This window comes from Scyliorhinus torazame, chromosome 3, assembly GCF_047496885.1.
Source record: "Scyliorhinus torazame isolate Kashiwa2021f chromosome 3, sScyTor2.1, whole genome shotgun sequence".
NCBI classification, from domain to species: Eukaryota; Metazoa; Chordata; class Chondrichthyes; order Carcharhiniformes; family Scyliorhinidae; genus Scyliorhinus; species Scyliorhinus torazame.
Window position 1 is genome coordinate 353,280,767 of NC_092709.1, and position 288,358 is coordinate 353,569,124.

General features: G+C 52.7%; 2 protein-coding genes across 2 annotated transcripts; one reads left to right on the forward strand and one right to left on the reverse strand.

The window, feature by feature from the left end:
• Positions 1-14,376: 14,376 nt before the first annotated feature.
• On the forward strand, positions 14,377-136,276 carry LOC140409342 (matrix metalloproteinase-21-like). Its single transcript, XM_072497758.1, has 8 exons — positions 14,377-15,078; positions 41,594-41,905; positions 48,854-49,877; positions 71,424-71,563; positions 73,772-73,916; positions 80,893-81,150; positions 83,471-83,643; positions 135,411-136,276. The coding sequence occupies exons 2-8, from the start codon at positions 41,747-41,749 to the stop codon at positions 135,714-135,716; spliced, it is 2,205 nt and encodes a 734-aa protein (XP_072353859.1). The 5' UTR covers positions 14,377-15,078; positions 41,594-41,746; the 3' UTR covers positions 135,717-136,276.
• Positions 136,277-242,391: 106,115 nt separating this feature from the next.
• On the reverse strand, positions 242,392-248,426 carry neff2 (neuronal intermediate filament family member 2). Its single transcript, XM_072497759.1, has 3 exons — positions 247,320-248,426; positions 245,379-245,503; positions 242,392-242,819 (listed from the first exon to the last, which is right to left on the reverse strand). Exons 1-3 carry the CDS (start codon positions 248,325-248,327, stop codon positions 242,759-242,761), a joined length of 1,194 nt encoding a protein of 397 aa, XP_072353860.1. The 5' UTR covers positions 248,328-248,426; the 3' UTR covers positions 242,392-242,758.
• Positions 248,427-288,358: the final 39,932 nt, after the last annotated feature.

Genomic DNA, 288,358 nt, shown 5'->3' on the forward strand with positions numbered 1-288,358 from the left:
AAGACAGGTGACAAAGCCAGCCGCGGCACACAGCAATGTCAGCTTTGGGGGATCTATTGGACCCACAACGTGCACAATATTCAATGGAATACCACCTCCCGTTCCCCCAGCCTCCTCCCTCTCCTCAACTCCCTTCGCCACCTGACTCCGCTCCAAACCCTGTTCCTTCCTTGGTTTCACCCTCACCTATAGTAATCCATCCGGTTCACTAATGTCCTTTAGGGAGGGAAATCTGCCGTCCTTACCCGGTCTGGCCTACATGTGACTCCAGACCTACAGCGTGTGGTTCATTCTGAAATGGCCCAGCGAGCCACCCTGTCCAAGGGCAATTAGGGATGGGCAATAAATGCTGGCCCAGCCAGGGACGCCCACATCCCGTCAAGGAAAAAGAATGTTGACGTTCGCTCCACCAGTCAATCCATCTTTCACTCACTGTCGCCCTTACTCCGCTCCCCCACCATCAATCCTACTTTGCAGACTGCGCTAGCGCACACTAATGGTGTGGAACCTTATCAAATCCTTTTCCCAAACTGCCGGTGTGGCCTAGTGCTGCCATTGCTTCCACTGCCTCCACAGAGAAATTCAGCAGCTCAGTGAGGCAGGGCTCAGCATTCCGGAATCTCCCACTCGCCGATCCATATGCGCTGTTCTGAGGCGGGGGGGGGCTGAGAGTTGGAAAAGCGGCAAGCCAGCTTAGCCAGCTGGGGCCTCTCCCCCACCCCCTTTCCAGGAATCGCCAGCCTCGAGATAACTGACAAGATGCTTCCTTTTTTAATCTCAGTTCCTGTTCCTGGAACGACTGCCTCACTGGCAAGACTGCCCATTTCACTCAGCCATCACCAACCAGGGAGTCGAGGAGTTGGCAGCTTTGTCTGAAGATTAGAGACAGCACTTTCAGGAATGAATGGAGGAAACATTTCGACACACACGGGGAGGGAGAGGTTTGCCAATGTTCAATCCAACTCTTGAGATTGATAGATGTTTGGTAACCATTGGTACCGAGGGACACAGGGTAACCTAGGCAGGTAACCTCCTAAACAATGTTAGAAACGTGTAAATCTTGTAGTATGGAAGAACGCCAATGTGTCTGTGCTCGCTATCCAGTCTAATAACAGCTCCCGGTCCCAAGGTTACAGATATATTGGGCATGTACAACAGTTACTTCTGCAATGGGGAGTTTCTGCCTCTATCACATTTACAGCCTGTGAGGACCAGGCCCCCTCAACGCCCCCTCTGCGTGTAAAATATTCACCACAATTCCCCTCTAATACTTTGGCCAATCACTTTAAATCTGCGCCCCCTAGTTATTAACCTCTCGGCTAACAGGAAAAATTCCTTCTCATCCACTCTATGCGGACACCCAGTGTCGTGTTGTTCACCCTGGGGTAACACGGACGGCACACAGACTGCAGTTAGCTCATCAAGTATACACCAAACGTGGGCGTTGGTTCAATATAGGTTTTATTGAACCTCAGTAACGAAGCACACAGCTGCCTGTGGGTTGGCTCTCTACTACTCTAAGTAAACTATCTCTAACTATCTAGACCAGGCTAGCTCTGATCAACGTGTAGAAGGTGTTAAATGATTTGTACACCCTGACTGTCACTACAGCTATCACCAGTGGAAAGAGGCAGAGTGCTGATGCCTCGTGTGTTTTATAGGTGGAAGCCCCCCTCCGGTGTCCCGTCTTGTTATTGGTCGTGTTCTGTTCTGTATGTTGATTGGCTCACCTGGGTGTCTGTCACTGTCTGCTTTTGCCTCATGATGTGCATGGGTGCATATTATGACACCCAGCCCACCTCAATTAAAACTCTCCTCGGTCAATGTGTTGGGCTTTTACAACATTCCAACAATATCATGGTAGCACAGTGGTTAGCGCTGTGGCTTCACTGTGCCAGGGTCCCAGGTTCGATTCCGGCTTGGGTCACTGTCTGTGCGGAGTCTGCACGTTCTCCCCGTGTCTGCGTGGGTTTCCTCCGGGTGCTCCGGTTTCCTCCCACAAATCCCGAAAGACGTGCTGTTAGGTGAATTGGACATTCTGAATTCTCCCTCCGTGTACCCGAACAGGCGCCGGAGTGTGGCGACTAGGGGACTTTCACAGGAACTTCATTGCAGTGTTACTGTAAGCCCACTTGTGACACTAATAAAGATTATTATTATGATATCATTCACTGAGACCAGCTTTTTATTGCTACATTTTTGTTGCTTGAATTCAGATTCTCAAAGTGCCCTATGAGATTCGATTACTTCCCTCAGTGTGATGAAAGGAGTACGACAGCGTGAACGTACTTGGAAATGCACAAACCCTCAATGCAAAACCAGACACAATTTCTGTGCCCAAATCGGTAACTTTCCCCCAGCAGTACCTGTCCTGGGAGTGAGGGGGCAGTGAAGAGGGAGCTTTACTCTGTATCTAACACCGTGCTGTACCTGCCCTGGGAGTGTTTGATGGAGACAGTGTAGAGGGAGCTTTACTCTGTATCTAACCCCGTGCTGTACCTGTCCTGGGAGTGAGGGGGCAGTGTAGAGGGAGCTTTACTCTGTATCTAACCCCGTGCTGTACCTGTCCTGGGAGTGTTTGATGGGGACAGTGTAGAGGGAGCTTTACTCTGTATCTAACCCTGTGCTGTACCTGTCCTGGGAGTGTTTGATGGGGACAGTGTAGAGGGAGCTTTACTCTGTATCTAACCCTGTGCTGTACCTGTCCTGGGAGTATTTGATGGGGACAGTGTAGAGGGAGCTTTACTCTGTATCTAACCCTGTGCTGTACCTGTCCTGGGAGTGTTTGATGGGGACAGTGTAGAGGGAGCTTTACTCTGTATCTAACCCCGTGCTGTACCTGTCCTGGGAGTGTTTGATGGGGACAGTGTAGAGGGAGCTTTACTCTGTACCTAACCCTGTGCTGCACATGTCCTGGGAGTGTTTGATGGGGGACAGTGTAGAGGGAGCTTTACTCTGTATCTAACCCCGTGCTGTACCTGTCCTGGGAGTGTTTGATGGGGACAGTGTAGAGGGAGCTTTACTCTGTATCTAACCCCGTGCTGTACCTGTCGTGGGAGTGTTTGATGGGGACAGTGTAGAGGGAGCTTTAGTCTGTATCTAACTCCGTTCTGTACCTGTCCTGGGAGTGTTTGATGGGGACAGTGTAGAGGGAGCTTTACTCTGTATCTAACCCCGTTCTGTAGCTGTCCTGGGAATGTTTGATGGGGACAGTGCAGAGGGAGATTTACTCTGTATCTAACCCCGTGCTGCACCTGTCCTGGGAGTGTTTAATGGGGACAATGCAGAGGGAGATTTATTCTGTATCTAACCCCGTGCTGTACCTGTCAAAGAACAAAGAACAAAGAAATGTACAGCACAGGAACAGGCCCTTCGGCCCTCCAAGCCCGTGCCGACCATGCTGCCCGACTAAACTACAATCTTCTACACGTCCTGGGTCCGTATCCCTCTATTCCCATCCTATTCATGTATTTGTCAAGATGCCCCTTAAATGTCACTATCGTCCCTGCTTCCACCACCTCCTCCGGTAGCGAGTTCCAGGCACCCACTACCCTCTGCGTAAAAAACTTGCCTCGTACATCTACTCTAAACCTTGCCCCTCTCACCTTAAACCTATGCCCCCTAGTAATTGACCCCTCTACCCTGGGGAAAAGCCTCTGACTATCCACTCTGTCTATGCCCCTCATAATTTTGTATACCTCTATCAGGTCTCACCTCAACCTCCTTCGTTCTAGTGAGAACAAACCGAGTTTATTCAACTGCTCCTCATAGCTAATGCCCTCCATACCAGGCAACATTCTGGTAAATCTCTTCTGCACCCTCTCTAAAGCCTCCACATCCTTCTGGTAGTGTGGCGACCAGAATTGAACACTATACTCCAAGTGTGGCCTAACTAAGGTTCTATACAGCTGCAACATGACTTGCCAATTCTTATACTCAATGCCCCGGCCAATGAAGGCAAGCATGCCGTATGCCTTCTTGACTACCTTCTCCACCTGTGTTGCCCCTTTCAATGACCTGTGGACCTGTACTCCTAGGTCTCTTTGACTTTCAATACTCTTGAGGGTTCTACCATTCACCGTATATTCCCTACCTGCATTAGACCTTCCAAAATGCATTACCTCACATTTGTCCAGATAAAACTCCATCTGCCATCTCTCCGCCCAAGTCTCCAAACAATCTAAATCCTGCTGTATCCTCCGACAGTCCTCATCGCTATCCGCAATTCCACCAACCTTTGTGTCGTCTGCAAACTTACTAATCAGACCAGTTACATTTTCCTCCAAATCATTTATATATACTACAAAGAGCAAAGGTCCCAGCACTGATCCCTGTGGAACACCACTGGTCACAGCCCTCCAATTAGAAAAGCATCCTTCCATTGCTACTCTCTGCCTTCTATGGCCTAGCCAGTTCTGTATCCACCTTGCCAGCTCACCCCTGATCCCGTGTGACTTCACCTTTTGTACTAGTCTACCATGAGGGACCTTGTCAAAGGCCTTACTGAAGTCCATATAGACAACATCCACTGCCCTACCTGCATCAATCATCTTAGTGACCTCCTCGAAAAACTCTATCAAGTTAGTGAGACACGACCTCCGCTTCACAAAACCGTGCTGCCTCTCACTAATACGTCCATTTGCTTCCAAATGGGAGTAGATCCTGTCTCGAAGAATTCTCTCCAGTAATTTCCCTACCACTGAAGTAAGGCTCACCGGCCTGTAGTTCCCGGGATTATCCTTGCTACCCTTCTTAAACAGAGGAACAACATTGGCTATTCTCCAGTCCTCCGGGACATCCCCTGAAGACAGCGAGGATCCAAAGATTTCTGTCAAGGCCTCAGCAATTTCCTCTCCAGCCTCCTTCAGTATTCTGGGGTAGATCCCATCAGGCCCTGGGGACTTATCTACCTTAATATTTTTTAAGACACCCAACACCTCTTCTTTTTGGATCTCAATGTGACCCAGGCTATCTACACACCCTTCTCCAGACTCAACATCTACCAATGTCTTCTCTTTGGTGAATACTGATGCAAAGTATTCATTTAGTACCTCGCCTATTTCCTCTGGCTCCACACATAGATTCCCTTGCCTATCCTTCAGTGGGCCAACCCTTTCCCTGGCTACCCTTTTGCTTTTTATGTACGTGTAAAAAGCTTTGGGATTTTCCTTAACCCTATTTGACAATGACTTTTCGTGACCCCTTCTAGCCCTCCTGACTCCTTGCTTAAGTTCCTTCCTACTTTCCTTATATTCCACGCAGGCTTTGTCTGTTCCCAGCGTTTTAGCCCTGACAAATGCCTCCTTTTTCTTTTTGACGAGGCCTACAATATCTCTCGTCATCCAAGGTTCCCGAAAATTGCCGTATTTATCCTTCTTCCTCACAGGAACATGCCGGTCCTGAATTCCTTTCAACTGCCACTTGAAAGCCTCCCACATGTCAGATGTTGATTTGCCCTCAAACATCCGCCCCCAATCTATGTTCTTCAGTTCCCGCCTAATATTGTTATAATTAGCCTTCCCCCAATTTAGCACATTCATCCTAGGATCACTCTTATCCTTGTCCACCAGTACTTTAAAACTTACTGAATTGTGGTCACTGTTACCGAAATGCTCCCCTACTGAAACATCTACCACCTGGCCAGGCTCATTCCCCGATACCAGGTCCAGTACCGCCCCTTCCCTAGTTGGACTGTCGACATATTGTTTTAAGAAGCCCTCCTGGATGCTCCTTACAAACTCCGCCCGTCTAAGCCCCTGGCACTAAGTGAGTCCCAGTCAATATTGGGGAAGTTGAAGTCTCCCATTACCACAACCCTGTTGTTTTTACTCTTTTCCAAAATCTGTCTACCTATCTGCTCCTCTATCTCCCGCTGGCTGTTGGGAGGCCTGTAGTAAACCCCCAACATTGTGACTGCACCCTTCTTATTCCTGATCTCTACCCATATAGCCTCACTGCCCTCTGAGGTGTCCTCTCGCAGTACAGCTGTGATATTCTCCCGAACCAGTAGCGCAACTCCGCCTCCCCTTTTACATCCCCCTCTATCCCGCCTGAAACATCTAAATCCTGGAACGTTTAGCTGCCAATCCTGCCCTTCCCTCAACCAGGTCTCTGTAATGGTAACAACATCATAGTTCCAAGTACTAATCCAAGCTCTAAGTTCATCTGCCTTACCCGTAATACTTCTTGCATTAAAACATATGCACTTCAGGCCACCAGACCCGCTGTGTTCAGCAACTTTTCCCTGTCTGCTCTGCCTCAGAGCCACACTGTCCCTATTCCCTAGTTCTCCCTCAATGCTCTCACCTTCTGACCTATTGCTCCCGTGCCCATCCCCCTGCCATACTAGTTTAAACCCTCCTGTGTGACACTAGCAAACTTCGCGGCAAGGATATTTATGCCTCTCCGGTTTAGATGCAACCCATCCTTCTTATACAGGTCACACCTGCCCCGGAAGAGCTCCCAGTGGTCCAGATAATGGAAACCCTCCCTCCCACACCAACTGTTTAGCCACGTGTTTAGCTGCTCTATCTTCCTATTTCTAGCCTCACTGGCACGTGGCACAGGGAGTAATCCCGAGATTACAACCCTCGAGGTCCTGTCTTTTAACTTTCTGCCTAGCTCCCTGAACTCCTGCTGCAGGACCTCATGCCCCTTCCTGCCTATGTCGTTAGTACCAATATGTACAACGACCTCTGCCTGTTTGCCCTCCCCCTTCAGGATGCCCTCTACCCGTTCGGAGACATTCTGGACCCTGGCACCAGGGAGGCAACATACCATCCTGGAGTCTCTTTCACGTCCACAGAAGCGCCTATCTGTGCCCCTGACTATAGAGTCCCCTATTACTATTACTCTTCTGCGCTTTGACCCTCCCTTCTGAACATCAGAGCCAGCCGTGGTGCCACTGCTCTGGCTGCTGCTGTTTTCCCCTGATAGGCTATCCCCCCCGACAGTATCCAAAGGGGTATATCTGTTCGAGAGGGGGACAACCACAGGGGATTCCTGCACTGACTGCCTGCCCTTTCTGGTGGTCACCCATTTCTCTGCCTGCACCTTGGGTGTGACCACATCTACATAACTGCGATCTATGACGCTTTCCGCCACCTGCATGCTCCTAAGTGCATCCAATTGCCGCTCCAACCGAACCATGCGGTCTGTGAGGAGCTCCAGTTGGGTGCACTTTCTGCAGATGAAGCCATCCGGGACGCTGGAAGCCTCCCGGACCTGCCACATCTCACAGTCAGAGCACAGCACCCCTCTAACTGACATTGCGTCAATTAATTAAAATTTAAATTTAAATTTTTTTTTTATTTTTTTTTTTTTGGAATATTTTTTTTAAAAATTTCAAAGTTACTGTTGACTATCTGTTTCCTAGCACTAGATTTCTAATAGAAATGCGAAAGCTAAATATAGTACTCTCCGATCTCTGGCTTAGATATCCCTCTAAATTATAATTAAGTAATTATGTTTAATTAGTTACCAATGCTCAGTTTTTTTAATTTAGTGTAGAATCCCAACCAGCCACTCAGGCCACAGCTTTTCTGTGATGTCACTTCAGTTTCCCCCCGTCACACATACAATTTGAAAAAGGTACAAAAGTAAAAATGCATAAAAATCACTTACTTACCTTCTTAGTGTTAATAATAAAATATGGTACTTACCTCACACCAATGGGTTTTATTATTAGGTTAGAGGAGGAGGGCGGGTGGGAGACACTACATGTGTAGTGTCTCGGGTTTCCTCTCCACCAGAATTTATTGGTGAGGGTCTTCCCAGAAGTCCGCGGGTCGAACTTCCTGTTCCCGCCTTAAATACTAAAATATTTAAAAAAACAGAAAAGAGGGACCGAAAACGGGACCAGGTAAGTGTTTTTAAAGGACAGACTTACCTCCTAGCAATCACTTCCGCACTGCCCCCGCTGAAATTGACAAACCAGCTCCTCCTCTCCCGCCGAAATCGACTGGCCTGCCCCTGCAAAGACAAGTGTTTTTAAAGGACAGACTTACCTCCCAGCAATCACTTCCGCACTGCCCCCGCTGAAATTGACAAACCAGCTCCTCCTCTCCTGCCGAAATCGACTGGCCTGCCCCTGCAAAGACAAGTGTTTTTAAAGGACAGACTTACCTCCCAGCAATCACTTCCGCACTGCCCCCGCTGAAATTGACAAACCAGCTCCTCCTCTCCCGCCGAAATCGACTGGCCTGCCCCTGCAAAGACAAGTGTTTTTAAAGGACAGACTTACCTCCCAGCAACCACTTCCGTACTGCTCCCGCTGAAATTGACAAACCAGCTCCTCCTCTCCCGCCGAAATCGACTGGCCTGCCCCTACAAAGACAAGTGTTTTTAAAGGACAGACTTACCTCCCAGCAATCACTTCCGCACTGCCCCCGCTGAAATTGACAAACCAGCTCCTCCTCTCCTGCCGAAATCGACTGGCCTGCCCCTGCAAAGACAAGTGTTTTTAAAGGACAGACTTACCTCCCAGCAATCACTTCCGCACTGCCCCCGCTGAAATTGACAAACCAGCTCCTCCTCTCCCGCCGAAATCGACTGGCCTGCCCCTGCAAAGACAAGTGTTTTTAAAGGACAGACGTACCTCCCAGCAATCACTTTCGCACTGCCCCCGCTGAAATTGACAAACCAGCTCCTCCTCTCCCGCCGAAATCGACTGGCCTGCCCCTACAAAGACAAGTGTTTTTAAAGGACAGACTTACCTCCCAGCAATCACTTCCGCACTGCCCCCGCTGAAATTGACAAACCAGCTCCTCCTCTCCCGCCGAAATCGACTGGCCTGCCCCTGCAAAGACAAGTGTTTTTAAAGGACAGACTTACCTCCCAGCAATCACTTCCGCACTGCCCCCGCTGAAATTGACAAACCAGCTCCTCCTCTCCCGCCGAAATCGACTGGCCTGCCCCTGCAAAGACAAGTGTTTTTAAAGGACAGACTTACCTCCCAGCAATCACTTCCGCACTGCCCCCGCTGAAATTGACAAACCAGCTCCTCCTCTCCCGCCGAAATCGACTGGCCTGCCCCTGCAAAGACAAGTGTTTTTAAAGGACAGACTTACCTCCCAGCAATCACTTCCGCACTGCCCCTGCTGAAATTGACAAACCAGCTCCTCCTCTCCCGCCGAAATCGACTGGCCTGCCCCTGCAAAGACAAGTGTTTTTAAAGGACAGACTTACCTCCCAGCAATCACTTCCGCACTGCCCCCGCTGAAATTGACAAACCAGCTCCTCCTCTCCCGCCGAAATCGACTGGCCTGCCCCTGCAAAGACAAGTGTTTTTAAAGGACAGACTTACCTCCCAGCAATCACTTCCGCACTGCCCCCGCTGAAATTGACATACCAGCTCCTCCTCTCCCGCCGAAATCGACTGGCCTGCCCCTGCAAAGACAAGTGTTTTTAAAGGACAGACTTACCTCCCAGCAATCACTTCCGCACTGCCCCCGCTGAAATTGACAAACCAGCTCCTCCTCTCCCGCCGAAATCGACTTCCTGCCCTGCTTCTTAAATTCGGCGGTCAAGAGGCTAACAAACATCTCAGTCGACCAGAGGGAACAACAACACAGCAGATGCCTCCGCCATGATTTCCCCCCGCTGAGGCTCTAGGAACGTCTTAGTCTAACGACGATCCTTTGCCTGAATTCTGCCTTGTGTAATATTTACTGGACATTACTCCTACGAGCAGATCTGATTCCATCAAACTACACCAATTTTCCCCAATCAATCGCCCATAAACCGGGCAAATGGGCCAAAAACAAAGTACCCTGGCGGGAGCCACCACATAGCCGCCACCAGAAGTCCGTAACTTGTAGAGTTGACGAAGGGAACCGGTGGATGTTGTTTATTTGGACTTTCAGAAGGCTTTCGACAAAGTCTCACTTAAGAGCCTGTCAAATTAAAGCACATGGGATTGGGGGTAGTATTTTGAGATGGATAGAAAACTGGTTGACAGACAGGAAACAAAGAGTAGGAATAAATGGGTCTTTCCAAATGGCAGGCAGTGACGAGTGGAGTACCACAGGGATCAGTGCTCGGACCCCAGCTATTCACAATATATATTAATGATTTAGATGAGGGAACTAAATGTAATATCTCCAGATTTGTAGATGACACAAAGCTGGGTGGGAGAGTGAGCTGTGAGGATGCAGAGTTGCTTCACTCTGATTTGGACAAGTTGAGTGAGTAGGCAAATTAATGGCAGATGCAGTATAATGTGGATAAATATGAGGTTATCCACTTTGGTAGCAAAACAGGAAGGCAGATTATTATCTGGTTCTAGATTGAGAGACTGGAATGTGCAATGAGACTTGGGGGTCTTTGTACATAATCGCTAAAGGTAAGCATGCAATGGGCCAAATGGTCTCCTTCTGCATTATAGGGATTCTATTCCATGTTGTTCAGAATGGAATTTATCGGGCAGCACGGTGACGCAGTGGTTAGCATTGCTGCCACACTGCGCCGAGGTCCCAGGTTCGATCCCGGCTCTGGGTCACTGTGTGGAGTTTGCACATTCTCCCCGTGTTTGCGTGGCTTTCGCCCCCACAACCCAAAGATGTGCAGGGTAGGTGGATTGGCCACGCTAAATTGCCCCTTCATTGGAAAAAATGAATTGGGTACTCTAAATTTATTTTAAAAACCTAAAGAAAAAAAAAGTATGGAATTTATCCAGTGTGATAGCTTCACCAGGTTGCTGCCTCATTTTTAGGTATGCCTGGTGCTACCAGGTTGACACCTCATTTTTAGGTATGCCTGGTGCTACTCCTGGCATGCTGTTCTGCAATGTTCATTGAACTATGGTTGCATACCTGGCTTGATGGTATTGGTATCATGAGGATATGCCGGGCCACGAGGTTACAGATTGTGTTTGTATACAATCCTGATACTGCTGATGGCCCACAGTGCATCATGAATGCCCAGTTTTGAGTTGCTAGATGTTTAATCGCTGTCCAATTTGATATGGAGTTGGTAATACACAACACAATGGATGGTATCAATGTGGAACTTCATCTCTACAAGGCGTGTGTGGTGGCCACACCTACTGACACTGTCATGGAGATGCATCTGTGACAAGTAGGTTGGTGAAGACGAGGTCAAATATTTATTTTCTTCATGTTTGTTCCCTCCCCACCTGCCATCAGTAGTAGTGCTTCCAAGCCAGTCTTGGTGATGAAAATTAATGTCCTGCACTCAAGAGTATATCCTGCACAGAGTACATTCCGTATCTTTGCCATCCTGTGCTTCCTCTAAGTGGTGTTCAACGTGGAGTATTGATTCATCAGAGGGAGGAGGGTGAGGTGGTAATCAGCAGGAGGTTTATGTTTAACCTGATGCCATAAGCCATCATGAGGTCTAGAGTTGATGTTGAAGATCCCAAGGCTATATACTCTTGTGATCCCTCTCGACTATATACCCTTGTACCGCCTCCTTGTGGGACAGGACATACCCTGGGTTGGTGATGGTGGTGTTTGCGACATTGTACAGTATGACTCCAGATCAGGCTGTTGCTTGATCTAGTCTGTGGGACAACACTCCCAATTTTGATGGGGACAGTGTAGAGGGAGCTTTAGTCTGTATCTAACCCCGTGCTGTACCTGTCCTGGGAGTGTTTGATGGGGGACAGTGTAGAGGGAGCTTTACTCTGTATCTAACCCCATGCTGTACCTGACCTGGGAGTGTTTGATGGGGACAGTGTAGAGGGAGCTTTACTCTGTATCTAACACCGTGCTGTACCTGTCCTGGGAGTGTTTGATGGGGACAGCGTAGAGGGAGCTTTACTCTGTATCTAACCCCGTGCTGTAGCTGTCCTGGGAATGTTTGATGGGGACAGTGCAGAGGGAGATTTACTCTGTATCTAACCCCGTGCTGCACCTGTCCTGGGAGTGTTTGATGGGGACAATGCAGAGGGAGATTTACTCTGTATCTAATCCCGTGCTGCACCTGTCCTGGGAGTGTTTGATGAGGACAGTGCAGAGGGAGATTTATTCTGTATTTAACCCCGTGCTGCACCTGTCCTGGGAGTGTTTGATGGGGACAGTGTAGATGGAGCTTTACTCTGTATCTAACCCCATGCTGTACCTGTCCTGGGAGTGTTTGATGGGGATAGCGTGGAGGGAGCTTTACTCTGCATCTAACCCCGTGCTGTACCTGTCCTGGGAGTGTTTGATGGGGACAGTGTAGAGGGAGCTTTACTCTGTATCTAAACCCGTGCTGTACCTGTCCTGGGAGTGTTTGATGGGGACAGTGTAGATGGAGCTTTACTCTGTATATAACCCTGTGCTGTACCTGTCCTGGGAGTGTTTGATGGGGACAGTGTAGAGGGAGCTTTACTCTGTATCTAACCCCGTGCTGTACCTGTCCTGGGACTGTTTGATGGGGACAGTGTAGAGGGAGCTTTACTCTGTATCTAACCCGGTGCTGTACCTGTCCTGCGAGTGTTTGATGGGGACAGTGTAGAGGGAGCTTTACTCTGTATCTAACCCTGTGCTGTACCTGTCCTGGGAGTGTTTAATGGGGACAGTGTAGAGGGAGCTTTACTCTGTATCTAACCCTGTGCTGTACCTGTCCTGGGAGTGTTTGATGGGGGCAGTGTAGAGGGAGCTTTACTCTGTATCTAACCCTGTGCTGTACCTGTCCTGGGAGTGTTTGATGGGGACAGTGTAGAGGGAGCTTTACTCTGTATCTAACCCTGTGCTATACCTGTCCTGGGAGTGTTTGATGGGGACAGTGTAGAGGGAGCTTTACTCTGTATCTAACCCTGTGCTGCACATGTCCTGGGAGTGTTTGATGGGGGACAGTGTAGAGGGAGCTTTACTCTGTATCTAACCCCGTGCTGTACCTATCGTGGGAGTGTTTGATGGGGACAGTGTAGAGGGAGATTTATTCTGTATCTAACTCCGTGCTGCACCTGTCCTGGGAGTGTTTAATGGGGACAATGCAGAGGGAGATTTATTCTGTATCTAACCCCGTGCTGCATCTGTCCTGGCAATGTTTGATGGGGACAGTGTAGAGGGAGCTTTACTCTCTATCTAACCCCGTGCTGTACCTGTCCTGGGAGTGTTTGATGGGGACAGTGTAGAGGGAGCTTTAGTCTGTATCTAACCCCGTGCTGTACCTGTCCTGGGAGTGTTTGATGGGGGACAGTGTAGAGGGAGCTTTACTCTGTATCTAACCCCGTGCTGTACCTGACCTGGGAGTGTTTGATGGGGACAGTGTAGAGGGAGCTTTACTCTGTATCTAACACCGTGCTGTACCTGTCCTGGGAGTGTTTGATGGGGACAGTGTAGAGGGAGCTTTACTCTGTATCTAACCCCGTGCTGTAGCTGTCCTGGGAATGTTTGATGGGGACAGTGCAGAGGGAGATTTACTCTGTATCTAACCCCGTGCTGCACCTGTCCTGGGAGTGTTTGATGGGGACAATGCAGAGGGAGATTTACTCTGTATCTAACCCCGTGCTGCACCTGTTCTGGGAGTGTTTGATGGGGACAGTGCAGAGGGAGATTTATTCTGTATTTAACCCCGTGCTGTACCTGTCCTGGGAGTGTTTGATGGGGATAGCGTGGAGGGAGCTTTACTCTGCATCTAACCCCGTGCTGTACCTGTCCTGGGAGTGTTTGATGGGGACAGTGGAGAGGGAGCTTTACTCTGTATCTGACCCCGTGCTGTACCTGCCCTGGGAGTGTTTGATGGGGACAGTGTAGAGGGAGCTTTACTCTGTATCTAACCCGGTGCTGTACCTGTCCTGGGAGTGTTTGATGGGGGCAATGTAGAGCGATCTTTACTCTGTATCTAACCCCGTGCTGTACCTGTCCTGGGCGTGTTTGATGGGGATAGTGTGGAGGGAGCTTTACTATGTATCCAAACCCGTGCTGTACCTGTCCTGGGAGTGTTTGATGGGGACAGTGGAGAGGGAGCTTTACTCTGTATTTGACCCCGTGCTGTACCTGCCCTGGGAGTGTTTGATGGGGATAGTGTGGAGGGAGCTTTACTCTGTATCTAACCCCGTGTTGTACTTGTCCTGGGAGTGTTTGATGGGGATAGTGTGGAGGGAGTTTTACTCTGTATCTATCCCCGTGCTGTACCTGGAGGATCTCTCCAGCACTCTGTGTTTGATATCTCTTACCTTGTCATGGTCAAATAAGCAGTTAAAAAAAAAGTTGAAGAAATTTCTAGAAGGTTAGGGAGTAAATGCCGTTGAAATGTTTGGATAGTCTTTGCACCACTCTCCCTCTGACTGCACAGTGATTTGAGCAGGTTATAGTGCCACACCCAGCAGTGTTTGGTATGAACAGTGTAACACTGCGATTACACCCTCAGGCAAGAAAGAGTTATCGGCCATCTCTGATGTCATTTCCCTCGGTCGTAGTTACTCCCCGGTGTAGGGTTCGAGGCCCTTCACTGTTGCTTCCTGACTCACCTGCACAGGAGGATGGCACAGCAGGAGGGGAAACAGAGCTGAGCGGGCAGAGAGAGGAGGAAGCAGCAGACGGGCAGGGGAAGGGCGGCCGAGAACGAGAGAGTGGAGACAATCCTGGTTGATCAGGATGGGAAAGGGGAAGCACCAGATTGCAGGTGCAAAAATGATGCAGCTCGTATAAGATAGTATAAGTGACGTTCAGGTGCAGGGAAAGTATCGGGAGCGAGAGAGACGGGTGTAAGTAGAAATAGAGATTGCAAGAGATGCAGGGAATGGGACAGCGGTAGGCATGGGGGGCAAGAGATAGTGGGAGCAGGACAGAAAGAGTCACAGAGAGAGATGGAGAGAGAGGAATAGAGAGACAGGGCGCAGGAGAGAAATAGAGAGAGGGAGCAAGATCAAGGAATAGAGAGAGAGAGGGAGCAGGGCAGAGGGCTAGGGAGCCAGGGAGCAGGAGAGAGGGACAGAAAGTTAGGGAGAGAGGGACAGAAAGTTAGGGAGAGAGGGTCAGAAAGTTAGGGAGAAAGGGACAGAAAGTTAGGGAGAGAGGGACAGAGGGAGCCAGGCAGATTCTCCAGCTACTGTCTCCTGTGGACACACCAGCATCTGTAAGACCCATCAGCTGCTCACTGCAGAGTATGGATGGAGGCCTCTCCCCGGTAAGTGTTTTCTTTGTAACCCCGAGGCCCACAGCATCGCAGAATGTGTTTACCAAGCACGGAAAGGAATTCAAAGTCGAGTAATCACATACAGCAAGGGTAAACATTCAGGAAATAAAGTTGGTGATATGCATGAGTATGTAACGGCCTCTGTCCAAGTGAGGCCAGGGCAGGAGGTGAGATTTAAAGTCTTGCGAAATTGCCAAGTGAGACAATCCTACGCCAAGATTTCCATCTCTTGGCTTCCCAGCTGGAATACCCATCAGGCAATGCACCGCCGCTCAGGTACACCCGAGCCAGCATCTCCCAATCTGCCTCAGACTCTCCTCCCCCCTCCCTCACTCACTCTCCCTCTGGAACCCAGAGCAGGGCAGCGCCATGGAGAGGGGAGGGTTTGAGCGGAGGGGAGGGGGTGGGGAGGAGGGAGAGGGGAGGGTTTGAGGGGAGGGGATGTTGAGGGAGAGGGGAGGACGGAACGTTGAGGGGAGGGGGTGAGGGGATGGGGAAGGAGATGGGAGGGGGTGGGAGGATAGGATGGTGAGGGGGAGAGAAGGGAGTGGGTAGGAGGGGATGGGGAGGGAGAGGGGGGGGGGAGCTGATGGCGAGAGAGAGAGCTGAGGGGTTGGGGGGGGGATGGTGAGGGAGAGGAGGTGGAGATGGGGGGATGGTGAGGGGGAGGAGGGGATGGTGATGGGGAGGGGAGGGGATGGGGAGGGGAGGGGATGGGGAGGGGAGGGGATGGGGAGGGGAGGGGATGGGGAGGAGAGAACGATGAGGGGCGGCGTGGGGAAGAGGGGAGGATGAGGGGTGGGGAGGGCATGGTAGGGGAGATGGGAGGAGGGGAGGGAGAAGGGAGGAGTGGGGAAGGGATAGTGAGGGAAAGGGGAGGGGATGGTGAGAGAGGGGAGAGGGTGGGGAGGAATGGATGTTGAGGGGAGGGGATGGTGAGAGAGAGGGTGGGGGTGAGCGTGGAGGGGATGGTGAGGGAGGGGAGGGGGTGGGGAAGAATGGATGTTGAGGGGAGGGGATGGTGAGGGAGAGGGGAGGGGGTGAGCGTGGAGGGGAGGGGAGAGGGTGGGGAGGAATGGATGTTGAGGGGAGGGGAGAGGGTGGGGAGGAATGGATGTTGAGGGGAGGGGATGGTGAGGGAGAGGGGAGGGAGTGAGCGTGGAGGGGATGGTGAGGGCGGGGAGAGGGTGCGGAGGAATGGATGTTGAGGGGAGGGGATGGTGAGAGAGAGGGTGGGGGTGAGCGTGGAGGGGATGGTGAGGGAAAGGGGAGGGGGTGGGGAGGGTGAGAGAGAGGGGAGGGGGTGAGCGTGGAGGGGATGGTGAGGGAGGGGAGAGGGTGGGGAGGAATGGATGTTGAGGGGAGGGGATGGTGAGGGAGAGGGGAGGGGGTGAGCGTGGAGGGGATGGTGAGGGAGGGGAGAGGGTGGGGAGGAATGGATGTTGAGGGGAGGGGATGGTGAGGGAGAGGGGAGGGGTGAGCGTGGAGGGGATGGTGAGGGAGGGGGGAGGGGATGGGATGGAGGGATGGTGAGGGAGGGGAGGGGAAGGCTGATCGGGGAGGGGATGGGAAAGAGATGACGGTGAGGGCTTGGAGAGGATATGGACAACGTTGGTGGACAACAATGCACTGACGCTCAGATACACCCGAGCCAGCATCTCTCAATCTGCCTCAGACTCTCCTCCCTCCCTCCCTCACTCGCTCTCCCTCTGGAACCCAGAGCATGTATTGCCCGTCTCTAGTTGCCCTTCAGAAGGTGGTGGTGAGCTGCCTTCTTGAGCCGCTGCAGTCCCTCTGGTGTAGGTACACCCACTGTGCTGTTAGGGAGGGAGCTCCGGGATGTTGCCCCAGCGACAGTGACGGAACGGCGATATATTTCCAAGTCAGGGTGGTGAGTGACTTGGAGGGGAACCTCCAGGTGGTGGGGTTCCCAGGTATCTGCTGCTCTTGTCCTTCTAGTAGTGGTCGTGGGTTTGGAAGGTGCTGCCTGAGGAACCTTGGTGAGTTACTGCAGTGCATCTTGTAGATGGTACACACGGCTGTTACTGTCTGTCAGTGGTGGAGGGTTTGAATGTCTGTGGAAGGGGGAGCAATCAAGTGGGGCTGCTTTGTCCTGGATGGTGTTGAGCTTCTTGAGTGTTGTTGGAGCTGCACTCATCCAGGCAAGTGGAGAGTATTCCATCACACTCCTGACTTGTGCCTTGTGGATGGTGGACAGGCTTTGGGGGAGTCAGGAGGTGAGTTACTCTCTGCGGAATGTCAAGTCTCTGAACTGCTCTTGTCTCTACACTAATTATATAGCTAGTCCAGTTCAGTTTGTGGTCAACGGTAACCCCCAGGATGTTGATTGTGGGGGGTTCTGCGATGATAATGCCGTTGAATGTTAATAGGAGATAGTGAGATCCTCTCTTGTAGGAGATGGTCATTGCCTGGCACTTGTGTGGCACGAATGTTACTTGGCATTTGTCAGCCCAAACCTGGATATTGTCCAGGTCTTGTTCTGTTTAGACATGGACTACTTCAGTATCTGAGGAGTTACAAATGGTAAAATTTGGATAAATGTGAGGTTGAAGGCGGTAAAGAAGGCAAATGGTATACTGGCCTTCATTGCGAGAGGTTTCGAGTACAGGAGCAGGGATGTCTTGCTGCAATTATACAGGGGCCTTGGTGAGGCCACACTTGGAGTACTGTGTGCAGTTTTGGTCTCCTTCTCTGAGGAAGGATGTTCTTGCTCTCGAGGGAGTGCAGTTATCAGACTGATTCCAGGGATGGCGGGACTGACGTACGAGGAGAGATTGACTAGGTTGGGATTGTTCTCGCTGGAGATCAGAAAAATGAGGGGGGATCTCATAGAGACTTATAAAATTCTAACAGGACTAGACAGGGTAGATGCAGGGAAGATGTCCCCGATGGTGGGGGTGTCCAGAACCAGGGGTCACAGCTTGAGGAGACGGGTAGACCATTTCGGACAGAGATGAGGAGACATTTCTTCACCCAGAGGGGGGTCGGCCTGTGGAATTCGTGACCACAGGAAGTAGTCGAGTACAAAACATTGTATGGTTTAAAGAAGCAGTTGGATACAGCAGAGAGGGCAAAGGGGCTCAAAGGCTATGGGGGAATGCGGGATTAGGCGATTGAATTGGGTGATCAGCCATGATCATAATGAATGGCGGAGCAGATTGGGGACTAAACACCCCCCCCCCCCCCCTCCCCCCCCCCCCCCCCCCCCCCCCCCCCCCCCCCCCCCCCCCCCCCCCCCCGATCCCATTGCCTCCAGTTTTGCTCGGGCTCCTAGACGCCACACTCGGTCAAATGCTGCCTTGACATAAAGGGCAGTCACTATCAACTCACATTCAAACCCCTCCCCAGTGGCTATTCTCTCCTCAAAGACCATCACAATGACTTTCTCTCCCACTCCATGGGGAGCACTCGCCCAACTCTGCTGGGGAAACTTGTCATATTCTTGTTGAAAGGCAAGATAACTATGAGGAAATACAAACGATGGACCTTCCAGTATTCATCGGACTAGGCAAAGTCCCTTATTAAGACTATTAGATCCAAACCATGCTTACATTTCCCTCTAACATAAGGCAATATATTTGATATTCATCTGTCATCCTTCGCGATCACACTTATCTTCCAAAGGTTGTGTAAATGGACCTTCCAAACAGCAAACTATGGATGCAGGATAACTTCAGCCTCACAACTAGCATCTGTACGAACTATCCAGTGTTTATTTAATGGTAGATTCCAGTCAAAAGGGAGGTGAAGCTAAATTCTGTCCCTCATCCTATTGAAATATCCAGAGTCTGCCTACTGCAATTCGGTGGTTTAATGTAACAATAATTACAGAGATAAAAGCAAATTACTGCAGATGCTGGAATCTGAAACGAAAGAGAAAATGAACAAAGAACAAAGAACAAAGAAATGTACAGCACAGGAACAGGCCCTTCGGCCCTCCAAGCCCGTGCCGACCATGCTGCCCGACTAAACTACAATCTTCTACACTTCCTGGGTCCGTATCCCTATAATCCCATCCTATTCATGTATTTGTCAAGATGCCCCTTAAATGTCACTATCGTCCCTGCTTCCACCACCTCCTCCGGTAGCGAGTCCCAGGCACCCACTACACTCTGCGTAAAAAACTTGCCTTGTACATCTCCTCTAAACCTTGCCCCTCGCACCTTAAACCTATGCCCCCTAGTAATTGACCCCTCTACCCTGGGAAAAAGTCTCTGACAATCCACTCTGTCTATGCCCCTCATAATTTTGTAGACCTCTATCAGGTCATCCCTCAACCTCCGTCGTTCCAGTGAGAACAAACCGAGTTTATTCAACCGCTCCTCATAGCTAATGCCCTCATACCAGGCAACATTCTGGTAAATCTCTTCTGCACTCTCTCTAAAGCCTCCACATCCTTCTGGTAGTGTGGCGACCAGAATTGAACACTATACTCCAAGTGTGGCCTGACTAAGGTTCTATACAGCTGCAACATGACTTGCCAATTTTTATACTCAATGCCCCGGCAAATGAAGGCAAGCATGCCGTATGCCTTCTTGACTACCTTCTCCACCTGTGTTGCCCCTTTCAGTGACCTGTGGACCTGTACACCTAGATCTCTCTGACTTTCAATCCTCTTGAGGGTTCTACCATTCACTGTATGTTCCCTACCTGCATTAGACCTTCCAAAATGCATTACCTCACATTTGTCCGGATTAAACTCCATCTGCCATCTCTCCGCCCAAGTCTCCAGACGATCTAAATCCTGCAGTATCCTCCGACAGTCCTCATCGCTATCCGCAATTCCACCAACCTTTGTGTCATTCGCAAACTTACTAATCAGACCAGTTACATTTTCCTCCAAATTATTTATATATACTACGAACAGCAAAGGTCCCAGCACTGATCCCTGTGGAACACTACTAGTCACAGCCCTCCAATCAGAAAAGCACCCTTCCAGTGCTACTCTCTGCCTTCTATGACCTAGCCAGTTCTGCATCCACTTTGCCAGCTCACCTCTGATCCCGTGTGACTTCACCTTTTGTACCAGCCTACCATGAGGGACCTTGTCAAAGGCCTTACTGAAGTCCATATAGACAACATCCACTGCCCTACCTGCATCAATCATCTTTGTGACCTCCTCGAAAAACTCTATCAAGTTAGTGAGACACGACCTCCCCTTCCCAAAACCATGCTGCCTCTCACTAATACGTCCATTTGCTTCCAAATGGGAGTAGATCCTGTCTCGAAGAATTCTCTCCAGTAATTTCCCTACCACTGACGTAAGGCTCACTGACCTGTAGTTCCCTGGATTATCCTTGCTACCCTTCTTAAACAAACGAACAACATTGGCTATTCTCCAGTCCTCCGGGACATCACCTGAAGACAGTGAGGATCCAAAGATTTCTGTCAAGGTGTCATTTAGTACTTCGCCCATTTCCTCTGGCTCCACACATAGATTCCCTCCCCTGTCCTTCAGTGGGCCAACCCTTTCCCTGGCGACCCTCTTGCTTTTTATGTACGTGTAAAAAGCTTTGGGAATTTCCTTAACCCTATTTGACAATGACTTTTCGTGATCCCTTTTCACCCTCCTGACTCCTTGCTTAAGTTCCTTCCTACTTTCCGTATATTCCACACAGGCTTCGTCTGTTCTCAGCCTTCTAGCCCTGACAAATGCCTCCTTTTTCTTTTTGACGAGGCCTACAATATCTCTCGTTATCCAAGGTTCCCGAAATTTGCCGTATTTATCCTTCTTCCTCACAGGAACATGCCGGTCCTGAATTCCTTTCAACTGACATTTGAAAGCCTCCCACATGTCAGATGTTGATTTACCCTCAAACATTCGCCCCCAATCTAGGTTCTTCAGTTCCCGCCTAATATTGTTATAATTAGCCTTCCCCAAATTTAGCAACATTCACCCTAGGACCATTCTTATCCTTGTCCACCAGCACTTTAAAACTTACTGAATTGTGGTCACTGTTCCCAAAATGCTCCCCGACTGAAACTTCTACCACCTGGCCGGGCTCATTCCCCAATACCAGGTCCAGTACAGCTCCTTCCCTAGTTGGACTATCTATATGTTGTATTAATAAGCCTTCCTGGATGCTCCTTACCAACTCTGCCCCATCCAAGCCCCTAGCACTAAGTGTGTCCCAGTCAATATTGGGGAAGTTGAAGTCTCCCATCACAACAACCCTGTTGTTTTTACTCTTTTCCAAAATCTGTCTACCTATCTGCTCCTCTATCTCACGCTGGCTGTTGGGAGGCCTGTAGTAAACCCCCAACATTGTAACTGCACCCTTCTAATTTCTGATCTCTACCCATACAGCCTCGCTGCCCTCTGAGGTGTCCTCCCGCAGTACAGCTGTGAAATTCTCCCTAACCAGTAGCGCAACTCCGCCACCCCTTTTACATCCCCCTCTATCCCGCCTGAAACATCTAAATCCTGGAACGTTTAGCTGCCAATCCTGCCCTTCCCTCAACCAGGTCTCTGTAATGGCAACAACATCATAGTTCCAAGTACTAATCCAAGCTCTAAGTTCATCTGCCTTACCCGTAATGCTTCTTGCATTAAAACATATGCACTTCAGGCCACCAGACCCGCTGTGTTCAGCAACTTCACCCTGTCTGCCCTGCCTCAGAGCCACACTGTCCCTATTCCCTAGTTCTCCCTCAATGTTTTCACCTTCTGACCTATTGCTCGGGTACCCACCTCCCGTCATACTAGTTTAAACCCTCCCGTGTGACACTAGCAAACATTGCGGCCAGGATATTTATGCCTCTCCGGTTTAGATGCAACCCGTCCTTCTTATATAGGTCACACCTGCCCGGAAGAGCTCCCAGTGGTCCAGATAACGGAAACCCTCCCTCCTACAGCAGCTGTTTAGCCACGTGTTTAGCTGCTCTGTCTTCCTATTTCTAGCCTCATTGGCATGTGGCACAGGGAGTATTCCGAGATTACAACCCTAGAGGTCCTGTCTTTTAACTTTCTGCCTAGCTCCCTGAACTCCTGCTGCAGGACCTCATGCCCCTTCCTGCCTATGACGTTAGTACCAATATGTACCACGACCTCTGCCTGTTTGCCCTCCCCCTTCAGGATGGCCACTACCCGTTCAGAGACATCCTGGACCCTGGCACCAGGGAGTCAACATACCATCCTGGAGTCTCTTTCATGTCCACAGAAGCCCCTATCTGTGCCCCTGACTATAGAGTCCCCTATGACTGTTGCTCTTCTGCGCTTTGACCCTCCCTTCTGAACATCAGAGCCAGCCGTGGTACCACTGCTCTGGCTGCTGCTGTTTTCCCCTGATAGGCTATTCCCCCCAACAGTATCCAACGCGGTATACCTGTTAGAGAGGGGGACAACCACAGGGGATTCCTGCACTGACTGTCTGCCCCCAAAATGCTGGAAAATCTCAGCGGGTCTGGCAGCATCTGTAGGGAGAGAAAAGAGCGAACGTTTCGAGTCCGATGACTCTTTGTCACAGTTAACAGTCAGAGAATTTGGGGAATATTTATACTGTGGAGTGCGAATGAAAGATGAGTCATAGTCACAGAAACCCAGGGAAACCGGGTGCTAATGGCCACAAAAACCAAGGGGAAAGAGAGCTAATGGCAGTCCCCAGAGAGAACAAAAGGTGTGAAAGGCCAAACAGCAGAGAAACTGACATCAGAGGCTAAACTGTGATAGATGGAGATGTGGGGATAATTACAGAGAGTTCTCAATACTAATGGTGCCCTGCTCACTTACTGATGGTTACGTCCATGGGTATGTTCTGATGGAGCTGTATAAAACGCTGGTGAGGTCACAGCTGGAGCACTGGGTGCAGTCCTGGTCACCACGCTGTAGGAAGGATTGATTGCACTGGAGGGGGTGCAGAGGAGATTCACCAGGACGTTGCCTGGGCTGGAGCGTTTCAGCTACGAAGAGAGGTTGGATAGACTGGGGTTGCTTTCCCTGGAGCAGCAAGAAGACTGAGGGGGAACCTGATTGAGGTGGACAAAATTATGAGGGACATAGATAGGGTGGATAGGAAGGTACTTTTCCCCTTAGCAAAGGGGTCAATATCAGGGGGCATAGGTTTAAGGTAAGGGGCAGGAGATTTAGAGGGGATTTGAGGAAAAACCTTTTCACCCAGAGGGTGGTGGGAATCTGGAACTCGCTGCCTGAAAGGGTGGTGGAAACGGGAACCCGCACAACATTTAAGAAGTATTTAGGGGAGCACTTGCAACAGCACAGCAAACAAGGCTACGGACCAAGTGCTAGAAAATGGGATTAGAAGAGATAGGAGCTTGATGGCCGGCACACACGCAATGGGCCGAAGGGCCTCCTTTTGTGCTGTAAAACTCTGTGACTGTGTTACTGGACTGGTAATCGTGAGGCCTGGTCTAATGATCCAGAGACGTGAGTTCAAATTCCACCATAGTAGTTGGTCAAGTTAATTCAATTAACTAATCAAATTAAAAAGTTGGCATCTGTTATGGTGACCACGTAACTGCAGGATTGTTGTTGAGTAGACTGGGACTGTACTCATTGGAGTTTCGAAGGATGCGGGGGGGTATCCTATTGAGACATATAAAATTATGAAGGGAATAGATCGGATAGATGCGGGCAGGTTGTTTCCACTGGTCGGGGAAAGCAGAACTAGGGGGCATAGCCTCAAAATAAGGGGAAGTAGATTTAGGACGGAGTGTAGGAGGAACTTCTTCACCCAAAGGGTTGTGAATCTCTGGAATTCCTTGCCCAGTGAAGCAGTTGAGGCTCCTTCTTTAAACGTTTTTAAGGAAAAGATAGATGCCTTTCTAAAGAATAAAGGGATTGAGGGTTCTGGTGTTCGGGCCGGAAAGTGGAGCTGAGTCCACAAAGATCAGCCATGATCTCATTGAATGGCGGAGCAGGCTCGAGGGGCCAGATGGCCGACTCCTGCTCCTAGTTCTTATGTTCTTATGTTCTTAAAAAAAACCTCACCTGGTGACCTAATGTCCTTCAGGGACAGGAAATCTGCTGTCCTTACCCGGTCTGGCCTACAGGTGACCCACAGCAACAAGGCCAGCTCGTAACTGCCCCTCGGAAATGGCCGAGCTAACCATTTGGCTGTCAAGAAGACGGCAGCACGGTGGCACAGCGGTTAGCACGGTTGCTTCACAGCTCCAGGGTCCCAGGTTCGATTCCCGGCTTGGGTCACTGCCTGTGCGGAGTCTGCACGTTCGCCCCGTGTCTGCGTGGGTTTCCTCCGGGTGCTCCGGTTTCCTCCCACAGTCCAAAGGTGTGCAGGGTTAGGTGGATTGGCCACGCTAAATTGCCCTTAGTGTCCAAAAAGGTTAGTTGGGGTTACGGGGATAGGGTGGAGGTGGGGGCTCAGGTAGGGTGCTCTTTCCAAGGGCCGGTGCAGACTCGATGGGCCGAATGCCCTCCTTCTGCACTGCAAATTCTATAAGACGGTTCAATAAATGTTAGACCGACCAGTAACATTCACATTGCCTGAGTGAATAAGAAAAACTTTGTCTTACAGTTTGAAAAAAATCTTGGCAGGAACAGAATATTCTAGAGTCACAATATCTGTAGCCTAATTTTACATAATCACGCATTAAACAAACAACAAACAAAGACAGGATTCTGACCCGCAGGCGGAATAGCAATGATCTCTCTACTTGCTGGAGTCATACCTCACACAATGGAAGATGGTTGGCTTCCAAGCCATGGAATTTAGAAGATTAAGGGGTGATTTGTTCAAAATGTTCAAGCTATTAAGGAGAACTGATAGGGCCAATGGTAACTATATCCAGGGTCCGTGACTAGGGGACATTGTGTAAAGATTAGAGCCAGTCACTGCAGCAACAGAATGAGGAAACATTTCCACGTAGCAAAGTGAGAGAAGTTGAACTCACGCCCACAACCAGTGATTGACACTCGATTGATTGTTCATTTTAAAACTGAGAGTTTTGAGTCGGGCCATGATGGGGCAGAGATGGGCTCACACACAGGGCAACCACAGTCTCGAGGGGCTGAATGGCCTCCTCCTTTTCCTGCGTATTCTATCAATTCCTTTCAAAATCCCGAAGGCCTTCACTTAAATCACTCCTTAACATTCTAGATTTCAGGGAATATAGACCTAGTTTATGCAACCTCTTGCCATCAGCTCACAATTGGAGCCCTGGTAATATTCTGGGAATCAGGGGGGAAACTCTCCGCTGGTTGGAGTCATACCCGGCACAAAGGAAGATGGTTGTGGTGGTTGGAGGTCAATCATCTCAGCTCCAGGACATCACAGCAGGAGTTCCTCAGGGTAGTGTCCCAGGCCCAACCATCTTCAGCTGCTTCATCAATAACCTCCCTTCCATCATAAGGTCAGAAATGGGGATGTTTGTGGATGACACACAATGTTCAGCACCATTCGCGACTCCTCAGATAATGAAGCAGTCCCTGTCCAAATGAAAAATGAAATGAAATGAAAATCGCTTATTGTCACAAGTAGGCTTCAAATGAAGTTACTGTGACAAGCCCCTAGTCGCCACATTCCGGCGCCTGTTCGGGGAGGCTGGTACGGGAATTGAACCGTGCTGCTGGCCTGCCTGGGTGTGCTTTCAAAGCCAGCGATTTAACCCAGTGTGCTAAACCAGCCCCTGGTTTAGAGAGAGAGAGGGAGGGAGTGGGAGAGAGAGGAGGGCGGGAGTGGGAGAGAGGAGGGAGGGTGTGTGAGAGAGGGGGAGGGAGTGGGAGAGAGGGGAGGGAGGGTGTGTGTGAGAGAGAGGAGGGAAGGAGTGGGAGAGAGAGGAGGGAAGGAGTGGGAGAGAGAGGAGGGAGGGTGTGAGAGAGAGAGAGGAGGGAAGGAGTGGGAGAGAGAGAGAGGGTGTGTGTGAGAGAGGAGGGAAGGAGTGGGAGAGAGAGGAGGGAAGGAGTGGGAGAGAGGAGGGGAGAGGGGAGGGAGTGGGAGAGAGGGGAGGGAGGGTATGTGTGAGAGAGAGGAGGGAAGGAGTGGGAGAGAGAGGAGGGAAGGAGTGGGAGAGAGAGGAGGGAGGGTGTGAGAGAGAGAGAGGAGGGAAGGAGTGGGAGAGAGAGAGAGGGTGTGTGTGAGAGAGGAGGGAAGGAGTGGGAGAGAGAGGAGGGAAGGAGTGGGAGAGAGGAGGGAAGGTGTGAGAGAGCGAGAGGAGGGAGGCTGTGTGAGAGAGAGAGAGGGTGTGTGTGAGAGAGAGGAGGGAAGGAGTGGGAGAGAGAGAGGGTGTGTGTGAGAGAGGAGGGAGGCTGTGTGTGAGAGAGAGGAGGGAAGGAGTGGGAGAGAGAGAGGGTGTGTGAGAGAGGAGGGAGGGTGTGTGTGAGAGAGAGGAGGGAAGGAGTGGGAGAGAGAGGAGGGAAGGAGTGGGAGAGAGAGAGGAGGGAGGCTGTGTGAGAGAGAGAGGGTGTGTGTGAGAGAGGAGGGAGGCTGTGTGTGAGAGAGGAGGGAAGGAGTGGGAGAGAGAGAGGGTGTGTGTGAGAGAGGAGGGAGGCTGTGTGTGAGAGAGAGGAGGGAAGGAGTGGGAGAGAGAGGAGGGAGGGTGTGAGAGAGAGAGAGGCGTGCGTGGGCGCACACGAGTGCCGACACGTCACACTTGCGCCAAGCTCGACGGGCGGCATGCGGAAGCTCAGGCGCTGAAACCTCGGCCTGCTCCCTGTGGCCGAGTGGGCAATTCATCTCAGTCGGGCGTCGGCTTGCCCCCACCCCCACCCCGCCCCTCTTTGGGGGGGGCAGGATGCCCTCGTTCCCAAACCGCCACACCGCCCGCCCAGACGCTCGCCAAACCCCAGCAACGACGACGGAGGGGTAAAGAAGGGGAGCCGCCCCAGATATTCGACTGGAGGAGGTGGTGCCGAGAGCGGTTCCCTGGGACCGGCGTGGAGGGGGGGGGGGGGAGGGGGAGGAGTCACTCCCAGATTAGGATGAGGGGGAGAGAGAGAGAACTTTGACGGGGTGGGGGGGTGGGGGGGGGGGATGGCTACAGCGGAACATTTGTGCTAAGTCCGGACTAACAAATGCAGCAAGACCTGGACAATATCCAGGCCTGGGCTGACAACAGGCAAGCAACATTCACACCACACAAGAATCACTGAATCCCCCACCATCAACATCCTGGGGGTTACTATTGATCAGAAACTGAACTGGACTAGCTACATTAATACTGTGGCTACCAGGGCAGGTCAACGGCCAGGAATCCTACAGCAAGTAACTCACCTTCTGACCCCCCCCCCAAAGCCTGTCCTCCACCTACAAGGAGTACAATGGAATACTCCCCACTTGCCTGTGTTGCTAACTTTTGGTTGGTTCAATTGGCTGTTTTATAACCTTTGCTCTCCAGTCGCCAGGTATCTTTATGATACCGCCACGAGGTTCAAGTTCAAGTAATGATCAATAACTCAATACACCAATTAGTAAGATTCAAATCCAAACACATTTATTATACACAGTAAATCACTACTCATGCATAAACTCTACTTTCTAGGCTATTCTTATCACTAAAGGCCTATACTTAGCTTCGGACTGGCCCACCAGGTCAGGGGAACAAATGGCCTTTTGTTCGATTCTGAGTCTGCAGGATTCAAAGCTGGTATGGACTGGTAGCTAGGAGCGCCTATCTCGTAGCGAGCGTTGACTGGAGACTTACTTGGTTGATGCGGCAGCTTAGACAGGTCACTGTCAAGGGTTGGTTCGAGCTGCTGAGTGACCCTGCCAAAGAAGGACGATTTGAACTTGGGGGCTTTACTTTATAGTCCCCAGGGGCTTCCCGCCCTTCGGGGCGGACCCCGTACCTGGTTCCAAGTGATTGGACTGCGTTCCGATCACTTGGATCGATTTATCCAATACTGGAGCAGTTCCCTGATCGCTGGGCGGTCCCTAAGTGTCTGTTGGCCTTCCTTTGTCTTGGCTCCTGCTGGCGCCGAGGAGTCTGGCTTGGCTTTATTCACCTTAACTGTTGCCATTGTGCCTGGGAATCGCACATTACTATGTAGGTGGCTGCTACATTACTATGCAGATGGCTGCTGGTTTCAGTGCTGTCTGGTTGTTTTGCAGGTTCCATTATACATGATTTCTGTATTTGCTAGTCTTTGCCTGTGTTGGCTGAATTTCCCTTCAGCCTTTGCGGTTCTCCATTTTAAGTCAGGAAGTGGCCAACCCAGGTGGCTACACCTGGATGAGTGCAGCCCCAAAATCGCTCAAGAAACTCAACAACATCCAGGACAAAGCAGCCTGCGTGTTGGCACCCTGCCCACAAGCATTCATGACCTGGATTCCCCTGCAAGCCATTCACTGCGCTGACTTGGAAATATATCGTTCCTTCACTGTCACTGGGTCTAAACCCTGGAACTCCCTCCCTAACAGCACAGTGGGTGTACCTACGCCACGTGGACTGCAGCGGTTCAAGAAGGCAGCTCACCACCACCTTCTGAAGGGCAACTAGGGATGGGCAATAAATGCTGGGCCTGACCAGCGAGGCTCACCTCCCGTAAATGAATCTTAAAAAGATATTCTGGTGAATGTGCGCACGTTCCGATGTCACAATATTATTCGGCTGGTCCAGGGCCCACAACTGTCCGGAAGTGGTCTACCCAGAGCTTTGTATACTGCAGAGAACCTTTATCCTCTCTCTATACCACACCTCTGGATGTAAAGACTAGCATTCATGAAGTTAGATACTTGAAACTAAACGCAGTTAATGCAGATGGGATCTAACCAGAGCTCAGTAACATCATGTCCATCCTGGTGTTTTTCAAACGCCTTGAGGTAAAGACCAACATTTCACTGACCTCTACGTGGTGGTTGGACCTGTGCTCGCTCCGCAAGTTAAGCATAGGCAGGAGAGGGCACGTGAGGCGTTCAAATCAACCTTATTTCAAAGTGCAAGGTGTCAGTGAAAGACGCATTCTGACAAAGGTGAACTCTGCTTTACCTTCAAACCGGGTTTCTGGACAGGAGACGATCTGTCCCTCCCAACCAATGTTTCTGGAAGAGTCATATCATTGCCCCATTCGGGGGCAGAGCAAGACCGCCCCTTAACTCCAGTTACCCACCCACCCAACCTCATTAGTTCTCTGCTCAGATTGTACAATTCATGTGGCCCCTCCACCCCTTTCAGTCAGTTTGATGTAATGAGCAAGGAATTCTGAACGTCCAGAGAACTTCGCCATGTGCTGTGGGTTCGTCACCCCATTGGGAGGTTGGGCCAGCAGTAAAGAATTTCCCAGAGCTATAATCAGTTACTGAGTAATACAGACACAGATAGTCTTCAATAGACACAGAGAACCCGAAATCCTCAACACATTCCGTCCTATTAATGTGTAAGTGTATCAGCAACTATTTCTGTTTATGTGTGTGAGCGTGAGATTGTGTGTGTGAGGGCAAGATTATGTGTGTGAGATTGTGTGTGTGTGAGTGTGTGTGTGTGTGAGATTGTGTGTGTGTGAGAATGTGTGTGTGTGAGATTGTGTGTGTGTGAGAATGTGTGTATCTGCATGTCTGTGAGTGTGCGTGCAGTGTGTGTGGAGTATGTGTGTACATAGTGTGTGTAGTGTGTGTGGAGTATGTGTATATGTGGTGTGTGTGTGGAGTATGTGTGTACATGGTGTGTGTGTAGTGCATTTGGAGTATGTGTGTGCATGATGTGTGTGTGTGTGTAGCGTGTGGAGTATGTGGTATGTATGTATGTGTAGTATGTGTAGAGTATGTGTATACATGGTGTGTGTGTGTTTGTGTAGTGTGTTAATTGAGTGTGTGTTGTGTGGTATGTGGAGTATGTGCACTTAAGTGTGTGCGTGGAGTATGTGTGTACATGGTGTGGGTGAGTGTGTTTGTATAGTATGTTAATTGAATGTTGTGTGAGTGTGCATATGTGTATTTGAGTGTGAGGTGTGTGTGAGTGTGAGTGTATGAGCGCCCTGCCTGTGAGAATGAGTGTGTGTGTTTGTGTGAGTGCAAGATTGTGTGCGTGTCAGTGTATGTGTGTGAGTGTGCGATTGTGTGTGTGTGTGTGAATGTGTATGTGTGAGATTGTGCGTGAGTGTGTGTGTGTGTGTGTGAGTGTGTGTGTGAGAGTGTGTGTGTGAGAGTGGGTGTGTATGAACATGTGAGTGCAATATTGTGTGAGTGTATGGAGCATGAGAGTGAGATTGTGTACGTGGGTGTGAGTGCGAGCGAGTATGTGGGAGATTGTGCACGTGTGAGTGCATGGATGGGGTGGGGTGGGGTGGGTTGGGGCTGTGTGGGGCAGGGTGTGGTGGGGCTGTGTGGGGTGCGTGTGGGGCAGGGTGGGGTGTGGCAGGGGGGGCGGGGCAGGGTGGGGTGGGGCAGGGTGGGATGGGGCTGTGTGGGGCGGGTGTGGGGCAGGGTGGGTGGGTGTGGGGCAGGGTGGGGTGGGTGTGGGGCAGGGTGGGGTGGGTGTGGGGTGGGGTGGGGTGGGGTGGGTGTGGGGCAGGGTGGGGTGGGGTGGGGCGGGGCGGGGTGGGGTGGGGTGGGGTGGGGCAGGGTGGGGCAGGGTGCGGTGGGGTGGGGTGGGGTGTAGTGGGGTGGGGTGGGGGTGTAGTGGGGTGGGGTGGGGCTGTGTGGGGTGGGGCGTGGCAGCGTTGGGTGGGGCAGGGTGGGGCGTGGCAGCGTGGGTGTGGGGCAGGGTGGGGTGGGGTGGGGTGTGGTGGGGTGGGGTGGGTGTGGGGCAGCATAGAGTGGGGCAGGGTGGGGCGGGACAGGGTGGGGTGGGTGTGGGGCAGGGTGGGGAGGGGCAGGGTGGGGTGGGGCAGCGTGGGGTGGGTGTGGGGCAGGGTGGGGAGGGGAAGGGTGGGGTGGGGCAGCGTGGGGTGGGGCAGTGTGGGGTGGGGCTGTGTGGGGCCGGTGTGGGGCAGGGTGGGGTGGGTGTGGGGCAGGGTGGGGTGGGTGTGGGGCAGGGTGGGGAGGGGCAGGGTGTGGTGGGGCAGGGTGTGGTGGGGCAGGGTGGGGAGGGGCAGGGTGGGGTGGGGCAGGGTGGGGAGGGGCAGGGTGGGGTGGGGCAGGGTGGGGTGGGGCAGGGTGGGGTGGGGCTGTGGGGTGGGGTGGGGCAGGGTGGGGTGGGGCAGGATAGGGTGGGGCAGGGTGGGGCGGGGCTGTGTGGGGTGGGGCAGGGTGGGGCGGGGCAGGGTGGGGCGGGGCTGTGTGGGGTGAGGCAGGGTGGGATGGGGCAGGATGGGGTGGGGAAGGATGGGGTGGGGCAGGGTGGTGTGGGGTGGGGAAGGGTGGGGCAGGGCAGGATGGGGTGGGAAAGGATGGGGTGGGGCAGGGTGGGGTGGGGCAGGGTGGGGTGCGGTGGGGCAGGGCAGGATGGGGTGGGGAAGAATGGGGTGGGGCAGGGTGGGGTGGGGCGGAGTGGGGTGGGGCAGGGTGGGGTGGGGCAGTGTGGGGTGGGGCTGTGTGGAGTGGGGCAGGGTGGGGTTGGGCAGGGTGGGGTGGGGTGGGGCAGGGCAGGGTGGGGTAGGGCAGGGTGGGGTGGGGCAGGGTGGGATAGGGCAGGGTGGGGCGGGGCAGGGTGTGGTGGGGCAGGGTGGGGAGGGGCAGGGTGGGGTGGGGCAGGGTGGGGAGGGGCAGGGTGGGGTGGGGCAGCGTGGGGTGGGGCAGGGTGGGGTGGGGCAGGGTGGGGTGGGGCTGTGGGGTGGGGTGGGGCAGGGTGGGGTGGGGCAGGATAGGGTGGGGCAGGGTGGGGCGGGACAGGATGGGGCGGGGCTGTGTGGGGTGGGGCAGGGTGGGGCGGGGCAGGGTGGGGCGGGACAGGGTGGGGCGGGGCTGTGTGGGGTGAGGCAGGGTGGGATGGGGCAGGATGGGGTGGGGAAGGATGGGGTGGGGCAGGGTGGTGTGGGGTGGGGAAGGGTGGGGCAGGGCAGGATGGGGTGGGGAAGGATGGGGTGGGGCAGGGCGGGGTGCGGTGGGGCAGGGCAGGATGGGGTGGGGAAGAATGGGGTGGGGCAGGGTGGGGTGGGGCGGAGTGGGGTGGGGCAGGGTGGGGTGGGGCAGTGTGGGGTGGGGCTGTGTGGAGTGGGGCAGGGTGGGGTTGGGCAGGGTGGGGTGGGGCAGGGCAGGGTGGGGTAGGGCAGGGTGGGGTGGGGCAGGGTGGGGTGGGGCAGGGTGGGATAGGGCAGGGTGGGGCAGGGCAGGAGTGGCGATTGGGGACTCTCTCCCCAGGCAGCTTTGAGGATGAAGGTCAATTGAAAATGTCAAATTCAAATTTATGTTTCAAAACTAAGGCTAGTAAAATGGAGTTGAACATAGAAAAATACAGCACAGAACAGGCCCGTCGGCCCACAATGTTGTGCCGAAACTTTGTCCTAGATTAATCATAGATTATCATAGAATTTACTGTGCAGAAGGAGGCCATTCGGCCCATCGAGTCGTGGAAAGAGCACCCTACCCAAGGTCAACACCCCCACCCTAGCCCCATAACCCAATAACCCCACCCAACACTAAGGGCAATTTATCATGGCCAATCCACCTAACCTGCACATCTTTGGACTGTGGGAGGAAACCGGAGCACCCGGAGGAAACCCACGCAGACACGGGGAGGATGTGCAGACTCCGCACAGACAGTGACCCAAGCCGGGAATCGAACCCGGGGCCCTGGCGCTGTGAAGCAATTGTGCTATCCACAATGCTACCGTGCTGCCCTTAAGAACAAACTAATCTACACTATAGCATTCTACCGTAATCCATGTACCTATCCAAGGTCCCTAATGTTTCTGACTCAACTACTTCCACAGGCAGTGCATTCCATGCCCCCACTACTCTCTGGGTTAAGAACCTACCTCTGACATCCCCCCTATATCTTCCACCATTCATCTTACATTTATGTCCCCTTGTAATGGTTTGTTCCACCCGGGGAAAAAGTCTCTGACTGTCTACTCTATCAATTCCCCTGATCATCTTATAAACCTCTATCAAGTCGCCACTCATCCTTCTCCGTTCTAATGAGAAAAGGCCTAGCACCCTCAACCTTTCCTCATAAGACCTACTCTCCATTCCAGGCAACATCCTAGTAAATCTCCTTTGCACCTTTTCCAAAGCTTCCACATCCTTCCTAAAATGAGGCGACCAGAACTGTACACAGTACTCCAAATGTGGCCTTACCAAAGTTTTTTTACAGCTGCATCATCACCTCTCGGCTCTTAAATTCAATCCCTCTGTTAATGAACGCGAGCACACCATAGGCCTTCTTCAAGCTCTATCCACTTGAGTGGCAACTTACAAAGATGTATGAACATAGACCCCAAGATCTCTCTGCTCCTCCACATTGCCAAGAACTCTACCGTTAACCCTGTATTCCGCATTCATATTTGTCCTTCCAAAATGGACAACCTCACACTTTTCAGGGTTAAACTCCATCTGCCACTTCTCAGCCCAGCTCTGCATCCTATCTATGTCTCTTTGCAGCCGACAACAGCCCTCCTTACTATCCACAACTCCACCAATCTTCGTATCGTCTGCAAATTAACTTTTTAAAAAATATATATATTTATTAAAGTTTTTTAACACAATTTTTCTCCCTTACAAACAATAACCCCCCCCCCCCCCTCGTAACAAAAAAAAATGAGAAATCGCGCAGAGCAAGATATATACATGGCAAAATGATATATTTACACAGCTTTGTACACTGGCCCTCACCCGTACGTGCCAGTTTCCCCAGCCCTTCATGTTATCTCTTGCTCATCCATCCTCCCAGGCAGTCCCCCCTTTCCCCCCCCTACCCCCCCCTCCCAGGACGTCCCCTCCACCCCCCCCCCCCCCCCCCCCAGGACGTCCCCCCCCCCCCCCCCCAAGGTTGCTGCTGCTGCTGACCGACCTTCCTCTAACGCTCCGCGAGATAGTCTAGGAACGGTTGCCACCTCCTGTAGAACCCCTGCGCAGACCCTCTCAAGGCAAACTTAATCCTCTCCAACTTTATGAACCCAGACATATCATTTCTCCAGGCTGGGGGGCTTCGCCTCCTTCCACATTAGCAAGATCCTTCGCCGGACTACTAGGGACGCAAAGGCCAGAATGCTGGCCTCTTTTCTGCAAATTTACTGACCCACCCTTCAACTCCCTCATCCAAGTCATTAATGAAAATCACAAACAGCAGAGGACCCAGAACTGAACCCTGCATTACGCCACTGGTAACTGGGATCCAGGCTGAATATTTGCCATCCACCATCACTCTCTGACTTCTATCGGTTAGCCAGTTCGTTATCCAACTGGCAAATTTCTCACTATCCCATGCCTCCTTACTTTCTGCAGAAGCCTACCATGGGGAACCTTATCAAATGCCTTACTAAAATCCATGTACACTACATCCACTGCTTTACCTTCATCCACATGCTTGGTCACCTCCTCAAAGAATTCAATAAGACTTGTAAGGCAAGACCTACCCCTCACAAATCCGTGCTGACTATCCCTAATCAAGCAGTGTCTTTCCAGATGCTCAGAAATCCTATCCTTCAGTACCCTTTCCATTACTTTTGCCTACCACCGAAGTAAGACTAACTGGCCTGTGATTCCCAGGGTTATCCCTAGTCCCTTTTTTGAACAGGGGCACGACATTCGCCACTCTCCAATCCCCTGGTACCACCCATGTTGACAGTGAGGATGAAAAGATCATTGCCAACGGCTCTGCAATTTCATCTCTTGCTTCCCATAGAATCCTTGGATATATCCCGTCAGGCCCGGGGGACTTGTCTATCCTCAAGTTTTTCAAAATGCCCAACACATCTTCCTTCCTAACAAGTATTTCCACGAGCTTACCAGTCTGTTTCACACTGTCCTCTCCAACAATATGGCTCCTCTCATTTGTAAATACTGAAGAAATGTACTCGTTCAAGACCTCTCCTATCTCTTCAGACTCAATACACAATCTCCCGCTACTGTCCTTGATCGGACCTACCCTCGCTCTAGTCATTCTCATATTTCTCACATATGTGTAAAAGGCCTTGGGGTTTTCCTTGATCCTACCCGCCAAAGATTGTTCATGCCCTTTCTTAGCTCTCCTAATCCCTTTCTTCAGTTCCCTCCTGGCTATCTTGTATCCCTCCAGCGCCCTGTCTGAACCTTGTTTCCTCAGCCTAACATAAGTCTCCTTTTTCCTCTTAACAAGACATTCAACCTCTCGTCGACCATGGTTCCCTCACTCGACCATCTCTTCCCTGCCTGACAGGGACATACATATCAAGGGCACGTAGTACCTGTTCCTTGAACAAGTTCCACATTTCACTTGTGTCCTTCCCTGACAGCCTATGTTCCCAACTTATGCACTTCAATTCTTGTCTGACAACATCGTATTTACCCTTCCCCCAATTGTAAACCTTGCCCTGTTGCACGCACCTATCCCTCTCCATTACTAAAGTGAAAGTCACAGAATTGTGGTCACTATCTCCAAAATGCTCCCCCACTAACAAATTTATCACTTGCCCTGGTTCATTACCAAGTACCAAATCCAATATGGCCTCCCCTCTGTTCAGACAATCTACGTACTGTGTTAGAAAAGCTTCCTGGACACACTGCACAAACACCACCCCATCCAAACTATTTGATCTAAAGAGTTTCCACTTAATGTTTGGGAAGTTGAAGTCACCCATGACTACTACCCTGTGACTTCTGCACCTTTCCAAAATCTGTTTCCCAATCTGTTCCTCCACATCTCTGCTACTATTGGGGGGAGTATAGAAAACTCTTAACAAGGTGACTGCTCCTTTCCTATTTCTGACTTCAACCCATACTACCTCAGTAGGCTGATACTCCTCGAACTGCCTTTCTGCAGCTGTTATACTATCTCTAATTAACAATGCCACCCCCCCCTCTTCTTTTACCACCCTCCCTAATCTTATTGAAACATCTATAACCAGGGACCTCCAACAACCATTTCTGCCCCTCTTATGTCCAAGTTTCCATGATGGCCACCACATCGTAGTCCCAAGTACCGATCCATGCCTTAAGTTCACCCACCTTATTCGTGATGCTTCTTGCGTTGAAGTATGCACACTTCAACCCATCTCCGTGCCTGCAAGTACTTTCCTTTGTCAGTGTTCCCTTCCCCACTGCCTCATTACACGCTTTGGCGTCCTGAATATCGGCTAGCTTAGTTGCTGGACTACAAATCCGGTTCCCATTCCCCTGCCAAATTAGTTTAAACCCTCCCGAAGAGTACTAGAAAACCTCCCTCCCAGGATATTGGTGCCCCTCTGGTTCAGATGCAACCCGTCCTGCTTGTACAGGTCCCACCTTCCCCAGAATGCGCTCCAATTATCCAAATACCTGAAGCCCTCCCTCCTACACCATTCCTGCAGCCACGTGTTCAGCTCCACTCTCTCCCTATTCCTAGCCTCGCTATCACGTGGCACCGGCAACAAACCAGAGATGACAACTTCCCATTCCCCTGCCAAATTAGTTTAAACCCTCCCGAAGAGTACTAGAAAACCTCTATTCCCCCCCTTCCCTTCTGAGCCCCAGAGCCAGACTCAGTGCCAGAGACCTGGCCGCTAGGGCCTTCCCCGGTAGGTCAGCCCCCCCAACAGCATCCAAAACGGTATACTTGTTTTGAAGGGGAACGGCCACGAGGGATCCCTGCACTGTCTGCCTGTTTGTTTTCTTTCCCCTGACTGTAACCCAGCTACTCTTGTCCTATACCTTGGGTGTGGTTACCTCCCTGTAACTCTTCTCTATCACCCCCTCTGCCTCCCGGATGATCCGGAGTTCATCCAGCTTCAGCTCCAGTTCCCTAACACGGTCTTTGAGGAGCTGGAGGTGGGTGCACTTCCCGCAGGTATAGTCAGCGGGGACACCGGTGGTATCCCTCACCACCCACATCCTACAGGAGGAGCATGCAACTGGCCTAGCCTCCATCCCCTCTTACCTTACAGAATATAGCTGCCCTGTGGACCAACTGGACCTTCGCCCTCCAACTCTGCTCCCAGTCAGCTGCACTCTCTGTAAACTCCTGGCCCTCTTCTCGCTCTTTGCGGAAATGTAGGAAACGAAATGAAAGGAGCACCTTACTCCCTCCTCACCTAACTCCCTCAGTCACCAAACTCTCACTATAGCACTCAAATGTACCCAGATGCAGCACTCCCTCAGTCACCAAACTCTCACCATAGCACTCAAATGCATCAAATTCAGCACTCAGAGTTGAAATACAGATCAGGCTGCGGGGGATAAATGATCTCCTATTTTTAGTTAACAGGCTCGAGGGGCTGAATGGCCTCCTCATGTTCCTGTGTTCTTTCTGATTCACTGTGCAAGACACTTTGAGATGTTCTGTTGCAATGACCTAAGCTTATTGAAGATTTTGTTGTGCTTTTTCCGGTTCTGGGGCATTGAGAAGACAGAGCAAGGTTCAGTCCAGGGCCCCTCCTATTTGTGATGTACATTAATGATTTGGAGTGAAATGAAGGGGGTACGACCAAGAGGTTCAAGGATGACATGATTATTGGTCGGGTGGTAAGTAGTGAGAAGATTAGCTGTAGTCTTCAGGAGGATATCAATGGACCAGGCAGCTGGGCAGAGCAAAGACAAATGGAATTATACCTGGAAAAGTATGAGGTAATGCACTTGGGAAAGACTAACAAGTCAAAGGATTCACTATGAAGTCGGACCCTGGAAAATACCGAAGGTCAGAGGGACATTGGAATGCATTTCCACAGATCCCTCAAGGTAGCAGGGCAGGCAGATAGGTGGTTAAGAAGGCATATGGGAAACTTGTCTTTCTTTATTAGTTGAGTGTAGAATACAAGAGCAGGGAAGGTCATGCTGGAACTGTATAAAAATGCTGGTTAGGCCGCAACTGTGCGCAATTCTGGTCACCACACTATAGGAAGGATGTGATTGCACTGGAGAGGGTGCAGAGGAGATCCACTAAGATGCTGCCTGGGATGGAGGGTCTGAGCTCTGAGAAAAGGTTGGATAGGCTGGGGGTGTTTTCCTTGGACCAGCAAAGTTTGGGAGGGGACCTGATAGAGGTGTATAAGATTATGAGGGGTATGGGCAGGGTAGATCGGAAGACACTTTTCCACCTGAAAACGGGTCAATAAACCAGGGGGCGTAGATTGAAGATAAAAGGTAGAAGCTGAAAGGGGGGTTGAGGAGAAACAGTTTTGCCCAGAGGGTGGTGGGGGTCTGGAACTCACTGTCTGAAAGGGCGCTTGAGTCAGAAACTCTAATAACATTGAAGAAATATTTAGATATTCACTTGGGCTGAAATAACCTCTCGGGCTATGAGCCAAGCATTGGAAAATGGGATTAGTGTAACCAGGGGGGAAATTCTCCGGAAACGGCGCGATGTCCGCCGACTGGCGCCCAAAACGGTGCAAATCAGACGGGCGTCGCGCCGCCCCAAAGGTGCGGAATGCTCCGCATCTTTGGGGGCCGAGCCCCAACCTTGAGGGGCTAGGCCGACGCCGGACGAATTTCCGCCCCGCCAGCTGGCGGAAAAAGCCTTTTGTGCCCCGCCAGCTGGCGCGGAAATGACATCTCCGGGCGGCGCATGCGCGGGAGCATCAGCGGCCGCTGACAGCTTCCCACGCATGCGCAGTGGAGAGAGTCTCTTCTGCCTCCGCCATGGTGGAGACCGTTGCGGAGGCAGAAGGGAAAGAGTGCCCCCACGGCACAGGCCCGCCCGCGGATCGGTGGGCACCGATCGCGGGCCAGGCCACCGTGGGGGCATCCCCCGGGGCCAGCTCGCTCCACGCCCCCCCCAGGACCCCGGAGCCCGCCTGCGCCACCTTGTCCCGCCGGTAAGGTAGGTGGTTTAATTTACGCCGGCGGGACAGGCAATTTATCGGCGGGACTTCGGCCCATCCAGGCCGGAGAATCGAGCAGGGGGGGCCCGCCAACCGGCGCGGCGCGATTCCCGCCCCCGCCGAATCTCTGGTGCCGGAGACTTCGGCAACCGGCGGGGGAGGGATTCACGCCAGCCCCCAGCGATTCTCCGACCCGGCGGGGGCGGGATTCACGCCAGCCCCCGGAGATTCTCCGACCCGGCGGGGGAGGGATTCACGCCAGCCCCCGGAGATTCTCCGACCCGGCGGGGGAGGGATTCACGCCAGCTCCCAGCGATTCTCCGACCCGGCGGGAGCGGGATTCACGCCAGCCCCCAGCGATTCTCCGACCCGGCGGGGGAGGGATTCACGCCAGCCCCCAGGGATTCTCCGACCCGGCGGGGGGGGGATTCACGCCAGCCCCCAGCGATTCTCCGACCCGGCGGGGGGGGATTCACGCCCGCCCCCAGGGATTCTCCGACCCGGCGGGAGCGGGATTCACGCCAGCCCCCAGCGATTCTCCGACCCGGCGGGGGAGGGATTCACGCCAGCCCCCAGCGATTCTCCGACCCGGCGGGAGCGGGATTCACGCCAGCCCCCAGCGATTCTCCGACCCGGCGGGGGCGGGATTCACGCCAGCCCCCAGGGATTCTCCGACCCGGCGGGAGCGGGATTCACGCCAGCCCCCAGCGATTCTCCGACCCGGCGGGGGAGGGATTCACGCCAGCCCCCAGGGATTCTCCGACCCGGCGGGGGGGGGATTCACGCCAGCCCCCAGCGATTCTCCGACCCGGCGGGGGAGGGATTCACGCCAGCCCCCAGGGATTCTCCGACCCGGCGGGGGGGGGATTCACGCCAGCCCCCGGAGATTCTCCGACCCGGCGGGGGGGGGATTCACGCCAGCCCCCAGCGATTCTCCGACCCGGCGGGATTCACGCCAGCCCCCAGCGATTCTCCGACCCGGCGGGGGGGGGGATTCACGCCAGCCCCCAGCGATTCTCCGACCCGGCGGGATTCACGCCAGCCCCCAGCGATTCTCCGACCCGGCGGGGGAGGGATTCACGCCAGCCCCCGGCGATTCTCCGACCCGGCGGGAGCGGGATTCACGCCAACCCCCGGAGATTCTCCGACCCGGCGGGGGAGGGATTCACGCCAGCCCCCGGAGATTCTCCGACCCAGCGGGGGAGGGATTCACGCCAGCCCCCAGGGATTCTCCGACCTGGCGGGAGCGGGATTCACGCCAGCCCCCAGCGATTCTCCGACCCGGCGGGAGCGGGATTCACGCCAACCCCCGGAGATTCTCCGACCCGGCGGGGGAGGGATTCACGCCAGCCCCCAGCGATTCTCCGACCTGGCGGGAGCGGGATTCACGCCAGCCCCCAGCGATTCTCCGACCCGGCGGGATTCACGCCAGCCCCCAGCGATTCTCCGACCCGGCGGGGGAGGGATTCACGCCAGCCCCAGCGATTCTCCGACCCGGCGGGGGGGGGGGATTCACGCCAGCCCCCAGCGATTCTCCGACCCGGCGGGGGAGGGATTCACGCCAGCCCCCAGCGATTCTCCGACCCGGCGGGATTCACGCCAGCCCCCAGCGATTCTCCGACCCGGCGGGGGGGGGGATTCACGCCAGCCCCCAGCGATTCTCCGACCCGGCGGGGGAGGGATTCACGCCAGCCCCCAGCGATTCTCCGACCCGGCGGGGGAGGGATTCACGCCAGCTCCCAGCGATTCTCCGACCCGGCGGGCGAGGGATTCACGCCAGCCCCCGGCGATTCTCCGACCCGGCGGGGGAGGGATTCACGCCAGCCCCCAGCGATTCTCCGACCTGGCGGGAGCGGGATTCACGCCAGCCCCCAGCGATTCTCCGACCCGGCGGTGGCGGGATTCACGCCAGCCCCCAGGGATTCTCCGACCCGGCGGGGGAGGGATTCACGCCAGCCCCCAGCGATTCTCCGACCCGGCGGGGGCGGGATTCACGCCAGCCCCCAGCGATTCTCCGACCCGGCGGTGGCGGGATTCACGCCAGCCCCCAGGGATTCTCCGACCCGGCGGGGGAGGGATTCACGCCAGCCCCCAGCGATTCTCCGACCCGGCGGGGGCAGGATTCACGCCAGCCCCCAGCGATTCTCCGACCCGGCGGGGGAGGGATTCACGCCAGCCCCCAGCGATTCTCCGACCCGGCGAGGGCGGGATTCACGCCAGCCCCCGGCGATTCTCCGACCCGGCGGGGGAGGGATTCACGCCAGCCCCCAGCGATTCTCCGACCCGGCGGGGGAGGGATTCACGCCAGCCCCCAGCGATTCTCCGACCCGGCGGGGGAGGGATTCACGCCAGCCCCCAGCGATTCTCCGACCCGGCGGGGGCGGGATTCACGCCAGCCCCCAGCGATTCTCCGACCCGGCGGGGGCGGGATTCACGCCAGCCCCCAGGGATTCTCCGACCCGGCGGGGGAGGGATTCACGCCAGCCCCCAGCGATTCTCCGACCCGGCGGGGGAGGGATTCACGCCAGCCCCCAGGGATTCTCCGACCCGGCGGGGGAGGGATTCACGCCAACCCCCAGCGATTCTCCGACCCGGCGGGGGGTCGGAGAATCTCGCCCCAGATCTTTGATGACCAATGTGGACACGATGTGCTGAACATCCTCCTTCTGTGCTGTTAATGTTTATGAGTCTATGAACGACACCCTTACGGTGGTATCAGATGGTTTGGATACAGCATCTTTAGGGTTTTTCTCTCTCACACAGACGATCACCTCTCAGGTGGGAGCTGATTTGGAAACGTGATCGGGAGAACGGACAACCTTCAGCCGAGTATTTATCGCAGTGAGCGGACTGATCGTGTCGACCTGGGGAGAAATCGAGAGCCGCGCAGACAGCTGACATTCAGCGGTGAGGACCATGAAGCCTCCGAGGCCTGGAGTGTTGGCCCTGTGCCTCCAGCTCTGCCTCCTGCCAATGAGTGCGTGTGAGAGGGTCTACCACAGCCGTGACCACTCGGACATCCAGGAGAGAGTGTGGACCCGGGCCCGACCAGTCCTGACCACCAAATCAGCACAGGTACGGCACCCAGTCTCCCGGGATTACAGGGGTGGGGGGGGGGGGGGGGCGGGATTCTCCGGTCTCCCGTCAGCCTGTTTCCCGCCAGCAGGAGGCAGCGTGCCTTTCCCTGGTGGTGGCGGGACCAGAGAATCCAGCCGGAGAATTCCGGTCAGTATTACCTAAACATAGAAAGCTGGGAAAGAGGCGTTTTCAGCCCAATTGTCCCAATGCCGATTTACACCCCACATCAATCGCTTCCCATCTCTATTCATCTAACTCTCCCAATATAACCCTCTATTCCTTTCTCCCTCACGGGCTTATTTTCTCACTGACCTTCTCTCGTCTGCAAGCGAGTCGATCCTAACATCACCTTTGGTCATTTTAAACACCAGCGCAGCCTCTCAGTCTTGTGACTTCCCAGAGCTCCAGCTTGTCCAACCTTCCCTGATGGGTGGAACTCTCCGTTCTGGTATCATTCCAGTTAATAATTTTTGCACCTTCTGCAATGTCTCTCCCATTGTTAAAATATACTCAAACCGGGCGGCACGGTGGCGCAGTGGTTAGCACTGCTGCCTCATGGCTCCGAGGACCCGGGTTCGATCCCGGCTCCGGGTCACAGTCCGTGTGGAGTTTGCACATTCTCCCCGTGTTTGTGTGTGTTTCGTCCCCACAACCCAAAGATGTGCAAGGGGGCAGCACGGTAGCACAAGTGGATAGCACTGTGGCTTCACAGCGCCAGGGTCCCAGGTTCGATTCCCCGCTGGGTCACTGTCTGTGCAGAGTCTGCACGTTCTCCCCGTGTCTGCGTGGGTTTCCTCCGGGTGCCCCGGTTTCCTCCCACAGTCCAAAGATGTGCAGGTTAGGTGGATTGGCCATGATAAATTGCCCTTAGTGTCCAAAAAGGTTAGGAGGGGTTATTGAGTTATGGGGATCGGGTGGAAGTGAGGGCTTAAAGTGCAGACTCGATGGGCTGAATGGCCTCCTTCTGCACTGCATGTTCTATGTTCGTAGGTGGATTGGCCACACTAAATTGCCCCTTAATTGGAAAAAATTTCAAATATATATATATATATACTCGAACCAAGTTTGTATTCATGTTTCCAACAACCTCTCTGCTATTCAGCTCTATCCCTCTGGATTGAACACCCGGGCATGATTTAGGCTTTTTTTACACTTTTATTTTCTAGGCCCAAACAGACACGACCTAGAAATGCCAGCGTGACAGCCATTTGTCTCAGTTACCACACAGAACACCTCGGAATTGGGTGACCATTTGGAATATTGCAGTGGGATTAGTTTGGGATTGATACAGGGCTACGGGGAGAGAGTGGGGCAGTAGGGTTAGTTTGGGATTGATACAGGGCTATGGGGAGAGAGTGGGGCAGTGAGATTAGTTTGGGATTGATACAGGGCTACGGGGAGAGAGTGGGGCAGTAGGGTTAGTTTGGGATTGATACAGGGATCTGGGGAGAGAGTGGGGCAGTGAGATTAGTTTGGGGATTGATACAAGGCTATGGGGAGAGAGTGGGGCAGTGGGATTAGTTTGGGATTGATACAGGGCTATGGGGAGAGAGTGGGGCATTGGGATTAGTTTGGGGATTGATACAAGGCTATGGGGAGAGAGTGGGGCAGTGGGATTAGTTTGGGATTGATACAACGCTATGGGGAGAGAGTGGGACAGTGGGATTAGTTTGGGATTGATCAGAGCTATGGGGAGAGAGTGGGGCAGTAGGGTTAGTTTGGAATTGATACAGGGATATGGGGAGAGAGTGGGACAGTGGGATTAGTTTGGGATTGATACAGGGCTATGGGGAGAGAGTGGGGCGGTGGGATTAGTTTGGGATTGATACAAGGCTATGGGGAGAGAGTGGGGCAGTGGGATTAGTTTGGGATTGATACAAGGCTATGGGGGGAGAGTGGGGCAGTGGGATTAGTTTGGGATTGATATAAGGCTATTGGGAGAGAGTGGGGCAGTGGGATTAGTTTTGGATTGATACAAGGCTATGGGGAGAGAGTGGGGCAGTAGGGTTAGTTTGGGATTGATACAGGGCTATGGGGAGAGAGTGGGGCAGTGGGATTAGTTTGGGGTTGATACAGGGATATGGGGAGAGAGTGGGGCAGTGGGATTAGTTTGGGATTGATACAGAGCCATGGGGAGAGAGTGGGGCAGTGGAATTAGTTTGGGACTGATACAGGGCTCTGGGGAGAGAGTGGGGCAGTCGGGTTAGTTTGGGATTGATACAGGGATATGGGGAGAGAGTGGGACAGTGGGATTAGTTTGGGATTGATACAGGGCTATGGGAAGAGAGTGGGGCGGTGGGATTAGTTTTGGATTGATACAACGCTATGGGGAGAGAGTGGGGCAGTGGGATTAATTTGGGATTGATACAAGGCTATGGGGAGAGAGTGGGGCAGTGGGATTAGTTTGGGGTTGATACAGGGATATGGGGAGAGAGTGGGGCAGTGGGATTAGTTTGGGATTGATACAGAGCCATGGGGAGAGAGTGGGGCAGTGGAATTAGTTTGGGACTGATACAGGGCTATGGGGAGAGAGTGGGGCAGTCGGGTTAGTTTGGGATTGATACAGGGATATGGGGAGAGAGTGGGACAGTGGGATTAGTTTGGGATTGATACAGGGCTATGGGAAGAGAGTGGGGCGGTGGGATTAGTTTTGGATTGATACAACGCTATGGGGAGAGAGTGGGGCAGTGGGATTAGTTTGGGATTTATACAAGGCTATGGGGGAGAGTGGGGCAGTGGGATTAGTTTGGGATTGATACAAGGCTATTGGGAGAGAGTGGGGCAGTGGGATTAGTTTGGAATTGATACAGGGATATGGGGAGAGAGTGGGGCAGTGGGATTAGTTTGGGATTGATACAGGGCTATGGGGAGAGAGTGGGGCAGTGGGATTAGTTTGGGATTGATACAGGGATATGGGGAGAGTGGGACAGTGGGATTAGTTTGGGATTGATACAAGGCTATGGGGAGAGAGTGGGGCAGTCGGGTTAGTTTGGGATTGATACAGGGATATGGGGAGAGAGTGGGACAGTGGGATTAGTTTGGGATTGATGCGGGGCTATGGGGAGAGGGTGGGGCAGTGGGATTAGTTTGGGATTGATACAAGGCTATGGGGAGAGAGTGGGGCAGTGGGATTAGTTTGGGATTGATACAAGGCTATGGGGAGAGAGTGGGGCAGTGGGATAAGTTTGGGATTGATACAAGGCTATGGGGAGAGAGTGGGGCAGTGGGATTAGTTTGGGATTGATACAGGGCTATGGGGAGAGAGTGGGGCAGTGGGATTAATTTGGGATTGATACAAGGCTATGGGGAGAGAGTGGGGCAGTGGGATTAGTTTGGGATTGATACAAGGCTATGGGGGGAGAGTGGGGCAGTGGGATTAGTTTGGGATTGATATAAGGCTATTGGGAGAGAGTGGGGCAGTGGGATTAGTTTGGGATTGATACAAGGCTATGGGGAGAGAGTGGGGCAGTAGGGTTAGTTTGGGATTGATACAGAGATATGGGGTGAGAGTGGGGCAGTGGGATTAGTTTGGGATTGATACAGGGATATGGGGAGAGAGTGGGGCAGTGGGATTAGTTTGGGATTGATACAGAGCCATGGGGAGAGAGTGGGGCAGTGGAATTAGTTTGGGACTGATACAGGGCTCTGGGGAGAGAGTGGGGCAGTCGGGTTAGTTTGGGATTGATACAGGGATATGGGGAGAGAGTGGGACAGTGGGATTAGTTTGGGATTGATACAGGGCTATGGGAAGAGAGTGGGGCGGTGGGATTAGTTTTGGATTGATACAACGCTATGGGGAGAGAGTGGGGCAGTGGGATTAATTTGGGATTGATACAAGGCTATGGGGAGAGAGTGGGGCAGTGGGATTAGTTTGGGATTGATACAAGGCTATGGGGAGAGAGTGGGGCAGTGGGATTAATTTGGGATTGATACAAGGCTATGGGGAGAGAGTGGGGCAGTGGGATTAGTTTGGGATTGATACAAGGCTATGGGGGGAGAGTGGGGCAGTGGGATTAGTTTGGGATTGATACAAGGCTATTGGGAGAGAGTGGGGCAGTGGGATTAGTTTGGAATTGATACAGGGATATGGGGAGAGAGCGGGGCAATGGGATTAGTTTGGGGAGTGATACAGGGATATGGGGAGAGAGTGGGGCAGTGGGATTAGTTTGGGATTGATGCTGGGCAATGGGGAGAGAGTGGGGCAGTGGGATTAGTTTGGGGATTGATACAGGGATATGGGGAGAGAGTGGGGCAGTGGGATTAGTTTGGGATTGATACAGGGCTATGGGGAGAGAGTGGGGCAGTGGGATTTGTTTGGGGATTGATACAGGGCTATGGGGAGAGAGTGGGGCAGTGGGATTAGTTGGGGCTTGATACAGGGCTATGGGGAGAAAGTGGGGCAGTGGGATTAGTTTGGGATTGATACAGGGCTATGGGGAGAGAGTGGGGCAGTGGGATTAATTTGGGATTGATACAGGGCTATGGGGAGAGAGTGGGGCAGTGGGATTAGTTGGGGCTTGATACAAGGCTATTGGGAGAGAGTGGGGCAGTGGGATTAGTTTGGGATTGGTGCGGGGCTATGGGGAGAGAGTGGGGCAGTGGGATTAGTTTGGGGATTGATACAGTGCTATGGGGAGAGAGTGGGGCTGTGGGATTAGTTGGGGCTTGATACAGATATGTGGGGAGAGAGTGGGGCAGTGGGATTCGTTTGGGGATTGATACAGTGCTATGGGGAGAGAGTGGGGCAGTGGGATTAATTTGGGATTGATACAGGGCTATGGGGAGAGAGTGGGGCAGTGGGATTAGTTGGGGCTTGATACAGATATGTGGGGAGAGAGTGGGGCAGTGGGATTCGTTTGGGGATTGATACAGTGCTATGGGCAGAGAGTGGGATTAGTTTGGGATTGATACAGGGATATGGGGAGAGAGTGGGACAGTGGGATTAGTTTGGGGACTGATACAGGGCTATGGGGAGGGAGTGGGGCAGTGGGATTAGTTTGGGATTCATACAGGGCTATGGGGAGAAAGTGGGGCAGTGGGATTAGTTTGGGATTGATACAGGGCTATGGGGAGAGAGTGGGGCAGTGAGATTAATTTGGGATTGATACAGGGCTATGGGGAGAGAGTGGGGCAGTGGGATTAGTTGGGGCTTGATACAGATATGTGGGGAGAGAGTGGGGCAGTGGGATTAGTTTGGGGATTGATACAGTGCTATGGGGAGAGAGTGGGATTAGTTTGGGATTGATACAGGGATATGGGGAGAGAGTGGGGCAGTGGGGATAGTTTGGGGATTGATACAGGGCTATGAGGAGAGAGTGGGGCAGTGGGGTTAGTTTGGGGATTGATACGGGGCTATGGGGAGAGAATGGGGCAGTGGGATTTGTTTGGGATTGCTACAGGGTTGTGGGGAAAGAGTGGGGCAGTGGGATTGATTTGGGATTGATACAAGGCTATGGGGAGAGAATGGGGCAGTGGGATTAGTTTGGGATTGCTCCAGGGCTGTGGGGAAAGAGTGGGGCAGTGGGATTGGTTTGGGATTGATACAAGGCTATGGGGAGAGAATGGGGCAGGGGGATTAGTTTGCGATTGATACAGGGCTATGGGGAAAGAGTGGGGCAGTGGGATTGATTTGGGATTGATACAAGGCTATGGGGAGAGAATGGGGCAGTGGGATTAGTTTGGGATTGCTCCAGGGCTGTGGGGAAAGAGTGGGGCAGTGGGATTGGTTTGGGATTGATACAAGGCTATGGGGAGAGAATGGGGCAGGGGGATTAGTTTGGGATTGATACAGGGCTATGGGGAGAGAGTGAGGTAGTGGGATTAGTTTGGGATTGAGACAGGGCTATGGGTGAGAGTGGGGCACTGGGATTAGTTTGGGATTGATACAGGGATATGGGGAGAGAGTGGGGCAGTGGGAGTAGTTTGGGATTACATAGAAACACAGAAAATAGGAGCAGGAGCAGGCCATTCGGCCCTTCAAGCCTGCTCCACCATTCAATATAATCATGGCTGACCATCCAATTTAATAGCCTAATTCCGCCTTTCCCCCTTTTGGTACTTTGATCACCTTCGCCCTGTGGTAGTCACCACTAACTGTATATTAGATGTAGTACGGTAAGGCTTCTGTACTAGAGGTACGGGGGTAAATCCCTGCCTGCTGGCTCCGCCTAGTAGGCGGAGTATAAATGTGTGTGCACACCTGAGCTGCTTCCATTCTGGTAGCAGCTGCAGGAGGCCACACATCTCTCCTTAATAAAGCCTCGATGCATCATGCCCCAAGTGTGATATCCAACTGCTGACACAGGGCTATGAGAGAACGAGTGGGTTTGTGGGATTATTTTGGTGTTGATACTGGGTTATGGGGAGCATGTGGGGGACAGATTGGTTTGAGAAGTTTATAATAATTGCATTAAATTTCACCAGCTGCCTTGGTGGGATTTGAACCAACGACCACAATGCAGTATTTAGCTTGGATAAGTGATATTACCAATTAACCACTGTCTTCCCCAAATCATTTTCACTCTCTCTCCCTGTGCTGCCTTCGCAGATTAACGGTCTCATTCCCATCATTGCCTGTGTCTGAATATCCCACCATAGAATTTCCATCTTCAATGGATCCCCCACATTCACACCGAGTCAGATAAGTCAGGTGACCAAATCTCAGACGGGCATTGGTTACTTGGCCAGCGTCAGGTGACCAAAAGCTTGGCCAAAGAGTTAGTTTGAGGAGGAAAGAGGTGGAGAGATACAGGGACGGGATTCTGGAGCTGAGGGCCCAAGAACCTGGAGGCATGTCAGCAGGAGAGGGCATGTTCAAGATGGCAGAATTGGAGGAGCTCAGCTATCTCGGAAATATCTCTTCCATCCACTCGTCGAGCTGATTAAATTCCCAGCACCAATTTCATTTAACTTATCCAGAACATTTTCCTGTGATTCCCTTTTTAGGAATACCTCGACAAATATGGGTGGACGGAGCCGGTGAACTGGGAGGATTTGGCCTACCAAGGTGTCTCGGTCCCATTGGATGATGACCCGTCTCCGTTGGACATTTCTGGGCTCCTATTGGAAGGACATTATAGCCGGAGGCATGTGAAAGAACAGGAAGAGTCCCGGCAGATGCTGGCCAAGTACACCAGTGCCCTCCTGAGATTTCAGAAAGCCAATAGTATTCCTGTCACTGGCATACTGGACGATGCGACCAAAGAGGCGATGAATATGCCACGCTGTGGAGTCCCAGATCACAAGGCTCACGATAACAACTCCGACAGTGTGAATGGCACGATCGGACGCAGTTTCGCCCTGGGCTACACTGCAGAGACGGGCCAGCTCATGGTGGGCCATAACATCACAGCAATCACAAGTGTCAAGCGACCCAGTCGTCTGGAGAGCCCCCGGATCGGAACCCAACATCACCGCAGAGAAACCGCCAACCGGGGTGTCCGACCCAAGCGCCTGCAGCCCAGCCACCGTGACGCCCAGCACAACTCCACGGAGAGCACCGGCCAGGGGCCCAGTCAAACAACAATCTCCAGCCAGGACCAGCTCGCCGACACAGAGATCCCGAGCCAAGCCCAGCTCAACCAAACAGCCACCTTCAACCAAAGTCAAGCCGAGGGGGCCAGGACCTCTAACCACAGTCAACCCAACAACACAGGGAGCTCGTGGGACGCTACCATTCCTGGCTCTGGCCGGAGGAAGCGTTTTATACGGTGGCTGGTAGACAACCTAAGGAAGAAGAGAGACTCCACAGACTCGATAGACAACAGCTTCCCAATGCTGGCCTTCACAAAGACTAAGCTGAAGTGGCGCATTCTGGACGAAGGCTACAGCTCCCAGCTGACAATAGATGACCAGAAGATGATCCTGAAATTGGCCTTTCGGATGTGGAGTGAGGTCACACCACTCATATTTGAAGAAGATTTGACGTCTCCCGCCTCAGAAATAGACATCAAACTGGGATTTGGAACAAGTGAGGATTCTTCAAACCTGCTCGGTGTCCATTATCTGTACACTAGGGACGGGTACAGCACGGGGTTAGATACAGAGTAAACCTCCCTCTACACTGTCCCCATCAAACACTCCCAGGGCAGGTACAGCACGGTGTTAGATACAGAGTAAAGCTCCCTCTACACTGTCCCCATCAAACACTCCCAGGACAGGTACAGCACGGGGTTAGATACAGAGTAAAGCTCCCTCTACTGTCCCCATCAAACACTCCCAGGACAGGTACAGCACGGGGTTAGATACAGAGTAAAGTTCCCTCTACACTGTCCCCATCAAACACTCCCAGGACAGGTACAGCACGGTGTTAGATACAGAGTAAAGCTCCCTCTACACTGTCCCCATCAAACACTCCCAGGACAGGTACAGCACGGGGTTAGATACAGAGTAAAGTTCCCTCTACACTGTCCCCATCAAACACTCCCAGGACAGGTACAGCACCGGGTTAGATACAGAGTAAAGCTCCCTCTACACTGTCCCCATCAAACAATCCCAGGGCAGGTACAGCACGGGGTTAGATACAGAGTAAAGCTCCCTCTACACTGTCCCCATCAAACACTCCCAGGACAGGTACAGCACGGGGATAGATAGAGAGTAAATCTCCCTCGACACTGTCCTCATCAAACACTCCCAGGACAGGTACAGCACGGGGTTAGATACAGAGTAAAGTTCCCTCTACACTGTCCCCATCAAACACTCCCAGGACAGGTACAGCACGGGGTTAGATACAGAGTAAAGCTCCCTCGACACTGTCCTCATCAAACACTCCCAGGACAGGTACAGCACGGGGTTAGATACAGAGTAAAGTTCCCTCTACACTGTCCCCATCAAACACTCCCAGGACAGGTACAGCACGGGGTTAGATACAGAGTAAAGCACCCTCTACACTGTCCCCATCAAACACTCCCAGGACAGGTACAGCACGGGGTTAGATACAGAGTAAAGCTCCCTCTACACTGTCCCCATCAAACACTCCCAGGACAGGTACAACACGGGGATAGATAGAGAGTAAATCTCCCTCGACACTGTCCTCATCAAACACTCCCAGGACAGGTACAGCACGGGGTTAGATACAGAGTAAAGTTCCCTCTACACTGTCCCCAACAAACACTCCCAGGACAGGTACAGCACGGGGTTAGATACAGAGTAAAGCTCCCTCTACACTGTCCCCATCAAACACTCCCAGGACAGGTACAGCACGGGGATAGATAGAGAGTAAATCTCCCTCGACACTGTCCTCATCAAACACTCCCAGGACAGGTACAGCACGGGGTTAGATACAGAGTAAAGTTCCCTCTACACTGTCCCCATCAAACACTCCCAGGACAGGTACAGCACGGGGTTAGATACAGAGTAAAGCACCCTCTACACTGTCCCCATCAAACACTCCCAGGACAGGTACAGCACGGGGTTAGATACAGAGTAAAGCTCCCTCTACACTGTCCCCATCAAACACTCCCAGGACAGGTACAGCACGGGGTTAGATACAGAGTAAAGCTACCTCTACACTGTCCCATCAAACACTCCCAGGACAGGTACAGCACGGGGTTAGATACAGAGTAAAGCTCCCTCTACACTGTCCCCATTAAACACTCCCAGGACAGGTACAGCACGGGGTTAGATACAGAGTAAAGCTCCCTCTACACTGTCCCCATCAAACACTCCCAGGACAGGTACAGCACGGGGTTAGATACAGAGTAAATCTCCCTCTACACTGTCCCCATCAAACACTCCCAGGACAGGTACAGCACGGGGTTAGATACAGAGTAAAGCTCCCTCTACACTGTCCCCATCAAACACTCCCAGGACAGGTACAACACGGGGTTAGATACAGAGTAAAGCTCCCTCTCCACTGTCTCCATCAAACACTCCCAGGACAGGTACAGCACGAGGCTAGATACAGAGTAAAGCTCTCTGTACACTGTCCCCATCAAACACTCACAGGACAGGTACAGCACAGGGTTAGATACAGAGTAAAGCACTCTCTACACTGTCCCCATCAAACACTCCCAGCACAGGTACAGCACGGGGTTAGATACAGAGTAAAGCTCCCTCTACACTGTCCCCATCAAACACTCCCAGGACAGGTACAGCACGGGGTTAGATACAGAGTAAAGCTCCCTCCACACTGTCCCCATCAAATCTCCCAGGACAGGTACAGCACAGGGTTAGATACAGAGTAAAGCTCCCTATACAGTGTCCCCATCAAACACTCCCAGGACAGGTACAGCACGGGGTTAGATACAGAGTAATGCTCTCTCTACACTGTCCCCATCAAACACTCCCAGGACAGGTAAGCACGGGGTTAGATACAGAGTAAAGTTCTCTCTACACTGTCCCCATCAAACACTCCCAGGACTGGTACAGCACGGGATTAGATACAGACTAAAGCTCTCTCTACACTGTCCCCATCAAACGCTCCTAGGACAGTTACAGCACAGGGTTAGACACAGAGTAAAGCTCCCTCAACACTGTCCCCATCAAACACTCCCAGGACAGGTACAGCACGTCGTTAGATACAGAGTGAATCTCCCTCTACACTGTCCCCATCAAACACTCCCAGGACAGGTACAGCACAGGGTTAGATACAAAGTAAAGCTCCCTCCACATTGTCCCCATCAAACACTCCCAGGACAGGTACAGCACGGGGTTAGATACAGAGTAAAGCACCCTCTACACTGTCCCCATCAAACACTCCCAGGACAGGTACAGCACGGGGTTAGATACAGAGTAAAGCTCCCTCTACACTGTCCCCATCAAACACTCCCAGGACAGGTACAACACGGGGATAGATAGAGAGTAAATCTCCCTCGACACTGTCCTCATCAAACACTCCCAGGACAGGTACAGCACGGGGTTAGATACAGAGTAAAGTTCCCTCTACACTGTCCCCATCAAACACTCCCAGGAAAGGTACAGCACGGGGTTAGATACAGAGTAAAGCTCCCTCTACACTGTCCCCATCAAACACTCCCAGGACAGGTACAGCACGGGGATAGATAGAGAGTAAATCTCCCTCGACACTCTCCTCATCAAACACTCCCAGGACAGGTACAGCACGGGGTTAGATACAGAGTAAAGTTCCCTCTACACTGTCCCCATCAAACACTCCCAGGACAGGTACAGCACGGGGTTAGATACAGAGTAAAGCACCCTCTACACTGTCCCCATCAAACACTCCCAGGACAGGTACAGCACGGGGTTAGATACAGAGTAAAGCTCCCTCTACACTGTCCCCATCAAACACTCCCAGGACAGGTACAGCACGGGGTTAGATACAGAGTAAAGCTACCTCTACACTGTCCCATCAAACACTCCCAGGACAGGTACAGCACGGGGTTAGATACAGAGTAAAGCTCCCTCTACACTGTCCCCATTAAACACTCCCAGGACAGGTACAGCACGGGGTTAGATACAGAGTAAAGCTCCCTCTACACTGTCCCCATCAAACACTCCCAGGACAGGTACAGCACGGGGTTAGATACAGAGTAAATCTCCCTCTACACTGTCCCCATCAAACACTCCCAGGACAGGTACAGCACGGGGTTAGATACAGAGTAAAGCTCCCTCTACACTGTCCCCATCAAACACTCCCAGGACAGGTACAACACGGGGTTAGATACAGAGTAAAGCTCCCTCTCCACTGTCTCCATCAAACACTCCCAGGACAGGTACAGCACGAGGCTAGATACAGAGTAAAGCTCCCTCTACACTGTCCCCATCAAACACTCCCAGGACAGGTACAGCACGGGGTTAGATACAGAGTAAAGTTCCCTCTACACTGTCCCCATCAAACACTCCCAGGACAGGTACAGCACGGGGTTAGATACAGAGTAAAGCACCCTCTACACTGTCCCCATCAAACACTCCCAGGACAGGTACAGCACGGGGTTAGATACAGAGTAAAGCTCCCTCTACACTGTCCCCATCAAACACTCCCAGGACAGGTACAGCACGGGGTTAGATACAGAGTAAAGCTACCTCTACACTGTCCCATCAAACACTCCCAGGACAGGTACAGCACGGGGTTAGATACAGAGTAAAGCTCCCTCTACACTGTCCCCATTAAACACTCCCAGGACAGGTACAGCACGGGGTTAGATACAGAGTAAAGCTCCCTCTACACTGTCCCCATCAAACACTCCCAGGACAGGTACAGCACGGGGTTAGATACAGAGTAAATCTCCCTCTACACTGTCCCCATCAAACACTCCCAGGACAGGTACAGCACGGGGTTAGATACAGAGTAAAGCTCCCTCTACACTGTCCCCATCAAACACTCCCAGGACAGGTACAACACGGGGTTAGATACAGAGTAAAGCTCCCTCTCCACTGTCTCCATCAAACACTCCCAGGACAGGTACAGCACGAGGCTAGATACAGAGTAAAGCTCTCTGTACACTGTCCCCATCAAACACTCACAGGACAGGTACAGCACAGGGTTAGATACAGAGTAAAGCACTCTCTACACTGTCCCCATCAAACACTCCCAGCACAGGTACAGCACGGGGTTAGATACAGAGTAAAGCTCCCTCTACACTGTCCCCATCAAACACTCCCAGGACAGGTACAGCACGGGGTTAGATACAGAGTAAAGCTCCCTCCACACTGTCCCCATCAAATCTCCCAGGACAGGTACAGCACAGGGTTAGATACAGAGTAAAGCTCCCTATACAGTGTCCCCATCAAACACTCCCAGGACAGGTACAGCACGGGGTTAGATACAGAGTAATGCTCTCTCTACACTGTCCCCATCAAACACTCCCAGGACAGGTAAGCACGGGGTTAGATACAGAGTAAAGTTCTCTCTACACTGTCCCCATCAAACACTCCCAGGACTGGTACAGCACGGGATTAGATACAGACTAAAGCTCTCTCTACACTGTCCCCATCAAACGCTCCTAGGACAGTTACAGCACAGGGTTAGACACAGAGTAAAGCTCCCTCAACACTGTCCCCATCAAACACTCCCAGGACAGGTACAGCACGTCGTTAGATACAGAGTGAATCTCCCTCTACACTGTCCCCATCAAACACTCCCAGGACAGGTACAGCACAGGGTTAGATACAAAGTAAAGCTCCCTCCACATTGTCCCCATCAAACACTCCCAGGACAGGTACAGCACGGGGTTAGATACAGAGTAAAGCACCCTCTACACTGTCCCCATCAAACACTCCCAGGACAGGTACAGCACGGGGTTAGATACAGAGTAAAGCTCCCTCTACACTGTCCCCATCAAACACTCCCAGGACAGGTACAACACGGGGATAGATAGAGAGTAAATCTCCCTCGACACTGTCCTCATCAAACACTCCCAGGACAGGTACAGCACGGGGTTAGATACAGAGTAAAGTTCCCTCTACACTGTCCCCATCAAACACTCCCAGGAAAGGTACAGCACGGGGTTAGATACAGAGTAAAGCTCCCTCTACACTGTCCCCATCAAACACTCCCAGGACAGGTACAGCACGGGGATAGATAGAGAGTAAATCTCCCTCGACACTCTCCTCATCAAACACTCCCAGGACAGGTACAGCACGGGGTTAGATACAGAGTAAAGTTCCCTCTACACTGTCCCCATCAAACACTCCCAGGACAGGTACAGCACGGGGTTAGATACAGAGTAAAGCACCCTCTACACTGTCCCCATCAAACACTCCCAGGACAGGTACAGCACGGGGTTAGATACAGAGTAAAGCTCCCTCTACACTGTCCCCATCAAACACTCCCAGGACAGGTACAGCACGGGGTTAGATACAGAGTAAAGCTACCTCTACACTGTCCCATCAAACACTCCCAGGACAGGTACAGCACGGGGTTAGATACAGAGTAAAGCTCCCTCTACACTGTCCCCATTAAACACTCCCAGGACAGGTACAGCACGGGGTTAGATACAGAGTAAAGCTCCCTCTACACTGTCCCCATCAAACACTCCCAGGACAGGTACAGCACGGGGTTAGATACAGAGTAAATCTCCCTCTACACTGTCCCCATCAAACACTCCCAGGACAGGTACAGCACGGGGTTAGATACAGAGTAAAGCTCCCTCTACACTGTCCCCATCAAACACTCCCAGGACAGGTACAACACGGGGTTAGATACAGAGTAAAGCTCCCTCTCCACTGTCTCCATCAAACACTCCCAGGACAGGTACAGCACGAGGCTAGATACAGAGTAAAGCACTCTCTACACTGTCCCCATCAAACACTCCCAGCACAGGTACAGCACGGGGTTAGATACAGACTAAAGCTCCCTCTACACTCTCCCCATCAAACACTCCCAGGACAGGTACAGCACGGGGTTAGATACAGAGTAAAGCTCCCTCCACACTGTCCCCATCAAATCTCCCAGGACAGGTACAGCACAGGGTTAGATACAGAGTAAAGCTCCCTATACACTGTCCCCATCAAACACTCCCAGGACAGGTACAGCACGGGGTTAGATACAGAGTAATGCTCTCTCTACACTGTCCCCATCAAACACTCCCTGGACAGGTAAGCACGGGGTTAGATACAGAGTAAAGTTCTCTCTACACTGTCCCCATCAAACACTCCCAGGACTGGTACAGCACGGGATTAGATACAGACTAAAGCTCTCTCTACACTGTCCCCATCAAACGCTCCTAGGACAGTTACAGCACAGGGTTAGACACAGAGTAAAGCTCCCTCAACACTGTCCCCATCAAACACTCCCAGGACAGGTACAGCACGTCGTTAGATACAGAGTGAATCTCCCTCTACACTGTCCCCATCAAACACTCCCAGGACAGGTACACCACGGGGTTAGATACAGAGTAAATCTCCCTCCACACTGTCCCCCATCAAACACTCCCAGGACAAGTACAGCACGGGGTTAGATACAGAGTAAAGCTCCCTCCACACTGTCCCCATCAAACACCCCCAGGACAGGTACAGCACGGGGTTAGATACAGAGTAAAGCTCCCTCTACACTGTCCCCATCAAATACTCCCAGGGAAGGTACAACACGGGGTTAGATACAGAGTAAAGCTCCCTCTACACTGTCCCCATTAAACACTCCCAGGACAGGTACAGCACGGGGTTAGATACAGAGTAAAGCTCCCTCTACACTGTCCCCATCAAATACTCCCAGGGAAGGTACAACACGGGGTTAGATACAGAGTAAAGCTCCCTCTACACTGTCCCCATTAAACACTCCCAGGACAGGTACAGCACGGGGTTAGATACAGAGTAAAGCTCCCTCTACACTGTCCCCATTAAACACTCCCAGGACAGGTACAGCACAGGGTTAGATACAAAGTAAAGCTCCCTCCACATTGTCCCCATCAAACACTCCCAGGACAGGTACAGCACGGGGTTAGATACAGAGTAAAGCTCTCTCTACACTGTCCCCATCAAACACTCCCAGGACAGTTACAGCACGGGGTTAGATACAGAGTAAAGCTCTCTCTACACTGTCCCCATCAAACACTCCCAGGACTTGTACAGCACGGGGTTAGATACAGAGTAAAGCTCCCGCTCCACTGTCCCCATCAAACACTCCTAGGACAGGTACAACACGGGGTTAGATACAGAGTAAAGCTCTCTCTACACTGTCCCCATCAAACACTCCCAGGACAGGTATAGCACAGGGATAGATACAGAGTAAAGCTCCCTCTGCACTGTCCCTCCAAAACACTCCCAGGACAGGAACAGCACGGTGTTAGATACAGAGTAAAGCTCCCTCTACACTGTCCCCATTAAACACTCCCAGGACAGGTACAGCACAGGGTTAGATACAGAGTAAAGCTCCCTCTACACTGTCCCCATCAAACACTCCCAGGACAGGTACAGCACGGGGTTAGTTACAGAGTAAATCTCCCTCTACACTGTCCCCATCAAACACTCCCAGGACAGGTACAGCACGGGTTTAGATACAGAGTAAAGCTCCCTCTACACTGTCCCCATCAAACACTCCCAGGACAGGTACAGCACGGGGTTAGATACAGAGTAAAGCTCCCTCTCCACTGTCTCCATCAAACACTCCCAGGACAGGTACAGCACGGGGCTAGATACAAAGTAAAGCTCCCTCCACATTGTCCCCATCAAACACTCCCAGGACAGGTACAGCACGGGGTTAGATACAGAGTAAAGCTCTCTCTACACTGTCCCCATCAAACACTCACAGGACAGGTACAGCACAGGGTTAGATACAGAGTAAAGCTCTCTCTACACTGTCCACATCAAACACTCCCAGCACAGGTACAGCACGGGGTTAGATACAGAGTAAAGGTCCCTCTACACTGTCCCCATCAAACACTCCCAGGACAGGTAAAGCACGGGGTTAGATACAGAGTAAAGCTCCCTCCACACTGTCCCCATCAAATCTCCCAGGACAGGTACAGCACAGGGCTAGATACAGAGTAAAGCTCCCTATACACTGTCCCCATCAAACACTCCCAGGACAGGTACAGCACGGGCTTAGATACAGAGTAATGCTCTCTCTACACTGTCCCCATCAAATACTCCCAGGACAGGTACAGCACAGGGTTAGATACAGAGTAAAGCTCTCTCTACACTGTCCCCATCAAACACTCCCAGCACAGGTACAGCACGGGGTTAGATACAGAGTAAAGCTCCCTCTACCCTGTCCCCATCAAACACTCCCAGGACAGGTACAGCACGGGGTTAGATACAGAGTAAAGCTCCCTCCACACTGTCCCCATCAAATCTCCCAGGACAGGTACAGCACAGGGTTAGATACAAAGTAAAGCTCCCTATACACTGTCCCCATCAAACACTCCCAGGACAGGTACAGCACGGGGTTAGATACAGAGTAAAGCTCTCTCTACACTGTCCCCATCAAACACTCCCAAGACAGGTACAGCACGGGGTTAGATACAGAGTAAAGCTCTCTCTACACTGTCCCCATCAAACACTCCCAGGACTGGTACAACACGGGGTTAGATACAGAGTAAAGCTCTCTCTACACTGTCCCCATCAAACACTCCCAGGACAGGTACAGCACGGGAATAGATACAGACTAAAGCTCTCTCTACACTGTCCCCATCAAACGCTCCTAGGACAGTTACAGCACGGGGTTAGACACAGAGTAAAGCTCCCTCAACACTGACCCCATCAAACACTCCCAGGGCAGGTACAGCATGTCGTTAGATACAGAGTGAATCTCCCTCTACACTGTCCCCATCAAACACTCCCAGGACAGGCACAGCACGGGGTTAGATACAGAGTAAAGCTCCCTCTACACTGTCCCCATCAAACACTTCCAGGACAGTTACAGCACGGGGTTAGATACAGAGTAAAGCTCTCTCTACACTGTCCCCATCAAACACTCCCAGGACTGGTACAGCACGGGGTTAGATACAGAGTAAAGCTCCCTCTCCACTGTCCCCATCAAACACTCCCAGGACAGGTACAGCACGGGGTTAGATACAGAGTAAAGCTCTCTCTACACTGTCCCCATCAAACACTCCCAGGACAGGAATAGCACAGGGATAGATACAGAGTAAAGCTCCCTCTGCACTGTCCCTCCAAAACACTCCCAGGACAGGTACAGCACGGGGTTAGATACAGAGTAAAGCTCCCTCTACACTGTCCCCATCAAACACTCCCAGGACAGGTACAGCACGGGGCTAGATACAGAGTAAAGCTCCCTCTACACTGTCCCCATTCAAACACTCCCAGGACAGGTACAGCACGGGTTTAGATACAGACTAAAGCTCTCTCTACACTGTCCCCATCAAACACTCCCAGGACTGGTACAGCACGGGGTTAGATACAGAGTAAAGCTCCCTCGACACTGTCCCCATCAAACACTCCCAGGACAGGTACAGCACGGGGTTAGATACAGAGTAAAGCTCCCTCTACACTGTCCCCATTCAAACACTCCCAGGACAGGTACAGCACGGGTTTAGATACAGACTAAAGCTCTCTCTACACTGTCCCCATCAAACACTCCCAGGACTGGTACAGCACGGGGTTAGTTACAGAGTAAAGCTCCCTCGACACCAGACGCCAACATTTGTTTGGAGACTGGACGAGAAGCCCAAACAGTTTTTCTATTTGTTCATTGAGGAAAGGATGCTTCACCCCAGGTGAGATGACTCTGACCAATCGGTGTCCTTTGTGTGAAAAGAAACCTTAATTTAAACACAGAATTAACCACATTAACATCAAAGAAATAGCTTTACTATTATCAGTTAAACAGTTCTTAAATAAAAGGAACAACTGTAATTTACTATCTACACATGCCACTAATTCCAATTAAGCAGCCCCTTATAAATAAATTTAACAAAACAGGTTATTTGCTACCATAGAAACATAGAAAATAGGAGCAGGTGGAGGCCATTCGGCCCTTCTAGCCTGCCCCGCCATTCATTATAATCATGGCTGACCATCAAGTTCGATACCCTGATCCTGCCTTCCCCCCATACCCCTTAATCCCTTTATCCCCAAGAGCTGTATCTAATTCCTTCTTGAAATTACACAACATTTTGGGCTCAACTACTTTCTGTGGTAGCGAATTCCACAGATTCACCGCTCTCTGGGTGAAGAAATTTAAGACCATAAGACCATAAGACATAGGAGTGGAAGTAAGGCCATTCGGCCCATCGAGTCCACTCCACCATTCAATCATGGCTGATTTCAACTCCATTTACCCGCTCTCTCTCCATAGCCCTTAATTCCTCGAGAAATCAAGAATTTATCAACTTCTGTCTTAAAGACACTCAACGTCCCGGCCTCCACCGCCCTCTGTGGCAATGAATTCCACAGACCCACCACTCTCTGGCTGAAGAAATTTCTCCTCATCTCTGTTCTAAAGTGGCTCCCTTTTATTCTAAGGCTGTGCCCCCGGGTCCTAGTCTCCCCTGTTAATGGAAACAACTTCCCTACATCCGCCCTATCTAAGCCATTCATTATCTTGTAAGTTTCTATTAGATCTCCCCTCAACCTCCTAAACTCCAATGAATATAATCCCAGGATCCTCAGACGTTCATCGTATGTTAGGCCTACCATTCCTGGGATAATCCGTGTGAATCTCTGCTGGACCCTCTCCAGTGCCAGTATGTCCTTCCTGAGGTGTGGGGCCCAAAATTGCTCACAGTATTCTAAATGGGGCCTAACTAATGCTTTATAAAGCTTCAGAAGTACATCCCTGCTTTTATATTCCAAGCCTCTTGAGATGAATGACAACATTGCATTTGCTTTCTTAATTACGGACTCAACCTGCAAGTTTACCTTTAGAGAATCCTGGACTAGGACTCCCAAGTCCCCTTTGCACTTCAGCATTATGAATTTTGTCACCGTTTGGAAAATAGTCCACGCCTCTATTCTTTTTCCCAAAGTGCAAGACCTCGCACTTGCCCACGTTGAATTTCATCAGCCATTTCATGGACCACTCTCCTAAACTGTCTAAATCTTTCTGCAGCCTCCCCACCTCCTCCATACTACCTGCCCCTCTACCTATCTTTGTATCATCGGCAAACTTAGCCAGAATGCCCTCAGTCCCGTCATCTAGATCGTTAATATATAAAAAGAACAGATGTGGCCCCAACACTGAACCCTGCGGGACACCACTCGTCACCGGTTGCCATTCCGAAAAAGAACCTTTTATCCCAACTCTCTGCCTTCTGCCTGACAGCCAGTCGTCAATCCATGTTAGTACCTTGCCTCGAATACCATGGGCCCTTATTTTACTCAGCAGTCTCCCGTGAGGCACCTTATCAAAGGCCTTTTGGAAGTCAAGATAGATAACATCCATTGGCTCTCCTTGGTCTAACCTAATTGTTATCTCTTCAAAGAACTCTAACAGGTTTGTCAGGCAAGACCTCCCCTTACTAAATCCATGCTGACTTGTCCTAATCCGACCCTGCACTTCCAAGAATTTAGAAATCTCATCCTTAACAATGGATTCTAGAATCTTGCCAACAACCGAGGTTAGGCTAATTGGCCTATAATTTTCCATCTTTTTCCTTGTTCCCTTCTTGAACAGGGGGGTTACAACAGCGATTTTCCAATCCTCTGGTACTTTCCCTGACTCCAGTGACTTTTGAAACATCATCACCAATGCCTCCACTATTTCTTCAGCTATCTCCTTTAGAACTCTAGGATGTAGCCCATCTGGGCCCGGAGATTTATCAATTTTTAGACCACTTAGTTTCTCTAGCACTTTCTCCTTTGTGATGGCTACCATATTCAGCTCTGACCCCTGACTCTCCGGAATTGTTGGGATATTACTCATGTCTTCTACTGTGAAGACTGAGACAAAATACTTATTCAGTTCCTCGGCTATTTCCTTGTCTCCCATCACAAAATTACCAGCGTTATTTTGGAGCGGCCCAATGTCAACTTTTGCCTCCCGTTTGTTTTTAATGTATTTAAAGAAACTTTTACTATCATTCCTAATGTTACTGGCTAGCCTACCTTCAAATTTGATCCTCTCTTTCCTTATCTCTCTCTTTGTTATCCTCTGTTTGTTTTTGTAGCCTTCCCAATCTTCTGACTTCCCACTACTCTTTGCCACATTATAGGCTTTCTCTTTTGCTTTGATGCATTCCCTAACTTCCTTTGTCAGCCATGGCTGCCTAATCCCCCCTCTGATAACCTTTCTTTTCTTTGGGATGAACCTCTGTACTGTGTCCTCAATTACTCCCAGAAACTTGCTGTTCTACTGTCTCCTCACCTCAGTCCTAAAATGGTTACCTCTTATCCTCAAACTGTGACCCCTAGTTCTGGACCACCCCCCACCCCCCACCATCGGGAACATTCTTTCTGAATCTACCCTGTCTAATCCTGTTAGAATGTTATAAGTTTCTATGAGATCCCCTCTCACTCTTCTAAACTCCAATGAATATAATCCTGACCGATTTAGTTTCTCCTCATGTGACAGTCCCGCCATCCCAGGAATCAGCCTGGTAAACCTTTGCTGCACTCGCTCCATAGCAAGAACATCCTTCCTCCGATAGGGACACCAAAACTGCACACAATACTCCAGGTGTGGCCTCACCAATACCCGATACAATTGCAGTAAAACATCTCTGTTCCTATACTCCAATCCTCTCACTGTGAAGGCCAACAAGTGACAAAGTTAATTGATGAGGGAAGGGCTGTAGATGTCATATACATGGACTTCAGTAAAGCGTTTGATAAAGTTTCCCACGGCAGGATGATGGAAAAAGTGAAGTCGTATGGGGTTCAGGGTGTACTAGCTAGATGGATAAAGAACTGGCTGGGCAACAGGAGACAGAGAATAGTGGTGGAAGGGAGTGTCTCAAAATGGAGAAAGGTGACTAGTGGTGTTCCACAGGGATCCGTGCTCGGACCACTGTTGTTTGTGAAGAAAGTATAGGTGGTCTGATTAGCAAGTTTGCGGATGATACTAAGATTGGTGGCGTTGCAGAAAGCGAGGAGGACTGTCAGAGAAGGCACACAGCATGCTTGCCTTCATCGGACGGGGTATTGACCTGCGACAAGAGTCGCAGGTCATGTCACAGTTGTATAGGACTTTGGTTAGGCCACATTTGGAATACTGCATGCAGTTCTGGTCGCCACATTACCAGAAGGATGTGGATGCTTTAGAGAGGGTGCAGAGGAGGTTCACCAGGATGTTGCCTGGTATGGAGGGTGCTAGCTATGAAGAAAGGTTGAGTAGATTAGGATTGTTTTTGTTGGAAAGACGGAGGTTGAGGGGGGACCTGATTGAGGTCTACAAAATTATGAAAGGTATGGACCAGGTGGATAGCAACAAACTTTTTCCAAGAGTGGGGGTGTCAATTACAAGGGGTCACGATTTCAAGGTGAGAGGGGGAAAGTTTAAGGGAGATATGCGTGGAAAGTTTTTTACGCAGAGGGTGGTGGGTGCCTGGAACGCTTTGCCAGCGGAGGTGATAGAGGCGGGCACGATAGCATAATTTAAGATGCATCTAGACAGCTATATGAATGGGCGGGGAACAGAGGGAAGTAGATCCTTGGAAAATAAAAGACAGGTTTAGATAAAGGATCTGGATCGGCGCAGGCTGGGAGGGCCGAAGGGCCTGTTCCTGTGCTCTAATTTTCTTTGTTCTTTGTTCTTTGTAACATTTGCCTTCTTTACTGCCTGCTGTACCTGCGTGCTACTTTTCAGTGACTGATGCACAAGGACACCAAGATCTCACTGAGTATCCACCTGTCTCAATTTGTCCCAGTTCAAATTTGAACTGGGGCTGTCTTCCTATTTTTGCTACCGAAGTGGATAACCTCACAGCTATTCACATTATACTGCATCTGCCATGCATATGCCCACTCACTCAGCCTGTCCAGATCTCGCTGAAGCATCTCTGCATCCTCCTCACAGCTCACCCTCCCACCCAACTTTGTATCATCTGCAAATTTGGAGATAATACATTTAGTTCCCTCGTCCAAATCAGTAATATATTGATATATAATGTGAACAGTTGGGGTCCTAGCACAGATCCCTGCGGCACCCCACTAGTCACTGCTTGACAATCAGAAAAGGATCCATTTATTCCAAATTTTTGCTTCCTGTCTGCTATCCAGCTTTCTATCTCAAGAAACTACCCGTAATCCCATATGCTTAAACTTTACATAGTAATTTGCTTTGTGAGACCTTGTCAAAAGCCTTCTGAAAGTCTAAATAAACCACATCCATGGGTTCTCCCTGGTCAACTCTACTAGCTTTCCAAATACTGTGCATTGAAATCCTTGCGAATGGACTCCAGCAACTTCCCTAATCTCGATTTTTGGCTCACTGGTCTATAGTTCCCTGTTTATCTCTACCTCCCTTTTTGAATAATGGGGTTACATTCGCTACCCTCCAATCTGTAGGAACCATCCCAGAATCCAAAGGAAATTGGAAAATGACCACCAATGCATCAACTATTTCTAGGGCCACTTCCTTAAGTATTCTGGGATGAAGATTATCAGGCCCTGGAGATTTGTCCACTTTCAATCCCATTAATTTCCCCCACACCAATTCTTTACTAATACTAATTTCCTTCAGCTCCTCACTTAAACCTATGTTTCTCAGAACGTCCGGTGGATTATTCGTGTCTTCCTTTGCGAAGACAGAAACAAAGTACGAATTTAGTTCCTCAGCTATTTCTTTGTTTCCTGTTATGAAGTCCCCGGGGAGGCATGTGAAGCAGTGGTTAGCACAGGGACTGCGGTGCTGAGGACCCGGGTTCGACCTAGAAATGACCTTGTTGGTTTGTCTTTGGAATGTTGCTGGGGCAGTCTTCATTCCAAACAGCGTACGTATAAACTGGTATATACCATTTAATGTTCCAAAACCAACGCTTCCTTCACCCTGTCTGATAAAGGTATTTGCCAGTATACTTAAAGTAAGTCAATTTTGGAAAAGAAAATTGCTTGTCCCACTTTTTCAATACAGTCTTCAAAACGAGGACTAGGATATGACTTTGTAACTGCATCGACTTTCCTATAGTCCACACACAATCATTGCGTTTCCTTTGGTTTTGATGCCATCACAACAGGTGAGCTCCAATCACTGCAACTCACTTCAATTATGTCATTCTTAAAAAGGTTTTCCTTTTCTACCTGTGCCACGTTTAGTGGATTGAGTCTATATGGATGTTGATTAATTGGAATAGAATTTCCTACGTCTACATCATGCATAATCACCTTTGCACTTCCTAGTTTGTTCCCACATCTAGCTCTATTTGACTGTGACAACTCTTTCAGGTCACCCTGATTTTCCTCTGGAAAGTAACTCAGTAATTTATCCAAATTTCCTATTACTTCCTCATTGTCCAAACTAATTTAAGGAATGTCAGAATGAGAAATTTACAATCATCTGGATTTATCTCTTCTCTCTGAGTTATACCTCTTAACACATCCTCCTTCTTTCCTTCCATATCAAAATACCTTCTGAGCATAGTAACACGAGACATCTGTGAGTTTTATTTCCATCTAGAGTTCTTATCAAATCATTCACCTCACTCCATTTCCTTTTGATTTGATACGACCGACTAAATGTTGCTTTTAATGGTTCACCAACTACTGGTAATAATGCTAATATGTTGTCCCCACTAAAAAAACAACAAGTTTTTGAATTTTTATCTGCCTCTTTTTTCATCACATGCCGTGACAATTTTAAATGCTTTCTAGCCAACTCATTTAATCTCCATTTAATCTTGACCTAAAGTTTGACACATAGTCCAACGATGTAGTCTCAGAACACTGACTCACCAAATTCTCCTTAATAAATTTAATTTGTTCCCTTACTTCATGGCTAAACATTAATTCCAATGGACTGAATTTTGTTGCTTCATTAGGTGCATTCCTAATTGCAAATAGAGCAAATGGGATTCCTTTATCCCAAATCTCCAGATAATCCTGATGAGAGGCCCTCAACATGATCATTAAATTGTGAAGCCACCTTTCTTACGCTCCTTGTGATTCTGGATGATACAGAGTTGATTTAAATTGCTTTACTTCTGAGTTGTCCATAAGCTCGCTGAATAACTTGGACATAAAATTGGATCCCTGATTGGAGTTCATTTGGTAGTCCATATGGGTTAAAAAAAATATTCAGTTAACTCCTCTACACTCTTTTAGCTGTAATATTCTGTAATAGAATGGCCTCCAGAAATCTACTAAACATATCCGTTACGGTCAACAAATAATGATCCCATTTTTCATCTTTGGAAGGTGTCCCACACAATCAATTTGGATCCCGTTAAAAGGTTCCCCAAATGCTGGAATGGGTATTAAACGTTTGATTACCTCTTGAGATTTTCCTATCACCTGGCATGTGTGATGTGTACAGCAAAATTCAATTACATCTTGATGCCGTCCAGGCCAATAAAAGATGTTTAAACATTTTTGTATTTTTGCTTGAGTTTTCCTTACTCCTAGCTGGCCCCCTACTGGAATTTCACACGCTACCCACCAAAACCTCTTTTCTATAACCCACCAGTAATACAACTTGATGAACTTCTGCCTATTTCCCATCTGTCTGAATGTGTAAAGGTCTCCACTTCCTTATGAATACATTTTTTCTAATATAATGACACTCCAGTATACACTCGGACTCTATTTCTGTGTTTGCTTTCAGACACAACTGCTTTATCTCTGGATCCTTCTGTGTAATTCTACCAATTTTCCTGAATGACTGGTCCTCAGCTTCATCCTCCGCCAGCTCTTTTTTTTAATCAAACCATCTGGTCAAAGATTGTTTCTGATCACTGAACCTCCGCCTCCCTACCTGTACTACTCGAGTATTCCTACTCCTGTCTCAACCTGTGGATTTGTGATCGTGCCACGCAATACAGAAACACCCCAGAATAGGCTTCTTGCCACACCTCAATTGTTTCACTTTCTACCACCTTTTTAACCACAGTAGACATCACTCCCGCCTCTGATCCTGCTGTATCATTAACTAGGATGTACTGTTCCCCTGAAAATGGTAATTTCTCTATTGCTCCTACCACCACTTCACCATGTTTTACTGGACTCTCTAACCTTACCTTACATAAAGGAATATTGCTCAGTTCACCATTAATCCCACATATTACCACCTTTTCTTACAATAAGCTTTCTGAACTATATATCTTATCTCTCACCATTAAAGATTGACTCGCTCCTGTATCCCGTAACATCTTAACCTCCTTGCCTACTTCACTTTGTGAAGTAGCACAGTACGGTAGCACAGTGGTTAGCACTGTGGCTTCACAGTGCCAGGGTCCCAGGTTCGATTCCCTGCTGGGTCACTGTCTGTGCGGAGACTGCACGTTCTCCCCGTGTATGCGTGGGTTTCCTCCAGGTGCTCCGGTTTCCTCCCACAGTCCAAAGACGTACAGGTTAGGTGGATTGGCCATGATAAATTGCCCTTAGTGTCCAAAAAGGTTAGGAGGGGTTATTGGGTTACGGGGGTAGGGTGGAAGTGAGGGCTTAAAGTGAGTCGGTGCAGACTCGATGGGCCAAATGGCCTCCTTCTGCACTGTCTGTGGTTTTTTTAAATAAATTTAGAGCACCCAATTCATTTTTTTCCAATTAAGGGGCAATTTAGCGTGGCCAATCCACCTACCCTGCACAACTTTTGGGTTGTGGGGGTGAAACCCATGCAGTCACGAGGAGAATGTGTAAACTCCACATGGACAGTGACCCAGAGTCGGGATCGAACCTGGGACCTCAGCGCCATGAGGCAGCAGTGCTAATCACTGCGCCACCGTGCTGCCCTGTCTACTTCACTTTGAATATATGAGTAACAGATCTGACACTTGCCCACCAACCAACCTCTGAACAGGCTGAACACCCTATCTCACATCTTCCGCTACAACCATGGTTTTTGTTTAATAAACCTCACTGGCATATCCTGTTGTAGCGAGTCTGCCTTGCTAGTATTTTTCTTATGCCACCAACACGTTGACTTTGTGCGTCCAACTTTATTACAGTGAAAACATTTAAGTTTTCTTACTTCTCTTCCACCCTCATAAGTTTCCTTTTTAACCTGAGACAACATCTCTTTAATACCTCCAACTAAATCTCATTTTCCTTGACTAGCTATGGATTTCTCATTTCCCCAGTTTCTATCCTTCACAGAGAGAAATTGATGTTGAAAACCAAACCTTGGTTAATGAACTAATTCAAAACAATCTGCCATCTCTGCTGCCTGACTAGCAGTTTTAACCCATTGCTTTTTTAAAAGATTAATTTGCGGATGTGAGCGTCACTCGTTTGGCCAGCATTTATTGTTCATTCCTAAATGCCCTTCAGAAGCTGGTGGTGAGTTGTCTTCTTGAACCGCTGCAATCCTTGAGGTGTAGGTACACCCACGTGCTGTTAGGGAGGAAGTTCCAGGATTTTGTCCCAGCGACAGCGAAGGAACATGACATATTTCCAAGTCACGATGGTGAGTGATGGGGGGGGGGGGAACCTCCAGGTGGTGGGGTTGCCAGGTATCTGCTGCTCTAGTCCTTCTAGATGGTAGTGGCTGTGGGTTTGTGAGTTCTCAGCGCTGCAGGAAATGAATCTTTAAATTCCTCCACAATAATCATTTCTGTAAGAGCTTCATAATTTAGATCTATTTTTAATGCTCTTATCCACCTATCAACTTTATTTTGTTTGATTCTTTCATATTCTGTATGCATCTCATATTGTTCCTTCTTTAGATTTTTAATCTTGTGTCTGTTGGTGTCTGGCAGTAGTTCATTTGCACTTAATGTGCCTTTCCTCACCTCATCATAATCCCTGGATACCGCCTCTAATAATGATGCAAGCACTTCACTCGCTCTACCTACTAAATCTGTTTGAACCAACACAACTCATACGGTTTTTGGCCACTTCAATTGTTTAACTACTTTCTCAAATTATATAAAAAAGGCATCTATATCTTTCCCATCAAACCTTGGCAGTGCTTGAATATTTTTTAAACATATTCCCCACTAGGATTTGGTCTAGGAAGGGTTCCTCCGTCCTCTAAGCTTTCCTCGATAAATGCCTTCAACTCCAATATTTTAAGTTGATATCCTCTTTGTTATTCCAACTCCCTCTCATGCAGTTCCATTTTGTGAAGTTCCAATTCTCTTCCTTTACACTATTCTCTTGCCATTTCCTCTCTTCCTTTTTCTTTGTCTGCCCTCTCTGTTCCATTTGCTTCTACCATTGCTGCTCTGCAGGGACTGTTTAGCACAGTGCTAAATCACTGGCTTTGAAAGCAGATCAAGGCAGGCTAGCAGCATGGTTCAATTCCTGTACCAGCCTCCCCGAACAGGTGCCGGAATGTGGCGACTAGGGGCTTTTCACAGTAACTTCATTTGAAGCCTACTTGTGACAATAAGTGATTTTTATTCTGGCTTCCTGCTTTTCCTGCATTTCTTTTTTTCATTTATAAATTTAGAGTACCTAATTTATTTTTTCCAATCAAGGGGCAATTTAGCGTGGCCAATCCACCTAGTGTGCACATCTTTGGGTTGTGGGGGCGATAGCCACACAAACATGGGGAGAATATGCAAACTCTACACGGACAGTGACCCAGAGCCGGGATCGAACCTGGGACCTCGGCGCCATGAGGCAGCAATGCTAACCACTGCGCCACCGTGCTGCCCCCTTTTGCTGCATTTCTAATTGTTTCATTTGTAATTGAATTTTAGCTAATTCCGATGATTCAAACTGTCCCCATCAAACTCTCCCAGGACAGGTACAGCACGGGGTTAGATACAGAGTAAAGCTCCCTCTACACTGTCCCCATCAAACACTCCAAGGACAGGTACAGCACGGGGTTAGATACAGAGTAAAGCTCCCTCTACACTGTCCCCATCAAACACTCCCAGGACAGGTACAGCATGGGGTTACAGACAGAGTAAATCTCCATCTACACTGTCCGCATCAAACACTCCCATGAAAGGTACAGCATGGGGTTAGATACAGAGTAAAACTCCCCATCAAACACTCCCAGGACAGGTACAGCACAGGGTTAGATACTGAGTAAAGCTCCCCCTACACTGTCCCCATCAAACACTCCCAGGACAGGTACAGCACGGGGTTAGATACAGAGTAAAGCTCCCTCTACACTGTCCCCATCAAACACTCCCAGGACAAGTACAGCACATGGTTAGATACTGAGTAAAGCCCCCTCTACACTGTCCCCATCAAACACTCCCAGGACAGGTACAGCACGGGGTTAGATACAGAGTAAAGCTCCCTCTACACTGTCCCCATCAAACACTCCCGGGACAGGTGCAGCACAGGGTTAGATACAGTAAAGCTCTCTCTACACTGTCCCCATCAAACACTCCCAGGACAGGTACAGCACGGTGTTAGATACAGAGTAAAGCTCCCTCGACACTGTCCCCATCAAACACTCCCAGGACAGGTACAGCACAACGTTAGATACAGAGTAAAACTCCCTCTACACTGTCCCATCAAACAGTCCCAGGACAGGTACAGCACGGGGTTAGATACAGAGTAAAGCTCCCTCTACACTGTCCCCTTCAAACAATCCCAGGACAGGTACAGCACAGGGTTATATACAGAGTAAAGCTCCCTCTACACTGTCCCATCAAAGAGTCCCAGGACAGGTACAGCACGGGGTTAGATACAGAGTAAAGCTCCCTCTACACTGTCCCATCAAACACTCCCAGGACAGGTACAGCACGGGGTTAGATACAGAGTAAAGCTCCTTCTACACTGTCCCCTTCAAACAATCCCAGGACAGGTACAGCACAGGTTTAGATACAGAGTAAAGCTCCCTCTAAACTAACCCATCAAACACTCCCAGGACAGGTACAGCACGGGGTTAGATACAGAGTAAAGCTCCTTCTACACTGTCCCTGTCAAATAGGTGGGATACAGTGCTGCCTATGTTGTGTCAAGTATGTTTTAGTATCAGATGAAGGTGAAACAATAGCTTCTATGAGATGCCAGCCTGGGCGATGTACCAAGCAGAGTTAATGTTCATCGTGATCATATATTCAAGAAGAAGGATTGATGGGGCTAGCCATTTGTGCAGCTAATATTGGAGTGGGTATTGGTGAACATGTGCAGCCTGTGGACTCATTGTTTCCTTCCTTTACAGAGAGGCACCTGGGCTGCTCCCAGGTCTTTGACGGAACGGGACAGGAGTATGCACACGCTTGGCGGCTGGGCGATGTGCACTTTGACGATGATGAGCATTTTGTCACACCTTCAAGCAGTGAAGGGATCAGCTTGCTGACGGTGATTGACCATCTATAATCCATTACAAATCTAGCTGCCTGCTTCGCTTCCTGTCACTGGCATTTTTTTTATCAGGTCATTTCCTGCCAATAAGAGTTTTTATGAGGCCACTTCCTGCGAGTAAGAGTTTTTATGAGGCCACTTCCTGCTAGTAACAGTTTTTATGAGGTCACTTCCTGCTAGTAACAGTTTTTATGAGGTCACTTCCTGCGAGTAAGAGTTTTTATGAGGCCACTTCCTGCTAGTAACAGTTTTTATGAGGTCACTTCCTGCTAGTAAGTGTTTTTAACATAAACTCCTGATATCTGGAGTTTTCAGGTTTCAGCTTTCTGTCAGGGTATGTTTTACTGACGTAATTAATTGTTACAATCCTGGACCAGGCCCCAACAGTGACTGGGGTAATGGATTATTTTAGTTTAATTTTGTAAGACTCTGAGGAAAGGATATCTCACTCCAGGGGTATTTCACACAAAATAGGGATAGGATATATTAAAACAAACTTTATTACTAACACAGTATTAAAATATCTTTAACATCACACAAGAAAATAGCTTACAATTACCCTTTAAACAATGTAATCAATACAGTGACGCAATAACCCTTAACTGCTATCTTTACTTCCATTCAAAAAACAAAACTATCTCAGATCCCAATCCACTTTTAGTAGTTAGCAGATTCAGGAATACTTGCTGTAAAGAGATGTCCTTTTGAGACAAGGATAAACCTGAACCCTGCCAGAACAATGCAGAAACTCTGGCTGTCTTTCTTCAGAAACTGCTGCTCAAGTTTGCCATCCACACAGAGGCTAACTCTGAACCTCAACGCCTGATTGATTCAGCCCTTGGCTCCTCCCATGGGCGGCACGGTAGCACAGTGGCTTCACAGCGGCAGGGTCCCAGGTTCGATTCCCTGCTTTGGCCACTGTCTGTGCAGAGTCTGCACACTCTCCCCGTGTCTGTGTGGGTTTCCTCCGGGTGCTCCGGTTTCCTCCCACAAGTCCCGAAAGACATGCTATTGGGTAATTTGGACATTCTGTGTACCCGAACAGGCGCCGGAATGTGGCGACTAGGGGCTTTTCACAGTAACTTCATTGCAGTGTTTATTGTCACAAGTAGGCTTACATTAACTTTATTATATTGTAACTATATCATCTCACTAAACTGAATACAATGGGCTGGATTCTCCGATTCTCAGGCTACGTCCTGAAAATTCAGCGCAAAATGGCCACCGATCCTCGATGTAGCTGAGAGCGAGCATCAAGGCAGCGTAGAGCTCCAGCTGCCAACACGGCCCGGAGATTTTCCGGGTCCGTGGCCGCTCTTGCGCACGGCAGTGGCCGCGCCGTGCAACATGTCACCGGCTGCTCACGGACCCGGCCTGCTAAATAGTGCCCTCCTTTTGCCGGCTCGGGCGTCCCCGACCACCACCCCAACAGTGCCCCCCAGCCCCTGGCAAAGTCCCCCCCCCCCCTGCCCGCGGATCAGCCCTCCCCCCCCCGACTGCGACGCCGCTGGACTGAGTCCGCAGCCGTCACGCCGAGTTGCCGACGGGTGAGACCACACGTGACCGGTACCTTCGGGGCCTCGGCCTGTCGGGGCCGGAGCATCGGGGGGGGGGGGGGGTCTCAGGCAACGTCCTGAGGCCGTCGATATGTCTCGCCGTACCCCACTTTGGAGGGGGGGCTGAGCATCGCGAAAGCGCTGCCGATTTGGTCGGGAACTTTGATTCTCCGGCCAATCGCCGAACGCGATTTCGCACCGGGGACCGGAGAATCCTTCCCAATGTCTCTAATTAACTACTCCAAAGGGGACCCTCTGAATCTAAACTAAAGTCCATTAGCCCAAACTTTTCAGATGCTTCCGCTGCACGTCTGGCTCTAACGTGGCCCGGAGATTTGCCGGGTCCGTGGCCACTCTTCTGGCCCCGCTGTCTTGCAACCCAGGATTTTTTAAAAACACTGCTGCAGCGGTCAAACTCACACACTAATTCACCCTTACTGCCCCAATTACATAAATTAGAACCACGGTGTGTGAATGAGGCGAGTGGGTATTCCAGAGTTTGTGATTTCTCGCTGTGGGATGGAGGAAGTCACAGCGATGGTTTCCTGCAGAGCTCTGTATATTGAGTGAAGCCTCCCATCTTACTGATCGCACACCGTCCTCCCCTTGGCTCTGTTCAATTGTGATTTAATTTCTTCTTCCTGACAAGGTGGCTGTCCACGAAATTGGTCACGTGCTGGGATTACCTCACATCAGGCGTCCCGGGTCCATAATGCACCCGAACTACATTCCACAGGACTCAAAAGATCTGGAGCTGGATTGGCACGACCGGAAGGCCATTCAGCGGATATACGGTGAGACTTACCCCCAGTGTGGGCACTGGTCACTGAGCGCATGGACATGGTCATCAAACCTCAAATTGAGAGTGGGTGGGTGAATGGGAGGATGAGCGAGTGAGTGAGGGAGTGAGGGAAGGATGAATGAGTGGGGGATAGGTGAGTGAGTGAGTGGGGGACGTAAGTGGGGGTTGAGTGAGTGGGTGGGTGAGTGGGGGGCATGAGTGCGGGTTGAGTGAGTGGGGGCGAGTGAGTGGGGGGCATAAGTGGGGAGTGAGTGAGTGAGTGATGAATGGGTGAGTGAGGGATGAATGGGTGAGTGAGTGAGTGAGTGAGTGATGAATGGGTGAGTGAGTGAGTGGGAGTGAGTGAGTGAGAGTGAGGGAGGGAGGGATGAATGGGTGAGTGAGTGGGAGTGAGTTGTTGAGTGAGTGAGTGAGGGATGAATGGGTGAGTGAGTGAGTGAGTGAGGGAGGGAGGGATGAATGGGTGAGTGAGTGAGTGAGTGGAGAGCGAGAGTGAGTGAGTGAGGGATGAATGGGTGAGTGAGAGGGAGTGAGTGACTGAGGGAGTGAGTGAGTGAGGGAGGGAGTGAGTGAGTGGGAGTGAGTGAGGGATGAATGGGTGAGTGAATGTTGAATGGGTGAGTGAGTGAGTGGGAGTGAGTGAGGGATGAATGGGTGAGTGAATGTTGAATGGGTGAGTGAGTGGGAGTGAGTGAGTGAGTGAGGGAGGGAGGGATGAATGGGTGAGTGAGTGAGTGAGTGGAGAGCGAGAGTGAGTGAGTGAGGGATGAATGGGTGAGTGAGAGGGAGTGAGTGACTGAGGGAGTGAGTGAGTGAGGGAGGGAGTGAGTGAGTGGGAGTGAGTGAGGGATGAATGGGTGAGTGAATGTTGAATGGGTGAGTGAGTGAGTGGGAGTGAGTGAGGGATGAATGGGTGAGTGAATGTTGAATGGGTGAGTGAGTGGGAGTGAGTGAGTGAGTGAGGGAGGGAGGGATGAATGGGTGAGTGAGCGAGTAAGTGAGTGAGTGAGTGATGAATGGGTGAGTGAGTGGGAGTGAGTGAGTGACTGGAAGTGAGTGAGTGTGGGATGAATGGGTGAGTGAGTAAGTGAGTGAGGGAGTGAGTAAGTGTGTGACTGAGTGGGGGTTGAGTGAGTGAGTGGGTGGTGAGTGAGTAAGTGAGTGAGGGATGAATGGGTGAGTGAGTGATTGAGTGAATGTGCATGAGTGAGTTATTGAGTGATTGAATGAGGGATGAATGGGTGAGTGAGTGAGTGAGTGTGGGATGAGTGAGTGAGTGAGTGAGTGAGTGTGGGATGAGTGAGTGAGTGAGTGTGGGACGAGTGAGTGGCTGAGTGAGTGAGGGATGAATAGGTGAGTGATTGAGTGAGTGTGGGGTGAGTGAGTGAGTGTGGGGTGAGTGAGTGAGTGAGTGTGGGGTGAGTGAGTGAGTGTGGGATGAGTGAGTGAGTGAGTGTGGGATGAGTGAGTGAGTGTGGGGTGAGTGAGTGTGGGGTGAGTGAGTGAGTGTGGGGTGAGTGAGTGAGTGTGGGGTGAGTGAGTGAGTGTGGGGTGAGTGAGTGAGTGAGTGTGGGGTGAGTGAGTGAGTGTGGGGTGAGTGAGTGAGTGTGAGGTGAGTGAGTGAGTGAGTGTGGGGTGAGTGAGTGAGTGAGTGTGGGGTGAGTGAGTGAGTGTGGGGTGAGTGAGTGTGGGGTGAGTGAGTGAGTGTGGGGTGAGTGAGTGAGTGAGTGTGGGGTGAGTGAGTGAGTGTGGGGTGAGTGAGTGAGTGAGTGTGGGGTGAGTGAGTGAGTGAGTGTGGGGTGAGTGAGTGAGTGAGTGTGGGGTGAGTGAGTGAGTGTGGGGTGAGTGAGTGAGTGAGTGTGGGGTGAGTGAGTGAGTGAGTGTGGGGTGAGTGAGTGAGTGAGTGTGGGGTGAGTGAGTGGGTGAGTGAGTGAGTGTGGGGTGAGTGAGTGAGTGAGTGTGGGGTGAGTGAGTGAGTGAGTGTGGGATGAGTGAGTGAGTGAGTGATTGAGTGTGGGGTGAGTGAGTGAGTGAGTGTGGGGTGAGTGAGTGAGTGTGGGGTGAGTGAGTGAGTGAGTGTGGGGTGAGTGAGTGAGTGAGTGTGGGGTGAGTGAGTGGGTGAGTGAGTGAGTGTGGGGTGAGTGAGTGAGTGTGGGGTGAGGTGAGTGAGTGAGTGTGGGGTGAGTGAGTGAGTGAGTGTGGGGTGAGTGAGTGAGTGTGGGGTGAGTGAGTGAGTGAGTGTGGGGTGAGTGAGTGAGTGAGTGTGGGGTGAGTGAGTGAGTGAGTGTGGGGTGAGTGAGTGGGTGAGTGAGTGAGTGTGGGGTGAGTGAGTGAGTGAGTGTGGGGTGAGTGAGTGAGTGTGGGGTGAGTGAGTGAGTGAGTGTGGGATGAGTGAGTGAGTGAGTGATTGAGTGTGGGGTGAGTGAGTGAGTGTGGGATGAGTGAGTGAGTGAGTGTGGGGTGAGTGAGTGAGTGTGGGGTGAGTGAGTGAGTGAGTGTGGGGTGAGTGAGTGAGTGTGGGATGAGTGAGTGAGTGTGGGGTGAGTGAGTGAGTGAGTGTGGGGTGAGTGAGTGAGTGATTGAGTGTGGGGTGAGTGAGTGAGTGTGGGGTGAGTGAGTGTGGGGTGAGTGAGTGTGGGGTGAGTGAGTGAGTGTGGGGTGAGTGAGTGAGTGTGGGGTGAGTGAGTGTGTGTGGGGGTGGTGAGTGTGTGGGGTGGGGTGAGTGGTGAGTGTGGGGTGAGTGTGTGTGTGTGGGGTGAGTGGGTGGGTGTGTGAGTGAGTGTGGGGTGTGTGAGTGAGGGGGGTGTGGGTGAGTGTGTGGTGTGGGGTGAGTGAGTGAGTGTGGGGTGGGTGAGTGGTGGTGTGGGGTGAGTGTGTGGGTGGTGAGTGAGTGTGTGGGGTGTGAGTGAGTGAGTGTGTGTGGGGGTGAGTGGTGTGTGTGGGTGGTGGGTGGTGAGTGTGTGAGTGTGGGGTGGGTGAGTGGGTGAGTGTGGGGTGAGTGAGTGAGTGAGTGAGTGTGGGGTGGTGAGTGTGTGGTGAGTGTGGGGTGAGTGAGTGTGGGGGGAGTGAGTGAGTGGTGTGGTGAGTGAGTGAGTGTGGGGTGGGGAGGTGAGTGTGTGTGGGGGTGAGTGAGTGAGTGTGGGGTGGGGTGAGTGAGTGAGTGTGGGGTGGGGAGTGAGTGAGTGGTGTGGGGTGAGTGAGTGAGTGAGTGAGTGTGGGGTGAGTGAGTGAGTGTGGGGTGAGTGAGTGAGGGATGAGTGAGTGAGTGAGTGATTGAGTGTGGGGTGAGTGAGTGAGTGTGGGGTGAGTGAGTGAGTGAGTGAGTGTGGGGTGAGTGAGTGTGGGGTGAGTGAGTGAGTGAGTGAGTGTGGGGTGAGTGAGTGAGTGAGTGAGTGTGGGGTGAGTGAGTGAGTGATTGAGTGTGGGGTGAGTGAGTGAGTGAGTGTGGGGTGAGTGAGTGAGTGAGTGAGTGTGGGGTGAGTGAGTGAGTGAGTGTGGGGTGAGTGAGTGAGTGAGTGAGTGTGGGGTGAGTGAGTGAGTGAGTGAGTGTGGGGTGAGTGAGTGAGTGTGGGGTGAGTGAGTGAGTGTGGGGTGAGTGAGTGAGGGATGAGTGAGTGAGTGAGTGATTGAGTGTGGGGTGAGTGAGTGAGTGTGGGGTGAGTGAGTGAGTGAGTTTGTGTGGGGTGAGTGAGTGAGTGAGTGAGTGAGTGTGGGAAGAGTGATGAGTTTTGATTATTGATTATTTGGGGTGGATCGGATGGGTGGTTGAATAGTTATTTGATTTGATATTTAGCTTCCTGCCCATTTTCTGCGCTTGTTAATTAACTGACTTTGCTGATTTTCACCTGAGCTTCGAGGTAACAGTCTGACCCTGAGCCAGGTGCTGAAGGCATTCAGCATCTCTGGGGAGATCTGAGGGCGACAGTGTGCTAATGAAGGAGTGCTGCATTGTCAGTGCTGCCATCTTATGAAGGCACTCGGGCCCCATCTGACGTCACTGGAGTAAAAGTGAAAGATGTATAAAAAAAACTGGAGCGTTCTCCAAAATATCCTGAGCCAAACTGTATCCTTCAACAAAGAACACAAAAATAGATGTCTGCCATCATCGCAGTGCTGTTTTGTGGGATATCGCTGTGTAAAAACTGGCTACCTTGTTCCCTGGATTGCAACAGTGATCACCCTTCAAAAGTACTTCATTGGTTCGAAAGCACCGAGGATGTAGAGGGTGCTATAGCACTGCAAGGTGTTAACCAGTTGGCTCGGGTGTTTTAAAAAATAAATTTAAAAGTATCCAATTCTTCTTTTTCCAATTAAGGGGCAATTTACTGTGGCCAATCCACCCACCAACATGGGGAGAATGTGCAAACTCCACACAGACTGTGACCTGGGATCGAACCTGGGACCTCGGTGCCGTGAGGCAGCAGTGCTATCCCACCGTGTCACCGTGCTGCCTGACCAATTGGCTGGTTAACTGATTTTATCATTGGTTGCCTCTTTTGTCAGTTGGCTGGCTGCCTTACTAGTTAATTAATTAGTTAATTACTTGACTGGTTTTCTGCCCAGTTGATTGCCGTGGTCTGGTAATTTGTTAACTGCCCATCTGGTATTCGATGACTTTGTTGTTCAAAGGCGACCCGGTTATTCACAAAGGGCATTTGACAACATGTCGCCAATATAACCTGCATCATATTACCTACCAACCTGACTTGCCTCCTTATTGAGATCGAGTGCTGCAGGAAAGTCTACAGCATTATTAGTTCAGTAAAAATGGAACAGACATGACCAGGGGTGAATTACAGGCCGGATCTAATCAGAGGGTTTCTTTGACAGTCAAGCCAATCATATTTCACTTCCACATGATGTTCCAATTGATACCAGACTGGGAATGTGTCAGAGCAGTTTGGTAATCACTGGCGTTGAGTTCTGGATTCATTCTATCCCGGGGCTGGTTCGGAATAGTTTGATGTATAGGGGTTTGGCTTGCGTTGTTCTAACATGGCACAGAGCTGATTCTTAATCACTCTAATGCAGGGGTGGACAAACGGGGGGGCCTCGCCGGGGGGGGGGGGGGGGGGGGGGTTGTCACATGCGGGGCCCATCTGGGCCCAGAGTGCAGCCCACGAGATATTTTGCTCACATGCAGGGGTTACCACATTGCACTGATTTCCGCCCCTGTAGCTTTTTTCCCACTGGAATGACTGAAGTAAATCTGATGTGGAGAGGCCGGCGTTGGACTGGGGTGAGCACAGTGCGAAGTCTTACAACACCAGGTTAAAGTCCAACAGGTTTGTTTCGATGTCGCTGAGGAAGGAGCAGCGCTCCGAAAGCGAGTGATTTGAAACAAACCTGTTGGACTTTAACCTGGTGTTGTCAGACTTCGTACTGAAGTAAATCTGGGGCAGGTGAGGTGAGGTGCATGTTGATTGCTCACAACATTGACTGTGAGAGCCGTGGGCTCCCTCTATGTCCAAAGTATAAATATTCCTTTTGTTTTTACCATTTGAAGGTGATGACAGTTCCACTAATATATAAATGATTAAGCATTTTCTATAACTCGTTATGGAATCTTTGGCATGTAGTAAACGTATTCAATCTTATTCATGGGGTTATGGTTGGTGAAGAAGCCCAATTTTAATCTTGTGGCCCAATGAGAGGAAGAAGGACATCCCTCGCCACGGCAGCACAGTGGTTAGCACGGTGGCTTCACAGCTCCAGGGTCCCAGGTTCGATTCCCCGCTTGGGTCACTGTCTGTGTGGAGTCTGCACGTCCTCCCCGTGTGCGCGTGGGTTTCCCCCGGGTGCTCCGGTTTCCTCCCACAGTCCAAAGACATGCAGGTTAGGTGGATTGGCCGTGTTAAATTGCCCCTTGGTGTCCAAAAAGGTTAGGTGTGGTGACTGGGTTACAGGGATAGGTGGAGGTGTGGGCTTGAATGGGGTGCTCTTTCCAAGGGCCGTTGCAGACTCGATGGGCCGAATGGCCTCCTTCTGCAGCCCCCTGACTAGCTGAGATCACCCGTCACTGCACTAATGTCAGAAACCCCCACTAGCTGCCAAGTGAGTACCGCCTCCAATCTACCCCTCAGGAGACAGGGGATGGGTCCCACTGATAAACCTTTTATTCATCCATAGGATGTGTGCGTGTCTGCCTCAGCCAGCACTGACTTCTCATCCCTAATTACCCTTGAGAAGGTGGTGGGGAGCTGCCCTCTTGAACCGCTGCAGTAATGCACAGGGGCTCCTTTGACAGCACCTTACAACCTGAAAATTCAACAACCTTCAAAGACAAATATACGGGACGGGAGCAGAAGTAGGCCATTCGGCCCCTCAGGGAGCAGATGCTTTGGGGCACCAACACCCTGCAAGCTCCCCTCCAAGCCAAGGAAACATCCTGGCTTGGAACTATAAATGGCCTAGCCAGCCACACCCCTTCCCATGAAAAAATGAACAAAAACAGTGTATGTGGTGTAGGTACACCCACTGTGCTGTTAGGGAGGGAGTTCCAGGATGTTGCCCCAGCGACAGTGACGGAACGGCGATATATTTACAAGTCAGGGTGGTGAGTGACTTGGAGGGGAACCTCCAGGTGGTGGGGTTCCCAGGTATCTGCTGCTCTTGTCCTTCTAGATGGTAGTGATCGTGGGTTTGGAAGGTGCTGTCTAAGGAGACTTGGTGAGTTCCTGCAGTGCATCTTGTAGATGGTGCACACGGCTGTCACTGTTCGTCAGTGGTGGAGGATTTGAATGTTTGTGGAAGGGGGAGCAATCAAGCGGGCTGCTTTGTCCTGGATGGTGTTGAGCTGCTTGCTTTAGTGCTGGAGATTAATGGGATGTGGGAAGCCTGGGTGTAAATTGGCAGGTTCCTTCAATGGGCAGATCAATGGAATCCAAGTGGTTTAAAAGTAATGAGTGATTCTGCAGAGGCACTCAACAGCGATGAACTGAAATATCTGCTTGTGTTCCCTGCTTCAGGGGTCTGTGAAGGCAGCTTTAACACAGTGTTTGATTGGGTACGCAGAGAGGAGAATGAGTTTGGTGAGGTCACGTACCGTTTCAACACTTACTTCCTGCGACACGGCTGGTACTGGATGTACGAGAACCGTTTCAACAGGACGCGGTACGGGGATCCCATCCCGCTGGTGGTCGGGTGGCGAGGTCTCCCTTCCTCTGACATTGATGGCTTTCTTCACATCTGGTCCTGGAATAAGGACGTAACTCTCTTCTTCAAAGGTGAGGCCGTACATTCTTTTGATGTGAGCGCCACTAATGCTCCAGCGTTCCAAGGGACTGAGAAGGTCCTCGGAGGGGGGTTGGGGGAGGGGAAGAAGGGGAGGGACGCCGAGGTCCCAGATTCGATCCCGGCTCTGGGTCACTGTCCGTGTGGAGTTTGCACATTCTCCCCGTGTCTGCGTGGGTTTCGCCCCCACAACCCAAAAGATGTGCAGGGTAGTGTGGTGATATGCATCACTGTAAATACACTACAACTAAGTAAACACTAGAGGGAGCACCGGAGATGTTATGACATGCAGACATACAGCTAATGAACACATCGAATAGGACACGACCAATGGGCAGTCAAGACACCCAGAGGTGACATTACCACAAGGGGGCAACCCATATAAAAGGACAGGGCACACATGCTCTGTCTCTTTCCACAGGCGACACTCAGAGAGAAGGACAGGGGCAGATCAGAAGCATCACACCCACCGCGTGGCTTAGAGCAGACTGGTTAGTTAGACTGAGTTACTATAGCAATGATGTGGCGATTACTCTAGCAAGATTAGCAGGAGAGTCAAACTCAAGTCGGAGAATTGTGGATTGGCCACGCTAAATTGCCCCTTAATTGGAAAAAAAATGAATTTTTTAAAAAGAAAGAGAATTTAGAAGGAAAATGCACATGTAAAACCTGTTGGGAATCCTAATCTGATAGAGCTGTTCACAATCATGAGTGGGCTGGACAGAGTAGGTCAGGAGAAACCGTCCCCTTCGTAAAAGGATGGAGAATGAGAGGGTCGCCGATTTAATGTGATTTGCAAAAGAAGCAAATGTGATTTCATAGAATTTACAGTGCAGAAGGAGGCCATTCGGCTAATCGAGTCTGCACCGGCTCTTGGAAAGAGCAACCTTCCCAAGGTCCACACCTCCACCCCATCCCCATAACCCAGCAACCCCACCCAACACTAAGGGCACTATCACCGATGTGAGGAAACTTTTTCTCATAGCGAGTGCTTTATGTCTGGAATGTCCTGTCCGAAAATGTGGCGGGGGCAGGTTCAATCGAGGCAGTCAGGAGGGGATTGGAAGATCATTTGAATAGAAAGAATGTGCAGGGGTAGGGGGGAAAGGCAGGGGAACGGCACAAAACCATAAGCTCATTCAGAGAGCTGGTGCAGACAGGACGGATCGAATGGCCTCGGGCATCGCCACATGTCCGTGATTCCTGTTGCTTGTAACGACCATTCGCACAGGAGTTACAAGAACACTGACATTCCTTCCCTTAAGTATCTTACTGAATCAGAAGGGGTTTTTCATGGTAACCTGACAGTTTCCATGGTTACTTTTATCCACAGATTATATTTTTTAATCCAATTCAAATTTTCACACAGCCGCTATGGGATTCGTAAATGCTTCTAGGTTCCTCGTCCAGACCCCTGGATCCTGTAATAAATCTTTTATTTTCTCTCAGAGGGTCGTTAGTCTGTGAAATTCTCTGGAGGAGAGACCGGTGGAGGCCTGGGGGGGGGGGGGGGGGTGGGGGAGGGGGGGGGGGGGAAGGGGTCAGGGGGCAAAGGTGTCTGCTGGGGTGGAGAACAGGGGTTAAGCAACACCGAGAATTTGACAAATATTTTGGGCAATGGGGGTTAGTGTGAACTGAATCGCTCTTTACAAACTGGATAAGTTGAATGGCGGTGTCATTTAGTGAGCTGAAGAGGGTTAAGAGGACGCTCATCTAGAAGCCCCACATAGAATCCCCGCAGTGCAGAAGGAGGCCAATCAGCCCATCGGGCCTGCACCTCTGAAAAGGCAACCTACCCAAGGCCCACTTCCCCCACCCTATCCCCGTAACCCCACCTCACATTTTTGGACACTAAGGGGAAATTTTATCACGGCCAATCCACCTAAACCGCACCTCTTTGGACTGTGGGAGGAAACCGGAGCACCCGGAGGAAACCCACGCAGACACGGGGAGAACGTGCAGAATCCGCTCAGTCACCCGAGGCCGGAATTGAACCCGGGACCCTGGAGCTGTGGGGCAGCAGTGCTAACCGCTGTGCCACCTGGCATCGAATAGACAAATTGTCCAAGAAATAAATTACAGCACGCAACTGATGGGCCAAAAGGCCTGTAGGTGTTCTCTGGCCTCGATGCAACTCAATGTCATTGACTGATGATGCCAATGTCTGTTTGAGCCTGCGTTGCTGGAGGCTGGATTAACTGTAGTGTAAACCCCTGGGCAGAGGCTGTTTGAGACGATGATAGTCCCACACGGTTTATTTGACCTCGGCGTTGTTTGAAAGAAGCTCACCACCCTCTCTCATTCTGCTAATAGGCACCATGTACTGGCAATATGACAATGACAATGACAGAGTTTATACTGAGGACCCTCAGGGTAATCGCTATCCTCGCCCCATCTCACACGGTTTCCCTGGAATTGACGGCCCGATTGATGCCATCTACTTTGACAAAAGGGACCACTGCGTCTACTTCTTTAAAGGCCCCAATGTAAGTATCAGTCATCTCCAACCCCCTCGCAAATCCAATCATCTTCAACCCAGTCCGGTAAAGCTGCCCATTCCATTTCATACACTGGTTATCAATAATTACAGATTAATACGATTAAAGAATAATCGTATCCACAACATCAAAGCCGAGGGCTGAAGCCGTTTGAGCCGCACGGGGTTAGATACAGAGTAAACTCCCTCTACACTGCCCCCTCACTCCCAGGACAGGTACAGCACGGTGTTAGATACAGAGTAAAGCTCCCTCCACACTGTCCCCATCAAACACTCCCAGGACAGGTACAGCACGGTGTTAGATACAGAGTAAAGCTCCCTCCACACTGTCCCCATCAAACACTCCCAGGACAGGTACAGCACGGGGTTAGATACAGAGTAAAGCTCCCTCTACACTGTCCCCATCAAACACTCCCAGGACAGGTACAGCACCGGGTTAGATACAGAGTAAAGCTCCTTCTACCCTGTCCCCATCAAACACTGCCAGGACAGGTACAGCACGGGGTTAGATACAGAGTAAAGCTCCCTCTACACTGTCCCCATCAAACTCTCCCAGGACAGGTACTGCATGGGGTTAGATACAGAGTAAAGCTCCCTCGACACTGTCCCCATCAAACACTCCCAGGACAGGAACAGCACGGGGTTAGATACAGAGTAAAGCTCCCTCTACACTGTCCCCATCAAACACTCCCAGGACAGGTACAGCACGGGGTTAGATACAGAGTAAAGCTCCCTCGATACTGTCCCCATCAAACACTCCCAGGACAGGAACAGCACGGGGTTAGATATAGGGTAAATCTCCCTCTACACTGTCCCCATCAAACACTCCCAGGACAGGTACAGCACGGGGTTAGATACAGAGTAAAGCTCCCTCTACACTGTCCCCATCAAACACTCCCAGGACAGGTACAGCACGGGGTTAGATACAGAGTAAAGCTCCCTCTTCACTGTCCCCATCAAACACTCCCAGGATAGGAACAGCACGGGGTTAGATACAGAGTAAAGCTTCCTCTACACTGTCCCCACCAAACACTCCCAGGACAGGTACAGCACGGGGTTAGATACAGAGTAAAGCTCCCTCTACACTGTCCCCATCAAACACTCCCAGGTCAGGTACCGCACGGGGTTAGATTCAGAGTAAAGCTCCCTCTAAACTGTCCCAATGAAACACTCCCAGGACAGGTACAGCACGGGGTTATATACAGAGTAAAGCTCCCTCTACACTGTCCCCATCAAACACTCCCAGGACAGGTACCGCACGGGGTTACATACAGAGTAAAGCTCCCTCTACACTGTCCCATCAAACACTCCCAGGACAGGTACAGCACGGGGTTAGATACAGAGTAAAGCTCCCTCTACACTGTACCCATCAAACACTCCCAGGACAAGTACCGCACGGGGTTAGATTCAGAGTAAAGCTCCCTCTTCACTGTCCCATCAAACTTCCCAGGACAGGTACAGCACGGGGTTAGATACAGAGTAAAGCTCCCTCTACACTGTCCCATCAAACACTCCCAGGACAGGTACAGCACGGGGTTAGATACAGAGTAAAGCTCCCTCGAGACTGTCCCTCCCAAACACTCTCAGGACAGGTACAGCACGGGGTTAGATACAGAGTAAAGCTCCCTCTACACTGTCCCCATCAAACACTCCCAGGACAGGTACAGCACGGGGTTAGATACAGAGTAAAGCTTCCTCTACACTGTCCCCATCAAACACTCCCAGGACAGGTACAGCACGGGGTTAGATACAGAGTAAAGCTCCCTCGACACTGTCCCCATCAAGCATTCCCAGGACAGGTACAGCACGGGGTTAGATACAGAGTAAAGCTCCCTCCACCCTGTCCCCATCAAACACTCCCAGGACAGGTACAGCATGGGGTTAGATACAGAGTAAAGCTCCCTCTACACTGTCCCCATCAAACACTCCCAGGACAGGTACTGCACGGGGTTAGATACAGAGTAAAGCTCCCTCGACACTGTCCCCATCAAACACTCCCAGGACAGGAACAGCACGGGGTTAGACACAGAGTAAAGCTCCCTCTACACTGTCCCCATCAAACACTCCCAGGACAGGTACAGCACGGGGTTAGATACAGAGTAAAGCTCCCTCTACAATGTCCGCATCAAACACTCCCAGGACAGGTACAGCACGGGGTTAGATACAGAGTAAAGCTCCCTCTACACTGTCCCCATCAAACACTGCCAGGATAGGAACAGCACGGGGTTAGATACAGAGTAAAGCTTCCTCTACACTGTCCCCACCAAGCACTCCCAGGACAGGTACAGCACGGGGTTAGATACAGAGTAAAGCTCCCTCTACACTGTCCCCATCAAACACTCCCAGGTCAGGTACCGCACGGGGTTAGATACAGAGTAAAGCTCCCTCTACCCTGTCTCCATCAAACACTCGCAGGACAGGTACAGCATAGGGTTAGATACAGAGTAAAGCTCTGTGGTAGTATGCATTAGGGGTCATGTGGGACTGTGAAGCCGTGATGTAATTGGCTGACAGATCCCGGGTCCTGGTTGGCTGTTGACCTCTCTCTCCGCCCTGAAGGCAGAGTATAAGAACCAGGAGTTCTCCCCCGCAGGCCAGTCTGTCACTGAACTGCGGGGAACAAGTCACGCTTAATAAAGCCTCATCGACTTCATCTCTATTCGTCTCTCGTGAGTCTTTGTGCGCTACAAGCTCCCTCTACCCTGTCCCCATCAAACACTCCCAGGACAGGCACAGCACGGGGTTAGATACAGAGTAAAGCTCCCTCTACACTGTCCCCATCAAACACTCCCAGGACAGGTACAGCATGGGGTAATATACAGAGTAAAGCTCCCTCTACACTGTCCCCATCAAACACTCCCAGGACAGGTACAGCACGGTGTTAGATACAGAGTAAAGCTCCCTCTACACTGTCCCCATCAAACACTCCCAGGACAGGTACAGCATGGGGTAATATACAGAGTAAAGCTCCCTCTACACTGCCCCCATCAAACACTCCCAGGACAGGTACAGCATGGGGTTGGATAGAGAGGACAGCTCCCTCTACACAGCCCCCATCAAACACTCCCAGGACAGATACAGCACGGGGTTTGATACAGAGTAAAACTCCCTCTGCACTGTCCCCATCAAATACTCACAGGACAGGTACAGCACGGGGTTAGATACAGAGTAAAGCTCCCTCTACACTGTCCCCATCAAACACTCCCAGGACAGGTACAGCATGGGGTAATATCCAGAGTAAAGCTCCGTCTACACTGTCCCCATCAAACACTCGCAGGACAGGTACAGCACGGGGTTAGATACAGAGTAAAGCACCCTCTACACTGTCCCCATCAAACACTCCCAGGACAGGTACAGCATGGGGTTAGATACAGAGTAAAGCTCCCTCTACACTGTCCCCATCAAACACTCCCAGGACAGGTACAGCATGGGGTTAGATACAGAGTAAAGCTCCCTCTACACTGTCGCCACCAAACACTCCCAGGACAGGTGCAGCACGGGGTTCGATAGAGAGTAAAGCTCACTCTACACTGCCCCCATCAAACACTCCCAGGACAGGTACAGCACGGGGTTTGATACAGAATAAAGCTCCCTCCACACTGTCCCCATCAAACACTCCCAGGACAGGTACAGCACGGGGTTAGATACAGAGTAAACCTCTCTCTACACTGCCCCCATCAAACACTCCCAGGACAGGTACAGCACGGGGTTAGATACAGAATAAAGCTCCCTCTGCACTGTCCCCATCAAACACTCACAGGACAGGTACAGCACGGGGTTAGATACAGAGTAAAGCTCCCTCTACACTGTCCCCATCAAACACTCCCAGGACAGGTACAGCATGGGGTAATATCCAGAGTCAAGCTCCCTCTACACAGTCCCCATCAAACACTCCCAGGACAGGTACAGCACGGGGTAAGATACAGAGTAAAGCTCCCTCTACACTGTCCCCATCAAATACTCCCAGGACAGGTACAGCATGGGGTTAGATAGAGTAAAGCTCCCTCTACACTGTCCCCATCAAACACTCCCAGGACAGGTACAGCACGGGGTTAGATACAGAGTAAAGCTCCCTCTACAATGTCCGCATCAAACACTCCCAGGACAGGTACAGCACGGGGTTAGATACAGAGTAAAGCTCCCTCTACACTGTCCCCATCAAACACTGCCAGGATAGGAACAGCACGGGGTTAGATACAGAGTAAAGCTTCCTCTACACTGTCCCCACCAAACACTCCCAGGACAGGTACAGCACGGGGTTAGATACAGAGTAAAGCTCCCTCTACACTGTCCCCACCAAACACTCCCAGGTCAGGTACCGCACGGGGTTAGATACAGAGTAAAGCTCCCTCTACCCTGTCCCCATCAAACACTCGCAGGACAGGTACAGCATAGGGTTAGATACAGAGTAAAGCTCTGTGGTAGTATGCATTAGGGGTCATGTGGGACTGTGAAGCCGTGATGTATTTGGCTGACAGATCCCGGGTCCTGGTTGGCTGTTGACCTCTCTCTCCGCCCTGAAGGCAGAGTATAAGAACCAGGAGTTCTCCCCCGCAGGCCAGTCTGTTACTGAACTGCGGGGAACAAGTCACGCTTAATAAAGCCTCATCGACTTCATCTCTATTCGTCTCTCGTGAGTCTTTGTGCGCTACAAGCTCCCTCTACCCTGTCCCCATCAAACACTCCCAGGACAGGCACAGCACGGGGTTAGATACAGAGTAAAGCTCCCTCTACACTGTCCCCATCAAACACTCCCAGGACAGGTACAGCATGGGGTAATATACAGAGTAAAGCTCCCTCTACACTGTCCCCATCAAACACTCCCAGGACAGGTACAGCACGGTGTTAGATACAGAGTAAAGCTCCCTCTACACTGTCCCCATCAAACACTCCCAGGACAGGTACAGCATGGGGTAATATACAGAGTAAAGCTCCCTCTACACTGCCCCCATCAAACACTCCCAGGACAGGTACAGCATGGGGTTGGATAGAGAGGACAGCTCCCTCTACACAGCCCCCATCAAACACTCCCAGGACAGATACAGCACGGGGTTTGATACAGAGTAAAACTCCCTCTGCACTGTCCCCATCAAATACTCACAGGACAGGTACAGCACGGGGTTAGATACAGAGTAAAGCTCCCTCTACACTGTCCCCATCAAACACTCCCAGGACAGGTACAGCATGGGGTAATATCCAGAGTAAAGCTCCGTCTACACTGTCCCCATCAAACACTCGCAGGACAGGTACAGCACGGGGTTAGATACAGAGTAAAGCACCCTCTACACTGTCCCCATCAAACACTCCCAGGACAGGTACAGCATGGGGTTAGATACAGAGTAAAGCTCCCTCTACACTGTCCCCATCAAACACTCCCAGGACAGGTACAGCATGGGGTTAGATACAGAGTAAAGCTCCCTCTACACTGTCGCCACCAAACACTCCCAGGACAGGTGCAGCACGGGGTTCGATAGAGAGTAAAGCTCACTCTACACTGCCCCCATCAAACACTCCCAGGACAGGTACAGCACGGGGTTTGATACAGAATAAAGCTCCCTCCACACTGTCCCCATCAAACACTCCCAGGACAGGTACAGCACGGGGTTAGATACAGAGTAAACCTCTCTCTACACTGCCCCCATCAAACACTCCCAGGACAGGTACAGCACGGGGTTAGATACAGAATAAAGCTCCCTCTGCACTGTCCCCATCAAACACTCACAGGACAGGTACAGCACGGGGTTAGATACAGAGTAAAGCTCCCTCTACACTGTCCCCATCAAACACTCCCAGGACAGGTACAGCATGGGGTAATATCCAGAGTCAAGCTCCCTCTACACAGTCCCCATCAAACACTCCCAGGACAGGTACAGCACGGGGTAAGATACAGAGTAAAGCTCCCTCTACACTGTCCCCATCAAATACTCCCAGGACAGGTACAGCATGGGGTTAGATACAGAGTAAAGCTCCCTCTACACTGTCCCCATCAAAAACTCCCAGGACAAGTACAGCATGGGGTTAGATACAGAGTAAAGCTCCCTCTACACTGTCCCCACCAAACACTCCCAGGACAGGTACAGCACGGGGTTTGATACAGAATAAAGCATCCCTCCACACTGTCCCCATCAAACACTCCCAGGACAGGTACAGCATGGGGTTAGATACAGAGTGTGGTGTTGGGTGCTCTGGTGCACAGATGAGCCAACACAGTTGTATGTGGTACAACTCTATTTTATTATAACTCTTATAATACAATTCGTTCTGGATACTCTGCACGTGCTGTCTCCCTGAGTGTCCCCGGCTATGGCTGTGTCCTGGTTCTCCTCTGCCGCTCTTCCTGACCACCAGGGGTTGTGTCTGTGCTTTTATATCTTTCTGTCATTGGTTGTGGTGTTGTGTGTTCTGATTTGTCTGTTGGTGTGTCTATCATGATGTGTGTGTTTGAATATCATGACATCCCCCTTTTTTACAAAGACAAGTGCCTACGTGGTTATAAATACAATTGTGTCGTGAGTGCATCTAAGAGTGTGCGTGTGTGTTGTGTACAGCGTGTGTTTATGACGTAACTATTTACATGGGGCGATGTCGGGTGCGTCACACTAACAAGGTTGTACCATAACAAAACTTGGATGCGAGAGAAAAAAAAAAACTTGAACATTGGTCCGGTCAGACGATATCTGGAACAATAAACAACAACAGGTTATAATACAGAAGTGTTTGACTTTTTGAACGTATGAACAGCGTTATAAGTCCAGTCTAATGGGTGACCACCTCAAGAATGGGCTGGTCCTCAAGCCGGTTCAGCTGTGGAGATTTGGGGTCACACTGGTTCACCTTGGACTGTTGGAGGTGATGCTGTTGCCGAAGTCTCTACTTTACCATTTGTTGTACTTCCTGCAGTGCTTGGTCTTTTTCATTCTTGCAAATATGACATTCAACATCTTTGTTAGTGGTGCCCTGGCTGTGGTTTGGTTCTGGTGGCGATGGAAGGGGCATGATCCGTGGCATCTCCACGAAGTCATCCTTGGGAACCAGTGGAGGATCCGGCGTGTGCGTACGGTGCAGTTGCGAGCGTGGAAGGCGGCACAGAGCCCGCTGATTGCGCCTACGCACCAATCCATCCGCCCTGCATGCCAGGAACAAGGTGGAGTCTGTTTTCTTTTTATGTTTGTGGTGGACGGCATCTTGTAGCCGATGGGTCGTTGCCATCGAAGTAGCACCATCACTAATATCATGCAAGGCGATGACTGTGCCAGATGTGGAAGTTGGCCAAGACCGTGTACGCTGGTTCCGGCCACCTGCTGTGCCGGAAGGGCGACTCCGCAGAGAAACGTCGAAGCATGTCGCCTTGGATAGAGAATTGTTGCTCGCATCAACGTCTGGCGATGGCGCGAGTTGGTGTGTCCATCTTGGACCGCCGGTGCTGGTTGCCACTGCCGACCCAGTGGGACTGCCACGCGATCCATTCCCTGTCGCCGTGGCATCTGCCGTCACCCTGAGCGTGCCATCACCGAGGCCGCGACACCGCCCGTCCGGAGCAAGGTCTGGCGTGCGCAGATCAGAGTCGGCGCTTGGCTGCTCCCCATCTGGAGTCCGGTCTGCCTTCCGTCGATGCCCCCCATCCGGAGTCCCAACAGGTTCACTGGAGGCAGCCGAGATTCCCTGAAGCTGCACTTCTGGAGTCGGAACATGCAGGAATGCACCAACCAGTGGAGAGGCTCGAGCCATCGAGGGTGGAAGCGGTGCGCCGCTACCGCAGTCGTCAGTGGTCCCACCGTGATCGTTGAGTGCCTTGGTACGCACTAGGCGAGGTCTGTCACCTTGCACCTTTTGCATGGGAAGTGGGATGCTGTCGTCACTCGTCTCACATCCCGTGGATAGATCGTCATTAGCAGCTTGCTGTTCACTAGGGTTGGGTAAATTGTCAGAGTTTTCATCTGGTGGTGCACACCATGTCGGTGGACTGTCATTGTCTTGCCATTGTCCTTCATTTGGGCTTTTCTTCTTTGGAACTTTAAATCTTCCCCCAGACATTGCAGAACCTTGTTTATTACCCCCAAATTCTCCCATATGTATGGTCTCGAATATAGTATCCACTGTTTCTATCGACATTGTACCATTTTCCAAAGAACATTCCGTTTCACTTTTCTTCTCAGGTACCTCATATGTAACTTTGTTTGATATACATGCCTTCATGGTCTCTGGGTCTGATTTTGCTGGGACTGGCATGGTCACAGTCTCTTTTTTACTGTTCTCAATTGCCCACATTATACTCCCCATACATAACTGCTTGAGCACTGGGGTTAGTGTGGTACAATGGATAATCGGGTCGACCTTATCTGCATCTTCATCATTAGTGGAAAGCACACTTGGTTCACTTGAAACTGCTGTGGGTGTTAAATTCGTTATCTGGCTACTCGATGTCGGTGTCCTCAGGATTCTTGCTCCAATGTTCTGCTCAACAATCAGTGGAGTGTGTATAGGTTCAATGCAATTAATGTTCCCTTCCAGGTTTGAAGAGTCATTACTGACTAACTGCTGGTCTCCGAAGTTGGGATTTTGCGGCATTGTGTTGAAGGGAGACATTTGTCCCTGCCGTGGATATGAGTCAGGTTGTGTTATTTCCATTACCTGAGGATCAATGTCTTGTCCATTTTTTCGATCTGTACTAAAACACTGGCAATTCTCAGTCTGCTCCTTGCAAGTTAAACATACAATTAATTTTGTTAGGAAATCCTCAGCATCCTTCTGTGGCCGTGCTGCATTATTAATCTCTGTTCGGCTACAATGATCCTGAAGGTCAGCGCATAAACCTTTTTTCTTCGGGCTTGGACGAGGCGATTCCTTTGGCTTGTCTTCAGTTGGGCTTGAACAGTCTTCAGCGCTGTGCCCTTTATTGTAGCATGAGAGACCGTCATGGTCATGCTGCTGTGTAGTGGAGCATGGTAGGCTGTTATAGCCTTCTTGCTGTTCACGGGAGCATGGCAGACTTGCATCGTCTGCCGCTGGTTGGTCAGGAGAGGTTGCTAGACCCTCATGGTCTTGTTCCTGCAAGGACTGCGCTCTGGAGTCTTGCGTTGCTTCTATCGTGGAGGCTGTCCACGAGCTTGCTGTGGAAGCTTGTGACACTGGAGTCACTTCTGGTTCATGCGAGGACTGCACTCTGGAGTCTTGCATGTCTTCTTTCATAGAGTCGGGAACGTTGAGCGGGACGTGGACCACGCTCTGTGTGGCAGCAGGGCACTCTCCGTGTGCTTGCACCGCTCCCTGTCTGGTAATGTCAGGCTGCAGCATCATCCGGTACTGATAAGTTGGAACGTCATATCTGCTGGGTTGAAGATCCTCAAATCCGAAAAATGAATCCGCATCTGCGTCGGATTCAGTATGGGGGCCGCCAATGTGCAACACGAAAGGTTCGTCCGAGTCATAGTCATATAGGACCACGGAGCTATCATTGGGTTCGCGAGGTCCGGAAACACTGTAAAAATCGTCATCGAAGTATTCAAGGCCGGAATCATCGGTTTGTGCGTAGGTAACTGCTTGTCGGAGGGTTCTTCGGAGGTAAAATTCATCTCCTGGGTCAATTTGCGGCACTGCGCTGTCATTCCAGGTGAGGGAAGGTTGTTTTACAGCTTTAACAGATTTTTGTTTTTTTGATTTGGGACGTTTCCCTTTTAAATTGGATTTGGGACATTTCCTTTTTAAATTGATCCAGTCTTGGGCCTCTGACATCCTGACGCTCGGTATGTAGCACGTAGGAAGCGACTGCGCATGCTCAGATCGCTGTTCCTTTACCGATGGCCATTTTCTTAACTGCGGATGCGCACCATATTGCGCATGCGCATACGAAACTTCCGGTTCTGCGCACTTCTCGCGCAACTGTGCTAGCGTGATACCTTTAGCAAGATGGCCGTCGACCTCGACCCAGCCTTTTCTCAGGCCCGGGATTTCGGGCTCCGGGATCCCAGCCACGAGGTGAGTATTGCAGCTTTTCTTACCTTTAAGTGCCCATTGGATTGCGTATTCTTCACAGTACTTGGCGAATTTGCCCATGACTGCCTGGTAATCGTGCCTTTGCTGCCTCCTGAAGAACCTGAACCTTCTGAACATTGCTCTTGCCCTTGCACCGGCGACGATGAGGAGAAATTCAATTTTTTCCTTATCATCCAGGTCTTGGAGTTGAGCTGCCGCCAGGAACATCTCGAACATTTGCCGGAATCGCCGCCAGTTTTCGTGGAGGTCGCCGTCGCACTGGAGCGCCTGCGGAACCGGGAGCTCGTACATCATGTCTGGGCACTGCTGGTTGTCTCTGTACACTGGATGTATGCCGGCAGGTATCGATCCACTCCTGTACCATGTGGTGTTGGGTGCTCTGGTGCACAGATGAGCCAACACAGTTGTATGTGGTACAACTCTATTTTATTATAACTCTTATAATACAGTTCGTTCTGGATACTCTGCATGTGCTGTCTCCCTGAGTGTCCCCGGCTATGGCTGTGTCCTGGTTCTCCTCTGCCGCTCTTCCTGACCACCAGGGGTTGTGTCTGTGCTTTTATATCTTTCTGTCATTGGTTGTGGTGTTGTGTGTTCTGATTTGTCTGTTGGTGTGTCTATCATGATGTGCGTGTTTGAATATCATGACACAGAGTAAAGCTACCTCTACACTGCCCCCATCAAACACTCCCAGGACAGGTACAGCACGGGATTGATACAGAATAAAGCTCCCTCTGCACTGTCCTCATCAAACACTCACAGGACAGGTACAGCACGGGGTTAGATACAGAGTAAAGCTCCCTCTACACTGTCCCCATCAAACACTCCCAGGACAGGTACAGCATGGGGTAATATCCAGAGTAAAGCTCCCTCTACACTGTCCCCATCAAACACTCCCAGGACAGGTACAGCACGGGGTTAGATACAGAGTAAAATCCCTCTACACTGTCCCCATCAAACACTCCCAGGACAGGTACAGCACGGGGTTAGATACAGAGTAAAGCTCCCTCTACACTGTCCCCATCAAATACTCCCAGGACAGGTACAGCACGGTGTTAGATACAGAGTAAAGCTCCCTCTACACTGTCCCCATCAAACACCCACAGGACAGGTACAGCATGGGGTAATATACAGAGTAAAGCTCCCTCGACACTGTCCCCATCAAACACTCCCAGGACAGGTACAGCATGGGGTTGGATAGAGAGGAAAGCTCCCTCTACACAGCCCCCATCAAACACTCCCAGGACAGATACAGCACGGGGTTTGATACAGAATAAAGCTCCCTCTATACTGTCCCCATCAAACACTCCCAGGACAGGTACAGCACGGGGTTAGATACAGACTAAAGCTACCTCTACACTGCCCCCATCAAACACTCCCAGGACAGGTACAGCACGGGGTTAGATACAGAATAAAGCTCCCTCTGCACTGTCCTCATCAAACACTCACAGGACAGGTACAGCACGGGGTTAGATACAGAGTAAATCTCCCTCTACACAGTCCCCATCAAACACTCCCAGGACAGGAACAGCACGGGGTTAGATACAGAGTAAAGCTCCCTCTTCACTGTCCCCATCAAACACTCCCAGGACAGGTACAGCACGGGGTTAGATACAGAGTAAAGCTCCCTCTACAATGTCCGCATCAAACACTCCCAAGACAGGTACAGCACGGGGTTAGATACAGAGTAAAGCTCCCTCTACACTGTCCCCATCAAACACTGCCAGGATAGGAACAGCACGGGGTTAGATACAGAGTAAAGCTTCCTCTACACTGTCCCCACCAAACACTCCCAGGTCAGGTACCGCACGGGGTTAGATACAGAGTAAAGCTCCCTCTACCCTGTCCCCATCAAACACTCCCAGGACAGGTACAGCACGGGGTTAGATACAGAGTAAAGCTCCCTCTGCACTGTCCCCATCGAACACTCGCAGGACAGGTACAGCATAGGGTTAGATACAGAGTAAAGCTCTGTGGTAGTATGCATTAGGGGTCATGTGGGACTGTGAAGCCGTGATGTAATTGGCTGACAGATCCCGGGTCCTGGTTGGCTGTTGACCTCTCTCTCCGCCCTGAAGGCAGAGTATAAGAACCAGGAGTTCTCCCCCGCAGGCCAGTCTGTTACTGAACTGCGGGGAACAAGTCACGCTTAATAAAGCCTCATCGACTTCATCTCTATTCGTCTCTCGTGAGTCTTTGTGCGCTACAAGCTCCCTCTACCCTGTCCCCATCAAACACTCCCAGGACAGGTACAGCACGGGGTTAGATACAGAGTAAAGCTCCCTCTACACTGTCCCCATCAAACACTCCCAGGACAGGTACAGCATGGGGTAATATACAGAGTAAAGCTCCCTCTACACTGTCCCCATCAAACACTCCCAGGACAGGTACAGCACGGTGTTAGATACAGAGTAAAGCTCCCTCTACACTGTCCCCATCAACCACTCCCAGGACAGGTACAGCATGGGGTAATATACAGAGTAAAGCTCCCTCTACACTGCCTCCATCAAACACTCCCAGGACAGGTACAGCATGGGGTTGGATAGAGAGGACAGCTCCCTCTACACAGCCCCCATCAAACACTCCCAGGACAGATACAGCACGGGGTTTGATACAGAGTAAAACTCCCTCTGCACTGTCCCCATCAAATACTCACAGGACAGGTACAGCACGGGGTTAGATACAGAGTAAAGCTCCCTCTACACTGTCCCCATCAAACACTCCCAGGACAGGTACAGCATGGGGTAATATCCAGAGTAAAGCTCCGTCTACACTGTCCCCATCAAACACTCGCAGGACAGGTACAGCACGGGGTTAGATACAGAGTAAAGCACCCTCTACACTGTCCCCATCAAACACTCCCAGGACAGGTACAGCATGGGGTTAGATACAGAGTAAAGCTCCCTCTACACTGTCCCCATCAAACACTCCCAGGACAGGTACAGCATGGGGTTAGATACAGAGTAAAGCTCCCTCTACACTGTCGCCACCAAACACTCCCAGGACAGGTGCAGCACGGGGTTCGATAGAGAGTAAAGCTCACTCTACACTGCCCCCATCAAACACTCCCAGGACAGGTACAGCACGGGGTTTGATACAGAATAAAGCTCCCTCCACACTGTCCCCATCAAACACTCCCAGGACAGGTACAGCACGGGGTTAGATACAGAGTAAAGCTCTCTCTACACTGCCCCCATCAAACACTCCCAGGACAGGTACAGCACGGGGTTAGATACAGAATAAAGCTCCCTCTGCACTGTCCCCATCAAACACTCACAGGACAGGTACAGCACGGGGTTAGATACAGAGTAAAGCTCCCTCTACACTGTCCCCATCAAACACTCCCAGGACAGGTACAGCATGGGGTAATATCCAGAGTCAAGCTCCCTCTACACAGTCCCCATCAAACACTCCCAGGACAGGTACAGCACGGGGTTAGATACAGAGTAAAGCTCCCTCTACACTGTCCCCATCAAATACTCCCAGGACAGGTACAGCACGGGGTTAGATACAGAGTAAAATCCCTCTACACTGTCCCCATCAAAAACTCCCAGGACAAGTACAGCATGGGGTTAGATACAGAGTAAAGCTCCCTCTACACTGTCCCCACCAAACACTCCCAGGACAGGTACAGCACGGGGTTTGATACAGAATAAAGCATCCCTCCACACTGTCCCCATCAAACACTCCCAGGACAGGTACAGCACGGGGTTAGATACAGAGTAAAGCTACTTCTACACTGCCCCCATCAAACACTCCCAGGACAGGTACAGCACGGGGTTAGATACAGAATAAAGCTCCCTCTGCACTGTCCTCATCAAACACTCACAGGACAGGTACAGCACGGGGTTAGATACAGAGTAAAGCTCCCTCTACACTGTCCCCATCAAACACTCCCAGGACAGGTACAGCATGGGGTAATATCCAGAGTAAAGCTCCCTCTACACTGTCCCCATCAAACACTCCCAGGACAGGTACAGCATGGGGTTAGATACAGAGTAAAGCTCCCTCTACACTGTCGCCACCAAACACTCCCAGGACAGGTGCAGCACGGGGTTCGATAGAGAGTAAAGCTCACTCTACACTGCCCCCATCAAACACTCCCAGGACAGGTACAGCACGGGGTTTGATACAGAATAAAGCTCCCTCCACACTGTCCCCATCAAACACTCCCAGGACAGGTACAGCACGGGGTTAGATACAGAGTAAAGCTCTCTCTACACTGCCCCCATCAAACACTCCCAGGACAGGTACAGCACGGGGTTAGATACAGAATAAAGCTCCCTCTGCACTGTCCCCATCAAACACTCACAGGACAGGTACAGCACGGGGTTAGATACAGAGTAAAGCTCCCTCTACACTGTCCCCATCAAACACTCCCAGGACAGGTACAGCATGGGGTAATATCCAGAGTCAAGCTCCCTCTACACAGTCCCCATCAAACACTCCCAGGACAGGTACAGCACGGGGTTAGATACAGAGTAAAGCTCCCTCTACACTGTCCCCATCAAATACTCCCAGGACAGGTACAGCACGGGGTTAGATACAGAGTAAAATCCCTCTACACTGTCCCCATCAAAAACTCCCAGGACAAGTACAGCATGGGGTTAGATACAGAGTAAAGCTCCCTCTACACTGTCCCCACCAAACACTCCCAGGACAGGTACAGCACGGGGTTTGATACAGAATAAAGCATCCCTCCACACTGTCCCCATCAAACACTCCCAGGACAGGTACAGCACGGGGTTAGATACAGAGTAAAGCTACTTCTACACTGCCCCCATCAAACACTCCCAGGACAGGTACAGCACGGGGTTAGATACAGAATAAAGCTCCCTCTGCACTGTCCTCATCAAACACTCACAGGACAGGTACAGCACGGGGTTAGATACAGAGTAAAGCTCCCTCTACACTGTCCCCATCAAACACTCCCAGGACAGGTACAGCATGGGGTAATATCCAGAGTAAAGCTCCCTCTACACTGTCCCCATCAAACACTCCCAGGACAGGTACAGCACGGGGTTAGATACAGAGTAAAATCCCTCTACACTGTCCCCATCAAACACTCCCAGGACAGTTACAGCATGGGGTTAGATACAGAGTAAAGCTCCCTCTACACTGTCCCCATCAAACACTCACAGGACAGGTACAGCATGGGGTTAGATACAGAATAAAGCTCCCTCTACACTGCCCCGATCAAACACTCCCAGGACAGGTACAGCACGGGGATAGATACAGAATAAAGCTCCCTCTACACTGTCCCATCAAACACTCCCAGGACAGGTACAGCACGGGGTTAGATACAGAGTAAAGCTCCCTCTACACTGTCCCCATCAAATACTCCCAGGACAGGTACAGCACGGTGTTAGATACAGAGTAAAGCTCCCTCTACACTGTCCCCATCAAACACCCACAGGACAGGTACAGCATGGGGTAATATACAGAGTAAAGCTCCCTCGACACTGTCCCCATCAAACACTCCCAGGACAGGTACAGCATGGGGTTGGATAGAGAGGAAAGCTCCCTCTACACAGCCCCCATCAAACACTCCCAGGACAGATACAGCACGGGGTTTGATACAGAATAAAGCTCCCTCGATACTGTCCCCATCAAACACTCCCAGGACAGGTACAGCACCGGGTTAGATACAGAGTAAAGCTCTCTCTACACTGTCCCCATCAAACACTCCCAGGACAGGTACAGCACAGGGTTTGATACAGAGTAAAACTCCCTCTGCACTGTCCTCATCAAACACTCACAGGACAGGTACAGCACGGGGTTAGATACAGAGTAAAGCTCCCTCTACACGGTCCCCATCAAACACTCCCAGGACAGGTACAGCATGGGGTAATATCCAGAGGAAAGCTCCCTCTACACAGCCCCCATCAAACACTCCCAGGACAGATACAGCACGGGGTTTGATACAGAATAAAGCTCCCTCTATACTGTCCCCATCAAACACTCCCAGGACAGGTACAGCATGGGGTTAAATACAGCCTAAAGCTCCCTCTACACTGTCGCCACCAAACACTCCCAGGACAGGTGCAGCACGAGGTTGGATAGAGAGTAAAGCTCACTCTACACTGCCCCCATCAAACACTCCCAGGACAGGTACAGCACGGGGTTAGATACAGAGTAAAGCTCCCTCTACACTGCCCCCATCAAACACTCCCAGGACAGGTACAGCACGGGGTTAGATACAGAATAAAGCTCCCTCTGCACTGTCCCCATCAAACACTCACAGGACAGGTACAGCACGGGGTTAGATACAGAGTAAAGCTCCCTCTACACTGTCCCCATCAAACACTCCTAGGACAGGTACAGCATGGGGTAATATCCAGAGTAAAGCTCCCTCTCCACTGTCCCCACCAAACACTCCCAGGACAGGTACAGCACGGGGTTAGATACAGAGTAAAGCTCCCTCTACACTGTCCCCATCAAATACTCCCAGGACAGGTACAGCACGGGGTTAGATACAGAGTAAAATCCCTCTACACTGTCCCCATCAAATACTCCCAGGACAGGTACAGCACGGGGTTAGATACAGAGTAAAATCCCTCGATACTGTCCCCATCAAACACTCCCAGGACAGGTACAGCATGGGGTTAAATACAGAGTAAAGCTCCCTCTACACTGTCGCCACCAAACACTCCCAGGACAGGTGCAGCACGAGGTTGGATAGAGAGTAAAGCTCCCTCTACACTGTCCCCATCAAACACTCCCAGGACAGGTACAGCACGGGGTTAGATACAGAATAAAGCTCCCTCTGCACTGTCCCCATCAAACACTCACAGGACAGGTACAGCACGGGGTTAGATACAGAGTAAAGCTCCCTCTACACTGTCCCCATCAAACACTCCCAGGACAGGTACAGCATGGGGTAATATCCAGAGTAAAGCTCCCTCTCCACTGTCCCCACCAAACACTCCCTGGACAGGTACAGCACGGGGTTAGATACAGAGTAAAGCTCCCTCTACACTGTCCCCAACAAATACTCCCAGGACAGGTACAGCATGGGGTTAGATACAGAGTAAAGCTCCCTCTACACTGTCCCCATCAAACACTCCCAGGACAGGTACAGCATGGGGTTAGATACAGAGTAAAGCTCCCTCTACACTGTCCCCACCAAACACTCCCAGGACAGGTACAGCACGGAGTTTGATACAGAATAAAGCTCCCTCCACACTGTCCCCATGAAACACTCACAGGACAGGTACAGCAAGGGGTTAGATACAGAGTAAAGCACCCTCTACACTGTCCCCATCAAACACTCCCAGGACAGGTACAGCACAGGGTTTGATACAGAGTAAAACTCCCTCTGCACTGTCCCCATCAAACACTCACAGGACAGGTACAGCACGGGGTTAGATACAGAGTAAAGCTCCATCTACACTGTCCCCATCAAACACTCCCAGGACAGGTACAGCACAGGGTTTGATACAGAGTAAAACTGCCTCTGCACTGTCCCCATCAAACACTCACAGGACAGGTACAGCATGGGGTTAGATACAGAGTAAAGCTCCCTCTCCACTGTCCCCATCAAACACTCCCTGGACAGGTACAGCACGGGGTTAGATACAGAGTAAAGCTCCCTCTACACTGTCCCCAACAAATACTCCCAGGACAGGTACAGCATGGGGTTAGATACAGAGTAAAGCTCCCTCTACACTGTCCCCATCAAACACTCCCAGGACAGGTACAGCATGGGGTTAGATACAGAGTAAAGCTCCCTCTACACTGTCCCCACCAAACACTCCCAGGACAGGTACAGCACGGAGTTTGGTACAGAATAAAGCTCCCTCCACACTGTCCCCATGAAACACTCACAGGACAGGTACAGCAAGGGGTTAGATACAGAGTAAAGCTCCCTCGACACTGTCCCCATCAAACACTCCCAGGACAGGTACAGCATGGGGTTGGATAGAGAGGAAAGCTCCCTCTACACAGCCCCCATCAAACACTCCCAGGACAGATACAGCACGGGGTTTGATACAGAATAAAGCTCCCTCTATACTGTCCCCATCAAACACTCCCAGGACAGGTACAGCACCGGGTTAGATACAGAGTAAAGCTCTCTCTACACTGTCCCCATCAAACACTCCCAGGACAGGTACAGCACAGGGTTTGATACAGAGTAAAACTCCCTCTGCACTGTCCTCATCAAACACTCACAGGACAGGTACAGCACGGGGTTAGATACAGAGTAAAGCTCCCTCTACACGGTCCCCATCAAACACTCCCAGGACAGGTACAGCATGGGGTAATATCCAGAGGAAAGCTCCCTCTACACAGCCCCCATCAAACACTCCCAGGACAGATACAGCACGGGGTTTGATACAGAATAAAGCTCCCTCTATACTGTCCCCATCAAACACTCCCAGGACAGGTACAGCATGGGGTTAAATACAGCCTAAAGCTCCCTCTACACTGTCGCCACCAAACACTCCCAGGACAGGTGCAGCACGAGGTTGGATAGAGAGTAAAGCTCACTCTACACTGCCCCCATCAAACACTCCCAGGACAGGTACAGCACGGGGTTAGATACAGAGTAAAGCTCCCTCTACACTGCCCCCATCAAACACTCCCAGGACAGGTACAGCACGGGGTTAGATACAGAATAAAGCTCCCTCTGCACTGTCCCCATCAAACACTCACAGGACAGGTACAGCACGGGGTTAGATACAGAGTAAAGCTCCCTCTACACTGTCCCCATCAAACACTCCTAGGACAGGTACAGCATGGGGTAATATCCAGAGTAAAGCTCCCTCTCCACTGTCCCCACCAAACACTCCCAGGACAGGTACAGCACGGGGTTAGATACAGAGTAAAGCTCCCTCTACACTGTCCCCATCAAATACTCCCAGGACAGGTACAGCACGGGGTTAGATACAGAGTAAAATCCCTCTACACTGTCCCCATCAAATACTCCCAGGACAGGTACAGCACGGGGTTAGATACAGAGTAAAATCCCTCGATACTGTCCCCATCAAACACTCCCAGGACAGGTACAGCATGGGGTTAAATACAGAGTAAAGCTCCCTCTACACTGTCGCCACCAAACACTCCCAGGACAGGTGCAGCACGAGGTTGGATAGAGAGTAAAGCTCCCTCTACACTGTCCCCATCAAACACTCCCAGGACAGGTACAGCACGGGGTTAGATACAGAATAAAGCTCCCTCTGCACTGTCCCCATCAAACACTCACAGGACAGGTACAGCACGGGGTTAGATACAGAGTAAAGCTCCCTCTACACTGTCCCCATCAAACACTCCCAGGACAGGTACAGCATGGGGTAATATCCAGAGTAAAGCTCCCTCTCCACTGTCCCCACCAAACACTCCCTGGACAGGTACAGCACGGGGTTAGATACAGAGTAAAGCTCCCTCTACACTGTCCCCAACAAATACTCCCAGGACAGGTACAGCATGGGGTTAGATACAGAGTAAAGCTCCCTCTACACTGTCCCCATCAAACACTCCCAGGACAGGTACAGCATGGGGTTAGATACAGAGTAAAGCTCCCTCTACACTGTCCCCACCAAACACTCCCAGGACAGGTACAGCACGGAGTTTGATACAGAATAAAGCTCCCTCCACACTGTCCCCATGAAACACTCACAGGACAGGTACAGCAAGGGGTTAGATACAGAGTAAAGCACCCTCTACACTGTCCCCATCAAACACTCCCAGGACAGGTACAGCACAGGGTTTGATACAGAGTAAAACTCCCTCTGCACTGTCCCCATCAAACACTCACAGGACAGGTACAGCACGGGGTTAGATACAGAGTAAAGCTCCATCTACACTGTCCCCATCAAACACTCCCAGGACAGGTACAGCACAGGGTTTGATACAGAGTAAAACTGCCTCTGCACTGTCCCCATCAAACACTCACAGGACAGGTACAGCATGGGGTTAGATACAGAGTAAAGCTCCCTCTCCACTGTCCCCATCAAACACTCCCTGGACAGGTACAGCACGGGGTTAGATACAGAGTAAAGCTCCCTCTACACTGTCCCCAACAAATACTCCCAGGACAGGTACAGCATGGGGTTAGATACAGAGTAAAGCTCCCTCTACACTGTCCCCATCAAACACTCCCAGGACAGGTACAGCATGGGGTTAGATACAGAGTAAAGCTCCCTCTACACTGTCCCCACCAAACACTCCCAGGACAGGTACAGCACGGAGTTTGGTACAGAATAAAGCTCCCTCCACACTGTCCCCATGAAACACTCACAGGACAGGTACAGCAAGGGGTTAGATACAGAGTAAAGCTCCCTCGACACTGTCCCCATCAAACACTCCCAGGACAGGTACAGCATGGGGTTGGATAGAGAGGAAAGCTCCCTCTACACAGCCCCCATCAAACACTCCCAGGACAGATACAGCACGGGGTTTGATACAGAATAAAGCTCCCTCTATACTGTCCCCATCAAACACTCCCAGGACAGGTACAGCACCGGGTTAGATACAGAGTAAAGCTCTCTCTACACTGTCCCCATCAAACACTCCCAGGACAGGTACAGCACAGGGTTTGATACAGAGTAAAACTCCCTCTGCACTGTCCTCATCAAACACTCACAGGACAGATACAGCACGGGGTTAGATACAGAGTAAAGCTCCCTCTACACGGTCCCCATCAAACACTCCCAGGACAGGTACAGCATGGGGTAATATCCAGAGTAAAGCTCCCTCTCCACTGTCCCCACCAAACACTCCCAGGACAGGTACAGCACGGGGTTAGATACAGAGTAAAGCTCCCTCTACACTGTCCCCATCAAATACTCCCAGGACAGGTACAGCACGGGGTTAGATACAGAGTAAAATCCATCTACACTGTCCCCATCAAATACTCCCAGGACAGGTACAGCACGGGGTGAGATACAGAGTAAAATCCCTCTATACTGTCCCCATCAAACACTCCCAGGACAGGTACAGCATGGGGTTAAATACAGAGTAAAGCTCCCTCTACACTGTCGCCACCAAACACTCCCAGGACAGGTGCAGCACGAGGTTGGATAGAGAGTAAAGCTCACTCTACACTGCCCCCATCAAACACTCCCAGGACAGGTACAGCACGGGGTTAGATACAGAGTAAAGCTCCCTCTACACTGCCCCCATCAAACACTCCCAGGACAGGTACAGCACGGGGTTAGATACAGAATAAAGCTCCCTCTGCACTGTCCCCATCAAACACTCACAGGACAGGTACAGCACGGGGTTAGATACAGAGTAAAGCTCCCTCTACACTGTCCCCATCAAACACTCCCAGGACAGGTACAGCATGGGGTAATATCCAGAGTAAAGCTCCCTCTCCACTGTCCCCACCAAACACTCCCTGGACAGGTACAGCACGGGGTTAGATACAGAGTAAAGCTCCCTCTACACTGTCCCCAACAAATACTCCCAGGACAGGTACAGCATGGGGTTAGATACAGAGTAAAGCTCCCTCTACACTGTCCCCATCAAACACTCCCAGGACAGGTACAGCATGGGGTTAGATACAGAGTAAAGCTCCCTCTACACTGTCCCCAACAAACACTCCCAGGACAGGTACAGCACGGAGTTTGATACAGAATAAAGCTCCCTCCACACTGTCGCCATGAAACACTCACAGGACAGGTACAGCAAGGGGTTAGATACAGAGTAAAGCACCCTCTACACTGTCCCCATCAAACACTCCCAGGACAGGTACAGCACAGTGTTTGATACAGAGTAAAACCCCCTCTGCACTGTCCCCATCAAACACTCACAGGACAGGTACAGCACGGGGTTAGATACAGAGTAAAGCTCCATCTACACTGTCCCCATCAAACACTCCCAGGACAGGTACAGCACAGGGTTTGATACAGAGTAAAACTCCCTCTGCACTGTCCCCATCAAACACTCACAGGACAGGTACAGCATGGGGTTAGATACAGAGTAAAGCTCCCTCTACACTGTCCCCATCAAACACTCTCAGGACAGGTACAGCATGGGGTAATATCCAGAGTAAACCTCCCTCTACACTGTCCCCATCAAATACTCGCAGGACAGGTACAGCACGGGGTTAGATACAGAGTAAAGCTCCCTCTACACTACCCCCATCAAACACTCCCAGGACAGCTACAGCACGGGGTTAGATACAGAATAAAGCTGACTCTGCACTGTCCTCATCAAACACTCACAGGACAGGTACAGCACGGGGTTAGATACAGAGTAAAGCTCCCTCTACACTGTCCCCATCAAACACTCCCAGGACAGGTACAGCATGGGGTTAGATACAGAGTAAAGCTCCCTCTACACTGTCCCCACCAAACACTCCCAGGACAAGTACAGCACGGGGTTTGATACAGAATAAAGCTCCCTCCACACTGTCCCCATCAAACACTCCCAGGACAGGTACAGCACGGGGTTAGATACAGAATAAAGCTCCCTCTGCACTGTGCTCATCAAACACTCACAGGACAGGTACAGCACCGGGTTAGATACAGAGTAAAGCTCCCTCTACACTGTCCCCATCAAACTCTCCCAGGACAGGTACAGCATGGGGTAATATCCAGAGTAAAGCTCCCTCTACACTGTCCCCATCAAACACTCCCAGGACAGGTACAGCACGGGGTTAGATACAGAGTAAAGCTCCCTCTACACTGACCCATCAAATACTCCCAGGACAGGTACAGCACGGGGTTAGATACAGAGTAAAATCCCTCTACACTGTCCCCATCAAACACTCCCAGGACAGGTACAGCATGGGGTTAGATACAGAGTAAAGCTCCCTCTACACTGTCCCCATCAAACACTCCCAGGACAGGTACAGCACAAAGTTAGATACAGAGTAAAGCTCCCTCTACACTGTCCCCATCAAACACTCCCAGGACAGGTACAGCACAGGGTTAGATACAGAGTAAAGCTCCCTCTACCCTGTCCCCATCAAACACTCCCAGGACAGGTACACCACGGGGTTAGATACAGAGTAAAGCTCCCTCTACACGGTCCCCATCAAACACTCCCAGGACAGGTACAGCATGGGGTAATATCCAGAGGAAAGCTCCCTCTACACAGCCCCCATCAAACACTCCCAGGACAGATACAGCACGGGGTTTGATACAGAATAAAGCTCCCTCTATACTGTCCCCATCAAACACTCCCAGGACAGGTACAGCATGGGGTTAAATACAGCGTAAAGCTCCCTCTACACTGTCACCACCAAACACTCCCAGGACAGGTGCAGCACGAGGTTGGATAGAGAGTAAAGCTCACTCTACACTGCCCCCATCAAACACTCCCAAGACAGGTACAGCACGGGGTTAGATACAGAGTAAAGCTCCCTCTACACTGCCCCCATCAAACACTCCCAGGACAGGTACAGCACGGAGTTAGATACAGAATAAAGCTCCCTCTGCACTGTCCCCATCAAACACTCACAGGACAGGTACAGCACGGGGTTAGATACAGAGTAAAGCTCCCTCTACACTGTCCCCATCAAACACTCCTAGGACAGGTACAGCATGGGGTAATATCCAGAGTAAAGCTCCCTCTCCACTGTCCCCACCAAACACTCCCAGGACAGGTACAGCACGGGGTTAGATACAGAGTAAAGCTCCCTCTACACTGTCCCCATCAAATACTCCCAGGACAGGTACAGCACGGGGTTAGATACAGAGTAAAATCCATCTACACTGTCCCCATCAAATACTCCCAGGACAGGTACAGCACGGGGTGAGATACAGAGTAAAATCCCTCTATACTGTCCCCATCAAACACTCCCAGGACAGGTACAGCATGGGGTTAAATACAGAGTAAAGCTCCCTCTACACTGTCGCCACCAAACACTCCCAGGACAGGTGCAGCACGAGGTTGGATAGAGAGTAAAGCTCACTCTACACTGCCCCCATCAAACACTCCCAGGACAGGTACAGCACGGGGTTAGATACAGAGTAAAGCTCCCTCTACACTGCCCCCATCAAACACTCCCAGGACAGGTACAGCACGGGGTTAGATACAGAATAAAGCTCCCTCTGCACTGTCCCCATCAAACACTCACAGGACAGGTACAGCACGGGGTTAGATACAGAGTAAAGCTCCCTCTACACTGTCCCCATCAAACACTCCCAGGACAGGTACAGCATGGGGTAATATCCAGAGTAAAGCTCCCTCTCCACTGTCCCCACCAAACACTCCCTGGACAGGTACAGCACGGGGTTAGATACAGAGTAAAGCTCCCTCTACACTGTCCCCAACAAATACTCCCAGGACAGGTACAGCATGGGGTTAGATACAGAGTAAAGCTCCCTCTACACTGTCCCCATCAAACACTCCCAGGACAGGTACAGCATGGGGTTAGATACAGAGTAAAGCTCCCTCTACACTGTCCCCAACAAACACTCCCAGGACAGGTACAGCACGGAGTTTGATACAGAATAAAGCTCCCTCCACACTGTCGCCATGAAACACTCACAGGACAGGTACAGCAAGGGGTTAGATACAGAGTAAAGCACCCTCTACACTGTCCCCATCAAACACTCCCAGGACAGGTACAGCACAGGGTTTGATACAGAGTAAAACCCCCTCTGCACTGTCCCCATCAAACACTCACAGGACAGGTACAGCACGGGGTTAGATACAGAGTAAAGCTCCATCTACACTGTCCCCATCAAACACTCCCAGGACAGGTACAGCACAGGGTTTGATACAGAGTAAAACTCCCTCTGCACTGTCCCCATCAAACACTCACAGGACAGGTACAGCATGGGGTTAGATACAGAGTAAAGCTCCCTCTACACTGTCCCCATCAAACACTCTCAGGACAGGTACAGCATGGGGTAATATCCAGAGTAAACCTCCCTCTACACTGTCCCCATCAAATACTCGCAGGACAGGTACAGCACGGGGTTAGATACAGAGTAAAGCTCCCTCTACACTACCCCCATCAAACACTCCCAGGACAGCTACAGCACGGGGTTAGATACAGAATAAAGCTGACTCTGCACTGTCCTCATCAAACACTCACAGGACAGGTACAGCACGGGGTTAGATACAGAGTAAAGCTCCCTCTACACTGTCCCCATCAAACACTCCCAGGACAGGTACAGCATGGGGTTAGATACAGAGTAAAGCTCCCTCTACACTGTCCCCACCAAACACTCCCAGGACAAGTACAGCACGGGGTTTGATACAGAATAAAGCTCCCTCCACACTGTCCCCATCAAACACTCCCAGGACAGGTACAGCACGGGGTTAGATACAGAATAAAGCTCCCTCTGCACTGTGCTCATCAAACACTCACAGGACAGGTACAGCACCAGGTTAGATACAGAGTAAAGCTCCCTCTACACTGTCCCCATCAAACACTCCCAGGACAGGTACAGCATGGGGTAATATCCAGAGTAAAGCTCCCTCTACACTGTCCCCATCAAACACTCCCAGGACAGGTACAGCACGGGGTTAGATACAGAGTAAAGCTCCCTCTACACTGACCCATCAAATACTCCCAGGACAGGTACAGCACGGGGTTAGATACAGAGTAAAATCCCTCTACACTGTCCCCATCAAACACTCCCAGGACAGGTACAGCATGGGGTTAGATACAGAGTAAAGCTCCCTCTACACTGTCCCCATCAAACACTCCCAGGACAGGTACAGCATGGGGTTAGATACAGAGTAAAGCTCCCTCTACACTGTCCCCACCAAACACTCCCAGGACAGGTGCAGCACGGGGTTGAATAGAGAGTAAAGCTCACTCTACACTGCCCCCATCAAACACTCCCAGGACAGGTACAGCATGGGGTTTGATACAGAATAAAGCTCCCTCCACACTGTCCCCATCAAACACTCCCAGGACAGGTACAGCACGGGGTTAGATACAGAGTAAAGCTCCCTCTACACTGCCCCCATCAAACACTCCCAGGACAGGTACAGCACAGGGATAGATACAGAATAAAGCTCCCTCTACACTGTCCCATCAAACACTCCCAGGACAGGTACAGCACGGGGTTAGATACAGAGTAAAGCTCCCTCTACACTGTCCCCATCAAATACTCCCAGGACAGGTACAGCACGGTGTTAGATACAGAGTAAAGCTCCCTCTACACTGTCCCCATCAAACACTCCCAGGACAGGAACAGCATGGGGTAATATACAGAGTAAAGCTCCCTCTACACTGTCCCCATGAAACACTCCCAGGACAGGTACAGCACGGGGTTAGATACAGAGTAAAGCTCCCTCTACACTGTCCCCATCAAACACTCCCAGGACAGGTACAGCATGAGGTAATATACAGAGTAAAGCTCCGTCTACACTGTCCCCATCAAACATTCCCAGGACAGGTACAGCACGAGCGGGGTTAGATACAGAGTAAAGCTCCCTCTACACTGTCAACATCAAACACTCCCAGGACAGGTACAGCACGGGGTTAGATACAGAGTAAAGCTCCCTCTACACTGTCCCCATCAAACACTCCCAGGACAGGTACAGCACGGGGTTAGATACAGAGTAAAACTCCCTCTACCCTGTCCCCATCAAACACTCCCAGGACAGGTACAGCACAGGGTTAGATACAGAGTTAAGCTCCCTCTACCCTGTCCCCATCAAACACTCCCAGGACAGGTACAGCACGGGGTTAGATAGAGAATAAAGCTCCCTCGACACTGTCCCCATCAAACACTCCCAGGACAGGTACAGCACAGGGTTAGATACAGAGTAAAGCTCCCTCTACACTGTCCCCATCAAACACTCCCAGGACAGGTACAGCACAGGGTTAGATACAGAGTAAAGCTCCCTCTACCCTGTCCCCATCAAACACTCCCAGGACAGGTACACCACGGGGTTAGATACAGAGTAAAGCTCCCTCTACACTGTCCCCATCAAACACTCCCAGGACAGGTACAGCACAGGGTTAGATACAGAGTAAAGCTCTGTGGTAGTATGCATTAGGGATCATGTGGGACTGTGAAGCCGTAATGTCATTGGCTGACAGATCCCGGGCCCTGGTTGGCTGTTGACCTCTAGCTCCGCCCTGAAGGCGGAGTTGAAGAACCAGGAGTTCTCCCCCCGCAGGCCAGTCTGTTACTGAACTGCGGGGAACAAGTCACGCTTAATAAAGCCTCATCGACTTCATCTCTATTCGTCTCTCGTGAGTCTTTGTGCGCTACAAGCTCCCTCTACCCTGTCCCCATCAAACACTCCCAGGAAAGGTACAGCACGGGGTTAGATACAGAGTAAAGCTCCCTCTACACTGTCCCCATCAAACACTCCCAGGACAGGTACAGCATGGGGTAATATACAGAGTAAAGCTCCCTCTCCACTGTCCCCATCAAACACTCCCAGGACAGGTACAGCACGGTGTTAGATACAGAGTAAAGCTCCCTCTACACTGTCCCCATGAAACACTCCCAGGACAGGTACAGCACGGGGTTAGATACAGAGTAAAGCTCCCTCTATACTGTCCCCATCAAACACTCCCAGGACAGGTACAGCATGGGGTAATATACAGAGTAAAGCTCCGTCTACACTGTCCCCATCAAACATTCCCAGGACAGGTACAGCACGGGTGGGGTTAGATACAGAGTAAAGCTCCCTCTACACTGTCCCCATCAAACACTCCCAGGACAAGGTACAGCATGGGGTTGGATAGAGAGGCAAGCTCCCACTACACAGCCCCCATCAAACACTCCCAGGACAGATACAGCACGGGTTTTGATACAGAATAAAGCTCCCTCTATACTGTCCCCATCAAACACTCCCAGGACAGGTACAGCACCGGGTTAGATACAGAGTAAAGCTCCCTCTACACTGTCCCTATCAAACACTCCCAGGACAGTTACAGCACAGGGTTAGATACTGAGTAAAGCTCCCTCTACCCTGTCCCCATCAAACACTCCCAGGACAGGTTCACCACGGGGTTAGATACAGAGTAAAGCTCCCTCTACACTGTCCCCATCAAACACTCCCAGGACAGGTACAGCACAGGGTTAGATACAGAGTAAAGCTCTGTGGTAGTATGCATTAGGGGTCATGTGGGACTGTGAAGCCGTAATGTCATTGGCTGACAGATCCCGGGCCCTGGTTGGCTGTTGACCTCTAGCTCCGCCCTGAAGGCGGAGTTTAAGAACCAGGAGTTCTCACCCACAGGCCAGTCTGTTACTGAACTGCGGGGAACAAGTCACACTTAATAAAGCCTCATCGACTTCATCTCTATTCGTCTCTCGTGAGTCTTTGTGCGCTACAAGCTCCCTCTACCCTGTCCCCATCAAACACTCCCAGGAAAGGTACAGCACGGGGTTAGATACAGAGTAAAGCTCCCTCTACACTGTCCCCATCAAACACTCCCAGGACAGGTACAGCATGGGGTAATATACAGAGTAAAGCTCCCTCTCCACTGTCCCCATCAAACACTCCCAGGACAGGTACAGCACGGTGTTAGATACAGAGTAAAGCTCCCTCTACACTGTCCCCATCAAACACTCCCAGGACAGGTACAGCATGGGGTAATATACAGAGTAAAGCTCCCCCTACACTGTCCCCATCAAACACTCCCAGGACAAGGTACAGCACGGGGTTGGATAGAGAGGCAAGCTCCCACTACACAGCCCCCATCAAACACTCCCAGGACAGATACAGCACGGGGTTTGATACAGAATAAAGCTCCCTCTATACTGTCCCCATCAAACACTCCCAGGACAGGTACAGCACAGGGTTAGATACAGAGTAAAGCTCCCTCTGCACTGTCCCCATCAAACACTCCCAGGACAGGTACAGCATGGGGTAATATCCAGAGTAAAGCTCCCTCTACACTGTCCCCATCAAACACTCCCAGGACAGGTACAGCACGGGGTTAGGTACAGAGTAAAGCTCCCTCTACACTGTCCCCATCAAATACTCCCAGGACAGGTACAGCACGGGGTTAGATACAGAGTAAAATCCCTCTACGCTGCCCCCATCAAACACTGCCAGGACAGGTACAGCACGGGGTTAGATACAGAGTAAAGCTCCCTCTACACTGTCCCCATCAAACACTCCCAGGACAGATACAGCACGGGGTTAGATACAGAGTAAAGCTCCCTCTACACTGTCCCCATCAAACATTCCCAGGACAGGTACAGCACGTGGTTAGATACAGAGTAAAGCTCCCTCGACACTGTCCCCATCAAACACTCCCAGGACAGGTACAGCAGAGGGTTAGATACAGAGTAAAGCTCCCTCTACACTGTCCCCATCAAACACTCCCAAGACAGGTACAGCACGGGGTTAGATACAGAGTAAAGCTCCCTCTACACTGTCCCCATCAAACACTCCCAGGACAGGTACAGCACGGGGTTTGATACAGAGTAAAGCTCCCTCTACACTGTCCCCATCAAACACTCCCAGGACAGGTACAGCACGGTGTTAGATACAGAGTAAAGCTCCCTCTACACTGTCCCCATCAAACACTCCCAGGACAGGTACAGCGTGGGGTAATATACAGAGTAAAGCTCCCTCTACACTGTCCCCATCAAACACTCCCAGGACAAGGTACAGCACGGGGTTGGATAGAGAGGCAAGCTCCCACTACACAGCCCCCATCAAACACTCACAGGACAGATACAGCACGGGGTTTGATACAGAATAAAGCTCCCTCTATACTGTCCCCATCAAACACTCCCAGGACAGGTACAGCACCGGGTTAGATACAGAGTAAAGCTCCATCTACACTGTCCCCATCAAACACTCCCAGGACAGGTACAGCACAGGGTTAGATACAGAGTAAAGCTCCCTCTGCACTGTCCCCATCAAACACTCACAGGACAGGTACAGCACGGGGTTAGATACAGAGTAAAGCTCCCTCTACACTGTCCCCATCAAACACTCCCAGGACAGGTACAGCATGGGGTAATATCCAGAGTAAAGCTCCCTCTACACTGTCCCCATCAAACACTCCCAGGACAGGTACAGCACGGGGTTAGGTACAGAGTAAAGCTCCCTCTACACTGTCCCCATCAAATACTCCCAGGACAGGTACAGCACGGGGTTAGATACAGAGTAAAATCCCTCTACACTGTCCCCATCAAACACTCCCAGGACAGGTACAGCATGGGGTTAGATACAGAGTAAAGCTCCCTCTACACTGTCCCCATCAAACACTCCCAGGACAGGTACAGCATGGGGTTAGATACAGAGTAAAGCTCCCTCTACACTGTCCCCACCAAACACTCCCAAGACAGGTGCAGCACGGGGTTGGATAGAGAGTAAAGCACTCTCTACACTGCCCCCATCAAACACTCCCAGGACAGGTACAGCACGGGGTTTGATACAGAATAAAGCTCCCTCCACACTGTCCCCATCAAACACTCCCAGCACAGGTACAGCACGGGGTTAGATACAGAGTAAAGCTCCCTCTACGCTGCCCCCATCAAACACTGCCAGGACAGGTACAGCACGGGGTTAGATACAGAGTAAAGCTCCCTCTACACTGTCCCCATCAAACACTCCCAGGACAGGTACAGCACGGGGTTAGATACAGAGTAAAGCTCCCTCTACACTGTCTCCATCAAACATTCCCAGGACAGGTACAGCACGGGGTTAGATACAGAGTAAAGCTCCCTCGACACTGTCCCCATCAAACACTCCCAGGACAGGTACAGCAGAGGGTTAGATACAGAGTAAAGCTCCCTCTACACTGTCCCCACCAAACACTCCCAGGACAGGTACAGCAGAGGGTTAGATACAGAGTAAAGCTCCCTCTACACTGTCCCCATCAAACACTCCCAGGACAAGTACAGCACAGGGTTAGATACAGAGTAAAGCTCCCTCTACACTGTCCCCATCAAACACTCCCAGGACAGGTACAGCACGGGGTTAGATACAGAGTAAAGCTCTCTCTACACTGTCCCCATTAAACACTCCCAGGACAGGTACAGCACGGGGTTAGATACAGAGTAAAGCTCTCTCTACACTGTCCCCATCAAACACTCCCAGGACAAGTACAGCACAGGGTTAGATACAGAGTAAAGCTCCCTCTACACTGTCCCCATCAAACACTCCCAGGACAGGTACAGCACGGGGTTAGATACAGAGTAAAGCTCTCTCTACACTGTCCCCACCAAACACTCCCAGGACAGGTACAGCAGAGGGTTAGATACAGAGTAAAGCTCCCTCTACACTGTCCTGATCAAACACTCCCAGGACAAGTACAGCACAGGGTTAGATACAGAGTAAAGCTCCCTCTACACTGTCCCCATCAAACACTCCCAGGACAGGTACAGCACGGGGTTAGATACAGAGTAAAGCTCTCTCTACACTGTCCCCTCACTACCAGGACAGGTACAGCACGGGGTTAGATACAGAGTAAATCTCCCTGTTCACTGTCCCCACCAAACACTCCCAGGACAGGTACAGCACGGGGTTAGATACAGAGTAAAGCTCTCTCTACACTGTCCCCATCAAACACTCCCAGGACAGGTACAGCACGGGGTTAGATACAGAGTAAAGCTCCCTCTACACTGTCCCCATCAAACACTCCCAGGACAAGTACAGCACGGGGTTAGATACAGAGTAAAGCTCTCTCTACACTGTCCCCATCAAACACTCCCAGGACAAGTACAGCACAGGGTTAGATACAGAGTAAAGCTCCCTCTACACTGTCCCCATCAAACACTCCCAGGACAGGTACAGCACGGGGTTAGATACAGAGTAAAGCTCTCTCTACACTGTCCCCACCAAACACTCCCAGGACAGGTACAGCAGAGGGTTAGATACAGAGTAAAGCTCCCTCTACACTGTCCCCATCAAACACTCCCAGGACAAGTACAGCACAGGGTTAGATACAGAGTAAAGCTCCCTCTACACTGTCCCCATCAAACACTCCCAGGACAGGTACAGCACGGGGTTAGATACAGAGTAAAGCTCTCTCTACACTGTCCCCTCACTACCAGGACAGGTACAGCACGGGGTTAGATACAGAGTAAAGCTCCCTGTTCACTGTCCCCACCAAACACTCCCAGGACAGGTACAGCACGGGGTTAGATACAGAGTAAAGCTCTCTCTACACTGTCCCCATCAAACACTCCCAGGACAGGTACAGCACGGGGTTAGATACAGAGTAAAGCTCCCTCTACACTGTCCCCATCAAACACTCCCAGGACAGGTACAGCACGGGGTTAGATACAGAGTAAAGCTCCGTCTACACTGTCCCCATCAAACATTCCCAGGACAGGTACAGCACGGGGTTAGATACAGAGTAAAGCTCCCTCTACACTGTCCCCATCAAACACTCCCAGGACAGGTACAGCACAGGGTTTGATACAGAGTAAAACTCCCTCTGCACTGTCCCCATCAAACACTCACAGGACAGGTACAGCATGGGGTTAGATACAGAGTAAAGCTCCCTCTACACTGTCCCCATCAAACACTCTCAGGACAGGTACAGCATGGGGTAATATCCAGAGTAAACCTCCCTCTACACTGTCCCCATCAAATACTCGCAGGACAGGTACAGCACGGGGTTAGATACAGAGTAAAGCTCCCTCTACACTACCCCCATCAAACACTCCCAGGACAGCTACAGCACGGGGTTAGATACAGAATAAAGCTGACTCTGCACTGTCCTCATCAAACACTCACAGGACAGGTACAGCACGGGGTTAGATACAGAGTAAAGCTCCCTCTACACTGTCCCCATCAAACACTCCCAGGACAGGTACAGCATGGGGTTAGATACAGAGTAAAGCTCCCTCTACACTGTCCCCACCAAACACTCCCAGGACAAGTACAGCACGGGGTTTGATACAGAATAAAGCTCCCTCCACACTGTCCCCATCAAACACTCCCAGGACAGGTACAGCACGGGGTTAGATACAGAATAAAGCTCCCTCTGCACTGTGCTCATCAAACACTCACAGGACAGGTACAGCACCGGGTTAGATACAGAGTAAAGCTCCCTCTACACTGTCCCCATCAAACTCTCCCAGGACAGGTACAGCATGGGGTAATATCCAGAGTAAAGCTCCCTCTACACTGTCCCCATCAAACACTCCCAGGACAGGTACAGCACGGGGTTAGATACAGAGTAAAGCTCCCTCTACACTGACCCATCAAATACTCCCAGGACAGGTACAGCACGGGGTTAGATACAGAGTAAAATCCCTCTACACTGTCCCCATCAAACACTCCCAGGACAGGTACAGCATGGGGTTAGATACAGAGTAAAGCTCCCTCTACACTGTCCCCATCAAACACTCCCAGGACAGGTACAGCACAAAGTTAGATACAGAGTAAAGCTCCCTCTACACTGTCCCCATCAAACACTCCCAGGACAGGTACAGCACAGGGTTAGATACAGAGTAAAGCTCCCTCTACCCTGTCCCCATCAAACACTCCCAGGACAGGTACACCACGGGGTTAGATACAGAGTAAAGCTCCCTCTACACGGTCCCCATCAAACACTCCCAGGACAGGTACAGCATGGGGTAATATCCAGAGGAAAGCTCCCTCTACACAGCCCCCATCAAACACTCCCAGGACAGATACAGCACGGGGTTTGATACAGAATAAAGCTCCCTCTATACTGTCCCCATCAAACACTCCCAGGACAGGTACAGCATGGGGTTAAATACAGCGTAAAGCTCCCTCTACACTGTCACCACCAAACACTCCCAGGACAGGTGCAGCACGAGGTTGGATAGAGAGTAAAGCTCACTCTACACTGCCCCCATCAAACACTCCCAAGACAGGTACAGCACGGGGTTAGATACAGAGTAAAGCTCCCTCTACACTGCCCCCATCAAACACTCCCAGGACAGGTACAGCACGGGGTTAGATACAGAATAAAGCTCCCTCTGCACTGTCCCCATCAAACACTCACAGGACAGGTACAGCACGGGGTTAGATACAGAGTAAAGCTCCCTCTACACTGTCCCCATCAAACACTCCTAGGACAGGTACAGCATGGGGTAATATCCAGAGTAAAGCTCCCTCTCCACTGTCCCCACCAAACACTCCCAGGACAGGTACAGCACGGGGTTAGATACAGAGTAAAGCTCCCTCTACACTGTCCCCATCAAATACTCCCAGGACAGGTACAGCACGGGGTTAGATACAGAGTAAAATCCATCTACACTGTCCCCATCAAATACTCCCAGGACAGGTACAGCACGGGGTGAGATACAGAGTAAAATCCCTCTATACTGTCCCCATCAAACACTCCCAGGACAGGTACAGCATGGGGTTAAATACAGAGTAAAGCTCCCTCTACACTGTCGCCACCAAACACTCCCAGGACAGGTGCAGCACGAGGTTGGATAGAGAGTAAAGCTCACTCTACACTGCCCCCATCAAACACTCCCAGGACAGGTACAGCACGGGGTTAGATACAGAGTAAAGCTCCCTCTACACTGCCCCCATCAAACACTCCCAGGACAGGTACAGCACGGGGTTAGATACAGAATAAAGCTCCCTCTGCACTGTCCCCATCAAACACTCACAGGACAGGTACAGCACGGGGTTAGATACAGAGTAAAGCTCCCTCTACACTGTCCCCATCAAACACTCCCAGGACAGGTACAGCATGGGGTAATATCCAGAGTAAAGCTCCCTCTCCACTGTCCCCACCAAACACTCCCTGGACAGGTACAGCACGGAGTTTGATACAGAATAAAGCTCCCTCCACACTGTCGCCATGAAACACTCACAGGACAGGTACAGCAAGGGGTTAGATACAGAGTAAAGCACCCTCTACACTGTCCCCATCAAACACTCCCAGGACAGGTACAGCACAGGGTTTGATACAGAGTAAAACCCCCTCTGCACTGTCCCCATCAAACACTCACAGGACAGGTACAGCACGGGGTTAGATACAGAGTAAAGCTCCATCTACACTGTCCCCATCAAACACTCCCAGGACAGCTACAGCACGGGGTTAGATACAGAATAAAGCTGACTCTGCACTGTCCTCATCAAACACTCACAGGACAGGTACAGCACGGGGTTAGATACAGAGTAAAGCTCCCTCTACACTGTCCCCATCAAACACTCCCAGGACAGGTACAGCATGGGGTTAGATACAGAGTAAAGCTCCCTCTACACTGTCCCCACCAAACACTCCCAGGACAAGTACAGCACGGGGTTTGATACAGAATAAAGCTCCCTCCACACTGTCCCCATCAAACACTCCCAGGACAGGTACAGCACGGGGTTAGATACAGAATAAAGCTCCCTCTGCACTGTGCTCATCAAACACTCACAGGACAGGTACAGCACCAGGTTAGATACAGAGTAAAGCTCCCTCTACACTGTCCCCATCAAACACTCCCAGGACAGGTACAGCATGGGGTAATATCCAGAGTAAAGCTCCCTCTACACTGTCCCCATCAAACACTCCCAGGACAGGTACAGCACGGGGTTAGATACAGAGTAAAGCTCCCTCTACACTGACCCATCAAATACTCCCAGGACAGGTACAGCACGGGGTTAGATACAGAGTAAAATCCCTCTACACTGTCCCCATCAAACACTCCCAGGACAGGTACAGCATGGGGTTAGATACAGAGTAAAGCTCCCTCTACACTGTCCCCATCAAACACTCCCAGGACAGGTACAGCATGGGGTTAGATACAGAGTAAAGCTCCCTCTACACTGTCCCCACCAAACACTCCCAGGACAGGTGCAGCACGGGGTTGAATAGAGAGTAAAGCTCACTCTACACTGCCCCCATCAAACACTCCCAGGACAGGTACAGCACGGGGTTTGATACAGAATAAAGCTCCCTCCACACTGTCCCCATCAAACACTCCCAGGACAGGTACAGCACGGGGTTAGATACAGAGTAAAGCTCCCTCTACACTGCCCCCATCAAACACTCCCAGGACAGGTACAGCACAGGGATAGATACAGAATAAAGCTCCCTCTACACTGTCCCATCAAACACTCCCAGGACAGGTACAGCACGGGGTTAGATACAGAGTAAAGCTCCCTCTACACTGTCCCCATCAAATACTCCCAGGACAGGTACAGCACGGTGTTAGATACAGAGTAAAGCTCCCTCTACACTGTCCCCATCAAACACTCCCAGGACAGGAACAGCATGGGGTAATATACAGAGTAAAGCTCCCTCTACACTGTCCCCATGAAACACTCCCAGGACAGGTACAGCACGGGGTTAGATACAGAGTAAAGCTCCCTCTACACTGTCCCCATCAAACACTCCCAGGACAGGTACAGCATGAGGTAATATACAGAGTAAAGCTCCGTCTACACTGTCCCCATCAAACATTCCCAGGACAGGTACAGCACGAGCGGGGTTAGATACAGAGTAAAGCTCCCTCTACACTGTCAACATCAAACACTCCCAGGACAGGTACAGCACGGGGTTAGATACAGAGTAAAGCTCCCTCTACACTGTCCCCATCAAACACTCCCAGGACAGGTACAGCACGGGGTTAGATACAGAGTAAAACTCCCTCTACCCTGTCCCCATCAAACACTCCCAGGACAGGTACAGCACAGGGTTAGATACAGAGTTAAGCTCCCTCTACCCTGTCCCCATCAAACACTCCCAGGACAGGTACAGCACGGGGTTAGATAGAGAATAAAGCTCCCTCGACACTGTCCCCATCAAACACTCCCAGGACAGGTACAGCACAGGGTTAGATACAGAGTAAAGCTCCCTCTACACTGTCCCCATCAAACACTCCCAGGACAGGTACAGCACAGGGTTAGATACAGAGTAAAGCTCCCTCTACCCTGTCCCCATCAAACACTCCCAGGACAGGTACACCACGGGGTTAGATACAGAGTAAAGCTCCCTCTACACTGTCCCCATCAAACACTCCCAGGACAGGTACAGCACAGGGTTAGATACAGAGTAAAGCTCTGTGGTAGTATGCATTAGGGATCATGTGGGACTGTGAAGCCGTAATGTCATTGGCTGACAGATCCCGGGCCCTGGTTGGCTGTTGACCTCTAGCTCCGCCCTGAAGGCGGAGTTGAAGAACCAGGAGTTCTCCCCCCGCAGGCCAGTCTGTTACTGAACTGCGGGGAACAAGTCACGCTTAATAAAGCCTCATCGACTTCATCTCTATTCGTCTCTCGTGAGTCTTTGTGCGCTACAAGCTCCCTCTACCCTGTCCCCATCAAACACTCCCAGGAAAGGTACAGCACGGGGTTAGATACAGAGTAAAGCTCCCTCTACACTGTCCCCATCAAACACTCCCAGGACAGGTACAGCATGGGGTAATATACAGAGTAAAGCTCCCTCTCCACTGTCCCCATCAAACACTCCCAGGACAGGTACAGCACGGTGTTAGATACAGAGTAAAGCTCCCTCTACACTGTCCCCATGAAACACTCCCAGGACAGGTACAGCACGGGGTTCGATACAGAGTAAAGCTCCCTCTATACTGTCCCCATCAAACACTCCCAGGACAGGTACAGCATGGGGTAATATACAGAGTAAAGCTCCGTCTACACTGTCCCCATCAAACATTCCCAGGACAGGTACAGCACGGGTGGGGTTAGATACAGAGTAAAGCTCCCTCTACACTGTCCCCATCAAACACTCCCAGGACAAGGTACAGCATGGGGTTGGATAGAGAGGCAAGCTCCCACTACACAGCCCCCATCAAACACTCCCAGGACAGATACAGCACGGGTTTTGATACAGAATAAAGCTCCCTCTATACTGTCCCCATCAAACACTCCCAGGACAGGTACAGCACCGGGTTAGATACAGAGTAAAGCTCCCTCTACACTGTCCCTATCAAACACTCCCAGGACAGTTACAGCACAGGGTTAGATACTGAGTAAAGCTCCCTCTACCCTGTCCCCATCAAACACTCCCAGGACAGGTTCACCACGGGGTTAGATACAGAGTAAAGCTCCCTCTACACTGTCCCCATCAAACACTCCCAGGACAGGTACAGCACAGGGTTAGATACAGAGTAAAGCTCTGTGGCAGTATGCATTAGGGGTCATGTGGGACTGTGAAGCCGTAATGTCATTGGCTGACAGATCCCGGGCCCTGGTTGGCTGTTGACCTCTAGCTCCGCCCTGAAGGCGGAGTTTAAGAACCAGGAGTTCTCACCCACAGGCCAGTCTGTTACTGAACTGCGGGGAACAAGTCACACTTAATAAAGCCTCATCGACTTCATCTCTATTCGTCTCTCGTGAGTCTTTGTGCGCTACAAGCTCCCTCTACCCTGTCCCCATCAAACACTCCCAGGAAAGGTACAGCACGGGGTTAGATACAGAGTAAAGCTCCCTCTACACTGTCCCCATCAAACACTCCCAGGACAGGTACAGCATGGGGTAATATACAGAGTAAAGCTCCCTCTCCACTGTCCCCATCAAACACTCCCAGGACAGGTACAGCACGGTGTTAGATACAGAGTAAAGCTCCCTCTACACTGTCCCCATCAAACACTCCCAGGACAGGTACAGCATGGGGTAATATACAGAGTAAAGCTCCCCCTACACTGTCCCCATCAAACACTCCCAGGACAAGGTACAGCACGGGGTTGGATAGAGAGGCAAGCTCCCACTACACAGCCCCCATCAAACACTCCCAGGACAGATACAGCACGGGGTTTGATACAGAATAAAGCTCCCTCTATACTGTCCCCATCAAACACTCCCAGGACAGGTACAGCACAGGGTTAGATACAGAGTAAAGCTCCCTCTGCACTGTCCCCATCAAACACTCCCAGGACAGGTACAGCATGGGGTAATATCCAGAGTAAAGCTCCCTCTACACTGTCCCCATCAAACACTCCCAGGACAGGTACAGCACGGGGTTAGGTACAGAGTAAAGCTCCCTCTACACTGTCCCCATCAAATACTCCCAGGACAGGTACAGCACGGGGTTAGATACAGAGTAAAATCCCTCTACGCTGCCCCCATCAAACACTGCCAGGACAGGTACAGCACGGGGTTAGATACAGAGTAAAGCTCCCTCTACACTGTCCCCATCAAACACTCCCAGGACAGATACAGCACGGGGTTAGATACAGAGTAAAGCTCCCTCTACACTGTCCCCATCAAACATTCCCAGGACAGGTACAGCACGTGGTTAGATACAGAGTAAAGCTCCCTCGACACTGTCCCCATCAAACACTCCCAGGACAGGTACAGCAGAGGGTTAGATACAGAGTAAAGCTCCCTCTACACTGTCCCCATCAAACACTCCCAAGACAGGTACAGCACGGGGTTAGATACAGAGTAAAGCTCCCTCTACACTGTCCCCATCAAACACTCCCAGGACAGGTACAGCACGGGGTTTGATACAGAGTAAAGCTCCCTCTACACTGTCCCCATCAAACACTCCCAGGACAGGTACAGCACGGTGTTAGATACAGAGTAAAGCTCCCTCTACACTGTCCCCATCAAACACTCCCAGGACAGGTACAGCATGGGGTAATATACAGAGTAAAGCTCCCTCTACACTGTCCCCATCAAACACTCCCAGGACAAGGTACAGCACGGGGTTGGATAGAGAGGCAAGCTCCCACTACACAGCCCCCATCAAACACTCACAGGACAGATACAGCACGGGGTTTGATACAGAATAAAGCTCCCTCTATACTGTCCCCATCAAACACTCCCAGGACAGGTACAGCACCGGGTTAGATACAGAGTAAAGCTCCATCTACACTGTCCCCATCAAACACTCCCAGGACAGGTACAGCACAGGGTTAGATACAGAGTAAAGCTCCCTCTGCACTGTCCCCATCAAACACTCACAGGACAGGTACAGCACGGGGTTAGATACAGAGTAAAGCTCCCTCTACACTGTCCCCATCAAACACTCCCAGGACAGGTACAGCATGGGGTAATATCCAGAGTAAAGCTCCCTCTACACTGTCCCCATCAAACACTCCCAGGACAGGTACAGCACGGGGTTAGGTACAGAGTAAAGCTCCCTCTACACTGTCCCCATCAAATACTCCCAGGACAGGTACAGCACGGGGTTAGATACAGAGTAAAATCCCTCTACACTGTCCCCATCAAACACTCCCAGGACAGGTACAGCATGGGGTTAGATACAGAGTAAAGCTCCCTCTACACTGTCCCCATCAAACACTCCCAGGACAGGTACAGCATGGGGTTAGATACAGAGTAAAGCTCCCTCTACACTGTCCCCACCAAACACTCCCAAGACAGGTGCAGCACGGGGTTGGATAGAGAGTAAAGCACTCTCTACACTGCCCCCATCAAACACTCCCAGGACAGGTACAGCACGGGGTTTGATACAGAATAAAGCTCCCTCCACACTGTCCCCATCAAACACTCCCAGGACAGGTACAGCACGGGGTTAGATACAGAGTAAAGCTCCCTCTACGCTGCCCCCATCAAACACTGCCAGGACAGGTACAGCACGGGGTTAGATACAGAGTAAAGCTCCCTCTACACTGTCCCCATCAAACACTCCCAGGACAGGTACAGCACGGGGTTAGATACAGAGTAAAGCTCCCTCTACACTGTCTCCATCAAACATTCCCAGGACAGGTACAGCACGGGGTTAGATACAGAGTAAAGCTCCCTCGACACTGTCCCCATCAAACACTCCCAGGACAGGTACAGCAGAGGGTTAGATACAGAGTAAAGCTCCCTCTACACTGTCCCCACCAAACACTCCCAGGACAGGTACAGCAGAGGGTTAGATACAGAGTAAAGCTCCCTCTACACTGTCCCCATCAAACACTCCCAGGACAAGTACAGCACAGGGTTAGATACAGAGTAAAGCTCCCTCTACACTGTCCCCATCAAACACTCCCAGGACAGGTACAGCACGGGGTTAGATACAGAGTAAAGCTCTCTCTACACTGTCCCCATTAAACACTCCCAGGACAGGTACAGCACGGGGTTAGATACAGAGTAAAGCTCTCTCTACACTGTCCCCATCAAACACTCCCAGGACAAGTACAGCACAGGGTTAGATACAGAGTAAAGCTCCCTCTACACTGTCCCCATCAAACACTCCCAGGACAGGTACAGCACGGGGTTAGATACAGAGTAAAGCTCTCTCTACACTGTCCCCACCAAACACTCCCAGGACAGGTACAGCAGAGGGTTAGATACAGAGTAAAGCTCCCTCTACACTGTCCTGATCAAACACTCCCAGGACAAGTACAGCACAGGGTTAGATACAGAGTAAAGCTCCCTCTACACTGTCCCCATCAAACACTCCCAGGACAGGTACAGCACGGGGTTAGATACAGAGTAAAGCTCTCTCTACACTGTCCCCTCACTACCAGGACAGGTACAGCACGGGGTTAGATACAGAGTAAATCTCCCTGTTCACTGTCCCCACCAAACACTCCCAGGACAGGTACAGCACGGGGTTAGATACAGAGTAAAGCTCTCTCTACACTGTCCCCATCAAACACTCCCAGGACAGGTACAGCACGGGGTTAGATACAGAGTAAAGCTCCCTCTACACTGTCCCCATCAAACACTCCCAGGACAAGTACAGCACGGGGTTAGATACAGAGTAAAGCTCTCTCTACACTGTCCCCATCAAACACTCCCAGGACAAGTACAGCACAGGGTTAGATACAGAGTAAAGCTCCCTCTACACTGTCCCCATCAAACACTCCCAGGACAGGTACAGCACGGGGTTAGATACAGAGTAAAGCTCTCTCTACACTGTCCCCACCAAACACTCCCAGGACAGGTACAGCAGAGGGTTAGATACAGAGTAAAGCTCCCTCTACACTGTCCCCATCAAACACTCCCAGGACAAGTACAGCACAGGGTTAGATACAGAGTAAAGCTCCCTCTACACTGTCCCCATCAAACACTCCCAGGACAGGTACAGCACGGGGTTAGATACAGAGTAAAGCTCTCTCTACACTGTCCCCTCACTACCAGGACAGGTACAGCACGGGGTTAGATACAGAGTAAAGCTCCCTGTTCACTGTCCCCACCAAACACTCCCAGGACAGGTACAGCACGGGGTTAGATACAGAGTAAAGCTCTCTCTACACTGTCCCCATCAAACACTCCCAGGACAGGTACAGCACGGGGTTAGATACAGAGTAAAGCTCCCTCTACACTGTCCCCATCAAACACTCCCAGGACAGGTACAGCAGAGGGTTAGATACAGAGTAAAGCTCCCTCTACACTGTCCCCATCAAACACTCCCAGGACAAGTACAGCACAGGGTTAGATACAGAGTAAAGCTCCCTCTACACTGTCCCCATCAAACACTCCCAGGACAGGTACAGCACGGGGTTAGATACAGAGTAAAGCTCTCTCTACACTGTCCCCTCACTACCAGGACAGGTACAGCACGGGGTTAGATACAGAGTAAAGCTCCCTGTTCACTGTCCCCACCAAACACTCCCAGGACAGGTACAGCACGGGGTTAGATACAGAGTAAAGCTCCGTCTACACTGTCCCCATCAAACATTCCCAGGACAGGTACAGCACGGGGTTAGATACAGAGTAAAGCTCCCTCTACACGGTCCCCATCAAACACTCCCAGGACAGGTACAGCATGGGGTAATATCCAGAGGAAAGCTCCCTCTACACAGCCCCCATCAAACACTCCCAGGACAGATACAGCACGGGGTTTGATACAGAATAAAGCTCCCTCTATACTGTCCCCATCAAACACTCCCAGGACAGGTACAGCATGGGGTTAAATACAGCGTAAAGCTCCCTCTACACTGTCACCACCAAACACTCCCAGGACAGGTGCAGCACGAGGTTGGATAGAGAGTAAAGCTCACTCTACACTGCCCCCATCAAACACTCCCAAGACAGGTACAGCACGGGGTTAGATACAGAGTAAAGCTCCCTCTACACTGCCCCCATCAAACACTCCCAGGACAGGTACAGCACGGGGTTAGATACAGAATAAAGCTCCCTCTGCACTGTCCCCATCAAACACTCACAGGACAGGTACAGCACGGGGTTAGATACAGAGTAAAGCTCCCTCTACACTGTCCCCATCAAACACTCCTAGGACAGGTACAGCATGGGGTAATATCCAGAGTAAAGCTCCCTCTCCACTGTCCCCACCAAACACTCCCAGGACAGGTACAGCACGGGGTTAGATACAGAGTAAAGCTCCCTCTACACTGTCCCCATCAAATACTCCCAGGACAGGTACAGCACGGGGTTAGATACAGAGTAAAATCCATCTACACTGTCCCCATCAAATACTCCCAGGACAGGTACAGCACGGGGTGAGATACAGAGTAAAATCCCTCTATACTGTCCCCATCAAACACTCCCAGGACAGGTACAGCATGGGGTTAAATACAGAGTAAAGCTCCCTCTACACTGTCGCCACCAAACACTCCCAGGACAGGTGCAGCACGAGGTTGGATAGAGAGTAAAGCTCACTCTACACTGCCCCCATCAAACACTCCCAGGACAGGTACAGCACGGGGTTAGATACAGAGTAAAGCTCCCTCTACACTGCCCCCATCAAACACTCCCAGGACAGGTACAGCACGGGGTTAGATACAGAATAAAGCTCCCTCTGCACTGTCCCCATCAAACACTCACAGGACAGGTACAGCACGGGGTTAGATACAGAGTAAAGCTCCCTCTACACTGTCCCCATCAAACACTCCCAGGACAGGTACAGCATGGGGTAATATCCAGAGTAAAGCTCCCTCTCCACTGTCCCCACCAAACACTCCCTGGACAGGTACAGCACGGAGTTTGATACAGAATAAAGCTCCCTCCACACTGTCGCCATGAAACACTCACAGGACAGGTACAGCAAGGGGTTAGATACAGAGTAAAGCACCCTCTACACTGTCCCCATCAAACACTCCCAGGACAGGTACAGCACAGGGTTTGATACAGAGTAAAACCCCCTCTGCACTGTCCCCATCAAACACTCACAGGACAGGTACAGCACGGGGTTAGATACAGAGTAAAGCTCCATCTACACTGTCCCCATCAAACACTCCCAGGACAGCTACAGCACGGGGTTAGATACAGAATAAAGCTGACTCTGCACTGTCCTCATCAAACACTCACAGGACAGGTACAGCACGGGGTTAGATACAGAGTAAAGCTCCCTCTACACTGTCCCCATCAAACACTCCCAGGACAGGTACAGCATGGGGTTAGATACAGAGTAAAGCTCCCTCTACACTGTCCCCACCAAACACTCCCAGGACAAGTACAGCACGGGGTTTGATACAGAATAAAGCTCCCTCCACACTGTCCCCATCAAACACTCCCAGGACAGGTACAGCACGGGGTTAGATACAGAATAAAGCTCCCTCTGCACTGTGCTCATCAAACACTCACAGGACAGGTACAGCACCAGGTTAGATACAGAGTAAAGCTCCCTCTACACTGTCCCCATCAAACACTCCCAGGACAGGTACAGCATGGGGTAATATCCAGAGTAAAGCTCCCTCTACACTGTCCCCATCAAACACTCCCAGGACAGGTACAGCACGGGGTTAGATACAGAGTAAAGCTCCCTCTACACTGACCCATCAAATACTCCCAGGACAGGTACAGCACGGGGTTAGATACAGAGTAAAATCCCTCTACACTGTCCCCATCAAACACTCCCAGGACAGGTACAGCATGGGGTTAGATACAGAGTAAAGCTCCCTCTACACTGTCCCCATCAAACACTCCCAGGACAGGTACAGCATGGGGTTAGATACAGAGTAAAGCTCCCTCTACACTGTCCCCACCAAACACTCCCAGGACAGGTGCAGCACGGGGTTGAATAGAGAGTAAAGCTCACTCTACACTGCCCCCATCAAACACTCCCAGGACAGGTACAGCACGGGGTTTGATACAGAATAAAGCTCCCTCCACACTGTCCCCATCAAACACTCCCAGGACAGGTACAGCACGGGGTTAGATACAGAGTAAAGCTCCCTCTACACTGCCCCCATCAAACACTCCCAGGACAGGTACAGCACAGGGATAGATACAGAATAAAGCTCCCTCTACACTGTCCCATCAAACACTCCCAGGACAGGTACAGCACGGGGTTAGATACAGAGTAAAGCTCCCTCTACACTGTCCCCATCAAATACTCCCAGGACAGGTACAGCACGGTGTTAGATACAGAGTAAAGCTCCCTCTACACTGTCCCCATCAAACACTCCCAGGACAGGAACAGCATGGGGTAATATACAGAGTAAAGCTCCCTCTACACTGTCCCCATGAAACACTCCCAGGACAGGTACAGCACGGGGTTAGATACAGAGTAAAGCTCCCTCTACACTGTCCCCATCAAACACTCCCAGGACAGGTACAGCATGAGGTAATATACAGAGTAAAGCTCCGTCTACACTGTCCCCATCAAACATTCCCAGGACAGGTACAGCACGAGCGGGGTTAGATACAGAGTAAAGCTCCCTCTACACTGTCAACATCAAACACTCCCAGGACAGGTACAGCACGGGGTTAGATACAGAGTAAAGCTCCCTCTACACTGTCCCCATCAAACACTCCCAGGACAGGTACAGCACGGGGTTAGATACAGAGTAAAACTCCCTCTACCCTGTCCCCATCAAACACTCCCAGGACAGGTACAGCACAGGGTTAGATACAGAGTTAAGCTCCCTCTACCCTGTCCCCATCAAACACTCCCAGGACAGGTACAGCACGGGGTTAGATAGAGAATAAAGCTCCCTCGACACTGTCCCCATCAAACACTCCCAGGACAGGTACAGCACAGGGTTAGATACAGAGTAAAGCTCCCTCTACACTGTCCCCATCAAACACTCCCAGGACAGGTACAGCACAGGGTTAGATACAGAGTAAAGCTCCCTCTACCCTGTCCCCATCAAACACTCCCAGGACAGGTACACCACGGGGTTAGATACAGAGTAAAGCTCCCTCTACACTGTCCCCATCAAACACTCCCAGGACAGGTACAGCACAGGGTTAGATACAGAGTAAAGCTCTGTGGTAGTATGCATTAGGGATCATGTGGGACTGTGAAGCCGTAATGTCATTGGCTGACAGATCCCGGGCCCTGGTTGGCTGTTGACCTCTAGCTCCGCCCTGAAGGCGGAGTTGAAGAACCAGGAGTTCTCCCCCCGCAGGCCAGTCTGTTACTGAACTGCGGGGAACAAGTCACGCTTAATAAAGCCTCATCGACTTCATCTCTATTCGTCTCTCGTGAGTCTTTGTGCGCTACAAGCTCCCTCTACCCTGTCCCCATCAAACACTCCCAGGAAAGGTACAGCACGGGGTTAGATACAGAGTAAAGCTCCCTCTACACTGTCCCCATCAAACACTCCCAGGACAGGTACAGCATGGGGTAATATACAGAGTAAAGCTCCCTCTCCACTGTCCCCATCAAACACTCCCAGGACAGGTACAGCACGGTGTTAGATACAGAGTAAAGCTCCCTCTACACTGTCCCCATGAAACACTCCCAGGACAGGTACAGCACGGGGTTCGATACAGAGTAAAGCTCCCTCTATACTGTCCCCATCAAACACTCCCAGGACAGGTACAGCATGGGGTAATATACAGAGTAAAGCTCCGTCTACACTGTCCCCATCAAACATTCCCAGGACAGGTACAGCACGGGTGGGGTTAGATACAGAGTAAAGCTCCCTCTACACTGTCCCCATCAAACACTCCCAGGACAAGGTACAGCATGGGGTTGGATAGAGAGGCAAGCTCCCACTACACAGCCCCCATCAAACACTCCCAGGACAGATACAGCACGGGTTTTGATACAGAATAAAGCTCCCTCTATACTGTCCCCATCAAACACTCCCAGGACAGGTACAGCACCGGGTTAGATACAGAGTAAAGCTCCCTCTACACTGTCCCTATCAAACACTCCCAGGACAGTTACAGCACAGGGTTAGATACTGAGTAAAGCTCCCTCTACCCTGTCCCCATCAAACACTCCCAGGACAGGTTCACCACGGGGTTAGATACAGAGTAAAGCTCCCTCTACACTGTCCCCATCAAACACTCCCAGGACAGGTACAGCACAGGGTTAGATACAGAGTAAAGCTCTGTGGCAGTATGCATTAGGGGTCATGTGGGACTGTGAAGCCGTAATGTCATTGGCTGACAGATCCCGGGCCCTGGTTGGCTGTTGACCTCTAGCTCCGCCCTGAAGGCGGAGTTTAAGAACCAGGAGTTCTCACCCACAGGCCAGTCTGTTACTGAACTGCGGGGAACAAGTCACACTTAATAAAGCCTCATCGACTTCATCTCTATTCGTCTCTCGTGAGTCTTTGTGCGCTACAAGCTCCCTCTACCCTGTCCCCATCAAACACTCCCAGGAAAGGTACAGCACGGGGTTAGATACAGAGTAAAGCTCCCTCTACACTGTCCCCATCAAACACTCCCAGGACAGGTACAGCATGGGGTAATATACAGAGTAAAGCTCCCTCTCCACTGTCCCCATCAAACACTCCCAGGACAGGTACAGCACGGTGTTAGATACAGAGTAAAGCTCCCTCTACACTGTCCCCATCAAACACTCCCAGGACAGGTACAGCATGGGGTAATATACAGAGTAAAGCTCCCCCTACACTGTCCCCATCAAACACTCCCAGGACAAGGTACAGCACGGGGTTGGATAGAGAGGCAAGCTCCCACTACACAGCCCCCATCAAACACTCCCAGGACAGATACAGCACGGGGTTTGATACAGAATAAAGCTCCCTCTATACTGTCCCCATCAAACACTCCCAGGACAGGTACAGCACAGGGTTAGATACAGAGTAAAGCTCCCTCTGCACTGTCCCCATCAAACACTCCCAGGACAGGTACAGCATGGGGTAATATCCAGAGTAAAGCTCCCTCTACACTGTCCCCATCAAACACTCCCAGGACAGGTACAGCACGGGGTTAGGTACAGAGTAAAGCTCCCTCTACACTGTCCCCATCAAATACTCCCAGGACAGGTACAGCACGGGGTTAGATACAGAGTAAAATCCCTCTACGCTGCCCCCATCAAACACTGCCAGGACAGGTACAGCACGGGGTTAGATACAGAGTAAAGCTCCCTCTACACTGTCCCCATCAAACACTCCCAGGACAGATACAGCACGGGGTTAGATACAGAGTAAAGCTCCCTCTACACTGTCCCCATCAAACATTCCCAGGACAGGTACAGCACGTGGTTAGATACAGAGTAAAGCTCCCTCGACACTGTCCCCATCAAACACTCCCAGGACAGGTACAGCAGAGGGTTAGATACAGAGTAAAGCTCCCTCTACACTGTCCCCATCAAACACTCCCAAGACAGGTACAGCACGGGGTTAGATACAGAGTAAAGCTCCCTCTACACTGTCCCCATCAAACACTCCCAGGACAGGTACAGCACGGGGTTTGATACAGAGTAAAGCTCCCTCTACACTGTCCCCATCAAACACTCCCAGGACAGGTACAGCACGGTGTTAGATACAGAGTAAAGCTCCCTCTACACTGTCCCCATCAAACACTCCCAGGACAGGTACAGCATGGGGTAATATACAGAGTAAAGCTCCCTCTACACTGTCCCCATCAAACACTCCCAGGACAAGGTACAGCACGGGGTTGGATAGAGAGGCAAGCTCCCACTACACAGCCCCCATCAAACACTCACAGGACAGATACAGCACGGGGTTTGATACAGAATAAAGCTCCCTCTATACTGTCCCCATCAAACACTCCCAGGACAGGTACAGCACCGGGTTAGATACAGAGTAAAGCTCCATCTACACTGTCCCCATCAAACACTCCCAGGACAGGTACAGCACAGGGTTAGATACAGAGTAAAGCTCCCTCTGCACTGTCCCCATCAAACACTCACAGGACAGGTACAGCACGGGGTTAGATACAGAGTAAAGCTCCCTCTACACTGTCCCCATCAAACACTCCCAGGACAGGTACAGCATGGGGTAATATCCAGAGTAAAGCTCCCTCTACACTGTCCCCATCAAACACTCCCAGGACAGGTACAGCACGGGGTTAGGTACAGAGTAAAGCTCCCTCTACACTGTCCCCATCAAATACTCCCAGGACAGGTACAGCACGGGGTTAGATACAGAGTAAAATCCCTCTACACTGTCCCCATCAAACACTCCCAGGACAGGTACAGCATGGGGTTAGATACAGAGTAAAGCTCCCTCTACACTGTCCCCATCAAACACTCCCAGGACAGGTACAGCATGGGGTTAGATACAGAGTAAAGCTCCCTCTACACTGTCCCCACCAAACACTCCCAAGACAGGTGCAGCACGGGGTTGGATAGAGAGTAAAGCACTCTCTACACTGCCCCCATCAAACACTCCCAGGACAGGTACAGCACGGGGTTTGATACAGAATAAAGCTCCCTCCACACTGTCCCCATCAAACACTCCCAGGACAGGTACAGCACGGGGTTAGATACAGAGTAAAGCTCCCTCTACGCTGCCCCCATCAAACACTGCCAGGACAGGTACAGCACGGGGTTAGATACAGAGTAAAGCTCCCTCTACACTGTCCCCATCAAACACTCCCAGGACAGGTACAGCACGGGGTTAGATACAGAGTAAAGCTCCCTCTACACTGTCTCCATCAAACATTCCCAGGACAGGTACAGCACGGGGTTAGATACAGAGTAAAGCTCCCTCGACACTGTCCCCATCAAACACTCCCAGGACAGGTACAGCAGAGGGTTAGATACAGAGTAAAGCTCCCTCTACACTGTCCCCACCAAACACTCCCAGGACAGGTACAGCAGAGGGTTAGATACAGAGTAAAGCTCCCTCTACACTGTCCCCATCAAACACTCCCAGGACAAGTACAGCACAGGGTTAGATACAGAGTAAAGCTCCCTCTACACTGTCCCCATCAAACACTCCCAGGACAGGTACAGCACGGGGTTAGATACAGAGTAAAGCTCTCTCTACACTGTCCCCATTAAACACTCCCAGGACAGGTACAGCACGGGGTTAGATACAGAGTAAAGCTCTCTCTACACTGTCCCCATCAAACACTCCCAGGACAAGTACAGCACAGGGTTAGATACAGAGTAAAGCTCCCTCTACACTGTCCCCATCAAACACTCCCAGGACAGGTACAGCACGGGGTTAGATACAGAGTAAAGCTCTCTCTACACTGTCCCCACCAAACACTCCCAGGACAGGTACAGCAGAGGGTTAGATACAGAGTAAAGCTCCCTCTACACTGTCCTGATCAAACACTCCCAGGACAAGTACAGCACAGGGTTAGATACAGAGTAAAGCTCCCTCTACACTGTCCCCATCAAACACTCCCAGGACAGGTACAGCACGGGGTTAGATACAGAGTAAAGCTCTCTCTACACTGTCCCCTCACTACCAGGACAGGTACAGCACGGGGTTAGATACAGAGTAAATCTCCCTGTTCACTGTCCCCACCAAACACTCCCAGGACAGGTACAGCACGGGGTTAGATACAGAGTAAAGCTCTCTCTACACTGTCCCCATCAAACACTCCCAGGACAGGTACAGCACGGGGTTAGATACAGAGTAAAGCTCCCTCTACACTGTCCCCATCAAACACTCCCAGGACAAGTACAGCACGGGGTTAGATACAGAGTAAAGCTCTCTCTACACTGTCCCCATCAAACACTCCCAGGACAAGTACAGCACAGGGTTAGATACAGAGTAAAGCTCCCTCTACACTGTCCCCATCAAACACTCCCAGGACAGGTACAGCACGGGGTTAGATACAGAGTAAAGCTCTCTCTACACTGTCCCCACCAAACACTCCCAGGACAGGTACAGCAGAGGGTTAGATACAGAGTAAAGCTCCCTCTACACTGTCCCCATCAAACACTCCCAGGACAAGTACAGCACAGGGTTAGATACAGAGTAAAGCTCCCTCTACACTGTCCCCATCAAACACTCCCAGGACAGGTACAGCACGGGGTTAGATACAGAGTAAAGCTCTCTCTACACTGTCCCCTCACTACCAGGACAGGTACAGCACGGGGTTAGATACAGAGTAAAGCTCCCTGTTCACTGTCCCCACCAAACACTCCCAGGACAGGTACAGCACGGGGTTAGATACAGAGTAAAGCTCTCTCTACACTGTCCCCATCAAACACTCCCAGGACAGGTACAGCACGGGGTTAGATACAGAGTAAAGCTCCCTCTACACTGTCCCCATCAAACACTCCCAGGACAGGTACAGCAGAGGGTTAGATACAGAGTAAAGCTCCCTCTACACTGTCCCCATCAAACACTCCCAGGACAAGTACAGCACAGGGTTAGATACAGAGTAAAGCTCCCTCTACACTGTCCCCATCAAACACTCCCAGGACAGGTACAGCACGGGGTTAGATACAGAGTAAAGCTCTCTCTACACTGTCCCCTCACTACCAGGACAGGTACAGCACGGGGTTAGATACAGAGTAAAGCTCCCTGTTCACTGTCCCCACCAAACACTCCCAGGACAGGTACAGCACGGGGTTAGATACAGAGTAAAGCTCCGTCTACACTGTCCCCATCAAACATTCCCAGGACAGGTACAGCACGGGGTTAGATACAGAGTAAAGCTCCCTCTACACTGTCCCCATCAAACATTCCCAGGACAGGTACAGCACGGGGTTAGATAAAGAGGTAACACGGGATAAAAGCTGTCTCATCTAGTTGATGTGCCCAACCTCCCTTTCCACCACTGAGCACCATAGATGTGTCCAGGGTATCATCCCCGTGAGGTGACGCGAATGAGTTAATGATTGAGATATGTTTGCATTGTTGTTCAGGGTTAAGGATGTGGGGTACAGGAAGGTGGCGGGGGATGATTGGGCTAAGCTGGGCTGCAGCTCGTGTGGTTGGGAAGGTGTTAATGTGCCTGCAGCCTTGACCGCTCTGTTGTAACCCGCAGGTGACCGCATTTAGCGTCGACCTGAACAGCACGGTGCCCGGATATCCCAAAAGGATTGTGGACGTGTTCCCACCAGTCGTCAAGGGCAACCACCCGCTGGGGAACCTGGATGCTGTTTATTACTCCTACACTCACGCCACCGTTTTTGTCTTCAAGGACACAGTGCATTGGAGGGTCATCAATGAGCGGGATCGTGAGGGGAACACCTCGCTGCCCCTCAATGGCCTCCTCCCTCAGGGCCGCGTTGCCGAGCACTGGTACGACATCTGTGAGGTGGATGGTTCCAGAACACCGGGGCATCAGTAGCATGACGGAATAGGGGGGAGGAACACTGCTCCCTGAAGGAGCCCACCAGATTTACCGAACTCCATTCTCCTCATGAGCGACAAAGCAGATTGATGTACACAATCTCAGCGAAAGGATTGGACAGTGGTGACCTCTGACATTTCAATCCTACACTGCAGGGTCCAAAGGATTATTTTGTGATGGTGTTTACGGCTCCTCAGTATCTCCAACATCATGGCCGGAACCGTCAAAAAACCGAACATTACTGCCCATCACAGCCCCATCAATGTTGACCAAGCCACTCTTATTGAACTGGATTAGGAAGCAGAAGGTCGAGGAGCACACCACAGTGGGAATTCTGTCTGTGCTTGACACTTCCCCATTTTAAACCAGAGACCTAGTGATGAGAAACCTTACTCTGTATCTAACCCCGTGCTGTACCTGTCCTGGGAGTGTTTGATGGGGACAGTGTAGACGGAGCTTTACTCTGTAACTAACCCTGTGCTGTACCTGTCCTGGGAATGTTTGATGGGGACAGTGTAGAGGGAGCTTTACTCTGTATCTAACCCGTGCTGTACCTGTCCTGGGAGTCTTTGATGGGACAGTGTAGAGGTAGCTTTACTCTGTATCTAACCCCGTGCTGTACCTGTCCGGGGAGTGTTTGATGGGGACAGTGTATAGGGAGCTTTACTCTGTATCTAACCCCGTGCTGTACCTGTCCTGGGAGTGTTTGATGGGGACAGTGTAGAGGGAGCTTTACTCTGTATCTAACCCCGTGCTGTACCTGTCCTGGGAGTGTTTGATGGGGACAGTGTAGAGGGAGCTTTACTCTGTATCTAACTCCGTGCTGTACCTGTCCTGGGAGTGTTTGATGGGGACAGTTTGACGGAGCTTTACTCTGTATCTAACCCCGTGCTGCACCTGTCCTGGGAGTGTTTGATGGGGACAGTGTCGAGGGAGCTTTACTCTGTTTCTAACCCCATGCTGTACCTGTCCTGGGAATGTTTGATGGGACAGTGTAGAGGGAGCTTTACCCTGTATCTAACCCCGTGCTGTACCTGTCCTGGGAGTGTTTGATGGGGACAGTGTAGAGAGAGCTTTACTCTGTATCTAACCCCGTGCTGCACCTGTCCTGGGAGTGTTTGATGGGGCCAGTGTAGAGGGAGCTTTACTCTGTATCTAACCCCGTGCTGTACCTGTCCTGGGAGTGTTTGATGGGGACAGTGTAGAGGGAGCTTTACTCTGTATCTAACCCCGTGCGGTACCTGTCCTGGGAGTGTTTGATGGGACAGTGCAGAGGGAGCTTTACTCTGTATCTAACCCCGTGCTGTACCTGTCCTGGGAGTGTTTGATGGGGACAGTGTAGAGGGAGCTTTACTCTGTATCTAACCCCGTGCTGTCCCTGCCGTGGGAGTGTTTGATGGGGACAGTGTAGAGGGAGCTTTACTCTGTATCTAACCCCGTGCTGTACCTGTCCTGGGAGTGTTTGATGGGACAGTGTAGAGGAAGCTTTACTCTGTATCTAACCCCATGCTGTACCTGTCCTGGGAGTGTTTGATGGGACAGTGTAGAGGAAGCTTTCCTCTGTATCTAACCCCGTGCTGTACCTGTCCTGGGAGTGTTTGATGGGACAGTGTAGAGGAAGCTTTACTCTGTATCTAACCCTGTGCTGTACCTATCCTGGGAGTGTTTGATGGGGAGAGTTTAGAGGCAGCTTTACTCTGTATCTAACCAGGTGCTGTACCTGTCCTGGGAGTGTTTGATGGGGACAGTGTAGAGGGAGCTTTACTCTGTATCTAACCTGTGCTGTATCTGTCCTGGGAGTGTTTGATGGGGACAGTGTAGGGGGAGCTTTACTCTGTGTCTAACCCCAAGCTGTACCTGTCCTGGGAGTGTTTGATGGGGACAGTTTGGGGGAGCTTTATTCTGTATCTAACCCCGTGCTGTACCAGTCCTGGGAATGTTTGATGGGGACAGTGTAGAGGGAGCTTTTCTCTGTATCTAACCCCGTGCTGTACCTGTCCTGGGACTGTTTGATGGGGACACTGTAGAGAGAGCTTTACTCTGTATCTAAACCCATGCTGTACCTGTCCTGGGAGTGTTTGATGGGGACAGTGTAGAGGGAGTTTTACTCTGTATCTAACTCTGTGCTGTACGTGTCCTGGGACTGTTTGATGGGGACAGTGTAGAGGGAGCATTACTCTTTATCTAAACCCATGCTGTACCTGTCCTGGGAGCGTTTGATGGGGACAGTGTAGAGGAGCTTTACTCTGCATCTAACACCGTGCTGTACCTGTCCTGGGACTGTTTGAAGGGACAGTGTAGAGGAAGCTTTACTCTGTATCTAACTCTGTGCTGTACATGTCCTGGGAGTGTTTGTTGGGGAGAGTGTAGAGGGAGCTTTACTCTGTATCTAACCCCGTGCTGTACCTGTCCTGGGAGTGTTTGATGGGGACAGTGTAGAGGGAGCTTTACTCTGTATCTAACCCCGTGCTGTATCTGTCCTGGGAGTGTTTGATGGGGACAGTGTAGGGGGAGCTATACTCTGTGTCTAACCCCATGCTGTACCTGTCCTGGGAGTGTTTGATGGGGACAGTGTTGGGGGAGCTTTATTCTGTATCTAACCCCGTGCTGTACCTGTCCTGGGAGTGTTTGATGGGGACAGTGTAGAGGGAGCTTTTCTCTGTATCTAACCCCGTGCTGTACCTGTCCTGGGACTGTTTGATGGGGACAGTGTAGAGGCAGCTTTACTCTGTATCTAACCCCGTGCTGTACATGTCCTGGGAGTGTTTGATGGGGACAGTGCAGAGGGAGCTTTACTCTGCATCTAACCCCGTGCTGTACCTGCCCTGTGAGTGTTTGATGGGGACAGTGTAGAGGGAGCTTTACTCTGTATCGAAACACGTGCTGTACCTGTCCTGGGAGTGTTTCATGGGGACAGTGTAGAGAGAGCTTTACTCTGTATCTCACCCCGTGCTGTACCTGTCCTGGGAGTGTTTGATGGGGACAGTGTAGAGAGAGCTTTACTCTGTATCTCACCCCGTGCTGTACCTGTCCTGGGAGTGTTGATGGGACAGTGTAGAGAGAGCTTTACTCTGTATCTCACCCCGTGCTGTACCTGTCCTGGGAGTGTTTGATGGGGACAGTGTAGAGAGAGCTTTACTCTGTATCTCAGCCCGTGCTGTACCTGTCCTGGGAGTGTTTGATGGGGACAGTGTAGAGGGAGCTTTACTCTGTATCTAACCCCGTGCTGTATCTGTCCTGGGAGTGTTTGATGGGGACAGTGTAGAGGGAGCTTTGCTCTGTATCTAACCCCGTTCTGTACCTGTCCTGGGAGTGTTTGATGGGGACAGTGTCGAGGGAGCTTTACTCTGTATCTAACCCTGTGCTGTACCTGTCCTGGGAGTGTTTGATGGGACAGTGTAGAGGGAGTTTTACTCTGTATCTAACCCCGTGCTGTACCTGTCCTGGGAGTGTTTGATGGGGACAGTGTCGAGGGAGCTTTACTCTGTATCTAACCCCGTGCTGTACCTGTCCTGGGAGTGTTTGATGGGGACAGTGTAGAGAGAGCTTTACTCTGTATCTCACCCCGTGCTGTACCTGTCCTGGGAGTGTTTGATGGGGACAGTGTAGAGAGAGCTTTACTCTGTATCTCACCCCGTGCTGTACCTGTCCTGGGAGTGTTGATGGGACAGTGTAGAGGGAGCTTTACTCTGTATCTCACCCCGTGCTGTACCTGTCCTGGGAGTGTTTGATGGGGACAGTGTAGAGAGAGCTTTACTCTGTATCTAACCCCGTGCTGTACCTGTCCTGGGAGTGTTTGATGGGACAGTGTAGAGGGAGTTTTACTCTTTATCTAACCCCGTGCTGTACCTGTCCTGGGAGTGTTTGATGGGGACAGCGTAGAGGGAGCTTTACTCTGTATCTCACCCCGTGCTGTACCTGTCCTGGGAGTGTTTGATGGGACAGTGTAGAGAGAGCTTTACTCTGTATCTCACCCCGTGCTGTACCTGTCCTGGGAGTGTTGATGGGACAGTGTAGAGAGAGCTTTACTCTGTATCTCACCCCGTGCTGTACCTGTCCTGGGAGTGTTTGATGGGGACAGTGTAGAGAGAGCTTTACTCTGTATCTCAGCCCGTGCTGTACCTGTCCTGGGAGTGTTTGATGGGGACAGTGTAGAGGGAGCTTTACTCTGTATCTAACCCCGTGCTGTATCTGTCCTGGGAGAGTTTGATGGGGACAGTGTAGAGGGAGCTTTGCTCTGTATCTAACCCCGTTCTGTACCTGTCCTGGGAGTGTTTGATGGGGACAGTGTCGAGGGAGCTTTACTCTGTATCTAACCCTGTGCTGTACCTGTCCTGGGAGTGTTTGATGGGACAGTGTAGAGGGAGTTTTACTCTGTATCTAACCCCGTGCTGTACCTGTCCTGGGAGTGTTTGATGGGGACAGTGTCGAGGGAGCTTTACTCTGTATCTAACCCCGTGCTGTACCTGTCCTGGGAGTGTTTGATGGGACAGTGTAGAGGGAGTTTTACTCTGTATCTAACCCCGTGCTGTACCTGTCCTGGGAGTGTTTGATGGGGACAGTGTCGAGGGAGCTTTACTCTGTATCTAACCCCGTGCTGTACCTGTCCTGGGAGTGTTTGATGGGGACAGTGTAGAGAGAGCTTTACTCTGTATCTCACCCCGTGCTGTACCTGTCCTGGGAGTGTTTGATGGGGACAGTGTAGAGAGAGCTTTACTCTGTATCTCACCCCGTGCTGTACCTGTCCTGGGAGTGTTGATGGGACAGTGTAGAGGGAGCTTTACTCTGTATCTCACCCCGTGCTGTACCTGTCCTGGGAGTGTTTGATGGGGACAGTGTAGAGAGAGCTTTACTCTGTATCTAACCCCGTGCTGTATCTGTCCTGGGAGAGTTTGATGGGGACAGTGTAGAGGGAGCTTTGCTCTGTATCTAACCCCGTTCTGTACCAGTCCTGGGAGTGTTTGATGGGGACAGTGTCGAGGGAGCTTTACTCTGTATCTAACCCCGTGCTGTACCTGTCCTGGGAGTGTTTGATGGGACAGTGTAGAGGGATTTTTACTCTTTAGCTAACCCCGTGCTGTACCTGTCCTGGGAGTGTTTTATGGCTACAGTGTCGAGGGAACTTTACTCTGTATCTAACCCCGTGCTGTACCTGTCCTGGGAGTGTTTGATGGGGACAGCGTAGAGGGAGCTTTACTCTGTATCTCACCCCGTGCTGTACCTGTCCTGGGAGTGTTTGATGGGACAGTGTAGAGAGAGCTTTACTCTGCATCTCACCCCGTGCTGTACCTGTCCTGGGAGTGTTGATGGGACAATGTAGAGGGAGCTTTACTCTGTATCTAACCCCGTGCTGTATCTGTCCTGGGAGTGTTTGATGGGGACAGTGTAGAGAGAGCTTTACTCTGTATCTCACCCCGTGCTGTACCAGTCCTGCGAGTGTTTGATGGGGACAGTGTAGAGAGAGCTTTACTCTGTATCTCACCCCGTGCTGTACCTGTCCTGGGAGTGTTGATGGGACAGTGTAGAGGGAGCTTTACTCTGTATCTAACCCCGTGTTGTACCTGTCCTGTGAGTGTTTGATGGGGACAGTGTAGAGGGAGCTTTACTCTGTATCTAACCCCGTGCTGTACCTGTCCTTGGAGTGTTTGATTGGGACAGTATAGAGGGAGCTTTACTCTGTATCTAACCCCGTGCTGTACCTGTCCTGGGAGTTTTTTATGGGGACAGTGTAGAGGGAGCTTTACTCTGTATCTAACCCCGTGCTGTAGCTGCCCTCGGAGTGTTTGATGGGGACAGTGTAGAGGGAGCTTTACTCTATATCTAACCCCGTGCTGTACCTGTCCTGGGAATGTTTGATGGGGACAGTGCAGAGGGAGATTTACTCTGTATCTAACCCCGTGCTGCACCTGTCCTGGGAGTGTTTGATGGGGACAGTGCAGAGGGAGTTTTCTCTGTATCTAACCCCGTGCTGTACCTGTCCTGGGAGTGTTTGATGGGGACAGTGTAGAGGGAGCTTTACTCTGTATCTAACCCCGTGCTGTACCTGTCCTGGGAGTGTTTGATGGGGACAGTGTCGAGGGAGCTTAACTCTGTATCTAACCCCGTGCTGTACCTGTCCTGGGAGTGTTTGATGGGGACAGTGTAGAGGGAGCTTTACTCTGTATCTAACCCCGTGCTGTACCTGTCCTGGGAGTGTTTGATGGGGAAAGTGTAGAGGGAGCTTTACTCTGTAGCTAACCCCGTGCTGTACCTGTCCTGGGAGTGTTGATGGGACAGTGTAGAGGGAGCTTTACTCTGTATCTAACCCCGTGTTGTACCTGTCCTGTGAGTGTTTGATGGGGACAGTGTAGAGGGAGCTTTACTCTGTATCTAACCCCGTGCTGTACCTGTCCTTGGAGTGTTTGATTGGGACAGTATAGAGGGAGCTTTACTCTGTATCTAACCCCGTGCTGTACCTGTCCTGGGAGTGTTTGATGGGGACAGTGTAGAGGGAGCTTTACTCTGTATCTAACCCCGTGCTGTAGCTGCCCTGGGAGTGTTTGATGGGGACAGTGTAGAGGGAGCTTTACTCTATATCTAACCCCGTGCTGTACCTGTCCTGGGAATGTTTGATGGGGACAGTGCAGAGGGAGATTTACTCTGTATCTAACCCCGTGCTGCACCTGTCCTGGGAGTGTTTGATGGGGACAGTGCAGAGGGAGCTTTACTCTGTATCTAACCCCGTGCTGTACCTGTCCTGGGAGTGTTTGATGGGGACAGTGTAGAGGGAGCTTTACTCTGTATCTAACCCCGTGCTGTACCTGTCCTGGGAGTGTTTGATGGGGACAGTGTCGAGGGAGCTTAACTCTGTATCTAACCCCGTGCTGTACCTGTCCTGGGAGTGTTTGATGGGGACAGTGTAGAGGGAGCTTTACTCTGTATCTAACCCCGTGCTGTACCTGTCCTGGGAGTGTTTGATGGGGACAGTGTAGAGGGAGCTTTACTCTGTAGCTCACCCTGTGCTGTACCTGTCCTGGGAGTGTTTGATGGGGACAGTGTCGAGGGAGCTTTACTCTGTATCTAACCCCGTGTTGTACCTGTCCTGGGAGTGTTTGATGGGGACAGTGTAGAGGGAGCTTTACTCTGTATCTAACCCCGTGTTGTACCTGTCCTGGGAGTGTTTGATGGGGACAGTGTAGAGGGAGCTTTACTCTGTATCTAACCCGTGCTGTACCAGTCCCGTGAGTGTTTGATGGGGACAGTGTAGAGGGAGCTTTACTCTGTGTCTAACCCGTGCTGTACCTGTCCTGGGAGTGTTTGATGGGGACAGTGTAGAGGGAGCTTTACTCTGAACCTGACCGAAACCAATTTCACAGTGAGATGTGATGTTGATTAATTTTATAAGTGTGTTTATTATTTTGAGAGATCTGCTCTGAGATTTCGGTCAGTAATTAAGTGTCAGGAAACTGGGAAAGTGGTTGATGAGCTGAGTCTCTGATCATGATTCGAGGTTCAGTGTGGTTTCGATAGATTGGATCTGATAAAGTGTACCTGCGAATGTGTCTGACTCACAGCTGATTCCCCGCGTGACCTTGTCATGAGCCGAATGTGTGTGTAAACTCTGCTGCACAAAGACTTTTTTATCATTGATTGTGGCTCGGATTGGTGGTTTGGGAATTGTGTGTATTAAACTTGGCAAAAACGGCAGTCTTGGTGCGGAGTTGTTGGGTGTGGGAGTGAATCTCAGCGATATATTGTCACAACTGGTGTTTCTCTGTCTCGTGACTGTGGCCTGTATTTCCAGAATGTTCCACAAAACCTTTCGATCTGTCAGCTTTTCTGTCAGATTATAGAACCCCTATCGTGCAGATGGAGGCCATTCGGCCCATCGAGTCTGCACCGACCCTCGGAAAGGGCCCCTTACCTCGGCCCACGCCTCCACCCTATCCCCCAGTAACCCCCACCTAACCTTTTGGCGCTAAGGGGCAATTTAGCATGGCCAGTCCACCTAAACTGCGCGCACTTGATTGTGGGAGGAAAGCGGAGCACCCGGAGGAAACCCACGCAGACACGGGGAGAAAGTGCAAACTCCACACAGCATCCAAGGCTGGAATTGAACCCGGGTCCCGGGTCCCTGGCGCTGTGAGGCAGCCGTGCTAACCACTGTGCCACCCTTGCTTTCAAATACTTGACGTGTCGCTCACTGGCCAAACCCCAGTTCTCCGATGTGTAGTGATCTCGCCACCTCCACTCACTAATGACTGTCACTGGACTACAGGTCCCATGGACACTCACAGCTCACCCCTGTCCATCACTCCAGTGAACATCCCCCACAAGTGAGCCCAGACCATTGAGCATCGAGCATCGATTCAACTCGGGGTGGCTTCATGGCCTATCCCCACACCTTTCCTTTGCCCAACGTGCTTCACCGGATGGGGACGACACAGGACCACACCCTGACACAGACCACACACTGTGGGTGTACCACAAGAGCTACAGTGATTCACCAATTCAGCTCACCATAACCTTCTCAAGAGCAATTCAGTGATGTTCACACCCCATTAATTAATTTTAAAAAGGGAGGGAGTTCCAGGATGTTGCCCCAGGGACAGTGAAGGAACGGCCGATATATTTCCAAGTCAGGGTGTTGAGTGACTTGGAGGGGAACCTCCAGGTGGTGGGGTTCCCAGGTATCTGCTGCTCTTGTCCTTCTAGATGGTAGCGGTCGTGGGTTTGGAAGCTGCTGCCTAAGGAGCCTTGGTGAGTTCCTGCAGTGCATCTTGTAGATGGTACACATCGTGGTGAGGGAGTGAATAAGAACATAAGAACTAGGAGCAGGAGTCGGCCATCTGGCCCCTCGAGCCTGCTCCGCCATTCAATGAGATCATGGCTGATCTTTTGTGGACTCAGCTCCACTTTCCGGCCCGAACACCATAACCCTTTATTCCTTTATTCTTCAAAAACTATCTATCTTTATCTTAAAAACATTTAGTGAAGGAGCCTCTACTGCTTCACTGGGCAAGGAATTCCATAGATTCACAACCCTTTGGGTGAAGAAGTTCCTCCTAAACTCAGTCCTAAATCTACTTCCCCTTATTTTGAGGCTATGCCCCCTGGTTCTGCTGTTTGATGAGAAATGATCATGGGGTTTTTTTTCCAATTAAGGGGCAGTTTAGCATGGCCAATCGACCTAACCTGCACATCTTGGGTGAGAAACCCAGCCGACACGGGGAGAATGTGCAAACTCCACACGGACAGTGACCCGGGGCCGGGGTCGAACCCGGGTCCTCGGCACCGTGAGGCAGCACTGCGCCACTGTGCCGCCTTAAAGGATCACGGTTAGATGTAACATCTATCTGTTTCCCAGCATCTCAGCACAGTAGCATTGTGGATAGCACAATTGCTTCACAGCTCCAGGGTCCCAGGCTCGATTCCGGCTTGGGTCACTGTCTGTGCGGAGTCTGCACATCCTCCCCGTGTGTGCGTGGGTTTCCTCCGGGTGCTCCGGTTTCCTCCCACAGTCCAAAGATGTGCAGGTTAGGTGGATTGGCCATGATAAATTGCCCTTAGTGTCCAAAATTGCCCTTAGTGTTGGGTTGGGTTGCTGGGTTACGGGGATAGGGTGGAGGTGTGGGCTTGGGTAGGGTGCTCTTTCCAAGAGCCGGTGCAGACTCGATGGGCCGAATGGCCTCCTTCTGCACTGTAAATTCTTATGATAATCTATGATATACTGTAACTAATATTTAAACTAACTTTTATATCACATTCGTCATTCCCTCCTTTTATCATTTCATGATAACCTATCTATTCAATCCGTAGCTATGGCCCCTCATCTAAAAGATTCGTCGCTGCATTTCCAATTCCTGTTGCAGCACCCCGTCATCCGCTGCACCCTCGTGGATCCTAACAGCCAAGATTCTAGGGGCGTCTATCTGTTCCAGTGCACCCCGCATTCTACACATCACACATTTAAGGATGGCAAGGCCCACAAAGATGCAGCCGAGTGCCACTGCTCAATACATGGCCATATTTATCAACCAGACCTTCCAACCCCCAAATCCCCAGTTACCCCAAGAGCCAGGGTCCTGCATTCCGTCCAGGTGATCCCGTATGCGATCCATAAATTTAGTGATGTTAGCGGTTAGGTCTTGAACACCCATGATACACTTGCCCTGCACTATGGCGCACACCCCATCCTCACGGGCCAGAAGATAGTCAAGAGCATACCGGTTCTGCATTGCAAACAACCGCAGCTGAGACAATTCCTTGGTTATTGCCCCAAGGGCTCCCAAGGTTTTGTTTCCCAGGATGGTAAGGCCACAAATAAAATAATTCCTATCGCTAACCGCCAAGGAACTCCCCACACCTCGCGGTGTCAAGACGCTCAGAATTCCCCACCCGGCTGAGTGGCCCCGGTTGGGTGCGAGAACCTGAGGTTGTTTCCAGTTCTCGCAGAATTCAGCTGAGACTGCCCGGCATGCTAACCGATTATGCAGCATCCACGCCGAGGGGCAGTGGACTGTGGTAGGGACTAGAGTCCGGATAGCAATTTGGCAGGGAAATGGGAGTGACAAAACATTGGTCGCTGTGCCATTAAATAAAGTAGTATCCTTGCTCCGTGTACAGGCTAGCATCACAATCAGTATATCGGTTGCGTAGGGATCCCCCAGTAGCCCAGTTTATCCAGCTTTGGAACGCCCATTCAGGCCGCCTAGCAATGCGGAAAGCCCTAGTCCCAAAAGTGATATGAGAGACATTCGCCCAGCCACAAAGGAGCTGGAGGCCGGCATTCAATGGAACGCAGGTGGTGTTGTAACAAACGCATTTGCCAGACGCCTGGGTGATATGACACCTCCTGTCCGTACAGGTGGGGAACAGACATGTTATATTCGTTTCCACCTCTACCAGCAAACAGCCGTATCCTTCACTGCTGAAACAATTCTCGTACGACCGGGAATCCCTATTGGGAGTGGAGTGGCTAGGTATGTACGCCCTCCACCATTGCAGCCTATCATACTGTGAGTGGGAATTATCCCGAGGAAGGGGAAGGCAAATAGCCGGTGGTGCTGAACCCGGATCGTAAGGAAGAGTGACTTGCTCGGGCGGTGGCTCGGAACGCTGACAATGAACCACCGTTTGGGGAGTGCCCCAAAGCGGTGAAACAGAAAATAACCTAGACACCGCTGCGGGGTTCGGGTAGCAGACAACCCGTCCCTGGCCATACAAGCGGTGGTAAATCTGGTAGAAGAGATTCATACTACCCGGGTTTTCCTCAGTCTGGGTCCTAAATGAATTAAGTGTATCTCCGAATAACCTACGTTCTCCTTACTCCCCTCCTTACACGCCTTGTCCTCTCTCTAGTCCCCCTCTCTCTCCCACAACCTCTTCCTACCCTCTCCTGACGGTCTGATTTTACCTTTATGGCACCAATCTTAACGCATCCAAAATCAAATTTACATGTACTCCAAAAACAAGGCAATGTCCATGTAATGTTCCCTTCCCATCGCTGGGACCGGTGCAATTGCTTCATGAGTCCTGCATTGTCCGTTAACCTGATGACCTTCCACGAGTCGATACCATGTCCTCGTATATGGGGGCAGCGAAGAACATCACCTTTGCATAAACGAAATGTCCATGTAGTTTGGTTGGGGTTAAAGATGTAGATGATATTTCCCTTTTCCATGTCCGTCGCCGATGTCACTCCAAGCGAGGCGAGGCCGAAGATTACACAGGCGGTGCGTAGCCACCCCATCATGCTCCACACCTGTAAAACAGCGCTGGGGAAGGGAGGCAGGTTAGTAACCAACCTTTTTACAGTGGTAGAGGTGGACCCAATTTACAGTAGTGGAGATGGACCCAAGCACTTCGCCCCTCCAGTTTAACTGCCGTGGGGGTGGTAAGGAGAACTTGGAAGGGCCCCTCCCATCGCGGCTCCGACCCTTTCCGAGTCCAATTTTTGACCATGACATAACTACCGGGCTGGACTGAAAGTGAGCTAGGTACTGGGGGCGGTGGCGGGTGAGCCGCGCGGACCTGGCCATGGAGCTCCTTGAGGACCTTAGTGAGGGCTAGAACATAGGTGGTCATCTCTTCAGTCATCTGATGAAACTGAACCCATCTGGGAACCTGCAGGCTCCAGGGAGTTCTAAGAGGCCTGCCATAAAGGATCTCAGCAGGAGAGAGCCGGGCCGGTCCCGCAGGTGTAGCCCACAGCTGGAAGAGGGCAACGGGGAGCAACTTAAGCCATGTCAGTCCCGTGTCTGCTCTTAATTTAGCCAATTTAGTTTTGAGGGTCTGATTGTGTCTCTCAACCAACCCGGCCGCCTGCGGTCTGTAAGCCCAGTGTAACTGCTGTCGTTTGCCCAACTGGGAGCAGAACTCACTATTAATCGGTCCAATAAAAGGAGGCCCGTTATCAGAACTTAACTGAGCTGGTATACCTTACCGGGGAATGATTTCCCGCATCAGAACTTTAACCACAGTAGCAGCTTTATTATCGATAGTCGGATACGCCTCGACCCATCTGCTGAACACATCCACAATGACCAAAACATATTTATAACATTGACACCTTTCCAACTCAATGTAATCCATTTGGAGCGTCTCAAAGGGACCACTGGGCAATGGGGTTTGCCCCTTCCCACAAGGGATACCTTTTCCGGTGTTATATTGCTGACAAATCAAACACCGATTACTGATACTCTGGGACAACCCCTGCATTTTAGGGTGCCACCAAGTGTCCAGCAACAAATCACTAGTCCCCCGAGCCCCACAATGAGTTGCAAAGTGTACACATTCGATGACCCATAAAGCCAGTACATCAGACATACAAGTCTGATGTGCTGGCGTGGTCCATAAAGAGGAAACAGAATCATATGTACAACCTAACCGTTTCCACATTTGTTTATCACTCTCAGGAGCGTCCTCCTGTAACCTTATGACGTCTTGGATGGTTGGCATTGGCTTGTCAGAGGCAGACCTATTTATAGCAGATCGTTTAGTCTGACTTAACATTTCAGGCACCATCGCTTGCTGAATTTGCGCGGCTGTCCGCGCTGCACGATCTGCTCGTTCATTACCAACGTCAACTGGGGTCGGAAATCTGCGCGGGCATAAGGAGGGCCTGCAGTAAGTCATTAACTAAACCCCGGTGGGATATTTCCGTGCCGGCCGAGGTAAGGAATCCCCGATTCTTCCAGAGCTGTGGGTTGGCTGAAGTCGAGTGTTAATCGTTTCAGGGACCTCAAAATATTTTACGGCAGTGCCGTCCGGCGTGACTTGAAGTGCGTTCTCTGTTGGGTCTGAATGATCCACTGCCCTCCTTACCATAGGCCCCAAATCCCTGTCATGGTACTGGTCGTGGACCTGACGTGTAATATGAGGGCTTACCGAAGCTGACTGTGGCCATAAATGTGGTGGTGTTGTAACAAAATCGTCTGAACCTGCTTTTCCCGTGACTGTGGCTGTAACCTTGACTGGCCATTCGGTCACAATTAACGGCCGGTATTTGTCCTCCAACTCCCTGTTTTGTCCGGTTCTGTCATAGGCCAGGGTAACGTGGTGCAGTGAATGTTCAATGTTGAACGTCCACCACTGGGGGGTGATAGAAATATAGCACTGTTGTCTCATCCTCCATGATTGAACCGTTACCCCTTCGTCTCCGCACTCTAGCTGTAGCTGGACGATACACAGTAAATCTCGGGCCAACAATTTACAGTCTAATCCAGTAGTCACCACAAACTGATGATCCGCAGACTTATTCTCGTAAGTGACTGTCACAGGTTCAGAAATAGGGTACTCACACACGTGTCCTTGGAACCCCGACAAATGCTGCGTGTGGTCGGATAGTGGTAGTCGAAGTTCTCATTGCACCGAAGACATGGCTGCTCCAGTGTCGATTACAAATGGGTGATGTCGATCTCCTATCTGCAGAGAGATAATAGGTTCTCTGTCTGATTGGAGAGTCCTTATGACTAAATTAGCTAGTCAATCCTGTGTTGGGAAAGGGTTTGCCTGGGAGAAGTCAGTGTATCTCGTCTGTCCTCCCCTTGGTGGGTACCCCCTCCTTTGGGTCGGATAATCTCCTTCTGCTGCTCGTCTTTTAAAGGGGCATTCCTGTTGCCAGTGATCTGCACGGCCGCAATTAAAACATGTATTGTTCCCTCTATATCTGCCCCGTCCTCTTTTCCCAGTAGACCAATGGCCCCTCAGAGGGGGCGGCGGTTGTAAAGCTGTTGGTGCATACGGTGGACCATAAAGAGGAGCTGAGGGTCCATTTGGGTGGGTTTGATATCCTCCCCCTTGCTGATCCACCCAACCAAAGTCACAATATTGGGGTTCCAGCTGGTAAGCTACCGTTTCTGCCGCTTGTTGGGGGTCTCAGATCATCCTTTTTCATTACATACTCAGTCTTAATCTTTGTAACTGAGCCTCCTTCCTGGCCTACACCCTCCTTCCAATAAAATCTGACTGCCCTTGCCATCTGGGAAGGGTCGTTCTCTGTCCAATTTATGTTATTACATTTCACAGCAGTAGCCACAGAAGGTGGTAGGCAATGCATTAACATAGCACAATATTGAGGGGAATTCTGACCATTTTGATACAGCAAATCGCCTGACTGCCCACGGTAGATTTCATTAAAACGCTCCAGAAATTCCTCTGGCTCTTCAGTCATTTTAGGTTTGAGGTCTAAGATAGCAGAGATGTTTATGGGCTTTTGAAATGTGACATTCAACGCATTCAGGATTTGTGTCCATCTATCATCGTCCAACGTATGGGCTTGCTGAAGTGCAGCGTGGCTAGCATAATTCAAGTGGTTGAGGTGTCTGCGGTACTCTGCTGGGGTTAAAAGCTGCTGGACTAGGGCCCAGAGGTCCCTTGAATCAGCTTGATAAACTGAGATGGTAGTTCTCAGATGATCCACGAAAGCAGCAGGAGATTTTTTCTGTCTGGGATTGCAGCCAGAATAGCCATCATCTCACTGGGTCTCCATGGGAAATAAACGTCTATCGTGGGCTGGGCGGCCGCCGTCACAGCGTCAGGGTTTGGTATTTTTGATAGTCCCACTCAACCCGGTCGAAAGCCTTCTCGGCATCCATTGCCACAACTACCTCTGCCTCCCTTCTCTCCGGGGGCATCATGATCACATTCAGCAGCCTTCTTAGGTTGGCCACCAGCTGCCCTTGACGAACCCGGTTTGATCTTCCATAATGACGTCTGGCACTCAGTCCTCGATCCTAGTCGCCAAGAGCTTGGTCAGTATTTTAGCATCTACATTGAGCAGAGAGATCGGCCTATAGGACCCCCATGCCTCCGGGTCTTTGTCCCGTTTCAATATCAGGGAGATGGTGGTCTGTGACATCGTCGGGGGTAAAAACCCTCTTGCCTCATTGAAAACCCTTAACCAGCCCCAGCCCCACTATCTCAGAGAACTTTTTGTAAAACTCCACCGGATACCCATCCGGCCCTGGGGCTTTACCCGATTGCATGGCCCTCAAGCCCACCAATAATTCTTTGGTCCTAATCGGGGCACCCAACCCGTCTACCAACCCCTTAAACACTTTTGGGAAGGTCAGTCCATCCAGACAGCACCTCATCCCCTCCAGCCACGGACGGGGGGGGGGGGGGGGTTCCGAGGTATAAAGCTTACTATAGAAGCCCCTGAACACCTTGTTCAGCCCTGCTGGATCTCCTACCAATTCCCCCCCCACCCCCCGTCGACCTCCTTCCCTATTTCCCTGGCCGCCTCCCTCTTCCTCAGTTGCTGTGCCAGCATTCTACTGGCTTTCTCCCCGTGCTCGTAAATCGCACCCCTCACCTTCCTAAGCTGCTCCATTGCCTTAGCTGTTTATCTGCGATTTCTGATTCTGCGACACACCGGGTCAGTTGTGATGTGTTGGGTGCTCGGGATCCGTGGAACACATACAGGCCACCAACACTTGAAATAGTGCAACACTATTTTATTAAGCTAGAAACTGTTGAACATACTTTCACTGTGGGTTAACTCGATGTTAGATTAAACTAAAGACCTATGCCTGTCCGAACCAGTCTATGCACTCAGCACATGGTGAGGATCTGTGCTGTAAGCTATAAGCTCTGTCCTTCTGAGCGGCTGCATCCCGAATGAGCAGGAAAACTGATGCCCTCTGTCTTTATAGTGAGTGTGCTCTAACTGGTGATTGGCTGCGGTGTTGTGTGTGTTGATTGGTCTTGCTGTGTGTCCATCAGTGTGTGTGTCTGCACCATGATATCCTGGTGTATATTATGACAAGTTGGATCTTTGGATTGACGAGTTACAATTTGGCTGGATCTAGCTACCGTAACCCCCCACGCTGCATCGGTGAGGGAGTGTTGCACTGTCGCAGGTGCCTGTCTTTCGGATTAGGCACGGGCCCTGTCTGTCCTCTCGGGCCTTGTGTGAAAGGCTCCATGCCTACGCCCACGAGAGCAAGGGAGGTCTGCTGAGTGTGTGACCGATACACACCCCTCGATCAACACCGGGGGAAAACAAACACAGCTCATCTGATCATTGCCAGCGAGCTTTTTGTGGGATTTTTCTGTGCGCAACTTGGTGATGCACTATCGATCACCACAAAGACAAGAGTAGTGGAATAATCGAGGTTTTATTGAGCAAAGATGTTGTGCCTCCTGTAGCTGGAACCAGAATGGCTGCAGCACCGGTGAGCACACACACTTATACTCCGCCTACTGGGCGGAGCCAGCAGGCAGGGATTTACCCATGTACCTCTAGTATATGTGTCTTACCGTAATACATACAATACTGCTAGTGGTGACTACCACATTTGGCTGCATTGCAACACCAGCTACACTGGGAGAAAGTTCCTTGTTGGCTGTAAGGTGCTCCGGGAGGTGGGGGGAGGATCCTGAAATTTTGGAAGGCAGTATATATGATGCGACCATCAATTCACGCGAGACAGTGAGTGGAAGTGAACTGTGGCTTTAATCGACTAGAACAGTGCCTGCCAGCGACTGGTCTGCTAGTGAGAGCCGCCTACAGGGCGACTGCTCTTATACATCCCCTCAAGGGGGCGGAGCCCACAAGGGCACCAACATGATACATTCCGTGTAGTCCAGTACAATGGTCCATAGGTGGAGCCCACATGGGCAACAGCATGATACAGTGTGATACACAATGTGATACAGTGGTGAATGGTTGGTACAATACGTTCACCACATTCACCCCTGTTAAAAAATTGAAGTCCGGCGGGGGTGAAGGGTTCACAGGTTCAGTCTGTCCGGTGCCCTGATCGTGCGCTGCGATCGCCGGAGCTCTGGTCTCGCAGCGGGCCCGGGGGTCGAACTGTTCGGCGCGGGCATGGGTGGTGAACTCGTCGGTGCGGGCACAGACGTGGATTCAGGGAGCGTGTCTTCAGGAGCCTCATTCCTGTGGTCGGCGAATGGGGGAGGGAGTATAGGAGGGGGTGTGGAGGCCATGTAGGGGCAGGGGCGCTGGTCGGTGTCGGTTGAGGGGGGTAGGTTGGGGTGGTGGTAGGGGAGCCTGCGGGTGCCAGGTCCCAGAGGGAGACGTCGGGGTGTTCTACGTAGGCGTACTGGGGGTTTGCATGAAGGAGCTGGACCCTCTCGACCAGGGGGTCAGGCTTATGGCTCCTGACGTGTTTGCGGAGTAGGACGGGCCCCGGTGTCTTCAGCCAGGACGGAAGCGAGACCCCGGAAGCGGATCATGGGGGGTCTCGTTCGTGGCTGTGCAAAGGAGGGACCTAATAGAGTGGAGCGTGTCGGGAAGGACCTCCTGCCAGTAGGAAGCTGGGAGATTCCTGGACCGTAGGGCCAGGAGGACGGCCTTCCAGACCGTCGCGTTCTCCCTCTCCACCTGTCCGTTTCCCGGGGGTTATAACTGGTAGTCCTGCTCGAGGCGATGCCCTTACCGAGCAGGTACTGACGCAGGTCGTCGCTCATAAACGAGGAACCCCGGTCACTGCGGACGTAAGTGGGGAAACCGAACAAGGTGAAGATACTATGTAGGGCCTTGATGACAGTGGCCGCGGTCATGTCGGGGCAAGGGATTGCAAAGGGGAAGCGGGAGAACTCGTCAACGACATTGAGGAAATATGTGTTGCGGTTGGTGGAGGGGAGGGGCCCTTTGAAATCGATACTGAGGCGCTCAAACGACCAGGATGCCTTCACCAGGTGGGCCTTGTCTGGTCGATAGAAGTGCGGCTGACACTCCACGCAGATTTGGCAGTCTCTGGTCATGGCTCTGACCTCCTCGGTGGAGTAGGGCAGGTTGCGGGCCTTGATGTACTGGAGAAGCCGGGTGACCCCCGGGTGGCAGAGGTCATCGTGGATAGCCCGGAGTCGGTCATCTTGCGCGCTGGCGCATGTGCCGCGGGACAGGGCATCTGGGGGCTCGTTGAGCTTCCCAGGACGATACACGATATCGTAATTATAGGTGGAGAGTTCGATCCTCCACCTCAAGATCTTATCGTTCTTGGTCTTGCCCCGTTGTGTATTATCGAACATGAAGGCTACCGACCGTTGGTCGGTGACAAAGTTAAATCTCCTACCAGCGAGGTAGTGCCTCCCGTGCCATACGGCTTCCACGATGGCTTGGGCTTCTTTTTCGACTGAGGAGTGTCAAATATCTGAGGCGTTGAGGGTACTGGAGAAAAATGCTACTGGCCTACTCGCCTGATTGAGGGTGGCGGCGAGGGCGACCTCTGATGCGTCGCTCTCCACCTGGAAGGGGGTGGAATCTTCCACCGCGCGCATCACGGCTTTGGCAATATGTGCCTTGATGCGGCTGAAGGCCTGGCGGGCCTCAGCTGCCAGTGGAAAGATGGTGGCCTTGATTAGTGGGCAGGCTTTATCCGCATAGTTGGGGACCCGCTGGGCGTATTAGGAAAGGAACCCGAGGCACCTCTTCAGGGCCTTGGGGCAGTGAGGGAGAGGGAGTTGGAGGCGGGGGCGCATACGGTCAGGGTCGGGCCCTAGGACCCCGTTTTCCACGACGTAGCCGAGGATGGCTAGTCTGGTCGTGCGGAAAACGCATTTCTCCTTGTTGTAGGTGAGATTGAGGACTTGGGCGGTCTGGAGAAATCTCTGGAGGTTGGCATCGTGGTCCTGCTGGTCGTGGCCACAGATGGTGACGTTGTCCAAGTTCGGAAATGTGGCCCGCAGCCCGTACTGGTCCACCATTCGGTCCATCGTTCTTTGGAAGACCGAGACCCCGTTTGTGACGCCAAAGGAGACCCGGAGGAAGTGGAAGAGGCGGCCGTCTGCCTCAAAGGCCGTGTAGTGGCGGTCCTCCGGGCGGATTGGGAGCTGGTGGTACGCAGACTTCAGATCCACCCTGGAGAACACGCGGTAGAGCGCGATCTGATTAACCATGTCTGCGATCCGGGGGAGGGGGTACGCATCGAGGTGCGTGTACCGGTTTATAGTTTGGCTGTAATCTACAACCATCCGGTTCTTTTCCCGGTCCTGACGACCACCACCTGGGCTCTCCAGGGGCTATTGCTGCCTCGATGACTCCGTCCCACAAGAGTCGCTGGACCTTGGACCTGATAGAAGTCCTGTCCTGGATGCTGCACCGCCTGCTTCTGGTGGCGACTGGCTTACAGTCGGCGGTGAGGTTTGCGAAGAGCGGGGGAGGGTCGACCTTCAGGGTCGTGAGGCTGCATACGGTGAGTGGGGTAGAGTCCCGCCGAACTTCAAGGTTCGGCTCCTGAGGTTACACTGGAAATCCAGTCCCAACAGGAGAGGAGCGCAGAGGTTGGGGAGGACATATAGTTTGAAGTTGGCGTACTCGGCGCCCTGTATCGCGAGGCTCGCGACAGTGTACCCCCGGATCTGCACTGAGTGCGACCCGGAAGCGAGGGAGATTGTTTGAAGCGCGGGGAGCGAGCAGCGCCTTACCGTGTCTGGGTGAATGAAGCTCTCCATGCTCCCGGAGTCAAACAGGCAAGGCGTTTCGTGCCCATTGACCCGGGCGGTCATCATGGAGTTCCGGAGGTGCTTTGGTCGTGACTGGTCGAGGGTGACCGCGCCAAGTTGCGGGTAGCCGGCGTGGTCGGAGGTGGTCCCAAGATGGCTGCTCCCGTCAGTCGCACATGTCGGGCGGTGAGGAAGGTGGCAGCCAAGATGGCGGCCCCCATCAGTCGTACGTGGCGGGCCGTGTGGGAGACGGCGGCCAAGATGGCGGCCCCCGTGAGTTGCACATGGTGTGCCGAGTTGAAGATGGCTGCCCCAATGGACAACACGAGGCAAATGATGCGTCCGGAGGGGGCGGAGCCACAGGCACACAGCCACACTGCGGGGTCTGCGGGCCCGTGAGTCCGGGAGGCGGGCCTGCGATTTGGAGGATTTGGACCTGGCCAGGCAAGCTTTGGCGAAGTGTCCCTTTTTTACCGCAGTCGCTGCAGTTCGCGTTCTGAGCCGGGCAGCGCTGCCTGGGGTGATGGTTCTGGCCGCAGAAATAGCAGGGTAGCCCCCCGGGCAGCCGCGCGGCACAGGCCTGGGGTACTCTCTGGTCGGGGGTCCACGAGGGGGTCGCGTGATCAGACGGGAATGTGTTGAGGCTTTGGAACGCTACTTCTAGGGAGGTGGCCAGTTTTACCGTCTCTTCCAGGTCTAGGGCACCTTTCTCGGGCAGGCGCTGTCTGACGTAGTTGGACCTGACCCCAGCCAGGTAGGCGTCCCGGACGGTGAGGTCCATGTGTTGAGAGGCCGTGACGGCCTGGTAGTTGCAACTTCGCGCGAGGACTTTGAGGTCGCGTAGGTATTCCTCCAGCGATTCCCCGGGACGTTGGCGGCGAGTGGTGAGGAGATGCCGCGCGTACACCTCGTTCACAGGCCTTACGTAGAGGCGCTCTAGCGTCACAAGGGCGTCTGTTTAAGTGGTCGCTTCCTCGAGTTGTACAGAGATTCGATGGCTCACCCGGGCGTGGAGGAGGCTCAGCTTCTGATCGTCGGAGACGGAAGGCGAGGAGGAGGTGGCGAGGTAGGCCTCGAAACAGCGGAGCCAGTGCAAAAAAATCCCTTTGGCTTCCGCGGCCTGCCGGTCGAGTTCCAGTCGGTCAGGTTTGAGGGCCGATTCCATTACGGTGTTGTAGTCGATTAAATTGATGCGACCATCAATTCACACGGGACAGAGAGTTGAGGTGGACAGTGGCTTTAATCGACTAGAACAGGGCCTGCCTGCGACTGGTCTGCTAGTGAGAGCCGCCTACAGGGCAGCTGCTCTTTATACCTCCCGTCAAGGGGGCGGAGCCAGGGGCGGAGCCCACAAGGGTACCAACATGATACATTCCGTGTAGTCCAGTACAATGGTCCATAGGTGGAGCCCACATGTGCAACAGCATGATACACAATGTGACACAGTGGTGAATGGTTGGTACAATACGTTCACCACAGATATAAGCACAAGTCTTTTATTATTTCAGACCCTCGCCAATGGCTGTCTTGCTGCAGTAAGATTTGTAGCCAGCAGATGGTGATGTTGCTTTGCCCCCTGACACTTTGGGTTATTTACACTGAACTCTATTGCCGTGAAACTCGAAACAGTTTCTCAGTTCAAATGCTTCCAGGTGGCAACGGACTGATTGGCGGCTGGGACGGCCTCTGACAGAAACCCCCTGCCGAGATTAATCTTCTGTTTCAAAGAAAAACCTCCAATAACCCCAACCAGGTCTTGAGACCTCGAGCTTCGTATTCCTGACACTGTTTTCTGAATCGTCACCGATATCCCTCACCACGCTCCCCCCCCTTCCTCCCACCCCAAACATTCCTGTTTGGGACCAAATGGGAAAAACCCCACACTCCCAGGTTCCGCAGATCAAACCATCTCAACCCTCTGCTCTTTTTTATTTAATAAATATTTTATTGAGGTATTTTTTGGTATTATAAGAACAACACAATAAACAATGTACATGAAACTATAAACATAGTGCAAAAGCCGTCTCCCTCCCTGACAGGTCCCACCTTTATTAACCCCCTCCTCTAAGCTAACTTAAACGCACACCCGCCCCCCCTTCTGCTGACGATTAATTTTCCGCTAAGAAGTCGACGAATGGTTGCCACCTCCGGGCGAACACTAACGGTGACCCTCTCAAAACTAACTTGATTTTCTCCAAACAGAGAAAGCTAGCCATGTCCAATCGCCAGGTCTCGGACTTCGGGGGCTTTGAGTCCCTCCAAGCTAACAGTATCCGTCTCGGGGCTACCAGGGAAGCAAAGGCTAGAACGCCTGCCTCTTTCTCCTCCTGGATTCCCGGGTCTTCCAACACCCCGAAAATCGCCACCTCTGGACTCTGTGCCACCCTTGTTATTAGCACCGTGGACATGATATCTGCAAACCCCTGCCAAAATCCCCTGAGCTTCGGACATGCCCAGAACATGTGGACATGGTTCGTTGGTCCTGCCGCAAACTGTGCACACCTGTCTTCCATCCCAAAGAATCCTCTGCTTCGCTTATCGTATCATAGCGTCATAGAATACCTACAGTGCAGAAGTAGGCCATTCGGCCCATCGAGCCTGCACCGACCCTCTGAAAGAGCCCCCGGCCCAGGCCCACTGCTCCACTCTATCCCGATAAACCCACCTAACCTTTTGTTTTTATAAATAATATTTTCTTAAGGTAACATAAAACAATGACATCAACATGGTAAAATAAACATTCCCCCCCCCCAGCCCAATCTTCACGCACCTCAACCATATAACAACAATCCGCCCCCCCCCCCCCCCCCCCCCCCCCCACACCCCCCGCCGGAATGCTGCTTCTGCCGACATTTTTATTTTCCCCGAGAAACTCGACAAACAGCTGCCACCTCCGAGAGAAACCCGCCATGGACACTCTCAAGGCAAACTTTGTTTTCTCGAGACTGAGAAACCCAGTCACGTCACTAACCCAGGTCTCCACACTCGGGGGCTTTGAGACCCTCCACATTAACAAGGTCCGTCTCCGGGCTACCAGGGAGGCAAAGGCCAATACATCGGTCTCTTTCGCTTCCTGAACTCCCGGATCGTCTGACACACCAAAGATCGCCACCTCCGGACCCGTGTTTTTAGTACCGTGTCTTGCTCTGTTTATCTGGTTATAAACATGGCGGTCAATATGGTCGCCTTTCTTAATCCTAATTATGTTTACGTTTCGACTTTCGGAGTCGCCAGGTATCTCTCGATACCGCCACAAGGTTCAGCCCGAATACCGATCAAAGAGCCAATCCACCAGTTAGTCAGTTCAAAGACAATACTATTTATTTACACACACAGTAAGATTTACACATGCACAACAGTACTACAAACTAAACTATCTCTAACGCTAACACCTATACTTAACTTCGGGTACCCACTTAGTCAGAGGAACAATGGCTGTTGTTCGGATCTGAGACTGTTGGGTTCGAAGAGAAACAGGTGAACAGCTAAGGTCGTCCGTCTGGTAGCGAGCGTTGACCTTGAACTTACTTGCTTCTGGTGATGCTGGTGGACGGGTCTCTCCGCCTGAGAGCCAATTCCAAGAGAGCGAATCTCTCGTGGGGGTTCCTTCTTATACTTGGGGGGGCTTCGCACGCTTTTAGGCAGGCCTTAAACTTGGTCCCAGTTAATTGGGCCGCTTCTCGATCATTGTTATCGATCTTACCCAATAAAGGGGTGGGTGCCCTGATGGCTGGGCGTGTCCTGTGTGGCTTTGCTTGTGTCTTTCGGTTGGGATACTGGCTTCGGGGTGTCTGCGACAGTATCAACTACCTGAGCGTTAGTCCTTTGTTCCTCGGAGATGGGCCATCAATATGCTAATCGACCCAGAGTTTCGATTCCGTCTGGTAACTGCTTCCCAAATATACATTCAGGCTCTGTGCCTGCTTGTTGTCTAGCATTATCCACATTTCCCTACATTCTTTGTGAGCGTCCATTTTGTTTTCTGGAAGTGGCCATCCCAGATGGCTACACGTGGACATTGCTTTAGCAAAATCCTGCCAAAACCCTCCAAGCTTCGGGCATGCCCAAAACATGTGGACATGATTTGCTGGGCTTCCCGCACACCTAGCACACCTATCCTCTACGCTAATCTTTATTAGTGTCACAAGTAGGCTTACATCAATAATAATAATCTTTATTGGTGTCACAAGTAGGCTTACATCAATAATAATAATCTTTATTGGTGTCACAAGTAGGCTTACATTAATAATAATAATCTTTATTAGTGTCACAAGTAGGCTTACATTAATAATAATCTTTATTGGTGTCACAAGTAGGCTTACATTAATAATAATAATCTTTATTAGTGTCACAAGTAGGCTTACATTAATAATAATCTTTATTGGTGTCACAAGTAGGCTTACATTAATAATAATAATCTTTATTAGTGTCACAAGTAGGCTTACATTAATAATAATATTCTTTATTAGTGTCACAAGTAGGCTTACATCAATAATAATAATCTTGATTGGTGTCACAAGTAGGCTTACATTAATAATAATAATCTTTATTGGTGTCACAAGTAGGCTTACATCAATAATAATAATCTTGATTGGTGTCACAAGTAGGCTTACATTAATAATAATAATCTTTATTGGTGTCACAAGTAGGCTTACTTCAATAATAATAATCTTTATTGGTGTCACAAGTAGGCTTACATCAATAATAATAATCTTTATTGGTGTCACAAGTAGGCTTACATTAATAATAATAATCTTTATTGGTGTCACAAGTAGGCTTACATCAATAATAATATTCTTTATTAGTGTCACAAGTAGGCTTACATCAATAATAATAATCTTGATTGGTGTCACAAGTAGGCTTACATTAATAATAATAATCTTTATTGGTGTCACAAGTAGGCTTACATCAATAATAATAATCTTGATTGGTGTCACAAGTAGGCTTACATTAATAATAATCTTTATTGGTGTCACAAGTAGGCTTACATTAATAATAATAATCTTTATTGGTGTCACAAGTAGGCTTACATCAATAATAATAATCTTTATTGGTGTCACAAGTAGGCTTACATCAATAATAATAATCTTGATTGGTGTCACAAGTAGGCTTACATTAATAATAATAATCTTTATTGGTGTCACAAGTAGGCTTACATCAATAATAATAATCTTGATTGGTGTCACAAGTAGGCTTACATTAATAATAATAATCTTTATTGGTGTCACAAGTAGGCTTACATCAATAATAATAATCTTGATTGGTGTCACAAGTAGGCTTACATCAATAATAATAATCTTGATTGGTGTCACAAGTAGGCTTACATCAATAATAATTATCTTTATTAGTGTCGCAAGTAGGCTTACATTAATAATAATTATCTTTATTGGTGTCACAAGTAGGCTTACATCAATAATAATAATCTTTATTGGTGTCACAAGTAGGCTTACATTAATAAAAATAATCTTTATTGGTGTCACAAGTAGGCTTACATCAATAATAATAATCTTGATTGGTGTCACAAGTAGGCTTACATCAATAATAATTATCTTTATTAGTGTCGCAAGTAGGCTTACATTAATAATAATCTGTATTGGTGTCACAAGTAGGCTTACATCAATAATAATAATCTTGATTGGTGTCACAAGTAGGCTTACATCAATAATAATTATCTTTATTAGTGTCGCAAGTAGGCTTACATTAATAATAATCTTGATTGGTGTCACAAGTAGGCTTACATTAATAATAATAATCTTGATTGGTGTCACAAGTAGGCTTACATCAATAATAATTATCTTTATTAGTGTCGCAAGTAGGCTTACATTAATAATAATCTTGATTGGTGTCACAAGTAGGCTTACATTAATAATAATAATCTTGATTGGTGTCACAAGTAGGCTTACATCAATAATAATTATCTTTATTAGTGTCGCAAGTAGGCTTACATTAATAATAATCTTGATTGGTGTCACAAGTAGGCTTACATCAATAATAATTATCTTTATTAGTGTCACAAGTAGGCTTACATTAATAATAATCTTGATTGGTGTCACAAGTCGGCTTACATCAATAATAATAATCTTTATTGGTGTCACAAGTAGGCTTACATTAATAATAATCTTGATTGGTGTCACAAGTCGGCTTACATTAACAGTACAATGAAGTTACTGTGAATATCCCCTAGTCGCCACATTCCGGCGCCTGTTCGGGTACACAGAGGGAGAATTCAAATGTCCAATTCACCTAACAGCTCGTCTCTCGGGACTTGTGGAGGAAACCGGAGCACCCGGAGGAAACCCACGCAGACACAGGGAGAACGTGCAAACTCCGCACAGGAAAATGGAGTAATCTTCCCCTTGGAGAAAACCCTGCACATATCTCCTACCTCATTCCCCCTCACCTGCTCCCACAGCCGTGTTTACCTCAGGTCTCCTAAGTCCAATTAAAGCCATAGTCTGCCGTGTAGTATTCTTCACTTTTGTTCCCTTTCGTAATCCTCCTGATGAACTCTCAAGTCCCATGGGCTTTCCTTGCAACTTCCAACATGCTGAACAAAAATGTCCCATCTTATTATGGCAACACCGTGGCTTTCTAGTCTCACTGTCACCCTCAGTACCTTCCTTCCTGGTCTGAGGAAGCGATCTCGGACCATTCTCAGCCATCCATTCGTTACCTTGGCTCCCTGTCTTCCTTTCACTCTCCCACTTCCTATCCTTTTCAGAATTTAAAAAAAAAAAAATATTCTCCTTTTTATCCTTTTCAAAATTATGGGGGTGATGGAACAAAGGTTTAAATTTATGGATTGACACCAAGGCAGCATTTGACCGAGTTTGGCATCGAGGAGCCCTCGCTAAACTGGAGCCAGTGGGAATCAGGGGGGAAACTCTCCGCTGGTTGGAGTCATACCCGGCACAAAGGAAGATGGTTGTGGTGGTTGGAGGCCAAACATCTCAGCTCCAGAACATCACTGCAGGAGTTCCTCAGGATAGTGTCCTCGGCCCAACCATCTTCAGCTGCTTCATCAATGACCTCCCATCATAAGGTCAGAAGTTGGGATGTTTGCGGATGTTCAGCACCATTCGCGACTCCTCAGATAATGCAGCAGTCCGGGTCCAAATGCAACAAGACCTGGACAATATCCAGGCTCGGGCTGACAAGGGGCAAGTTACATTCACACCACACAAGTGCCAGGCAATGACCATCTCCTACAAGAGAGGATCTAACCACCGCCCCTTGACATTCAATGGCATTACCATCGCTGAATCCCCACAATCAACATCCTGAGGGGGGGGGGGGGGGGGGGGGGGGATACCATTGATCAGAAACTGAGCTGGACTAACCACATTAGTACTGTGGCTACCAGAGCAGGTCAGAGGCCAGGAATCCGACAACGAGTTACTCACCTCCTGACCCCCCCCAAAGCCTGTCCACCATCTACAAGGCACAAGTCAGGAGTGTGATGGAATACTCTCCACTTGCCTGGATGAGTGCAGCTCCAACAACACTCAAGGGCCCTGCTTGATTGCTCCTCCTTCCACAAACATTCAAACCCTCCACCACTGACGAACAGTAGCAGCCATGTGCACCATCTACAAGATGCACTGCAGTAACTCACCAAGGTTCCTCAGGCAGCACCTTCTAAAACCCACGACCACTACCATCTAGAAGGTCAAGACCAGCAGATACCTGGGAACCCCACCACCTGGAGGTTCCCCTCCAAGTCACTCACCACCCTGACTTGGAAATATATCGCCATTCCTTCACTGTCGCTGGGGCAACATCCCGGAGCTCCCTCCCTAACAGCACAGTGGGTGTACCTGCACCTGAAGGACTGCAGCGGTTCAAAAAGGGCAACTCATTACTGCCTTCTGAAGGGCAACTAGGGATGGGCACAAAATGCTCGCCTGACCAGCGAGGCCCGCATCCTGTAAGTGAATAAAACATTTTTAAAAAAAGATTCGCTCATAATCGTCAGCTATAATTGCTGCTAGTCTAGCAGTCTTCACCCTCTGGTCTTCATCATGGGTTGTTATCAGAGAAGTTAGGGAATTCTTAAATTCCTCTGAGTAACCTCTCTCAATGCTTGCAACTCCCAAAGCTCGTACCCGCCTATTAAAATTGTCCTGCTTAAGCCTTTTGAATTCAGCATTCATCTGTCCCGGCTGTCTCCCTAAGTTCCAAAACTTTTGCCAATATGCTTAGGGAACCAATTCATATGCACCCAGAATAGCATTTTTACCTCGTCATAATCCTGAGACTCCCTCTCTGACAGAGAAGCACGGACTTCCTGTGCCCGCTCCGATTATTTACTCTGTAGAGGTAATGTCCACTTTTCTCTTGGCCACTTCATTGGGGTTGCTGTTTTCTCAAATGCCCTAAATAAGGGCCAGGATTCTCCTACCCCCCGCGCCCCCGGGTCGGAGAATCCCCGGGGGGAGGCGGGAATCCCGCCCCGCCGCCTCGACGCCAGCTGCCATATTTCCCGGCGCCGTTTTTCGGGGGCCGGCGGGATTCCCGCCACGCCGGTCGGGGGTGGTTAATAGCGGCACCTCCCCCCCACCCCACTCCCCCCCCCCTCCACCCCCACCCCCCAGCGATATCCAGGCCCCGATGGGCCGAGTGGCCAGATTTGGCCAGTCCCGCCGGCGTGAATTGCCCACCTCACGCACGGCGGGACCTGGCGGTCCTGGGGGGGGGGGACGCGGGGGGATCTGACCCCAGGGGTGGCCCCCATTTTCAGGGGGCTGTTGACGCCAGAGTGGTTGCCGCCGGTTTTCCTGCCAGCGTGGGCGGTTTCTACCTCCTTCTCTTCAAACTTTGGGAGGGCCTGTAGAAACTTAAATATCGCCACTGGATTCCCCATCTAAGGTTAAGCTCCCCTCTAATTTCCAGTGCCTTAATCTGGAACTCTCTTTTGTTTTTTCCTCGCTCTCTTTCTAAATCCAACCTCCTCATTTCCGTCTCCATTCTTTTTCTATGCTTTTTAATTCCCCTTCATGCTCGAACTGCAACTGAATTTGCTCAATTTCCCCAGCAGAAAATGCCTCTGATGCTCCAGCACTTTGTGGGCTCTCCTGTGTTTCTAACAGACCCAAGTATTCAACCAATATACCATTTATCTCTGTCTTCCTAGCTTTGGCTGGTACCTCTTTTTTTAATTCACCTACCAATTCGACCAGCTTGTCTTTTTGAATCCCTTTTAAATAAACCAGAGACAAGTTGTCCACCCGAAGAAATATCTTCGCAGTTTCCAGAGGCATCCTGTTAAATCACTACAAACCTGGTCTCTTTTTAATTTATACTGCAACCCGAACATCGGCATCTACCATTCCAAAATTCCAGGACGAGCCCCCAAATTATGTTAGGACCTACTGGGCTAGTGCGGGGTCAATTCCAGCCCCACTTGACCCAGAGTCGCAACACAATTGAAATTACTAAATAATTCTTAGAGAAACACCCAAGATACCTGTCTGCGGGGGTTGATTGGCGCTGAACTCTCCAATAACTACAGTCACCAGGTTTGTAAATTTAAACACAATCAAGTTTATTAATCTCAATATCTATAATTAAATGGGCAGCAAATACAATAGGTAAACTTTTATTCAATTCCTAACCCCTTCCCCCCACTTAAACTGGTTCCACCCTCTACACACACACACACACAAGACAAACAAACACAGAGGGGAGAAAAGGGGAGAAAATAATAAGTAAACGGGATAAAACTCTTGGTTTCTGATGGTTCTTATAGCACAGATTTCTTCAATCTAGGCTTTCAGTTGGAGGTTTTCACTGTAAATTCATGCAGATTTGGTGTACAACAGTGCTGCTTTCCTGGAGAAAACACCAGGGAGGGAGTGACCAGGGATCAGCTTCTTTCCTCGGAGTGTGCGGGACTCCAGCTACTTCCTCTGGCCCTCTGAAAATCAACCCCCGCAGACAGGACCCAGTCACCGCCTGTTACCGGGAAGAACACAGCCTTTTGGTCAATTCATTGGCCACCACTCAACCAATCAAACTGAGTTCCACCGCTCTTCTGTAACTTTTAAATTCCTCACTTCACCTGCTCAACGTAAAGATATATGTGCATTAAGCATCCATAATATTGGCAAAAATAGGGTAAATAAAGGTATCATTGGGATGAGTCCTTACAAGGGGCAGCACGGTAGCATTGTGGATAGTACAATTGCTTCACAGCTCCAGGGTCCCAGGTTCGATTCCCGGCTTGGGTTACTGTCTGTGCGGAGTCTGCACATCCTCCCCGTGTGTGCGTGGGTTTCCTCCGGGTGCCCCGGTTTCCTCCCACAGTCCAAAGATGTGCAGGTTAGGTGGATTGGCCATGATAAATTGCCCTTAGTGTCCATAATTGCCCTTAGTGTTGGGTGGGGTTACTGGGTTACTGGGGATAGGGTGGAGGTGTTGACCTTGGGTAGGATGCTCTTTCCAAGAGCCGGTGCAGACTCGATGGGCCGAATGGCCTCCTTCTGCACTGTAAATTCTATGATAATCTATGATAAAGCATCACTACCCTCGCTGAGATATTTGCAATCCTCTAATTTTGACTCTTGAGTATCCCCGATTTTAATCGCTCCGTCATTACAGAACATAGAACATTACTGCGCAGTACAGGCCCTTCGGCCCTCGATGTTGCACCGACCTGTGAAACCACTCTAAAGCCCATCTACGCTATTCCCTTATCGTCCATTTGTCTATCCAATGACCATTTGAATGCCCTTAGTGTTGGCGAGTCCACTACTGTTGCAGGCAGGGCATTCCACGCCCTTACTACTCACTGAGTAAAGAACCTACCTCTGACGTCTGTCTTATATCTATCCCCCCTCAATTTAAAGGTATGCCCCCTCGTGCTAGACATCACCATCCGAGGAAAAAGGCTCTCACTGTCCACCCTATCCAACCCTCTGATCATCTTGTATGCCTCAATCAAGTCTCCTCTTCACCTTCTTCTCTCTAATGAAAACAGCCTCAAGTCCCTCAGCCTTTCCTCATAAGATCTTCCCTCCATACCAGGCAACATTCTGGTAAATCTCCTCTGCACCCTTTCCAATGCTTCCACATCCTTCCTATAATGCGGCGACCAGAACTGCATGCAATACTCCAAATGCGGCCGCATCAGAGTGTTGTATAGCTGCAACATGACCTCATGGCTCCGAAACGCAATCCCTTTACCAATAAAAGCTGACACACCGTATGCCTTCTAAACAACCCTCTCAACCTGGGTGGCAACTTTCAGGGATCTATGTACATGGACACCGAGATCTCTCTGCTCATCCACACTGCCAAGAACTTTACCATTAGCCCAGTACTCAGTCTTCCTGTTATTCCTTCCAAAATGAATCACCTCACACTTTTCTGCATTAAACTCCATTTGCCACCTCTCAGCCCAGCGCTGCAGCTTATCTATGTCCCTCTGTAACTTGTAACATCCTTCCGCACTGTCCACAACTCCACCGACTTTAGTGTCATCTGCAAATTTACTCACCCATCCTTCTACGCCCTCCTTCAGGTCATTTATGAAAATGACAAACAGCAGTGGCCCAAATCAGCCTGAATCCCATGCCTCCGTATTTTCTGCAGTAGCCTACCGTGTGCTTTCAGCTTGCGTCCCAAGCTCTGGAATTCCCTCTCTAAACCTCTCCACATCGGAGCTTCGGACCGGCACAGAGGAGGTGGAGTTTGATTCTGTCGTCTCGCTCTTGGAATAGGGACAGGACAGCGTTCCGGCAGATTTCTTCATGACTGAGCAGTTCTGTTCAGGATGTGCTCTGCTCACCCTGCATGGGGAAAGGGCCAGGAAAGGTTTCCCCAGAAATAGTCTGTTCCATCCCCAACCTGGCTAGGAAACCACATCCGGCAGCCCCAGTGGTCAGAAAATCAAAGCTCCACTGAAATGAGGAGCCTGGAACGTGCGAACCCTCACGGATAACGAGCAAAACAATCGACCAGAACGGAGAACTGCCCTTGTTGCTCGTGAACAATAACGCAAGCGTCAATGCCTGGGAAACACTTGCTCAGAAGAGACCTACTTCGAGGAACCACCTGATTGAAGGGCCACGACCCTTCGAAGACATCCGATGGCAAGAGGAGGCCCAGAAAAGCAGCCTGAGAAAGGAATAGCAGCGGTCCATAGTCCAAGAACTGACCCCCACCTCCCAGAAACACCTGCCAAGTGGGTCGTCGATAATTCTAGGATCGGGTTCATCAACCGCGCAAGGACCCACAGAAGCCATGACCTGTAACACGGAGTATCTTAGGTGAACAATCATACTCGTTAGCAAGTGATCGCTGAAGAACAGAAAATAATAAAGATATATATGTTCTCATGAACAGATTTGAGAGATAAGGTCAATGGGATGCTGTTTTATATGATGACAGTTACTGCCTGGCCTTTTCTCTCTCTAACAGCAGAGTGGCTGTACCGACACCACAGGACTGCAGGGGTTCCAGAGGCAGCTCACCACCACCTTCTCAAGGGTAATTAGGGATGGACAGCAGCCAGCGACACCCATGAACAGATACATTTTTAAAATTGCACAGATATAGTCGGCAGTTCATCAATTTAAGATTTTAACAACAACTGAAAATATAAAAACATAGGGCAGCACGGTGGCGAAGTGGGTTAGCCCTGCTGCCTCCCGGCGCCAAGGTCCCAGGTTCGATCCCGGCTCTGGGTCACTGTCCGTGTGGAGTTTGCACATTCTCCCCGTGTTTGAGTGGTGTTGCTAATTTGCTGTGTTGTCTCTTAATTTGGCTCTGTTTAATTCCGTTTGCTCAAGAGTCGCGCTTTTGGGCGGGCCTTGAACTTGGCCCAAATTAATTGGGCCATTTCCCAATCGTTCTCATCGATTTTCCTCCAATAGAGGGGTGGGTTCCCTGATTGCTGGGCGTGTCCTAGGTGGCCGTTGGTTTGCTTTGTTTTAGTCTCCTCTGGTGCCTGGATGTCTGTCTTAGCATAGTTTACCGAAATGTGAAACACAATTTTACCTAAATCATTTTAAATACATACACTATTATAAAACTCTACGGGCGCTATGACATTAATGCATGCATTACAGAAAAATAAAAAACTGGAACCTCTAACTATCCTCAATAAACTATCCTCACTCAAACAATCCCCAAAATCATCTATAACATCTGAAACTGTACAAAATAGCAGCACACAAATTTCTCTGGCCTGGCAGTCAGGCACCGAGGTTTACATTTCTTTATTTAACAGAATACATAAAGAAAAACGGGTGCACTTTAATTCATGTCAAGGGGTTCGGGGGTTTGGTGGAATCCGAAAATGGGGGACCTAATCCTGTACACCGGGGTGTGCCCCCCTCTACCCAGCCCCCTCTACCCAACCCCCCTCTATCCAACCCCCCTCCACCCAGCCCTACTCTACCCAGCCCCACTCTACCAAACCCCCCTCTACCCAACCTCCCTCTAACCAGTCTTCCTCTACCCAACCCCCCTCTACGCAACCCTCTACCCAGCCCCCTCTACCCAACCCCCCTCTACCCAGCCCCCTCTACCCAACCCCCCTCTACCCAACCCTCTACCCAGCCCCCTCTACCCAACCCCCCTCTACCCAACGCTCTACCCAGCCCCCTCTACCCAACCCCCTCTACCCAACCCCCCTCCACCCAGCCCTTCTCTACCCAGCCTCCCTCTAACCAGTCTTCCTCTACCCAACCCCCCTCTACCCAACCCTCTACCCAGCCCCCTCTACCCAACCCCCCTCTACCCAACCCTCTACCCAGCCCCCTCTACCTAACCCCCCTCTACCCAACCCTCTACCCAGCCCCCTCTACCTAACCCCCCTCTACCCAACCCCCCCACCTAGCCCTGCTCTACCCAGCCCCCCTGTACCCAGCCCCCCTCTAACCAGTCTTCCTCTACCCAACCACCCTCTACCCAACACTCTACCCAGCCCCCCTCTACCAAACCCCCCTCTACCCAACCTCCCTCTACCCAGTCCCACTCTACCCAGCCCCCTCTACCCAACCCCCCTCTACCCAACCCTCTACCCAGCCCCCTCTACCCAACCCCCCTCTACCCAACCCTCTACCCAGCCCCCTCTACCTAACCCCCCTCTACCCAACCCTCTACCCAGCCCCCTCTACCTAACCCCCCTCTACCCAACCCCCCCACCTAGCCCTGCTCTACCCAGCCCCCCTGTACCCAGCCCCCCTCTAACCAGTCTTCCTCTACCCAACCACCCTCTACCCAACACTCTACCCAGCCCCCCTCTACCAAACCCCCCTCTACCCAACCTCCCTCTACCCAGTCCCACTCTACCCAGCCCCCTCTACCCAAACCCCCTCTATCCAACCCCCCTCCACCCAGCCCTGCTCTACCCAGTCCCACTCTACTCAACCTCCCTCTAACCAGTCTTCCTCTACCCAACCCCCCTCTACCCAACCCTCTACCCAGCCCCCTCTACCCAACCCCCCTCTACCCAACCTCCCTCTACCCAGCCCCCTCTACCCAACCCCCCTCTACCCAACCCCCCTCTACCCAACCCTCTACCCAGCCCCCCTCTACCCAGCCCCCCTCTACCCAGCCCCCTCTACTCGACCCACCCTATCCAACCCCCCTATACCCAGCCCCCCTCCACCCAGCCCCCCTCTACCCCACCCCCTCTACCCAATCACCTTCAACAAAGTCTCCCTCTACCCAACCCCTCTCGACCCAAGCCCCCTCTACCCAACACCCCACAACCCCACCCCCCTCTACCCAACCCCCCTCTACCCAGTCCCCCTCCACCCAGCCCCCCTCTACCCAACCCCCCTCTACCCAGTCCCCCTCCACCCAACCCCCCTCTACCCAACCCCCCTCTACCCAGCTACCCTCTACCCAGACCCCTCTTGTTAAGTAATGGGTGAAGAGACATTGCAATTAGTTGTCTCATTTATGTTAAGTATTGTTGCTCTTTCTAGCTTTAGTCTATTTGCTCTGATTACGTCACCTTTGCTCACGAGTCGCCAGGTATCTTTCTGATACCGCCACGTGGTTCAAGTTCAGGTTATGATTAATAACACAGCACACCGCTTAGTAAGGGTTAAAACAACGGTCATTTATTATATACAACAAGCAATATTAATACCCTAATACTGCTATTTATATAATAAACCTATCACTACTGGCCAATACTTAACTTAGGAAGAGCCCACCAGGTCAGGGAAATGAATGGCTTGTCCAATCAAATCTGGCCCGCGGGATTCAAAGGCTGCTACAGGTCGGTGGCTAGGTGTCTCTACCGGATATCGATCGCTGGATTCAAACTTACACTTGCCGGTGGCTGGTCTTGCGAAGGTCTCGAGCAGGCGAAGAGGAGAGAGCGAGAGATCTGAACTTGGACCTTCACTTTTATAGGGCCCAGGGGCTTCCCGCCTCCCAGGGCGGCCCTTGACCCTGAGTCCCAAGTGATTGGATTCTGTCCCCAGTCTCTAGGGTCGATGTGTCCAATGGTGAGGCGATTCCTCGATCGGGGGGTGGTCGCTCACCTGTCTTTGTTTCGGCCACTGCAGGCGCCGACAGGTCTGGCCCGGTATTCAATTGCTAATGTGTTGCAATTGTTCCCGGGGATAGCCTATTTAACTGTGGATGTCTGAGTAGATTAGGTGTAAACAGTCCTGAATGCAACTGCGGATACCTGGGTTGATGGGCTGTTGATAGCCCTGAGTATCGATCTGGGCTACCTTCCCAGAGCCGAATATGCAAAACTGTCTGCAGCTGCCTGCTTGTGTCTTCTTGGCTGCTTTTCCCAGCAGTCTTTCGGGTTAGCCATTTCAAACTGGGTTTTGGCCAGATTAATCGCAACGCAGCCATTAATTGACACTGATATGTAAAGGTGCTTCAGGTGGCCTCTGTCAGGTGATGTGTAGTTAGAGTTTTGGGCAAAGTCTGTTGAAATGAAATAGATGCGTGTTGCTGAAAAAGGAACAGAACTTTAAACTCTTCATCTCACAGCAACTAAAACATCTAACAATTGGTAGCAGAGGATGGTTGCTGTGTAAATGTGAAGGGTTGAAAGATACAACTTACCAGATCAAACCAAGGAGTGAGTGAGAGAAGAAAAAAAGGGATATATGGCTGAACCGAGGATAAAGATGGCTGGATATGACTATCCTCCCTTATTTTCTGCAAGGGAATCGTACGACCAATGGAGAAGTGCAGTAGTTATGTGGACTAAGGTAACTGCTTTGGGAAAGAGAAAACAAGGTATGGCATTGCCTCTTTCTCTACCATATGGCAGCAAAATCCAAAACAAAGTGCTTTCTGAGCTGGAATTGGAAGAGTTAGACTCAGAAGAAGGTCTGGAGACTTTATTACATTATATGGATAAGATTTATAAGAAAGATGACTTGTGAAGTGCGTACGAAGCATGTTCGGATTTTGCTAAGTTCTGGAAAATGGAGGATATCTCCATGGAAGACTACATAATGGAATTTGGCAGACTATATAAAAGGCTGCAGAAACACAACCTGGAATTTCCACAGTCTGTGTTGGTCTTTAAATTACTTGACTGTGCTAGAGTGAGCAACATGGATAGGCTCCTGGTTTTGACAGGAGTTCAGTTTACTGATAATGATACCTTATTCGAACAGATGACAAAAGCTTTACAAAAGTTTCTGGGGAAACATTCGATTCCGATGGCTCTGATGACCCAAATAGTTCAGCCTGCAATAAAGCAGAATATGGAAGATACACTACTAACAGGATGGCGAAATCGTATGTCTATGAACAGGGCTCAAGACTATAGTAGGAGACCGAGACAAGGAAACTATGAAGACAGAAACCCAGTTAGAACCTACAACAGGAAGATGAACCCCAGAAATGCACGGGGCATGATAAATCGATGTTTTCGATGTGACTCTCAATACCATTATGCTTTCAACTGTCCAACTCGTTATGATAGGGTGTTTGAAGCGACACATGACACGGAAGAGTCAGAAGAGGAATAAGATAGTGACCAGAAAGAAGACATTGTCCTATTGACAAGCAGTTTTACGCCGGTAATGAGGGTGTTGGTTGCAGAATCCTTCAACTGTGCTGTTTTGGACAGTGGCTGCACATCTACTGTGTGTGGAATTGACTGGTTAAAATGTTACCTGGAGACTTCCGGGTGCGGCGATGACCAGCTGAGTCGCACGTTTCGGCAGCTCCCGGTGGAATGGACTTTTGGGCTCTTAATAAGAGCCCCAACGGCAATTTTAACGGCTAAAAGTACTGTGCGGTGAACCAGAAGGGAATCCCCCCTGGAAACGGATGAAAAAAGGAGAGGAAGGTGGCCGGATTGCGGTGGATCCTTTAGAGCAGCGGCAAGGAAGGCAAGCAAAAACCAAGATGGCGTCGGAAGGTGGCAGTTTAATATGGGGCCCTGAACAACACGAGTTTTTGAAACGCTGCGTGGAAGAACTCAAAAAGGAAATGAAGAAGGAGCTGTTGGCCCCGATATTACAGGCGATCGAAGGGCTAAAGGAGGAGCAAAAGACCCAGGAGCGGGAGCTTCGGGTCGTGAAGGCAAAGGCTGCCGAGAATGAGGACGACATACAGGGCCTGGTGGTGAAGACGGAGGTGCACGAGGCACACCATAAACGATGTGTGGAAAGGCTGGAGGCGCTGGAGAACAACGCGAGGAGGAACAACCTAAGGATTCTTGGTCTTCCTGAAGGTGCAGAGGGAGCGGACGTCGGGGCATATGTGAGCACGATGCTGCACTCGTTAATGGGAGCGGAGGCCCCGGCGGGTCTGCTGGAGGTGGAGGGAGCATACCGAGTGATGGCGCGAGGACCGAGAGCAGGAGAAATTCCTGGAGCCATAGTGGTGAGATTCCTCCATTTTAAGGATAGAGAGATGGTCCTTAGATGGGCAAAGAAAACCTGGAGCAGTAAGTGGGAGAACGCGGTGATCCGCGTATACCAAGACTGGAGTGCGGAGGTGGCGAGAAGGAGGGCGAGCTTTAATCGGGAAGGCGGTGCTTCACAAAAAGAAGATAAAATTCGGAATGCTGCAACCGGCAAGACTGTGGGTCACATATCAAGGGAGGCACCACTACTTTGAGACGGCAGATGAGGCGTGGACTTTTATCGTGGAAGAAAAATTGGAATGAGCGGGTTATTAAAAAAAGAACGTTTGAAACAAAGTGGTGGGGCGAGTATGGGGGGCGAAGAGGGGGGAAAAAGGGGGGGGAAGATGAGTTTTATGTTATTAATCCTGCGATGTGGTAACTTTTCTTTCTTCCACAGGAGGTGGTGGGGGGAGGAAAGGAGGTGGAGGAGATGGGGCGTTGGCCATTGGGGGCGGGGCCAAGGGGGAAGCGCGGGCTCGGTTCCCGCGCTATGATAATCATGGAGGGAATAGGGAAGCAGGAAGGAGGGGGCGTCGCACGGTGCGAGCCGAGGTCACGGGGGGAAGCCGAGGTCGGCCAGAGTTTGCTGACTTCTGGGAGCAACATGGGGGGTGTAACTACGCTAGTGGGGGATCTAGCGGGGGGGGGGGGGTGGGAGGGGGGAATTATTGGGCTGCTGCTGCTGTGGAGAGGGGGGAGCTGTAGGGGGACTAGCCTACAAGCTATGGTGACGGCCCCATTGCCGTTCTCACCGAAGAAATACACCACAAGCCCGGTGGTGGTGGCGACTTTGAAAATTTGGGGACAGTGGAGACGGCATAGGGGAAAGACGGGAGCCTTGGTGGGGTCCCCGATAAGAAATAACCATAGGTTTGCCCCGGGGGGAATGGATGGGGGATTTGGAATATGGCAAAGAGCAGGAGTAATGCAACTGAAAGATCTGTTTGTGGATGGGAAGTTCGCAAGTCTGGGAGCGCTGACCGAGAAATATGGGTTGCCCCAAGGGAATGCATTCCGGTATATGCAACTGAGGGCTTTTGCGAGGCAACAGGTGAGGGAATTCCCGCAGCTCCCGACGCATGAGGTGCAGGACAGAGTGATCTCAAAGACATGGGTGGGGGACGGTAAGGTGTCAGATATATATAGGAAAATGAGGGACGAGGGGGAGATTATGGTAGATGAGCTGAAAGGGAAATGGGAAGAAGAGCTGGGGGAGGAGATTGAGGAGGGGCTGTGGGCGGATGCCCTAAGTAGGGTAAACTCATCGTCCTCGTGTGCCAGGCTAAGCCTGATTCAATTTAAGGTGTTACACAGGGCGCATATGACTGGAGCACGGCTCAGTAAATTTTTTGGGATAGAGGATAGGTGTGCGAGATGCTCGAGAAGCCCAGCGAATCACACCCACATGTTCTGGTCATGTCCGGCACTACAGGGGTTCTGGGTGGGGGTGACAAAGGTGCTTTCGAAAGTAGTGGGGGTACATGTCGAACCAAGCTGGGGGTTGGCTATATTTGGGGTTGCACAAGAGCCGGGAGTACAGGAGGCGAGAGAGGCCGATGTTTTGGCCTTTGCGTCCCTAGTAGCCCGGCGCAGGATACTGTTCATGTGGAAGGAAGCCAAGCCCCCGGGGGTGGAGACCTGGATAAATGACATGGCAGGGTTTATAAAGCTGGAACGGATTAAGTTCGTCCTAAGGGGATCGGCTCAAGGGTTCACCAGGCGGTGGCAACCGTTCGTCGAATACCTTACAGAAAGATAGAGGGAATGGAAAAGAAGAAGGTAGCAGCAGCAGCCCATTGGGGGGGGGGGGGGGGGGGGGGGGGGGGGAGGGGGGGGAGGAACCAGAAGGATTCTCAGGGTTGTTAATATATATGTATAATATGTATAGGTCGTTGCTATAAATAATTGTATATTGGACTGTTAAATCATATTTTTGGAGAGTGTTTATCTGAGACAAGGCAGTTGCCATTTAGTTTTAGTTTTCGTTTTTGTTATATATTATTTATTCTTTGTTTATAAAACAGGTCATTGTTATTTATACTGTTATATTATTGTGTAAAGGATACACAATGTACTGTGATGGTTGACCAAAAATTTTCAATAAAATATATATATTTTTTAAATGTTACCTGGACTCTTTGAATGCTGAAAATCGTAACAAGGTTAAGGAATTTGAAAGTTCCACAAGTTTCAGGTTTGGGGATGATAATACTCTGAAGTCGCTGAAAAGAGTGGTGATCCCTTGCAATATTGCCGGAGTGAATCATTTCATTAGCACGGATGTTGTATCAAGTGAGATACCTTTGCTTCTGAGCAGACCGTCGATGAAGAAAGCACACATGAAACTGGATATGGAACAGGATAAGGCAACAGTTTTTGGAAAGACGGTGGACTTACAATTTACACAGTTGGGACACTATTGTATTCCGTTACTGACAAATAATATTTCAAGTAGAGTGGTTAAGGATGTGTTAATGGCAGTTGAAAATGGGACTTTAGCTGATAAAAAGCTTGTGGTATTAAAACTGCATAGGCAATTTGCACATCCGTCTCCTCGGAGGCTGAAAAATTTATTAAAGGATGCAGGGGTAAGGGATGATGACTATACTAAACTGATAGACCAGGTTAGTGACCGCTGTGAAGTTTGTAGGAAGTACAGAAGGACACCAGCACGACCGATAGTAACCCTACCTTTGGCCAGGGATTTTAACGACATTGTGGCCATGGACCTTAAGATCTGGGAAAAAGCAAATAATATATTTATTTTGCATTTTGTAGATTTAGCAACCAAATTTAGTCAATCAACGATTGTACGAAGTAAAGAAAAGAGAGTAATTCTGGATCAAATCGTGGAAAAATAGATAGGGACAGGAATGGGTCCACCGGCAAAATTCCTTACGGACAATGGGGAGAATTTGCTAATGATGAGTTTCGGGATATGTGTGAAAACGTGAATATCAGAGTTATGAATACGGCTGCAGAAAGCCCATTTAGTCATGGTGTCTGTAAAAGAAATCATGCTGTCATCGATGACATGCTTCGGAAAATTTTGGCAGATCGACCAAATTACAGGCTAAATTCAGCTTTAGCTCGGGCGGTACATGCAAATAATTAATTGCAGATGGTTGGAGGCTATAGTCCTTATCAATTAGTATTTGGTAGAAATCCTAAAATTCCGTCCATTTTGGATGACCAGCCTCCAGCTTGGGAGGGGATGACAATTAGCTCTGGTTTTGCTGAACATTTAAATGCATTACATAGCAGTAGAAAAGCCTTTTTGGAAGCAGAAGTCTCTGAAAGAATTTGCAGAGCTTTAAGACATAACGTACGGCCATCAGATGCCGTTTTTCAGCAAGGAGGCATGGTATACTATAAGAGAGACAATTCTAATGAATGGAAAGGCCCAGGGAAGATCAGAGGCATAGGTGGCAAAACAATTATTTTGCAACATGGTAATCAAACTGTTAGGGTACATTCATCAAGGATAATGGGTACAGATTACTAATTTTCAAATTTAGACAGAGCAGACAGACATGACGAGGAACCAGAGTCATCTGGTACGCATGTGTTACAGAACTATGAGGACCAATTAAGTGATATAGACAGGGTTTCTGTGGAGGAGCACAACACTTCTGATGAATTAGAACAGGCCGACTTCCGGTTGCGGCGATGCACTGCTAAGCCGCATATTTCGGCAGCTCCCGCTTTAACGGACTTTTGGGCTCTTTTTGGGAGCCCCAACGGAAATTTTTTCGGACCAAACCCAGTGTGGGGTGACGAAGTAAGGAGTCCCTCCTAGTGTGTATGGAAAAGATCGGTGGTAGTGGCCCGAATATGAAGGATCCTCGGGAGCAGCGGCAGAGAAGAGAAGGAAGAAGCAAGATGGCGACGGATGGAGACCAGACGACATGGGGGCCGGATCAGCAGGAATTCCTTAGACGTTGTGTGGAGGAATTAAAGAAGGAGGTGCTGGCACCGATGTTGTTGGCAATCGAAGGGCTAAAAGAAACGCAAAAGGCCCAGGCGATAGAGCTCCGTGGGGTGAAGCAGAAGGCAGCTGAGAACGAGGATGAGATTCTGGGCCTAGCGGTAAAAATGGAGACGCATGAGGCGCTACACAAGAGGTGTATCGAAAGACTCAAAGTCCTGGAGAACAGATCGAGGAGAAAGAACCTCCGGATTCTGGGTCTCCCCGAGGGAGTGGAGGGAGCTGACGTTGGGGCCTATGTGAGCACGATGCTCCATTCGCTAATGGGAGCTGAGGCCTCCTCGGGCCCCTTGGAGGTGGAAGGGGCTCACCGGGTCCTTGCAAGGAGACCAAAGGCTGGAGAACCACCAAGGGCGATAGTGGTGAGATTTCACCACTTCAACGACAGAGAGGCTGTTTTGAGCTGGGCCAAGAAGGTACGGAGTAGCAGGTGGGAGAATGCGGTGATACGAGTGTATCAGGACTGGAGCACGGAGGTGGCGAGAAGGAGAGCGAGTTTCAATCGGGCCAAGGCGGCGCTTCACAAGAAGAAAATAAAGTTTGGGATGCTGCAGCCGGCGCGATTGTGGGTCATGTACCAGGATAGACACGACTATTTTGAAAGTTCGGAAGAGGCATGGACCTTCATCCAAAAAGACAAATTGGACCAGAACTGTGGGATTGATGCTGTGCGGGAGATGACGATGTTGATGTACAGAAATGTAAATTGGGGAATGGGAGGTTCACCGTATCAGGACGATAGGTGGGGAGGGGAAAGGGAAGAGAAGAATTCCTTTTTTCGTTGACGGGGAGGAACACTGAGAAATGTGGGCGCCGGTGGAAAAAAGGGACATAGGTGGGGGATGGGGAATGGGAACGGGGCTGTAGAGGGAGCTGCACCATAGGGGGCGGGGCTGATCTACGAAAGCACGGGTTTTTTTCCCGCGCTAGGGAGATGATGGCGGGAAGATAGGCGCAAGGAGGATGAGAGTTCCACACACGGGGGGGTCAAGGAGAGAGCGGGGGAAGCCGGGGTCAGCTGGAGTCAGCTGACTTTCGGAAGCATTATGGGGGGAGTAACCATGCTAGATGGGGATCTAGCGGTGGGGGGGGGATAACTGGGTTGCTGCTGCTGGGATCGAGAGGGAGCTGGCAGGGGAAGAGGTGGTCGGGACGGGAGTGCGCCGCCTGGGGGACAGGTGGGTGCGCGGGACCTGGACGTGGGACAGGCCTAGAGTACGTAGTCGGCGGGGGGGAGGGGGGGGGACTTCAACGCCGTGCTAGACCCAGGGTTAGACAGATCTAGATCCAGGACCGGAAGAAGACCGGCAGCGGCCAAGGTGCTCAGGGGGTTTATAGAGCAAATGGGGGGAGTGGATCCGTGGAGATTTGCTAGGCCGCTGGCCAAAGAGTTTTCCTTTTTCTCCCATGTCCATAAGGTATACTCCCGGATAGATTTCTTTGTTTTGAGTAGGGCACTGATTCCGAGGGTGGAAGGAACGGAGTACTCGGCCATAGCCGTTTCAGATCATGCCCCGCACTGGGTGGATCTGGAACTAGGAGAGGAGAGGGAGCAGCGCCCACTCTGGCGACTGGATGTGGGACAATTGGCGGATGAGGGAGTCTGTGGAAGGGTGCGGGGATGTATTGAAAGGTACCTGGAGGCCAATGATGATGGTGAGGTCCAGGTGGGGGTAGTATGGGAAGAGCTGAAGGTGGTGGTTAGGGGAGAGTTGATCTCCATTAGGGCCCACAAGGAGAAAAAAGAGGGCAAAGAAAGGGAGAGATTAGCGGGGGAGATTTTCAGAGTGGATAAAAGATATGCGGAGGCCCCAGACAAAGGACTATATAGGGAGAGGCGAAGACTTCAGACGGAGTTTGACCTGCTGACCATAGGAAAGGCAGAGGCACAGTGGAGGAAGGCACAGGGGATGAGATATGAGTATGGGGAAAAGGCGAGTCGGCTGTTGGCCCACCAGCTTCGTAAGAGGACAGCGGCGAGAGAGATTGGGGGAGTTAGGGACGAAACGGGAACTACGGTGCAGAGAGCAGGGAAGGTAAATGAGGTGTTTAAGACCTTTTATGAGAGGCTATATAGGTCCCAAACCCCGGAGGGAAAAGAGGGGATGCAACACTGATTAACTTACTTACTGACTGATTAACTTACTTACCTTGCAGGTCAGCTGTTTAGTTCGGGAGTGAGAGCTGGGACCTTAGAAACAGCGCGGGAATTTGAAAAAGCGCGGGAGCTGCGAGGCAGAGGGGACCGTTTAAAAGGTCGCTGCCTGAGTGAGGTAAGTACTGATTAACAACTTACTTACCTTGCAGGCCAAGTCGATTTCAGCAGGAGCGGAGCAGGCTAGTCCATTTCAGCGGGGGCAGTGCGGAAGTGATTTCTGGGAGGTAAGTCTCTCCTTTAAATTTTTTTTTTTAAATTTTAATTTTAGTGTTTAAGGTGGGAACAGGAAGTCGACCCGCGGACTTCTGGGAAGACCCTCACCAATAAATTCTGGTGGAGAGGAAACCCGAGACACTACACGTGTAGTGTCTCCCACCCGCCCTCCTCCTCTAACCTAATAATAAAACCCTTTGGTGTGAGGTAAGTACCATATTTTATTACTGTTATTAATATTTTTTTTATATAAAAAATTTAATTTAGTTGTTAGCCAGATCTTGGTAGAAAGTAAGAGGGATGGCAGGGAAGGGAGTGCAATGTTCCTCCTGCAGGATGTTTGAGGTGAGGGATGCCGTTAGTGTCCCTGCTGATTTTACCTGCAGGAAGTGCTGCCATCTCCAGCTCCTCCAAGGCCGAGTTAGGGAACTGGAGCTGGAGTTGGAAGAACTTCGGATCATTCGGGAGGCAGAGGGGGTCATAGATAGCAGCTTCAGGGAATTAGTTACACCAAAGATTGGAGATAGATGGGTAACTGTAAGAGGGACTGGGAAAAAGCAGTCAGTGCAGGGATCCCCTGCGGTCGTTCCCCTGAGAAACAAGTATACCGCTTTGGATACTTGTGGGGGGGGGGGGACTTACCAGTGGTAAGCCATGGGGTACGGGCCTCTGGCACGGAGTCTGTCCCTGTTGCTCAGAAGGGAAGGGGGAGGGGGAGCAGCCCCAAGTCGTGGTCCACATTGGCACTAACGACATAGGTAGGAAAGGGGATAAGGATGTCAGGCAGGCTTTCAGGGAGCTAGGATGGAAGCTCAGAACTAGAACAAACAGAGTTGTTATCTCTGGGTTGTTGCCCGTGCCACGTGATAGTGAGATGAGGAATAGGGAGAGAGAGCAATCAAACACGTGGCTACAGGGATGGTGCAGGCGGGAGGGATTCAGATTTCTGGATAACTGGGGCTCTTTCTGGGGAAGGTGGGACCTCTACAGACAGGATGGTCTACATCTGAACCTGCGGGGCACAAATATCCTGGGGGGGAGATTTGTTAGTGCTCTTTGGGGGGGTTTAAACTAATGCAGCAGGGGCATGGGAACCTGGATTGTAGTTTTAGGGTAAGGGAGAATGAGAGTATAGAGGTCAGGAGCTCAGATTTGACGTCGCAGGAGGGGGCCAGTGTTCAGGTAGGTGGTTTGAAGTGTGTCTACTTCAATGCCAGGAGTATACGAAATAAGGTAGGGGAACTGGCAGCATGGGTTGGTACCTGGGACTTCGATGTTGTGGCCATTTCGAAGACATGGATAGAGCAGGGACAGGAATGGATGTTGCAGGTTCCGGGGTTTAGGTGTTTTAGTAAGCTCAGAGAAGGAGGCAAAAGAGGGGGAGGTGTGGCGCTGCTAGTCAAGAGCAGTATTACGGTGGCGGAGAGGATGCTAGATGGGGACTCATCTTCCGAGGTAGTATGGGCTGAGGTTAGAAACATGAAAGGAGAGGTCACACTGTTGGGAGTCTTCTATAGGCCTCCAAATAGTTCTAGGGATGTAGAGGAAAGGATGGCGAGGATGATCCTGGATAAGAGCGAAAGTAACAGGGTAGTTATTATGGGAGACTTTAACTTTCCAAATATTGACTGGAAAAGATATAGTTCGAGTACATTAGATGGGTCGTTTTTTGTACAGTGTGTGCAGGAGGGTTTCCTGACACAGTTTGTTGACAGGCCAACAAGAGGCGAGGCCACATTGGATTTGGTTTTGGGTAATGAACCAGGCCAGGTGTTGGATTTGGAGGTAGGTGAGCACTTTGGGGACAGTGACCACAATTCGGTGACGTTTACGTTAATGATGGAAAGGGATGAGTATACACCGCAGGGCAAGAGTTATAGCTGGGGGAAGGGAAATTATGATGCCATTAGACGTGACTTGGGGGGGGGGGGGGGATAAGGTGGAGAAGTAGGCTGCAAGTGTTGGACACACTGGATAAGTGGAGCTTGTTCAAGGATCAGCTACTGCGTGTTCTTGATAAGTATGTACCGGTCAGGCAGGGAGGAAGGTGCCGAGCGAGGGAACCGTGGTTTACCAAAGAAGTGGAATCTCTTGTTAAGAGGAAGAAGGAGGCCTATGTGAAGATGAGGTGTGAAGTTTCAGTTGGGGCGATGGATAGTAGGAAGGATCTAAAGAGAGAGCTAAGACGAGCAAGGAGGGGACATGAGAAGTATTTGGCAGGAAGGATCAAGGAAAACCCAAACGCTTTCTATAGGTATGTCAGGAATAAGCGAATGACTAGGGAAAGAGTAGGACCAGTCAAGGACAGGGATGGGAGTTGTGTGTAGAGTCTGAAGAGATAGGCGAGATACTAAATGAATATTTTTCGTCAGTATTCACTCAGGAAAAAGATAATGTTGTGGAGGAGAATGCTGAGCTCCAGGTAAATAGATTAGATGGCATTGAGGTACGTAGGGAAGAGGTGTTGGCAATTCTGGACAGGCTGAAAATAGATAAGTCCCCGGGACCTGATGGGATTTATCCTAGGATTCTCTGGGAGGCCAGGGAAGAGATTGCTGGACCATTGGCTTTGATTTTTATGTCATCATTGGCTACAGGAATAGTGCCAGAGGACTGGAGGACAGCAAATGTGGTCCCTTTGTTCAAAAAGGGGAGCAGAGACAACCCCGGCAACTATAGACCGGTGAGCCTCACGTCTGTAGTGGGTAAAGTCTTGGAGGGGATTATAAGAGACAAGATTTATAATCATCTAGATAGGAATAATATGATCAGGGATAGTCAGCATGGCTTTGTGAAGGGTAGGTCATGCCTCACAAACCTTATCGAGTTCTTTGAGAAGGTGACTGAACAGGTAGACGAGGGTAGATCAGTTGATGTGGTGTATATGGATTTCAGCAAAGCGTTTGATAAGGTTCCCCACGGTAGGCTATTGCAGAAAATACGGAGGCTGGGGATTGAGGGTGATTTAGAGATGTGGATCAGAAATTGGCTAGCTGAAAGAAGACAGAGGGTGGTGGTTGATGGGAAATGTTCAGAATGGAGTTCAGTCACAAGTGGAGTACCACAAGGATCTGTTCTGGGGCCGTTGCTGTTTGTCATTTTTATCAATGACCTAGAGGAAGGCGCAGAAGGGTGGGTGAGTAAATTTGCAGACGATACTAAAGTCGGTGGCGTTGTCGATAGTGTGGAAGGAAGTAGCAGGTTACAGAGGGATATAGATAAGCTGCAGAGCTGGGCTGAGAGGTGGCAAATGGAGTTTAATGTAGAGACGTGTGAGGTGATTCACTTTGGAAGGAATAACAGGAATGCGGAATATTTGGCTAATGGTAAAGTTCTTGGAAGTGTGGATGAGCAGAGGGATCTAGGTGTCCATGTACATAGATCCCTGAAAGTTGCCACCCAGGTTGATAGGGTGGTGAAGAAGGCCTATGGAGTGTTGGCCTTTATTGGTAGAGGGATTGAGTTCCGGAGTCAGGAGGTCATGTTGCAGCTGTACAGAACTCTGGTACGGCCGCATTTGGAGTATTGCGTACAGTTCTGGTCACCGCATTATAGGAAGGACGTGGAGGCTTTGGAGCGGGTGCAGAGGAGATTTACCAGGATGTTGCCTGGTATGGAGGGAAAATCTTATGAGGAAAGGCTGATGGACTTGAGGTTGTTTTCGTTGGAGAGAAGAAGGTTAAGAGGAGACTTAATAGAGGCATACAAAATGATCAGGGGGTTGGATAGGGTGGACAGTGAGAGCCTTCTCCCGCGGATGGAAATGGCTGGCACGAGGGGACATAACTTTAAACTGAGGGGTAATAGATATAGGACAGAGGTCAGAGGTAGGTTCTTTACGCAAAGAGTAGTGAGGCCGTGGAATGCCCTACCTGCTACAGTAGTGAACTCGCCAACATTGAGGGCATTTAAAAGTTTATTGGATAAACATATGGATGATAATGGTATAGTGTAGGTTAGATGCCTTTTGTTTCGGTGCAACATCGTGGGCCGAAGGGCCTGTACTGCGCTGTATTGTTCTATGTTCTATGTTCTATGTTCTAACAGTTTTTGGACCAACTAAGGTTCCCGAAGGTGGAGGAGCAGGAGGTGGCAGGTCTGGGGGCGCCAATCGAGGTGGACAAGGTGACCAAAGGGCTGGGGAACATGCAGGCAGGGAAGGCCCCGAGACCAGACGGGTTCCCGGTGGAATTTTATATGAAATACGTGGACTTGTTGGCCCCGCTTTTGGCAAGAAACTTTAACGAGGCCAGAGAAGGGGGGACTCTACCACCGACAATGTCAGAGGCGATTATATCATTAATCCTGAAGTGGGATAAAGATCCCCTGCAATGCAGGTCATGTAGGCCTATCTCGCTCCTGAATGTGGACGGCAAGTTGCTGGCAAAAGTGGTGGCGATGAGGATCGAGGATTGTGTCCCGGGGGTGGTGCATGAAGACCAGACAGGGTTTGTAAAGGGGAGACAATTGAATGTCAACGTGCGACGGCTGCTGGGGGTGATAATGATGCCCCCAGCGGAGGGGGAGGCAGAGATAGTGGTGGTGATGGATGCGGAGAAGGCATTCGATAGGGTAGAGTGGGAGTATTTATGGGAGGTGCTGAGGAGGTTTGGGTTCGGGGAGGGGCTTGTCAGTTGGGTTAAACTCCTCTATGGGGCCTCAGTGGCAAGTGTAGTCACAAATCGGCAGAGATCGGAGTATTTTCGGTTACACAGGGGAACGAGGCAGGGGTGCCCTCTGTCCCCATTACTGTTCGCGTTGGCAATTGAACCACTGGCCATGGCATTGAGAGACTCTAGGAAATGGAGGGGGGTGGTTAGAGGGGGAGAGGAACGCCGAGTGTCACTCTACGCAGATGACCTACTGCTGTATGTGGCGGATCCAGTGGGGGGGATGACAGAGGTTATGCAGATATTGAGGGAGTTTGGAGATTTTTCGGGATATAGGCTTAATATGGGGAAGAGTGAGCTTTTCGTAGTACACTCCGGGGATCAGGGAAGAGGGATAGACGACCTGCCGTTGAGGAGAGCGGAAAGGAGCTTCCGATATTTGGGGATTCAGGTAGCCAGGAGCTGGGGAACTTTATACAAACTCAATCTGACGCGGCTGGTGGAGCAGATGGAGGAGGATTTCAAGAGGTGGGATATGCTGCCGCTCCCACTGGCGGGCAGAATGCAGGTGGTCAGGATGATGGTCCTCCCAAGGTTTCTGTTTGTGTTTCAATGTCTCCCCATTCTGATCACCAAGGCCTTTTTTAAGAAAATAGATAGAAGTGTGATGAGTTTCGTGTGGGCAGGGAAGACCCCGAGGGTAAGGAGGGGGTTCCTGCAGTGCAGCAGGGACAGAGGGGGACTGGCGTTGCCGAATCTGGACGATTATTACTGGGCCGCCAATGTGGCGATGGTTTGTAAGTGGATGAGGGAGGGAGAGGGGGCGGCGTGGAAGAGGCTGGAAATGGCGTCCTGTAAAGGAACGAGCCTAAACGTGCTGGTGACGGCGCCGCTACCGCTCTCCCCGAAAAGGTATACCACAAACCCAGTGGTGGCGGCAACCTTAAGGATCTGGGGGCAATGGAGGCGACATAGGGGTGTGACGGGTGCCTCGGTGTGGTCCCTGATCAGGAACAACCATAGGTTTGTCCCAGGAAGGATGGACGGAGGGTTCCAGAGCTGGCATCTGGCAGGAATTAGGAGATTGAGAGATTTGTTTATTGACGGGACGTTTGCGAGCTTGGGAGCGCTGGAAGAAAAGTATGAGTTGCCCCCGGGGAATATCTTTAGATACATGCAAGTGAGGGCGTTTACGAGGCAACAGGTGAGGGAATTTCCGCTGCTCCCGACACAGGGGATCCAGGATAGAGTGATTTTGGGGGTATGGGTCGGGGAGGGCAAAGTGTCCGAAATATATCAGGAGATGAGAGAGGAGGGGGAGGAGCTGGTAGAGGAGCTGAAGGGAAAATGGGAGGAAGAGCTGGGGGAGGAGATTGAGGAGGGGCTTTGGGCTGATGCCCTAAGCAGGGTAAATTCCTCTTCATCGTGTGCCAGGCTTAGCCTGATTCAATTCAAGGTTCTACACAGAGCACACATGACGGGAGCGAGGCTGAACAGGTTCTTTGGGGTGGAGGACAGGTGCAGGAGGTGCTTGGGAAGCCCGGCGAACCACACACACATGTTCTGGTCGTGTCCGGCATTGGATGAGTACTGGAGGGGAGTGGCAAAGGTGATCTCAAAGGTGGTGAAGGTCCGGGTCAAGCCAGGTTGGGGGTTAGCGATATTTGGGGTAGCGGAAGAGCCGGGAGTGCAGGAGGCGAAAGAGGCCGACATTCTGGCCTTTGCGTCCCTGGTAGCCCGGCGAAGGATCTTACTCATGTGGAAGGAAGCGAAACCCCCCGGCGTGGAGGCCTGGATAAACGACATGGCAGGGTTCATAAAACTGGAACGGACGAAGTTTGCGCTGAGAGGATCGGTTCAGGGGTTCTCCAGGCGGTGGCAACCGTTCCTTGACTATATCGCGGAACGTTAAGAGAAAATAGATCGTCAGCAGCAGCCCAGAGGGGTGGGGGAGGGAGGGGAAGGGGGGGAGGGGCGGGGGGGGGGGCGGGGGGGGGGGACAACCTGTTTTGTTCGGGTTGGGGTGGAGGGGGGGCACTATTTTTTGTTACTTTGTTATACCACTATTTTATTTAAATTACGTTATTTATTAGTTATTGTGTTATCTTTTTTGTTGATTTGTAAAGTGGAAAAATTGTGTTTGAAAACTTTAATAAAATATTTTTTTTTAAAATTAGAACAGGCCATTTTTCCGAAAGGGCAACTGCCAAAAGTTGGTACAAAAGTGACATACTTGCCTGAAGGGTCAGTCAATGGAAGGATGCAACTGTTGTTAGCAGAGCAGGGAAGGCCACTGGAAAGTATAAACATTGGTTGAATGGACAGCATTCAGGGGAGGGAGTCAAGACAATGGATTGGGAAAACGAAGTTCAAAAATGGAGGGCACAGAAACGCAGTGCCAGTTCAGATAGTACATTGGATAGTGAACAGGTCCGCAGGAAAAGGTTGATAACTATTGAAAAGACATCCCGCAGCAGAAGGGAAAGATCAAGCAGTAGCAGTACAGAACGAGATACCAGGCGGGATAGGGGACGTAGTTTTTCAAGATCTCGGAACATGAGTAAGACTACGAATACTAATAGGAATGGAAGCCCACATGCACGTGAGATTTTGGTGGCTTCAAATAAATTAGATACAAAAGTTATCAAATAAGCTAAACAGCAAGAATTGCATAGTTGGAGTGAATTTGGGGTACACACGGAAGTACCGGATAACGGACAAAGAGCTCTATCCCACAGATGGATTTGCACGGAAAAGGTTCTTCCGGATGGAACTTATAAGGCAAGGCCAGGCTTGTGGCAAGGGGATTTGAAGAAAACTTGGAAGATCAGGGGCGAAATTCTCCGGTATCGGTGCGATGTCCGCCGACTGGTGCCCAAAATGGCGCAAATCAGTCGGGCATCGCGCCGCCCCAAAGGTGCTGAATGCTCCGCACCTTTGGGGGCCGAGCCCCAACCTTAAGGGGCTAAGTCCCCGCCGGACGAATTTCCGCCCCACCAGCTGGCGGAAAAGGCCTTTGGTGCCCCGCCAGCTGGCGCGGAAATAACATCTCCGGGCGGCGCATGTGAGGGAGCGTCAGTGGCCGCTGACGGCATTCCCGCGCATGCGCAGTGGAGGGAGTCTCTTCTGCCTCCGCCATGGTGGAGACCGTGGCGAAGGCAGAAGGGAAAGAGTGCCCCCATGGCAGAGGCCCGCCCGCGGATCGGTGGGCCCCGATCGCGGGCCAGGCCACCGTGGGGGCACCCCCTGGGGCCAGATCGCCCCGCACCCCCCAGGACCCTGGAGCCCGCCCGCGCCGCCTTGTCCCGCCGGTAAGGTAGGTGGTTTAATCTACGCTGGCGGGACAGGCATTTTAGTGGCGGGACTTTGGCCCATTCGGGCCGGAGAATCGCGGGGGGAGGCCGCCAACCGGCGCAGCGCGGCGCGATTCCCGCCCCCGCCAAATATCCGGTGGTGGAGAATTCGGCAACCGGCGGGGGCGGGATTCACGCCAGCCCCCAGCGATTCTCCGACCCGGCGGGGGGTCGGAGAATCTCGCCCCAGGATTTAAGGGTAGATTCACCTGCGGCAGGAAAGGTTATTTTAAAGATCTTCTTGGCTCTATTAGCCACAAAGGCATGGGATTGCAAATCTATAGATATAAAAGCTGCCTTTGTGCAGGGGCATCAGCTCCAGAGAGACATTTTTCTCCGTCCTCCTAAAGAAGCAGCTAACACAGAAGGGGTACTCTGGAAGTTGAACAAATGTGTATATGGATTAAATAATGCATCTAGAGTCTGGTATTTTTCGGTAAGGTCAGTTTTGTTAAAGTTAGGCTGTTGCCAGTTGAAAGCAGATCCTGCAATGTTTTACTGGCACTATAAAGGAAATCTTTCTGGCATCTTTATGATGCATGTCGATGATTTTTTGTGGGGTGGGACTAGTGATTTTGAAGCTATTGTAATCTCTGGTTTGAGGAAAGAATTCAGGGTTGCAAGTCAGGCTTCCGGTGCATTTAAATACATTGGACTGGAAATTGGACAGAATAAGTTAGGGGCAACTTTACGTCAGCAATCTTATTTGGAAAGCATCAGCCCAATAGCAATTAGTCGTGGCTGAGTTTCACAAAAAGACGCAATGGTTTCAAAGATAGAAAAAGAGCAACTGCGAAGTTTAATTGGGCAACTGAACTGGTTAGGTAGACAGACTAGACCGGACGTCAGTTTTGATGTCTTAGAGTTGAGTACAAAAATGAATGATCCCAAAGTGGAAGACATAATAAGAGCAAATAAAGCATTGGCCAAACTAAAAATGCAGGAGTGTGTTTTGAAGTTCCTGGTTTTAGGTGACCTTAGGCACTTGAAACTCATAGTTTATAGTGATGTGTCCTACTCAAATTTATGTGATGGTGTTTCAAGCGCAGGAGGTTTTATAATTTTCCTTTTGGGGAACAATGGTAAATGTTGCCCGCTTGTGTGGGAAACAAAGAAAATCAGGAGAGTGGTAAAAAGCACTGTGGCTGCTGAGACATTAAGCCTTGTAGAGGCGGTGGATATGGCCTTTTATATAAGTATGATATTGACAGAAATTTGGGGAATAGGTGATTTGGGTAATATACCTATTGACTGTCACATTGACAATAAATCCCTGTGGGAAAATGTGCACTCTACAAAAAGTGTCAATGAAAAGAGGTTACGGATAGACATCGCAAGTTTGAAGCCGATGTTGGACAGAGGAGAAATGACAAAAATTAAATGGGTCGACAGGAGCTATCAACTGTCAGACTGTTTTACGAAAAGAGAGGCGAGTTCACAGAAACTTTTGGATATTGTTAATGAAGGGCGCTTGTTTCTGTGACTGTTTTTTTTTTCTTTCTCGTCCAAACAAAAAAAAGTGGGGGGGGGAAATCATGGGCGAGATTCTCCGACCCCCCGCCGGGTCGGAGAATCGCCGGGGGCTGGCGTGATGTTGAGGGCAGCACGGTAGCATTGTGGATCGCACAAATGCTTCACAGCTCCAGGGTCCCAGGTTCAATTCCAGCTTGGGTCACTGTCTGTGCGGAGTCTGCACATCCTCCCCGTGTGTGCGTGGGTTTCCTCTGGGTGCTCCGGTTTCCTCCCACAGTCCAAAGATGTGCGGGTTAGGTGGATTGGCCATGCTAAACTGCCCATAGTGTCCAAAATTGCCCTTAGTGTTGGGTGGGGTTGCTGGGTTATGGGGATAGGGTGGAGGTGTGGACCTTGGGTAGGGTGCTCTTTCCAAGAGTCGGTGCAGACTCGATGGGCCGAATGGCCTCCTTCTGCACTGTAAATTCTATGATAATCCCGCCCCCGCCGGTTGCCGAAGTCTCCGGCACCGGATATTCGGCGGGGGCGGGAATCGCACCGCGCCGGTTGGCGGGCCCCCCCGCTCGATTCTCCGGCCCGGATGGGCCGAAGTCCCGCCGCTAAAATGACTGTCCCGCCGGCGTAAATTAAACCACCTACCTTACCGGCGGGACAAGGCGGCGTGGGCGGGATCCGGGGTCCTGGGGGGGTCGTGGGGCGATCTGGCCCCGGGGGGTGCCCCACGGTGGCCTGGCCCGCGATCGGGGCCCACCGATCCGCGGGTGGGCCTGTGCCGTGGGGGCACTCTTTCCCTTCCGCCTCCGCCACGGTCTCCACCATGGCGGAGGCAGAAGAGACTCCCTCCACTGCGCATGCGCGAGAATGCCGTCAGCGGCCGCTGACGCTCCCGCGCATGCGCCGCCCGGAGATGTCATTTCCGCGCCAGCTGGCGGGGCACCAAAGGCCTTTTCCACCAGCTGGCGGGACGGAAATTCCTCCGGCGCCAACCTAGCCCCTCAAGGTTGGGGCTCGGCCCCCAAAGATGCGGAACATTCCGCACCTTTGGGGCGGCGCGATGCCCGTCTGATTTACGCCGTTTTGGGCTCCAGTCGGCGGACATCGCGCCGTTTCCGGAGAATTTCGCCCCTGGTGTGTGTTTTTGAGTTTCTTGAAATTCTGTTTTCACCAAATTATTTATTTTTCTGCAAGTAAGGGGAGACTGTTAAGTAATGGGTTAAGAGACATTGCAATTAGTTGTCTCACTTATGTTAAGTATCCATTAATTGACACTGATATGTAAAGGGACTTCAGGTGGCCTCTGTCAGGTGATGTGTAGTTAGAGTTTTGTGCAGGGGCTGTTGGAATGAAATAGATGCGTGTTGCTGAAAAAGGAACAGAACTTTAGACTCTTCATCTCACAGCAACTAAAACGTCTAACACCTCCACCAAGCCCCCCTCTACCCAACTCTACAAAGTCTCCCTCTACCCAACCCCCCCAACCCAACCCCCCTCTACCTAGCCCCCCTCTACCCAGCCCCCCTCTACCCAGCCCCCCTCTACCCAGCCCCCCTCTACCCAGCCCCCCTCTACCCAGCCCCCCTCTACCCAGCCCCCCTCTACCCAGCCCCTCCACCCAATCCCCTCCACCCAGCCCCCCCCAACCCAACCCCCCTCTACCCAACCCCCCTCTACCCAGCCCCCCTCTACCCAGCCCCCCTCTACCCAGCCCCCCTCTACCCAGCCCCCCTCTACCCAGCCCCCCTCTACCCAGCCCTCCTCTACCCAACCTCCCACTACCCAACCGCCCTCTACCCAGCCCGCTCCACCTAACCCCTCTCTTCCCAACCCCCCTCTACCCAGCCCCCTCCACCCAACCGCCCTCCATTAGGCCCCCTCTACCCAGTCCCCCTCTACCCAGCCCCACTCTACCCAGCCCCACTCTACCCAGCCCCACTCTACCCAGTCCCCCCTCTACCCAGTCCCCCTCTACACAACCCCCTCGACCCAACTCCCCTCGACCCAGCCCCCCTCCACCCAGCCCCCCTCCACCCAGCCCCCTCCACCCAACCCCCCTCCATTAGGCCCCCTCTACCCAACCCCTCTCTACCCAACCCACTCCTCCCAGCCGCCCTCTCCCCAGTCCTCCCTCTACCCAGTCCTCCCCTTCCTAGTCTCCCTCTACCCAGTCCCCCTCTACCCAACCCCCCTCTACCCCATCCCCCTCGATCCAACCCCTCTCTATCCAAACCCCACAACGCCGCCCCCTCTACCCAACATCCCTCTACCCAACTCCTCTCTACCCAGCCCCCCACTACCCAGCCCCCCCTCTACCCAACACCCTTCTACCCAGCCCCCCTCTACCCAACCCCCTCTACCCAGTCCTCCCTCTACCCCACCCCTGTCTACCCAGTCCTCCTCTTCCTAGTCTCCCTCTACCCAGTCCCCCTCTACCCAACCCCCCACAACAACTCCCCTCTACCCAACCCCCTTCTACCCAGCCCTCTCTACCCAACACCCCTCTACCCAACTCCCCTCTACCCAGCCCCCAACTACCCAGCCCGCCTCTACCCAGCCCCCTTTACCCAACCGCCCTGTACCCAGCCACCCTCTACCCAAACCCCCTCTACCCAACCCCCCTCTACCCACCGCCCTCTACCCTGCCACCCTCTACCCAGCCCACCTCTACCCAGCCCTCCTCTACCCAACACCCATCTACCCGTTCCCCCTGTATCCAACCCCTCTCTACCCAAACCGCACAACCCCACCCTATCTACCCAACCCCCCTCTACCCAACCCCCCTCTACCCAGCCCCTCTCTACCCAGATCTCCCTCTACCCCACCCCTCTCTACCCAGTCCTCCTCTTCCTAGTCTCCCTCTACCCAGTACCCCTCTACCCAACCCCCCTCTACCCGATCCCCCTCTATCCAACCTCCCTCTATTCAACCTCTCTCTACCCAACCCCCCACAACCACGCCCCCTCTACCCAACCCCCTTCTACCCAACCCCCTCTACCCAACACCCTCTACCCAGTCACCCTCTTCCCAACCTCCCTCGACCCAGTCTCCCAAATCCCCGCGTCCTCTACCCAGTCTCCCTCTACCCAGCCCACCTCTACCCAACCCCCCTCTACCCAAACCCCTCTACCCCTCTACCCAACCCCCCTCTACCCAACCCCCCTGTACCCAGCCCCCCTCAACCCATCCCCCTTGTACCAAACCCCCCTGTACCCAACCCCCCTCAAACAATTCTTCCTGCACCCAACACCCCTCTACCCAACTACCCTCTACCCAGCATCCCTCTAACCAACACCCCTCTTCCCAACCCCCTCTACCTAGCCCCCCACTACCCAGCCCCCCTCCACCCAGCCCCCCTCCACACAGCGCCCCTCTACCCAACCCCCCTCTACCCGACCGCCGTCTGCCCAACCCCCCTCTACACAGCCCCCCTCTACCCAGCCCCCCTCTACCCAGCCCCCCCTCCACCCAGCCGACCTCTACCCAACCCCCCTCTAACCAACCCCCCTCTACCCAACCCCCCGCTTCCCAATCCCCCTCTACCCAACCCTCCTGTACCCAATCCCCCACTACCCAGCCCCCCTCTACCCAGCCCACTTACCCAACCCCCCTGTACCCAACCCCCCTGTACCCAACCCCCCTGTACCCAACCCCCCTGTACCCAACACCCCTCTACCCAACACCCCTCTACCCAACACCCCTCTACCCAACACCCCTCTACCCAGCCCCCCTCTAACCAGCCCCCTCTACCCAGCCACCCTCTAACCAGCCGCCTCTACCCAACCCCCCTCTACTCAACCCCCCTCTACCCAACCCCCCTCTACCCAGTCCTCCCTCAACACCACCACTCTCTACCCAGTCCTCCTCTTCCTAGTCTCACTCTACCCAGTCCCGCTCTACCCAACCCCCCTCTAACCAGACCCCACAACCCCGCTCCCTCTACACAGCCCCCTCTATCCAACCCCTCTCTACCCAAACCCCACAACACCGCTCCCTCTACCCAACCCCCCTCTACCAAGCCCCCTCTAACCAGCCCCCTCTACCCAATCTCCTACTACCCAACCGCCCTCTACCCAGCCCCATCTACCCAACCCCTCTCCAGCCAAACCCTCTCTTCACAACCCCGCTCTACACAGCCACCCCTCCTACCCAGTCCCCCTCTAGCCAGTCTCCCTCTACCCAACCCCCCTCTACCCAACCCTCCTCTACCCAACCCCCTTCTACAAAGTCACCTTCTACCCAACCCCCCTCAACCAAACCCCCCTCTACCCAGCCCCCTATACCCAGCCCCCTCTGCACAGCCCCCCTTTAACCAGCCCAACTCTACCCAGCCCCCCTCTACCCAGTCCCCCTCTACCCACTCTCTCACTACCCAAACACACTCTACCCAGCCCCCTCTACCCAACCCCCCTCAGGCCAAACCCTCTCTACCCAACCCCCCTCTACTCAGCCCCCTCCACCCAACCCCCCCTGCAGCCAACCCCCTCTACTCAACCCCCCTCGACCCAGCCCCCTTCTACCCAGCCCCCCTCTACGCAGCCGCCCTCTACCCAGCCCCCCTCTACCCAGTCCCCCTCTATACAACCCCCTCAACCCTACTCCCCTCAACCCTACTCCCCTCAACCCTACTCCCCTCTACCCAACCCCCCTCTGCCCAACCCCTCTCTACCCAACCCTCCTCTACCCAACCCCCCTCCTCCCAGCCCCCTTCTACCCAGTTCTCCCTCTACCCAACACCTCTCTATCCGATCCCCCTTTATCCAACCCCTCTCTACCCAACCCCCCACAACCACACCCCCTCTAACCAACCCCCTTCTACCCATCTCCCTCTATCCAGCCCCCCTCTAACCAGTCTTCCTCTACCTAACCCCCCCTTTACCCAACACCCCTCTACCCAACTCCCCTCTACCCAGCCCACCACTACCCAGCCCCCAGCTACCCAGCCCCCTTTACCCAGCCACCTTCTAACCAGCCCCTTTTACCCAGCCACCTTCTAACAACCCCCCTCTACCCAACCCCCCTCTACCCAACCCCCCTCTACCCAACCCCCCTCTACCCAAACCCCTCTACCCAATCCCCCTCGACCCAGCCCCCCTCTATCCAACCCCCCTCTACCCAGCTACCCTCTACCTAACCCCCCTGTACCCAACCCCCCTGTACACAACCCCCCTCTAACAATTCTTCCTGCACCCAACACCCCTCGACCCAACTACCCTTTACCCAGCCCCTCTACCCAACCCCCCTTTACCCAACCCCCCTATACACAGCCCCCCTCTACCCAAAGCCTATACCCAACCCTCCTGTACCCAGCCCCTCTACCCAACCCCCCTCTACCCAACCCCCCTGCACCCAGCCCCCCTGTACCCAACCCCCTCTAACCAGTCTTCCTGCACCCAACTCCCCTCTACTCCGCCCCCCTCTACCCAACCCCCTACTTAGCCCCCCTCTACCTAACCCCCCTCTACCCGACATCCATCTACCCAAACTCCCTCTCCCCAGCCCCCCTCCACCCAGCCCCCCTCTACCCAACCCCACTCTATCCGACCCCCATCTACCCGACCCCCCTGTACACAATGCCCCTCTAACAATTCTTCCTGCACCCAACACCCCTCTACCCAAATACCCTCTACCCACTCCCTCTACCCAACCCCCCTCTACCCAACCCCTCTCTTCACAACCCCGCTCTACACAGCCACCCCTACCCAGCCCCCCTCTAGCCAGTCTCCCTCAACCCAACCCCCCTTTACCCAACCCCCCTTTACCCAACCCCCCTCTTCCCAACACAACCTCTTCCCAACCCCCCTCTACCCAGCCCCCCTCTACCCAGACCCCCTGTACCCAACCCCCCTGTACCCAACCCCCTCTACACAATCCCTCTCTACCCAACCCCCCTCTACCCAACCCCCCTCTACCCAACCCCCCTCTACCCAGCCCCCCTCTACCCAGTCCCCCTCTACCCAGCCCCCCTCTACCCAGCCCCCCTCTACCCAGACCCCCTGTACCCAACCCCCCTGTACCCAACCCCCCTGTACCCAACCCGCCTCTACACAACCCCCCTCTACCCAACACCCCTCTACCCAGCCCCCCTCGAACGAGCCACCCTATACCATACCCCCCTCTACCCAACACCCCTCTACCCAATACCCCTCTTCCCAACCCACCACTACCCAACCCCTCTACCCAACCCCCCTCTACCCAACCTCTCTACCCAACCCCCTCTACCTCGCCCCCCTCTACCCAACCCCCTCTACCCGACACCCATCTACCAAACCTCCTCTCCCCAGCCACCCTCCACCCAGCCCCCCTCTTCCCAACTCCCTCTACCCGACACCCGTCTACCAAAACCCCTCTCCCCAACCCCCCCTCTCCCCAGCCCCCCCTCCACCCAGCCCCCCCTCCACCCAGCCCCCCCTCCACCCGACCCCCCTCTACCCGAGCCCATCTACCCGACCCCCATCTACCCAGCCCCCCTCTACCCAGCCCCCCCGCACCCAGCCCTCCTCTACCCAACCCCCCTCTACCCAAACCCCCTCTACCCATCCCCTCTACCCAACCCCCCTCTAACCAACCCCCCGTACCCAACCCCCCTGTAACCAACCCCGCTGTACCCAGCCCCCCTCTACCCAGTCCCCCTCTACCCAACCTCTCTCCCCAACCCCGCTCTACACAGCCACCCCTACCCAGCCCCCCTGTACCCAATCCCCCTGTACCCAACACCCCTCTACCCACCCCCTATCCAGCCCCCTTCTAACCAGTCTTCCTGTGCCCAACCCCACTCTACCCAACTCCCCTCTATCCAACCCCCCTCTACCCGACGACCCTCCACCTAACCCTCTCTACCCAACCCCCCTCAACCCAGTCTCTCTCAACCCAACCCCCCTCTTCCCAGCCCCCCTCCATCCAAACACCCCCCGCAACCAAACCCCCCCACCGACCCCCCTCTACCCAGCCCCCCTCTACCCAACACCCCTCTACTCAACTCCCCACTACCCAACCCCTCTACCCAGCCCCCCTCTACCCAGTCCCCCTCCACCCAGTCCCCCTCCACCCAGTCCCCCTCTACCCAACCCCTCTACCCAACCCCCCTCCACCCAGCCCCCTTCTAACCAGTCTTCCTGTACCCAACCCCCCTCTACCCGACCCCCCTCCAGCTAACACCCTCTACCCAACCCCCCTCAACCCAACCCCCCTCTTCCCATCCCCCCTCTACCCAGCCACCCTCATCACAACCCCACTGTACCCAGCCCACCTGTACCCAACACCTCTACCCAACGACCCTCTACCCACCACCTCTACCCAACCCCCCTCTAACGAACCCCCCTTTACTCAACCCCGCTCTACACAGCCCCACTCTACCCAGCCCCCTCTACCCAACCCCCCTCCACCCAACCCCCCTCTATCCAACCGCCTGGACCCAGCCCCCTCTACCCAACCCCCCTCCACCCAACCCCCTCTATCCAACCCTTTACCCAACCCCCCTGTAACCCAACCCCCCTCTAATCAGTCTTCCTGCACCCAACTCCCCTTGACCCAACTCCCCTCTACCCAGCCTCCCTCTCACCAACCCCCTCTACCCAACAACATCTACCTAGCCTCGCTCTACCCAGCCCTACTCCACCCAACTACCCTCTACACAGCCCCCCTCTAACCAACCCCCTCTAACCAACCCCCTCTACCCAACCCCCTACCTAGCCCCCCTCTACCCAACCCCACTCTACCCGACCCCCGTCTACCCGACCCCCCTGTACACAACCCCCCTCTAACAATTCTTCCTGCACCCAACACCCCTCTACCCAAATACCCTCTACCCACCCCCTCTACCCAACCCCCTCTACCCAACCCCCTCTACCCAACCCCCTCTACCCAACCCCCCTTTACCCAACCCCCCTCTTCCCAACCCCCCTCTTCCCAACCCCCCTCTTCCCAACCCCCCTCTACCCAGCCCCCTCTACCCAGACCCCCTGTACCCAACCCCCCTGTACCCAACCCCCCTGTACCCAACCCCCCTGTACCCAACCCCCTCTACAAAACCCCCTCTACCCAGCCCCCCTCTACCCAACCCCCTCTACACAACCCCCCTCTACCCAATACCCTTCTACCCAATACCCTTCTACCCAACACCCCTCTACCCAGCCCCCCTCGAACGAGCCACCCTCCAGCATACCCCCCTCTACCCAACACCCCTGTACCCTATACCCCTCTTCCCAACCCCCCTCTACCCAACCCCTCTACCCAACCCCCTCTACCCAACCCCTCAACCCAACCCCCTCTACCTCGCTCCCTCTACCCAACCCCCTCTACCCGACACCCGCCTACCAAACCCCCTCTCCCCAGCCCCCCCTCCACCCAGCCCACCTCTTCCCGACACCCGTCTACCAGACCCCTCTCCCCAGCCCCCCTCTCCCCAGCCCCCCTCTCCCCAGCCCCCCTTCACCCAGCCCCCCTCTACCCAACCCCCTCTACCCGACCCCCATCTACCCAACCCCCCTGTACCCAGCCCCCCTCTTCCCAGCCCCCCTCTACCCAGCACCCCCCCACCCAGCCCCCCTCTACCCAACCCCCCTCTACCCAAACCCCCTCTACCCAGCCACTCTACCCAACCCCCCTCTACCCAACACCCCGTTCCCAATCCCCCTGTAACCAACCCCGCTGTACCCAGTCCCCCTCGACCCAACCTCCCTCGACCCAACCTCTCTACCCAACCCCGCTCTACCCAGCCACCCCTACCCAGCCCCCCTGTACCCAATCCCCCTGTACCCAACACCCCTCTACCTACCCCCTACCCAACCCCCCTCTACCCAACCCACATTTACCCAACCCCCCTCTACACAGTCCCACTCTACCCAGCCCTCCTCTACCCAACCCCCCTCTACCCAACCCTCCTCCACCCAATCCCCCTGTAACCAGCCCCCCTCTATCCAGCCCCTCTACCCAACCCCCCTGTACCCAACCCCCTGTACCCAACGCCCCTCTAACCAGTCTTCCTGCACCCAACTCCCCTCTACCCAACTCCCCTCTACCCAACTCCCCTCTACCCAACTCCCCTCTACCCAGCCTCCCTCTAACCAACACCCCTCTTCCCAACCACCTCTACCTAGCCCCCTCTACCCAACCCCCCTCTACCCAACCCCCCTGTACCCAGCCAACCTCTACCCAGCCCCCCTCTACCCAGTCGCCCTCCACAAAGTCCCCCTCTACCCAACCCCTCTACCCAACCCCCCCTCTACCCAGCCCCCTTCTAACCAGTCTTCCTGTGCCCAACCCCACTCTACCCAACTCCCCTCTATCCAACCCCCCTCTACCCGACGACCCTTGACCTAACCCCCTCTACCCAACCCCCCTCAACCCAGTCTCTCTCAACCCAACCCCCCTCTTCCCAGCCCCCCTCCACCCAAACACCCCCCGCAACCAAACCCCCCACCGAACCCCCCTCTACCCAGCCCCCCTCTACCCAACACCCCTCTACCCAACACCCCTCTACCCAACACCCCTCTACCCAACACCCCTCTACCCAACACCCCTCTACCCAACTCCCCTATACCCAACCCCTCTACCCAACCCCCCTCTACCCAGCCCCCTTCTAACCAGTCTTCCTGTGCCCAACCCCACTCTATCCAACTCCCCTCTACCCAACCCCACTCTACCCAGCCTCCCTCTACCTAGCCACCCTCTACCCAACCCCCCTCTACCCAACATCGTCTACCCAACCCCCCTCAACCCAGCCCCCCTCTACTCAACCCGCCTCCATCCAACCCCCCCTCCGCAACCAAACCCCCCCCGACCGAACCCCCCTCTACCCAGCCCGCCTCTACCCAACTCCCCTCTTCCCAGCTCAGCTCTACCCAACCCCCCTGTACCCAACCCCTCTCTACCCAACTCCGCTGTACCCAGCCCCCCTCTACCCAGCTCCCCTCCACCCAGTCGCACTCCACCCTGTCCCCCTCTACCCAACCCCTCTACCCAACCCCCCTCCACCCAGCCCCCTTCTAACCAGTCTTCCTGTGCCCAACTCCCCTCTACCCAGCCTCCCTCTAACCAACACCCCTCTTCCCAACCACCTCTACCTAGCCCCCTCTACCCAACCCCCCTCTACCCAACCCCCCTCTACCCAACCCCCCTCTACCCAACCCCCTCTACCCGACCCCCCTCTACCCAACCCCCCTCTACCCAACCCCCCTCTACAAAGTCACCTTCTCCCCAACCCCCCTCAACCAAACCCCCCTCTACCCAGCCCCCTCTACCCAGCCCCCCTTTAACCAGCCCCCCTTTAACCAGCCCCACTCTACCCAGCCCCCCTCTACCCAGTCCCCCTCTACCCAATCTCTCACTACCCAAACACACGCTACCCAGCCCCCTCTACCCAACCCCCCTCAGGCCAAACCCTCTCTACCCAACCCCCCTCTACTCAGCCCCCTCCACCCAACCTCCCTGCAGCCAACCCTCTCTACCCAGCCCCCCTCTACCCAGCACCCCTCTACCCAGTCCCCCTCTATACAACCCCCTCAACCCTACTCCCCTCAACCGTACTCCCCTCTACCCAACCCCTCTCTACCAAGTCTCCTCTACCCAACCCCCCTCCTCCCAGCCCCCTTTAACCCAGTTCTCCCTCTACCCAGTCCTCCCCTTCCTAGTCTCCCTCTACCCAGTCCCCCTCTACCCAACACCTCTCTATCCGATCCCCCTTTATCCAACCCCTCTCTACCCAACCCCCCACAACCACGCCCCCTCTAACCAACCCCCTTCTACCCATCTCCCTCTATCCAGCCCCCTCTAACCAGTCTTCCTCTACCTAACCCCCCCTTACCCAACACCCCTCTACCCAACTCCCCTCTACCCAGCCCACCACTACCAAGCCCCCAGCTACCCAGCCCTCTTTACCCAGCCACCTTCTAACCAGCCCCTTTTACCCAGCCACCTTCTAACAACCCCCCTCTACCCAACCCCCCTCTACCCAACCCCCCCCCACCCAACCCCCCTCTACCCAAACCCCTCTACCCAACCCCCCTCTACCCAACCCCCCTCTACCCAAACCCCTCTACCCAACCCCCCTCTACCCAACCGCCCTCTACCCAAACCCCTCTACCCAATCCCCCTCTACCCAACCCCCCTCTACCCAACCCCCCTCTACCCAACCCCCCTCTACCCACCCCCCCTCTACCCAACCCCCCTCTACCCAACCCCCCTCTACCCAACCCCCCTCTACCCAACCCCCCTCTACCCAACCCCCCTCTACCCAACCCCCCTCTACCCAACCACCCTCTACCCAACCACCCTCTACCCAGCTACCCTCCACCTAACCCCCCTGGACCCAACCCCCCTGTACACAACCCCCCTCTAACAATTCTTCCTGCACCCAACACCCCTCTACCCAACTACCCTTTACCCAGCCCCTCTACCCAACGCCCCTTTACCCAACCCCCCTATACACGGCCCCCTCTAACAATTCTTCCTGCACCCAACACCCCTCTACCCAACTACCCTTTACCCAGCCATTCTACCCAACCCCCCTGTACCCAACCCCCCTGTACACAACCCCCCTCTAACAATTCTTCCTGCACCCAACACCCTTCTACCCAACCCCACTGTACCCAGCCCCCCTGTACCCAACCCCCCTCTAACCAATCTTCCTGCACCCAACTCCCCTCTACACAGCCCCCCTCTAACCAACCCCCTCTACCCAACCCCCTACCTAGCCCCCTCTACCTAACCCCCCTCTACCCGACATCCATCTACCCAAACTCCCACTCCCCAGCCCCCCTCCACCCAGCCCGCCTCAGGCCAAACCCTCTCTACCCAACCCCCCTCTACTCAGCCCCCTCCACCCAACCCCCCTGCAGCCAACCCCCTCTACTCAACCCCCCTCGACCCAGACCCCTCTACACAGCCCCCCTCTACCCAGCCCCCCTCTACACAGCCCCCCTCTACCCAGTCCCCCTCTATACAACCCCCTCAACCCTACTCCCCTCAACCGTACTCCCCTCTACCCAACCCCCCTCTACCCAACCCCTCTCGACCCAACCCTCCTCGACCCAACCCCCCTCCTCCCAGCCCCCTTCTACCCAGTTCTCCCTCTACCCAGTCCTCCCCTTCCTAGTCTCCCTCTACCCAGTCCCCCTCTACCCAACACCTCTATATCCGATCCCCCTTTATCCAACCCCTCTCTACCCAACCCCCCACAACCATGCCCCCTCTAACCAACCCCCTTCTACCCATCTCCCTCTATCCAGCCCCCCTCTAACCAGTCTTCCTCTACCTAACCCCCCTTACCCAACACCCCTCTACCCAACTCCCCTCTACCCAGCCCACCACTACCCAGCCCCCAGCTACCCAGCCCCCTTTACCCAGCCACCTTCTAACCAGCCCCTTTTACCCAGCCACCTTCTAACAACCCCCCTCGACCCAACCCCCCTCTACCCAACCCCCCTCTACCCAACCCCCCTCTACCCAACCCCCCTCTACCCAACCCCCCTCTACCCAAACCCCTCTACCCAACCCCCCTCTACCCAACCCCCCTCTACCCAACCACCCTCTACCCAGCTACCCTCTACCTAACCCCCCTGTACCCAAGCCCCCTGTACACAACCCCCCTCTAACAATTCTTTCTGCACCCAACACCCTTCTACCCAACTACCCTTTACCCAGCCATTCTACCCAACCCCCCTTTACCCAACCCCCCTATACACGGCCCCCGTCTAACAATTCTTCCTGCACCCAACACCCCTCTACCCAACTACCCTTTACCCAGCCATTCTACCCAACCCCCCTGTACCCAACCCCCCTGTACACAACCCCCCTCTAACAATTCTTCCTGCACCCAACACCCCTCTACCCAACCCCCCTGAACCCAGCCCCCCTGTACCCAACCCCCCTCTAACCAGTCTTCCTGCACGCAACTCCCCTCTACACAGCCCCCCTCTAAACAACCCCCTCTACCCAACCCCCTACCTAGCCCCCCTCTACCTAACCCCCCTCTACCCGACATCCATCTACCCAAACTCCCTCTCCCCAGCCCCCCCTCCACCCAGCCCCCCTCTACCCAACCCCACTCCACCCGACCCCCGTCTACCCGACCCCCCTGTACACAACGTCCCTCTAACAATTCTTCCTGCACCCAACACCCCTCTACCCAAATACCATCTACCCACCCCCTCTACCCAACCCCCCTCTACCCAACCCCCCTCTACCCAACCCCCCTCTACCCAACCCCCCTCTACCCAACCCCCCTCTACCCAACCCCCCTCTACCCAACCCCCCTCTACCCAACCACCCTCTACCCAACCACCCTCTACCCAGCTACCCTCCACCTAACCCCCCTGGACCCAACCCCCCTGTACACAACCCCCCTCTAACAATTCTTCCTGCACCCAACACCCCTCTACCCAACTACCCTTTACCCAGCCCCTCTACCCAACCCCCCTTTACCCAACCCCCCTATACACGGCCCCCTCTAACAATTCTTCCTGCACCCAACACCCCTCTACCCAACTACCCTTTACCCAGCCATTCTACCCAACCCCCCTCTACCCAACCCCCCTCTACCCAACCCCCCTCTACCCAACCCCCCTCTACCCAACCACCCTCTACCCAACCACCCTCTACCCAGCTACCCTCCACCTAACCCCCCTGGACCCAACCCCCCTGTACACAACCCCCCTCTAACAATTCTTCCTGCACCCAACACCCCTCTACCCAACTACCCTTTACCCAGCCCCTCTACCCAACCCCCCTTTACCCAACCCCCCTATACACGGCCCCCTCTAACAATTCTTCCTGCACCCAACACCCCTCTACCCAACTACCCTTTACCCAGCCATTCTACCCAACCCCCCTGTACCCAACCCCCCTGTACACAACCCCCCTCTAACAATTCTTCCTGCACCCAACACCCCTCTACCCAACCCCACTGTACCCAGCCCCCCTGTACCCAACCCCCCTCTAACCAATCTTCCTGCACCCAACTCCCCTCTACACAGCCCCCCTCTAACCAACCCCCTCTACCCAACCCCCTACCTAGCCCCCTCTACCTAACCCCCCTCTACCCGACATCCATCTACCCAAACTCCCACTCCCCAGCCCCCCTCCACCCAGCCCGCCTCAGGCCAAACCCTCTCTACCCAACCCCCCTCTACTCAGCCCCCTCCACCCAACCCCCCTGCAGCCAACCCCCTCTACTCAACCCCCCTCGACCCAGACCCCTCTACACAGCCCCCCTCTACCCAGCCCCCCTCTGCACAGCCCCCCTCTACCCAGTCCCCCTCTATACAACCCCCTCAACCCTACTCCCCTCAACCGTACTCCCCTCTACCCAACCCCCCTCTATCCAACCCCTCTCTACCCAACCCTCCTCGACCCAACCCCCCTCCTCCCAGCCCCCTTCTACCCAGTTCTCCCTCTACCCAGTCCTCCCCTTCCTAGTCTCCCTCTACCCAGTCCCCCTCTACCCAACACCTCTATATCCGATCCCCCTTTATCCAACCCCTCTCTACCCAACCCCCCACAACCATGCCCCCTCTAACCAACCCCCTTCTACCCATCTCCCTCTATCCAGCCCCCCTCTAACCAGTCTTCCTCTACCTAACCCCCCTTACCCAACACCCCTCTACCCAACTCCCCTCTACCCAGCCCACCACTACCCAGCCCCCAGCTACCCAGCCCCCTTTACCCAGCCACCTTCTAACCAGCCCCTTTTACCCAGCCACCTTCTAACAACCCCCCTCTACCCAACCCCCCTCTACCCAACCCCCCTCTACCCAACCCCCCTCTACCCAACCCCCCTCTACCCAACCCCCCTCTACCCAAACCCCTCTACCCAACCCCCCTCTACCCAACCCCCCTCTACCCAACCACCCTCTACCAAGCTACCCTCTACCTAACCCCCCTGTACCCAACCCCCCTGTACACAACCCCCCTCTAACAATTCTTTCTGCACCCAACACCCTTCTACCCAACTACCCTTTACCCAGCCATTCTACCCAACCCCCCTTTACCCAACCCCCCTATACACGGCCCCCGTCTCACAATTCTTCCTGCACCCAACACCCCTCTACCCAACTACCCTTTACCCAGCCATTCTACCCAACCCCCCTGTACCCAACCCCCCTGTACACTACCCCCCTCTAACAATTCTTCCTGCACCCAACACCCCTCTACCCAACCCCCCTGTACCCAGCCCCCCTGTACCCAACCCCCCTCTAACCAGTCTTCCTGCACGCAACTCCCCTCTACACAGCCCCCCTCTAAACAACCCCCTCTACCCAACCCCCTACCTAGCCCCCCTCTACCTAACCCCCCTCTACCCGACATCCATCTACCCAAACTCCCTCTCCCCAGCCCCCCCTCCACCCAGCCCCCCTCTACCCAACCCCACTCCACCCGACCCCAGTCTACCCGACCCCCCTGTACACAACGTCCCGCTAACAATTCTTCCTGCACCCAACACCCCTCTACCCAAATACCATCTACCCACCCCCTCTACCCAACCCCCCTCTACCCAACCCCCCTCTACCCAACCCCCCTTTACCCAACCCCCCTTTACCCAGCCCCCTCTTCCCAACACCCCTCTTCCCAACCCCCCTCTACCCAGCCCCCCTCTTCCCAGACCCCCCTGTACCCAACCCCCTTGTACCCAACCCCCTTGTACCCAACCCCCTCTACCCAACCCCCCTCTACCCAACCCCCCTCTACCCAGCCCCCCTGTACCCAACCCCCCTGTACCCAACCCCCCTGTACCCAACCCCCCTGTACCCAACCCCCCTGTACCCAACCCCCCTCTACACAACCCCCCTCGACCCAACACCCCTCTACCCAGCCCCCCTCGAATGAGCCACCCTCTACCATACCCCCCTCTAACCAACACCCCTCTACCCAATACCCCTCTTCCCAACCCCCTTCTACCCAACCCCTCTACCCAAACCCCTCTACCCAACCCCTCTACCCAACCCCTCTACCCAACCCCCTCTACCTCGCCCCCCTCTACCCAACTCCCCTCTACCCAACCCCCCTCTACCCGACCCCCCTCCAGCTAACCCCCTCTACCCAACCCCCCTCAACCCAACCCCCCTCTTCCCATCCCCCCTCTACCCAGCCACCCTCATCACAACCCCACTGTACCCAGCCCCCCTGTACCCAGCCCCCCTGTACACAACACCTCTACCCAACGACCCTCTACCCACCCCCTCTACCCAACCCCCCTCTAACAAACCCCCCTTTTCTCAACCCCGCTCTACACAGCCCCACTCTACCCAGCCCCCTCTACCCAACCCCCCTCCACCCAACCCCCCTCTACCCAACCGCCTGTACCCAGCCCCCCTCTACCCTGCCCCTCTACCCAACCCCCCTCTACCCAACCCCCCGTACCCAACCCCCCTGTAACCAACCCCGCTGTACACAGCCCCCCTCTACCCAGTCCGCCTCTACCCAACCTCTCTCCCCAACCCCGCTCTACCCAGCCACCCCTGCCCAGCCCCCTGTACCCAATCCCCCTGTACCCAACACCCCTCTACCCACCCCCTACCCAACCCCCCTCTACCCAACCCCCATTTACCCAACCCCCCTCTACACAGTCCCACTCTACCCAGCCCTCCTCTACCCAACCCCCCTCTACCCAACCCTCCTCTACCCAACCCTCCTCCACCCAACCCCCCTGTAACCAGCCCCCCTCTATCCAGCCCCCTGTACCCAATGCCCCTCTAACCAGTCTTCCTGCACCCAACTCCCCTCTTCCCAACCACCTCTACCCAGCCCCCCTCTACCCAGCCCCCCTCTACCCAGCCCCCCTCTACCCAGCCCCCCTCTACCCAGTCGCTCTCCACAAAGTCCCCCTCTACCCAACCCCTCTACCCAGCCCCCCTCTACCCAGCCCCCCTCTACCCAGCCTACCTCTACCCAGTCGCTCTCCACAAAGTCCCCCTCTACCCAACCCCTCTACCCAACCCCCTCTACCTCGCCCCCCTCTACCCAACCCCCTCTACCCGACACCCATCTACCAAACCTCCTCTCCCCAGCCCCCCTCCACCCAGCCCCCCCTCCACCCAGCCCCCCCTCCACCCAGCCCCTCTCTACCCAACCCCCTCTACCCGACCCCCATCTACCCAATCCCCATCTACCCAACCCCCCTGTACCCAGCCCCCCTCTTCCCAGCCCACCTCTACCCAGCCCCCCTCTACCCAGCCCCCCTCTACCCAGCCCCCCTCTACCCAGCCCCCCTCTACCCAAACCCCCTCTACCCATCCCCTCTACCCATCCCCTCTACCCAACCCCCCTCTAACCAACCCCCCGTACCCAACCCCCCTGTAACCAACCCCGCTGTACCCAGCCCCCCTCTACCCAACCTCTCTCCCCAACCCCGCTCTACCCAGCCACCCCTACCCAGCCCCCCTGTACCCAATCACCCCTGTACCCAACACCCCTCTACCCACCCTCTACCCAACCCCCATTTACCCAACCCCCCTCTACACAGTCCCACTCTACCCAGCCCCCCTCTACCCAACCCCCCTCTACCCAACCCCCCTCTACCCAACCCCCCTCTACCCAACCCTCCTCCACCCAACCCCCCTGTAACCAGCCCCCCTCTACCCAGTCGCCCTCCACAAAGTCCCCCTCTACCCAACCCCTCTACCCAACCCCCCCTCTACCCAGCCCCCTTCTAACCAGACTTCCTGTGCCCAACCCCACTCTACCCAACTCCCCTCTATCCAACCCCCCTCTACCCGACGACCCTCCACCTAACTCACTCTACCCAACCCCCCTCAACCCAGTCTCTCTCAACCCAACCCCCCTCTTCCCAGCCCCCCTCCATCCAAATACCCCCTGCAACCAACCTCCCCACCGACCCCCCTCTACCCAGCCCCCCTCTACCCAACACCCCTCTACCCAACACCCCTCTACCCAACACCCCTCTACCCAGCCCCCCTCCACCCAGTCCCCCTCCACCCAGTCCCCCTCTACCCAACCCCTCTACCCAACCCCCCTCCACCCAGCCCCCTTCTCACCAGTCTTCCTGTGCCCAAACCCCCTCTACCCGACCCCCCTCCAGCTAACACCCTCTACCCAACCCCCCTCAACCCAACCCCCCTCTTCCCATCCCCCCTCTACCCAGCCACCCTCATCACAACCCCACTGTACCCAGCCCACCTGTACCCAACACCTCTACCCAACGACCCTCTACCCACCACCTCTACCCAACCCCCCTCTAACGAACCCCCCTTTACTCAACCCCGCTCTACACAGCCCCACTCTACCCAGCCCCCTCTACCCAACCCCCCTCCACCCAACCCCCCTCTACCCAACCGCCTGGACCCAGCCCCCCTCTACCCTGCCCCTCTACCCAACCCCCCTCTATCCAACCCCCCTTTACCCAACCCCCCTGTAACCCAACCCCCCTCTAATCAGTCTTCCTGCACCCAACTCCCCTTGACCCAACTCCCCTCTACTCAGCCTCCCTCTCACCAACCCCCTCTACCCAACAACATCTACCTAGCCTCGCTCTACCCAGCCCTACTCCACCCAACTACCCTCTACACAGCCCCCCTCTAACCAACCCCCTCTACCCAACCCCCTATCCAACCCCCCTCTACCTAACCCCCCTCTACCCGACATCCATCTACCCAAACTCCCTCTCCCCAGCCCCCCTTCCACCCAGCCCCCCTTCCACCCAGCCCCCCTCTACCCAACCCCATTCTACCCGACCCCCGTCTACCCGACCCCCCTGTACACAACCCCCCTCTAACAATTCTTCCTGCACCCAACACCCCTCTACCCAAATACCCTCTACCCACCCCCTCTACCCAACTCCCCTCTACCCAACCCCCCTTTACCCAACCCCCCTCTTCCCAACCCCCCTCTTCCCAACCCCCCTCTACCCAGCCCCCCTCTACCCAGACCCCCTGTACCCAACCCCCCTGGACCCAACCCCCCTGTACCCAACCCCCTCTACACAACCCCCCTCTACCCAGCCCCCCTCTACCCAACCCCCTCTACACAACCCCCCTCTACCCAATCCCCCTCTACCCAACACCCCTCTACCCAGCCCCCCTCGCACAAGCCACCCTCTACCAACCCCCCTCTACCCAACACCCCTGTACCCAATACCCCTCTTCCCAACCCCCCTCTACCCAACCCCTCTACCCAACCCCCTCTACCCAACCCCACTAACCAACCCCCTCTACCTCGCCCCCTCTACCCAACCCCCTCTACCCGACACCCGCCCACCAAACCCCCTCTACCCAGCCTCCCTCTAACCAACACCCCACTTCCCAACCACCTCTACCTAGCACCCTCTACCCAACCCCCCTCTACCCAACCCCCCTGTACCCAGCCAACCTCTACCCAGCCTCCCTCTACCCAGTCGCCCTCCACAAAGTCCCCCTCTACCCAACCCCTCTACCCAACCCCCCCTCTACCCAGCCCCCTTCTAACCAGTCTTCCTGTGCCCAACCCCACTCTACCCAACTCCCCTCTATCCAACCCCCCTCTACCCGATGACCCTCCACCTAACCCCCTCTACCCAACCCCCCTCAACCCAGTCTCTCTCAACCCAAACCCCCTGTTCCCAGCCCGCCCAATCCATCCAAACACCCCCTGCAACCAAACCCCCCCCACCGAACCCCCCTCTACCCAGCCCCCCTCTACGCAACACCCCTCTACCCAACTCCCCTATACCCAACCCCTCTACCCAACCCCCCTCTACCCAGCCCCCTTCTAACCAGTCTTCCTGTGCCCAACCCCACTCTACCCAACTCCCCTCTACCCAACCCCACTCTACCCAGCCTCCCTCTACCTAGCCACCCTCTACCCAACCCCCCTCTACCCGACATCGTCTACCCAACCCCCCTCAACCCAGCCCCCCTCTACTCAACCCGCCTCCATCCAACCCCCCCCCCCCGCAACCAAACCCCCCCCGACCGAACCCCCCTCTACCCAGCCCGCCTCTACCCAACTCCCCTCTACCCAACTCAGCTCTACCCAAACCCCCTGTACCCAACCCCTCTCTACCCAACCCCGCTGTACCCAGCCCCCCTCTACCCAGCTCCCCTCCACCCAGTCGCACTCCACCCAGTCCCCCTCTACCCAACCCCTCTACCCAACCCCCCTCCACCCAGCCCCCTTCTAACCAGTCTTCCTGTGCCCAACTCCCCTCTACCCAGCCTCCCTCTAACCAACACCCCTCTTCCCAACCACCTCTACCTAGCCCCCTCTACCCAACCCCCCTCTACCCAACCCCCCTCTACCCAACCCCCTCTACCCGACCCCCCTCTACCCGACCCCCCTCTACCCAACCCCCCTCTACCCAACCCCCCTCTACTAAGTCACCTTCTACCCAACCCCCCTCAACCAAACCCCCCTCTACCCAGCCCCCTCTACCCAGCCCCCCTTTAACCAGCCCCACTCTACCCAGCCCCCCTCTACCCAGTCCCCCTCTACCCAATCTCTCACTACCCAAACACACGCTACCCAGCCCCCTCTACCCAACCCACCTCAGGCCAAACCCTCTCTACCCAACCCCCCTCTACTCAGCCCCCACCACCCAACCCCCCTGCAGCCAACCCCCTCTACCCAGCCCCCCTCTACCTAGCCCCCCTCTACCCAGTACCCCTCCATACAACCCCCTCAACCCTACTCCCCTCAACCGTACTCCCCTCTACCCAACCCCCCTCTACCCAACCCCCCTCTACCCAACCCCCCTCTACCCAACCCCTCTCTACCAAACCCTCCTCTACCCAACCCCCCTCCTCCCAGCCCCCTTTAACCCAGTTCTCCCTCTACCCAGTCCTCCCCTTCCTAGTCTCCCTCTACCCAGTCCCCCACTACCCAACACCTCTCTATCCGATCCCCCTTTATCCAACCCCTCTCTACCCAACCCCCCACAACCACGCCCCCTCTAACCAACCCCCTTCTACCCATCTCCCTCTATCCAGACCCCTCTAACCAGTCTTCCTCTACCTAACCCCCCCTTACCCAACACCCCTCTACCCAACTTCCCTCTACCCAGCCCACCACTACCCAACCCCCAGCTACCCAGCCCCCTTTACCCAGCCACCTTCTAACCAGCCCCTTTTACCCAGCCACCTTCTAACAACCCCCCTCTACCCAACCCCCCTCTACCCAAACCCCTCTACCCAAACCCCTCTACCCAACCCCACTCTACCCAACCCCCCTCTACCCAACCCCCCTCTACCCAACCCCCCTCTACCCAACCACCCTCTACCCAGCTACCCTCTACCTAACCCCCCTGGACCCAACCCCCCTGTACACAACCCCCCTCTAACAATTCTTCCTGCACCCAACACCCCTCTACCCAACTACCCATTACCCAGCCCTCTACCCAACCCCCCTTTACCCAACCCCCCTATACATGGCCCCCTCTAACAATTCTTCCTGCACCCAACAATCCTCTACCCAACTACCCTTTACCCAGCAATTCTACCCAACTCCCCTGTACCCAACCCCCCCTGTACACAACCCCCCTCTAACAATTCTTCCTGCACCCAACACCCCTCTACCCAACCCCACTGTACCCAGCCCCCCTGTACCCAACCCCCCTCTAACCAGTCTTCCTGCACCCAACTCCCCTCTACACAGCCCCCCTCTAACCAACCCCCTCTACCCAACCCCCTACCTAGCCCCCCTCTACCTAACCCCCCTCTACCCGACATCCATCTACCCAAACTCCCTCTCCCCAGGCCCCCTCCACCCAGCCCCCCTCAGGCCAAACCCTCTCTACCCAACCCCCCTCTACTCAGCCCCCTCCACCCAACCCCCCTGCAGCCAACCCCCTCTACTCAACCCCCCTCGACCCAGACCCCTCTACCCAGCCCCCCTCTACCCAGCCCCCCTCTACCCAGTCCCCCTCTATACAACCCCCTCAACCCTACTCCCCTCAACCGTACTCCCCTCTACCCAACCCCCCTCTACCCAACCCCTCTCTACCCAACCCTCCTCTACCCAACCCCCCTCCTCCCAGCTCCCTTTAACCCAGCTCTTCCGGGGCAGGTGTGACCTGTATAAGATGGACGGGTTGCATCTAAACCGGAGAGGCATAAATATCCTGGCCGTGAGATTTGCTAGTGTCACACGGGAGGGTTTAAACTAGTATGGCAGGGGGGTGGGCACGGGAGCAATAGGTCAGAAGGTGAGAGCATTGAGGGAGAACTAGGGAATAGGGACAGTGTGGCTCTGAGGCAGAGCAGACGGGGAGAAGTTGCTGAACACAGCGGGTCTGGTGGCCTGAAGTGCATATGTTTTAATGCAAGGAGCATTACGGGTAAGGCAGATGAACTTAGAGCTTGGATTACTACTTGGAACTATGATGTTGTTGCCATTACAGAGACCTGGTTGAGGGAAGGGCAGGATTGGCAGCTAAACGTTCCAGGATTTAGATGTTTCAGGCGGGATAGAGGGGGATGTAAAAGGGGAGGCGGAGTTGCGCTACTTGTTCAGGAGAGTATCACAGCTATACAGCGAGAGGACACCTCAGAGGGCAGTGAGGCTATATGGGTAGAGATCAGGAATAAGAAGGGTGCAGTCACAATGTTGGGGGTATACTACAGGCCTCCCAACAGCCAGCGGGAGATAGAGGAGCAGATAGGTAGACAGATTTTGGAAAAGAGTAAAAACAACAGGGTTGTGGTGATGGGAGACTTCAACTTCCCCAATATTGACTGGGACTCACTTAGTGCCAGGGGCTTAGACGGGGCAGAGTTTGTAAGGAGCATCCAGGAGGGCTTCTTAAAACAATATGTAAACAGTCCAACTAGGGAAGGGGCAGTACTGGACCTGGTATTGGGGAATGAGCCCGGCCAGGTGGTAGATGTTTCAGTAGGGGAGCATTTCGGTAACAGTGACCACAATTCAGTAAGTTTTAAAGTACTGGTGGACAAGGATAAGAGTGGTCCGAGGATGAATGTGCTAAATTGGGGGAAGGCTAATTATAACAATATTAGGCGGGAACTGAAGAACATAGATTGGGGGCGGATGTTTGAGGGCAAATCAACATCTGACATGTGGGAGGCTTTCAAGTGTCAGTTGAAAGGAATACAGGACAGGCATGTTCCTGTGAGGAAAAAAGATAAATACGGCAATTTTCGGGAACCTTGGATGACGAGTGATATTGTAGGCCTCGTCAAAAAGAAAAAGGAGGCATTTGTCAGGGCTAAAAGGCTGGGAACAGACGAAGCCTGTGTGGCATATAAGGAAAGTAGGAAGGAACTTAAGCAAGGAGTCAGGAGGGCTAGAAGGGGTCATGAAAAGTCATTGGCAAATAGGGTTAAGGAAAATCCCAAGGCTTTTTACACTTACATAAAAAGCAAGAGGGTAGCCAGGGAAAGGGTTGGCCCACTGAAGGATAGGCAAGGGAATCTATGTGTGGAGCCAGAGGAAATGGGCGAGGTACTAAATGAATACTTTGCATCAGTATTTACCAAAGAGAAGGAATTGGTAGATGTTGAGTCTGGAGAAGGGGGTGTAGATAGCCTGGGTCACATTGTGATCCAAAAAGACGAGGTGTTGGGTGTCTTAAAAAATATTAAGGTAGATAAGTCCCCAGGGCCGGATGGGATCTACCCCAGAATGCTGAAGGAGGCTGGACAGGAAATTGCTGAGGCCTTGACAGAAATCTTTGGATCCTCGCTGTCTTCAGGGGATGTCCCGGAGGACTGGAGAATAGCCAATGTTGTTCCTCTGTTTAAGAAGGGTGGCAGGGATAATCCCGAGAACTACAGGCCGGTGAGCCTTACTTCAGTGGTAGGGAAATTACTGGAGAGAATTCTTCGAGACAGGATCTACTCCCATTTGGAAGCAAATGGACGTATTAGTGAGAGGCAGCACGGTTTTGTGAAGGGGAGGTCGTGTCTCACTAACTTGATAGAGTTTTTCGAGGAGGTCACTAAGATGATTGATGCAGGTAGGGCAGTAGATGTTGTCTATATGGACTTCAGTAAGGCCTTTGACAAGGTCCCTCATGGTAGACTAGTACAAAAGGTGAAGTCACACGGGATCAGGGGTGAACTGGCAAGGTGGATACAGAACTGGCTAGGCCATAGAAGGCAGAGGGTAGCAATGGAGGGATGCTTTTCTAATTGGAGGGCTGTGACCAGTGGTGTTCCACAGGGATCAGTGCTGGGACCTTTGCTCTTTGTAGTATATATAAATGATTTGGAGGAAAATGTAACTGGTCTGATTCGTAAGTTTGCAGACGACACAAAGGTTGGTGGAATTGCGGATAGCGATGAGGACTGTCTGAGGATACAGCAGGATTTAGATTGTCTGGAGACTTGGGCGGAGAGATGGCAGATGGAGTTTAACCTGGACAAATGTGAGGTAATGCATTTTGGAAGGGCTAATGCAGGTAGGGAATATACAGTGAATGGTAGAACCCTCAAGAGTATTGAAAGTCAAAGAGATCTAGGAGTACAGGTCCACAGATCACTGAAAGGGGCTACACAGGTGGAGAAGGTAGTCAAGAAGGCATACGGCATGCTTGCCTTCATTGGCCGGGGCATTGAGTATAAGAATTGGCAAGTCATGTTGCAGCTGTATAGAACCTTAGTTAGGCCACACTTGGAGTATAGTGTTCAATTCTGGTCGCCACACTACCAGAAGGATGTGGAGGCTTTAGAGAGGGTGCAGAAGAGATTTACCAGAATGTTGCCTGGTATGGAGGGCATAAGCTATGAGGAGCGATTGAATAAACTCGGTTTGTTCTCACTGGAACGAAGGAGGTTGAGGGGCGACCTGATAGAGGTATACAAAATTATGAGGGGCATAGACAGAGTGGATAGTCAGAGGCTTTTCCCCAGGGTAGAGGGGTCAATTACTAGGGGGCATAGGTTTAAGGTGAGAGGGGCAAAGTTTAGAGAAGATGTACGAGGCAAGTTTTTTACGCAGAGGGTAGTGGGTGCCTGGAACTCACTACCGGAGGAGGTAGTGGAGGCAGGGACGACAGGGACATTTAAGGGGCATCTTGACAAATACATGAATAGGATGGGAATAGAAGGATACGGACCCAGGAAGTGTAGAAGATTGTAGTTTAGTCGGGCAGTATGGTCGGCACGGGCTTGGAGGGCCGAAGGGCCTGTTCCTGTGCTGTACATTTCTTTGTTCTTTGTTCTTTGTTCTCCCTCTACCCAGTCCTCCCCTTCCTAGTCTCCCTCTACCCAGTCCCCCTCTACCCAACACCTCTCTATCCGATCCCCCTTTATCCAACCCCTCTCTACCCAACCCCCCACAACCATGCCCCCTCTAACCAACCCCCTTCTACCCATCTCCCTCTATCCAGCCCCCCTCTAACCAGTCTTCCTCTACCTAACCCCCCCTTACCCAACACCCCTCTACCCAACTCCCCTCTACCCAGCCCACCACTACCCAGCCCCCAGCTACCCAGCCCTCTTTACCCAGCCACCTTCTAACCAGCCCCTTTTACCCAGCTACCTTCTAACAACCCCCTCTACCCAACCCCCCTCTACCCAACCCCCTCTACCCAACCCCCCTCTACCCAACCCCCCTCTACCCAACCCCCCTCTACCCAACCCCCCTCTACCCAACCCCCCTCTACCCAACCCCCCTCTACCCAACCCCCCTCTACCCAACCCCCCTCTACCCAAACCCCTCTACCCAACCCCCCTCTACCCAACCCCCCTCTACCCAACCACCCTCTACCCAGCTACCCTCTACCTAACCCCCCTGTACAACCCCCCTGTACACAACCCCCCTCTAACAATTCTTCCTGCACCCAACACCCCTCTACCCAACTACCCTTTACCCAGCCATTCTACCCAACCCCCCTTAACCCAACCCCCCTATACACGGCCCCCCTCTAACAATTCTTCCTGCACCCAACACCCCTCTACCCAACTACCCTTTACCCAGCCGTTCTACCCAACCCCCCTGTACCCAACCCCCCTGTACACAACCCCCCTCTAACAATTCTTCCTGCACCCCACACCCCTCTACCCAACCCCCCTGTACACAGGCCCCCTGTACCCAACCCCCCTTTAACCAGTCTTCCTGCACACAACTCCCCTCTACACAGCCCCCTCTAAACAACCCCTTCTACCCAACCCCCTACCTAGCCCCCCTCTACCTAACCCCCCTCTACCCGACATCCATCTACCCAATCTCCCTCTCCCCAGCCCCCCTCCACCCAGCCCCCGTCTACCCAACCCCACTCCACCCGACCCCCGTCTACCCGACCCCCCTGTACACAACGCCCCTCTAACAATTCTTCCTGCACCCAACACCACTCTACCCAAATACCCTCTACCCACCCCCTCTACCCAACCCCCTTCTACCCAACCCCCCTCTACCCAACCCCCCTTTACCCAACACCCCTTTACCCAACCCCCCTCTTCCCAACACCCCTCTACCCAGCCCCCCTCTACCCAGACCCCCTGTACCCAACCCCCTTGTACCCAACCCCCTTGTACCCAACCCCCTCTACCCAACCCCCCTCTACCCAACCCCCCTTTACCCAACACCCCTTTACCCAACCCCCCTCTTCCCAACACCCCTCTACCCAGCCCCCCTCTACCCAGACCCCCTGTACCCAACCCCCTTGTACCCAACCCCCCTGTACCCAACCCCCCTGTACCCAACCCCCCTCTACACAACCCCCCTTGACCCAACACCCCTCTACCCAGCCCCCCTCGAACGAGCCAAACTCTACCATACCCCCCTCTACCCAACACCCCTCTACCCAATACCCCTCTTCCCAACCCCCTTCTACCCAACCCCTCTACCCAACGCCCCTCTACCCAACCCCTCTACCCAGCCCCCTCTACCTCGCCCCCCTCTACCCAACTCCCCTCCACCCAACCCCCCTCTACCCGACCCCCCTCCAGCTAACCCCCTCTACCCAACCCCCCTCAACCCAACCCCCCTCTTCCCATCCCCCCTCTACCCAGCCACCCTCATCACAACCCCACTGTACCCAGCCCCCCTGTACCTACCCCCTCTACCCAACCCCCCTCTAACAAACCCCCCTTTACTCAACCCCGCTCTACACAGCCCCACTCTACCCAGCCCCCTCTACCCAACCCCCCTCCACCCAACCCCCCTCTACCCAACCTCCTGTACCCAGCCCCCCTCTACCCTGCCCCTCTACCCAACCCCCCTCTAGCCAACCCCCCGTACCCAACCCCCCTGTAACCAACCCCGCTGTACCCAGCCCCCCTCTACCCAGTCCGCCTCTACCCAACCTCTCTCCCCAACCCCGCTCTACCCAGCCACCCCTACACAGCCCCCCTGTACCCAATCCCCCTGTACCCAACACCCCTCTACCCAACCCCCCTCTACCCAACCCCCATTTACCCAACCCCCCTCTACACAGTCCCACTCTACCCAGCCCTCCTCTACCCAACCCCCCTCTACCCAACCCCCCTCTACCCAACCCCCCTCTACCCAACCCTCCTCTACGCAACCCTCCTCCACCCAACCCCCCTGTAACCAGCCCCCTGTACCCAACCCCCTGTACCCAGCCTTCCTCTAACCAACACCCCTCTTCCCAACCACCTCTACCTAGCCCCCTCTACCCAGCCCCCCTCTACCCAGCCCCCCTCTACCCAGCCCCCCTCTACCCAGCCCCCCTCTACCCAGCCCCCCTCTACCCAGTCGCTCTCCACAAAGTCCCCCTCTACCCAACCCCTCTACCCAACCCCCCTTCTACCCAGCCCCCTTCTAACCAGTCTTCCTGTGCCCAACCCCCCTCTACCCAACTCCCCTCTATCCAACCACCCTCTACCCGACGACCCTCCACCTAACCCCCTCTACCCAACCCCCCTCAACCCAGTCTCTCTCAACCCAACCCCCCTCTTCCCAGGCCCCCTCCATTCAAACACCCCCAGCAACCAAACACCCACACCGACCCCCCTCTACCCAGCCCCCCTCTACCCAACTCCCCACTACCCAACCCCTCTACCCAACCCCCCTCTACACAGCCCCCTTCTAACCAGTCTTCCTGTGCCCAACCCCCCTCTACCCAACCCCCCTCTACCCAACCCCCCTCTACCCAACCCTCCTCCACCCAACCCCCCTGTACCCAACCCCCCTCTACCCAACCCCCCTCTACCCAACCCCCCTCTACCCAACCCTCCTCCACCCAACCCCCCTGTACCCAACGCCCCTCTACCCAACACCCCTCTTCCCAACCACCTCTACCTAGCCCCCTCTACCCAACCACCCTCTACCCAACCCCCGTCTACCCAGCCCCCCTCTACCCAGCCCCCCTCTACCCAGCCCCCCTCTACCCAGCCCCCCTCTACCCAGTCGCTCTCCACAAAGTCCCCCTCTACCCAACCCCCCTCTACCCAACCCCTCTACCCAACCCCTCTACCCAACCCCCCTCTACACAGCCCCCTTCTAACAAGTCTTCCTGTGCCCAACCCCACTCTACCCAACTCCCCTCTACCCAACCCCACTCTACCCAGCCTCCCTCTACCTAGCCACCCTCTACCCAACCCCCCTCTACCCGACATTGTCTACCCAACCCCCCTCAACCCAGCCCCCCTCTACTCAACCCGCCTCCATCAAACGCCCCCCCGCAACCAAACCCCCCCCGATCGAACCCCCCTCTACCCAGCCCCCCTCTACCCAGCCCCCCTCTACCCAACTCCCCTCTACCCAACTCACCTCTACCCAACCCCCCTGTACCCAACCCATCTCTACCCAACCCCGCTGTACCCAACCCCGCTGTACCCAGCCCCCCTCTACCCAGCCCCCTCTACCCAGCCCCCCTCTACCCAGCCCCCCTCTACCCAGCCCCCCTCTACCCAGTCCCCCTCCACCCAGTCCCCCTCTACCCAACCCCTCTACCCAAACCCCCTCCACCCAGCCCCCTTCTAACCAGTCTTCCTGTGCCCAGCCTCACTCTACCCAACTCCCCTCTACCCAACACCCCTCTACCCGACCCCCCTCCAGCTAACCCCCTCTACCCAACCCCCCTCAACCCAACCCCCCTCTTCCCATCCCCCCTCTACCCAGCCACCCTCATCACAACCCCACTGTACCCAGCCCCCCTGTACCCAACACCTCTACCCAACGACCCTCTACCCACCCCCTCTACCCAACCCCCCTCTAACGAACCCCCCTTTACTCAACCCCGCTCTACACAGCCCCACTCTACCCATTCCCCTCTACCCAACCCCCCTCCACCCAACCCCCCTCTACCCAACCGCCTGTACCCAACCCCCCTCTATCCAACCCCCCTTTTCCCAACCCCCCTGTAACCCAACCCCCCTTTAATCAGTCTTCCTGCACCCAACTCCCCTTGACCCAACTCCCCTCGACCCAGCCTCCCTCTCACCAGCCCCCTCTACCCAACAACCTCTACCTAGCCCCGCTCTACCCAGCCCTACTCCACCCAACTCCCCTCTACACCGCCCCCTCTAACCAACCCCCTCTACCCAACCCCCTACCTAGCCCCCCTCTACCTAACCCCCCTCTACCCGACATCCATCTACCCAAACTCCCTCTCCCCAGCCCCCCCTCCACCCAGCCCCCCTCTACCCAACCCCACTCTACCCGACCCCCGTCTACCCGACCCCCCTGTACACAACCCCCCTCTAACAATTCTTCCTGCACCCAACACCCCTCTACCCAAATACCCTCTACCCACCCCCTCTACCCAACCCCACTCTACCCAACCCCCCTCTTCCCAACCCCCCTCTTCCCAACACCCCTCTTCCCAACACCCCTCTTCCCAACACCCCTCTTCCCAACACCCCTCTTCCCAACCCCCCTCTACCCAGCCCCCCTCTACCCAGACCCCCTGTACCCAACCCCCCTGTACCCAACCCCCTCTACACAACCCCCCTCTACCCAACCCCCCTCTACCCAGCCCCCCTCTACCCAGCCCCCCTGTACCCAACCCCCCTGTACCCAACCCCCTCTACACAACCCCCCTCTACCAAATCCCCCTCTACCCAACACCACTCTACCCAGCCCCCCTCGAACGAGCCACCCTCTACCATACCCCGCTCTACCCAACACCCCTCTACCCAATACCCCTCTTCCCAACCCCCCTCTACCCAACCCCCCTCTACCCAACCCCCTCTACCCAACCCCCTCTACCTCGCCCCCCTCTACCCAACCCTCTCTACCCGACACCCGTCTACCAAACCCCCTCTCCCCAGCCCCCCCTCCACCCAGCCCCCCTCTTCCCAACTCCCTCTACCCGACACCCGTCTACCAAACCCCCTCCCCCACAGCCCCCCCTCTCCCCAGCCCCTCTCCACCCAGCCCCCCTCTACCCAACCCCCTCTACCCGACCCCCATCTACCCAATCCCCATCTACCCAGCCCCCCTCTTCCCAGCCCCCCTCTTCCCAGCCCCCCTCTTCCCAGCCCCCCTCTTCCCAACCCCCCTCTACCCAGACCCCCTCTACCAAGCCCCCCCACCCAGCCCCCCTCTACCCAACCCCCCTCTACCCAAACCCCCTCTACCCAGCCCCTCTACCCAACCCCCCTCTACCCAACCCCCCTCTACCCAACCCCCCGTACCCAACCCCCGCTGTACCCAGCCCCCCTCTACCCAGTCCGCCTCTACCCAACCTCTCTCCCCAACCCCGCTCTACCCAGCCACCCCTACCCAGCCCCCCTGTACCCAATCCCCCTGTACCCAATCCCCCTGTACCCAACACCCCTCTACCCACCCCCTACCCAACCCCCCTCTACCCAACCCCCATTTACCCAACCCCCTCTACACAGCCCCACTCTACCCAGCCCTCCTCTACCCAACCCCCCTCGACCCAACCCTCCTCCACCCAACCCCCCTGTAACCAGCCCCCCTGTACCCAACCCCCTGTACCCAACTCCCCTCTACCCAGCCTTCCTTCCTCTAACCAACACCCCTCTTCCCAACCACCTCTACCAAGCCCCCTCTACCCAACCACCCTCTACCCAGCCCCGCTCTCCCCAGCCCCCCTCCACCCAGCCCCCCTCTTCCCAACCCCCTCTACCCAACCCCCATCTACCCGAAACCCATCTACACAACCCCCTGTACCCAGCCCCCCTCTTCCCAGCCCCCCTCTACCCAGCACCCCCCCACCCAGCCCCCCTCTACCCAACCCCCCTCTACCCAACCCCCCTCTACCCAAACCCCCTTTACCCAGCCACTACCCAACCCCCCTCTACCCAACACCCCGTACCCACCCCCCTGTAACCAACCCCGCTGTACCCAGCCCCCCTCTACCCAGCCCCCCTCTACCCAGTCCCCCTCTACCCAACCTCTCTACCCAACCCCGCTCTACCCAGCCCCCCTCTACCCAGCCCCTCTACCCAACCCCCCTGTACCCAACCCTCTGTACCCAACGCCCCTCTACCCAGCCTCCCTCTAACCAACACCCCACTTCCCAACCACCTCTACCTAGCCCCCTCTACCCAACCCCCCTGTACCCAGCCCCCCTCTACCCAGTCGCCCTCCACAAAGTCCCCCTCTACCCAACCCCTCTACCCAACCCCCCCTTTACCCAGCCCCCTTCTAACCAGTCTTCCTGTGCCCAACCCCACTCTACCCAACTCCCCTCTATCCAACCCCCCTCTACCCGGCGACCCTCCACCTAACCCCCTCTACCCAACCCCCTCAACCCAGTCTCTCTCAACCCAACCCCCCTCTTCCCAGCCCCCCTCCACCCAAACACCCCCCGCAACCAAACCCCCCCTCCGAACCCCCCTCTACCCAGCCCCCCTCTACCCAACACCCCTCTACCCAACCCCTCTACCCAACCCCCCTCTACCCAGCCCCCTTCTAACCAGTCTTCCTCTACCCAACTCCCCTCTAACCAGCCCCCCTCTACCCAACCCCACTCTACCCAGCCTCCCTCTACTTAGCCCCCCTCTACTCAACCCCCCTCTACCCAACCCCCCTGTACCCAGCCCCCCTCTACCCAGCCCCCCTCTACCGAGTCGCCCTCCACAATGTCCCCCTCTACCCAACCTCCCCTCTACCCAGCCCCATTCTAACCAGTCTTCCTGTGCCTAACCCCACTCTACCCAACTCCCCTCTACCCAACCCCACTCTACGCAGCCTCCCTCTACCTAGCCACCCTCTACCCAACCCCCCTCTACCCGACATCGTCTACCCAACCCCCCTCAACCCAGCCCCCCTCTACTCAACCCGCCTCCATCCAACCCCCCCCCGCAACCAAACACCCCCCGACCGAACCCCCCTCTACCCAGCCCGCCTCTACCCAACTCCCCTCTACCCAACTCACCTCTACCCAACCCCCTGTACCCAACCCCTCTCTACCCAACCCCGCTGTACCCAGCCCCCCTCTACCCAGCCCCCCTCTACCCAGTCCCCCTCCACCGAGTCCCCCTCTACCCAACCCCTCTACCCAACCCCCTCCACCCAGCCCCCTTCTAACCAGTCTTCCTGTGCCCAACCACCTCTACCTAGCCCCCTCTGCCCAACCCCCCTCTGCCCAACCCCCCTCTACCCAAGCCCCCTCTACCCAACCCCCTCTACCCGACCCCCCTCCAGCTAACCCCCTCTACCCAACCCCCCTCACCCCAACCCCCCTCTTCCCATCCCCCCTCTACCCAGCCACCCTCATCACAACCCCACTGTACCCAGCCCTCCTGTACCCAACACCTCTACCCAACGACCCTCTACCCACCCCCTCTACCCAACCCCCCTCTAACGAACCCCCCTTTACTCAACCCCGCTCTACACAGCCCCACTCTACCCAGCCCCCTCTACCCAACCCCCCTCCATCCAACCCCCCTCCATCCAACCCCCCTCCATCCAACCCCCCTCCATCCAACCCACCTCTACCCAACCCCCCTCTACCCAACCCCCCTCTACCCAACCCCCCTCTACCCAACCCCCCTCTACCCAACCCCCCATTACCCAACCCCCCTGTAACCCAACCCCCATCTAATCAGTCTTCCTGCACCCAACTCCCCTTGACCCAACTCCCCTCTAGCCAGCCTCCCCCTCACCAACCCCCTCTACCCAACAATCTCTACCTAGCCCCGCTCTACCCAGCCCTACTCCACCCAGCCCCCCTCTACCCAACCCCCCTCTACCCGACCCCGTCTACCCAACCCCCCCTGTACCCAGCCCCCCTCAACCCACCCCCCTCTACCCAGCCCTTCTCCACCCAGCGACCTCCACCCAACCCCCCTCTACTCAAACTCCCTCTTCCCAACACAGGTCCCTCTACCCAACCCCCCTCTACCCAAACCCCCTTCCCAACCCCCCTCTACCCAGCCCCCTCTACCCAACCCCCCTGTACCCAGCCCCCCGCTACCCTGCCCCCCTCTACCCAGTCTCCCTCCACATAGTCCCCCTCTACCAACCCCTCTACCCAACCCCCCTCTACCCAGCCCCCTTCTAACCAGTCTTCCTGTGCCCAACCCCACTCTACCCAACTCCCCTCTATCCAACCCCCCTCTGCCCAACCCCCCGCTACCCAACCCCCCTGTACCCAGCCCCCCTCTACCCTGCCCCCCTCTACCCAGTCCCCCTCCACAAAGTCCCCTTCTAACCAACCCCTCTACCCAACCCCCCCTCTACCCAGCCCCCTTCTAACCAGTCTTCCTGTGCCCAACCCCCCTCAACCCAGTCTCCCTCATCCCAACCCCCCTCTTCCCAGCCCCCCTCTATCCAAACACCCCCGCAATCAAACCCCCCCACCGAACCCCCCTCTACACAGCCCCCCTCTACCCAACACCCCTCTACCTAACTCCCCTCTACCCAACCCCTCTACCCAACCCCCCTCTACCCAGCCCCCTTCTAACCAGTCTTCCTGTGCCCAACCCCACTCTACCCAACTCCCCTCTACCCAACCCCACTCTACCCAGCCTCCCTCTACCTAGCACCCCTCTACCCGACATCGTCTACCCAACCCCCCTCAACCCAGCCCCCCCTCTACTCAACCCGCCTCCATCCAACCCCCCCTGCAACCAAACCCCCCCCGACCGAACCCCACTCTACCCAGCCCCCCTCTACCCAACTCCCCTCGACTCAACTCACCTTTACCCAACTCCCCTCTACCCAGCCCCCCTCTACCCAACCGCACTCTACCCAGCCTCCCTCTACTTGGCCCCCCTCTACCCAACCCCCCCTCTACCCAACCCCATCTACCCAACCCCCCTCTACCCAGCCCCCCTCTACTCAACCCCCCTCTACCCAACCCCCCTCTTCCCAGCCCCCCTCTACCCAACCCCCCTCTACCCAACCCCGCTCTTCCCAAAGCCCCCTCTACCCAGCCCCCCTTTACCCAGCCCCCCTGTACCCAGTCCCCATCTTCCCAGCTCCCCTCTGACCAACCCCCCTTTACCCAACCCCGCTCTACGCAGCCCCACTCTACCCAACCCCTCTACCCAACCCCCCTGTACCCAGCCCCCTTCTAACCAGTCTTCCTGTGCCCAACCGCACTCTACCCAATTCCCCTCTACCCAACCCCACTCTACCCGACCCCCATCTACCCAACCCCCCTGTACCCAGCCCCCCTCAACCCAGCCCCTCTCTACCCAGAACCCCCCCCACCCAGCCCCCCTCTACCCAACCCCACTCTAACCAAACCCTCTCTACCCAACCCCCCTCTTCCCAATCCAGATCCCTCTACCCAGCCCTCCTCTACCCAAGCCCCCTCTACCCAACCCCCCTCTTCCCAACCCCCCTCTACCCAGCCCCCTCTACCCAGCCCCTCTCTACCCAACCCCCCTCTAAATGTCTGCCTCTACCCAACCCCCCTCAACACAACCCCCCTCAACCCAGCCCCCTCTACCCAGCCCCCCCTCTACCCAGTCCCCCTCTACCCAACCCCAGTCCAGCCAACCCCCCCTCTACCCAACCCCCCTCAATCCCAGCACACCACTACTCAGCCCCCCTCTACCCAGCCCCCTTTACCCAGCCACATTCTAACCAGCCCCAACTACCCAACCACCTCTACCCAACCGCCCTCTACCGAGCCACCCTCTACCCAACCGCCCTCTACCCAGCCACCCTCTACCCAGCCCCCCTTTACCCAGCCCCCCTCTACCCAACCCCCTCTACCCAACCCTCCTCTACACAACCCCCCTGTACCCAACCCGCCTGAACCCAACCCCCCTCTAACAATTCTTCCGGCACCCAACACCCCTCTACCCAAATACCCTCTACCCACCCCCTCTACCCAACCCCCCTCTACCCAACCCCCCTTAATCCAACCCCCCTCTACACAGCCCCACTCTACCCAGCCCCCTCTACCCAACCCCCCTCTATCCAACCCCCCTCTATCCAACCCCCCTCTACCCAACCCCCCTGTACCCAGCCCCCCTCTACCCAGCCCCTCTACCCAATCCCCTCTACCCAATCCCCCTGTACCCAGCTCCCCTGTACCCAACAGCCCTCTAACCAGTCTTCCTGCACCCAACTCCCCTCTACCCAACTCCCTTCTACCCAGCCTCCCTCTAACCAACCCCCCTCTAACCAACCCCCCTCTACCCAACCCCCTCTACCTAGCCCCCCTCTACCCAACCCCCCTCTACCCGAATCCCCTCTACCCAACCCCCTCTACCTAGCCCCCCTCTACCTAGCGCCCCTCTACCCAGCCCCTCTCTACCCAGACCCCCCCACCCAGCCCCCCTCTACCCAACCCCACTCTAACCAAACCCCCTCTACCCAACCCCCCTCTTCCCAACCCCCTCTACCCAGCCCCCTCTACCCAGCCCCCTCTACCCAGCCCCCTCTACCCAGCCCCCCTCTACCCAACCCCCCTCTAAATGTCTGCCTCTACCCAAACCCCCCCAACACAACCCCCTCTACCCAGCCCTCCTCTACACAGCCCCCTCTACCCAGCCCCCCCCTCTACCCAGTCCCCTTCTACCCAACCCCAGTCCATCCAACCCCTCGCTACCCAACCCCCCTCTACCCAGCCCACCACTACTCAGCCCCCCTCTACCCAGCCACCTTTACCCAGCCACCTTCTAACCAGCCACCACTACCCAACCCCCCTGTACCCAACCCCCCTCTACCCAACCGCCCTCTACCCAGCCACCCTCTACCCAGCCACCCTCTACCCAGCCACCCTCTACCCAGCCACCCTCTACCCAACCGCCCTCTACCCAGCCACCCTCTACCCAGCCCCCCTTTACCCAGCCCCCCTCTACCCAACCCCCTCTACCCAACCCTCCTCTACACAACCCCCCTGTACCCAACCCCCCTGAACCCAACCCCCCTCTAACAATTCTTCCGGCACCCAACACCCCTCTACCCAAATACCCTCTACCCACCCCCTCTACCCAACCCCCTCTACCCAACCCCCCTTAATCCAACCCCACTCTACACAGCCCCCCTCTCCCCAGCCCCCTCTACCCAACCCCCCTCTACCCAACCCCCCTCTACTCAACCCCCCTCTACCCAACCCCCCTGTACCTAGCCCCCCTCTACCCAGCCCCTCTACCCAATCCCCTCTACCCAGCCCCCCTGTACACAGCTCCCCTGTACCCAACACCCCTCTAACCAGTCTTCCTGCACCCAACTCCCCTCTACCCAACTCCCCTCTACCCAGCCTTCCTCTAACCAACCTCCCTCTACCCGAATCCCCTCTACCCTACCCCCTCTACATAGCCCCCCTCTACCCAACCCCCCTCTACCCGAATCCCCTCTACCCAACCCCCTCTACCTAGCCCCCCTCTACCCAACCCCCCTCTACCCGAATCCCCTCTACCCAACCCCCTCTACCCAGCCCCCCTCTACCAAACCTCCCTCTACCCGAACCCCGTCTACCCAACCCCCCTCTCCCCAGCCCCCCTCTACCCAACCCCGCTCTAACCAAACGCTCTCTACCCAACCCCCTCTTCCCAACCCAGATCCCTCTACCCAGCCCTCCTCTACCCAACCCCCCTCTACCCAACCCCCCTCTACCCAGCCCCCTCTACACAGCCCCCCCTACACAGCCCCCCTCTACCCAACCCCCCTCTACAAAGTCTGCCTCTACCCAACCCCCCTCAACACAACCCCCCTCAACCCAACCCCCCTCTACCCAACCCCCCTCTACCCAGCCCCCCTCTACCCAGCCCTCCTCTACCCAGCCCCCCTCTACCCAGTCCTCCTCTACCCAGCCCCCCTCTACCCAACCCCAGTCCAGCCAACCCCTCTCTACCCAACCCCCCTCTACCCAGCCCCTTTTACCCAGCCACCTTCTAACCACCCCCACTACCCAACCCCCCTGTACCCAACCCCCCTCAACCCAGCCCCTTTTACCCAGCCACCTTCTAACCACCCCCACTACCCAACCCCCCTGTACCCAACCCCCCTCTACCCAACCGCCCTTTACCCAGCCACCCTCTACCCAGCCACCCTCTACCCAGCCACCCTCTACCCAGCCACCCTCTACCCAGCCACCCTCTACCCAGCCGCCCTCTACCCAACCGCCCTCTACCCAGCCACCCTCTACCCAGACCCCCTTTATCCAGCCCCCCACTACCCAAACCCCCTCTACCCAACCCCCCTCTACCCAACCCCCCTCTACCCAGTCCCCTGAACACCACCCCCCTCTACCCAGTCACCCTCGACCCAACCTCCCTCTACCCAGTCTCCCACTACCCCGCCCCCTCTACCCAGTCTCCCTCTCCGCAACCCCCCTCTACCCAACCCCCCTCTACCCAACCCCCCTCTACCCAACCCTCCTCTACCCAACCCCTCTATACCCAGCCCCCCTCTACCCAACCCCCCTCTACCCAACCCCCCTCTACCCAACCCCCCTGTACCCAACCCTCCTGAACCCAGCCCCCCTCTAACAATTCTTCCGGCACCCAACACCCCTCTACCCAAATACCCTCTACCCACCCCCTCTACCCAACACCCCTCTACCCAACACCCCTCTACCCAAATACTCTCTACCCACCCCCTCTACCCAACCCTCCTCTACCCAACCCCCCTCTACCCAACCCCCCTTAATCCAACCCCCTCTACACAGCCCCCCTCTATCCAGCCCCCCTCTACACAACCCCCCTCTAGCCAACCCCCCTGTACCCAGCCCCCCTCTACCAAGCCCCTCTACCCAATCCCCTCTCCCCAACCCCCCTGTACCCAACTCCCCTCTACCCAACTCCCCTCTACCCAGCCCTCCTCTAACCAACACCCCTCTACCCGACTCCCATCGACCCAACCCCCCTGTACCCAGCCCCCCTATACCCAGCCCCTCTCTACCCAGACCCCCCCACCCAACCCCCCTCTACCCAACCCCACTCTACCCAAAACCTCTCTACCCAACACCCCCTCTTCCCAACCCAGATCCCTCTACCCAACCCCCCCTCTTCCTAACCCCCCTCTACACAACTCCCCTCTACCCAACCCCCCTGTACCCAACCCCCCTCTACCCGACTCTCCTGTACCCAGCCCCCTCTACCCAGTCCCCTTCTACCCAGTACCCCTCCACCCAGTCCACTCTACCGAACCCCACTTCCCAATCTCCCTCTACCCAGCCCCCTTCCAACCCCCCTCTACCCGACGACCCTCCACCTAACCCCCTCTACCCAACCCCCCTCTACCCATCCCCCCTGTACCCAGCCCCCCTGTACCCAACCCCCCTCTAACCAGTCTTCCTGCACCCAACTCCCCTCTACCCAACCCCACTCTACCCAACTCCCCTCTACCCAACACCCCTCTACCCGACCCCCTTCCACCAAACCCCCTCTACCCAACCCCCCTCAACCCAGTCTCCCTCTTCCCAACCCCCCTCTACCCAACCCCCTTCTACCCAGTCCCCCTCTACCAGTCCCCCTCTACCCAACCCCCTCCACCCAACCCCCCTCTACCCAACCCCCCTCTACCCAACTCCCCTCTACCCAGCCCCCCTCTAACCAACCCCCCTCTACCCAACCCCCTCTACCTAGCCCCCCTCTACCCAACCCCCCTCTATCCAAACCCCCTCTACCCAACCCCCCTCTTCCCAACCCAGATCCCTCTACCCAACCCCCCTCTTCCCAACGCCCCTCTACCCAGCTCCTTCTACCCAACCCCCCTCTACCCAACCCCCCTGTACCCAACCCCCCTGTACCAACCCCCCTCTACCCAACCCCACTGTACCCAGCCCCCCTCTACCACGCCACCCTCCACCCAGTCCCCCTCCACCCAGTCCCCCTCTACCCAGCCCCTCTATCCAACCCCCTCTACCCAACCCCCCTGTACCCAACCCCCCTGTACCAACCCCCCTCTACCCAACCCCACTGTACCCAGCCCCCCTCTACCCAACCCCCCTCTACCCAGCCCCCTTCTAACCAGCCCTCTTCTAACCAGTCTTCCTGTGCCCAACCCCACTCTACCCAACTCCCCTCTACCCAACCCCCCTCTACGCGACCCCCCTCCACCTAACCCCACTCTACCCAACTCCCCTCTACCCAACCCCCCTCTACGCGACCCCCCTCCACCTAACCCCCTCTACCCAACCCCACTCAACCCAGTCTCCCTCTTCCCAACCCCCCTCTTCCCAGCCCCCCTCCATCCAGCTCCCCCCGCAACCAAACCCCCCCCTACCGAAACCCCCTCTACCCAGTCGCCCTCTACTCAACCCCCCCAACCCAACCTCCCTCTACCCAACCCCCTTCTACCCAGTCCCCCTCTACCCAGTCCCCCTCTACCCAGTCCCCCTCTACCCAGTCCCCCTCTACCCAGTCCCCCTCTACCCAACCCGCTCTACCCAACCCCCCTGTACCCAGCCTCCCTCTACCCAGTGCCCCTCTACCCAACCCCCCTCTACCCAACCCCCCTCTACCCAGTCCCTCTCTACCCAGTCCCTCTCTACCCAGTCCCCCTCTACCCAACCCCCCTCTACCCAACCCCCCTGTACCCAGCCCCCATCTACCCACCCACCCTCTACCCAGCCACCCTCTACCCAACCCCCTATACCTGTCCCCCTCTACCCAGCCCCCCTCTACCCAGCCACCCTCTACCCACCCTCCCTCTACCCAGCCTCCCTCTACCCAACCCCCCTATACCCTGTCCCCCTCTACCCAGCCCCCCTCTACCCAGCCACCCTCTACCCACCCTCCCTCTACCCAGCCTCCCTCTACCCAACCCCCCTCTATCCAGTCCCCCTCTACCCAGCCCCCCTCTACCCAGCCCCCTCTCTACCCAACCCCCCTGTACCCAGCCCCCCTCTACCCAGCCCCCCTCTACCCAGTCCTCCTCCAACCTTTTTCAAAATGTATTTCCGGGAGGTGAGCCTCGCTGGTCAGGCCAGCATTTATTGCCCATCTCTAGTTGCCCTTCAGAAGGTGGTGGTGAGCTGTCTTTTTGAACCGCTGCAGCCTTTGAGGTGTAGGTACACCCACTGTGCTGTTAGGGAGGGAGCTCCAGGATGTTGCCCCAGCGACAGTGAAGGAACGGCGATATATTTCCAAGTCAGGGTGGTGAGTGACTTGGAGGGGGAACCTCCAGGTGGTGGGGTTCCCAGGTTTTGTTTTCATTATTTGTTCACGGGATGTGGCCGTCGCTGGCTGGGCGAGCATTTGATGCCCATCGCTGAGAGCATTCAAGAGTCAACCACATTGCTGTGGGTCTGGAGTCACATGTAGGCCAGACCGGGTAAGGATGGCAGATTTCCTCCACTGAAGGACATTCGTGAACCAGGTGGGTTGTTACGAAGATCAGCAAATGGTTTAATGGCCACCTTTAGGCCTTTACACCTCGTTCATGGAACCCCCCCCCCCCCCGTGTCTCTCTACTGTTGGTTGCCCTGGAAACAGAATGCCCCACCCCTCCCTGTCAGCAGTGGGGTTGGCAACCCCTCCCCCAGGAGTTGAGGATTGGTCTCCCTGCACTGCTGGGTGTAAAACCTAGAACAATTGTTCAACTAAAATTGTGTATTTTCTTCATTTGCTTTGAAAACTTTCACTTATTAGTTGAAAGATATTGGCACGCAGGATGGAAATGGGTGTTTGCCTGGGAGCCAATGATCATCTAGTGAGGTAACAGAGTCTGTCACTAGATGATCATTGGCTCCCAGTCAAACACCCATTTCCATCTTTCTTGCCAATATCTGATTGGCCGTGGGGAACAGAGAATGGACAAATGGAATGAGGGCGGGGGGCATGATGATTGGCTGAAGGATGTCATTTCTCCTCCAAGAATACTCCCAGAATTGGCAAGATGATGACAGGCCCCTCTCACCCCTCGTCAACAGCCATTCCCCCTACCCCCGCCCCCCCCCCCCCCCCAACCACCTCACTGACTGTGGTAAACCACAGTATTGCATTGTGTTGTGTTGTCCATGCCTGGGCTTGTCTAGGCTGACTCCGCCTGTGGCTCCTCCCCTCGAGCTTGTGTATAAAGGTGGCAAATCTCCGCCTCCTCCCCAGTTCGGGTCCAGAGGCAGGAGGCTTGCTGTTTAGTGTATTAAAGCCTCAGGTACGTTCATCACTCGTCGTGTGTTTATTGATGACATATCAGTGACCAACCTCATCCGACGATGCACTGAACCCCTGCCCCAGCATCATAACATGGAGCCATACACAAACCCAACCCTCCCAAGATTATTCCAAGAAGGCTGACCCCTGACAATAATCGGGATCATGGGTACAAAGGTCAACCATAAAGCACGGTGGTTAGCACTGTTGCTTCACAGCGCCAGGGTCCCAGGTTTGATTCCCGGCTTGGGTCGCTGACTGTGCGGAGTCTGCACATTCTCCCCGGGTCTGCGTGGGTTTCCTCCGGGTGCTCCGGTTTCCTCCCACAAGCCCCGAAAGACGTGCTGTTGGGTGAATTGGACATTCTGAATTCTCCCTCTGTGACCCGAACAGGCGCCGGAATGTGGCGACGAGGGGATTTTCACAGTAAATTTATTGCAGTGTTAATGTAAGCCTACATGTGACACTTGTGATACTAAAGATTATTATTATTAAAAAGCCAAGAACGTTTTGTCTAATCACCTTGAGTTCCTACAATGAGAGGCAGTGGGGGAAGAAAGCAGTCTGAAAATGCAGGCACCAGAGTATTAATTCACATCAGCGTATTAAAATACTCCACATCAGAGCATTAGTGGTCAGGGGTATTCAGGAGAGCTGACATCAGACTGTTAACAAATCAGTGAGGAGAAGAACTGCACGAACAGCACTCTTCAATATGTCAGCGACACGCTCCGTATGGGCATCTCTCTGCCCAGTCCCCCTCTACCCAGTCCCCCTCTACCCAGTCCCCCTCTACCCAGCCCCCCTCTACCCAGCCCCCCTCTACCCAGCCCCCCTCTACCCAGCCCCCCTCTACCCAGCCCCCCTCTACCCAGCCCCCCTCTACACTGTCCCCATCAAACACTCCCCGGACAGGTACAGCACGGGGTTAGATACAGAGTAAAGCTCCCTCTACACTGTCCCCATCAAACACTCCCAGGACAGGTACAGCACGGGGTTAGATACAGAGTGTAGCTCCCTCTACACTGTCCCCATCAAACACTCCCAGGACAGGTACAGCACGGTGTTAGATACAGAGTAAAGCTCCCTCTACACTGTCCCCATCAAACACTCCCAGGGCAGGTATAGCACGGGGTTAGACAGAGAGTAAAGCTCCCTCTACACTGTCCCAATCAAACACTCCCCGGACAGGTACAGCACGGGGTGAGATACAGAGTAAAGCTCCCTCTACACTGTCCCCATCAAACACTCCCAGGACAGGTACAGCACGGTGTTAGATACAGAGTAAAGCTCCCTCTACACTGTCCCCATCAAACACTCCCAGGGCAGGTATAGCACGGGGTTAGACAGAGAGTAAAGCTCCCTCTACACTGTCCCAATCAAACACTCCCCGGACAGGTACAGCACGGGGTGAGATACAGAGTAAAGCTCCCTCTACACTGTCCCCATCAAACACTCCCAGGGCAGATATAGCACGGGGTTAGATACAGAGTAAAGCTCCCTCTACACTGTCCCCATCAAACACTCCCAGGACAGGTACAGCACTGGGTTAGATACAGAGTAAAGCTCCCTCTACACTGTCCCCATCAAACACTCCCAGGACAGGTACAGCACGGGGTTAGATACAGAGTAAAGCTCCCTCTACACTGTCCCCATCAAACACTCCCAGGGCAGGTACAGCACGGGGTAAGATACAGAGTAAAGCTCCCTCTACACTGTCCCCATCAAACACTCCCAGGACAGGTACAGCACGGGGTTAGATACAGAGTAAAGCTCCCTCTACACTGCCCCCATCAAACACTCCCAGGACAGGTACAGCACGGGGTTAGATACAGAGTAAAGCTCCCTCTACACTGTCCCCATCAAACACTCCCAGGACAGGTACAGCACGGGGTTAGATACAGAGTAAAGCTCCATCTACACTGTCCCCATCAAACACTCCCAGGACAGGTACAGCACGGGGTTAGATACAGAGTAAAGCTCCCTCTACACTGTCCCCATTAAACACTCCCAGGACAGGTACAGCACGGGGTTAGATACAGAGTAAAGCTCCCTCTACACTGTCCCCATTAAACACTCCCAGGACAGGTACAGCACGGGGTTAGATACAGAGTAAAGCTCCCTCTACACTGTCCCCATTAAACACTCCCAGGGCAGGTACAGCACGGGGTTAGATACAGAGTAAAGCTCCCTCTACACTGCCCCATCAAACACTCCCAGGACAGGTACAGCACGGGGTTAGATACAGAGTAAAGCACCCTCCACACTGTCCCCATCAAACACTCCCAGGACAGGTACAGCACGGGGTTAGATACAGAGTAAAGCTCCCTCTACACTGTCCCCATCAAACACTCCCAGGACAGGTACAGCATGGGGTTAGATACAGAGTAAAGCTCCCTCTACACTGTCCCCATCAAACACTCCCAGGACAGGTACAGCACGGGGTTAGATACAGAGTAAAGCTCCCTCTACACTGTCCCCATCAAACACTCCCAGGACAGGTACAGCCCGGGGTTAGATACAGAGTAAAGCTCCCACTACACTGTCCCCATCAAACACTCCCAGGACAGGTACAGCACGGGGTTAGATACAGAGTAAAGCTCCCACTACACTGTCCCCATCAAACACTCCCAGGACAGGCACAGCACAGGGTTAGATACAGAGTAAAGCTCCCTCTACACTGTCCCCATCAAGCACTCCCAGGACAGGTACAGCACGGGGTTAGATACAGAGTAAAGCTCCCTCTACACTGTCCCCATCAAACACTCCCAGGACAGGCACAGCACAGGGTTAGATACAGAGTAAAGCTCCCTCTACACTGTCCCCATCAAACACTCCCAGGACAGGTACAGCACGGGGTTAGATACAGAGTAAAGCTCCCTCTACACTGTCCCCATCAAACACTCCCAGGGCAGTACAGCACGGGGTTAGATACAGAGTAAAGCTCCCTCTACACTGTCCCCATCAAACACTCCCAGGGCAGTACAGCACGGGGTTAGATACAGAGAAAAGCTCCCTCTACACTGTCCCCATCAAACACTCCCAGGACAGGTACAGCACGGGGTTAGATACAGAGTAAAGATTTCCTAATCTCTGATGTGTCACCAGAACCTTACGTTTTAGTTCATTTCCCACTCTTTCTCCCCGGGTGGTATTTAATTCTCTCTCTCTCTCTCTCACACTCTCTCTCTCTCTCTCACACACTCTCTTTCTCTCTCTCACTCTCTCACTCTCTCTCTCTCGCTCTCTCACACTCTCTCTCTCTCACTCTCACTCTCACTCTCTCTCTCTCGCTCTCTCTCTCTCACTCAAACTCTCTCTCTCTCTCTCTCTCTCACACACTCTCTTTCTCTCTCTCTCTCGCTCTCTCTCTCTCGCTCTCACACTCTCTCTCTCTCTCACTCTCCAAGATTCTGATCAGCATAACAAAAACAGCAAAAGTGAGTTTGTTTTTTGTAAGAATTTTATTGGTTGAGTTTTATCCATTCAGTTTTGATGTAAATGATGAGACAGCTCTGACAGTGGAGCTTAAATTACGCAAATTGAAGTTAATCTGTTAAATGATGTGTCTAACCTCCAACACACAGTGACTGGGACCAGAGGTAAGAACCCACAAATTGGGCAATCGGCCTCCACTTCCACCGTTACCCACAGTCCCCAGTCCAGACTCTCACACAGAATCTCTGTGACCCACAGTCCCCAGTCCAGACCCTCACACAGAATCTCTGTGACCCACAGTCCCCAGTCCAGGCCCTCACACAGAATCTCTGTGACCCACAAACAGTCCAGACTCTCACACAGAATCTCTCCTGCTCTTTTCACTTTCCTGGGTTTCCTGTGGGATTTCCCAGTTTAATTCATGTTGCCTTAAAATCAGCTATTTTCCAATTTATTCCCTTGGTCTCTGTCTCACTGAGATCCCATTGTTAACGTGGGGGGGGGGGGGGGGGATTGAGGGGTGTGGTGAGGAAGGAGGAGAGATAGATTGAGAAGGATTGATGGATATTGTGTACAGGGAGTGAGGGATATGGAGAGGAGGGAGTGAGGATACGGAGAGGTGGGAGTGAGGGATACGGAGAGGACGGAGTGAGGGATACGGAGAGGTGGGAGTGAGGGATACGATGTGGAGGGTATGAGGGATAGAGAGAGGAGGGAGTGAGGGATACGGAGAGGAGGGAGTGAGGGATACAGAGAGGAGGGAGTGAGGGATACGGTGTGGAGGGAGTGAGGGATACAGAGAGGAGGGAGTGAGGGATACGGTGTGGAGGGAGTGAGGGATATGATGAGGAGGAAGTGAGGGATACGGAGAGGTGGGAGTGAGGGATACGGAGAGGTGGGAGTGAGGGATATGGAGAGGAGGGAGTGAGGATACGGAGAGGTGGGAGTGAGGGATACGGAGAGGTGGGAGTGAGGGATACGGAGAGGAGGCAGTGAGGGATACGGAGAGGAAGGAGTGAGGGATACTGAGAGGAGGGAGTGAGGGATACGGAGAGGAGGGAGTGAGGGGTATGGAGAGGAGGGAGTGAGGGATACGGAGAGGTGGGAGTGAGGGATACGGAGAGGAGGGAGAGAGGGATACGGTGTGGAGGGAGTGAGGGATACGGAGAGGAGGGAGTGAGGGATATGGAGAGGAGGGAGTGAGGGATACGGAGAGGTGGGAGTGAGGGATACGGAGAGGAGGGAGTGAGGGATACGGAGAGGAAGGAGTGAGGGATACTGAGAGGAGGGAGTGAGGGGTATGGAGAGGAGGGAGTGAGGGATACGGAGAGGAGGGAGTGAGGGATACGGAGAGGTGGGAGTGAGGGATACGGAGAGGACGGAGTGAGGGATACGGAGAGGTGGGAGTGAGGGATACGGAGAGGTGGGAGTGAGGGATACGGAGAGGTGGGAGTGAGGGATACGGAGAGGTGGGAGTGAGGGATACGGAGAGGAGGGAGTGAGGGATACGGAGAGGAGGGAGTGAGGGATATGGAGAGGAGGGAGTGAGGGATACGGAGAGGTGGGAGTGAGGGATATGGAGAGGAGGGAGTGAGGGATACGGAGAGGAGGGAGTGAGGGATACGGAGAGGTTGGAGTGAGGGATACGGAGAGGAGGGAGTGAGGGTTATGGAGAGGAGGGAGTGAGGGATATGGCGAGGAGGGAGTGAGGGATACGGTGTGGAGGGAGTGAGGGATACGGAGAGGTTGGAGTGAGGGATACGGAGAGAAGGGTGAGGAATACGGAGAGGAGGTAGTGAGGGATACGGTGTGGAGGGAGTGAGGGATACGGAGAGGAGGGAGTGAGGGATACGGAGAGGAGGGAGTGAGGGATACGGAGAGGAGGGAGTGAGGGATACGGTGTAGAGGGAGTGAGGGATACGGAGAGGAGGGAGTGAGGGATACGGAGAGGAGGGAGTGAGGGATACGGTGTGGAGGGAGTGAGGGATACGGAGAGGAGGGAGTGAGGGATATGGAGAGGAGGGAGTGAGGGATATGGAGAGGAGGGAGTGAGGGATACGGAGAGGTGGGAGTGAGGGATACGGTGTGGAGGGTATGAGGGATAGAGAGAGGAGGGATTGAGGGATACGGTGTGGAGTGTGTGAGGGATACGGAGAGGAGGGAGTGAGGGATACGGAGAGGTGGGAGTGAGGGATACGGTGTGGAGGGTATGAGGGATAGAGAGAGGAGGGAGTGAGGGATACGGAGAGGAGGGAGTGAGGGATACAGAGAGGAGGGAGTGAGGGATACGGTGTGGAGGGAGTGAGGGATACAGAGAGGAGGGAGTGAGGGATACGGTGAGGAGGAAGTGAGGGATACGGAGAGGTGGGAGTGAGGGATACGGAGAGGAGGGAGTGAGGGATATGGAGAGGAGGGAGTGAGGGATACGGAGAGGAGGAAGTGAGGGATACGGAGAGGAGTGAGTGAGGGGTACGTAGAGGAGAGAGTGAGGGATACGGAGAGGTGGGAGTGAGGGATACGGAGAGGAGGGAGTGAGTGATACGGAGAGGAGGGAGTGAGGGATACGGAGAGGAGGGAGTGAGGGATACGGAGAGGAGGGAGTGAGGGATACGGAGAGGAAGGAGTGAGGTATATGGAGAGGAGGGAGTGAGCGGTATGAGCAGAGGGAGTGAGGGGTATGAGAGGAAGTGTTCGGGGGAGGGGGGAGGGAGTGAGGAGGTTGAGAGGAAGGGTTCGGGGAGGGGAGGGAGTGAGGGGTGTGAGAGGAGTGAGGGATATGGTGTGGAGGGAGTGAGGGGTGTGAGAGGAAGGGATTGGGCGAGGGGGGATGGAGTGAGGGGGGAGTGAGGGGTGTGAGAGGAAGGGTTCGGGGGAGGAAGTGAAGGGGGAGTGAGGGGTGAGAGAGGATGGGTTCGGGGGAGGGAGTGAGTGGTGTGAGGGGAAGGGTTCAGGGGAGGGAGTGAGGGGTGAGAGAGGGAGGCTTCGAGGGATGGGGAAGGAATGAGGGGGGAGTGAGGAAGTGTTTGGGGGAGGGGGAGGGAGTGAGGGGGTGAGAGGAAGGGTTCGGGGGAGGGAGTGAGGGGGGAGTAAGGAAGGATTCGGGGGAGGGGGGAGGGAGTGAGAGGGGAGTGAGGAAGGGTTCAGGGGAGGGGGGAGGGAGTGAGGGGGGTGAGGGGAAGGTTTTGTGGGATGGGGAGGGAGTGAGGGGGGAGTGAGGGGGGTGAGGGGAAGGTTTCGGGGGATGGGGAGGGAGTGAGGGGGGAGTGAGGGGTGTGACAGGAAGTGTTCGGGGAATGGGGAGGGAGTGAGGGGGTGAGAGGAAGGGTTTGGGGGAGGGGGGAGGGAATGAGAGGGGTGAGAGGAAGGGTTCGGGGGAGGGAGTGAGGGGTGTGAGAGGAAGGGTTTGGGGGATGGGGAGGGAGTGAGGGGGTGAGGGGAAGGGTTCGGGGGAGGGGTTGAGGGGGGAGTGAGGAAGGGTTCGGGGGAGGGGGGAGGGAGTGAGGGGGGAGTGAGGAAGGGTTTGGTGGATGGGGAGGGTGTGAGGGGGGTGAGGGGAAGGGTTCGCGGGAGGGAGTGAGGGGGGAGTGAGGAAGGGTTCGGGGGAGGGGGGAGGGAGTGAGGGGGGAGTGAGGAACGGTTCGGGGGAGGGGGAGGGAGTGAGTGGGGTGAGAGGAAGGGTTCGGGGGAGGGGGGAGGGAGTGAGGGGGGAGTGAGGAAGGGTTCGGGGGAGGGGGGAGTGAGGAAGGGTTCGGGGGAGGGGGGAGGGAGTGAGGGGGGAGTGAGGAAGGGTTCGGGGGAGGGGGAGGGAGTGAGGGGGGAGTGAGGAAGGGTTCAGGGGAGGGGGGAGGTGGGTGTCTCCGGGTTGGAGATTTCAGATTCTCTGAAGTGAATGTTTAACTAACTCCCAGGGAACAGAGGTTGGTCTGAATCCATGTGGGCAGTACCACAGCAATAGTCACCGTTCAGGGGTTGGTCTGAATCCACGTGGGCAGTACCACAGCAATAGTCACCGTTCACTGGGTGGGCGCTACTGGCTGATAGCGCTCAGACAGCACAGCCTGCTGCAGTGTGTGGGATCTGAAGGCAGCTATTCACCTGGGGGAGGTTTCACATGAACATCCCAGGCTGCTATATGTGGGAGAGCCTGATACCGTGGGGAGGATTTATAATTAAACATCAAACTTCAAGATCACCGGGCCCTTAGATCACATGTCACTGAGCCCTGCAAGGTCACAGGTCACTGAACCCTAGGGTCACTGATCCTTCTCTGCGATCAGACTGACCGTATTAACCTAAATCTCACACGCACAGACTGAACCTGTCGAAGTTTCTGCCTGTACCTATCTGTACCTCAGACTATCCATTTCTGTGTGCAAGTCTGTCCCTGTGTCTGTCTCAGTCCTCTGTATCTCTTTCACGGCCTGATGTCTCTCTCCTATCTGTGTCAGTCTCTCCCTCTGTCTCTGTCTCTCTCTCTCTGTCTATCTCCCTACACCTCTCTGTCTCTGTCTCTCCCTCTCTGTCTCACAATACACCTGTCTGCCTGTCCACCTGTATCCTTCAATCTTGTGCGTCACACTCTCTTTATGTTCTGTCACTCTGGATCTATGCCTGTCTCTCTCTCTCTGTGTCTCTCTCTGTTACTCTCTGTGTCTGCATGTATTTGTACATCTCTATCTGTCACTTTGTATGTCTCTCTCTCTCTGCTCCAGTGTTTCTCTCCCTCTGCTTCCTTGTTACCCTCTGTATCTCTGTCCCTTTCTATCTCCGGCTCTGTTTCTCTATCTTTCTTTTTCTCTCTGTCACTCCGTGTCTTTATCTGTCTCTCTCCATTACCCTGTCTCTATCTGTGCCTGTGTACCGTATCTATATCTCTCTATCGCAGTTTGTCACTCTCTGTATCACTCTCCGTCCCTCAGTCACTCCGTGTCTCTCTTACCTTTTTTCACTATTTCTGACACTCTCTGTATTTCTCTGTCTTTGTCACTGTCTCTCTTGGTTACTCTGTCTCTTCCATCTGTGTCTATGTAGTGTCACTCTCTTTATCTATCTATCTATTTATCTATCTACTTATCTATCTATCTGTCTTTATCACTCTTTGTGTCTCTATCTTTGTCACCGTCTATATCTTTCTCCATCTGTCACACTCTATCTTTCTATTAATCACTCTCTGTCTCTGTCGCTCTTGGTATGTCCCTCTTTTTTTACTCTCTATCTCAATCACTTTCTGTGTCACTCTATCTGTTACCCTCTCTTTGTATCTGTGTCACTCTGTCTTTGTTACTCTCTCTGACTCTGTGTGTCACCCTGTCTCTCTCTCTCTGTTTCTGTGTGTCACTTTCTGTGTCTCTGTTACTCTCTGTCTGTCTTGTGTCTCCCTCTGTCTCTGTTACTGTCTCTGTCTGCCTCTGTGCGTCACTCTGTGTCTCCTTCTGTCTTGGTCACTCTCTCTGTCTCTGTGTATCTCTGGTGTTTTCCCGCTTTCTGTGGACTGAGCCTGCAGCACATGCTGGTGCTCTGATTCCATCCTCTGTACCATGGTCCTCCTCACCGCAAGATCCCAGTCTCTGACCCCCAAGGCTGCCAACACACCCTGCCTCAGCTCCACCTGAGATGTTTCAGCATCATCACAAACTAGGTGGTCACCTCAAACATCTGTGCTTGCGGCAGAGAGAAGGGGTCTGGACAACAATTCAATAACTCATTTCTTCAAGGAGCTGTCTGTGAGAGGATTACTGAAAGGGATAGAGACACAGGAAACTGGATTAGCGCAATGAGAGTGAGGGCACAGGGGGACAGGGAGAAGCAGGCATGGGGCAAGAGGGTTGAGAGGGCATGAGGTCAGGGTGCGTGAGGGCATGGGTCAAGGTGGGAAAGGGCATGAGGTCATGGAACTAGGCGAAATGGGGTCATGGAGCGAGGGGAAATGGGATGGTGGAGCGAGGGGAAATGGGGTCATGGAGCGAGGGGAAATGGGCTCATGGAGCGAGGGAAAATGGTGTCATGGAGCGAGGAGAAATGGGGTCATGGAGCGAGGAGAAATGGAGTCATGAGGTGAGGGGAAATGGGGTCATGGAGCAAGGGAAAATGGGGTCATGGAGCGAGGGGAAATGGGGTCATGGAGCAAGGGGAAATGGAGTCATGGAGCGAGGGGAAATGGGGTCATGGAGTGAGGGGAAATGGGCTCATGGAGCAAGGGAAAATGGGGTCATGGAGCGAGGAGAAATGGGGTCATGGAGCGAGGAGAAATGGAGTCATGAGGTGAGGGGAAATGGGGTCATGGAGCAAGGGAAAATGGGGTCATGGAGCGAGGGGAAATGGGGTCATGGAGCGAGGGGAAATGGAGTCATGGAGCGAGGGGAAATGGGGTCATGGGGCGAGGGAAAATGGGGTCATGGAGCGAGAGGAAATGGGGCCATGGAGTGAGGGGAAATGGGATCGTGGAGCGAGGGGAAATGGGGTCATGGAGCGAGGGAAAATGGGGTCATGGAGCGAGAGGAAATGGGGTCATGGAGCGAGGAGAAATGGGGTCATGGAGCGAGGGGAAATGGGATCATGGAGCGAGGGGAAATGGGGTCATGGAGCGAGGGGAAATGGGGTCATGGAGCGAGGGGAAATGGGGTCATGGGGCGAGGGAAAATGGGGTCATGGAGCGAGAGGAAATGGGGCCATGGAGTGAGGGGAAATGGGATCGTGGAGCGAGGGGAAATGGGGTCATGGAGCGAGGGAAAATGGGGTCATGGAGCGAGAGGAAATGGGGTCATGGAGCGAGGAGAAATGGGGTCATGGAGCGAGGGGAAATGGGATCATGGAGCGAGGGGAAATGGGGTCATGGAGCGAGGGGAAATGGGGTCATGGAGCGAGGGGAAATGGGGTCATGGAGCGAGGGGAAATGGGGTCATGGAGCGAGGGGAAATGGGGTCATGGAGCGAGGGAAAATGGGGTCATGGAGCGAGGGGAAATGGGATCAGGTTGCAACTGGGAATGGGAACAGGGTGCATGGGATCAAGATATGAGGGGGCATGAGGTCAGGGTGCAAGGGGAAATGGAGTCAGGGTACTTGGGGCATGGGATCAAGATGAGAAGATCATGGGGTCAGGCTGCTCAGGGCATTAAGAGGACAAAGGGCAAGAAGATTTTCTTCAGAGTTGGAAACTGGGTAACAGGAAGTGGGAGAGGAGTGGTGAGACATCACCTTAATCAATAATAGCATCTCCTTACATTTCAAACTCTCATCCAATTGGAAGTTGCTGCTGTCCTGCATGTCTCTCTATGTATCTGTACAAGTGTGCACACATATGTGTGGTTACATATATTCATGTATCTTGATATGTGTATACATATTATACTTTTGTTTAGAATAGAGTGCAGATAGTTTAGGCAGATATATTGGGTGTACACTTGTGTTTAACTGCACATATGCACATTAAATACTGCTAATCCTGTGTGTAAGGCCTGAATTTGGGTGGGGGTCAGAGTGTTGTTTTTTTTCATAAATTTAGAGTTACCCAATTATTATTTTTTCCCAATTAAAGGGCTATTTAGCGTAGCCAATCCACCAACTTGCACATCTTTGGGTTGTGAGGGTGAAACCCACGCAGACACGGGGAGAATGTGCAAACTCCACACGGACTGTGACCCGGGGCCGGTTCGAACCCGGGTCCTCGGCGCCGTGAGGCAGCAGTGCTAACCCACTGCGCCACCGTGCTGCCCGACTTAGGGTGCGGTTGACTGAATTTGATTGATTGTGTGAGGGTCAGGGTGTGGTTGACTGAATTTGGTCGATCGTGAGAGGGTCAGGGTGCGGTTGACTGAATTTGATCGATCGTGTGAGGGTCAGGGTGTGGTTGACTGAATTTGGTCGATCGTGTGAGGGTCAGGGTGCGGTTGGCTGAATTTGATCGATCGTGTGAGGGTCAGGGTGTGGTTGACTGAATTTGGTCGATCGTGTGAGGGTCAGGGTGTTGTTGACTGAATTTGGTCGATCGTGTGAGGGTCAGGGTGTTGTTGACTGAATTTGGTCGATCGTGTGAGGGTCAGGGTGTTGTTGGCTGAATTTGATCGATCGTGTGAGGGTCAGGGTGTGGTTGACTGAATTTGGTCGATCGTGTGAGGGTCAGGGTGTTGTTGACTGAATTTGGTCGATCGTGTGAGGGTCAGGGTGTTGTTGACTGAATTTGATCGATTGTGTGAGGGTCAGGGTGTGGTTGACTGAATTTGGTCGATCGTGTGAGGGTCAGGGTGTTGTTGACTGAATTTGGTCGATCGTGTGAGGGTCAGGGTGTTGTTGACTGAATTTGGTCGATCGTGTGAGGGTCAGGGTGTTGTTGACTGAATTTGGTCGATCGTGTGAGGGTCAGGGTGTTGTTGACTGAATTTGGTCGATCGTGTGAGGGTCAGGGTGTTGTTGACTGAATTTGGTCGATCGTGTGAGGGTCAGGGTGTTGTTGACTGAATTTGGTCGATCGTGTGAGGGTCAGGGTGTTGTTGACTGAATTTGGTCGATCGTGTGAGGGTCAGGGTGTTGTTGACTGAATTTGGTCGATCGTGTGAGGGTCAGGGTGTGGTTGACTGCGGGGCAGTGGTCAGGTGACTGGTCAGTATTTCGCAGTAACTGTTGCTGTGAGTGGGTAACTAGCTGTGAAGATGGAGGTGGTGCAGAGTGCTCGAGGCAATAGAATAATGGCTAATGACTGCACTACGTTACTAGCTGTGGAATATTCAGCAAAGGGATGCTTTTAACTGTAGGATTGCATTGAGGAGAAGCTCAGTCTGAATTCTTCACCCTCCAGGAGTTTCCTAAATGAGAGACACAAAGGAATATGATAGACAAGTTAAATCAAACACAGGCAATACCAATCCTGGTCTTTCCTCTCCTCCACTCACGCACTCTTTCACTATCCCCCTCATAATCTCTCTCCCACTTCTCACACTCTCTCCCTTGCTCCCACACTCCATTATCTCGATTTTTCTTGCTGAATCTGGTCGATTGTGTGAGGGTCAGGGTGTGGTTGACTGCGGGGCAGTGGCCAGGTGACTGACGGGTCAGTATTTCGCTGTTGCCTTCTCCCTGTCTGTCTCAACACTTTCTCATGAGGCTTCTTTATCCTGTTCCCTCTCCCTCTCTTGCACTCTCTTTTGTCACCCTCTTTTTCACACACCCTCAGAAAAATTGGGATTTGTTTTAAACTGGTGTAACATCTGCTGTGGGTCTTAATAACCTTACACTTAAAGAAGAGACTATCCGATGAACAGAGCAAACAGAAGAGTTATTCCAGAGTCAGGGTTGCGCGGTGTCCCAGATGGAGAGACATTCTCTTCAGAATTGGGGAGTCTCGAGGTTGCGTAAATATTATATGGAATAGGGGCAAGCACGGTGGCGCAGTGGGTTAGCCCTGCGGCCTCACGTCGCTGAGGTCCCGGGTTCGATCCCGGCTCTGGGTCACTGACCGTGTGGAGTTTGCACATTCGCCCCGTGTTTGCGTGGGTTTCGCCCCCACAGCCCAAAGATGTGCAGGCTAGGTGGATTGGCCACGCTAAATTGCCCCTTAATTGGAAAAATGAATTGGGTACTCTAAATTTTTTTATTTTTTTTAAAATATTAAATGGAATTACAAAGTATTTACCTCACAGAAACAGCCCATTCAGCCCAACTGGTCTTTACCAGTGTTTATGCTCTACGCTCACCTTCCCCCCACCCTCTCTCCGTCTCACCCGATCAATGTATCGTTCGGTTAATTCTCCCTCGTGCGTTTGTTCTGAAATACGCCTCTGCTCCTCACTTCAATCACTCCTCCCTGTGGTGATGAGTTCCATATTCTCCCTGGGTTCTCCTGAATTCCCAATTGGATATCTTATTGGTTCTCTTCTATTGTCAAACCCTTCCCTATTTCCCTTTTCTTTCTCGGCATGTGGGCACGGCTGGCTGGGCCAGCATTAGTTGCCCATCCCTAATTGCCCTGAGTGGTCCGCTCGGCCAATTCAGAGGGCAGTTAAAGAGTCAACCACATTGCTGTGGGTCTGGAAGGCCAGACCGGGTAAGGACGGTAGATTTCCTTCTCTAAAGGACGACAGTGAACCAGATGGGTGTTTACCGGGCAGCACGGTAGCACTGTGGATAGCATAATTGCTTCACAGCTCCAGGGACCCAGGTTCGATTCCGGCTTGGGTCACTGTCTGTGCGGAGTCTGCACATCCTCCCCGTGTGTGCGTGGGTTTCCTCCGGGTGCTCCGGTTTCCTCCCACAGTCCAAAGATGTGCAGGTTAGGTGGATTGGCCAAGATAAATTGCCCTTAGTGTCCAAAATTGCCCTTAGTGTTGGGTGGGGTTACTGGGTTATGGGGATAGGGTGGAGGTGTTGACCTTGGGTAGGGTGCTCTTTCCAAGAGCCGGTGCAGACTCGATGGGCCGAATGGCCTCCTTCTGCACTGTAAATTCTATGATGATTACAACAATCGATGATACTGAGACTAGCTTCATAGTCCAGATATATTAATTGAATTTAAATTTCACCATCTTCGGTCTTGGGATTTGACCCCAGAGCTCCAGGGTATTAGCATATCGGAATTACTGCTCCCGTTACATTGTCACTACCCCATCATTTCCCTCTGTATCACCCCTCGGACTTCTCCTGTCTGGATAAAGGGGCTCCAGTTTGTTCAGCCTTCCCTGCTGGGTAAATCTCTGAGTTTTGGTATCATTCGAGTCGATCATTTTTGCACCTTCTGCAATTTCTATATCCTTGTTGTAATGTGGAGGAGAGAACTATTCATAATACTCCAAAGTACGACCGAACAAAGGCATGCTACAATTTAAACTTCTTCTCGAATACATTCAAATAAATATAGAAATAAACAGAGAGGGAGGTGATAGGTAGACAGAGGGAGCCAAAATGAGAGATTAATAGATACAGATAGAGAGATAGAATGAGTGAGCAAGTGTGAAAGATAAATAGAAAGGGAGACAGATAGATAGACAGGGACAGGCAGCTAGACCAGACAGAGATGGATAAGACAGAGACAGATAGACACAGAGAGGAACAGGCCAGGATTCAGAGGGGGGAGGGAGAGTGAAATTGAGGCACACAAAGATTGGGAAGCAGAGATGGACAGAGGGAGAGTCAGCGAGAAAGGGAGAGGTAGAGAGACAGAAAGAGTCGGAGAACGAGATAGAGAGAGAAAGTAAAAGAGCGAGACGGAGAAAGACAGAGAGAGAGAGAAACTGAGAGCGCGATACAGGGAGTCAGAGAGGGGGGTATTGGGAGAGCGAGGAAAGGTCAGAGGCAGACACATAGCTGAAGTCAGGATGGTATTCAGCTCTGATCCAGCGCCCTGTGGAGAGAAGAGGAGGCGAACCCACCTGTAAGCTGCAATCTCGATATCTAGAGCCATCTTGACATTTAGGAGATCCTGATATTCCCTCAGGTAACGAGCCATCTCCTGCTTGGCATCATTGATGTCTTTCTCCAGCTCGCTAATCCTTTCCTGCACCGAGAGAGAGAGAGAGACTGAGATTCCAGACCAGCAATCAGAGCAAAGTGAAAATAATCCAGGAAAGAAGATCAGTCACCCTCCCAAAGAACCCCCCCTCCCCCACCCCTGCTCATCACATCTCCCAACACTCGCTTTCCAATCACCTTAATTGTGTCCTCTATCTCTGTGGAGGATGTATATTGGAAAATCTTAATATCTATCAATAGAATTCTTTAAATTGACCATGTATTCACTCTGAATTTAACTGGCTGGCTGCTCCTTCCCTTCTCGTCCTATCCCCCTCCCCCACCCTCTGCACAACCATCCTTTGAAAAATTTGCTGCAATGCGTTAACGCCAGGGCAGTAAATTCTCATGAATATTCCTGTCCCACCCTTCCAACTCTGCCTCTTTATTTAGCTCCTTTCCCTGCCTCACCTCTCACTACCTCTCCTGTTTCACACTCTCCTCTTCCGTTTCTCTCTTTTCTCTCAATCCCTCTCTCGTCCTTTGTCTCCCTTACTCTGTGTCCCTCTCTTTTTCTGTGCCTCTCTCTCTCTCGCTCCACCTCCCTCTGCGTTTCGCTGCGTCTCTTCCTCTCTCTGCCTATCTCTCCCTCTCTGCATCGCCGTCCCTTTGTCTCTCTCTCTCTCTGTCCTTCTCTCTTTCTCTCTCGTTCCCTCTGTCTCGCCCTTCCTCTTTCACCAGCGCACCACACAAACGCGGGGTCAGTTGCAATGCGGAGGAAGCAATGCTAAGAGGCTGCAGGCCAATGTAATTGTGGTGAATTGAAGAACAAGCCTCGCCTGTAATTATTTATTTGGAGTCCTGCCAACTGTCAGTGAAAGCATTGAAGGGTTAAAAAGAAGTAGCATTCAAACTGTTGGTCTAAAATCATGTTAGCAATCACGCTTTTTCCAAAATAAATTTAGAGTATCCAATTCTTTTTTTTCCCCCAATTAAGGGGCAATTTAGCGCGGCCAATCCACCTACCCTGCACATCTTTTTGGAGCTGTGGGGGTGAGACCCACGCAGACACCGGGAGAATGTGCGAACTCCACACGGACAGTGACCCGGGTCCTCGGTGCCGTGAGGCAGCAGTGCTAACCACTGCGCCACCGTGCCGCCCCCTGTTGGCAATCACAATGTAGTTCTCCATCCCGCCCTCTCCTGCTGCAAAATCAAATGAAGGAACATCATTATTTTTTGGGCAATAGCCCAAGGCTGGCACGGTGTCCCAGACACAGACTGACCGTCCTGCAGACAGGCGCAGTGTTGAAACAGGCCACCTGGCCCCATTACGCCAGTGTCATCGCTGTGGCAGAGAAATCCAATTAGTCCCCTCTTCTTTTACCTGTGACAATGCAAATATTCCGTTATTCCAGTATACCCCGCTCCGTTCTGAGTGTGAATATTCAATCCGCTCTTTCAGGGAGCGCATTCCGGATTGTTTGAAATAAATTCTCCTCAGCTTGTCTCTGCTTCTTTTGCCAATTGCCTTAAATCATTATTATTATTATCCTCTGGTTACCGCCCCTCCTGTCAATGAAAATAATGCCCCCCCCCCCCCACCCGATTTATTCCTTCAAAACCCTTCATGATTTTGAACTCCATTAAATCTCTGAACCTTCCCTTCCCCAAGACGCACAATGCCAGTTTCTCCAGCTCTCCACATTGACTGAAGTTCCTCCAGTGACCGTTCCAGTAAATCTCCCTCCCAAGGCCCTGATGTCCTTCCTAAAGAGTGGGTGGTCCCCAGAATTGGCCACAATACCCTGAGGCCTGACTACCCTGGTTTCTCTCCTCTATTCCCACCTCCTCCCACTCACCAGGTACTTGCGAACCTCCTTGGACTGCCTGTCCTCCAGATTCTCCAGCTGTTTCTGCAGGGAATCAATGACGCTCTTCAGTCCGTCGATCTCCGAGCCACGGGATTGGAGGAGTCGGTGGTACTCGGCCGTCTCCTCGCGGATGGACCTGACCGCCTGGTTGTTCTTGTTGGCCATCTCGCTGACGGTGGCGAACTTGGTGCGGTACCAGTCCTCGGCCGCTTGCATGTTCTTGTTGGCGAGCTTCTCGTACTGACAGCGGATCTCCTTCAGGGCCACTGAGAGGTCAGGTTTGGCCACCTCCACTTCCACCGTCAGGTGGGCGGCCTGGATCTGAGCGGATAGCTCTGCGTTCTCTTCGCCGTACACCTTCTTCAGGAAGGAGATCTCTTCCGCCAGGGAGCTGATGTTGCCCTCAATGTCGCTGTTGGCCAACACTGCTTTGTCGGCCCCCTCCCTCACCTTCTGAAGGTTATCCTCGGCCTCCATGCGCAGGCGCACCTCCTCCTCGTATTTGTCCTTCACCTGGGAGTAGACCTCCCTCAGGTGGTCCCGGTCGGCCTCCATCCTCATCTTCTCGTTGGTCTCCGAGTCGAGCAGAGCCCGCAGGCCCCGGATCTCCTGCTCGTAGATGAGGTGCAGCCGGGATGGGTCGGATTGCTTCTGCCTCAGGGCCTCCAGCTCCACCAGCAGCACCTTGTTCTGCTGCTCCAGGTAGTGGACCTTCTCGATGTAGGTGGCGAAACGGTCGTTCAGGTCCATCAGCTGCTCCCTCTCCTGGGCCCTCAGGGTCAGCAACTCAGCATTGAGCGTGCTGACCTGGGAGAGGTCCAGTCTCTCCGCATAGTCGGGCAAGGAGGAGACCGAGCTGGTCCTGACGGACCGCTTCGGAGCCGAGGTGCGGTGGACCGAGTAGAGGGTGGAGGAGATGCTGGACTTGGTGGGGCGGCCACATCGGTAATCATCCCAAGGTTTGCGCAAGGGGTTGAAGGGGTCGTAAGCACTCATGGTGAAGGCTGTTCCCCTCCGTCACTCTTTCTCCAGCCGCTCTTCTGTCCCACCAACGGTTACTGCAGCAAATCTCAATCCGCAGTCCAGTAACCCCACTCAGCTCCAATTTATATACGGAGCGGAGGCCCAGCCCCTTTCCTTGCAGGGGGCGGACAGATTCCTTATTGATCTAACAGCAAACCAATCAGACAAAACTCCGCATTCTGAGCGTGCACTTTATTTGATCTTTAGGTTTCCTGATTCCATTCCTTGGAGATATTCAGCAAAGGAGGGCGTTTAAAAAAAAAACTGCAAATCATATCTAACACTGATTCCTCGGCCAGCTCTTCAGTAACATGCTCGAGGGCCCACTTGGTTACTGTGAAACAGGCTCAAGCGTCTGTATGGCCTCTTCCTGTGAAACAGACTCGAGAGGGGCTGAATGGCCTCCTCCTGTTCTCGTGTAACAGACTCAAGAGGGGCTGAACAGGCCTCCTCCTGTTCCTATGGAACAGACCCAAGAGGGGCTGAACAGGCCTCCTCCTGTTCCTATGGAACAGACCCAAGAGGGGCTGAACAGGCCTCTTCCTGTTCCTATGGAACAGACCAAAGAGGGGCTGAATGCCCCTGTTGCTGTGTAACAGGCTCAAGAGGGGCTGAACAGGCCTCCTCCTGTTCCACAAGCCTGTTACACAGGAACAGGGGCAGTTCAGCCCCTCGAGCCTGTTCCGTCATTCAACTAAATGATGACTGATCTGTAGCAAAGATCCGTTTGCTCTGCACCATATCCCTCAATGCCCTGACCGTTATTGGTACTGGCAGCCAGGTGGAGTGGGCCTGGACTATAGGGCAGGTTGGGTGATGTGGCAGCAATGGTGAATTGGAACTGGCAGAACTTCAGGTCAAATGGAAATCAGATTTGACAAAGTTATTAGAGTTCTTTGAGGATGTAACAAGCAGGATGAATAAAGGGAACCCAGTGGGTGTACTGTACTTGGATTTCCAAAAGGCATTCGATAAGGTGCCGCAAAATACGGGGCAACTTGATCATAACCTTTCAGATGCTGAGGGGTATTGGCAGGGTGGGTGTGGAGAGGATGTGTCCCCTTGTGGGAGAATCTGGAACTAGGGGTCACTGTTTAAAAATAAGGGGTCCCTCATTTCAGACAGAGTTGAGGAGAATACGTTCTCTCAGAGGGTTGTTGCAATGTCATGGTTGTGTTGTAATTCAGCGACTGACCACTAGGAGTCTCACTAGTATATATGCGAATGTTTGAGTCAGGTGACCCCTCAGACTGGCTGGAGGAAGCTGGAGAGTGGTTGATTGTTCTTGGTCTCACTGTTATTCATCTGTTGTTTTGTGTATAGTTCACCCACAGTTTATGTCAATAAATCATTTATAGCTTTAGCTACAAGTGTTCTTGTAATAGAAATCAGGCCATCCGACAAGAACATTACAGTGAGTCTCTGGACCTCTCTTCCTCAAAAGGCGGTGGAAGCGGAATCTTCGAATATTTTTAAGGCTGAGCTCGATAGATTCTTGATTAACAAGGGGGGGGGGGGTGAAAGGATATCGGGGGTCGGCAGGAATATGCGGTTGAGGTCACAGTCACATCAGCCGGGATCGTATTGAATGGGGGAGCAGTCTCGAGGGGCCGAGTGGCCCACTCCTGCTCCTAATTCATATGTTCATTCGGAAGAACATATAGTGCTGGGTGGGGGGGGTGATATCTCAGCATGGGGGTTGGTTAGCTCAGTTGGCTGGACGGCTGGTTCGTGATGCGGAATGACGCCAACTGCACGGGTTCAGTTCCCGTACGGGCTGTGGTTGTCGACAAAGGCCCCGCGTTCTCAGCCTTGCCCCTTGTCTGAGGTGGGATGACCTCACGTTAAATCACCACCAGTTGGCTCTTAAAGGGGGGCGGGCGGGCAGCCAGCCTCTGCTCCTCTGGGACTGTGGCGACATACACATCAGCGTGGATAGAGATGTGACTAACAGAGAGTCAGGGTAATGGGTCATTTTCAGGTTGCTAAACTGTAACCCTGTGGAGTGCCACAGGGGTCAGTGCCGAGGCCTTAACTGTTTAGCATATATATTAATGATTTGGATGGAGGGACCGAGTGTATTGAAGTCACATTTGATGCTGATACAAAGATAGGTCAGAAGGCGAGTTTGTGTGGAGAATACAGCCGGCTGCAGAAGGACAGGTGACAGCAATGGGCAAGAATGTGGCAGACGGAGTAAAATGTGAGGTTGTCTACTTTGACTGTGGGAATGTAAAAGCAGAATGTGATTGAAATGGAGAGACTGCGGAATGTTGCAGCCCAGAGGAATCTGGGTGATCTTGTACATGAATCATTAAAAAGCCATCATGCGGGTACAGCAAGTAATTAGTAAGGCAAATGGAATGTTCACCTTTATTGTTAGGAGGATGGAATAGAGAAGTAGGGAAGGTTTGCTACAACTGTACAGGGCATTGGTCTGACAACACCAATGTGTGGTCCTGGTCCCTTAAGGCAGCAGAGGTGGTGGATAGTGGTTAAAAAGGCATATGGTATACTTGCCTTTGTTAGTCGATGATGTGGAGAGGCCGACGTTGGACTGGGGTGAGCACAGTAAGAAGTCTTACAACACCAGGTTAAAGTCCAACAGGTTTGTTTCGATGTCACTAGCTTTCGGAGCACTGCTCCAGGATTCACCTAAGGAAGGAGCAGTGCTCCGAAAGCTAGTGATTCGAAACAAACCTGTTGGACTTGAAGACTTCTTACTTTATTAGTCGAGGCATAAAGTTTAAAAGCAGGGAGGTTATGCTGGAACTGTATAAAACGTTGGTTGGGTCACAGCTAGAGTATTGTGTGCAGTTCTGGAATCCACGTAAAAGGAGGGATGTGATAGCGCTGGAGAGGATGCAGAGGAGATTTACCCAGATGTTGCCTGGGCTGGAGGGTTTCAGCTATGAAGAGAGATTGGATAGACTGGGATTGTTTTAGTTGGAGCGGAGGAGACTGAGGGGGGACATGATTGAAATATGCTTATAAATATGAAATATGAGGTCATGTCTCACTAACTTGATAGAGTTTTTCGAGGAGGTCACAAAGATGATTGATGCAGGTAGGGAAGTGGATGTTGTCTATATGAACTTCAGTAAGGCCTTTGACAAGGTCCCTCATGGTAGACGAGTACAAAAGGTGAAGTCACACGGGATCAGGGGTGAGCTGGAAAGGTGGATACAGAACTGGCTAGGTCATAGAAGGCAGAGAGTAGCAATGGAAGGATGCTTTTCTAATTGGAGGGCTGTGACCAGTGGTGTTCCGCAGGGATCAGTGCTGGGACCTTTGCTGTTTGTAGTATATATAAATGATTTGGAGGAAAATGTAACTGGTCTGATTAGTAAGTTTGCAGACGACACAAAGGTTGGTGGAATTGCGGATAGCGATGAGGACTGTCAGAGGATACAGCAGGATTTAGATTATTTGGAGACTTGGGCAGAGAGATGGCAGATGGAGTTTAATCCAGACAATGTGAGGTAATGCATTTTGGAACGTCTAATGCAGGTCGGGAGTATACAGTGAATGGTAGAACCCTCAAGAGTATTGAAAGTCAGAGAGATCTAGGTGTACAGGTCCACAGGTCACTGAAAGGGGCAACACAGGTGGAGAAGGTAGTGAAGAAGGCATATGGCATGCTTGCCTTCATTGGCCGGGGCATTGAGTATAAGAATTGGCAAGTCATGTTGCAGCTGTATAGAACCTTAGTTAGGCCACACTTGGAGTATAGTGTTCAATTCTGGTCGCCACACCACCAGAAGGATGTGGAGGCTTTAGAGAGGGTGCAGAAGAGATTTACCAGAATGTTGCCTGGTATGGAGGGCATTAGCTATGAGTGGATAGTCAGAGGCTTTTCCCCGGGGTAGAGGGGTCAATTACTAGGGGGCATAGGTTTAAGGTGAGAGGGGCAAGGTTTAGAGTAGATGTATGAGTCAAGTTTTTTACACAGAGGGTAGTGGGTGCCTGGAACTCGCTACCGGAGGAGGTGGTGGAAGCAGGGACGATAGTGACATTTAAGGGGCATCTTGACAAATACATGATTAGGGTGGGACTGGAAGGATACGGACTCCGTAAGTGCAGACGATTTTAGTTTAGTTCCCATCCCCTCCCCAGGCAGCGCGTTCCATATATTTACCACGCTCTGTGTAAAAAACCTGCCTCGCACATCTCTTCTAAACTTTTCCCCACACACTTTAAACCCATGTCCCCTCGTACTGGACTCTCCGACCTAGGAAAGAGCATCTGACTATCCACTCTGTCCTTGCCTCTCATAATCTTGTAGACCTCTATCAGGTCACCTCTCAACCTCCGTCGTTCCAGTGAGAACAGACAGAGTCTCCTTACTTAAGGGAGGATATACAGAATTTACAGAATGAGGCCATTCGGCCCATTGAGTCTGCACCGGGTCTTGGAAAGAGCACCCCACCCAAGTCCACACAAAGAACAAAGAACAAAGAAATGTACAGCACAGGAACAGGCCCTTCGGCCCTCCAAGCCCGTGCCGACCATGCTGCCCGACTAAACTACAATCTTCTACACTTCCTGGGTCCGTATCCCTCTATTCCCATCCTATTCATGTATTTGTCAAGATGCCCCTTAAATGTCACTATCGTCCCTGCTTCCACCACCTCCTCCGGCAGCGAGTTCCAGGCACCCACTACCCTCTGTGTAAAAAACTTGCCTCGTACATCTATTCTAAACCTTGCCCCTCTCACCTTAAACCTATGCCCCCTAGTAATTGACCCCTCTACCCCGGGGAAAAGCCTCTGACTATCCACTCTGTCCATGCCCCTCATAATTTTGTAGACCTCTATCAGGTCGCCCCTCAACCTCCTTCGTTCCAGTGAGAACAAACCGAGTTTATTCAACCGCTCCTCATAGCTAATGCCCTCCATACCAGGCAACATTCTGGTAAATCTCTTCTGCACCCTCTCTAAAGCCTCCACATCCTTCTGGTAGTGTGGCGACCAGAATTGAACACTATACTCCAAGTGTGGCCTAACTAAGGTTCTATACAGCTGCAACATGACTTGCCAATTCTTATACTCAATGCCCCGGCCATTGAAAGCAAGCATGCCGTATGCCTTCTTGACTACCTTCTCCACCTGCGTTGCCCCTTTCAGTGACCTGTGGACCTGTACTCCTAGATCTCTTTGACTTTCAATACTCTTGAGGGTTCTACCATTCACTGTATATTCCCTACCTGCATTAGACGTTCCAAAATGCATTACCTCACATTTGTCCGGATTAAACTCCATCTGCCATCTCTCCGCCCAAGTCTCCAAACAATCTAAATCCTGCTGTATCCTCTGACAGTCCTCATCGCTATCCGCAATTCCACCAACCTTTGTGTCGTCTGCAAACTTACTAATCAGACCAGTTACATTTTCTTCCAAATCATTTGTGTATACTACAAACAGCAAAGGTCCCAGCACTGATCCCTGTGGAACACCACTGGTCACAGCCCTCCAATTAGAAAAACATCCTTCCGTTGCTACTCTCTGCCTTCTATGACCTATCCAGTTCTGTATCCACCTTGCCAGCTCACCCCTGATCCCGTGTGACTTCACCTTTTGTACTAGTCTACCATGAGGGACCTTGTCAAAGGCCTTACTGAAGTCCATATAGACAACATCCACTGCCCTACCTGCATCAATCATCTTAGTGACCTCCTCGAAAAACTCTATCAAGTTAGTGAGACACGACCTCCCCTTCACAAAACCGTGCTGCCTCTCACTAATACGTCCATTTGCTTCCAAATGGGAGTAGATCCTGTCTCTAAGAATTCTCTCCAGTAATTTCCCTACCACACCTCCACCCTATCCCAGCAACCCCATCTAATCTTTTTTTTGGACACTAAGGGCAATTTATCATGGCCAATCCACCTAACCTGCACATCTTTGGACTGTGGGGGGAAACCGGAGCACCCGGAGGAAACCCACGCACACACGGGGAGAACGTGCAGACAGTGACCCAAGCCGGGAATCGCACCTGGGATCCTGGAGCTGTGAATGTGCTAACCACTGTGCTACAGAAATTGCAGAAGGAGCAGTTCCGCGAAGGAATGTAAGAAATAGGAGCAGGAGTAGGCCAATCAGCCCTTCAAGCCGGCTCCACCATTCAATAAGATCGGCCCATCTTCCGTATCACTTTCCCACAATGCCCTTCGAGTCCAAAAACCTACTGTTCTCAGTCTTGAATCTGTTCAGTGACTGGACATTCAGCTCCTTGTGGAGGAGGGAATTTCAGACATTCACAACCCTTTGAATGAGGACATTTCTCGGGAGTGATCTACTGGACCAAGCTGCACCGAAGCTGCTAAGCGGCCGGTAGATACCAGGAGAGGCCTCCCCCAGGCTTCCCGACGGCCGTTATGCCTCGTGCCTCACAAGATCTGGTTGGATCAATGGGCCGAATCCAGGCTCGCAGAGAGAAGTCGGCTTAGAAGCTGACTTAACTCTGTCTTCACCGGATCGAACGGCCACTGGGTGTCAAACGACCTTGCCAAGGCGCGCCAGTCAGTACTGGGCCCCATCAATGGGAACCAGGCGAAAGGGTACGTGGAGGTGTCTCCCAGGCAATCGGAAGACCCCGGGTGGTTGACCTCCGGGCAAGGTGGCACCATGGAACGGCTGGTGCCACCTGGGCACTTTGGCATTGCCAGCCTGGCAGTGCCATGTGGGCACCCTGGCAGTGCCATGTGGGCACCCTGGCAGTGCCATGTGGGCACCTTGGCAGTGCCATGCGGGCGCCCTGACAGTGCAATGTGGGCACCCTGGCAGTGCCATGTGGGCACCCTGGCAGTGCCGCTGGATACCAGCCTGCCACTGCATGGGTGCCCGTGTTGCTCTGCCAGCCTTGTATTGTGCCTATGCCGGGGATCGGGCCCGGGGGTGCCCTGCCCGTATGTGGTGGGATGTGGGGGAGCTGAAGGACCCCCCGACAGCTGAGTTGGGGCGTTGGGGGTGGCGTTGTGCCAGGGGAGGGGGTTTTGAGATCGGGGTGCCTTTTAAAAAGGATGTCCCGATCCCTTCCTGCTCGGAGGAGCTCCACTTGTCAGAGCTCCTCAGAGCAGGAATTGCGGCTGTGCGGCCTCATCTGGGCGTTCCCTGCCGGGGCATGAGTCAAGACAGGGTGCCGTTCTGGCCGGGATTAACAGCGTCGTTCCCTCTAACCTAACAGACTTTCACGAAGGGTGGTCCAGTGGATACAAGCCTCAAGTAGTCTCAGGTCCGATAGCTCTTTCAGAGGCAGTAATGGTGGGAGGACCAGCAAATTGCCTGCAGATACCCAGCAACACGTTGCAAGTCCCAAGTTCACTTCTATAGCCAATATCTTCTTCCTAAATAGAATATTTAGCGCCCTGATTGATTGGAAGATTGCGGGACCGGTTAAGCTCAGCGCGGGTTAAATTGGATTCGGTTGGATTTGTTTATTGTCACGTGTAGCGAGGTACAGTGAAAAGTATGGTTCTGTGGACAGTCCAGGCAGATCATTCCATACAATGAAAAAAAAACATAAGACATTCATAAATACACAATGTAAATACAGAGACACAGGCATCGGGTGAATCAGACCGAGTATAGTGCTACTCAGTAGAGAAGATGTGCGGAGAGATCAGTTCAGTCCATAAGAGGGTCGTTTAGGAGTCTGGTAACAGCGGGGAAGAAGCTGTTTTTGAATCTGCTCGTGAGGTTTCTCAGACTTCTGTATCTCCTGCCCGATGGAAGAAGTTGGAAGAGTGAGTAAGCCGGGTGGGAGGGGTCTTTGATTATGCTGCCCGCTTTCCCCAGGCAGCGGGAGGTGTAGATGGAGTCAATGGATGGGAGGCAGGATCGAGTGACTGGGCTGTGTTCAAGACTCTCTGAAGTTTCTTGCAGTCCTGGGCCGAGCAGTTGCCATATCAGGCTGTGATGCAGCCCGATAGGATGGTGCATCTGTAAAAGTTGGTAAGAGTCAATGTGGACATGCCGAATTTCCTTAGTGTCCTGAGGAGGTAGAGGCGCTGTTGTGCTTTCTTGGTGGGAGCGTCGACGTGAGTGGACCAGGACAGATTTTTGGAGATGTGCACACCTAGGAATTTGAAGCTGATAACCATCTCCACCTCGGCCCCGTTGATGCTGACAGGGGTGTGTACAGTACTTTGCTTCCTGAAGTCAATGACCAGCTCTTTAGTTTTGCTGGCATTGAGGGAGAGATTGTTGTCGCTGCACCACTCCACTAGGTTCTCTATCTCCCTCCTCTATTTGGCAGGTAGGATCAAGGAAAACCCAAAAGCTGACTATAGGTATGTCAGGAATAAAAGAATGACTATGGTAAGAGTAGGACCAGTCAAGGACAGGGATGGGAAGTTCTGTGTGGAGTCTGAAGAGATAGGCGAGATACGAAATGAATATTTTTCGTCAGTATTCACTCAGGAAAAGAGAATGTTGTGGAGGAGAATGCTGAGACCCAGGCTATTAGAATAGATGGCATTGAGGTACGTAGGGAAGAGGTGTTGGCAATTCTGGACAGGCTGAAAATAGATAAGTCCCCGGGGCCTGATGGGATTTATCCTAGGATTCTCTGGGAAGCCAGGGAAGAGATTGCTGGGCCTTTGGCTTTGATTTTTATGTCATCATTGGCTACAGGAATAGTGCCAGAGGACTGGAGGATAGCAAATGTGGTCCCTTTGTTCAAGAAGGGGAGTAGAGACAACCCCGGCAACTATAGACCGGTGAGCCTCACGTCTGTTGTGGGTAAAGTCTTGGAGGGGATTATAAGAGACAAGATTTATAATCATCTAGATAGGAATAATATGATCAGGGATAGTCAGCATGGCTTTGTGAAGGGTAGGTCATGCCTCACAAACCTTATCGAGTTCTTTGAGAAGGTGACTGAAAAGGTAGACGAGGGTAGAGCAGTTGATGTGGTGTATATGGATTTCAGTAAAGCGTTTGATAAGGTTCCCCACGGTAGGCTATTGCAGAAAATACGGAGGCTGGGGATTGAGGGCGATTTAGAGATATGGATCAGAAATTGGCTAGCTGAAAGAAGACAGAGGGTGGTGGTTGATGGGAAATGTTCAGAATGGAGTTCAGTCACAAGTGGAGTACCACAAGGATCTGTTCTGGGGCAGTTGCTGTTTGTAATTTTTATCAATGACCTAGAGGAGGGCGCAGAAGGGTGGGTGAGTAAATTTGCAGACGACACTAAAGTCGGTGGTGTTGTCGACAGTGCGGAAGGATGTAGCAGGTTACAGAGGGACATAGATAAGCTGCAGAGCTGGGCTGAGAGGTGGCAAATGGAGTTTAATGTCGAGAAGTGTGAGGTGATTCACTTTGGAAGGAATAACAGGAATGTGGAATATTTGGCTAATTGTAAAGTTCTTGGAAATGTGGATGAGCAGAGGGGTCTTGGTGTCCATGTACATAGATCCCTGAAAGTTGCCACCCAGGTTGATAGGGTTGTGAAGAAGGCCTATGGAGTGTTGGCCTTTATTGGTAGAGGGATTGAGTTCCGGAGTCATGAGGTCATGTTGCAGCTGTACAAAACTCTGGTATGGCCGCATTTGGAGTATTGCGTACAGTTCTGGTCACCGCATTATAGGAAGGACGTGGAAGCTTTGGAGCGGGTGCAGAGGAGATTTACCAGGATGTTGCCGGGTATGGAGGGAAAATCTTATGAGGAAAGGCTGATGGACTTGAGGTTGTTTTCGTTAGAGAGAAGGTTAAGAGGAGACTTAATAGAGGCATACAAAATGATCAGGGGGTTAGATAGGGTGGACAGTGAGAGCCTTCTCCTGCGGATGGAAATGGCTAGCACGAGGGGACATAGCTTTAAACTGAGGGGTAATAGATATAGGACAGAGGTCAGAGGTAGGTTCTTTACGCAAAGAGTGGTGAGGCCGTGGAATGCCCTACCTGCTACAGTAGTGAACTCGCCAACATTGAGGGCATTTAAAAGTTTATTAGATAAACATATGGATGATAATGGCATAGTGTAGGTTAGATGGCTTTTGTTTTGGTGCAACATCGTGGGCCGAAGGGCCTGTACTGCGCTGTATCGTTCTATGTTCTACTCTGACTCATCGTTATTCGAGATCCGGACCACTGCGGTCGTGTCATCAGCAAACTTGTAGATGGAGTTGGAGCCAAATTCTGCCACACAGTTGTGTGTGTACAGGGAGTATAGTAGGAGGCTAAGTATGCAGCCTTGCAGGGCTCCAGTATTGCGGAATATCGTGGAGGAGGTGTTGCTGTTTATTCTCACAGAATGTGGTCTGTGGGTCAGAAAGTCGAGGATCCAGTTGCAGAGTGGGGAGCCAAGGAAACCCACGCTGACACGGGGAGAACGTGCAGACTCCGCAGACAGTGACCCAAGCCGAGAATCGAACATGCGACCCTGGAGCTGTGAAGCAACTGTGCTAACCACTGTGCTCTGTGGTGCTGAAGGCAGAGCTGTAGTTAAAGAATAGGAGTCCTTGTTGTCGTGATGCTTCAGGGATGAGTGTAGGGCCGGGGAGATGGCGTCTGCTGTGGACTGGTTGTAGCGGTCTGCGAATTGCAATTCCTGTACAGGCTGAGGTTACTCATGAAGGCCCCGCCTTCTCAACCTTGCCCCTCGCCTGAGGTGTGGTGACCCTCAGGTTAAATCACCACCAGCCAGCTCTCCCCCTCAAAAGGGGAAAGCAGCCTTTGAGGAAAGCATCTGGGACTATGGCAACTTTACTTGTATGTTCGATTGAACACTTTCCTTTGAGCTAAAGCATTATCAGTCAGCATTACAAATTCTGTTCCTCTTAACCTAGTAGCCACCTGTGAATTATTTATAAATAAAGAACATAGGAAATAAAAACTATGATCTGATCAGCAAGACCGGGTGGCTCGGTAGCACAGTGGTTAGCACTGATGCTTCACAGCGCCAGGTTCCCAGGTTCGATTCCCGGCTTGGGTCACTGTCTGTGCGGAGTCTGCACGTTCTCCCCGTGTCTGCGTGGGTTTCCTCCGGGTGCTCCGGTTTCCTCCCACAAGTCCCGAAAGACGTGCTGTTAGGTGAATTGGACATTCTGAATTCCCCCTCTGTGAACAGGCGCCGGAGTGTGGCGACTAGGGGATGTTCACAGTAACTTCATTGCAGTGTTAATGTAAGCCTACTTGTGACAATAATAAAGATTATTATATGACAGACGGTGTGGCAGCTGCATTAACCATAGCATAGGTTGACAACCTCAAGTGTCTTTTTAAGTTGGGCACCGATGAACTTCAAGGGGATCCATTGCAGGAAGAGGGTTTATTAATTACCATTCAAGCGTCAGGATGGCTGAGTTCGGAGCACTCTTTCCTTCAAATTGAAAGGCATTTATTCAAGCTCCACTTTGGACTTAGCGCATGATCGAGGTGGATGCTTCAGAGTGTAGTCAATGAATGCTAAAAGACCCGGGTGCTCCATTCAAAGATGATCATGAAACTCTGCACGTGTCCAGTTAGGCTGGAAGTTAAAAGCCAGGACAGACAGAGTTGTCATCTCTGGTTTGTTGCCGGTGCCACGTGATAGCGAGGCTAGGAATAGGGAGAGAGTGCAGTTGGACACGTGGCTGCAGGAATGGTGTAGGAGGGAGGGCTTCAGGTATTTGGATAATTGGAGCGCATTCTGGGGAAGGTGGGACCTGTACAAGCAGGACGGGTTGCATCTGAACCAGAGGGGCACCAATATCCTGGGAGGGAGGTTTTCTAGTACTCTTCGGGAGGGTTTAAACTAATTTGGCAGGGGAATGGGAACCGGATTTGTAGTCCAGCAACCAAGGTAGCCGATATTCAGGACGCCAAAGCGTGTAGTGAGGCAGTGGGGAAGGGAACACTGACAAAGGAAAGTACTTGCAGGCACGGAGATGGGTTGAAGTGTGTATACTTCAACGCAAGAAGCATCAGGAATAAGGTGGGTGAACTTAAGGCATGGATCGGTACTTGGGACTGCGATGTGGTGGCCATCACGGAAACTTGGATAGAAGAGGGGCAGAAATGGTTGTTGGAGGTCCCTGGTTATAGATGTTTCAATAAGATTAGGGAGGGTGGTAAAAGAGGTGGGGGGGTGGCATTATTAATTAGAGATAGTATAACAGCTGCAGAAAGGCAGTTCGAGGAGTATCACCCTATTGAGGTAGTATGGGTTGAAGTCAGAAATAGGAAAGGAGCAGTCACCTTGTTAGGAGTTTTCTATAGGCCCCCCAATAGTAGCAGAGATGTGGAGGAACAGATTGGGAAACAGATTTTGGAAAGGTGCAGAAGTCATAGGGTAGTAGTCATGGGCGACTTTAACTTCCCAAATATTGAGTGGAAACTCTTTAGATCAAATAGTTTGGATGGGGTGGTGTTTGTGCAGTGTGTCCAGGAAGCTTTTCTAACACAGTATGTAGATTGTCCGACCAGAGGAGGGGCAATATTGGATTTAGTACTGGGTAATGAGCCAGGGCAAGTGATAGATTTGTTAGTGGGGGAGCATTTTGGCGATAGTGACCACAATTCTGTGACTTTCACTTTAGTAATGGAGAGGGATAGGTACGTGCAACAGGGCAAGGTTTACAATTGGGGGAAGGGTAAATACGATGTTGTCAGACAAGAATTGAAGTGCATAAGTTGGGAACATAGGCTGTCAGGGAAGGACACAAGTGAAATGTGGAACTTATTCAAGGAACAGGTGCTACGTGTCCTTGATATGTATGTCCCTGTCAGGCAGGGAAGAGATGGTCGAGTGAGGGAACCATGGTTGACAAGAGAGGTTGAATGTCTTGTTAAGAGGAAAAAGGTGACTTATGTAAGGCTGAGGAAACAAGGTTCAGACAGGGCATTGGAGGGATACAAGATAGCCAGGAGGGAACTGAAGAAAGGGATTAGGAGAGCTAAGAGAGGGCATAAACAATCTTTGGCGGGTAGGATCAAGGAAAACCCCAAGGCCTTTTACACATATGTGAGAAATATGAGAATGACTAGAGCGAGGGTAGGTCCGATCAAGGACAGTAGCGGGAGATTGTGTATTGAGTCTGAAGAGATAGGAGAGTTCTTGAACGAGTACTTTTCTTCTGTATTTACAAATGAGAGGGGCGAGATTGTTGGAGAGGACAGTGTGAAACAGATTGGTAAGCTCGAGGAAATACTTGTTAGGAAGGAAGATGTGTTGGGCATTTTGAAAAACTTGAGGATAGACAAGTCCCCCGGGCCTGACGGGATATATCCAAGGATTCTATGAATCTTGCCCTGTTGCACGTACCTATCCCTCTCCATTACTAAATTGCAGAGCCGTTGGCAATGATCTTTTCGTCCTCACTGTCAACAGGGGTGGTACCAGGGGATTGGAGAGTGGAGAATGTCGTGCCCCTGTTCAAAAAAGGGACTAGGGATAACCCTGGGAATTACAGGCCAGTTAGTCTTACTTCGGTGGTAGGCAAAGTAATGGAAAGGGTACTGAAGGATAGGATTTCTGAGCATCTGGAAAGACACTGCTTGATTAGGGATAGTCAGCACGGATTTGTGAGGGGTAGGTCTTGCCTTACAAATCTTATTGAATTCTTTGAGGAGGTGACCAAGCATGTGGATGAAGGTAAAGCAGTGGATGTAGTGTACATGGATTTTAGTAAGGCATTTGATAAAGTTCCCCATGGTAGGCTTATGCAGAAAGTAAGGAGGCATGGAATAGTGGGAAATTTGGCCAGTTGGATAACGAACTGGCTAACCGATAGAAGTCAGAGAGTGGTGGTGGATGGCAAATATTCAGCCTGGATCCCAGTTACCAGTGGCGTACCGCAGGGATCAGTTCTGGGTCCTCTGCTGTTTGTGATTTTCATTAATGACTTGGATGAGGAAGTTGAAGGGTCGGTCAGTAAATTTGCAGACGATACGAAGATTGGTGGAGTTGTGGATAGTACGGAGGGCTGTTGTCGGCTGCAAAGAGACATAGATAGGATGCAGAGCTGGGCTGAGAAGTGGCAGATGGAGTTTAACCCTGAAAAGTGTGAGGTTGTCCATTTTGGAAGGACAAATATGAATGCGGAATACAGGGTTAACGGTAGAGTTCTTGGCAATGTGGAGGAGCAGAGAGATCTTGGGGTCTATGTTCATACATCTTTGAAAGTTGCCACTCAAGTGGATAGAGCTGTGAAGAAGGCCTATGGTGTGCTCGCGTTCATTAACAGAGGGATTGAATTTAAGAGCCGTGAGGTGATGATGCAGCTGTACAAAACTTTGGTAAGGCCACATTTGGAGTGCTGTGTACAGTTCTGGTCGCCTCATTTTAGGAAGGATGTGGAAGCTTTGGAAAAGGTGCAAAGAAGATTTACCAGGATGTTGCCTGGAATGGAGAGTAGGTCTTACGAGGAAAGGTTGATGGTGCTAGGCCTTTTCTCATTAGAACGGAGAAGGATGAGGGGCGACTTGATAGAGGTTTATAAGATGATCAGGGGAATAGATAGAGTAGACAGTCAGAGACTTTTTCCCCGGGTGCAACAAACCATTACAAGGGGACATAAATTTAAGGTGAAAGGTGGAAGATATAGGAGGGATATCAGAGATAGGTTCTTTACCAAGAGAGTAGTGGGGGCATGAAATGCACTGCCTGTGGAAGTAGTTGAGTCGGAAACATTAGGGACCTTCAAGCAGCTATTGGATAGGTACATGGATTACGGTAAAATGATATAGTGTAGATTTATTTGTTCTCAAGGGCAGCACGGTAGCATTGTGGATAGCACAATTGCTTCACAGCTCCAGGGTCCCAGGTTCGATTCTGGCTTGGGTCACTGTCTGTGCGGAGTCTGCACGTCCTCCCCGTGTGTGCGTGGGTTTCCTCCGGGTGCTCCGGTTTCCTCCCACAGTCCAAAGATGTGCGGGTTAGGTGAATTGGCCAATGATAAATTGCCCTTAATGTCCGAATTGCCCTTAAGTGTTGGGTGGAGGTGTTGAGTTTGGGTAGGGTGCTCTTTCCAAGAGCCGGTGCAGACTCAAAGGGCCGAATGGCCTCCTTCTGCACTGTAAATTCAATGATAATCTATGATTAATCTAGGACAAAGGTTCGGCACAACATCGTGGGCCGAAGGGCCTGTTCTGTGCTGTATTTTCTATGTTCTATGTGTCCTGGTTCACATTCAACCACCAAGGTCATTCATCACATTGCTGCAGACAAAATGGCTGCCACATTCGCAGCCCGCGCGCTAAGTCAGTCAACATGAAGCACTTTGGTATGTTTGATGGGCATATTAAGATGCTGTACAAACGTACACGATCTAACATTCCACTCCTTCCGGAGGTGAGGGCTTTTCCTGCGAACGAAGGTTGGACTCGCTGGGCATGTGCACTACAGAAGAATGAGAGGTGATCTGACTGAAACGCCCGTGATCCCGAGGGGACTTGACAGGGTGCATGCTGGGGGGGGGGGATGTTTCCGCTTGTGGGAGAGACTAGAACTGGGGGACACGGTTTAAAAACACCCATTGGAGGCGGAGATTTTTTTTTTCTCTCTCAGAGGGTTGTTAAGTCTGTGGAACTCTCTTCCCCGGGGAGCGGTGGAAGACAGCGGGGGGCATCGAATGTTTTTAAGGCTGGGTTGATTAGATTCTTGATTGACCAGGGGTGAAACGTTGTCGGGGAGAGGGAGGGGTCGACAGGAAGGCGGATTTGAGGCCACGATCAAGTCAGCCATGATCTTATCAAGTCCACTCCTGCTCCTAACTTGAATGTTTGCACGTATGTTGGTGACAATGATTCTGCAATTTTGCCGAACCAAATTCAGTCATGTATCCTCCTTTTTTTTGTACATTCACGGGATGTAGGTGTTGCCGGCTGGGCCAACAGGTATTATCCATCCCTAATTGCCCTTGAACTGAAAGGCCTGCAGGGCCATTTCAGAGGGCGTTTGAGAGACAAGTTTGGAGTCACATGTAGGCCAGACCAGGTAAGGGCGGCGGATGTCCTTCCCTGAACCAGACGATGTTCTTAACAATAATCAACAGTGGTTTTATGGTCATCGTTAGAGTTCGAATTCCAGATTTTTGTTGAATTCAATTCAAATCATCTGCCCTGGTGAGATTTGAACCCAGGTCCCCAGAGCGCTGTCCTGGGTCTCTGGATTGCTAGTCCAGGGACAGCACCACAACCGCACTGCCTCCCCCCTGGACCTGTTATGTCACGAATTCTGGAGGACAAACAGGAAAGTGGAGCTGAGGCCTCAAGCAGTTCTTATTGAATGGTGGAGCACACTCGATGGGCCGATTGACCTACTCCTGCTCCTAATTTGTTTGACCTATGATCTTGCAGGTTAACAGGAGCGGTCAAGAGGTTATCGGGGGACTGGTTGCTGTGCCTGGACTGCATCTTTTTTCCATTGGTGACAGTCCTGAACACCCCCCAGGGCTCCACGGCGCCAGGGGGAAAATGAAGAGCAAGGTGGATAATCGTACCAGGGAGGAGGTGATGAAAAAGAGGGGGGGGAGGGGGGGGGGGGGGGCGACAGGAGTCTCGAGTGGAGCAGAAACACCAGCTCAGAGGAATTGGCCCTGGCATGTTTCTGTGCGGTGAATGCTCTGTGTGGTGAATGCTCTGTGTCTCTGTGCGGTGAATGCTCTGTGTTTCTGTGCGGTGAATGCTCTGTGTCTCTGTGCAGTGAATGCTCTGTGTTTCTGTGCGGTGAATGCTCTGTGTCTCTGTGGTGAATGCTCTGTGTCTCTGTGCGGCGAATGCTCTGTGTCTCTGTGCGGTGAATGCTCTGTGTCTCTGTGCGGTAAATGCTCTGTGTCTCTGGCGGTGAATGCTCTGTGTCTCTGTGCGGTGAATGCTCTGTGTTTCTGTGCGGTGAATGCTCTGTGTCTCTGTGCGGTGAATGCTCTGTGTCTCTGTGCGGTGAATGCTCTGTGTCTCTGTGCGGTGAATGCTCTGTGTTTCTGTGCGGTGAATGCTCTGTGTTTCTGTGCGGTGAATGCTCTTGTGTTTCTGTGCGGTGAATGCTCTGTGTCTGTGCGGTGAATGCTCTGTGTCTGTGCGGTGAATGCTCTGCGTTTCTGTGTGGTGAATGCTCTGCGTTTCTGTGCGGTGAATGCTCTGTGTCTCTGTGCGGTGAATGCTCTGCGTTTCTGTGCGGTGAATGCTCTGTGTCTCTGTGCGGTGAATGTTCTGTGTCTCTGTGCGGTGAATGCTCTGTGTCTCTGTGCGGTGCATGCTGTGTTTCTGAGCGGTGAATGCTCTGTGTCTCTGTGCGGTGAATGCTGTGTTTCTGTGCGGTGAATGCTGTGTGTCTCTGTGCGGTGAATGCTCTGTGTCTCTGTGCGGTGAATGCTCTGTGTCTCTGTGCGGTGAATGCTCTGTGTCTCTGTGCGGTGAATGCTCTCTGTCTCTGTGCGGTGAATGCTCTGTGTCTCTGTGCGGTGAATGCTCTGTGTCTCTGTGCGGTGAATGCTCTGTGTCTCTGTGCGGTGAATGCTCTGTGTCTCTGTGCGGTGAATGCTCTGTGTCTCTGTGCGGTGAATGCTCGGTGTCTCTGTGCGGTGAATGCTCGGTGTCTCTGTGCGGTGAATGCTGTGTCTCTGTGCGGTGAATGCTGTGTCTCTGTGCGGTGAATGCTCTGTGTTTCTGTGCGGTGAATGCTCTGTGTCTCTGTGCGGTGTATGCTCTGTGTCTCTGTGCGGTGAATGCTCTGTGTCTCTGTGCGGTGAATGTTGTGTTTCTGTGCGGTGAATGCTCTGTGTTTCTGTGCGGTGAATGCTCTGTGTTTCTGTGCGGTGAATGCTCTGTGTTTCTGTGCGGTGAATGCTCTGTGTCTCTGTGCGGTGAATGCTCTGTGTTTCTGTGCGGTGAATGCTGTGTCTCTGTGCAGTGAATGCTGTGTCTCTGTGCAGTGAATGCTCTGTGTCTCTGTGCGGTGAATGCTGTGTCTCTGTGCGGTGAATGCTCTGTGTTTCTGTGCGGTGAATGCTCTGTGTCTCTGTGCAGTGAATGCTCTGATTTCTGTGCGGTGAATGCTCTGTGTCTCTGTGCGGTGAATGCTCTGTGTCTCTGTGCGGTGAATGCTCTGTGTCTCTGTGCGGTGAATGCTCGGTGTGTCTGTGCGGTGAATGCTCTGTGTCTCTGTGCGGTGAATGCTCTGTGTCTCTGTGCGGTGAATGCTCTGTGTCTCTGTGCGGTGAATGCTCTGTGTCTCTGTGCGGTGAATGTTCTGTGTTTCTGTGCGGTGAATGCTCTGTGTCGCTGTGCGGTGAATGCTCTGTGTCTCTGTGCGGTGCATGATGTGTTTCTGAGCGGTGAATGCTCTGTGTCTCTGTGCGGTGAATGCTGTGTTTCTGTGCGGTGAATGCTCTGTGTCTCTGTGCGGTGAATGCTCTGAGTTTCTGTGCGGTGAATGCTCTGTGTCTCTGTGCGGTGAATGCCCTGTCTTTCTGTGCGGTGAATGCTCTGTGTCTCTGTGCGGTGAATGCTCTGTGTCTCTGTGCGGTGAATGCTCTGTGTCTCTGTGCGGTGAATGCTCTGTGTCTCTGTGCGGTGAATGCTCTGTGTCTCTGTGCGGTGAATGCTCTGTGTCGCTGTGCGGTGAATGCTCTGTGTCTCTATGCGGTGAATGCTCTGTGTCTCTGTGCGGTGAATGCTCTGTGTCTCTGTGCGGTGAATGCTGTGTTTCTGTGCGGTGAATGCACTGTGTCTCTGTGCGGTGAATGCTCTGTGTCTCTGTGCGGTGAATGTTGTGTTTCTGTGCGGTGAATGCTCTGTGTCTCTGTGCGGTGAATGCTGTGTTTCTGGGCGGTGAATGCTCTGTGTCTCTGTGCGGTGAATGCTCTGTGTTTCTGTGCGGTGAATGCTCTGTGTCTCTGTGCGGTGAATGCTCTGTGTCTCTGTGCGGTGCATGCTGTGTTTCTAAGCGATGAATGCTCTGTGTCTCTGTGCCGTGAATGCTGTGTTTCTGTGCGGTGAATGCTCTGTGTCTCTGTGCGGTGAATGCTCTGTGTTTCTGTGCGGTGAATGCTGTGTCTCTGTGCGGTGAATGCTCTGTGTTTCTGTGCGGTGAATGCTCGGTGTCTCTGTGCAGTGAATGCTCTGTGTTTCTGTGCGGTGAATGCTCTGTGTCTCTGTGCGTTGAATGCTCTGTGTTTCTGTGCGGTGAATGCTCTGTGTCTCTGTGCGGTGAATGCTCTGTGTCTCTGTGCGGTGAATGCTCTGTGTCTCTGTGCGGTGAATGCTCGGTGTCTCTGTGCGGTGAATGCTCTGTGTCTCTGTGCGGTGAATGCTCTGTGTCTCTGTGCGGTGAATGCTCTGTGTCTCTGTGCGGTGAATGCTCTGTGTCTCTGTGCGGTGAATGCTCTGTGTCGCTGTGCGGTGAATGCTCTGTGTCTCAATGCGGTGAATGCTCTGTGTCTCTGTGCGGTGAATGCTCTGTGTCTCTGTGCGGTGAATGCTGTGTTTCTGTGCGGTGAATGCTGTGTTTCTGTGCGGTGAATGCTCTGTGTTTCTGTGCAGTGAATGCTCTGTGTCTCTGTGCAGTGAATGCTCTGTGTTTCTGTGCGGTGAATGCTCTGTGTCTCTGTGCGGTGAATGCTCTGTGTTTCTGTGCGGTGAATGCTCTGTGTTTCTGTGCGGTGAATGCTCTGTGTCTCTGTGCGGTGAATGCTCTGTGTCTCTGTGCGGTGAATGCTCTGTGTCTCTGTGCGGTGAATGCTCGGTGTCTCTGTGCGGTGAATGCTCTGTGTCTCTGTGCGGTGAATGCTCTGTGTCGCTGTGCGGTGAATGCTCTGTGTCTCTATGCGGTGAATGCTCTGTGTCTCTATGCGGTGAATGCTCTGTGTCTCTATGCGGTGAATGCTCTGTGTCTCTGTGCGGTGAATGCTCTGTGTCTCTGTGCAGTGAATGCTGTGTTTCTGTGCGGTGAATGCACTGTGTCTCTGTGCGGTGAATGCACTGTGTTTCTGTGCGGTGAATGCTGTGTCTCTGTGCGGTGAATGCTCTGTGTTTCTGTGCGGTGAATGCTCTGTGTCTCTGTGCAGTGAATGCTCTGTGTTTCTGTGCGGTGAATGCTCTGTGTCTCTGTGCGGTGAATGCTCTGTGTCTCTGTGCGGTGAATGCTCTGTGTCTCTGTGCGGTGAATGCTCTGTGTCTCTGTGCGGTGAATGCTCGGTGTCTCTGTGCGGTGAATGCTCTGTGTCTCTGTGCGGTGAATGCTCTGTGTCTCTGTGCGGTGAATGCTCTGTGTCTCTGTGCGGTGAATGCTCTGTGTCTGTGCGGTGAATGCTCTGCGTTTCTGTGTGGTGAATGCTCTGTGTTTCTGTGCGGTGAATGCTCTGTGTCTCTGTGCGGTGAATGCTCTGTGTCTCTGTGCGGTGCATGCTGTGTTTCTGAGCGGTGAATGCTCTGTGTCTCTGTGCGGTGAATGCTGTGTTGCTGTGCGGTGAATGCTCTGTGTCTCTGTGCGGTGAATGCTCTGTGTTTCTGTGCGGTGAATGCTCTGTGTCTCTGTGCGGTGAATGCTCTGTGTTTCTGTGCGGTGAATGCTCTGTGTCTCTGTGCGGTGAATGCTCTGTGTTTCTGTGCGGTGAATGCTCTGTGTCTCTGTGCGGTGAATGCTCTGTGTCTCTGTGCGGTGAATGCTCTGTGTCTCTGTGCGGTGAATGCTCGGTGTCTCTGTGCGGTGAATGCTCTGTGTCTCTGTGCGGTGAATGCTCTGTGTCGCTGTGCGGTGAATGCTCTGTGTCTCTATGCGGTGAATGCTCTGTGTCTCTATGCGGTGAATGCTCTGTGTCTCTGTGCGGTGAATGCTCTGTGTCTCTGTGCGGTGAATGCTGTGTTTCTGTGCGGTGAATGCACTGTGTCTCTGTGCGGTGAATGCACTGTGTTTCTGTGCGGTGAATGCTGTGTCTCTGTGCGGTGAATGCTCTGTGTTTCTGTGCGGTGAATGCTCTGCGTTTCTGTGTGGTGAATGCTCTGTGTTTCTGTGCGGTGAATGCTCTGTGTCTCTGTGCGGTGAATGCTCTGTGTCTCTGTGCGGTGAATGCTCTGTGTCTCTGTGCGGTGCATGCTGTGTTTCTGAGCGGTGAATGCTCTGTGTCTCTGTGCGGTGAATGCTGTGTTGCTGTGCGGTGAATGCTCTGTGTCTCTGTGCGGTGAATGCTCTGTGTTTCTGTGCGGTGAATGCTCTGTGTCTCTGTGCGGTGAATGCTCTGTGTCTCTGTGCGGTGAATGCTCTGTGTTTCTGTGTGGTGAATGCTCTGTGTCTCTGTGCGGTGAATGCTCTGTGTCTCTGTGCGGTGAATGCTCTGTGTCTCTGTGCGGTGAATGCTCTGTGTCTCTGTGCGGTGAATGCTCTGTGTCTCTGTGCGGTGAATGCTCTGTGTCTCTGTGCGGTGAATGCTCTGTGTCTCTGTGCGGTGAATGCTCTGTGTCTCTGTGCGGTGAATGCTCTGTGTGTCTGTGCGGTGAATGCTCTGTGTCTCTGTGCGGTGAATGCTGTGTATCTGTGCGGTGAATGCTCTGTGTCTCTGTGCGGTGAATGCTGTGTCTCTGTGCGGTGAATGCTCTGTGTCTCTGTGCGGTGAATGCTCTGTGTCTCTGTGCGGTGAATGCTCTGTGTCTCTGTGCGGTGAATGCTCTGTGTCGCTGTGCGGTGAATGCTCTGTGTCTCTGTGCGGTGAATGCTCTGTGTCTCTGTGCGGTGAATGCTCTGTGTCTCTGTGCGGTGAATGCTCTGTGTCTCTGTGGGGTGAATGCTGTGTTTCTGTGCGGTGAATGCTCTGTTTCTCTGTGCGGTGAATGCTGTGTTTCTGTGCGGTGAATGCGGTGTTTCTGTGCGGTGAATGCACTGTGTCTCTGAGCGATGAATGCTCTGTGTCTCTGATCGGTGAATCCTCTGTGTCTCTGTGCGGTGAATGCTCTGTATTTCTGTGCGGTGAATGCTCTGTGTTTCTGTGCGGTGAATGCTCTGTGTCTCTGTGCGGTGAATGCTCTGTGTCTCTGTGGGGTGAATGCTGTGTTTCTGTGCGGTGAATGCTCTGTTTCTCTGTGCGGTGAATGCTGTGTTTCTGTGCGGTGAATGCGGTGTTTCTGTGCGGTGAATGCACTGTGTCTCTGAGCGATGAATGCTCTGTGTCTCTGATCGGTGAATCCTCTGTGTCTCTGTGCGGTGAATGCTCTGTATTTCTGTGCGGTGAATGCTCTGCGTTTCTGAGCGGTGAATGCTCTGTGTTTCTGTGCGGTGAATGCTCTGTGTTTCTGTGCAGTGAATGCTCTGTGTCTCTGTGCGGTGAATGCTCTGTGTCTCTGTGCGGTGAATGCTCTGTGTCTCTGTGCAGTGAATGCTCTGTGTCTCTGTGCAGTGAATGCTCTGTGTTTCTGAGCGGTGCTTCTGTCAGCCGTCTGCAGTCTTAGCTGAGCGGGAGGGAGCTGTGAAGCAAATTATCTCCAGCCTCTATGCTGCTGCATTGAGTCCCACCTCACCTCCTCTCCCCTTCCCCATCGCGACAAAAAAAATGCTGATTCTCCCTCTTCACACTTGTCCTGCTAATCAGTCCCTGTTTGCACCCTCTGTGGTATTCATTAGTAAAATGCAAAGCAATGCATTCTTCATTCTTTATCCCTCTCACTGTCTGTCTGTGCTTCCTTCAATATTCCTGCTGAATCTCTCTCTCACTGTCCATCTCGCAGTATACCCACTTCACCAATGCATCCTGTCTTCTATTTCATTTTTATTTTATTTGACTCTCACAGTCTGCCGATTTCCCTTATATCTTTCTATTCATCTCTCTCCACCCACATTGCAGCCATCTCTTGGTCTGCTTGTCTCTGTCATCCCTCTTTCTCTCTCTATATGTCTCTCTCTCTCTCTCTATTTCATTTGCTACGTTGCCTGTGAAACACCAGCTAAATGTTCCATTCAGGTGACCAGACTGGTGACCAGAGAGTTCATTGCCAATTCTGCACAGATGGCAGTCAAAGAGGAACCATTTCCTCCGAATCTGATTTTAATAATCCATTGAAGGTCAGTGGGACTCCTGACTGATGTGCAGCCAGAGCGTTTGTCCTTTGCGTAGTCAGTGTCCTCCGCACACTCACACACCCTCACTTTATAACCTACACCTCACCCAGACCATCAAACATTCACACACACGGCGGGTACACTGCAGAGGCTGCTTTGGGACAGAAGGTTCCAGAATTCTGCCCTGTCATATAATGCTCTCAGCTGCAATCGAAGGTGATGCGGATGAGGTGAATTAAAAGATGGGAGTGGGGGAATGCACACAGGGAGCTGGAACACCAGAATAGTGAGGAAATGGGTGCTTTCTGCACTGTTAATTCAGCAGAATTACCTGGGACGGAAGGAGCAGCAAATAGCAAAGAATATTCCCCACCCTCACACAAAAAAGGGATAAAGAAAATAACCGGGGAGTGTTTGATGGGAAAAGTGTAGAGGGAACTTTACTCTGTATCTAACCCCGTGCTGTACCTGTCCTGGGAGTGTTTGATGGGGAGAGTGTAGAGGGAGCTTTACTCTGTATCTAACCCCGTGCTGTACCTGTCCTGGGAATGTTTGATGGGGACAGTGTAGAGGGAGCTTTACTCTGTATCTAACCCCGTGCTGTACCTGTCCTGGGAGTGTTTGATGGGGAGAGTGTAGAGGGAGCTTTACTCTGTATCTAACCCCGTGCTGTACCTGTCCTGGGCGTGTTTGATGGGGACAGTGTACAGGGAACTTTACTCTGTATCTAACCCCGTGCTGGACCTGTCCTGGGAGTGTTTGATGGGGAGAGTGTAGAGGGAGCTTTACTCTGTATCTAACCCCGTGCTGTACCTGTCCTGGGCGTGTTTGATGGGGACAGTGTACAGGGAACTTTACTCTGTATCTAACCCCGTGCTGGACCTGTCCTGGGAGTGTTTGATAGGGACAGTGTAGAGGGAGCTTTCTTATGAGGGTGCGATTTAACAGGGTAGGTTCTAAGTGTCGTATCGGGTGCGACTTCCCGGGTGTTTCCCGGCGGGCGAGACTGTGGTCCGTATTTAACGGCACTTGGTGCCAGAAATGGTCCCCGTGAGCCTCACGGCGGAATCAGCTGTGCTAGTAGCTGATTGGCTGGGACTGCACCCAGCAGCTCCCGGCGAACAAGGGGAAGCAGCTCAGAAAGGCTCCCTCCCAATCTCTCCACCAGACAGCCTCCCCAACTCCCCAATCTCTCTCCCAGGCAGCCTCCCCCCCCCCCCCCCCCCCCCCCACAATCTCTCTCCCTGGCAGCCTCCCCAACTCCCCAATCTCTCTCCCAGGCAGCCCCCCCCCCCCCAATCTCTCTCCCAGGCAGCCTCCCCCCCCCAATCTCTCTCCCAGGCAGCCTCCCCCCTCCCCCAATCTCTCTCCCAGACAGCCACCCCCCCCCCCAATCTCTCTCCCAGACAGCCACCCCCCCCCCCCAATCTCTCTCCCAGACAGCCACCCCCCCCCCCCCCACAATCTCTCTCCCAGGCAGCCTCCCCCCCCCAATCTCTCTCCCAGGCAGCCTCCCCCCTCCCCCAATCTCTCTCCCAGACAGCCACCCCCCCCCCCCCCCAATCTCTCTCCCAGACAGCCACCCCCCCCCCCCCACAATCTCTCTCCCAGGCAGCCTCCCCCCCCGCCCCACCAATCTCTCTCCCAGGCAGCCTCACCGCCCCCCCAAATCTCTCTAGCAGGCAGCCTCCCCCCCCCCCCAATCTCTCTCCCAGGCAGCCTCTCCCCCCCCCCCCCCTATCTCTCTCCCAGGCAGCCTCCCTCCCTCCCCCCCCCTCCCCAAGCTCTCTTCCAGGCAGCCTCCCACACCCCAATCTCTCTCCCAGGCAGCCCCCCCCCAATCTCTCTCCCAGGCAGCCTCCCCGCCCCCATCTCTCTCCCAGGCAGCCTCCCCCCCCCCCCCGCAATCTCTCTCCCAGGCAGCCCCCCCCCAATCTCTCTCCCAGGCAGCCTCCCCGCCCCCATCTCTCTCCCAGGCAGCCCCCCCCCCCCCAATCTCTCTCCCAGGCAGCCCCCCCCCCGCAATCTCTCTTCCAGGAAGCCCCCCCCGCAATCTCTCTCCCAGGCAGCACCCCCCCCAATCTCTCTCCCAGGCAGCCCCCCCACCCCACAATCTCTCTCCCAGGCAGCCTCCCCCCCTCAATCTCTCTCCCAGGCAGCCTCCCCCCCCCAAAATCTCTCTCCCAGGCAGCCCCCCCCCCAATCTCTCTCCCAGGCAGCCTCCCCCCCCCCCCAATCTCTCTCCCAGGCAGCCACCCCCCAATCTCTCTCCCAGGCAGCCTCCCCCCCCCAATCTCTCTCCCAGGCAGCCCCCCCCTCCCAATCTCTCTCCCAGGCAGCCCCCCCCCCCCAATCTCTCTCCCAGGCAGACCCCCCCCCCCCAATCTCTATCCCAGGCAGCCCCCCCCCCAATCTCTCTCCCAGGCAGCCTCCCCCCCACAATCTCTCTCCCAGGCAGCCCCCCCCCATCTCTCTCCCAGGCAGCCTCCCCCCCCAATCTCTCTCCCTGGCAGCCTCCCCCCCCCACCCCCTCCAATCTCTCTCCCAGGCAGCCTCCCCGCCCCCCCCATCTCTTTCCCAGGCAGCCTCCCCCCCCCCAGCCTCTCTCCCAGGCAGCCCCCCCCCCCCAATCTCTCTCCCAGGCAGCCTCCCCCCCCCCAATCTCTCTCCCAGGCAGCCTCCCCCCCCCCAATCTCTCTCCCAGGCAGCCTCCCCCCCCCCCCAAATCTCTCTCCCAGGCAGCCCCCCCCCCAAATCTCTCTCCCAGGCAGCCCCCCCCCAATCTCTCTCCCAGGCAGCCTCCCCCCCCCAATCTCTCTCCCAGGCAGCCTCCCCCCCCCAATCTCTCTCCCAGGCAGCCCCCCCCCCCAAATCTCTCTCCCAGGCAGCCCCCCCCAATCTCTCTCCCAGGCAGCCCCCCCGCAAGCTCTCTCCCAGGCAGCCTCACCCCCTCCCCATCTCTCTCCCAGGCAGCCCCCCGCCCCCGCAATCTCTCTCCCAGGCAGCCCCCCCCCCCCGCAATCTCTCTCCCAGGCAGCCCCCCCGCAAGCTCTCTCCCAGGCAGCCTCACCCCCTCCCCATCTCTCTCCCAGGCAGCCCCCCGCCCCCGCAATCTCTCTCCCAGGCAGCCCCCCCCCCGCAATCTCTCTCCCAGGCAGCCCCCCCCCATCTCTCTCCCAGGCAGCCCCCCCCCCCCACAATCTCTCTCCCAGGCAGCCTCCCCCCCTCAATCTCTCTCCCAGGCAGCCTCCCCCCCCCAAAATCTCTCTCCCAGGCAGCCCCCCCCCCAATCTCTCTCCCAGGCAGCCTCCCCCCCCCCCCCAATCTCTCTCCCAGGCAGCCCCCCCCCAATCTCTCTCCCAGGCAGCCTCCCCCCCCCCAATCTCTCTCCCAGGCAGCCCCCCCCTCCAATCTCTCTCCTAGGCAGCCCCCCCCAATCTCTCTCCCAGGCAGACCCCCCCCAATCTCTATCCCAGGCAGCCCCCCCCCCAATCTCTCTCCCAGGCAGCCTCCCCCCCCAATCTCTCTCCCTGGCAGCCCCCCCCCCCCCCCGCCCCCTCCAATCTCTCTCCCAGGCAGCCTCCCCCCCCCCCCCCCCCCAATCTCTTTCCCAGGCAGCCTCCCCCCCAGTCTCTCTCCCAGGCAGCCTCCCCCCCACAATCTCTCTCCCAGGCAGCCCCCCCCCCCAATCTCTCTCCCAGGCAGCCTCCCCCCCCCCAATCTCTCTCCCAGGCAGCCTCCCCCCCCCCCAATCTCTCTCCCAGGCAGCCTCCCCCCCCCCCAAACCTCTCTCCCAGACAGCCCCCCCCCAATCTCTCTCCCAGGCAGCCTCCCCCCCCAATCTCTCTCCCAGGCAGCCCCCCCCCCAATCTCTCTCCCAGGCAGCCTCCCCCACCCCCAATCTCTCTCCCAGGCAGCCCACCCCCCCCAATTTCTCTCCCAGGCAGCCCCCCCCCAATCTCTCTCCCAGGCAGACCCCCCCCAATCTCTATCCCAGGCAGCCCCCCCCCAATCTCTCTCCCAGGCAGCCTCCCCCCCCCCCCACAATCTCTCTCCCAGGCAGCCTCCCCCCCACCCCCCCAATCTCTCTCCCAGGCAGCCTCCCCCCCCCCCAAATCTCTCTCCCAGGCAGCCCCCCCCACAATCTCTCTCCCAGGCAGCCTCCCCCCCCCAATGTCTCTCCCAGGCAGCCCCCCCCCCAATCTCTCTCCCAGGCAGCCCCCCCCCAATCTCTCTCTCAGGCAGCCCCCCCCCCAATCTCTCTCCCAGGCAGCCCCCCCCCCAATCTCTCTCCCAGGCAGCCTCCCCCCCCCAATCTCTCTCCCAGGCAGCCCCCCCCCAATCTCTCTCCCAGGCAGCCTCCCCCCCCACAATCTCTCTCCCAGGCAGCCCCCCCCCAATCTCTCTCCCTGGCAGCCTCCCCCCCCCCCTCCAATCTCTCTCCCAGGCAGCCTCCCCCCCCCAGTCTCTCTCCCAGGCAGCCTCCCCCCCACAATCTCTCTCCCAGGCAGCCCCCCCCAATCTCTCTCCCGGGCAGCCTCCCCCCCCCCAATCTCTCTCCCAGGCAGCCTCCCCCCCCCCCATCTCTCTCCCAGGCAGACTATGCCGGCACCGAGACCAGCTCCACGCTTCTGGGACTGCAACCCTCCCAGGCGGCGTTGCTGACCCTGCTGTTGGTCCTCCGACTCCCTCGGAGGAACAGGCTGCCCCGCCTCTCATGCACAGCGTCGGCATTCCCAAAGCGAGGAGCGGGTCTGCACCCCGTCATGCTTGTTATAAGAACATAAGAACTAGGAGCAGGAGTCGGCCATCTGGCCCCTCGAGCCTGCTCCGCCATTCAATGAGATCACGGCTGATCTTTTGTGGACTCAGCTCCACTTTCCGGCCCGAACACCATAACCCTTAATCCCTTTATTCTTCAAAAAACTATCTATCTATCTTAAAAACATTTAATGAAGGAGCCGCTACTGCTTCACTGGGCAAGGAATTCCATAGATTCACAACCCTTTGGGGGAAGTAGTTTCTCCTAAACTCAGTCCTAAATCTACTTCCCCTTATTTTGAGGCTATGCCCCCTAGTTCTGCTTTCACCCGCCATTGGAAACAACCTGCCCGCATCTATCCTGTCTATTCCCTTCATAATCTTATATGTTTCTATAAGATCCCCCCTCATCCTTCTAAATTCCAACGAGTACAGTCCCAGTCTACCCAACCTCTCCTCGTAATCCAACCCCTTCAGCTCTGGGATTTACCTAGTGAATCTCCCCTGCACACCCTCCAGTGCCAGTACGTCCTTTCTCAGGTAAGGAGACCAAAACTGAACACAATACTCCAGGTGTGGCCTCACTAACACCTTACACAATTGCAGCAGAACCTCCCTAGTCTTAAACTCCATCCCTCTAGCAATGAAGGACAAAATTCCATTTGCCTTCTTAATCACCTGTTGCACCTGTAAACCAACTTTTTGCGACTCATGCACTAGCACACCCAGGTCTCTCTGCACAGCAGCAGGTTTTAATATTTTATCATTTAAATAATAATCCCTTTTGCTGTTATTCGTACCAAAATGGATAACCTCACATTTGTCAACATTGTATTCCATCTGCCAGACCCGAGCCCATTCACTTATCCCTCTGCAGACTTCCGGTATCCCCTGCACTGTTTGCTTTACCACTCATCTTAGTGTCGTCTGCAAACTTGGACACATTGCCCTTGGTCCCCAACTCCAAATCATCTAAGTAAATTGTGAACAATTGTGGGCCCACCACTGATCCCTGAGGGACACCAATAGCTACTGATTGCCAACCAGAGAAACACCCATTAATCCCCACTCTTTGCTTTCTATTAATTAACCAATCCTCTATCCATGCTACTACTTTCCCCTTAATGCCATGCATCTTTATCTTATGCAGCAACCTTTTGTGTGGCACCTTGTCAAAGGCTTTCTGGAAATCCAGATATACCACATCCATTGGCTCCCCGTTATCTACCACACTGGTAATGTCCTCAAAAAATTCCACTAAATTAGTTAGGCACGACCTGCCCTTTATGAACCCATGCTGCGTCTGCCCAATGGGACAATTTCCATCCAGATGCCTCGCTATTTCTTCCTTGATGATAGATTCCAGCATTTTCCCTACTACCGAAGTTAAGCTCACTGGCCTATAATTACTCGCTTTCTGCCTACCTCCTTTTTTAAACAGTGGTGTCACGTTTGCTAATTTCCAATCCGCCGGGACCACCCCAGAGTCTAGTGAATTTTGGTAAATTATCACTAGTGTATTTGCAATTTCCCTAGCCATCTCTTTTAGCACTCTGAGATGCATTCCATCAGGGCCAGGAGACTTGTCTACCTTTAGCCCCATTAGCTTGCCCATCACTACCTCCTTAGTGATAACAATCCTCTCAAGGTCCTCACCTGTCATAGCCTCATTTCCATCAGCATGTTATTTGTGTCTTCCACTGTGAAGACCGACCCAAAAAACCTGTTGAGTTCCTCAGCCATTTCCTCATCTCCCGTTATTAAATCTCCCTTCTCATCCTCTAAAGGACCAATATTTACCTTAGCCACTCTTTTTTGTTTTATGTATTTGTAGAAACTTTTACTATCTGTTTTTATATTCTGAGCTGAGCAAGTTTACTCTCATAATCCATCTTATTCTTCTTTATAGCTTTTTCAGTAGCTTTCTGTTGCCCCCTAAAGATTTCTCAGTCCTCTAGTCTCCCACTAATCTTTGCTACTTTGTATGCTTTTTCCTTCAATTTGATACTCTCCCTTATTTCCTTAGATATCCACGGTCGATTTTCCCTCTTTTTACCATCCTTCCTTTTTGTTGGTATAAACCTTTGCTGAGCACTGTGAAAAATCACTTGGAAGGTTCTCCACTGTTCCTCAACTGTTTCACCATAAAGTCTTTGCTCCCAGTCTACCTTAGCTAGTTCTTCTCTCATCCCATTGTAATCTCCTTTGTTTAAGCACAAAACACTAGTGTTTGATTTTACCTTCTCACCCTCCATCTGTATTTTAAATTCCACCATATTGTGATCGCTCCTTCCGAGAGGATCCCTAACTATGAGATCCTGAATCAATCCTGTCTCATTAGACAGGACCAGATCTAGGACCGCTTGTTCCCTCGTAGGTTCCATTACATACTGTTCTAGGAAATTATCGCGGATACATTCTAAAAACTCCTCCTCAAGGCTGCCTTGACCGACCTGGTTAAACCAATCGACATGTAGATAAAAATCCCCCATGATAACTGCTGTACCATTTCTACATGCATCAGTTATTTCTTTGTTTATTGCCTGCCCCACCATAATGTTACTATTTGGTGGCCTATGGACTACTCCTATCAGTGACTTTTTCGCCTTACTATTCCTGATTTCCACCCAAATGGATTCAATCTTATCCTCCATAGCACCGATGTCATCCCTTACTATTGCCCGGATGTCATCCTTTTTAAAAAAAAATAATTTTTATGAAAGGTTTTCATAAAATATCAATAACAAAATGAAAAAAAAGAACCCAACAGGGTTAAGTACAAAACACAATCTAGAAAAGCAGCCCCCCCCCGTACATAAATAATAAATTAACATTAACACCCCGACTTAACACAACAGGTGTTACCCCCTCAGACCCTTCAGTGTAAATAACAAAAACAAAAATAAAGTAAACCCCCACCCCCCCCCCCCAAAGCTGCTGCTGCCATTGACCAATGCCTATCGTTCTGCCAGAAAGTCTAAGAACGGTTGCCACCGCCTAAAGAACCCTTGTACCGACCCTCAAGGTGAATTTCACCCTCTCCAATTTAATGAACCCTGCCATATCGCTGATCCAGGATTCCACGCTTGGGGGCCTCGCATCTTTCCACTGAAGAAGAATCCTTCGCCGGGCTACCAGGGACGCAAAGGCCAGAATTCCGGCTTCTTTCGCCTCCTGCACTCCCGGCTCCTCTGCCACCCCAAATATTGCGAGCCTCCAGCCCGGTTTGACCCTGGATCCTACCACCCTCGACACCGTCCTCGCTATGCCCTTCCAAAATTCCTCCAGCAGTGGGCATGCACAGAACATATGGGTGTGGTTTGCTGGGCTCCCTGAGCACCTAACACACCTGTCCTCACCCCCAAAAAACCGGCTCATCCTTGTCCCGGTCATGTGTGCCCTGTGCAGCACCTTAAACTGTATGAGGCTGAGCCTCGCGCACGATGAGCAAGAGTTTACCCTCCCCAGGGCATCTGCCCACGTCCTTTCCTCAATTTCCTCTCTGAACTCCTCCTCCCACTTACCTTTTACCTCCACCACCGAGGCCTCCTCCTCCTCCTGCATCACCTGGTAAGTTTCCGAGATCTTCCCCACTCCCACCCACCCCCCCGAGAGCACCCTGTCCTGTACTGTGTGAGGCAGTAGCCGCGGGAATTCCACCACCTGCCGTCTGGCAAACGCCCTTACTTGTAAGTACCTGAAGGTGTTCCCCCGGGGGGGGAGCCCGTACTTCTCCAGCTCACCCAGGCTCGCGAACTTCCCGTCCACAAACAGGTCCCCCAACTTTCGTATTCCTGCCCTGTGCCACCCCGCAGACCCTCCACCTGTTCTTCCTGGGGCGAACCGGTGGTTCCCCCGTAATGGGGTCCACACCGAGGCAAATTTTGAGGGCAGCCACCACCACCGGGCTCGTGCTATACCTCCTTGGAGGGAGCGGCAGCGGCGCCATTGCCAGCGCCCCCAGACTCGTACCCACACAAGACGCCGTCTCCAGCCTCTTCCATGCAGCCCCATCCCCCTCCATCACCCACTTGCGCACCATTGTCGCATTGGCGGCCCAGTAGTACCCACAGAGGTTGGGCAGCGCCAGTCCCCCCCCTATCTCTACTCCGCTCCAGGAACACCCTTCTCACCCTCGGAGTCCCTCGCGCCCACACAAACCCCATTATACTCCTGTTAACCTGCCTGAAAAAAGCCTTTGGGATAAACACGGGGAGGCACTGGAACAGGAACAAAAACCTTGGGAGCACCGTCATTTTGATTGACTGCACCCTACCCGCCAGGGACAGCGGCAATGCGTCCCACCTCTTGAACTCCTCCTCCATTTGCTCCACCAGCCTTGTAAAATTAAGCCTATGCAGGGCCCCCCAGTTCCTGGCCACCTGGGCCCCCAAATACCTGAAGCTCCTCTCCGCCCTTTTTAGTGGGAGCTCGCCAATCCCTCTCTCCTGGTCCCCTGGATGAACTACGAACAGCTCGCTCTTCCCCATATTGAGCTTGTACCCCGAAAAGTCCCCGAATTCTCTATGAATCCTCATTACCTCCGGCATTCCTCCCACCGGGTCCGCCACATACAGCAGCAGGTCGTCCGCATAAAGTGACACCCTATGCTCCTCCCCACCCCGCACCAACTCCCTCCAGTTCCTTGACTCCCTCAATGCCATAGCCAGGGGTTCAATCGCCAGTACGAAGAGAAGGGGGGACAAGGGACACCCCTGTCTCATCCCTCGGTGCAACCGAAAGTACTCGGACCTCCTCCTGTTTGTGGCCACACTCGCCATCGGGACCTCATACAACAGCCTAACCCACCTGACAAACCCCTCCCCAAACCCGAACCTCTTCATCACCCACAGTTACCCCCACTCTACCCTATCGAAGGCTTTCTCAGCGTCCATCGCCACCACTATCTCCGCCTCCCCCTCCCTCGCCGGCATCATGATAACGTTCAAAAGCCTCCGCACATTTGCGTTCAACTGTCTCCCCTTCACAAACCCCGTCTGGTCTTCATGGATGATCTGCGGCACACAATCCTCAAGGCTAAGACCTTCGCCAGCACCTTGGCATCTACATTTAGCAAGGAAATCGGTCTGGAAGACCCACATTGCAGGGGATCCTTGTCCCGCTTCAGGATCAAGGAGATCAGTACCCGGGACATCGTCGGGGGCAAAGCCCCCCCCTCCCTTGCCTCATTAAAGGTCCTAACTAACAGCGGGCCCAACAGGTCCATATATTTTTTATAGAATTCGACCGGGAAACCATCCGGCCCCGGTGCCTTCCCCGCCTGCATGCTTCCTATCCCTTTGGTCAGCTCCTCCAGCCCAATCGGGGCCCCCAGTCCCTCTTCCACGTTTGGAAACCTCAATTGGTCCAGGAAACGGCCCATCCCTCCCTCCTCCCGTGGGGGCTCGGATCGGTACAATTCCTCGTAAAAGTCCTTGAAGGCGCCATTGATGCCAACCCCACGCCGCACCACGCTCCCTCCCCTGACCTTAACTCCCCCGATCTCCCTAGCTGCGTCCCGCTTCCGAAGCTGATGAGCCAGCATCCGGCTTGCCTTTTCCCCATACTCATAAATCGCCCCCTGGGCCTTCCTCCACTGCACCTCCACCTTCCTGGTGGTCACCAGGTCGAATTCGGCCTGAAGGCTACGCCTCTTCCTCAACAGTCCTTCCTCGGGCTCCTCCACATACCTCCTATCTACCCTCACCATCTCCCATACCAGCCTCTCCCTCTCCCCCCGCTGCTTGTGGGCCCTAATGGAAATCAGCTCTCTCCTCACCACCGCCTTCAGTGCCTCCCATACCATCCCCACTCGGACCTCCCAGTTGTCGTTGGACTCCAAGTACCTCTCTATACTTCCTCGGACCCGCTCGCTCACCTCCTCGTCCGCCAACAGCCCCACCTCCAAGCGCCACAGCGGGCGCTGGTCCTTCTCCTCCCCCATCTCCAAGTCCACCCAATGCGGGGCGTGGTCCGAAATGGCTATTGCCGAATACTCAGTATCCTCTACTCTCGCTATCAGCGCCCTACTCAAAATGAAAAAGTCGATTCAGGAATAAGCCTTAAGTACATGTGAGAAGAATGAAAATTCCCTGGCCCCCGGCCTTGCAAATCTCCAAGGGTCCACCCCTCCCATCTGGTCCATAAACCCCCTCAACACTCTAGCCGCCGCCGACTTCCTACCCGTCCTAGACCTGGAGCGATCCAATGCCGGATCCAGCACCGTGTTAAAGTCTCCCCCCATTATCAGGCCCCCCACTTCCAAGTCTGGGATCCGACTCAACATACGCCGCATAAAACCCACATCATCCCAGTTCGGGGCATACACATTGACCAGTACCACCCTCTCTCCCTGCAACTTACCACTTACCATTATGTACCTACCGCCATTATCTGCCACAATGCTCGACGCCTCGAATGACACCTTCTTTCCCACCAAGATCGCCACCCCTCAATTTTTGGCATCTAGCCCCGAGTGAAACACCTGACCTACCCACCCTTTCCTCAGTCTTACCTGGTCTGCCGCCTTCAGGTGTGTCTCCTGGAGCATAACCACATCCGCCTTGAGCCCCTTCAGGTGCGCGAACACGCGGGCCCGCTTAACCGGCCCATTCAGTCCCCTTACATTCCAGGTTATCAGCCGGATCAGGGGGCTACCCGCCCCCCTCCCCCGCCGACTAGCCATGACCCCTCCTCGGCCAGCCACACGCCCGCACCCCACAACCGGCCCGTTCCCCACAGCGGCATACCCCCCATCTTGACCCTCCACCACTCGCTCCAGCTCCTCCTTGACCATAGCAGCAGCAACTCGATTCCCCCCACCCAACCCCCCCCCCCCCTCCTTAATTAACAGAGCTACACCACCTCCCTTACCATCCACTCTGTCCTTCCGAATAGTTTGATACCCTCGGATATTTAACTCCCAGTCGTGACCATCCTTTAACCATGTTTCAGTAATGGCCACTAAATCATAGTCATTCACAATGATTTGCACCATCAACTCATTTACCTTAGAACATAGAACGATACAGCGCAGTACAGGCCCTTCGGCCCACGATGTTGCACCGAAACAAAAGCCATCTAACCTACACTATGCCATTATCATCCATATGCTTATCCAATAAACTTTTAAATGCCCTCAATGTTGGCGAGTTCACTATTGTAGCAGGTAGGGCATTCCACGGCCTCACCACTCTTTGCGTAAAGAACCTACCTCTGACCTCTGTCCTATATCTATTACCCCTCAGTTTAAAGCTTTGTCCCCTCGTGCTAGCCATTTCCATCCGCGGGAGAAGGCTCTCACTGTCCACCCTATCTAACCCCCTGATCATTTTGTATGCCTCTATTAAGTCTCCTCATAACCTTCTTCTCTCTAACGAAAACAACCTCAAGTCCATCAGCCTTTCCTCATAAGATTTTCCCTCCATACCAGGCAACATCCTGGTAAATCTCCTCTGCACCCGCTCCAAAGCTTCCACGTCCTTCCTATAATGAGGTGACCAGAACTGTACGCAATACTCCAAATGCGGCCGTACCAGAGTTTTGTACAGCTGCAACATGACCTCATGACTCCGGAACTCAATTCCTCTACCAATAAAGGCCAACACTCCATAGGCCTTCTTCACAACCCTATCAACCTGGGTGGCAACTTTCAGGGATCTATGTACATGGACACCTAGATCCCTCTGCTCATCCACACTTCCAAGAACTTTACCATTAGCCAAATATTCCGCATTCCTGTTATTCCTTCCAAAGTGAATCACCTCACACTTCTCTACATTAAACTGCATTTGCCACCTCTCAGCCCAGCTCTGCAGCTTATCTATGCCCCTCTGTAACCTGCTACATCCTTCCGCACTGTCGACCACACCACCGACTTTAGTGTCGTCTGCAAATTTACTCACCCACCCTTCTGCGCCCTCCTCTAGGTCATTGCTAAAAATGACAAACAGCAACGGCCCCAGAACAGACCTTATTCCGAATACTACGAGTATTCAGGTAAAGTACACTTATGTTGGTTTTTTTACCTCTGTTGTGAATCTTAACACCTCGATCAGTAACCTCTCCTAAGGTATATTTCCTCTTAACTTTTCTCCTAATTTTCCTTGTCGTTGAACCCATATCTTCATGTAACAACCTGCCGCGTCGCTTTCCATTAATGTTTTCACTTCCTGTTTTATTCCTTTTAGTATTCCTGGTCCTATTCACTGAGCTCCCCTCAGTCACTGTACCTTGTACTGTCGCCCTTTTTGATTATGGCTTCTTAGCCTTACACTTTCCCCCTTACGCCTTTTGTTTCTGTCCCTGTTTTACTACCTTCCAACTTCCTGCATCGGTTCCCATCCCTCTGCCACATTTGTTTAAACTCTCCCCAACAGCTCTAGCAAACACCCCACCTAGGACATCGGTTCCAGTCCTGCCCAGGTGCAGACCGTCCGGTTTGTACTGGTCCCACCTCCCCAGAACCGGTTCCAATGCCCCAGGAATTTGCACAATCTATCGAGCCACGCATTCATCCTCTCTATCCTGACATTCCTACTCTGACTAGCTCGTGGCACTGGTAGCAATCCTGAGATTACTACCTTTGAGGTCCTACTTTTGAGTTTAACTCCTAACTCCCTGAATTCAGCTTGTAGGACCTCGTCCCGTTTTCTACCTATATCGTTGGTGCCTATGTGCACCATGACAGCTGGCTGTTCACCCACCCCCCCAGAATGTCCTGCAGCCGCTCCGAGACATCCTTGACCCTTGCACCAGGGAGGCAACATACCATCCTGGAGTCTCCATTGCGTCCGCAGAACCGCCTGTCTATTCCCCTTACAATTGAGTCCCCTATCACTATAGCCCCGCCATTCTTCTTCCTGCCCAGCTGCGCAGCAGAGCCAGCCACGGTGCCATGAACCTGGCTGCTGCTGCCTTCCCCTGGTGAGCCATCTCCCTCAACAGTATCCAAAGAGGTATCTCTGTTTTGCAGGGAGATGACCGCAGAGGACACCTGCACTGCCTTCCTACTCTTGCTCTGTCTTTTGGTCACCCATTTTCTATCTCCCTCAGTACCTTTCACCTGCAGTGTGACCAACTCGCTAAACGTGCTATCCACGACGTCCCGAGCATCGCGGATGCTCCAAAGTGAGTCCATCCGCAGCTCCAGAGCCATCAAGTGGTCTAACAGGAGCTGCAACTGGACACACTTCTTGCACGTGAAGGAGCCAGGGACAGTGGACGTGTCCCTGAGCTCCCACATCGTACACGAGGAGCATGACACGGGTCTGAGATCTCCTGCCATGCCTTAAACCTTTGGTTAAATTCAACAACAACAATTTCCCAAGAAAAAAACAAAGAAGAAAAAATAAATAAATATACCAATGAAAAGAAAAAGAAAACAGAAAAACTACTTACCAGTCACTTACAAAGGATAAAAAGCACCTCCTCCCCCCCAAGCTTTGAATTCCCACCTAGATTCAAATTCCCAAACTCACTCTTTGCTGTCTCACTCTGGCTGTGTCTTCTCTGGCTCACTGGGAGAAGATGGGGAGAGAGTAGTGAGGGAGCGATTAAAACCAGCTCCCCCTTGTTAGCGGCAAGAAGCTGAGGCAGGAGTTCGACAAATCAGACGGAAAGGCAACCAGTGATGGCGAGAATCTCGTGGGGTCCCATTTTTAGCACTAAGTGCCATTGAATACGGGCCGCAATCACCCAACATGGCCATCGAGAAACATGCTGCCCAAAACGACACTCAGGAATGTTTCAGTTGAATCGTGCCCATGGTTACAAGGTGACCAAGGCTGCAAAGTAAATATTCCAGGCTATACCAAACTTCAAAAACACAGAATGTACGAACCCTCATGGATAATGGGCAAAACAATCGACAGAACGGAGAACTGCCCTTGTTGCCGTGAACTCAGCCACTTCAACATTGACGTCGCTGCCCTGCAAGAGACCCAAAGAGCAGGAGAAGGGCAACTGAAGGAAGATGGCGATGGTTACACCTTCTTCTGGAGACGGAAACCCGACGTTCAGCCCAGGATGCAAGATTCTCCAGTCACCGGGGGTTCACGTCCCGGCATCGGGCCGATCACGGGTCTCAGGCCGCATTCTCCGCCCCTGCGCTGAGCGCGATTTCGGCGCAGAGAGTCTCGGCCAAAATATCCTGATGGGGCTGGTTAGCTTAGATGCGGGAAGAATGTCCCCGATGTTGGGACGCCCAGAACTAGGGGTCACAGCCTAAGAATAAAGGGTAAGCTATTCAGGACTGAGATGAGGAAGAACATCCTCTCTCAGAGAGTTGTGAACGTGTGGAATTCTCGACCACAGAAAGCTGCTGGGGCCGGTTTGTTGGATATATTCAAGAGGGAACTGAATATGCGGCTAAAGGGATCAAGGGGTATGGAGAGAAAGCGGGAGTGTGATACTGAATTTGTATGGTTAGCCATGATCATATTGAATGGGGAGCAGGCTCGAAGGGCTGAATGGCCTCCGCCTGCTCCTATTTTTCTATTTTTTTCCCACCCTGGACACTGTGCTCGCCAACATTCCTAAGGGAGATAAGATCAATTTCCTTGGGGACCTCAATGCCAGGGTTGGAAAGGACTCCCTCTGGAAAGGAACCATCGGAAAGGAAGGAGTTGGGAATTGCAACTCCAATGGGGTTCCAACGATTCTTCTGCTAACCAAATGTACTGAACACCAGCTTGTCGTCATTAACACAGTGTCTGCCAAAAAGACAAGTTCAAGACTCCCTGGAAACACCCACGATCAAAGCACTGGTACATCATTGACTTTGTCATCGTCCAATCCAGAGGCCAAACGGATGCCCTCATCACCAAAGCAATGATTAGTGCAGGTGACTGCTGGGCAGGTCACTGGCTTATCCTCTCCTCTATGTCCATTCAAACTTCACCAGAAGCAGTGGGGGGGGGGGGGGGGGGGGGGGGGGGGGGGGTGAAGAAACAGCTCAGAAAAAGGGCCAACGTTGAACAGCTTCCATAGGAACTTCCAACAATGACTTCTCCAAAATCTCCCAAAGTGTCCATTCTAATGGAGTGGAGGAGAACTGGAAAGAGCTGACGGCATCGATCATCTCAAACGGTGAAGAAACTACCGACTGCAAGGCCAGGAAACACCAAATCTGGTTCGACGAGAATGACCACACCATCCAAGACCTCATCGACAAGAGGAGGAAAGCTCTCCGCGCCTGGCAGAACGACACAACCAGCAAGGCAGAGAGGAGAGCTCATCAATGAGCAAAGCTGGAGGTACAAAGGAAAACTAGGGAAATCAACCAATAGTGGACTGAGAAGGCCCTGGAGCTGCAAATCCTCGCTGACATTCCCAACACCCGGGTTACCTCAGTGTCATCAAGGCAAATATATGGACCCAGTACCCTAGGTCTCAAACCGGTATGCAGCAAGGACAGAACCCCCTTGAGACACAGAGAAAATGCACCATTCCCCATAAAGGATGGTCTTGGACTTCCACCAAGTGTGGACAAAGTCAAAGCCACCATTGAAGACACGAAGAATGGAAAATCCGCAGGAGTGGACAGGATTCTAGTGGAGATCTTCAAGCCTGGAGGAGAAGAGATCACCCGTAGTCTCCGTCAGCTGGTGCTGAAAATCTGGGACCGAGAAGAAATTCCTCTGGGATGCCGCCATCGTCTTCAGGAGAGGAGACAATGCGGACTGCGGGACCTACTGAGGAATCTCCCTACTCTCCATCGCCGGGAAGATCATCGCCCGAATCCTCGCTAGCCACCTTCTCCCAGTTTCTGAAGAAATCCTTCCAGAAAGCCGGTGTGGCTTCTGGCCAAACTGTGACATAAAGTTGGGGGGGAGGGTGAGCTGCGAGGAGGATGCAGAGATGCTTCAGCGGGATTTGGACAGGCTGAGTGAGTGGGCACATGCATGGCAGATGCAGTATAATGTGGATAACTGTGAGGTTATCCGCTTCGATAGCAAAAATAGGAAGGAGATTATTATTTGAATGGGTGTAAATTGAGAGAGGTGGATATTCAGCGAGACCTTGGTGTCCTCGTGCATCAGTCGCTGAAAGTAAGCGCGCAGGTACAGCGGCAGTAAAGAAGGCAAATGGTATGTTGGCCTTCACAGTGAGAGGATTGGAGTACAGGAATAGAGACGTTTTACTGCAATTGTATCGGGTATTGGTGAGGCCACACCTGGGGTATTGTGTTCAGTTTTGGTGTCCTTATCTGAGGAAGGACGTACTGGCACTGGAGGGAGTGCAGCGAAGGTTTCCCAGGCTGATTCCTGGGA

Bases quoted from the DNA above. Each gene is read 5' to 3' on its own strand.
- LOC140409342 (XM_072497758.1), top strand. From the start codon at position 41,747: ATGAAGCCTCCGAGGCCTGGAGTGTTGGCCCTGTGCCTCCAGCTCTGC. The intron at 41,906-48,853 runs GTACGGCACCCA...TTCCCTTTTTAG, and splicing joins TGACCACCAAATCAGCACAG to GAATACCTCGACAAATATGG. The intron at 71,564-73,771 runs GTGATTGACCAT...CTTCCTGACAAG, and splicing joins AAGGGATCAGCTTGCTGACG to GTGGCTGTCCACGAAATTGG.
- neff2 (XM_072497759.1), bottom strand. From the start codon at position 248,327: ATGAGTGCTTACGACCCCTTCAACCCCTTGCGCAAACCTTGGGATGAT. The intron at 245,504-247,319 runs GTGAGTGGGAGG...CTCTCGGTGCAG, and splicing joins AGGAGGTTCGCAAGTACCTG to GAAAGGATTAGCGAGCTGGA. The intron at 242,820-245,378 runs GTGGGTTCGCCT...TCTCTCATTTAG, and splicing joins ATCGAGATTGCAGCTTACAG to GAAACTCCTGGAGGGTGAAG.